Here is a 240294-nt window from a genome sequence, read left to right as displayed (position 1 = left end):
CTTTTTAAGATATACAAAACACAATGGCAGGGAAAACAATTACAATGAAATGCCAAGAAAACTATAGGCAATTACATGAATGAAAATTAGCTGGCATGCAAATCCATTTTGACCAAAAAGTGTTATCTTGCAAGTTTGGACAGTTTTTTATTTGAAATAATTAACTGACACAGGATGCTCTGCTGGCTGTCCAGTGAATGCAGCAGAAAATTGTATTCCTTTTATTTGAAAATGTTATCATGACATGCATCAGTCATGTACTTTTTAAACATGATCATTCACATACTGGTTTAATGATATTATGACATGCGTCAGATATGTACCTTTTAAACATTATCATTAACATTGTGGTTTAATGATATTGGTTCTCATCACCAGAATGTCTGTATTTATTATGTATTTTTTGTGTAAGTTTTGCACCTGAATGAAACCCCAGATTTGCACCAGTACATTTGTTCTGAAAGCACAAAAGAGTATGTCAAGGTTTCTCAAAATGGGGTGGAATATGATCTTGGGAAATGACAACTCTAGAGTCCGCTATAGATGACAATGTAGTCCACAGAGAATATAGAGAAGGAAAAATGTTAATAATATTGTAGATGCATTTTTAATTTTGCAAATTAATCATCCCTCAGGCTGTCCACTGACAAAGACATTTCAGTCATGATTTCATTAATGATATTTATTTGTGCTTGTGTTTTTTTCACATTGTTTCAGTTGTTGTCTGCTGCTCTAGTCAGTTTCTGCAGTAACATCATATATGGTTTTTGGTTGCTTTCTTATTTGAGAAAAATTATACAACAACCAAACATGTCAACAGAGCACCATGTTCTGATTTATGACTTCTGTATGGACATAGGATGTATTAATTAGCTTACTTCAGCAACCTATAAGACTGTCAACATCAGCACATATGTATGCAGTCTATTTCAGTCAGAAGACAGAACAAAGTCAGAAGACAGAACAAATGTATTGCTCTAAAATTATGAACATGTAAGAGAAGCCCTGCCCCTCTCTCTATGTCTCTGGATACTCCTGTGTTCAGGTCCTCTACACCACTTTTGGTAAGAGTTAACAGGATGTGAGTTGATGGCGGGCTGTCCTCTAACTGGTGTCTACTGTTGATAAGGGTTAACAGGGCTGTGAGATGATGGCGGGCTGTCCTCTAACTGGTGTCTACTGTTGATTGGAGGTAACAGGGCTGGGAGTTGATGGCGGGCTGTCCTGTAACTGGTGTCTACTGTTGATTGGAGGTAACAGGGCTGGGAGTTGATGGCGGGCTGTCCTCTAACTGGTGTCTACTGTTGATAAGGGTTAACAGGGCTGTGAGATGATGGCAGGCTGTCCTCTAACTGGTGTCTACTGTTGATTAGAGGTAACAGGGCTGGGAGTTGATGGCGGGCTGTCCTGTAACTGGTGTCTACTGTTGATTGGAGGTAACAGGGCTGGGAGTTGATGGCGGGCTGTCCTCTAACTGGTGTCTACTGTTGATTGGAGGTAACAGGGCTGGGAGTTGATGGCGGGCTGTCCTCTAACTGGTGTCTACTGTTAATAAGGGTTAACAGGGCTGGGAGTTGATGGCGGGCTGCTAGGGTGTTTTTTTCTCTTCATGCCATCAGGGTTTCTGTTGATCTGCACAGTTACCGGGTAAAGGAGATGCGTAGCGATGCCTTGGTCAGGTTTCTGGAAAGCTGAAATCAAGTTCTTAATTTTCCGAAAGTATCGCCTCTCCACACCAGCAGCAGTCTGGAAAAGAGAGTAAAATGGGAGAAAGGAGAGAATACACATCTTTAGAGTGAGTTATTGGTGTATGCTAAGGATGCAATGGTACACGTGATGTTATCGAAGAGTTCGGTTTGCCCCCTATAGTTCAATAGGCACACGTGATGTTATCGAAGAGTTCGGTATGCCCCCTATAGTTCAATAGGCACACGTGATGTTATCGAAGAGTTCGGTATGCCCCCTATAGTTCAATAGGCACACGTGATGTTATCGAAGAGTTCGGTATGCCCCCTATAGTTCAATAGGCACACGTGATGTTATCGAAGAGTTTCTTTTTGCCCCCTATAGTTCAATAGGCATACGTGATGTTATCGAAGAGTTCGGTATGCCCCCTATAGTTCAATAGGCACACGTGATGTTATCGAAGAGTTCGGTATGCCCCCTATAGTTCAATAGGCACACGTGAACCGCAGAGTTGTGATATGCCAGAGATTTCCTATAATTTCCAAAACATGCTTATTGTTCTGTAGACTTAATGCACATTGTAGATTCAGATCCAAAAAACCAGACGTGTTGCTTGTGAACAGGTAAGGCAGGCAACTGCTTGGGGTCCAAGGCCGTTAGGGGGATCCTGAGAGCTGACAAACTTTATGTCTCAAAATGTGTCAGTTGCAGTGACCGCAACCCCCTCCCCCTTAAAAAACGAATGGACGATTTGCAATGACATCTTAGTAGGAAACCTCCCTAAAAGCACCCCACAGTGTATCTGCAGGTTTCAGGAAGTTAAATTTTATATATTTTAAGACTTAATGCCACTACAAATTCCATTTAAGACCAATTTCACAACAACACCCCACTCAAAAAAATACGCAAGGACACCAATTCGACGAAAGTACCCAAACGAACGACAAGGTCGTGTCAGTCTATAGTACACAATCTATCTTCAAGTGTACTTACAACACATCTGTCTCAAATCGGTCAATCAAACTATACAACACATTCTTCTATTCATGCCTCTCACTCTTCCCAATTTATTAAAAGTGAGTTTTCTGAAATCATCCCAATTCTGTGATGACTCTATAACTAACGAAATATCCACAACCCAATAAAGTAACAACATGTGCGGGTCGGGAAATTGATACTAGCTGTGCTGGTATTCTGAACATCAAATTAACCAGTCAGAAACATGAAGATGCAGCGTAGAGCCCACTGTGAAAGAACAGTGTGGAGTAGGGCTTGCTGTTAAGGAGAGGAAGAGGATCGATTAAGAAAATGAACCCAGAGGACAATGAAATAGAGACTAGGGATGATTTGGGGCTGAAAATGTATTTATCTTCTGTTGTTTGGGAATATGTCTCAACTAATTTCACAACTAATGTAGGTCTAATATATATTAAAAACCGGTAAGACGGTGGTTAGAACAACACAAGGCATCACAATAAATCCATGAAAAGAGTGGCAAAGACGTCTCCCCTGGGGGTTGGGCGGGTGCTAAGCCCTGAATGTATTGTGATCCTAGCAACGTCTCTGGTCAAGGATATCGTTTTCATTTTGTTTCATTAATAATGAATTACTGTGATACCTTTGATGAATTACACAGGGAGCTGGATCATCTTCATGGTTCTATAAAATAATTAGCAACATTTCTTATTCAGACAGATTATATGTTTCATATTTTGTTTATCTCCTAAAAAAAGGCATTTAATGAATAAGATTGCAGTAAAAAGGATTTTGTCACACTGCATGTGATCAACTATGTCATCAAAATTACACTTCATTCTAATTGTTAATTCACAGGTAGCATCATCCTTTATCTGGGGGTATCGCCCATTAAGAGTGATTTGTGTCTGCCCAGGTACTCTCTGGCCACCTGGCTATCGCAATTATTACATTGCCTTATCAAAATTATTTGAGCCACATTGTAATTATTTTTATAGACAACGATCTTTTTGCACAATATTTTGATTTCAAAATCATGTTTCCAATCTATGGATTTAATATTTACTGTACACCTGAATTATGTGGTTACATTTTTTTTCTCATGTGTCTAATAGTTCATTTTAATCATAATATGGTGTCCCACTTTAACTAACAAAATGTCCAACTTAAAAAAATAATAGCTATGAAGGTAAAAAAAAAATGATTTGTTGTAAAAATGGCTGCACAGTTGTAAAAGAATATTAGCAAAACTTGGAATTACTTTTGTAATTGTAAAAAGGTTTTGCAAACTGGTAAAAAAATAGTTTCAAACTGATAGTTACTTTTGTAGTATAGAAATGGCATAACTGTAACTAACTTGATAAGCTATGCTGTGCCAATCAGAGTCCTCATGGGTATCTCTGCTTGCAAACGCTGTGAAACGTATTACCGCAGACTCTAATTTACAAAAAATAATTTTGTCACAGTTCTAGTGTTATTAATGAGTTGCATGATTCCAAATATCAAGTTAGTTACAATTATGCACATTTTTATACAACTGCAAAAGTAATTCCAAATTTGCTAATCTTTTTTATAAGTTTGCAAAATGTTTTTACAGTTACAATAGTAATTCCAAGTTTGCAAGTGTGCAACCTAATTTATAGCTATAAAAGACTTACATGGTAGCTTATTTTTTGAGACGTTTCAAACATTGACCTCAAAATCCCTATTCAGATTGGAAACATGACTTTGGAGTCAAACTACTGAGCAAAAAGATTGTTGTCTATAAACAAAATTGTGATCTGGCTCTAATAATTTAGATAAGGCAATTATGTAGCTAATAATTGCAACAGCTCTACATTTGGTATACAGTATTTAAACTGAGTATATGCTCAGCTCACAAAGATTGTGAAGAACTCATTCTGCTGACTAATTTAAATAAAAAACATTTGTTGAATCACAGAGTTTGTGTTTTATTGCTGTTTAAGTGTAGGCTATTATACAGTACGGCTATTTAAAACATATGTCTGGTAGCTCATCTGTATGGCCGGAACTCTGGAATTTTAACGCCATATTGTCCGTTTTCATAAGACATAAGAGACTGTTTGTCTATTAAATAATAATCATGCGAAATTAGGCTACATGGTGGCATTGCAAAACTATTCTAAACTTAATTTAAACATACTGAAATTTAGACGCAACTTTTATTTATTTGTAAATGCAATTGATTTGGAACATATCAATTTGAACACCGTCCTTTCCTAAATAGGTGTAGAATATATTACATTGTTCCGTCGTCAGAATTCTATACTCACAAACTGAAAACTATTTAGAGACTTATTACCATTTGTTTTACATTGTATTCCTACTTAATAACTGATTAGGCATGTGAGAGTACAAGTATTGTAACAGGCGCTTTGTCTCACCCGTCTCTTTCTTTGGGTTAATGTGGAGTATTTAACAGTAATTTGTTGACCTTAGGCCATTGTACAGTAAATAAACAAATTACATTATCCATTTTATTAGAAACTTTCGCAAAATATAAATAGGTATTTACCTCTGAAAATATTAATAAAACATGGGTTTAACATCCTTCATGTAAACACGCTATGTTAAACACTTTAATTATATTTTCACTTGGGTCTACTGTGGCATAATGTATCAAAGAAATCTGGTGGGAAAAGTAATTTCTTATTTTTTTATTATGATTATGATAAAAACAGATGCAGTTTTCAGGAAATATTAGTGCAGAATAGTGGCATCAATGACGCAATAAGTAATATACTTGGTAAAAGTCTGCAATTAGCCTACATAAATGTTAACTTAATCGTTGTAATCACTATATTTCCAGTCAAATAATTGTATTTGGGTTTAAATAATTACAATTAACGAAAAGGAAGAGATTCACGTGTGTAGACCAATAACATGGAATCAAACACAGTAACATAGGAATCCATTAATAGGATTATAGTAGACAATATTCCTCAGATTTTTTGTTTTATTCTGGCCATATAAGTACAGACGTAGGCTTGAATAACAGCAGTTTCAGTTGGGTGTCGACGTTTTCACAGATGCCTCCTGGTGGCCATTCTTATTTTTTATTTAATGTTTTTGTCCATGCTGTACGGCACTGCAACTTGCCGCGGTATACCGCAGTATAACGAGGCATACCGCGGCATGCCTCATTGCGGACCGCCCCTTGAGTCTGGAATTAAATGAGCGACATGTGTTGTTTAAAATGTCCTTCCAAATGTTTCTGTGAGGGTAACATAACTGTGTCACATGAAAGAGAATTACAGAAAATTAAAGTTTCACAGAATTATAATAAAAGCATGTCAGCAGCTGTTAAAATGGCCAGTGGCAAAAGCCATACAGCTCATAGATGCTATTTCTGGTGGAGGTAAACTTAATAAAAAACATCCGACAACTGCAGATTTAGTGTATGCGCAAAAAGCTATGGATATCTTAATTTTTATATGCAACAATGTCAATACATTTTTTGAGAAATTGGCATTTATTTTTCAACAAATAACAGAAAAGGTTAACGCATACTTCGATTTTGGGTTATGTTCAGATAAACAGACAGATTCTGTAAGATCAAGGGTTATTGGATTAATTAAATTGACAGAAAATCTGTCAAACCTTTAGTGTGTAATGTAGAGATGTAGCCCAATCATTCTGAACTAGAAAGCAATGGTTTAGAAACCCTTTCCAAAGATGCTGTACAAAACCCATAAGGTAAAATACTAATTACGTTTTTGGCCAGCTATGTAAACTCTAACATTGATTGATCCCTCAAAAGGTGTTCAATTAGTTATAGGCTATTCCTATTTGTTTTCTAATGTCTCTTAACATGAAAGTAATCTAAAAGTAAATCAAAGTAATCAGATTAATTTGAATAACCAAAAAGTTATGTTACTGATTACAAATGTGGACAGGTAACTTGTAACTGATTACATTTAAAAGTAACCTACCCAACTCTGCCTATGCATCTAGCTGTGCCTACTGGAAACAAGAGGAAGAGATGCCAGTGCTGCCCTAACAAGGACACCAAGAATAGCACCATTTACCACAAATGTCAAAAATACATTTGCAAGACACAGACCCAAACATTCACAATACATCAATACACAAAGACACACACCTCTTGCCAAAGATGACGCTTGTTCATGAATCTTGTTAAGTGGTTGATCCCTCTGCATGGAACAAGTTACAGAAACATTTGAAACTTAATAAGCTTGTCCCATTGTTTGCTTTTAAGAGGATATTAATTGACTTGGAAGAAGCCACAACTGGCTGTAGTTATTCTGCATGATATTTTAAGGATTTGTGGTTGATAGATTTGCTAATTTAGTTGTTTTATGTTCTTGTGTATTCTGTGTGGTATGTATGGTTGTACTGCTGTCTGTCTTGGCCAGGACACTCTTGAAAAAGAGATTTTTAATCTCAACAAGTATTTTCCTGGTTAAATAAAGGTTAAAAAAATAAATAGAAAATAAATAAAATAAAGTGTTGTTTTTGGAAATTAAATTGATAATTTTTTAATGTATATTGGGATTCATTTTGTTTATCATCAGCCTCTCATGGTCTTATATTTGCATGTTCTGTTCATCATAAACCAATAAAATAGATACATTGTGACTATTTGAAACTAAAAACTATTTGTACAATATAAGTTTAAAAAAATTCAAAGGTACATAAAATATCAAAGCATTTATATTATGGTTATGGATGAATAATAACTTACTAAGCAGATAAAACATTTTATTGGATGATAATTTTTATTTTTTTTTATTAATTTTTATTAATTAAAATTTTACTCTTGAACACTAATGGTATAAACCCTTTTCAAATGTAATAGGAAAGTTACATATCACAGAGAGCAAAATCGTTCAAATCCATTGTTCTCAAAAGAGAATGCTAGAAAGACTTCGCATCTGATTGGCAACTGAGAAATAGATGAATTCTTTGAAATAAAAAAAGCCAAATTCAGTATTTAATTAGATGCCATTTCAAGCTCTGCAGGTGAAACATCTAGATTTTGGGTAAATGCACTGCAGTGGGGTAACAGCAGCTTCTCTCCCAAAGCAAACTCAGCTGGTTTTTCATAATTTATTTGTTTTTCATAATTTATTTGACTGTAATAATCAATCAAAATAAACATCGCTTATTTTCTGAGGGTGAGTTGGATGCCCTAATTGATATTGATGTTAGGATGACCATAGGAGGCGATTCTCTCGAACCGTATTTTTCTGCAGGTTGCTGCCCCCTTTTTTGCAGAATCACTGACATGAATTTACCTTGACCATTATCTCAGGTATTCCATAGCTAAAGTCTGGAAGATGGCCTATGTATTCCTCCTTCATAAGGGTGTGTGGTAGAAACTTTTAGTCTATAGTACATTAATATCATATTGTTTATTCTAAGTATAATCCAGTCATTTAGTAAGGCCATTGTGTGTTTCGACTCTGCTCACTTACAGGATGTGCCAACAACAGATAGCTATAGTCTTGGTTAAACTTCTCAAGGGCTGTAAACATCTTATCTTTCTAAGCCAAAGACATGTAGACTAACCATGCAAAGGAGGGGGACACAATGGGCTCTACTGAATGTATATAGGCCTGAGCTCAACCTTCAATGGAGAGCTTTTGACCTGAATCTGTTGAGTGTTGTTAACTGCTCCAGGTTTGCAAATCTTGAATAAAGCTTTACTTGTGAAAATAATCTACAGCCTCTGTGCCTTTCCCATTTAGTAATTTCCACGACAGGTGTTTACTTTGCTGACCTAAATAATTATCAGCCTATTTCTAAACTCCCTTGACAAACCAAAACAATCAATCCTTGAGGGGTCCCTCAAGGATTGATTCTTGGACCAATTTTACTTTCGCTTTACATAAGTGATAATGGTCTATCTGTTAAGGGTTGTAACCTGCATCTTTATGCAGATGACACTGTGTAATATGATATTGCTACCACAGTGAACCCAGAGATGGAGTCAAGACCACAACCCTGGAGACCCAGACCAAGACCCAAACCCAGTGGGCCAAGACCATTACAAGACCAAGACCACTTTGAACACAAAAAAACAAGACCAAGACCGAGACCTTAGATCAGACCTGGGCAAGATAAGGCCTTCGGTCCGGATCCGGCCCGTTGAGTCATTCTATCTGGCCCGCAATACATCCAAAACGTGTAAAATAATAAAAAATATATAATACCTGACGAGGTCCACAGATTACGTTACTTTATTTACTGTTGCATATTTATTTATTTTCAAATTAAAAGTACTCCCAGTAATAAATACAGCAGTATCATACTGTCTGTTTAAAATACCTTTAAGTTGAAACAAGGTATTTGTGTTGCTATGATACGTGGGACTAGCACCACAATCCACACACGGAAGTTATCATTTGTTCATACTATACGCAATTGATGGCTGGCGATCTCTGGAAATGAGCCTAAGAAAAGTTGATAACGAAAGCAGGGTATTTAAAAAACTATTGACAGGAAAAAATGTATTTGCAGATGTCGCAGGTAAAGCAACTTGCTTAATATGTAAAGCTAACGTCTTTTAAAGAGTAAAATTTGCAGAGGCACTTCCAGAGCAAGCATGCAGCGAAATACAAAAACTGTCACCTGATGCTTCAATTCAACAAGTCCAAGCACAGATGCAGCCTCACTGATGAACATCTTGCAGCAATACCACACACTGCTTCAACAGTACCGCACACTGCTTCAACAGAAATCAATCAATCAAATGTATTTATAAAGTCCTTTTTACAACAGCAGTTGTCACAAAGTGCTTTACAGAGACACCCGAGCCTTAAACCCCAAGGAGCAAACAACAGTAGTGTTTGCTCCTTGCTCCTTGCTCCTTGCTCCTAGCCACTGAATTTATATTTACTGTCATAAATATTAGCAACACCACCTCCTTTTCGGGATGCACGAGGGATATGATCACTAGTATAACCAGGAGGAGAGGCCTCATTTAAGAAAATTAATTAATTAGGCTTTAGCCACATTTCACATAAACCAATAACATCTAGTTTATGATCAGAAATTAATTCATTTACTGCAACTGCCTTTGGAGCAAGGGATCTAACATTTAGAAGTCCCATTTTGAGATGCGAGGTGATACAGTCATTTTTATTTTTATTTGTGACTGAGGTGGAGGAAGGCTTTATCTTAATAAGGTTGTTTTTGTTAGCACTACCTTGTTTAACTTTTCTCAGCCTGGAACGAGTCATAGTGGCAATAGGTAAAGCTGTAATAACTACTCTGGCTATGCTATCAACAGACTCCACTATGCTAGCAGGCTGGCTAACAGCCTGCAGCCTGACCTGCACCCTATCTCATGTTAAGGCTATAGGAGTGAGACTCCTGTCAATGTTCCTAGATAAAATAAGAGCAGCACTCCAGCTAGGATGGAGTCCGTCACTCCTCAGCAGATCAGGCCTGGCACTTAAGATAATGAGGTGTGTATTAGCTAGCTAGCTATGACATGAAGGGTTGCAGTCGGCTGCAGAACTGTTTGGTGCCAGTTCACATGCAGTTCAACAACACATGATGTGTGAATACAGTACTACAGGTGCGCAAAGGGACTATGCATGATAGAAAATGTGTGAATACAGTACTACAGGTGCACAGAGGGACTATGCATGATAGAAAATGTGTGAATACAGTACTGCAAGTGTACAGAGGGACTATGCATGATAGAAAATGTGTGAATACAATACTACAGGTGCACAAAGGGACAACGCATTATAGAAAACGCATGAATACAGTACTAAAGGTATGCAAAGGGACTACGCATGATAGAAAACTTGTGAATACATTACTACAGGTATGCAAGGGGACAAGCTAGCTTATATGAAAAATCTGTCTCATTATACAGAGGTGACCAAGACCCAAACCCTGGAGACCCAGACCAAGACCACATCTATGTTGTCTCGAGAACGAAAGACCAAGACTCCATCTCTGAGTTGACCAGGATCTTTGTGGGCTACGGTCTGCATTCAATGCCCTGCAGAGATCTCTTTTTGATTTGAAGTTGCGGTTAAATTCTGAAAAAAACGAATTATGTTATTTTCTAAATCTATAAAGGTGCCAATACATTTGGATTTGATTTCTCTCGATGGGGCTCATATTGAATGTGTCCCTGCCTAAAAATACCTGGACATATGGATAGTAGAAAGCAAACTGAACAGTTGTCTTTCATGCCGGTTATTAATTATGGTGATATTATGTATATGAAGTCTTCTACCTCAGTTTTAAAACCTCTTAATACACTTTATCATCATGCATTACACTTTATTACAGGTAATTGTTTCAGTCCACATCACTGTTCTCCAAATCAGAAAATCCTTTGAAGTCAGAAGATGCAATTCCTTAGGACATTTTTTGTCTTATAATTTTGAGGCATGAAATGGCAAAGGGGATGTCTCATGCTGTGTGACGGTATTGAGGAGAAACAGATTCCATGGTGTTTGAATAGTGAGCTTTTTCACAGATGGGGCTCTATATGGAGAGATAGCTGCCAGGCCTTCTCATCCATATGGAGGGACAGCTGCCAGGCCTTCTCATCCATATGGAGGGACAGCTGACAAGACTTCTCATCCACATGGAGGGACAGCTGCCTGTCCTTCTCATCCACATGGAAGGTCAGCTGCCAGGCCTTCTCATCCACATGGAGGCATAGATGGCATGCCTTCTCATCCATGTGGAGGGACAGCTGGCAGGCCTTCTCATTCTAGTTCTGAATGTGTCTCCCTGTGTCATATGGATGCATGATACATCAAGAGCAACTTGCGGCAAAATAACTTAGCGAAGAAAATGGAAATATGCTGCAGCAGGTGAACTACATTAAACCACATCCGATGCGTGCATGCATGTTTGCATGTCTCTTTTAGCTCGCCTGTTCGCAAAACTTAACAAAGATATGGGATCCGAGCATGACAAAATGTCATTTCACCCTGAGGCTCTGTGGTTACCAAGGGGTAAAAATGGGATCAAAGCATGAAATTTTGTTATTTCACACTGTGGTTTGCTTGTTATCAAAGCAGAGTGTTGAAAAGATTTTCAGTTAGCGAGTGGAACCTTTTTCATTTTCAGTGGATGTAAAGAAATACAGTTTTCCATTTGTTGACTTTCTGTGTGACAGAAATAAAATCTGCCTCCTTGCCTATGTTACATACATATTTGGGAAACTGAACGAACTGAAAGCATACATCTACAGATGAGTGACCGAATCAATGGATGCAGGGGAACATTTTTGACAGTCTTTTAAAAGGGGACCATGCCATTTCCCTCGATGGAGGGAGGTCCAGAAGTTTTATTTGGACATTATATTAAATTGTTATTTCTTTTACCTAAATATAACCCTGAAAGAGGGGAACTGTGTATAACAAGTACTGCCATTTTGTACATATACAGCCTGATATAAAAGCTGAGAAAATATAATTGAACCTCAGTTTTACTTTACTGTGCCAATAATTATAGTGGACACTCTACATACAGTATACCATATTTTTAGTGAGCACTGTGCATACAGAATATAATATTTAGAGTGGGCACTTTACATGCTATATATCATATTTACAGAGGGCACTGGAAATATAGTATATTATAATTACAGTGGGCACTGTACATACATTATATCTTATTTTCAGTGGGCACTGGACACATAGCATTTCATATAGTTCAGTGGGCACTGTACATAGAGTATATCATAATTTCAGTGGGCAATGTGCATACAGTATAGGGGCGCCGCCAGGTATTTTGGGCCCCATGACAAAAAATCTAATTGGGCCCCCTCAGCACAGCTGTTACCTATTTTTTGGGGGCCCTGTCTGTCATGGACCCTTGGAATTGTCCTAACTTTTCCGCAATATACGGCGCCCCTGAGTATGTCATATTTACAGTGGGCACTGGACATATAGTACATCATAATTACAGTGGGCAAGGTACATACAGTATATCATAATTGCAGTGGGCAGTGTACATACAGTATATCATATAGACACATTTTATTACATTATGACTCATATGTGCATATCTCAATAGGTAAATAGTTACAGGACTCCTCCATTTAGTATAACTGTAAATGACAATTCTTATCCATGTGATCAATAGGTTCACATGGATAAATAGCTATATACAGTGGGGTATATTTTACAGGTTTTCCTATTTACAAAGCATGTAGAGGTCTGTAATTTTTATCATAGGTACACTTCAACTGTGAGAGAAGGAATCTAAAACAAAAATCCAGAAAATCACATTGTATGATTTTCAAATCATTAATTAGCATTTTATTGCATGACATAAGTATTTGATCACATACCAACCAGTAAGAATTCTGTCTCTCACAGACATGTTTGTTTTTCTTTAAGAAGCCCTCCTGTTCTCCACTCATTACCTGTATTAACTGCACCTGTTTGAACTCGTTATCTGTATAAAAGACACCTGACCACACACTCAATCAAACAGACTCCAACCTCTCCACAATGGCCAAGACCAGAGAGCTGTGTAAGGACATCAGGGATAACATTGTAGACCTGCACAAGGCTGGGATGGGCTACAGGACAATAGGCAAGCAGCTTGGTGAGAAGGCAACAACTGTTGGCGCAATGATTAGAAAATGGAAGAAGTTCAAGATGACGGTCAATCTCCCTTGGTCTGGGGCTCCATGCAAGATCTCACCTCATGGGGCATCCATGATCATGAGGATGGTGAGGGATCAGCCCAGACCTACACGGCAGGACCTGGTCAATGACCTGAAGAGAGCTGGGGCACAGTCTCAAAGAAAACCATTAGTAACACAATATGTCGTCATGGATTAAAATCCTGCAGCACACGCAAGGTCCCCCTGCTCAAGCCAGCGCATGCCCAGGCCTGTATGGAGTTTGCCAATGATCATCTGGATGATCCAGAGAAGGAATGGGAGAAGGTAATGTGGTCTGATGAGACAGAAATAGAGCCTTTTGGTCTAAACTCCCCTCGCTGTGTTTGGAGGAAGAAGGATGAGTACAACCTCAAGAACACCATCCCAACCGTGAAGCATGGAGGTGGAAACATCATTCTTTGGGGATGCTTTTCTGCATAGGGGACAGGACGACTGCACCGTAGTGAGAGGAGGATGGATGGGGCCATGTATCGTGAGATCTTGGCCAACAACCACCTTCCCTCAGTAAGAGCATTTAAGATGGGTTATGGCTGGATCTTCCAGCATGACAACGACCCGAAACACACAGCCAGGGCAACTAAGGAATGGCTCTGTAAGAAGCATCTCAAGGTCCTGGGGTGGCCTAGCCAGTCTCCAGACCTGAACCTAATAGAAAATCTTTGGAGGGAGCTGAAAGTCCGTATTGCCCAGCGACAGCCACAAAACCTGAAGGATCTGGAAAAGGTCTGTATGGAGGGGTGGGCCAAAATCCCTGCTGCAGTGTGTGCAAACCTGGTCAAGAACTACAGGAAACGTATGATCTCTGTAATTGCAAACAAAGGTTTTTGTACCAAATATTAAGTTTTGCATTTCTGATGTATCAAATACTTACGTCATGCAATAAAATGCAAATTAATTACTTAAAAATCATACAATGTGATTTTCGGGATTTCTGTTTTAGATTCCGTCTCTCACATTTGAAGAGTACCTATGATAAAAATGACAGACTTCTACATGCTTTGTAAGTGGGAAAACCTGCAAAATCGTCAGTGTATCAAATACTTGTTCTCCCCACTGTAGCCTTCCTATATCCACTAAATATAGTCTGTCCATAATATTTGTATAATTAAAGTGCATTCAATTAATAGATTCTGATAGGATTTAATTGATGTGTTATAGTCTGCCTTCCTAATAGTCAAGTTATTTATGGCTTGTGTGATAATACATAGTTATGAATATTTTCTGGAACATATTGATTGAGAAGCCAATCTGATTATCTTCCAACAGCATGTTTGAAATGATCCACCTTCCTTGAAGATCTTTTTGAATAGTTTTCACATTTAGAGCCTAAACCTTAATTCATAACCTAATCCTATCCCTTAATTCATATCAACACCACTGTTGAATTTCATTGCCTTGGATGTTTTCTAACCACTAATGTAATAGCGCTTAAAATGTTAACATATTTTAATTTTTTTATCATCAAGCAGTCCATATCAGCAGATCCTCATCTTGTAGAAGCCTAACGCCTAACCCTAACCCTCATCTTGTAGAAGCCTAATGCCTAACTCTAACCCTAACCCACCACCACTGGAGCAGGCAAACTAATAGGGGGTAGAAGACAATAATCTCCAGCTTAATTCATTCAAATAAGACACCAAGTACTTCCACTATGTGTACTCTGGCCTTACATATTTTCTACTAGTAGCTGTAACTTTGCAAGGTCAAATTCAGGGTATATGTGAATGTGCTTAGTGAATAATGTTGATTCTGATTCTCAATGACAACACATTAGTACCAATTAATCACATCTCCTTCACCAAAGGATGATACATTATGAACACAGAAGAAATACAGACGGGTGACAAGTTAAAGAATAAAACAATATAAAGTGTCTGTAAGGCTTTGACCGCCACGAGCTGTCAGAACAGCTTCGATGCACCTTGGCATAGATTCAACAAGTTCCTGGAACTCTATTGGAGGGATGGAACACCGTTCCTCACCAAAGGATAAAGGTGATCACTCAGAATAACTGTAATGATGTGTACTCTTTACTGACATTGTCAATTTGTCATGGGCCCAGGAGGCTGCTCCAACGTGTTTCAAGACCGCAACCATTGTGCCAGTGCCGAAATGGTCGACTGTGTCTTGTCCGAAATGACTTTTGACCTGTCGCACTCACCCCCACAATCATGAATTGCTCGAAAGACTAGTTCTGGCCAACTTTAAGTGCTGCCTCCAACAACACTGCATCCCTAACAGTTTGCCTACCGGTCGAACAGATCTACAGAGGATTCCATTTCCACAGCTTTACACTCTGCCCTGACCCACCTGGACAAAACCAACATCTATATGAGAATGCTATTCATGGACTTTAAACACAGCATTCAACATGGTCATCCCCTCTAGGCTGGTCAACAAACTCCATGAACTGGGAATCAGCCCCTCTCTCTGTACCGGACTTTGGACTTTCTAACCTACAGAGCCCAGTCTGTCAGGTTAGCCAACTTCACCTCCTCCACCCTGATCCTGAAAAAAGGTGTTCTTCAAGGCTGCGTGCTGAGCCCTCTCCTGTACTCCCTCTTCACCCAATACTGCATTTCTGTACACAGTTCCAACACCATTGTGAAGTTCGCAGACAACACCATGGTGGTAGGCCTGAACAGTGACAATGACAAGTCAGCCTACAGGATCAAGTGCCTGGCAGCATGGTGCTGTGACTACAACCTGGCCCTCAATAGAAAGAAAACTAAGTAGCTCTTTGTGGATTACAAAAAGTCTAAAGGCTGCAGTCACGCACCAGTTCTGATTGATGGCACTGAGGTGGAGTGTGTGTCCAGCTTCAAATTCCTGGGTGTCCACATCTCCGAGGACATCTCCTGGACCCTCAACACCTCAGCCCTGGTCAAAAAGTCGCAGCAGCACCTATACTTTTGAGGAGGCTGATGAAGGCCATCCTGTCCTCCAAGATCCTTGTGAACTTTTACCACTGCACAATCGAAAGCATTCTGACTAACTGCGGCACAGTGTGGTTTAACACCTGCTCTGTAGCCGACCGGAAAGCCCTGCAACGGGTGATAAAAACCAGCCAGCACCTCACTGGTGCCCAGCTTCCTTCCATCATAGACCACCAGCGCAAGCGGTGTTTTCACAGGGCGCGCAGCATCATCAGGGACCCTTCACATTCATGCCACAAACTATTTGCCCATCTACCCTCAGGGAGGTGGTACAGGTTTCTTTCCATCTACTGTAACCCATCACTAAACATACTCCCCCCCAGCCTCTTTGATTCCTTGTTGTACTACTGGACTCTGACACTACTTTGCAAAGTCTGATTAGGAGGTTTTTCAGTTGTTACAGCTACATGTCTATCTCTGGAACCTCACTGTTACTATGCCTGCATTTCAGTGGCACATGCCACCTTGCACCTTCAATTTGCCTTCATTGCACATCTAGAACTGCCATCATACTTGCATTTTTCAGATCTTAGATATACATGTCTATCTCAGGGACCTCATTGCTGGTTTCTTTTCATTTCGGTTGCACATGCTACCTTACTCTTTCAGTTTGCCTCAATTGCACATCCACTTGTAACATACACTATATCTAATACTTATAAACTTTCTGCCCTCTATTTGCCTTATTTGCACATTTAGTATAGCCATTTGCACTACATTTGCCTTAATTGCACATATGCACATTCCACTTGTAATATACATACACTTAATTCTTGTAAATGTACATTTCCTGTCCTCTATTTGCACTTCTGGTTAAATGCTAACTGCATTTCGTTGTACTGTACTTGTGCTGTTCAATGACAATAAAGTTGAATCTCATCTAATCTAATATACATATACTTGTACATTTCCTGCCCACTATTAGCACTTCTGGTTAAATGCTAACTGAATTTCATTGTACTGTACTTGTACTTGTTCAATGACAATAAAGTTTAATCTAATCTAGTTTGCAGTGACCCTTCCCTCTATAGCAACAAGTGGATCCAAACCATGCCAGGTGAATGCCCCCTATACCATAGGAGAGCCTCTGGGCACCCTCAACGTAGTGGTCAAGCATTCAGGCCTGTACCATTCTCTTGGTGTAAACACAAAGAAACAACACAACTTTGTCTCCCCAATGCATTCAAGCAGCCATTAGAAGCAGTCTAATTCAGCTAAACAAATTACAAGAGCAATGGAAGGGTGGGTCCCATTGTAAAACATTATTTTAGGTAGTGATCTCATGAGGTGTTATGCATTACATATGCTTCCTGAATACAGTGGATGATACATTTCTCTGTGATCTCATGTTTAGTTACATATTTACATCCATTATATATATTTAAACATATACCAAAGACAAAAAACCATAGGCCTATATAAAATGTATAATTAATATCTATTACTCTTAAACCTTCCCTTCAGAAATAAAGAAATTCCAACACAGTAACATTACATGATTGAAGAAAAAACATTGGAAGAATAGACTCAGTTTTAACTCAACAAGTTCCTTCCTTTAAAGCAACACTTCACCCTGGGCGGACCTTAGATAATGTGTAATTGAGTATGGTTTTAAGCGCAAGCAAATTCTGAAAAATACTTTTATTGTGAAAACTACTTGTGTTTTGTCCATTTTGCTATGACCACATATACAATTGCACTGTATGTAGTGACGGTTGTCCTTTAATTTCCTTTACTGTCTTTGAGTGATTTTCCTATCAGCAGATACTGTATATTGGTAAAAGTAAAAAGGTGATAACAATTTTTCTTTTTCTGAATGACTACTACGAGGACATTACATCCTACTCTGCCATAGTTCCTCCCCTCCACTCTGTAGGTAGACTGGACATTTTACAACTGGATTTGAAGGATGTGATCTGACATGGTGATATACCATACATTTTTGAAGCGGAGTAGGCAACTCTACAGTGTGTTGAAGTTCATAGAACAACCAGATTTAGCAGAAAGTTCTTAGATATTTCTACTGGTAAATATGTGTTAGTGTATTTGCCACCTGGAAATAATGCTACTGTATAGCCTTGTCTTTTTAGATATGGCTAGTTAAAATGACAATTAATTTGAGTCTTTCTTATTGAAAACCATGCCTGCAGGAATAAATTATTGAGATCTGTTACTAGCAAACTACTGTTAAATGCTTACACGTTCTAAACATGGTTACTTTGCTGTCATTCTGCCAAGACTCCAGAGTCTATTTTGAATTCAAAAAGCTATTACCGTATTCTATAATCGCCATTTCGTTATCTTCATTTGCTATGAATTCTGAACTGATATTTTATGAACATACCAATACAGAGGATGTAGATGCTACCACAACATTAAGATTTTCTGGTTCTGGATTGTGTAGAAGAGATCTTCTGTTTTTATGACACAAATGTAACATTTGCAATTAGTACATTGAGTAAATATGCTATGATGAAGTGCAACTTTAAATTCCATAAGTACATAGTTTAGCATTGACTGGCTCTACACTACAAAATCCTTACTCTAATCAAGGCAGAAAAAGCAAATACAAAAAAATAAAAGTGTTCAAACCATGTGAGGAAATTCCATTACAGGAAAAGATAAACAGTCCATTAGGGTTATTTCCATTCAGGTTTGTCAACAAGATGATGATGTGAATGTAGAGAACAGACAACAATCAAACAAAAGCTCCTAATGGTCTTGTTCTTAAGCAATGATACAGCATGGAAGATTCATTCAAATTCATTGACAGACACCTATGCAGCAATGTCTAAAAGGTCAAAGAAAAAGGAAAAGAGCAAACACTAGAGTTGCACATCTTCTGATAATTTGATAATTATGCTTATTCTTATAATGCTAATCACAACTATGATTATAGTGCAAAAACCAACAGATCTTTAGTTCAAATTCAAATGATTTCCCATACTACAGACTAATTACACAAACATATACACATTATTCACATAAATAGTATTCACAAAGTAATTTTGTTTATTAGATGTTTTTTGTGTTATCTTTGGTTCTGCATACACTCATTGAATAGTTTGTTTTATGATAAAAAGTTATAACTTATCATTCTTTTTTGTAATCTATTCCAATATGTAATTAATTGGATTTATTTTACCCATTACTGAGATTCTTGTTCCAGTTTATGCAATTAGCATTTATCGTAAGTATTTAATCGCTATAATGCATATTGGGGGTGACAACATATTTCAGTTGGTTTATAACCTCTCAGCTGGATTCTAATTTGGATTAGGGTTAGTAAACATGTTTACTATGACTTGCATGTCGGGTGTAGTCCATGAGCTGTGGAAACACTAAAATGTATCAAAGGTATAATCAAGAAATTATTAAGACCACAATGTGATTTGGTGGAACTTTCAAAAGATATAATATATAATTGAATATGTAAATAATAAATAATTTTCAACAAATATCACTAGTGCATTTGAAGAATGCACTAGCTACTTTAGCCATGGTACACTGAGTGTTGTTCCCATAACTACACAACATATATTGAATACTAGATTAAAATGTGTAGCGCTAGAAAGTGGGGTCAACAATGTATTCGCTGTGAGAACCAGATTCAGTGGCATTTTGGATGGGTATGTGGCTGTGTGAATCTAAATATACAAATTAGTTCTAAGATAAAGGCAAAATAGGAAGCAAATACACCTTGAGAAACATACACTTAGATATACATTTATGATTAAAATAGTGGAAGCAGCAAATCGTATTTGCACTGCATGCCTTTATAGACATGAGATGGTTTCATAGTTTATTGTATTTTTTATTTTTTTATATTGCTTGTGCACACAACAAGAAAGACAAAATGCTGAGATTTATTTAGAAAGCCAAATCTCTGCAATGGACATATGACAAAAACAAATGTCTGTATAATGTATGTGAATATTGAGGTCTAACAGATTACCAGGTTTTCCTAGCCACTGAAATTCAACACTACTGTTGTTTGCTCCTTGGGGTTTAAGGCCGGGTGTCTCTGTAAAGCACTTTGTGACAACTGCTGTTGTAAAAAGGGTTTTATAAATAAATTTGATTATAAATACATTGGTTTAACATTTAATGTAGTAAGTAGTGTTGATTGGTTTATATTGTAACTAGGATTAATAGTTTCTACCCAATGTTGATAAAGGAAGCTTTTTGTCTTACCTCTGCTGTCCAGGATCCTTCTCCATCCATAAAAAGCCTGTAGGTGTATACATAGCCTTTAAACCTACACACAAGCATAAACACACACACATAAACACACAACATTTTATAAAATGCATGGCTGGTGGAGCATACCATCATACATTGGTAAATACACTACACTCTTATAATTACAAAATATTTAGAGGCCTTAAGGATCAATTTAACTTTCATAAAATGCTTCACCAAATGTATCTTTTGACACAGAAAACGAAAGTTTCAGCATAATTTTGTATTTACACTGCCCTTCACGATCATTGGCAATCCTTGAACATCTGTAACAACATGATATTGTTATGCATCTAAAAAATAAACCATTAATTGAGGTAAAATTTTTCGGAAATGTATATTTTTCTCAAATGTTTCTGGCAGAATTATTGCCACTAATGTGTTTAGTATTCACTGCGCATCACCATGCCGAAATTACAGAACTGAGTCTTTGACTATAATGTCTGAGGGGGGAGAACACACAGCAAGGCATCTGAGACCAATCATAAATTCAGAGCCTTAGATATGAGACCATTCTTCCATTCAGAATCTCTCCAGATCAAATAGTTTGTTGGAAGGTAGTTGGTATGTTATTGTATTTTCGAGAGTTGGTCACCCCAACTTTCAACCATCTTCTGTAAGTGTATGTAGGCAAAAGCAATTTGTAAATAAAATATAAGTAAATAAAGTATAAATAAAATAATAAAAAAGAAAAACTTTAAAATTGCCTAGATAGGAACTGCTGGAACTTTACAGTTACTTTTTCATGGGTCACGAAACAACACATTTCTGGACTGAACTATAGGCTATAATCCCAAGTGTTCGTAATATGTAACAAAATAAATGTTTGACCTCTATATATATGTCAATGATACTCACAACACACAGAGGCAGTAGACCCCATCTCGACTCTCACTGTTGCGTATCAGGTAGCTGCCATCCCTTCCATCTTTCCATAGCCTCAACTCCCCCTCCTCCTTGCTGATGGCTCCATGGTACACAGGTAATTTCTCTTTATCCATCACACCACTACCAACTCTCCTCTTCAATACAACAAGACCAGCTGTCTGTAATGGATGGATGCTGGCAGATCTGTTTCCTTAAATCTGACTACAGAGTTAAAGCCACGTATATAACTTAAAACACCACAACACGGTCTGCCTCTCAATCTTCCTCCCTCTGTCTCTTTATCTCCTTATCTCTCTCTCCATCTTTCTCTCTCTGTCTCTCTTTTTTTCTCTCCCTCTCTGTATCTTTCTTTTCTCCTGTAAGATTGGTTTGCAGCTCATTCAGGAAGTGATACTGACAGGAAACAAAATCAAAAGCCTCAAACTGAACATTTCCACAACAAGAGTGTGAAGTGGGGGAGATATCAGACACCTCTTTAGGGTTAGATGCACAATGGAAAATACTAGTGTTGCATTATCTGTGAAGAGGAGTTTTGTCTGCACAACTGTTTATGTCAAACCTGATTAACTGGAAAACAGGCTGATAATGAATGTCTGGTGTCAAGACAAAACAGTCTGAAAACAGATATGTCTATGCCAAATATTATTGCTGACAGATGATCTTCAGATGCAATTGAAATACATGTGCTTTTTCTGAAATTTCAGAAAACCTCATTACTAAAATCACAGAAGCAACTTTCCTAAACATTTGTGAAAGGAAAAGACTATATTGTAACTATAACTATTGCTATATTGTTGCTACTGATTAAATATTATTGTACGTACTTGGATATACATAGGGGTATTACATTTTATAATTAGTTTGTATTGGATTCTGCTTGCTGTTACCTACCTGGCCACCTGCAAAACTATTTGAGTTTACTTTATATAAACTAAGTGGTTAAATTATTTTTTAGGAGTTTACCAATGTAATATTTTTATCTATTGACTTTTTACCCAACTTTTCTACACCGGGACTCTATTTGGACATATTAAACGGAGCTACAGTGGGGCAAAAAAGTATTTAGTGATTTTCATCATAGGTACACATCAACTATGAGAGACAAAATGAGAAAAGAATCACATTGTAGGATTTGTAATGAATTTATTGGTAAATTCCTCGGTAAAATAAGTATTTGGTCACCTACAAACAAGCAAGATTTCTGGCTCTCACAGACCTGTAACTTCTTCTTTAAGAGGCTCCTCTGTCCTCCACTCGTTACCTGTATTAATTGCACCTGTTTGAACTTGTTATCAGTATAAAAGACACCTGTCCACAACCTCAAACAGTCACACTCCAAACATCACTATGGCCAAGACCAAAGAGCTGTCAAAGGACACCAGAAACAAAATTGTTGACCTGCACCGGGCTGGGAAGACTGAATCTGCAATAGGTAAGCAGCTTGGTGTGAAGAAATCAACTGTGGGAGCAATTATAAGAAAAGGGAAGACATACAAGACCACTGATCATCTCCCTCGATCCGGGGCTCCACGCAAGATCTCACCCCGTGGGGTCAAAATGATCACAAGAACGGTGAGCAAAAATCCCAGAACCACACGCTGGGACCTAGTGAATGACCTGCAGAGAGCTGGGACCAAATTAACAAAGGCTACCATCAGTAACACACTACGCCGCCAGGGACTCAAATCCTGCAGTGCCAGACGTGTCCCCCTGGTTAAGCCAGTACATGTCCAGGCCCATCTGAGGTTTGCTAGAGAGCATTTGGATGGTCCAGAACAGGATTGGGAGAATGTCAGATATAACCAAAATATAACTTTTTGGTAAAAACTCAACTTGTCGTGTTTGGAGGAGAAAGAATGCTGAGTTGCATCCAAAGAACACCATAACTACTGTGAAGCATGGGGGTGGAAACATCATGCTTTGGGGCTGTTTTTCTGCAAAGGGACCAGGACGACTGATCTGTGTAAAGGAAAGAATGAATGGGGCCATGTGTCGTGAGATTTTCAATGAAAACCTCCTTCCATCAGCAAGGGCATGGAAGATGAAACGTGGCTGGGTCTTTCAGCATGACAATGATCCCAAACACACCGCCCAGGCAACAAAGAAGTGGCTTCGTAAGAAGCATTTCAAGGTCCTGGAGTGGCCTAGCCAGTCACCAGATCTCAACCCCATAGAAAATCTTTGGAGGGAGTTGAAAGTCCGTGTTGCCCAGCGACAGCCCCAAAACATCACTGCTCTAGAGGAGATCTGCATGGAGGAATGGGCCAAAATACCAGCAACAGTGTGTGAAAACCGTGTGAAGACTTACAGAAAACGTTTGACCTCTGTCATTGCCAACAAAGGGTATATAACAAAGTATTGAGATAAAAAAAATGTATTGACCAAATACACCATAATTTACCAATAAATTCAATAGAAATCCTACAATGTCATTTTCTGTTTTTTTTTTTCTCATTTCGTCTCTCTTAGTTGAAGTGTACCTATGATGAAAATTACAGGCCTCAGTCAACTTGCACAATTGGTGGCTGACTAAATACTTTTTTGCCCCACTGTAACTGCAAAACAACGATTAGTGTGCTTCAACAGTCCATTGGTCTTTCATCCATTACGTCAACTCCCAACAATGAAGACAATAGGTCAGTCCTGAAAACGTGTGGATCTTAGAAGTTCCATCATGACAGTGAAGCGTTCACCATTTCAAGGCAAGTTTCCATGTCAAATGTCCATTTCCATCCAGAACTGGCTTTGTTGATGTTTCATTCAATGTGCTATATTTAGGCCCGATTGCACCTGGCAGTGGAATAAGATTGTCAGACTTTACTTTGCTTAGCCAAATCAGAAATGGTTAGATCTATTCTATTCCACCATAAAAATGTTAGACCTTACATCAAACAAAACAATTTCCAAATTTAAAAATGTAAAACAAATCCTATGAATGGAAGATGTAAACCATAACAGATGCCAATGCTCTGTTCTAACTATGCAAACAGAAAATCAAATTTTTCATGTAACTCTTTATAAGTACCCATTTTGATTTGCTTCGAGCCCTAAGCTCAACCCTTTCCAATCATAATCAATTATATCATATCATACATCCCCCCTGCTTTCACTTAATTAAGTCAATGGAAAGTGACACCATGAGAGAAAGCAGAATCAAGGCGAATGCGACCAAGGACGGCGCCATCCTGGATTCACACTGTCCATAATTTCAGGACGGACATGAAAAATAGAAAATTGGTAATAGGGATGGATCTGGAATCCATTCGAGAAGGTGTTGCATACTGTAAATTCATACATTTAAAAAAAATCTAAATCAACATGTTGAAAACAAACACAATCAAAGACATCAAATGTGTAACATGGTCACTTGTGTAAAGGATTTATAAACCATATAACCTATTGACACATTTATTTTAATTCTAAACAGCTCTCCATTTTGAACACACTTCGGAATTAGGTCAATAAAATTGTCTATCATATATTTATAAACTCCTGTAGTTTGGTGGCACATACCCAACTAAATAAATGAATTGCCCTCTAGGGGAATGTCTGTTTAATTGGGGAAAAAACTCCAGCACAGTTAGCAATGTGTAACCTTCTACAACCACCAGGGCGATTGTATTAGCATATCTACCTCATCCAGATTTAGCAAGGATATGTCCCAACTACCTTACGAGAAACACAAACATAACATCTTGATTAATTTCCTAAATTGTAGGGACATTTTCCAACATTTTGCAATTTTATTCTTAAATAGTGTCAGTCAGCCAAACACTAAATTACAACTTTAATGCACATTTTGAACACGTCTGTAATAAGACACGTTATTTTTCTTCAACTTAATTGACATTACATGTTAACCAAAGGTTTAAATTCTATCCTATCCAATGCTTTTGAAGATGTAAAGAGTGCTCCCAGATCTACACAGTAACTTAACATTATTGTGGAAATTCCACAACATTTAAAAAAATGATGACTAAACTGAAAACAGATATGACCACCCAATTAAGCCTGTCTTCTTCTAACCCAGGGTGTGTGTGGGGAATTGGCTCAAACACCCATCCCCCCTGCGCTGCTATTAAAACCCAGAGTGAGTATATTTTTGTCAGTCAACCTTTTTAGAACTGAGAAGTATCTAACTTGTTCTTCAAAATGCAAATGTCATCTCAGTAACTAGAGAAACACAAAAAACTAACAGATACAAATGTTCTTAGTTAACCAAAGTCAATTTAGCATTTAAAATAAAATATGTAATTTTATTATAAAGGATAACTGCCAAAAGCACGTTTTTCACCCTTTCTGCTATAATTTCACATGAAAATATAATCCCAATCTTTTTACTAAAACCAAATTATAACATATATTAGAATCAAATTCAGTGCACATTACCCTCTGTGTATTGTTTCCCTCTTACCAGTCATCCTGTGACGAGGCAGAGAGAGAGAGAGAACATACACAGTCCAACTTGGTGGAAACCCTTTGTAAAGGCCTATGGCTATTTTGGATTCATATTCAGTCCTCATGGGACACAGTTAATGTTAAAGACTATCACCATATGGATTCTTCATTCTACCACTTATACAATATATAATCGAGAGGCACAACAAAACAGGCTATTCCTTGAATACCTATTAAAACATGTTCAGGCATGACAGAACAAAACAGGCTATTTCGAATGCCTATTAAAACATGCTATAAAAGTGCTTTCAAATTAATATTCACTTGAATAAGCATGGTCATTATCCAGGGAAGTGATCAGATTTCCTTGATAAGTTCCAGCTCTACTCAATATTTAGGTATGATACATTTTTGGAAACAGATTTAAAACTCTTAATCAATGATTAACTGCTCACGTCAGTTCCAGGTATCTCCTGGAAATCCTCCGTCTTTGATTCCTGGAATCCATACATGGAACTTTGCTTGCTGCTGCTCGGTATGTGGGCAGAATATCTTGTGTTCCAACCATCTGAATATCCTGTCTTTGTCTTTTGGTTCTTCTTCTACTTGCAACACTCATTCTGCCAATGGCCAGGGATTCCACAATAGTGATATGATCCTGGTTTCTTTTCCAATGGGCTTTGAGTGTCTTTAGATGTTTTTCCTGCTTTCAATGTGTCAAGTCCTTATCTAAACTTGTCCAGTTCAGCCATTTGTTCAGCCGACGCCCAAACTCTCCTTCAAAGGTCTTTCAAGACTATATTTGAGGAATTTATCATTCTATTTTTGAATTTCTGATAACACGACCAACGTGTTTTTTGTTATTCACCTGGAATTCTTTGTATTTATTCTACATTATTTGACCACTATACGAAACCGCTGATTTCTAACAGTACCAAACTAATAAAAAATTGCGGAAATTAAGCCTCTTCTGAAAAATTCTAATCTGGACCTAGACATATTAAACAATTATAGGCCAATATCGAACTATGTTCATAGTTCAAAAGGTTTATTTGTCATTTGCAATAACAATTATGGCAATGAAATGCTTGGTTTTCCTACTCCCGACAGTGCAGTTAACAGCGTTTTTTTTTTTGTTGGTGGGACTTTCCTCAGATTGGCGCCATTAAAATCACCCGCAACAATAAAGGCAGCTTCCAGTTGTAAACATTCAAGCCTATCAATACCTCAAAAAAGTTTGTTGAGTGCAGCCTCAGCGTTGGCTTGGGGGTGTCTGTACACAGCTGTTAAAATGACTGGTGTAAACTCCCGGGGGAGATAGTAAGGTTGACATGTAATCGTAAGATGCTCCAGATCAGGAGAGCATCCAGAATAAATGCAGTCCACATCCTGACACCAAATATGTTTACCATGAAGCAGACACCACCCCCTCTGCTTTTACCGGACTCTGCTGTTGGATCCTGCCGATGAATGGATAGCCCGTTCGGAACAATGGCCGCATCTGGGATCGAGCGCTCCAGCCATGTTTCAGTGAAAACCAGTACATTACTGTTCTTAATGTCCTGCTGGAAAGCTAGCCTGCTCCTAAGTTCATCCAACTTGCTGTCTAGTGATTGGACGTTCGCTAAGATAATACTTGGGAGAGGAGCACAGTATCTCGAATTGTTTGTTGAACTTGATGTTCTGTACAAAAAAGACGATTCCAGTGCAGTTCTAAAGTCCAATAGTGATCGTCTGTCATATGTTAATAACGTGGTTGCAAATGCATCAAAATGACACATTAGCAACAATAATAAATAAATAAATCAAATTCTGTACCTGTGCCGTCGAGTACAGGGGAGCATTTGTCATTTGGAGTCTGCATTACTATGGTGTGTCACTGTGTACACAATTTCTGCACACGTTGAAAAAGCTTTTGGCAGACTGACGGGCAGATGGAGGTGCTTGTTAAAATGACATGACTGCAACATACACAAGGTCAAATCCATAGTGATAGCATGCTGTGTTCTGCACAACCTCTGTGAAATGAATAGTATGGAGTACAGAGAAGAATAGGGTGTCACTGCATTAAACCAGCCTGACAGGACACTGCCTTCCAATGTAAAGGCCAATGGGCTAGACACACGTACAGGCCTGAAGTACATAATTAGACCTGTACGTGCGTCTAGGCCTTCTGCCTCTACAGTACATCTGGGTTTACATGTTTGTTCTTTATCTGTTGTGATTTAATAAATATTTCAACAGTGTGTGGGAGTTCTTCTGTTTTCAGATTTACAAACAGCCACTATACACACGTATTTGGTTACACAACTATTTATTTATCTGCAAAAATGTAGGTGCAAAATGGAGCTGCACTAGAGCAGGATGTGGCACTGGGAAAGCACTTCTTCCCTTACCCAGTAGTGCTACTCTTCTAAACTCAACAGTACTACTCTTCTACCTCAACAGTACTACTCTTCTAACTCAACATTTTTACTCTTCTAACACAGCATTACTACTCTTCCAAACCAGCAGTACTACTCTTCTGATGCAGCCAATGGGAACATTGATGAATACATAGACTGTCTCAGCATCTCAAAATGCATCAATGATGTCAACAATGAGGGTCAATGTCAGGACTTCCCCCAACTCTAACCTCAACGTCTGTAAGACAAAAGAGATGATTGTAGATTTCAGGAAGTGGCGGGGGGGGGGGGGGGGGGGGGGGGGTGTTGAATGGAAGCAACCTGACGCTTCTTGTATCCCTCTGCCAGTAAAGCCGGAATTGAACCTTTCTTTTCCTCACTCAAAGCTTTTCTTTTCAACTCCTTTGTCATGCTGATTAGTATTTTTTTTAATTCAAATTACCTTTGAGGTACTGCTTACACTGTTTTTGCCATCCAGTTAAATTAGATTTGGTTCAGGTGGTCTCTTAATTTTTTCCAGAACAATACTTCCTGAGGAGAAATTTGGCATGTCTGTAAAAACTCTTACTAACTTCTACAGGCGCACCATTAAAAGCATCCTCTCAGGCTGCATTACTGCCTGGTACGATAATTGTTATTTAATTACTGTTCTCGGCCTGTTTGTGTGTGTAAGGAAAAGTCTCTTTTATTGGACCAAACCAGGTTTACCAAAAAGGTGGTGGCATCTATGCTGTTGTTCCAGTAGCCTTTCCACCACTTACGTTTGGTCAGGATATTTTATTACATATCTATTCATTTGATAGATGGACAATTAACAAATTATTTTGAGATTTTGTTTCGATTCAGAGGTTACTGACAGACATTTGGGCCACTCCCATCATGAGGTAACTGACAGACAGTTGGGCCACTCCCATCATGAGGTTACTGACACAAAGTAGGGCTACTCCCATTACAAGGTTATTAACAGACCATTGGGCCAGTCCCATCATGGGGTTACTGACAGCCAGTTGGGCCACTCCCATCATGAGGTTACTGACAGTCAGTTGGGCCACTCCCATCATGAGGTTAACAGACCATTGGGCCACTCCTATCATGAGATGACAGTTGGGCCACTCCCTTCATGAGGTTACTGACTGACAGTTTTGCCACTCCCATCATGAGGTTACTGACAGATAGTGATGACCATTCGAGGCTTAATTACCATTCTTCAAGCAGCAGGATATTATGCAAGCAGTGCTAACTAAGATGGGAGTGACCCAGCTGTCTGTCAGTAACCTCATGTTGGAAGTGGCCCAACTGTCTGTCAGTAGTGATGGGCAAAGATTGTTAACCACAGTATATTGCCTTATAAATTTCAATGATGGCTTTTATTGTGATAAAGAAAATCTGAGTGCTGCCAGCATAATATCTTGCGGCTAAAATAATGCTAATGAAGTCTCGTTTGCCCATCACTACTGACAGTCAGTTGGGCCACTTCCAACATGAGGTTAACAGACCATTGGGCCACTCCTATCATGAGATGACAGTTGGGCCACTCCCTTCATGAGGTTACTGACTGACAGTTTTGCCACTCCCATCATGAGGTTACTGACAGATAGTGATGACCATTCGAGGCTTAATTACCATTCTTCAAGCAGCAGGATATTATGCAAGCAGTGCTAACTAAGATGGGAGTGACCCAGCTGTCTGTCAGTAACCTCATGTTGGAAGTGGCCCAACTGTCTGTCAGTAGTGATGGGCAAAGATTGTTAACCACAGTATATTGCCTTATAAATTTCAATGATGGCTTTTATTGTGATAAAGAAAATCTGAGTGCTGCCTGCATAATATCTTGCGGCTAAAATAATGCTAATGAAGTCTCGTTTGCCCATCACTACTGACAGACAGTTGGGCCACTTCCAACATGAGGTTAACAGACCATTGGGCCACTCCTATCATGAGATGACAGTTGGGCCACTCCCTTCATGAGGTTACTGACTGACAGTTTTGCCACTCCCATCATGAGGTTACTGACAGATAGTGATGACCATTCGAGGCTTAATTACCATTCTTCAAGCAGCAGGATATTATGCAAGCAGTGCTAACTAAGATGGGAGTGACCCAGCTGTCTGTCAGTAACCTCATGTTGGAAGTGGCCCAACTGTCTGTCAGTAGTGATGGGCAAAGATTGTTAACCACAGTATATTGCCTTATAAATTTCAATGATGGCTTTTATTGTGATAAAGAAAATCTGAGTGCTGCCAGCATAATATCTTGCGGCTAAAATAATGCTAATGAAGTCTCGTTTGCCCATCACTACTGACAGACAGTTGGGCCACTTCCAACATGAGGTTACTGACAGACAGCTGGGTCACTCCCATCAATGAGGTTACACTAGAAACATTTAGTTCACTCCCTAACCCCGAATGGGGTTACTGACAGACAATTTGGCCACTCCCATCAAGGAGGTCACTGACAGATAATTTGGCCACTCCCATCAAGTAGGTCACTGACAGACAGTTTCACAAACTCTGTAACGGTTAATCTCTCTCCAGGTTACTCTCACACTGTTACCAATCTGTCTCCCTTTTGCCCTCTTGCTTTTTTACCCTCTGTCTCTTGCTTACTTTGTCTTTCTTACAGATACTACTGTCAGCAATGTCACATAAAGAGACCAAGCTAACCCAGAACCCTCTTGAGAAGATTTGGATCCCCTCCTTGAGCAGCAAGTTGTACCAACGAAGAGGGTGTAAGTACAAAGAATCAAAAGAAACCAGTCTGTCTCTCAGTGTTTAAGTTTAGTGGGAGCTTTGGTATTATTTCACATTGTGTATTTGTGTGTGTGAGCTTCTGCCTTGCATTATGAAACTTTGTGTACACTGCGTACATCACTGAGGACCTGAGGGTCATTCACCCCTGAGACCAAGGGTGTGTGTGTTCAGTGTGTCCTCCGTCTCGTATCTATGGGATGTAGCCATTTGTCCATAACTGATCTATGGGTCTTTGTGTGCTTTGCAAATTTCTTTCATTGATCTTATCTTTTTTTGTCTTAATTGTAATGATCTTCCTATTGAATTTCTTCAGTTTGTGTTGGAAAAAGAAGGGTTAATATCCAAGAGAAAACAATATCCAATCAGAATTTTTCTTTGGTAGTATCTTGGTAGAAATGATCTAGCTGTGCTCAATGCTCATTGGCTAGGCCCTTAGGCTTTGAATAGAAGGCACCAGCCAATGTCATTGACATTGACTTCAATTAAAGCAGCATTTTGGTATGACAGTAGAATCAACCAATCACAAATTGTCTTGTAATAGGTGGGACAATTATATAACGCCTCAAGGCTTTCTAGAGGGCCTAAGTATACATCACCATATCAGAGCCAATAGCGAGCCTTATCTTGTTTCCTCAAACTTCAGCCTAGCTAGCTGGCTAGGTTTTTGCAGTGAGTGTAGGTAAGGATTGCGATGACCCGGCTGTCTGCTTTATGTAAAGTTTATGTTACAGATGTCACACATTTAATTACAGTGTTTTCTTACTGCAATAAGATCAGGTAGATTGGATCAACATAGGCCATTTATCCATCCGCGTTTTTGTTCGTACTTGTGTTCTTGTGAACTTGTTTGATGTCATCTTTCATGGCACAAGTACAGTTCCAATCCAAAGAACGCAAGTTACCAAGAACACATAAAATGCCCGGATGTGTACTTGATCCGCCTCTTTTATCGAGGATGCATAGGGTTGGTGACTTGTTCAGCGAGAATGCATCTGATATCCCAGAATTCATTTCAAGATGTCAGGAGAGGAGGAAAAGCATACGGTATTGCGCAATAGCCATGTACACATGCATCTAGATAGGTGCGTTCTCTGTCCTTGCATTCTTGCAAGAACATTCTCAAGGACGCTTGGCAAGAACGTTCTTCTGAAGGACACAAGTACGTTGTTAGCGAGCTTGGAATTGCTAAACAGCCATACGGTAGATTGCGTCAAACTGTGATTGCACTATTCCAAACATGTGGGGGAGCTAGAACGCTGAAAATGCTATTTGTTCTCAAAAATCTTTTTCTAAATGACAGTACACACAATGTTCACTGTTCTCATAAAATAAAAGGTTATAACGAATTTAAAAGCGAAATGTTTCTAGTTGTAACTTCATCACTGATATAATTACAAAATGTTTTAATAAAGAAATATACCAGTAGCCTACACAGAAAAAATACTATTTGTTTAAACATTTGAATTATCTTAAGAAATAATAAAATACAAAGCAGAACAATTTTTTTACGATCACAGTTTTGAAGTACAGCATGGTAGAAAAACACATCTTATGACAACTGGCAAATAGGCTGTCAGAGTTTACTCTATTGTATTTAATAGACAAATGCGTTAGTTTGTTGCATCAAGTCGTTTATTTTATCAAATCAGTCAATATGGCTTTTCAAATTCCCGAATTCCATCCATATAGAATAGCTACCAAACATGTGTTTTAAATAACCATACTGTATAATAAAACACAAATTCTATGATCCACCCAAAGTTTTGTATTTAAATTAGTCAGCATAATGAAGTCTTCACAATCTTTGAGAACTGAGCATACAGTACAGGCGACACCAGATACTTTGCTACAATCTCATTGTCCTCTGGGTTTATTTTCTTAATCAATCCTATTCCACTTTTTAAAAGCAAGCTCTAATCGTGGCAAGCAAGTTGTGCCGCTTGCCAGACTCCAGCCTTTAAACTAATAATCTGAATTATCTGAAGTAGGCAAACAGATTCTAAAATCAACTCCTAATAAATTGTATACAAATACGAATATGATATCGCATGTGTAAAAATTATTATTTTGATTCAGCATAAAAATGTAATAAAAGGCCAAAATCGTAGCTTTCTGCGCTTTTGAAATTGCACATGTTAAAATTGCGATTTTTGCGATCTACAACACATTGTTCTGTTCATGCCTGTCACTTAAAAGTGAGTATTCTTAAAACATCCCGATTCCGTGATGGCTAGCGAAAGTAATAGCCACAACCCAATAAACAACACGTGCGGGTCAGGTAAACGATACCAGCTGTGCTGGTACTCTGAACAGCAAATTACCAGTCAGAAACATGAAGACGAGGCGTAGAGTGCACCGCGAAAGAATAGTGCAGAATATGACTTGCTGTTAAGGAGAGGAAGATGAACGATTAAGAAAATAAACCCAGATGACAATGAGATCATAGCAAAAAGTATCTGGTATGCTCAGTTCCCAAAGATTGTGAAGAGTTCATTATGCTGACTAATATAAATAAAAAACCTTTTGTTGGATCACTAAAGATTGCAAAGTAAAAATTAAATCTGATTAAGCATGTTGGAATTCTGAACGTATATGCACAAAACCACACATCAATACAAGTTCATAGGTCAACAGTGGGCATATTTTTTTGTCTTACTGACCTGGTATATGTACATTTTGAATACCTTTCACCATAGATGCAAAATGTTAAGTCAAGTGAAAATCGGCCATTAAGTGTTTTAAGTGTTTTTCACAAATTCAAAATGGCCAAAAAACTAACTACCTCTGTTCAGGGCTGTAACTCAAACAAGGTGAGCACGGTGAGCTGGCAAATGTCAAAATCCTAAAATCGCCACCATGTGGTGAATTGAAAATTGCTTACACTCATTTTTTTCGTCTCATGGTTGTCAGCATATGCAACAATTAGAATTATAATACCATTATGCCTGTTGGAGTATTTATGCAAAACCACGACCATGCACAATTTCATTGGTCAATAGCGGCCATGTTTTTTTGACAAACTAGTCTGCTTACTATAGATTTTAAAGACCTTCGTCCATAAATGCCAAACACCAAATTACCGATATGTGAATATCGGTAAGTTGGTGCCATTTCTTAAATTCAAAATGGCCCAAAAAACATTACGCAAAAGTTAATGGATCCCAATTGTAAATCGGTTCCATAAGAGGAGTTGGATATGTCCATTTCTTTTAAAGGCTCTAACTGAAGCGAGGTGAGCGTGGTGATGTAGCTTATATGGAAAACCTCAATAGCACCACCATGTGGTTGATAAAAATCTTTAATTTTTTCATCAACTGCCTTTGACGTTCACTAATAAATCATGTCCTGTACATGAAAATAATGCCTTTTACGTGTGCATGTCACAATATTTTAATACGGAATTCATATAGTTGCCACGGAATCCTGTGATACTGTGTTAGTTTATTGATGATGTGACAGAAGACAGAAGCAGCCAGAGAAATTCTGAAGTGTTTAGGGATATATTATCTGCTCAGATTCAGCCAAATTCAGCAAAATTGATTGGATGGTGCTTCACATTACAGATGGACAATGACCCAAAACGTATTGCGATTGCAACCCAGGCATTTCTTAAGGCAAAGAAGTGGAATATTCTGCAAAGGATAAGTCAATCACCCAATCTCAACCCGATCGAGCATGCATTTCACTTGCTGAAGACAAAACTTAAGGCAGAAAGCCCCCGAAAAACAACAACTGAAGACAACTGCAGTAAATGCCTGGCAAAGCATTACAAAGGAGGAAACCCAGCGTTTGGTGATGTCAATGCGTTCCAGACTTGAAGCAGTCATTGCCTGCAAAAGATTCTCGACAAAGTATTAAAAATGAAAGGTTTATTCATGATTGTGTTAATTTGTCAAATTACATTTGAGCCCCTGAAATAAGGGGACTGTGTATGAAAATGGTTGCAATTCCCAAACGTTTCATACAATATTTTTGTTGAACTCCTTGAATAAAAGCTGAAAGACTGCAGTTCAGTTGCATCTCAGTTGTTTCATTTCAAATCTATTGTGGTGGCTTACAGAGCTAAAATTATGGAAATTGTGTCAGTGTCCAAATATTTTCAAATCTAAATGTATGCAACCAGTTAACACACAGGTGTCAAACCGGTTCCACAAAGGGCCAAGTGTCTGCAGGTCTTTGGTTTTTCCTATAAATTGGTTACTAGTTCATACCTACACAACCAGGTGAGGGTAGAAACTAACCAATCAGTGACCTAATTAACCAATCAAGTACAAGGAGAGAGCAAAAACCTGCAGACACTCGGCCCTCCGTGGAACCGGTTTGACACCTCTGAGTTAACACATCAAATATTCACAAATCACTGACAGCTCAGAAGTTCCGGGATTCTCCCAAATCTTTATAGCGGCTCCCTGACACACGGAAATTATACACAATTTCTCATAAATCTATATTTTTGGAAAGTGAGCGAAAGTTAAGGAATCTCAAATTGCATAATACATACTACAAGTAAGTACTTCACGGGGGACGGTATGCCAGTATTTGGGACCGATTGGGCTATACTACCTCGTCATAAAGTGATCGTACAATAACATCACGCCAGTTTGAATAACTGAGCTGAACCTCAAATCGCATACTTTTTGCTAAATTGACTAACCTGAAATGTCTACCATCCTGGCAATAAATGAAACTGTCTTCGTCTGACCCTATAACATAATATTTAAGTATTTTTGGGCAAAGAATTGCTAATAAGGAAAAAGCATTATACGTATGGCACAACAATGTTCCTTTATTCCTTCATACTTTATTCTAACTACATTGATTCAATACCTATCAAACTCTAATGAGGACAACCAAGTTAATCATTAATACACTTATATGAATTGTGCTATATAAATAATCTTGCTTGCTTGCTTTTAAAGCCGCCTCGGGTACAGACAGGCCAAGCGGACTGCAGCCCGGGTGGTTGTGGAGGCAAAAACTCGGGCTGGCTTTGAAGAGATTCTGGCAAACCGTCCGGCGGCTCAGGAGAGGGAAACAGTGCCCTACCAACGCTGTTTACAATGGCGTGGGCAGCTGTTGACCTCAACTGGGGATGTCGTTGGGCGGTGGAAGGAGTACTTCGAGGATCTCCTCAATCCCGCCGTCACGTCTTCCATTGAGGAAGCAGAGGATAAGGGCTCAGAGGTGGACTCGTCCATCACCCGGGCTGAAGTCACTGAGGTGGTCAAGAAACTCCTCGGTGGCAAGGCACCGGGGGTGGATGAGATCCGCCCTGAGTACCTCAAGTCTCTGGATGTTGTGGGGCTGTCTTGGTTGACACGCCTGTGCAACATCGCGTGGCGGTCGGGGACAGTGCCTTTGGGATGGCAGACCAGGGTGGTGGTCTGGGGGAGGCCCCGGACAGGGCAGGAAATCAATCCATCCACATTGCCAAGCATCAACCAAAGGGACACAGAGTACAGCCCAATTGCACAAGTGCTCAACAGAGAGACAACAACAAGCCAGTGACTCCGCCCCCGAATGGCATTGGAGGGAGGGCATCCCAGTGGCGATGAGAGCCCACCTGGCAAGACAGCAAGGGTGGACAGTAACAAGCCTTTCTGGTCACCTTCACACCCCTGGGCCAGACTGCACTTAATCATAGACCATGCTGTAGAGATGAGTCTTTAGTAGACACTTGAACGTTTGCACTGAGTTTGCATTTCTAACCTTAATTGGCAAATCATTCCACAGTAGTGGAGCTCTATGAGATAAGGCCCTGCCTCGGGCTGTTTGTTTAGAAATTCTAGATACAATTAAAAGGCCTGCATCTTGCGATCTAAGGTTACGTGTAGGTATTTGATGGCTGGATCATTTCAGCGAGGTAAGTAGGAGCAAGTCCATGTATAGATTTATAGGTTAACAATAAAACCTTAAAATCAGCCCTAACCGGCAGCCAGTGTAAAGAGGCTAGTACTGGATTAATGTGTTCACATTTTTTTGTTCTAGTTAAGATTCTAGCAACCGTGTGCAGCACTAATTGAAGTTTATTTATAGATTTTTCAGGGTAACCGGAAAGAACAGCATTGCAGTAATCTAATCTAGAAGTAATAAAAGCATAGATTGGTTTTTCTGCATCAGTTTTGGATAGAAGTTTCCGATTTTTGCAATGTTTCGAAGATGAAGATAAGCAACTCTTGAGACATATTTTATGTTCATCAAAGGAGAGGTCAGTGTAATGCCGAGGTTTCTTACAGTTTTTTGGGATACGACCATGCAGGCGTCGATGTTCACAGTGAGATCTGCTAACAACGCTCTTTGTATTTTGGGTCCTAAAATGAGCATTTCTGTTTTATTTGAGTTTAAGAGCAAGAAATTCTCTGTCATCCACTTCCTAATATCTGAAACGCATGCTTCCAAAATAGCTAATTTATGGGCTTCTCCATGCTTCATTGAAATATATAACTGTGTGTCATCAGCATAACAGTGAAAATTGACATTGTGATTCCAGATTACATCACCCAGAGGCAGCATATAGAGTTAAAATAATAATGGGCCCAGAACCGAGCCTTGAGGAACACCAAAACATACCTTTGATGTGTCAGAGGATATGCCATCCATACATACAAACTGATAACTTTCAGATAAATAAGATTTAAATCAGGCTAGAACATGTCCAGATAGCCCAATATGGGTTTCCAGTCTCTCTAAGAGAAGGGAGTGATCAATAGTGTCAAAAGCAGCACTAAGATCAAGAAGCAACAGGACGGATGTGGAACCTTTGTCTGAGGCCATTAGAAGGTCATTTTTTACCTTCATGAGTGCAGTCTCAGTACTATGATGGGGTCTGGCATTTCATGAATGTTATTTGTCTTCAGGAAGGCATTCAGTTGTTGGGAAATGAAATTAAATAAACCCTTTGAACTATGAACTTGAACAGTTGTTGGGAAACACATTTTTCTAAGATTTTTGAGAGGAACGGGAGGTCCAATATTGGCCTATAATTGTCAGGATCCAGAGAAAATTTTTTTTTAGAAGAGGGTTAATTTCTGCTATTTCTAGTGAGTTTGGTACTCATCTGGAGGAAAAGGAGCAATTTATTATGTTCAACATTGGCTCACCTAGCACAGGAAATAGCTCCTTAAGTAATTTCGTTGGAATCAGATCTAGCTGACAATTTGTGGATTTAGAACTCATTACAAATTTAGGGAATGTGTCGAGCGATACAGGATCAAAAAATTCAAGTGTCCCCATTGACACCTGGTCAGGAAGGTTCAGGACATTCACAGGATAACTTAGATTTTGGGGACTATAACTATTTAAGAAGTCAGTTATTTGTTTTCTAATGGTGATAATCTTTTCATCAAAGTAATTAATGTATTCGTTACAACTAAAGTGAAGACCCACTTCACTTGTTGAACGTTGCTTTTTTGTTAACTTTGCAACTGTATTGAAGATACATTTTGGATTACCTCTGGAGGCTTGCTTGAGTGCTCTAGTGTACCAGGGAGTACGTTTCTTGTTGCATATTTCTTTTGTTTTTAGTGGTGCAACCATATCTAAAGTATTTTGCAGTGTTGAGTTTAGATCCTCGATTAGATTGTTTGCAGATTTATTTACTCTGTCCTTAATGAGCGAGCTTGTAAGAATATCAAGAAATCTATTTGTAGTCCAATAATTTGTAGTACGGCTTTTGAAAGTCATTGATTGCGGAGCAAGTGGATTTCTTGTTTTAAAGGTAAATGTAATAAGACAGTGATCCGATATTCTAGGATTTTGGGGGGAAATTATTCTCGTGACAGGACTAAATCTAAGGTATGATTGTGGCAGTGTGTTGGATCTGAGACATGTTGGATAAAACCCATTGAGTCAATTATGACTTCAAAGGCTTTTTGAAGAGAGTCATTGGACTTTTCCATATGAATATTGAAATGCCTAAAATTAGAATACTATCTGCCATGACTACAAGGTTAGACAAGAATTCTGAAAAATAATTTAGGAATATTGTGTATATAGTAGCTATGTAAAATGATTTATCAGACTTAACTTCAAAAGAATGAAAACCATTGATGTGTTTGAGAGTAAGTTTATATTTACTGTCATAAATATTAGCAACACCCCCTCCTATTCGTGATGCACAGGGATATGATCACTAGTACAGCCAGGAGGAGAGGCCTCATTTAGGGTAGTGAATTCATCAGGCTTTAGCCACGTTTCACACAAGCCAATAACATCTAGTTTATGATCCGAGATTAATTCATTTACTGCAACTGCCTTTGGAGCAAGGGATCTAACATTTAGGAGTCCTCATTTATGATGCGAGGTAATACAGGGACTCTGCCCCCCAGTAAACAATGTACGATCGCTGGCTGATTCTTTAGTCTAATAATGCGGGTAATGGAATCGCTGATGACTAAAGTTTTTTCCGGGCGACCGGTAAGAATGCCTGTCGATTATTCACCTCCGAAGACAGCTTGGGCCTTGACTCTGACTCCAGTGGGGAAACCCTATTGGAAATCTCAGTCGGCTCTAGCAGTGACACAGTTTTAACTGGTTGACGGAATTTCTTCCCAGAGACCAAGAGAAAGTTCTTGCCCGGCTGCAGGAGCTGTGCCGGGGGGCTAACAACGCTGTCGTTTTTTTCCTGGTGGCAGTTTTTTCCATTTCTACACTAACATAATCCTTGCCTAACATTTTTTGTGTCTGAAGCCAAAGCTCTAACTCTGCTATTTTTACCTGAAGATGATAATTCTCCTCCGTGTTGTAGCAATTACAGTGACAAGGTATAGTAATGGTACTTAGCTTCGGTTGTTCAGGGGTGAGTAGTTCCGTTAATTATGTCCAAAACGAGTCCTGGTGTAGTAAAGTTGGGTAAAAGATCAACAAATAAAAATATTGCGTAAAATGTAACCAATTAGTTTATATAGAGTCAATTCAGCCAGGTAGGTAACAGCAAGCACCGTACAGCACATCAACAATCCCACAATGCACAAAACTGAGAAGGGCTTCTAGATCCATGAACTCAAGGCAGCTAATAGAGCCTAGAGTCCAAACTAAACATGCATATAGCAGTTATCTTGCATACACCTGGAATAAATTACCAGAAGATCTTAGACACACCCAAAACATATACATTTTTAAAAACATTTCTCTTTTCACGTGCTTATGACTGAGCTCTTAAACTTATCCACCCTGTTAGCCTTAAAGATTTTACAGCTTCCTCATGGAATCTATTATGGAATCTACCAGTTATGTTTTTATTTAATTTCTATTCTATTTCAGTTTTCTTATTCTATGTAAAGCACATTTAATTGCTTATTTGATGTTTTTATTGTAGTTTTTGTTTTTACTTTAATATATTTTAATATTTTTCAATGTAAAGCATATTGAATTGCTTCTATGTATGAATTGTGTTATATAAATACATTTGCTTGCTTGTATTATGTAACTGAAAATGAGGTCAAAGGGTTAGGGCCTCACTGCTCTTGTCATCTCAAATCTCTGGAGTACTGCTATCCTTGATACTTGCAATGCAATTGTATATTGTCTTAGTTTATTAATATGTAAATATATTACAACCATGTTACCATTACATTTTACTCACAAATGTTCAATCCCTGGACAATAAATGGAACAAATTACATGCTCAGATTAATATCGAGCAGGATATTTCTAACTGCTAAGTGCTGGCTTTTGTTGAGGCCTGCCTTCTAAATGACCCATTTTCTCTGGAATTATCTTTTAATACATAGTCATGTTACTAATCTAATGACAGTTTACCTAATTAGTTGTGTGATTCCACCAGGTTTAGTTTTATAGCATTACACAACTGTTCCACCCTTTTGTTGCCTCTGTCGCAACTTTTTTTAAATGTGTTGCTGACATTAATTTCAAAGTGGGCATATACTTTTAAATGAAACAATGAAATGTCTCAATTTCAACATTTGATAGGTTGTCATTGTACTTTTTATTGAATATAAGGTTTAGATGATTGCACATCATTACATTCTGTTTTTAATTACATTTTACATAGCATCCCAACTTTTTGGGAAACAGGGTTGAATGAACGGAATAATAATAATATAGTTGATAGCAACCATGAAACGGGATCCACCTGCAGGGATCCTGGTGGAGAGCATGCCAAGACACATGCCAAGACACATGCCAAGACACATGCTATGAATTTTGTTTTCTTTGCATTATTTGAGGTCTGAAAACAATACAAATTTTTCTGGTTATTTTGACCAGTTTTTATGGGAATTTGGGTGTAATGTTATCAGTAGTTCATAGAATAAAACAAAAATGTTCATTTCAATCAAACACATACCCATGAATAATAAAACCAGGGAAACAGAAAATTTTGCAGTGGTCTCTTAATTTTTTCCAAAGCTGTAGATATCATGGTGGATTTAAAGTTTAACTTACATTCAGCTTTCCTACATTCTCTTTTCAGCGCGTTTACCATCATGGTGTTTCTCCACGGTGCTTTCTGTTTGCTCAGAGTTTTCTTTACCTTTACCGGGGCAACACAATCCATGACATTCAATATTTTGGTGTTAAAATAATCCGGAAATACATTAACTGAGTCTGCACTTATTGTTGTAGAGATAGCTATGGCCTCCATAAACTGAGCATTGATAATCTCGCTAAGTTTTTTTTTCTTAACAGTTCACTTGAACATCCGGGGTGATCAATGATTCAAAAAACACACAGAAATGATCAGACAGGGTCATTAACCATAACAGAGGAAATAAGACCTTTTGAGATAACTAGATCAATACCGTGGCCTCAAGTGTGTGTACGCTACTTTACATGTTGAGTGAGATCAAAAGTGTCAAGTACTGCAAAACGTTACTTGGCATTATTGTCCGTATTATTATCTATGTGGACGTTAAAATCCTCTGTTATTATAAACAAGTTGTAATCAACAGATATAAGAGAGTAGTTCAGCAAAATCATCAATAACATTTGCACAGTATTGTGGAGGTCTGTAAATGGTTTAAAAAAATGTGGGTGCACCCTTCAATGTAGAACAGTGGTATTCAAAATAATAATTTTCTTTGGCACTGGCGAAGCTAAAGGCAGAATTGTACAGGATATCTTTGCTATATTAACTGTGTTATTATTTACAAATTCACAATTGGTAGTATTCACTGATTGTAAAATCTACAGTGATTATTTATGTAAATGTTTTTATGGTATTTGTAGGAAGAAGATCCCATTTGAACTATTTTTTGTGAATTTAAATAAACAGTAATTATTTTGGGTTAAGAAATCTGTCATTGAGCAAGCAGGTTACTCCATAATTTCTCAAAATAAGGTTTAGGGTTATTCTTTATAAACAATATTTTACAGTTATCAGCTCATAAACATTAGCAACCCGAATATCCTCAGTAATCTGTGCAAATTTGCTTTAGTGATATTAGGGAGTTAGCTCTGTTCATAGGGAGACAGTAACTGGCCTTCAAATGGCTGGCCTACCTACCTGTAACTAAAGAATGGTTTCGGTTAGGGCAGGGTTGGTGTTAGGGCAGGGTTAGGGCAGGGTTAGCAGCAGTATTTCTCTGTTGGCAGTCTTTTTTTATACATGCACTTAAATGTTTATACAGAGAAATTGAAGTATTTCAATGTGTTTGTGCTACATGAATTACACATTTTTGCAATAATTGATGTGTGTTTTTCAGCTTCAGTCCCACAGTTCACTAACTCTCCTACTATGATTGTAATGGTGGGGTTGCCAGCCAGAGGGAAGACCTACATCTCTAAGAAGTTAACAAGATATCTCAACTGGATAGGGGTTCCGACTAAAGGTACCACAACAATACACAATACACCACAACAGAAAAACAACTATAAATACATCACCATATAATACAACATATCCTGTTTGTTTCATTATTTCTGTAAGGGAAAATCAACTTTGACAGAGTACATTATTTTTCTCCAGGGAACATAGGCTTCTTTACTTTCTGCTATATATTCCAAGATGTATTGAAACACACTTGGTACGCTAGATTTATTTTCTTCTGTAAACTATCAGATATCAATAACTGGAGATGCCACCTTCCGAGGTGGTGTGCCACATTTGCAATGGAGCCCCTGCATTGTTTTGGAGGTGTGAAGATGATTGTGTTGGAACTGTATCAAATTTCTGAGTAGTGCATACACAAATCCTGCACAATCCAACGTGGTACTTCTCGAAAATGCTGGTGTAAATTCCAACTGTGTGTCAATTATTATGCTAACCAAGATAAGTCTATCTAGTTTTATTCTCTCTCTCGAAATGTAAACAAGCCCAGAGAGCACAGAGTTCATTATTTGGTTATGCCTTCTGTTCTCCCCACCTACTTTTTCTGTTGTGGTGTATTGTGTATCTACTTCTTTTATGAATGCGTTTTCTGCATGGCTATTCAGAAACACTAGAAAACATTTTAAATATCAATTAATGTATACATAGCAAACCCTCTTAAAATAATAATTGAAACATAAAAAATAAAAAAAACATTTTAATTAAAATAGAGAATTTATAGATATTTATAAAATATCAATTAACTGTGTAAAAATTACTATATATAGCTGTGCTCATAAGTTTGCATACCCTGGCAGAAATTGTGATATTTTGAAAATATGACTGATCATTATTTAAGGATAGGGATCACATTAAGCAATTTTTTATCACATAGTTGTTTGGTTAATTTTTAAATCATAATGATAACAGAAATCACCCAAATGGTCCTGATCAAAAGTGTACATACCCTTGAATGTTTGGCCTTGTTACAGACACACTGTAATGAATGAGTCAATGTGGAGGTGGGCTTGTTCCAGATACGGAGCATTTGTGGATTTTTTGGAGAATATGAGACCAGACAGGGCAGGGCAAGAGGCACCGTGAAAACAGGCAAGGGTCAAAACCAAAAGGTCCAAACAATGAGAGGCAAACTAATGCAGAATCACAACACACACAGGTGAAAATGGCAATTAAAGGTGAATTTCCCACATCTGCGGCTTGTTAAATTCCAATAAGTGTATATATTGTCAATGAGTTAGTTAGCTCTCACTTGGATGCAATGAGCAAGCTAGTTACTGAGCCATGGGGAGAAAATAACTATCAAAAGACCTGCGTAACAAGGTAATGGAACATTATAAAGATGGAAATGGATATAAAAAGATATCCAAAGCCTTGCAAATTCCAGTCAGTACTGTTTAATCCTTTATTAAAAGTGGAACATTCGGGGATCTCTTGATACCAAGCCAAGGTCAGGTAGACCAAGAAAGATTTCAGCCAAAACTGACATAAGAATGGATCGGAATACAAAGAAAAACCCACAAGGTAACCTCAGGACAAATACAGGCTGCTCTGTGGTTGTTTCAAGGAGCACAAGATGACGATACTTGAAAAACATTTGCTGCATGGTGTAGTTGCCAGAAAGAAGCCTTTACTGTGACAATGCCACAAAAAATCCCGGTTACAATATGCCTGAAAACACCTTGACATGCCTCACAGCTTCTGGCATACTGTAATTTGGAGTGATGAGACTAAAATAGAGCTTTATGGTCACAACCATAAACACTGTTTGGAGAGGGGTAAACAAGGCCTATAATGAACAGAATACCATCCTCATTGTGAAGCATGTTTTTATTTTGTGGGTGTGTGAGCTCTAAAGGCACGGGGAATCTTGTGAAAATTCATGGCAAGATGAATGCAGCATGTTATAAGAAAATACTAGCAGACAATTTGCATTCTTCTGCACGAAAGCTGCGCATGGAACGCTCTTGGACTTTCCAGCATGACAGTGACCCTAAGCACAAGGCCAAGTTGACCCTAAGCACAAGGCCTCCTGTGGTTACAACAGAAAAAGGTGAAGGCTCTGCAGTGTCCATCACAGTCTCCTGCCCTTAAAACCCCTTGAATGAATGTAGAAATTGAGAATTCCGCCTATACGGCACTTGCCCATTATAACTGCAATGTACAGTATGTGCACATATGTTGTCAGGACATGCAGAGTGAAGGTATACTGTATAAAATACACATGGGAGATTATGAGGAATTCAGCAGAATGTAGATTGGAAGAAAAAAGGGTTTCAGGCACAGCAAAAAAAATAGTTTTTACTCTTTCTATTCTTTCATGGACAGGCAAAAACTCAGATATTGATATTCTAAGCTATACACACATCATATGGTTACCTAAACATGTCAACATTATCAGAAAAAAATTCTGGATTGATAGACATAAGTAATGGATCTGGGCAGCAAGTTTAGTAAGTGGTGTCAAGAGCCGTTTCCAAGTGTCCCTTTACTTCAAATGTGTATATTACATCATTCCACTATTTGATGTACATCTTTAATGTATTAAATGCTATTTATTTAGTATTTATTTAGCCCCTCCATGAACTGCCACCTTAACGTGGTGGAGGGGTTTCAGTACCCGAGTGACCCTAGGAGCTATGTTGTCTGGGGCTATATGCCCCTGGTAGGGTCTCCCAAGGCAAACAGGTCCTAGGCGACGGGTCAGACTAAGAGCGGTTCAAAACCCCCTTAATGATGAAACAATTATGAGTTCTGTGACGTCGCCCAGTATGGCGCAGCCGGGGCCCCACCCTGGAGCCAGGCTTGGGCTCTGGAACCACACTCCTTGAGAGAGGATGGACTCTTCCCCACTCTGGAGTTGCCCATGGTGAGAGGCGGCGGGCTGGTGTGGGTTTGCTTATAGCTCCCCAGCTCTGCCGCCATGTGCTGGAGTTTACCTCGGTGAACGAGAGGGTCGTTTCCCTGCGCCTACGGGTTGGGGATAGGTCTCTCACTGTTGTTTGTGCCTACGGGCCGAACGGCAGTGCAGAGTACCCGACCTTCTTGGAGTCTCTGGGAGGGGTGCTGGAAAGTGCTCCGACTGGGGACTCTATCGTTCTACTGGGGGACTTCAACGCCCACGTGACAGTGACACCTGGAGGGACGTGATTGGGAGGTACGGCCCTCCTGATCTGAACCCGAGCGGTGTTCAGTTATTGGACTTCTGTGCTAGTCACAGTTTGTCCAATAACTGAACACCGAACACCATGTTCAAGCATAAGGGTGTCCATCAGTGCACGTGGCACCAGGACACCCTAGGCCGCAGGTCGATGATCGACTTTGTTGTCGTTTCATCTGACCTGCAGCCGTATGTCTTGGACACTCAGGTGAAGAGAGGGGCGGAGCTGTCAACTGATCACCACCTGGTGGTGAGTTGGATCCGATGGCGGGGGAGGAAGCTGGACAGACTCTGCAGGCCCAAGCGTACTGTAAGGGTCTGCTGGGAATGTCTGGCCGAGTCTCTTGTCAGAGAGATCTTTAACTCCCACCTCCGGCAGAGCTTCGACTGGATCCCGAAGGAGGTTGGAGATATTGAGTCCGAGTGGACCATGTTCTCCACCGCCATTGTCGAAGTGGCCGCTCAGAGCTGTGGCCGTAAGGTCTCCAGTGCCTGTCGAGGCGGCAATCCCCAAACCCGGTGGTGGACACCGGAAGTAAGGGATGCCGTCAAGCTGAAGAAGGATTCCTATCAGGCCTGGTTGGCTTGTGGGACTCCTGAGGCAGCTGACAGGTACCGGCAGGCCAAGCGGACTGCAGCCCGGGTTGTTGTGGAGGCAAAAACTCGGCCTGGGAGGAGTTCGGTGAGGCCATGGAGAAGGACTATCGGCTGGCCTCAAAGAGATTCTGGCAAATTGTCCGGCGCCTCAGGAGAGGGAAACAGTGCCCTACCAACGCTGTTTACAGTAGAGGTGGGCAGCTGTTGACCTCAACTGGGGATGTCGTCGGGCGGTGGAAGGAGTACTTTGAGGATCTCCTCAATCCCGCCGTCACGTCTTCCATTGAGGAAGCAGAGGATGAGGGCTCAGAGGTGGACTCGTCCATCACCCGGGCTGAAGTCACAGAGGTGGTCAAGAAACTCCTCGGTGGCAAGGCACCGGGGGTGGATGAGATCCGCCCTGAGTACCTCAAGTCTCTGGATGTTGTGGGGCTGTCTTGGTTGACACGCCTGTGCAACATCGCGTGGCGGTCGGGGACAGTGCCTCTGGGATGGCAGACCGGGGTGGTGGTCCCTCTTTTTAAGAAGGGGGACCGGAGGGTGTGTTCCAACTATAGGGGGACACTTCTCAGCCTCCCCGGGAAAGTCTATGCCAGGGTTCTGGAGAGGAGAATACGGCCGATAGTAGAACCTCGGATTCAGGAGGAACAGTGTGGTTTTCGTCCAGGCCGTGGAACACTGGACCAGCTCTATACCCTCTACAGGGTGATGGAGGGTTCATGGGAGTTTGCCCAACCAATCCACATGTGTTTTGTGGATTTGGAGAAGGCATTCGACTGTGTCCCTCGCGGCATCCTGTGGAGGGTGCTTGGGGAATATGGGGTCCTGGGTCCCTTGCTAAGGGCTGTAAGGTCCCTGTACCGAAAGAAGCAGGAGCTTGGTCCACATTGCCGGCAGTAAGTCAGACTTGTTCCCTGTGCATGTTGGACTCCGGCAGGGCTGCCCTTTGTCACCGGTTCTGTTCGTACTTTTTATGGACAGAATTTCTAGGCGCAGCCAGGGGCTGGAGGGTGTCAGGTTTGGGGACCACACGATTTTGTCTCTGCTCTTTGCGGATGATGTTGTCGTGTTGGCCCCTTCTAGCCAGGACCTTCAGCATGCACTTGGACGGTTTGCAGCCGAGTGTGAAGCGGTGGAGATGAAAATCAGTACCTCCAAATCCGAGGCCATGGTCCTCAGTCGGAAAAGGGTGGCTTGCCCACTTCAGGTTGGTGGAGAGTGCCTGCCTCAAGTGGAGGAGTTTATGTATCTAGGGGTCCTGTTCACGAGTGAGGGAAGGAAGGAACGGGAGATTGACAGACGGATCGGTGCAGCTTCTGCAGTAATGCGGTTGATGTATCGGTCTGTCGTGGTGAAGAAAGAGCTGAGCCGCAAGGCGAAGCTCTCGATTTACCGGTCAATCTACGTTCGTACTCTCACCTATGGTCATGAGCTTTGGGTCATGACCGAAAGGACAAGATCCCGGATACAGGCGGCCGAAATGAGCTTTCTCCCCAGGGTGGCTGGGCGATCCCTTAGAGATAGGGTGAGAAGCTCGGTCACCCGGGAGGAGCTCAGAGTAGAGCCGCTGCTCCTCCACATCGAGAGGGGTCAGCTGAGGTGGCTTGGGCATCTGTTTCGGATGCCTCCGGAACACCTTCCTGGGAAGGTGTTCCGGTCCCGTCCCACCGGGAGGAGACCCCGGGGAAGACCTAGGACACGCTGGAGGGACTATGTCTCCCGGCTGGCCTGGGAACGCCTCGGTGTCCCCCCGGAAGAGCTGGAGGAAGTGTCTGGGGAGAGGGAAGTCTGGGCATCCCTGCTTAGACTGCTGCCCCCGCGACCCGGCCCCGGATAAGCGGAAGAAGATGGTATGGTATGGCTATCAACAGACTCCACTATGTTAACAGCCTGGCAGACCTGCACTCAATCTCATGGTAAGACTATTGGAGTGAGGCTCTTCAGGATGTCAGGCTTGACCTTTTTTATGGGCATCTCCCAAAAACAATTCCCAGGTCTTAAAAGATCTTGAAATAAAATCAGGGAAATCAAGGTAATAAATTGTCTTACATTTATTGTAATCCTAAAGGATTATTAGGAGCACCTGTTCAAATTCTCATTAATGCAATTATCTAATCAACCGATCACATGGCAGTTGCTTCAATGCATTTAGGGGTGTGGTCCTGGTCAAGGCAATCTCCTGAACTCCAAACTCAATGTCAGAATGGGAAAGAGGTGATTTAAGCAATTTTGAGCGTGGCATTGTTGTTGGTGCCAGACGGGTCGGTCTGAGTATTTCACAATCAGTTCAGTTACTGGGATTTTCAGGCACAACCATTTCTAGGGTTTACAAAGAATGGTGTGAAAAGGGAAAAACATCCAGTATGCGGCAGTACTTTCGGCGAAAATGCCTTGTTGATGCTAGAGGTCAGAGGAGAATGGGCCGACTGATTCAAGCTGATAGAAGAGCAACTTTGACTGAAATAACCGTTACAATCGAGGTATGCAGCAAAGCATTTGTGAAGCCACAACACGCACAACCTTGAGGCAGATGGGCTACAACAGCAGAAGACCCCACCGGGTACCACTCATCTCCACTACAAATAGGAAAAAGAGGCTACAATTTGCACGAGGTCACCGAAAATGGACATTTGAAGACTGGAAGAATGTTGCCTGGTCGATTTCTGTTGAGACATTCAGATGGTAGAGTCAGAATTTGGCGTAAACAGAATGAGAACATGGATCCATCATGCCTTGTTACCACTGTGCAGGCTAGTGGTGGTGGTGTAATGGTGTGGGGATGTTTTCTTGACACACTTTAGGCCCTTTAGTGCCAATTGGGCATCATTTAAATGCCACGGCCTACCTGAGCATGTCCATCCCTTTATGACCACCATGTACCCATCCTCTGATGGCTACTTCCAGCAGGATGATGCACCATGTCACAAAGCTCGAATCATTTCAAATTGGTTTCTCAAACATGACAATGAGTTCACTGTACTGAAATCGCATCTTTGGGATGTGGTGGAACAGGAGCTTCGTGCCCTGGATGTGCTTCCCACAAATCTCCATCAACTGCAAGATGCTATCCTATCAATATGGGCCAACATTTCTAAAGAATGCTTTCAGCACCTTGTTAAATCAATGCCACGTAGAATTGCTGTTTTAAATTTGCAGATTGTGCATTTAAGGCTGATGGAAAAACAATTATGCAAAACATCTAATTAGCATGTATTTGTTTGATTAACTTAGTATAAGACAATGATAGACTCCACCATTAATGTATGTTTTACATTACGTTAGCTAGCTACAGACGTTGACATCTGGGTGCATGTCATCTTGTTGTGGTCGTCAGTAGCTGCTAGATAGTGATGAACTGAAATGCAAGTTGAATGAAAAATGGTTGGAAGAAGATAAGTTTGGGAGGTGGTTGGCGTCGGCAGGACACAAGTACGAGGCAAGGTGCAATTTGGTGGACCTAGACCGTGAAATTGAGAAGAGAGCAGCAGAGCTACACCACGTCTTGAGGAACGTTTGGGGTGGTGATATGAAAAAATGGTGGGGGGATATTGAAAGGCTTACGTAGGAGCTGCACTACAGCCATCGAGCGTTCAGTGTTGCCATCAGCTATGAAACCTTTAGGAACGCTCCCTTGGAAATAAATGATTACTTTGAAATAAATTACTATTCGTGTTGTGTCACTTCCAGTGGCAGCATCCCAGCTTCGTGAAACGCTGAGGTTAAATTCTTGAAGGCTGATGTGCGCGTTCATTCTGTCTTGTGAATTAAAATAAAAAGAAATATATAGATTTTTGTGGTTGGATTGTGTGTATTGACTCAAATAATACAAATAATGGTAACTCATATCGAGATCAGCCCAGAACTACACGGCAGGACCTGGTCAATGACCTGAAGAGAGCTGGGACCACAATCTCATAGAAAACCATTTGTAACACACTACGCCGTCATGGATTAAAATTATACAGCGCACGCAAGGTCCCCCTGCTCAAGCTAGCACATGTCCAGGCCCATCTGAAGTTTGCCAATGACTATCTGGATGATCCAGAGGAGGAATGGGAGAAGGTCATGTGGTCTGATAAGACAAAAATAGAGCTTTTTGGTCTAAACTCTACTCACCGTGTTTGGAGGAAGAAGAAGGATGAGTACAACCCCAAGAACACCATCCCAACCATGAAGCATGGAGGTGGAAACATCATTCTTTGGGGATGCTTTTCTGCAAAGGGGACAGGACGACTGCACCGTAGTGAGTGGAGGATGGATGGGGCCATGTATCGCAAGATCTTGGCCAACAATCTCCTTCCCTCAGTAAGAGCATTGGAGATCGTGGCTGGGTCTTCCAGCATGACAACGACCCAAAACACACAACCAGGGCAATTAAGGAGTGGCTCCGTAAGAATCATCTCAAAGTCCTGGAGTGGCCTAGCCAGTCTCCAGACTTGAACCCAATAGAAAATCTTTGGAGGGAGCTGAAAGTCCGATTACCCAGCGACAGCCCCGAAACCTGAAGGATCTGGAGGTCTGTATGGAGGAGTGGGCCAAAATTCCTGCTGCAGTGTGTGCAAACCTGGTCAAGAACTACAGGAAACGTATGATCTCTGTAATTGCAAACAAAGATTGCTGTACCAAATATTTAGTTCTGATTTTCTGATGTATCAAATACTTATGTCATGCAATAAAATGCAAATTAATTACTTAAAATTGTACAATGTGATTTTCTGGATTTTTGTTTTAGATTCTGTCACTCTCAGTTGAACAGTACCTATGATAAAATTACAGACTTCTACATGCTTTGTAAGTGGGAAAACCTGCAAAATTGGCAGTATATCAAATACTTGTTCTCCCCACTGAACTATTTTAAGTCAGCATGTTTTCAGCCTTTTCTTAAAAAAAATAATCTTGACAACTCTTTTTTTGCCGTTCGACTCCTGTAGCAGTCAACACACAAGATGCCTGAGGTTCAGGACAGACAAAAACATTGCTGGCTTTTACATTATGTAGCTACGTAATAGGAAGCCTAAAATAAAACAGTTGGTGGATATAAGGATTTGTTCAGGATAGACAAACACGTCGCTGCCTACACAAGTCTCTCGTCTTTTCACTATACAAAAAAGTCAGTTATAAATATATCATCACCTATTTTGATAGATACTCAATGTCATTCACAAATGGCTAATTAGCTGTTAAAACGGCCTGTGATTAAAGAGTATTTGTTCAGAATAGACAAAAACTATGCTGGCTACAACCTTCTGTAGCTATGGGAAGCCTAGAATGAAACCGTTTACTGTAGTGATGGCCAAACGAGGCTTCATTAGCGTTATTTTAGCAGCAGAATATTATGCTGGCAGCAGATTTTCATTATCACAATAAAAGCCATCATTGGCATTTAGAAGGCCATATAGTTACCAATCCAGTATGTAAAAAATAGAACAGACAAGAACAACATTGGAACAGACATTAAACATTAAATGACAGACTAGATTGACAGACTAGATTAACTATATTGCCTTATATAATTCAATGATGGCTTTTATTTTGAAAAAGAAAATCTGAGTTAGCGCTGCTAGCAAAATATCCTGGGTTATTGTACCAAATATTAAGTTCTGCTTTTCTGATGTATCAAATACTTATGTCATGCAATAAAATGCAAATTAATTACTTAAAAAAAAAAATCTGGATTTTTGTTTTAGATTCCGTCACTCACAGTTGATGAGTAGCTATGATAGAAATGACAGACTTCTACATGCCTTGTTAGTGGGAAAACCTGCAAAATCGGCAGTGTATCAAATACTTGTTCTCCCCACTGTACAGTGTTCCATTTTGTTCCCTCTAGTTTTTAATGTAGGTCAGTACCGGCGAGATGCGACACAGTCATACAAGAGCTACAAGTTCTTCAGACCGGACAACCAAGAGGCTATGAAGATACGCAAGTATGAACCAATCACAAACCCTGTTCGAAAATAAAGCATACACCTTTTCGTAGAGATTGAAACATATTATGTAAACAATATTATGATTTCAGTTGTGTAAGTCATTGAAATGAATAAACTATGGTTGTTACTAGATATGGGTTGGGCTATATGAGCAAGGAAAATCTAGCCCGACAAAAGTACCCAATTATAAGTATTTTAAATACCATTGCATTTAACCAGTCTATTTTAGGAATGTCATGTAACCGTGTTTGTTTGTGTAGGGACTGTGCCAATGCAGCTCTGAAGGATGTGTGTGTTTACTTTAACCAGGAACAAGGACAGGTGGCCGTGAGTAACCATTATGAAGCAATATGTGATCTTTATTAACAAATGTGAATTTATACAAATATGTGATCTTTATTACCCAGTATGAGTCCACACAAATATGTGATCTTTATTACCCAATATGAATCTGTACAAATATGGAATCTTTATTATGTAATATGAATCTATACATACCATACCATACCATACCATCTTCTTCCACTTATCCGGGGCCGGGTCGCGGGGGCAGCAGTCTAAGCAGGGATGCCCAGACTTCCCTCTCCCCAGACACTTCCTCCAGCTCTTCCAGGGGGGACACCGAGGCGTTCCCAGGCCAGCCGGGAGACATAGTCCCTCCAGCGTGTCCTAGGTCTTCCCCGGGGTCTCCTCCCGGTGGGACGGGACCGGAACACCTTCCCAGGAAGGTGTTCCGGAGGCATCCGAAACAGATGCCCAAGCCACCTCAGCTGACCCCTCTCGATGTGGAGGAGCAGCGGCTCTACTCTGAGCTCCTCCCGGGTGACCGAGCTTCTCACCCTATCTCTAAGGGATCGCCCAGCCACCCTGGGGAGAAAGCTCATTTCGGCCGCCTGTATCCGGGATCTTGTCCTTTCGGTCATGACCCAAAGCTCATGACCATAGGTGAGAGTACGAACGTAGATTGACCGGTAAATCGAGAGCTTCGCCTTGTGGCTCAACTCTTTCTTCACCACGACAGACCGATACATCAACCGCATTACTGCAGAAGCTGCACCGATCCGTCTGTCAATCTCCCGTTCCTTCCTTCCCTCACTCGTGAACAGGACCCCTAGATACTTAAACTCCTCCACTTGAGGCAGGCACTCTCCACCAACCTGAAGTGGGCAAGCCACCCTTTTCCGACTGAGGACCATGGCCTCGGATTTGGAGGTACTGATTTTCATCCCCACCGCTTCACACTCGGCTGCAAACCGTCCAAGTGCATGCTGAATCTATACAAATATGGGATATTTGTTACCCACTATGAGTCTACTCAAATCCACATTAACCTATATGAAGCAATATACTATGATATAAACTATGTTATGTAGCAGACTAAGTTACAATAGTGAGTGTACATTTTCATATTTTTACTCATTCTAGCTCAGTGGGAATCTGGCATTGGAAGTGCAGTGCTTTACCAGCTCAGCTACAAGGGACCTGAATTAATCTTATAAAACTCCCGACCAGAGAGGCAAACCATTTGGATCACTGCTACACTACACTACTCTATATGCTACCTCTGGGCCAACATTAACTACCACAGCTATGCAGATGATACTCAAATATATGTCGCTCTCGAACCATATGACAACAGCTCAATAGACTCACTGTGTCACTCTAGAGCACATAAATACCTGGATGAATCAAAATAGTCTATAATTAAACCAAGATAAAACAGAGATTACTGTTTGGCAACAAAAATAAAAGAATAAGTATTAGTAAGGAGCTGGATTCTCAGGCCCTAAAAACCAGGGATCAAGTGCGTAATCTTGGTGTTCTGATAGACTCAGACCTCACATTTAACAGTCATATGAAAGCAGTCACCAAAACAGCATTCCATCATCTTAAAAATATAGCCAGAATCAAGGACTTGGTGTCCCAAAAAGACCAAGAGAAGCTCATCCATGCTTTTATCTCTAGTAGGGTTGACTACTGTAATGGCCTTATAATTGGACTCCCCAAAAAGACTGTAAAAAAACTGCAGCTCATTCAGAATGCTGCTGCTAGAATGGTAATCAGGACTAAGAGAACAAAGCACATCACTCCGGTTCTTAAATCTTTGCACTGGCTTCCAGTCAGTCACAGAATAGATTTTACAGTGGTGCTTTTAGTTTAGAAATCCCTGAATGGTTTAGGCCCCAAATACATTTCAGATATGTTTGAAAAATATAAACCGAGCAGGGCTCTTAGATCCATGAACTCAGGTTATCTAGTAGAGCCCAGTTTCCAAACTTAACATGGTCAAGCTGCATTTAGCAGTTATGGTGCACACAACTGGAATAAAATACCAGAAGATCTTAGACGTGCCCCAAACATATACATTTTTAAATCCAAGTTAAGAACAAATTTTTTCACGTGCCTATGACTGAGCACTTAAACTTAACCATATTGTTTGGCTTTACAGCTTTTATAGCTTCTTATGTTTTCCTTATTTCCTTATTCTATATTTTATCATTATGATGTTGTTTTGATGTTTTCATTTGAGTATTTGTTTTTATGCCATTGTATTGATTCTATGTATGAATTGTGCTATATAAATACACTTGCTTGCTTGCTACAATCAACAATGTCTATCACGCTGTGTCCTGTTTTGCTCTGGGACTCTCAGTCCACATGATGGTCCATATAATATCCACATATAGGCAAAAACGAAGACTTTCTAAGCCTGTTGTGTGAAGGTCAAAGATGTGGATCAGTGAAGAAACAGAGGACATGTGTGCATGTCTGGAATGCAATGACTGGAAAAAATGTTGGTCTGTCAATAATAGTCTGGATGTGTACACTGATGCTGTGACTTCATTCATTTCGTTCTGGGAGGACAGCTTCATACCAATACGGACCTGGGTGAGTTACAACAATGACAAACCCTGGTTCACCGCTAATCTCAGGTGGCTGCATTTGGAAAAGGAGGAGGCGCTTGGGGAGCAGGGAGAGACAGGTTGAGAGAGGCTAAATACAGCTTTGGTAAGACAGTGAAGGAAGCCAGGCGTCTCGATGGAGAGAAACTAAAACATCTCTGCTTCTGCCCTGTGCAGATCAGACTCTCTGCTGTGTTTACTGACATCTTCAATACCTCACTGGAGACATGCAGCATCCCGGCCTGTTTCAAATCCTCCACCATCATCCCAGTCCCCAAGAAGCCTACAGACCCATCGCCCTGACGTCTGAGGTCATTAAGTCATTTGAGCTCCTTCTACTGTCCCACCTCAAGACCTTCACCAACCCTCTACTAGACACAGGTCTGTGGACAGCGTGGTCAACATCCAGCATCTGGACTCCCCTGGAACCTACACCAGAATCCTGTTTGTGGACTTCAGTACCAAATTCAACACAATCATTTCCGCTTGCTCCAAGACAAGCTGTCCCATCTGGGTGCCTGTCCATATGCTGGTGGATCACAGCCTTCCTGTGCAACAGAAGGCAGCATGCGAGGCTGGGGAAGCACCTGTCTGACCCCCTGACCATCAACACTGGCTCCACTCAAGGCTGAATCCTGCATCTTACTTATTTCTGATGAAGACGAGTCTGCCTACAAATGGGAGATTGACCATCTGGTGTCCTGGTGCAGTCAAAACAACTTGGAGCTCAACGCCCTAAAGACAGTGGAGATGATAGTGGACTACAGGAGAAGCCCAGCTGCCCTTCCTACTCAGAGCTCTCCCCTCTGGTAGAAGTTTAAGGTCTATCAGGAGCAAAACCTCTCGCCACAAGAACAGTTTCTTTTCTACAGCATTAGGCCTCATGAATATGCCCCCGGGACCAAATTGATTGTAGCCCGCTCCCCACATATACACAAAACCCTCAACTGGACAAATCTATAACCCCTCCCCACATACACACACAACCCTCAAAGGACAAATTTTGCCCCTTACATATTTTTAAGTAATTTATTAATGCTCAGTGTACGGTTCTTATTTGTTTTTATTTCCTTTTGTATAAATTGTTGCACCAATGGGCCAGAAACAAATCCTTGTTTGTTGTGAAACTTACTTGGCAATAAAACTCTTTCTGTTTCTGATGCCCTCAGGTTTTTGATGCCACCAACACTACTACAGAACGTAGAGAAGTCATTCTTACCTTCGCCAAGGAAAATGGATACAAGGTGGAGTAGAGGACAAGTAAAGGTGGTAGAGAAGAGGAGTCATGGTGAAGGAGAGGTGGCACACAGGAGGTGTAGAAGTGGAGTACAGGTGCAATAAGGAGATGTTCAAGTGGATTAGAGGTTGAGTAATGGTGGAGTGTCGGAAAACTGAATGTGAGGTAAAGTAAAGGTGGAATTAGGGTGAAATAGAGGTGGAGTAGGAAAAAGGGTTGGGTGAGATTAGAGATGCGTATAGAAAGAGTAGCTTTGGAGTAGATGCGTGGAGATGTTGTAGAAGTAGAATAGAGTAGGACAGTGAATTACTGGAAGATCAGAGGTGAAGAAGAGATGTTGTAGAGGTGGAGTAGTGGGGTAGAATTGGACACAAGGTAATATACATGAAGGGTTCAGTTGTGTGTGGTGTGTGTCATCCTTGTCTCTTCTCATCCTGGTCTCTGTCCTTCTTCGTCTTATTCTCATCCTGGTCTCCTGTCCTTCTTCTCATTCTCATCCTGGTCTCCTGTCCATCTTCCACAGGTCTTCTTCATAGAATCCCTGTGTGACGACCCAGAGATCATTGCTGAGAATATCAAAGTAGGTTTTTGTTCCTATTCATTGGAAAGTGTTTACTGATTTATCTCCTGCTGTTATGTTTCAATGTTTACTGATCTCTCCTGTGAGAATTTTAGTGTTTACTGATCTGCCTGTGTATTTCTGTGGGAATCTTTCTGTGTCTGTAAGAGGGAACATATGTGTATTGGAATGTGTGTGTTTGTATGTATATGTTGGAACGTGTGTATGTTTATGTGTATGGGAATGTGTGTGTTTCTATGCATGTGTGTGGTAACGTGTGTATGTTTATGTGTATGGGAATGTGTGTGTTTCTATGTACAGTCCCCTCCAAAAGTATTGGAACGGTATGGCAAATGTCTTTGTTTTTGTAGTTCTCTGAAGACATTTGGGTTTAAGATCAAAAGATGAGTTTGAGACAAGAGTTCAGTATTTCAGAGCCTAGCTTAAAATGGGCACTCTTTCATCAAAATGTCTGCTTTAGGGTTTGTGTAACATAGCAATTTCTACTTATGTGTTTTTAAAAGACCTCTTCAGACAACATTAAGTATTAATTCAGTTATGAATTCAACCTGCACGTTGCTCTTTAAAGAGGATAAACAAACATGAAGAACAGAGTTGTCTATGGGAGAAAAGCAAGCCATTGTCAAGCTGAGAAAAGAAGGAAAATCGACCAGAGCCATTGGACAAACATTGGGCGTATCAAGCACAACAATTTGGAATGTCCTGAGAAAGAAAGAAACAACTGGTGTACTGAGCAACAGACGTGGGACAGGCCAAGGAAAACAACAGAAGTTGATGACAGAAATATTGTGAGAACTGTGAAGAAAACCCCCAAAACATCAGTAAGTGATATCCGCAACCACCACCACAGTGCTGGGGTGAAGGTACTGTTCGAAGCAGAATTAGAGGCCACACCACATTAGAGAATTAGAGGCCACACCACAAGATGCAAACCACTCATCAGCAGTAAGAATCTGAAATTTGCAAAGAAGTATGAGATGAGCCGCAAAAGTTCTGGAACACAATCTTATGGACTAATGAGACCAAGATTCATCTCTACCAAAGTGATGGAAAGGCCTAAGTGTGGAGAAAGAAAAGAAACTACTTGTGATCCGAAGCATACAAGCTCATCTGTGAAGCTTGGTGGAGGTAATGTCATAACCCTAACCCTATTTATTGATGGTGGTAGCAGCAGAATGAATTCAGAAGTGTGCAGAAACATTTTGTCTGTCAATTTACGGAGAAATGCACTGAAATTGATTGGGAGGAAGTTTATCATGCAGGAGGACAGCACACTGCCAACAAAACAAAGGACTTTATACTGGCCAAGTCAATCACCTGACCTTAACCCAATAGAGCATTTCACCTCCTTAAGAGGAGACTGAAGGGAGAAACAGCCCAAACAAACAAGAACTGAAAGAAGCTGTGGTAAAAGCCTGGAACAGCATCACAAATGAAGAATGCAACAGTTTGGTGATGTCAATGGGTCGCAGGCTTGAGGCAGTTATTGCCAGCAAGGGTTATCCCACCAAATATTAAATGTTATTTACTTTAAGATTATTTATTCCAATACATTTGCTCACCTAAAAGTGCTGTGGTTTAATACAAACAGTGATATGTCCTAAGTTGTTTAACATATCTAGATGTGAATACCAGCAAATAAAAGCTGAAATTCTGATCTCTTGTCTCATACTCATCTTTTGAACTTAAACCCAAATGTCTTCTGTGAACAACAAAAACAAAGGAATTTGCCTTGCCGTTCCAATACTTTTGGAAGGGACTGTATGTGTGGGAACGTGTATATGGGAATGTGTGTGTTTCTATGTATGTGTGTGGTAACTTGTGTATGTTTATGTGTATGGGAATGTGTGCGTGTGTGTGTGTGTGTGTGTGTGTAGCAAGTCAAGCTTAGCAGTCCAGACTACGAAGGCTATGATGCAGAGGACGCAGTGACTGACTTCCTCAAGAGGATTGACTGTTACAAAATGACATACGTACCTCTGGACGATGACAACGACAGGTCACACTTCGCACTCACTCACAATCAGACTTTCACACACACACACACACACACACACAAACAATTATCTAGCAACACAAACAGCCATCTAGTGAACAATATATCTAGCGAACCAACAGCAATCTAGTGAACTATATATCTAGTGAACCAACAGCCATCTAGTGAACTATATATCTAGTGAACAAACAGCCATCTAGTGAACTATATATCTAGTGAACAAACAGCCATCTAATGAACTATATATCTAGTGAACAAACAGCCATCTAATGAACTATATATCTAGTGAACAAACAGCCATCTAATGAACTATATATCTAATGAACTATATATCTAGTGAACAAACAGCCATCTAGTGAACTATATATCTAGTGAACAAACAGCCATCTAATGAACTGTATATCTAGTGAACAAACAGCCATCTAATGAACTATATATCTAGTGAACAAACAGCCATCTAATGAACTATATATCTAGTGAACAAACAGCCATCTAATGAACTATATATCTAGTGAACAAACAGCCATCTAGTGAACTATATGCAATAATTGTGGCAAGTGAGTATTCTGATCGTATTATTATTTCTGTGCACATTTTCCAACTCCAAACCATATAAACTTGAATTGATCATTTTTGTATTTGTGTAATGAGGGAGGATGTGGCAAGAGTTGAGAAGCAAAAGACTTGAGAAGAATTAAACGTGAAGCTACCACAAACCAATTATCCTCCAGTGCCACCATATTCCAAAACTGAAACCTATCTGGAGTGTCCAGAAGTACAAGGTGTCAGGTGCTCAGAGACATGGCCAAGGTCAAGAAGGCTGAAAGAAGACCACCACTGAATAAGAGTCACATGTTGAAGCGTATACATTGGGCAAAAAAATACCTGAAGACAGATTTTTCAAAGGTTTTATGGACAGATTAAATGAGAGTGACTCTTGATGGACCAGATGGATGGGCCCGTGGTCATCACTAATGGACACAGGGCACCTCTTCGAGTCAGTCACCAGCAAGGAGGGGTACTGGTATGGGCTGCTGTCATTAAGGATGAAGTACTTGGACCTTTCCATGTTGAAGACAACTCCCAAACCTACTGCCAGTTTCTGGAAGATATTTTCAAGCAGTGGTACAGAAACAAGTCCTCAGCATTCAAGAAGGCCATGTTCTTTATGCAGGACAATGCCCCATCACATCCAAGTATCCAAGTACTACACTGCTTGGCTAGCAAGCAAGGGCCTCAAAGATGCCCAAATAATGACCTGGTCCCCTTCCTTGTCTGACTTAAATCCTATTGAGAACTTGTGGACCCTTCTCAAATGTGAGATTTATGGTCAGGGAAGACCATACATCTCTTTGAACAGAATTTGGGAGGCTGTGGTTGCTGCTTCAGCGAAAGTTGACTGTGAACAGATCAAGAAACTGACAGACTGCATGGATGGAAGTCTCATGGCAGTTATTGAAAAGAAGTGTGGTTATATCGGTCACTGAATATTTTTGAAAGGCCAGAAATGTTATTCAATTTTCATTTTGTGTCACTTATTTGTTGCACTTACTCCAAAAATTAAGAATAAACAAGTGAGCTGGAGAAATAATTTTTGTAATTTAGCTGCCTAATAATTCTGCACAGTAATTGTTGCCTAATTATTGTGCACACATGTATTCCCCTGAGAAAGATCAAAACTCATTTTTCCTTTGTTAAACATTCAGGTTTTGAGGTTCAATTATATTTTGGATTGACTGAGAGCATTGTGTTTGTTCAACAATAAAATAAATCTTGAGGAATATGATTTGCCTTATAATTGTGCACGCAATGTATAACTACTAACCCTAACCTCTTCATCCCCCATGTCATAAATTGTCTTCTCTCTGTCTCTGTCTGTCATCCCTTTTCCAGGAGTCTCTCCTATATAAAGATCTTCAACGTGGGCAGCAGATATCTAGTCAACCGTGTCCAAGACCACATTCAGAGTCGTATCGTTTACTATCTGATGAACATCCACGTGACACCTCGCTCCATTTACCTGACTCGCCATGGAGAGAGTGAGCTGAACCTGGTGGGACGTATCGGAGGAGACTCGGGGCTGTCCCCACGCGGAAACAAGGTTGTGTGTGTTTGTTTTCTAAAAACTCCTGCACTGTGAAAAATATAAATAATATTGGCGAGTAACAAATGGCTATTTCTACACTAGTATGAGTGACAATTTCTAGACTAGTATGTGTGACTATTTCGAGACTAGTATGAGTGACTATATCAAGGCTAATGTCAGTGACTATTTCCAGGCTAGTATGAGCCCTAATAAATGGGCATTAGTCAGACTTGCATGGCAAGATGTGTGGCATCCATTCTCTGGTCCCAAGAGAACAAGTCAGGCATTTGTTGATCCTAAATAAAGGGAGATAACTGGAATGAATGATCAAAAGACAGGTGCAAACTGAAATTAATTATTGAAATAAAGGCTCCAACTGGAATCAGTGATTGATTACTCAGACTTATAATGCCTGTGGTAAGGACTTCGCACTTGCATGGACCACAAGAGAAAATCGAACATCATGCTGCCAACCCTAACCCCTAATGCCCTAACCCCCAACACCCTAATGCCCAAACCCCCAACACGCTAACGCTTGAACCCCCTAACGCCCTAACCCTTAACCCCTTATGCCCTAACGCCCTAACCCCTGATGCCTCTCAGACGAGCTCAACAGATTCTATGCAGGTTGGAGGCAGTGTCTCCAGGGGAGAGTCCTCTGCTTTACTCCCTGTTCACTGCATGGCTCTGCACAACACCACCTCCATAATTCAGTGCAAACGACACCATGGCTGGATGACTGATGGTTGTATAACAATTATAATGAGTAAGTCTACAGGGAGGAGAAGCAAACTGGCTTTATTGTGACAGGAGAACAAACTCTCATCCGTTTATATTTGAAACCTTCCTTTGAAATGAACTTAACACTCAGTGATGTAATAGAACCCCAGTGTTGTAATAACCAGAGTAGAGTGTTATTGTGTCATTTTTATGTAAATCCAGTGTGACTTGTGCAATTCAAATCCATGCACTCAGTAAATGTGTGTGTACAGTTTGCCAGTGCTCTAAGTGGCTACATGCGTAGCCAATGTATCAGAGATCTGAAGGTGTGGACCAGTCATATGAAGAGAACCATCCAGACTGCTGAGGCTGTAGGAGTCCCATATGAACAATGGAAGGCCCTTAACGAGATAGACGCAGTAAGTCTATGTTCTGTGTATACTTTACCTAGTCAAAGGTCCTCTCAAGTATAGTAAACCATTTGTCAGAGTGAGGATATTTGGGCCCTCACAAATAAAATTAATATTTTAGGGTTACAGTTCGGGTTGAGTTACAGTTAGGGTTGAAATTGGGGTTACATTTATGATTTGGGGGGTTACAGTCATGGTTAGGGTATAGTGATACCACTGTTTGATCTCTGTCTTGTGTTCAGGGTGTATGTGAAGAGATGACCTATGAAGAGATACAGGGTCGCTACCCAGAAGAGTTTGCACTAAGAGATCAAAACAAGTACCGCTACCGCTACCCTAAGGGAGAGGTAAGGTCCCTTGACCCTTGATCTCTAACCACTAACCAAGGGTTTAGGAGAAGTTTAGTTGCGAGAAAAGTCAGGAGCAGTTTAGCTCAAACAGAGATTAGTGTGAGATATAACATTACGCCCCTTATGGTTGATCGAATAGTTTAGCATTTTCAATGCCAACACCAATTATTGGAGGACCAAAAGAAGCTAACATCAATTCATCTGACGATTTTTATATTAGCCTGTTTCCCAAAAGGTTGGGATGCTGTGTAAAATGGAAAACAGAATGCCATGATGTGCAAATCATTTAAACCTTATGTTTAATAGAAAATAGTACAATAACAACATATTAAATGATGAAACTGAGAAATGTTATTGTTTCTTGAAAAATAAATGCTCACTTTGAATTTGATTCCAGCAACGTTTAAAAAAGCTGTGAAAGGGGCAATAGACTGGAAATGTTTTGTAATGCTAAAAATTGGTGGTACATCTCACAACTAATTAGGCTAACTTGCAACAGGTCAGTAACATGATTGGGTGTAAAAAGAGCATCCCAGATGTGGCTGCACTATTGGGCTCGGGCGGGCCTTGGCCCGAACAATTTACTCATTGGCCAGCCTAGAAATTTGTAAGGATCTGGATCGAAACAATACCCAATAATGTTGTCATTCTGTAGTTTCCATGAAATATGTAATTGAGAGAATGATCCTCATGAGACAATATGTTGTTTGCTTATTTTATAATCTCTTGTTTTACAACTCCTCTCTTGGAGAAAAATGAATGGTTAGACTTATCAAACAATTCAATCAGTCTCTCAGCGCTCACCAACAACTTCTGCAGGTGCGTCTTATCAATTCATTATTTGCACCTCTTCTCTGGTGCATCCCTCATTCACATACATATGTGCATATTACAATTATTGCGGCCAATTCAATGCAGAGCCATCTAGAGAGATTATAATTGAATGGCTCTGCAATCAACAATGAATTTTGTTATTTTGCTGTTGCTATGAAACAGTACATACAGTGGGGAGAACAACAGTACATACACTGGCGATTTTGCAGGTTTTCCCACTTACAAATCATGTAGAAGTCTGTAATTTGCATTTTATTGCATGACATAAGTATTTGATCACCTACCAACCAGTAAGAATTCCGGCTCACACAGACCTGTTAGTTTTTCTTTAAGAAGCCCTTGTGTTCTCCACTCATTACCTGTATTAACTGAACCTGTTTGAAATCTTTATCTGTATAAAAGACACCTGTCCACAACCTCAATCAAACAGACTCCAACCTCTCCACAATGGCCAAGACCAGAGGGCTGTGTAAGGACATCAGGGATAAAATTGTAGACCTGCACAAGGCTAGGATGGGCTACAGGACAATAGGCAAGCAGCTTGGTGAGAAGGCAACAACTGTTGGCGGAATTATTAGAAAATGGAAGAAGTTAAAGATGACGGTCAGTCTCCCTCTGTCTGGGGCTCCATGCAAGATCTCACCTCATGGGCCATCCATGATCATGAGGAAGGTGAGGGATCAGCCCAGATTTACACGTCAGGACCTGGTGAATGACCTGAAGAGAGCTGGGCCACAGTCTCAAAGAAAACCATTAGTAACACACTATGTCGTCATGGATTAAAATCCTGCAGCACACGCAAGGTCCCCCTGCCCAAGCCAGCACATGTCCAGGCCTGTATGGAGTTTGCCAATGATCATCTGGATGATCCAGAGGAGGAATGGGAGAAGGTCATGTGGTCTGATGAGACAAAAACAGAGCTTTTTGGTCTAAACTCCACTCGCCGTGTTTGGAGGAAGAAGAAGGATGAGTACAACCCCAAGAACACCATCCCAACCGTGAAGCATGGAGGTGGAAACATCATTCTTTGGGGATGCTTTTCTGCCAAGGGGACAGGACGACTGCACCGTATTGAGGGGAGGATGGATGGGGCCGTGTATCGCAAGATCTTGTCCAACAATCTCCTTCCCCATGTGGGAGCATTTAAGATGGGTTATGGCTGGGTCTTCCAGCATGACAACAACCCGAAACACACAGCCAGGGCAACTAAGGAGTGGCTCCGTAAGAAGCATCTCAAGGTCCTGGAGTGGCCTAGCCAGTCTCCAGACCTGAACCCAATAGAAAATCTTTGGAGGGAGCTGAAAGTCTGTATTGCCCAGCGACAGCCCTGAACCCTGAAGGATCTGGAAAAGGTCTGTATGGAGGAGTGGGCCAAAATCCCTGCTGCAGTGTGTGCAAACCTGGTCAAGAACTACAGGAAACGTATGATCTCTGTAATTGCAAACAAAGGTTTCTGTACCAAATATTTAGTTCTGATTTTCGGATGTATCAAATACTTATGTCATGCAATAAAATGCAAATTAATTACTTAAAATTGTACAATGTGATTTTCTGGATTTTTGTTTTAGATTCTGTCACTCTCAGTTGAACAGTACCTATGATAAAATTACAGACTTCTACATGCTTTGTAAGTGGGAAAACCTGCAAAATTGGCAGTATATCAAATACTTGTTCTCCCCACTGAACTATTAAGTCAGCATGTTTTCAGCCTTTTCTTAAAAAAAATAATCTTGACAACTCTTTTTTTGCCGGACCGTCTAAGCTGAGTTGGCCAAGAAGAGTGACTGTCTCATACTGAGTCCGTCTGTTCCTGACTGACTGAGTGACTGACTGACTACCCTTTGTTAAATAGCGTAGTGGTTAGAGATGTGGGTTACAGAACAACAGGTCCCACGTTCGACTCCTGTAGCAGTCAACACACAAGATGCCTGAGGTTCAGGACAGACAAAAACATTGCTGGCTTTTACATTATGTAGCTACGTAATAGGAAGCCTAAAATAAAACAGTTCTGGTGGATATAAGGATTTGTTCAGGATAGACAAACACGTCGCTGCCTACACAAGTCTCTCGTCTTTTCACTATACAAAAAAGTCAGTTATAAATACATCGTCACCTATATTGATACTCAATGTCATTCACAAATGGCTAATTTGCTGTTAAAACGGCCTGTGGTTAAAGAGTATTTGTTCAGAATAGACAAAAACTATGCTGGCTACAACCTTCTGTAGCTATGGGAAGCCTAGAATGAAACCGTTTACTGTAGTGATGGCCAAACGAGGCTTCATTAGCGTTATTTTAGCAGCAGGATATTATGCTGGCAGCAGATTTTCATTATCACAATAAAAGCCATCATTGGCATTTAGAAGGCTATATAGTTACCAATCCAGTAAAAATAGAACAGACAAGAACAACATTGGAACAGACATTAAACATTAAATGACAGACTAGATTGACAGACTAGATTAACTATATTGCCTTATATAATTCAATGATGGCTTTTATTTTGAAAAAGAAAATCTGAGTTAGCGCTGCTAGCAAAATACCCTGCTGCTAGAAGAACGGCCATTGTCTAGTTTACTGTTATATTGCTACTATTTCTGGTGGATTTTTAAATTATGTCTTAGCATTTCTTCTGGATAGTCAAACACTTCGCTGGCTACACGATTCTCTAGTCTTTTCACTTGATGTAAAAGTCTGTTATCATCACCTATATTGATACAGTAATTATTGCATCAATGTAATTCACGAATGGCAAATAAGCTGATAAAACGGCCAGTTTAGTTTTAACACAATGCATAATGGCATCTAACAACATATTACTGGCTAATATGCTCTCAAAACGGCCAGTGGCAAAAGTCATACAGTTCATAAATACTATTTGTGGTGGAGGTAAACTTCCTAAGAAACGTTATTCAGTTTAACACAATGGTTAATTGTGTCTAATGAAATTTTCAAACTTGACGTGATGTTATATAATGTCAATATGCTATACTGACACCTGGCAAATGGTCAGCTCTGTGGTGCTGTGGGTCAAGACACAGCCTTTCACGTGGGTGACCTAAGTTAGAATCTTGAGAGGGCAGCCATGATCAACACTTTCTATTGCATACCAGCTGAACTAGGCTTGCCTGGTTTCTTGTTAATAACTAGAGGCCATTTTCCAAGCTGCCTTTCTTATCCAAAGTTTTAGAAAAAGTTGTAGCCAATCCTGTTTTCTCTGTGCTTCCATTAGGTAGTATAATTTGTCAGCATGACATTTATTTTTATTGTTTTCCAGATGATATGCAATTGTATTTGTCGGTTAAGCCAAATGATTTGAGCAAGTTGTGTGTTCTGCATAATTGCCTGGAAGACTTTACAAACTGGATGTCCAATAATAATAACTGATAAAACAGAAGTTTTAATTATTGGCCCCCCATCTATTTTGGATGAAGTTCGGTTGGCTCTAGGAACACTAGCAAAAAGTATTCTGTCTTTGGCCATAAATGGAAACGGAAGGTTTGGCACCAGTGAAAACGAGAATTTCCTTTGATACAGATTTACTTTGTGAATATACAGTGGGGCAAAAATGTATTTAGTCAGCCACCAATTGTGCAAGTTCTCCCACTCAAAAAGATGAGAGAGGCCTGTAATTTTCATCATAGGTACACTTCAACTATGAGAGACAAAATGAGGGGGAAAAATTCCAGAAAATCACATTGTAATGAATTTATTGGTAAATGATGGTGGAAAATAAGTATTTGGTCAATAACAAAAGTTGATTTCAGTACTTTGTTATATACCCTTTGTTGGCAATGACAGAGGTCAAACGTTTTCTGTGAGTCTTCACAATGTTTTCACACACTGTTGCTGGCATTTTGGCCCATTCCTCCATGTCGATCTCCTCTAGAGCGGTGATGTTTTGGGGCTGTCGCTTGGCAACACAGACTTTCAACACCCTCCAAAGAATTTCATTCATTCTTTCCTTTACACGGATCAGTGGTCCTGGTCCCTTTGCAGAAAAACAGCCCCAAAGCATGATGTTTCCACCCCCATGCTTCACAGTAGTTATGGTGTTCTTTGGATGCAACTCAGCATTCTTTCTCCTCCAAACATGACAAGTTGAGTTTTTACCAAACATTTCTATTTTGGTTTCATCTGACCATATGACATTCTCCCAATCCTCTTCTGGATCATGCAAATGCTCTCTAGCGAACCTCAGACGGGCCTGGACATGTACTGGCTTAAGCAGGGGGAAACGTCTGGCACTGCAGGATTTGAGTCCTTGGCGGCGTAGTGTGTTACTGATGTTAGCCTTTGTTACTTTGGTCCTAGCTCTCTGCAGGTCATTCACTAGGTCCCCCCGTGTTGTTCTGGGATTTTTGCTCACCGTTCTTGTGATCATTGTGACCCCACGGGGTGAGATCTTGCGTGGAGCCCCGGATCGAGGGAGATTATCAGTGGTCTTCCCAGCCTGATGCAGGTCAACAGTTTTGTTTCTGGTGTCCTTTAACAGCTCTTTGGTCTTGGCCATTGGAGTGTGACTGTTTGAGGTTGTGGACAGGTGTCTTTTATACTGATATCAAGTTCAAACAGGTGCCATTAATACAGGTAACGAGTGGAGGACAGAGGAGCCTCTTAAAGAAGAAGATACAGGTCTGTGAGAGGCAGAAATCTTGCTTGTTTGTAGGTGACCAAATACTTGTTTTACTGAGGAATTTACCAATATATTCATTAAAAATCCTACAATGTAATTTTCTGGATTTTCTTTCTCATTTTGTCTCTCATAGTTGAGTGTACCTATGATGAAAATTACAGGCCTCGCTCATATTTTTAAGTGGGAGAACTTGCACAATTGGTGGCTGACTAAATACTTTTTTGCCCCACTGTAACACAATTAAACTGGTGCAGTAATGCTTTTACCAACTGAGAATCTTTGCCAAAATAAGATTGGTTTTATCACTTGAGAACACTGAGAAAATTATACATGCTTTTATTTCATCTCACCTAGACTACTATAATGCTTTGTTTACATGCCTCAATAATAAGTCCCTAGGTAAACTCCAAGTTATGCAGAATTCAGCTGCCAGACTTCTTACGACTAAATCAATCTCATGTAACCCCAGTGTTGGCTGTTCTACATTGGTTACTGGTAAATTTGAGAGTAGATTTAAAAATTCTACTTCTACACTTTTAAGGCACTACATGGTCTGGCACCTAATTACATTAGTGAGATGCTAAACCTATACTGCACTGTCAGGCCTCTCAGATCAGCTGAAAAAGGACTTCTGGCTGTCCCAGAGCTACCACAGAATGTCAGAGATGCTTTGTCAGTGCATTCTTTTAAATTTTACCTAAAATCTATAAGTTAACTATAATTATAAGGTGGCTTTCACTAATATTTTTTCATTGTGATTTTGCTTATTCTTTTTTTTATTGACATTTGTATATATTTTTTTATTATTTTAATATATTTCTATTTCTATCGTGTGTAAAGCACTTTGTGTAATGCTGCATTTCCACTGGTGCTTTTCCCTGGCTCCAGGGTCACACTGGTGATTTATGCTAATATTGGCTCCACACTTTTCTGTTTCCATTATCAAGTTTGGTATCAAGGACTTATGGAGGGGCTCATGTGGTGAGGGAGGAGTAAACTATCAACACGATTAGATTTTCCGGTTACGAAAAATAATTTTTTCTGGTAGTAAAATAAAATGAACAATAACGCCATGCTCAGTTTTGTTAACAATACGGCATTTGAACTTAAAAATAATTTGTTCTTCAAACTCCTGCGACCGGCTCTTTCTCCGCCTACACTTGTAACACTGCAACTGTCAGCCAGTGTATTCATTATTTAGTTTAATAGGTATTTTGTCAAAACTGTCTACATTTAATAGAAGGATTTGGGAGAATTCTGAGGTAATTTTGTGTTGTTATAGGTTCTGCAGGCAACATCTCAGTCTCAGCGCTCTGTGTTTCTATTGAGTCAACGGCATTGTATCACCTTCGGTCGTTCCAACTTTTTCCGTTCTGAGTCTTTGCTTTTCTGTATTTATTTTCTTTCTTTTTATCTGGGATCTCTTTGTTAGATCGAAAGAAAACCATTACAAGAAGCCTAATGCAAACGATACAGAATGCTATTCACAACAAGTAACGCATCAACTCGCAAACCCCGCCCTAAGTCCTAAAGTCCGGGACATGGCACCAAGTGAGAGCTGGGCTACTTGGTAATGGCCTACCAGCCGACTGGCACCGGTCTTTGTCAATGGAAAAAGAACATAGTCTGGACTTCGGGGTAAAGAAACAGTGTTTGGCACCAGTAGAAACGAGGCATAAATGTACTAGAAAAGTGTTATATGAAAAGTTATTATTATTAAATGTATATGAAATACAAATGGTATAGAGAGAAATAGTCAACACGTCATAATTCCTATAATACCTTACAACTGAACTTGAAAGGCGTTCCTTCATTATTTTATTTAGAATTATTGGAAGAGAGCAGGGTTAAGGTCCCGTACAGTTTTGAAACTGAGTTGGAACGTTACCTTACAAAGCCTGTCATTGACAGAAAGAGCGACTTGCCTTTGGATTGGTGGAAGAAAGACAGACTTCAATTCCTTGCTCCACTGACAAAGAGGTTTCTCAGTACCCCAACTTCTTTAGTCCCAAGCGAGTGTTCAGTGAGGTGGGGATCATTTATGATAAGCGGAGGAGCAGAATGATGGGGGAACATGCATACAAGATCTGCTTACTGCACATCAACCTAAAATCTCTTAACTGGGAATATTTGAGACTCATGTACAAAGGAACCACCAGGTTTCATATGTTGTTATGTTCTGAACAATATTAAATTTTTTTAGCTTCTGTATATGGCACATATTGCGCTTTTGCTTTCTTCTCTAACACTGTGTTTTTGGAATATTTGAACCAAATCGAACGTTTCAATATTTGAGACTAAATTGATTTGATTTAAGTATTATATTAAGTTAAAATAAAAGTGTTGATTTTTCATTCGGTATTGTAAAGTATTTTCACATTATTGCATTCTATTTTTATTAGCATTTAAAGCATCGTCCCAACTTTTTTGGAAATAGGGTTGTATGTATATACACTCACCTAAAGGATTATTAGGAACACCTGTTCAATTTCTCATTAATGCAATTATGGCAGTTGCTTCAATGCATTTAGGGGTGTGGTCCTGGTCAAGACAATCTCCTGAACTCCAAACTGAATGTCAGAATGGGAAAGAAAGGTGGTTTAAGCAATTTTGAGCGTGGCATGGTTGTTGGTGCCAGACGGGCCGGTCTGAGTATTTCACAATCTGCTCAGTTACTGTGATTTTCACGCAAAACCATTTCTAGGGTTTACAAAGAATGGTGTGAAAAGGGAAAAACATCCAGTATGCGGCAGTCCTGTGGGCCAAAATGCCTTGTTGATGCTAGAGGTCAGAGGAGAATGGGCCGACTGATTCAAGTTGATAGAAGAGCAACTTTGACTGAAATAACCACTCGTTACAACCGAGGTATGCAGCAAGGCATTTGTGAAACCACAATACGCACAACCTTGAGGCGGATGGGCTACAACAGCAGAAGACCCCACCGAGTACCACTCATCTCCACTACAAATAGGAAAAAGAGGCTACAATTTGCACGAGCTCACCAAAATTGGACAGTTGAAGACTGGAAGAATGTTGCCTGGTCTGATGAGTCTCGATTTCTGTTGAGACATTCAGATGGTAGAGTCAGAATTTGGCGTAAACAGAATGAGAACATGGATCCATCATGCCTTGTTACCACTGTGCAGGCTGGTGGTGGTGGTTTAATGGTGTGGGGGATGTTTTCTTGGCACACTTTAGGCCCCTTAGTGCCAATTGGGCATCGTTTAAATGCCACAGCCTACCTGAGCATTGTTTCTGACCATGTCCATCCCTTTATGAGCACCATGTACCCATCCTCTGATGGCTACTTCCAGCAGGATAATGCACCATGTCACAAAGCTCGAATCATTTCAAATTGGTTTCTTGAACATGACAATGAGTTCACTGTGCTAAAATGGCCCCCAGAAGGCAGTTCTGAAGGTGAAAGGGGGTCGAACACAATATTAGTATGGTGTTCCTAATAATCCTTTAGGTGAGTGTATATATATATATATAAATATACACACACAGCTCCGCAAAACAGCTCTCTTCATATATACAGTGGGGAGAACAAGTATTTGATAACCTGCCGATTTTGCAGGTTTTCCCACTTACAAAACACGTAGAAGTCTGTAATTTTATCATAGGTACTGTTCAACTGAGAGTGACAGAATCTAAAACAAAAATCCAGAAAATCACATTGTACAATTTTAAGTAATTAATTTGCATTTTATTGCATGACATAAGTATTTGATACATCCGAAAATCAGAACTAAATATTTGGTACAGAAACCTTTGTTTGCAATTACAGAGATCATACGTTTCCTGTAGTTCTTGACCAGGTTTGCACACACTGCAGCAGGGATTTTGGCCCACTCCTCCATACAGACCTTTTCCAGATCCTTCAGGGTTCAGGGCTGTCGCTGGGCAATACAGACTTTCAGCTCTCTCCAAAGATTTTCTATTGGGTTCAGGTCTGGAGACTGGCTAGGCCACTCCAGGACCTTGAGATGCTTCTTACGGAGCCACTCCTTAATTGCCCTGGCTGTGTGTTTCGGGTTGTTGTCATGCTGGAAGACCCAGCCACAACCCATCTTAAATGCTCTCTCGTGGGGAAGGTGATTGTTGGCCAAGATCTTGCGATACACGGCCCCATCCATCCTCCCCTCAATACGGTGCAGTCGTCCTGTCCCCTATGCAGAAAAGCATCCCCAAAGAATTATGTTTCCACCTCCATGCTTCACGTTTGGGATGGTGTTCTTGAAGTTGTACTCATCCTTCTTCTTCCTCCAAAGACAGCGAGGGGAGTTTAGACCAAAAGGCTCTATTTCTGTCTCATCAGACCACATTACCTTCTCCCATTCCTCCTCTGGATAATCCAGATGGTCATTGGCAAACTTCAGACAGGCCTGGACATGTGCTGGCTTGAGCAAGGGGAACTTGCGTGCGCTGCAGGATTTTAATCCATGATGGCGTAGTGTGTTACTAATGGTTTTCTTTGAGACTGTGGTCCCAGCTCTCTTTAGGTCATTGACCAGGTCCTGCCGTGTAGTTCTGGGCAGATCCCTCACCTACCTCATGATCATTGATGCCCCACGAGGTGAGATCTTGCATGGAGCCCCAGACCGAGGGAGATTGACTGTCATCTTGATCTTCTTCCATTTTCTAATAATTGCGCCAACAGTTGTTGCCTTCTCACCAAGCTGCTTGCCTATTGTCCTGTAGCCCATCCCAGCCTTGTACAGGTCTACAATTTTATCCATGATGTCCTTACACAGCTCTCTGGTCTTGGCCATTGTGGAGAGGTTGGAGTCTGTTTGATTGAGGGTGTGGACAGGTGTCTTTTATACAGGTAACGAGTTCAAACAGGTGCAGATAATACAGGTAATGAGTGGAGAACAGGAGGTCTTCTTAAAGAAAAACTAACAGGTCTGGGAGAGCCAGAATTCTTACTAGTTGGTAGGTGATCAAATACTTATGTCAGGGGAGTAGTTAGTGTAGGGTATATTGTGTCAGAATGGTGATTTATGGCCCTAGGGGGCGGGACTTCCATATTGATGTGACAGGTGGGCGGGACATCCGGTTTGTAGGGTGGGACTTCCGTTATGACGTATGTTAGGGTGGGACTTCCGGTATGACGTATGTTAGGGTGGGACTTCCTGTATGACGTATGTTAGGGCGGGACTTCCGGTATGACGTATGTTAGGGTGGGACTTCAGGAGTGACGTATGCATGTCCGGTGACTTTGTGATTTATGATTACATTGATGTGTCAGTGTTTGATGTTTTACAATGTCTGATTAGCAAACCAGACTAGTGTTATAACAGGTGGGCTATGTTTGATAATTAACAAATGGGGCTTAGGGTTCCGGAATGTTAAATTCCCAGGCAGTAAATAAGTGTTGTGTCAGCGGTAAGTTGTTTGGTGTACAGCAAATGGTGTTCGTCAAATATAAAACCCTGGTGTTTTATCTTCTGACAAGTGTTGCAACAGCTGGCATACAAATGGTGTTTGCTAACCTTTCATGTTATATGGGTTGACTGGCGTGGTATGTGTATTTAAACCACGCTGACATCGGGGTTGGTCATTCAGTCTTGCCTGAGCGAACTTACCTACACATTACAAAACATGGAGGATTGTGCTGCTATCAATGTTTTGGGTGAAACACCGGTGAAAGCTAACAGCTTAAACGCAGCTCAGCGATTTGGTAAGAAATTGCTAATGGACCGCAGAGATGCAATCAACATGCCAGCCCCGAAGAAACCGATGCAGAGTTTAACCCGAATCCATCAATTACACCCGGATATGGTGGCACAGGAGTGGAAATTGGACGATGGTCGGATGGGGGGATACATCTTCAACCCAGAGCAACCAGAGGTTGCATTTTATGAATTACCCGAAGGCCAAGTGTTTAAGGCTGGTGTGACTGATCAAATGGTTTTTAATGCCAGTTTATGGGCAACCTTTCGAAAAGTGTTTTATTTGGGGCCAAAACAAGGCCCACATAATACAGTAGATGTACTGTTTAAAGTTGTCGAGGGGCTGAAAGAGTATGACTCTGTCAGATTGGAGTTATTTCCGTAAAATATCAGCGGGTTAGTTTGTGACTGCGGACTGATCGACCGACCTAAGACCCCCGAAGCCCCGCCTTAAGCCAACACCTTCATCAGCACAGCATAAAAACCGACAGACCGCCGGTGACATTCAAGCAGTCGGAAGATTTTACGAAACATGTCTCAAGATTACAACCAAGCGGTGATTGAAGAACCCAAGGCCGAGGACTGGCTGTGTGACGCCTGGGATGACAACGCTGAAGCCTTCTACGGAACCCCTGACCCAGACAGCTCGATTCCACCGACATACCCAACAAGAAACTACCATTGGATTGACAGGGTTGGTGATCAACTAGGTCCTCTTAACCTGTCATACCTTTCAAATGCCAACAAGAGTTATCACAAAATGGACAAACAACTTGCACCAAAAATTTTAAAGATCATCAAAGCAACAATGGGTATGATTCTGGAAAACGTTGTTGGGGCTATTCTACACAAAGCATGCATCGGATGCGAAGTGGACCACCCGAGCCAGACAAGACATTCATGTCTCGAACCGCCTGAATATTTTTTTGAGGCCCATTATGATGACATTGTGGCGACAGTTTTAACACCGCGACTGAAACATGTGTTGGTCAAGGCTTTGAACGCATCTGGTTTTCACACACCGATGACTGATGTTCACGAGGCCGCTGAGAACTTTCTGCACGAGCTCAAGTTGGAGCCGAACATCACACAGAGACTGAGTGAGAACAGGGATGAGTACATGGACAAATTTAATGAGGATGTTGTATGCGACGCAGCGGGGTCATGGTATGATGAAAGCAAAGAGTCTGTTGTCTAAGGCCAGGGTAGCTTCAGTTCTCATGTTAACATGTATATAAACAAAGACTATGAGAAATCTGAATGTTTGTGTAACTTTTCTGAATATATTGGTTGTGTAATTTCAAAAACTCAAATAAAACATTGTTAAACATGTATTAATTCTCATTATTGCTCGAACACTCTACGATGTCTGAACAGGTTATGAAAAGTATTTACTATGACCCGGCAAACCCTGGTGCTTATGTGGGTAGAGAGGGTTTGAAAAGAGCATACTTGGAAAAAACCGGGGAGATCCTCAAAAATGGTGAGGCCGATGACTGGCTGCTCGCCCAGGATGCATACACGCTACACAGGCCTGTAGCTATACATTTTAAAAGAAATAGAGTTATTGTTCATGATATAAATTCACAATTTCAGCTGGATTTGGTTGACATGAGTGCTTACAGCGTGGAAAACAATAACATGAAATTTATGTTAACATGCATAGATGTATTAAGCAAATACGCATGGATTCGCGTGCTGAGAAATAAAAGCGCTATAGAGGTAAAGCAAGCATTTGAAGACATATTAAAAGAAGGAAGAACACCACAAAAAGTCCAAACGGACAAGGGGAAGGAGTTTTTTAATTCACATTTTGAAATGTTGATGAAGAAGTACAACATAAAACATTTTGCTACAGGAAATGATGTCAAAGCGAGTATCGTTGAGAGGTTTAATAAAACAATTAAATCACGAATGTGGAGGTATCTGACAGCAGCCAACACCCACCGCTATGTTGAGGTTATTCAAGATTTAGTTCGTGGGTACAACCATAGCTACCATCGGTCTATTAAGATGAAGCCTGCTGACGTTTGTGAAGAAAATGTTAGATTAGTTCTCAAGAACCTGTATGGCACAACATTAACGAGAAATGGTAATCAAAGCTACAAGTTCCAGGTTGGGGATACAGTGAGACTCTCAAAGCTGAGAGGTGCGTTTACAAAAGGCTATGAAAAAGGGTACACAGATGAATATTTTACAATAACAGAATGCATTCCTCGGGTACCTCCTGTATATAGAATAAAAGATTACGATGGTGATGTGATAGTTGGGACCTTTTATGAACAGGAATTGCTGAAAATAATCGTGGCCAAGGATAAAACTTTTAAAGTGGAAGCAGTTTTGAATGAGAAAGTACAGAAAGGGAGGAAAATGTGTCTTGTGAAGTGGCTAGGTTGGCCTGAGAAATTCAACAGCTGGATACCATCGGAACAAGTGGTTGACCTAGAAACTGGATAAAACTCCAGGATTTACAGGATCACGTCATTTACATTGACTGCGATCAGCATGGGTGACGGTGGCTTCTACATAACGCTGCCCAGTAACTCATCGAGACATGTCTATCCAAGCAACACGAGTTCGTGCTATACCACTAAATTTGCCAAAGGTATAGATTTGAAAGGCGATTGGGAAGTATCTTTGATAGAGTTCCAATACCCGCATACGTGGAATACTTTTACACGGGGCGAAAACGCATTTGAACTACTTGACTTGAAAAACGACAAAACTTGGAAATATGAACTCGACACCGGTTATTACAGCAGCATATTAAAACTAGTGATAGAGCTCAACAGTCATATAAAAACACATGGTTTATCGGTGGGGTACGATGAATTTAAAAATAGAGTGTTTCTAAAAGGTGAGACCCAGTTTAGTTTGAAATTTAGTGCAAAACTGGAACAGATATTGGGGTTAAAACCAGGCGAGCGGTGGTCTGCCACATGGTACGGAACATACCCCACAGATATTCTGGCGGGGTTTAACACCCTATACATCTACACAGATATAATTGATTATCAATGTGTTGGTGACAGTCATGTCCCACTGCTGCGAACTGTACATATTACAGGGAGAAAGAATGAAGTTGTCACAGTGACGTACGACAAGCCACACTACGTACCTCTTAGTAAGAGACAATTTGATGAGATCTGTATTGAAGTAAAATCTGATCAAAACCAGCTGGTTTCATTTGTAGTGGGGAAGGTGATTGCAAAATTACACTTCAGACCCGTCAAACAATCTTTTAGAGTTTAAGATGCAGCCGCAGAAGCTCTATGATGATCCTCAAAGGTATGTTGAATACTACACAACACAGGCCGGTAACGGTTTACCAGGGTATCATGGTAGCTCAGCAATGTATGGGGCCGGTCTAGGGGGCCTTTTCCGAGGGCTTTTCCGGATGGCAATACCTTTGTTGAAGCGCGGGTTCTCCATAGCAAAACCACATCTGAAGAGTGCGGCTAGGAATATAGTTGGCGATGTTGTCAACAGTGTTATGTCACGACAAACAAAACAGCAGGATGGTTCTGGATTAATGGTTATGTCTCGAGGTGTTAGAAAGAGACCACCTGGTAGGCGGAGCCTACCCAAGAGTAAAAAACGCAAGAATGAGACAAAAACAAGAGCCAAGGTTAAAAGAGGACATACACCCCGGAGGACGCTCAAAGGGAACACGACAAATCTGATTAAGAATATATTTTAGAGAGATGGCACTCCTACACCGTATGTCTGGCGAATGTATGAAGACAGAGTTGGATTTATTCACAGTTCCATTCACACAGACATCTATCGAGAAAAATACATACATTGAAATACCGACCCTATCAGCAATATCTGACGCAGCCCCTCTGGAGTTCTTTATTGCCGGGAATGGCGAAGACTACGTTGATCTAAACAATACTTTGCTGTACCTACGTGTAAAAGTCACTAAACCGGACTGAACTAATATTGATGCCGGAGCCCGTGTTGGGGTTATCAACTATCCGATAGCCACCCTATTTTCACAAGTGGATGTCTCCTTGGGTGATCGTTTAATTAGCCAGAGTAGCAACACATACCCCTACAGAGCCGTTATAGAGAGCATTCTGAATTATGGATGTGATACATTAAAGACACAGTTTTCAGCTGGGTTGTTTTACAAGGATGCCGCAGGTCACATGGATGTTACGGACCCTGCAGGCGAGAACGATGGACTTACGAAAAGGGCAGCCTATTCGGTGGATAGCACAACATTTGAAATGATCGGCCCTGTTCATAGCGATATCTTCTTTCAAGAGAAACTTATGTTAAACGGCGTTGACATAAAGGTTAGGATGGTGCGCGGTAAAGATGAGTTCTGCCTTATGGGGGTCGGGGATGTGCGTTATCGTTTGCATATACTATCCGCGTCACTATTTGTCAAGAAAGTGTCTGTTTCGCCAGCCGTGAAACTTGGACACGCTCAAGCGCTACTCTCAACCAATGCCAAGTACCCAATTGAAAGAGTGTGTATGAAGACATTTAGTTTACCGGCTGGGGGTCGTGTTTGTAACCAGGAAAACCTATTTTTAGGACCTCTGCCAAAATGTATTGTAATCGGATTGGTGGACAATGACAGTTTTACCGGAAGTTACACAAAGAATCCATTTAATTTCAAACATTATAATTTGGAGTTTATGGCTATGTATGTGGATGGTCAGCAATTTCCTAGCAAACCATTCCAACCAAATTACACAACAGGGTCAGCAGTGCGTGAATTTTACCAATTGGCCTTAGCTTCAGGAAAACACCTAAAGGACCAAGCCTTGGCTATTGACAGGTCGGACTTCTTACACGGCTATGCCCTTTATGCATTCAACTGCGCGCCAGACGAGGAATGTGGTCAGCACATATCCTTGATCAAGTCAGGGAATGTACGACTTGAGATGAGGTTCAGACAACCACTACCCCACACAATTAATTTAGTTGTTTATTCAATCTTTGACTCCATTATCGAAGTGTCAAACCGGCGACAAGTCATGGTTGACTACTATTAGGAGAACTGTGTGGAAATGAATACCGCAGAGTTGACCAGTGTGGTGAACCAATTTTCATCTAGGACCCATTTCTATGGTGTGCTGGCAAGTGACCAACTACCTAGGGTGCCTGTCCGAGATGTTGCATCAATGATGATTGTTAATACACACCCAAGCAATCAACCTGGGGAGCACTGGCTGGCTATTTACATAACGGATGATGGCATTGGAAGGTTTTATGACAGTTTTGGAAACCCCCCGGATTTTACATATTTTCCCAAGTCAATCAAGGCCTTTCTGAAAACCTGTGAGAATGTGGAATACAGTTCAAAACAAGTACAGGACCTGATTTCAACCACGTGTGGACAGCATTGTTTGTTCTTTCTCTTTCTAATGACAAAAGGTCTGAGTTATAATGATTTTATGTCTTTTTATGCTGATGATTTACGAGAAAATGATGCCCTAGTCTCAAAGTTTGTAGCTAAGATGTACCAGAGTAAGCGTGATAAGCAAATGTTTAATTGCATACAACATGCTCAATCTTGTGAAACGTTTAATTTGTGCCATGGTTGTTGAAAAAATAGAAAAGCCAATCACGTGTATGTCACTTTATTATTAAAAAATAAAAACATTTGTAAAACCACATCAATGTTTACATATTATTTTTCATACAACATTTATTCAAGATAAAACAAACATACAATGTATCACAAATAAATTGAAAACACATTAAAATGGAAGCCATTTTGCGGGGTCCGTGGTATGAGGTTCAAAGAAAGCTTTGGTTGTTTGAAAACCAGTTGCTGGTGGTGTGGCTAAATCATCCATTGTGTCACCAGACTTTTGTTTATACAAATTGATTTTACGTCTTACATGCGCATTTGGAATAGTTGTAAAAGGCATGTTGAGACATGCCATGGCCTCTAAAAACACACCCCACCCCAACGGTCTTCTATCGTCAGCAATTTTATTGGTAGCTGTCACGCTTTTAACAAGATCCAATATGTGCGAGCCCTTGATTATCTCTCCTTTGAAAACAAATTCACCATTTGAATTCCATGAAGTCAAATCTTTAGACCTGTGCATTCTATTAAGAATATATTCAACATTCTTTCTACGCTTCACAGGCACATTATCCAAAATTTCATCAACAAGGTCAACATTTCGGTCAACAGTTTGCTTATTCTCAGTCACGTTTACTACAGCAGACCCGGTCTCAGACCCGGGTAGACTTAAAGTCAGGGTGTTTGTATCAAGCTCACCCTGGCGCACAACAGTCAAAAATCTTTGTAAAATGGCAGAGTATCTTTTAGCTTTCTCATGTAAATCCATATCAGGCTTCAACAGTATATTGCGAATCGATGAGTCCAAATCATTCTCAACAGATTGTCTTACATCGGTGGTAGTCGTTTTGGATTCCCGCAGTTTTTCCAACTGATGTTGTGGCACCAGAAACATTTTCTGAGCATGCTCCATGTTGTTTAACCCTGTCTCGATGCAATTAGACTGGTTAAGAATGGAACTGCAACGCTTAGTAACGGCAGTAGAAAACCTCCAGATTGGTTGATGGTTTTTCTTTTCCGTGCAACTGAAGTGTTCTTTCTAGACATGTATATAATTTTGGCTTTTTGTCTCTTTACTTTTCGGAGCTGCGAATCGGTTAAGGGTATATTACCGCGCCTTAGATTAAGCGCTATTTCACAGAGTGATAGAATGAGGTCGGTGGATGCTGATTCTAAAATAACTTTTCGTTGACTTGCCGGGGCCTTAAATATCATTTTCAAAAGTGGTAAATTTCTACGAATGCGTTTAGACATGATCAAACTTTCTTAGGAACGTACACGACAGGCCAATCCCCTGAAAATAACCCTGTTCTCAGACGGTAGTCTTCTGGTGTTGTAGCTTTAAAGTCAATAAGTAAATAACCAAAAGGCGGATGTGTTGCATCTTTAAAACTCTCCATGAAGAATCGAGAAAGACCGGGGTATATCTGTCTGCCTAAAATACTAATCTGCTGATTGTCGCGGGGGTTTTTAAACAAGATGAGGTAGTTTGTGTTCAAGTTAATAGTTCTACTAGATTTGCCTTTAACAAACATGTTTTGGACGAGGTAAATTGCACTCAGGTTACGGTGGTGTGAATATTGTGTGAAAACTCTCTCCATCTCCAAACTCTCTGATGCACTTTTCATTAAATCGTCAATGATTAAAAGGTTGTTTTTCTGAATCGGTAGCAGATTGTCATCACACAGCGATGTTGGTAGACCTTCTATAAAATGTATCTCCCTTACTTTCAACAGTTCGTCATACAGCGGTTGCCAACATGAATAAACCCAGACGATATTTTGAATTTCTTTGGAGAATACAACCTCTGCATTATCCAACAACATCTTCACAAAATATGTTTTACCAGAGTTACTGGGGCCACTAATGACACAGCTGAACGGGTGTTGTAGTCGCGGGTCAAAACCGCTATCCATCCTAGACTGTGGTTTAGTACCCATAAGGCCTTGTGCTGTAATCAGGGAGCAGTACACGCTTGTTGTACACAACTCTGAAACGCTTAGACACTACTCGGTTTTTCAACGTGAATGTTCTTTTATCTCTAGCAATTGTGTCTGCATTAGCAAGGACATGATCATCATCACCGCCCTCACCCCGTACAAAGTTGTCAACCAGTCGTGTCAGCGTCTCCAAATTAACAATGGTTGTGTTGTAGCTGTTGAGCGTAATGCCTTTTGCTTTGAGACAGGTCAGACCTTTAACGGTTTTGTAACCATATGTCTTTGGCCCACCACTAACAAATTGAGCTATGCTGTCACCATCCGGTAACTCATCGGTCAAGTCACCCAAGAACAGGCCCAGTGGGGGGACCCAATCCCCATGGCGTGTGACAAAGATCACGGAATCAGTGTCTGTGTAGAGTACACGTCTATCCAACTTTTCCAAGAGTGAATACAACTCGAGTCTAGCATAAGCTGTTGTGAACGCGGCAATAAATATGTTGCCGTTACGTGGTTTGATTGGTGTCTGTTTTGTGTAACGCCACTGTACCATCGCAACAGTGTCTGAGATGAACGAGAAATAACCAACATCTATTTCACTGGAAAAAAGGTAGTGGCTAAACTCCTCCGGATCTGTAATTAACATTGTGTTCATAAGGTTAGTCCGCTCACCCATCTTACCCCAAAGACTATTCATTGCCAATTTAGCTAAAGATCGCCTAGCACTGTTTACAACAATGTTTTCCTTGTCAAGCTGCACACCCTCCTTTTCATGATATTCACGGATATACCGGTCTTTAGCCTCATCGTCAACCACAGATGGTGGGAAGCCACTAGCTTCCTGCTTGTGCTTCAGGAATGTTCTCATGTAATCTGCAAAAAGATCATCTGATGTCCTGGTGAAATCCCAGACTTCAAATATTTCCACAATGCGATAACCTTTCTCAACAGCTTTAACCAGCTCAATAGAAACCCAGGTACCGGTTAAAGATCTTTCTGAATCAGTGTGTGAACAATCAGTTACCTGGTTTTCAGACTCTGCACATAATCTACACAATGGAAAGAACAGCTTACCGCCAACCCTGTGTGGTAAAACGGGGTGATAAAGGCCTTTCGGTGGACACACTGTAGCCTTAACAATACCAAAGTAAGTGTCTAGGGGTTTGAAATCTCGAAAGATTATGTCTGGATGCCCAATCGGATAAGTCTTTGTCTTGTTGCAGAATGGGTAAAGACTACAGACATCGTTATACTGAATAGTCTCCCCTTCTCGAGCCGTAAACTTCAGATGAATCGCATTAGTACGACCACCAGAAAGAGCATCCCGAGGGTCAAGGCGCTCTGGAGAACCAAAGGTCTTCAAGAAAGCTTTGACATCTGCGGATGTGTTTTTAAGCCGGTTCCACTCACACTCCCATATGTATTGAACATGTACGTTGTGTTGTTCTTTCAAAGCCTCTAGCTTTGTCAACCATTGCTGGTGCATCAACCCATACTGAATCTTTGTCATTGGATTGATGCTGGTTGAACAATGACACTTTGGGTGACCGTGCCAGAAACAACCTAGAAATTCATAGACCGTGCTAAAACCATCACGTTCAGCATATCCATCAACGTAGTAGGCACCGATTTTCACTTCACCCCTGTTCAGGGCATGCTGTATTGATATATTCTTATCGGAGGCCACATATTCAAGCCACTGGATTGAGCTGTTTGAGAATGTCTTCTGACAACGGTTGTAGTTGTCTGAGGGGACCAATGCAATGGTGTCCTTGGTGAGGAATCTGTTGCAAAAGACTTTCATGCAAGCCGAAGCAATCGTAATTGACCGGAATGGGTCAACACCACCACACTCCAGGAACTCGAGTCTGTAGCGCATACAACCCTCTCTCAAGATGACCACATCATTCACGCAGTAAGCCTTTATTTCATCCTGCATGACAAAGGGGTCTGCGGAAACAGTTGCATACCATTGCAAAAACTCATCTTTTTCTTTAGCCATCATGGTATTCACGCCATAGTAATGCGGTTCCGGATGGGGACCAACATAGTTCTCATTCTCCTTGATGTTAAATTTGTAAGGAAAGTAGCCTTTTTTCGAATCCTTAAAACCCATAGCACGTGGCAAGGCTGACAGCTTCATAGGTAGAAAGCAATGACTATCAATGTATCTCTGATTGAATGTGCTGTCTGTAAAAATCATGAGCTTGCTACCATTAGCAATAAGTGTCGTGCCAATACCATTGTTAGCAAGGTACTGCATCAAGATGTAACCATCGAAACCTTTAGAGTTGTGTGCTATAAATGTGTAGTCATTATATTTCGGTTGCCTAAACTTTTGAAAAAAAGCAGTGACACAACCTTCTCCGGCTGAACACCACATCTTGTTATCAAAGCTTATTGCACACACAAAATTTGCAGTGTGTACACCATTCACCGGATTGGCAATAGTCTCAAAATCATAAAATATGTAGCGCTCACTGGGGTCCTCGGGCTTGGAGGGTTTTATAAAACACTGATGATTCATTTCAAAAGCCAGATCCACATTACAATTGGGGCACATGTTAGCAATGCACCGGTGTGCTTTATAGTGGGTAATACTGACATTGTAATAGCGACCACAATCGACACAGTATTTCTTCTGGTCACACCTGCTAACCCAACGATCCACACTTTTGTGGTGCTTCAAACGTTTATGCTGGCTATAACAAAAATCTGAATAACATATCCTTTTACAGTCAGGGCACTGCTTTGTGTTACGGGGTTGGGTATGACAATCTTCATGAAGACAGACACTACAGCTATGTTTACAACCATGATCACCACGTGTGTTGAAACCGGTATAGCACCAGTCACAAACATAAGACACACCCAGAAAACCCTTCAGATTCATGATACCGTAGAAATGGTTATCGTGTAAGTACATAAAGACAGTTCTAGGGTGGGTTTCCTTGCTGTTTTGAAACTTGGTAAAGTGACCATCCCGTGTTCGGTGAAAGACAACAATTTTACACCCTGTAATTTCTTCAAACCGAACAATATCTGTGAATGACACACATTCATCTAACGCTAAACCAGCCCCCTTATGTAGCTCACGACCACTAACCAGGGCCTCGGGATATGTGTACTGGGGGTTCAACATACCCATCAAACAAACAGAAAAACACGTAGAATCATTATTCACAGCCACATATAAATGTCTTCTTTTTTTATTGATAATCTGATCTATCAACAATGTTTGAGCTTTACGTCGTGGGGCACCACCCTCACGGTTTTTGACAATTTGTACCACCAGTTCTAGTGATTCATCAATCATAAGCTCCGTATTACTCTGCATAACACTTTCAAGTAAATTACCAAACGTGCGTTCATTATATTCATCCGCTCTCATGGTCACATGTACGGGATCTATCAGAGATTCACCAATCAACTCAATCTGTAGACGATCACCGGGGCCTTGTACAAAGTCTGAGGCTCTAACAATCAAAGTATCCAAGCCTGCCATAATACTTGTGTAGAATGTGCCAAAATCACCAACTTCACCAGTATTTTGTAAATTTATCAACTGTCGTAATTCAACATTGTCAAACGCATTACGCTGTATAACTCTAACATCGCCATCACTGCACTGAGTTTGCATCAGAGAGCTCGAAGAAGTGTCAACTAGATCGTGTGAAAAATGGGGGCTACTAAGCTCGGTTAACAAGCCTTGTATCTGAGGATTATTGTGCGCATCGCTGTGTAACAAAGTAGCGGTTGGTTCATTTGTATTTTGGGGTATGGTCGATTGATTATTTGTAGAGGTTGTTGGCTGTTCCGTGTCTGGACTGTCGTTAGCATTATCTTTCGCCATTTCTCTGGTTTAACATGTAAATAACAATCCACTTTTCAGATTTAAATATTCTAACTCAAACACACATTTACATACAGCGCAGTTTTGAAGAGTTGGCTGTATTACCTTCAGCTTTCAAGCCTGAAAGAAAACAAAAATCCCCTCACGCTGTGCAGCCACAAGGAAGGGTATCCGTAACTGACCCCATTGTGGTAATGTACTTTGTATCATCACCCGGCTGTCCTCAATCTGTTGGAATATAGAATGTTGTACCAAGGGTCAGTATGCATAGTCATAATTGTAAATAACACTTTAGAACAAGACTAAAAATGTCTGTAAATAATTAAACTTACACAAAGTATCTGCTCAGGTTGTGTAAGATCACAGTCTGGCCACCCAGTCCAACTGACGCAGATGCCGGTCACTTGAACTAAATACAAATAGGATTAACAAGCGTATACAGGTAATTAAAGCTGATTAACAATAATGTCAAAAGTCTACTTACCAAGATTTGGAGGTCCAAAAATGTGTTTACCAAACACGGTCGGTGTTCAAATCCGCTCAACCTAAACCGGAGATTTAAACAGGCAACATGAAAGACAGCTAAAAATGAATGGATTGCACAATCGTAAAATTGATTTACAAATTCTTAAAAAGTTGCATCACAATTCAAATAAATTACTTCAAATAAAATAACTTGTACTTACAACAGAAACGATATACACCCCGCTTGAAACCCCTGCTGTCTTTTGCGGATGCTGCGGGGTTTAATTACTGTCTTCACATCGCAGCCGGGGCTCCTCCAGCAAGTCACGCCTCTTAAATTTGTCATTGGTTACATGTCATCGTTCTTCACGTTAGATTCAAATTGTGTTAGAACTATACATGCTGCAATGATACAAATTCAGGATAAAACTTAACTATTTAGTTCAGATTTTTGTAGCCACTTGGCAACCAAATATATTGCTATATCACGTCTGGTAGAACAGCCGTTCTCGTTAATTTTCGCGGCTCAGCCTTGACACAAGTCATATAATTGTATATATTAACGATAAACTCATCTGCTTACATATAAACGCTTGCTATTGTCACCATATCGATATTATTCAGTTCAACATTTAACAAACACAGGACCATAATGCAGCAATACAAAATCAGATTTCACGAGTTGTTCATTAAGAGAATGCACCACATCTTCACCCGGAAGTGACAGCATAACCCCATACGAACACAAATACTATAGTATTTTTTTTTTAACCAACGTTTGCCTATTATTAAACATTTCTACCAATGTGTAGAAAACAATCTTGCGTTGATCTCTGTTGTACAATTTCAAAAGACGCCTTTACGAATGTTTTAATTACCTGAAATAACCTATCCTTACCTGTCAACGATTCCCCGTTGTTCATGCAAATTAATACGCGACCTTGCTGGTAACTTTGTAACGTTTTGCCATATAATGCAACTTAGAAGTTAATGCTGACTTAACAATTTTTATTACAAAACTCAACATTGCTCATACATACACTTGTTTTTATTTATAACAATATTTTAAAAATCCCCAACCACGACACAATCTACCTTTGCGAAATGTGTGGTTGGCCCTGGGCCATGGATGCTCCTTCAAAATAAAAGCATTGCTCATGCGATGTTAATTTGCTGTAATTCTGTGTTGGACTACAAACCGTGAGACACGGGATGGTTTCTAACCTGCATATACTACAGTTTGTATTAGTGGTTATTTAGGGAACATTACTACTGGGCAGATATAACCTTGAAGCCCATCTCTTGTTAAAATGTATATTGGGCTGAAAACTATCCGAACTCGTAAGTCCCGTCCCACCCCCTTCTTTATATCTTACAGAAAAACACGTCTCTCACATGTAACTCTGTGTTTGTGGAAAAACACCATGTTACAACCACATTGCAAAACATGGAAGTTTACATCTGTACCACAAGGCATTGGAACCCTGGCCCCCCTTTTGTTTAACAACAAACACCATACCGCTGACACAACACTTATTTACTGCCTGGGAATTTAACATTCCGGAACCCTAAACACCATTTGTTAATCATCAAACATAGCCCACCTGTTTTAACACTAGTCTGGTTTGCTCATCAGGCGTTGTAAAACATCAAACACTGACACATCAATGTAATCATAAATCACAAAGTCACCGGACATGCATACGTCATTCCTGAAGTCCCACCCTAACATACGTCATACCGGAAGTCCCACCCTAACATACGTCATACCGGAAGTCCCACCCTAACATACGTCATACCGGAAGTCCCACCCATGCAAACCGGATGTCCCGCCCACCTGTCACATCAATATGGAAGTCCCGCCCCCTAGGGCCATAAATCACCATTCTGACACAATATACCCTACACTAACTACTCAGGGGTGTCAAAACAGATCCACGGAGGGCCGTATTTCTGCAGGTTTTCGCTCTCACCTTGTAATTAATTGATTCATTAGGTTACTAATTGGTTAGTTTCTACCATCACCTGGTTGTTTAGGTGTGAACTGGGAACCAATTTATAGGAAAAACCACAAACCCAGAGACACACGGTCCTCCATGAAATGGTTTGGACACCCCTGACTTATGTCATGCAATAAAATGCAAGTTAATTATTAAAATATCAAGCAATTTTTTTTTTTTATTCCGTCTGTCACAGTTGAAGTGTACCTATGATAAAAATGACAGACCTCTACATGCTTTGTAAGTAGGAAAACCTGTTAAAACTGAAACTGGGGGGCCAGAAAATTCAGCTGAGGGGGCTAAGCCCCCTCTTGCCCCCTCGTGACGCCGGGCCTGTACTGTTCCAATAATTTCCTTAAGCAGTCTGGGTGGTATAATATCTAGAGGGCAAAAGGAATCTTTTAAATGAGATGTGATATCTAAAAGGACTTCTGAAACAACTGGAGTAAAAGTGTTATGACAAGGGTAAGGAAATTCAATATGGGCAGAGTATAGTTTATCGTAGATCTAATATTAGTAATTTTCTGATATAAGAAAGGTTAAGAACTTTCCCCAGTCTGCAGCAGTTAAGGCCATGTCCTGACTGGTGCTGGATTAACAACACAGTCAATAGTTCTATATAAGAACTTTGGGTTGTGACAGTTTGATGCAATTAGTTCAGAAAAGTACCCAGCCTTCACATCCTAAATAACCTTATTATAAGATAATAGAAGCGCCTTCATTTTTATTTAATGGACATACAGTTTAGTCATTTTCCATTTTCGTTCTGCTTTTCTACAATTCTTAAGGTTTCGTATGTTATCATCTAACCAAAGGTATAATTTTGTTTCAGGCCTTGACCTAAATCTAAAAGGATCAATTTCATCAAGAATGCTTTGACATAGTTTGCTGAATCTATTTAGAGATACTTCAGTATTTAGAGATACTTCAGTATGTGCCATACAGGTTTTCACTATGACCTGGAAAAATAGCAGAACATTTTGAAACTGACTGTGAATGAATAATAAGGGCGAATATTATGATTTTCCCTTTTGGGGAAAACTTTGAGGACATTAAAAACAATACTAAGATGATCAGACACAAAAATATCTTCCTTTACAATTCTTTTACATTTTGGGTCTGTGGATATTAATGCCTCAAGTGGAGGAGTTTAAGTATCTAGAGGTCTTGTTCACGAGTGAGGGAACGATGGAACGGGAGATTGACAGACGGATCGGTGTAGCTTCTGCAGTAATGCGGTCGATGTATCGGTCTGTCGTGGTGAAGAAAGAGTTGAGCCGCAAGGCGAAGCTCTCGATTTACCGGTCAATCTACGTTCCTACTCTCACCTATGGTCATGAGCTTTGGGTCATGACCGAAAGGACAAGATCCTGGATACAGGCGGCCGAAATGAGCTTTCTCCGCAGGGTGGCCGGGCGATCCCTTAGAGATAGGGTGAGAGCTCAGAGTAGAGCCGCTGCTCCTCCACATCGAGAGGGGTCAGCTGAGGTGGCTTGGGCATCTGTTTCGGATGCCTCCGGAACGCCTTCCTGGGAAGGAGTTCCGGTCCCGTCCCACCAGGAGGAGACCCCGGGGAAGACCTAGGACACGCTGGAGGGACTATGTCTCTCGGCTGGCCTGGGAACGCCTCGGTGTCCCCCGGGAAGAGCTGGAGGAAGTGTCTGGGGAGAGGGAAGTCTGGGCATCTCTGCTTAGACTGCTGCCCCCACGACCCGGCCCCGGATGAAGCGGAAGAAGATGGATGGATGGATTGATGGGATATTAATGCCGTTTAGAGTAATTAGCCACATTACATTGTTAAACAAGAAAGCCCATTGAAGATCCAGCTATGGGGGCAAAGCGCCATCTAATGGACAGAGGCTGTTGTGGAGTATCCCATTACATGGCCGTACTGGGTCGACTATATTAAGAAGACATTGACACAGTTATGCTGGTAATCTGTCATCCCCACGCACCAGTTGCCTAAGGCTAACCAACCTAGTCCAGGCAGAATGTCTTCGCCTACCTAAGGTGAACACTAGAAGTCAAGTGTTTTTGCAGTGAGACCCACTCCAACAGCAGGTCTATTTACACAGCCAGGCTATGTACATAATGTGTGTTTGTGTGTGTATACGTGTGTCTTTGTGTGCGTATATGTGTCTTTGTGTGCGTATATATGTGTGTGTTTGTGTGTGTATATATGTGTATTAGTCATATGAGGACCTGGTTCAGAGGTTGGAGCCGGTCATCATGGAACTGGAAAGACAGGAGAATGTTCTGGTGGTGTGTCATCAGGCGGTCATGCGCTGTCTGCTAGCTTACTTCCTGGATAAGAGTGCAGGTATCACCCCTCTACTCACAATCCCATTGCTTCAGACATTACACTACCCATAACCCTGCACTACTAACAACACATCTTCTCATAGTGCCCCGCCTGTAGGCGGGGCACTATGAGGCCTGTGGGCGGGGCACTGTGAGGACTGTGTGTGTTCATTGGAATAAATAACTGATTTCAGCATTGTAATCTCCGACAGAGGAAGCATCTACAGTCCTCACAGTGTGCCAGTCCTCAGTGTCCCAGTCCTCACATTGTCCCAGTTCTCACATTGTCCCAGTTCTCACATTGTCCCAGTTCTCACAGTGTCCCAGTTCTTACAGTGCCCCAGTCCTCACAGTGCCCCGGTCCTCACAGTGCCTCGGTCCTCACAGGGTCCCAGTCCTCATAGTGCCCCGGTCCTCACAGTGCCTTGGTCCTCACAGTGTCCCAGTCCTCACAGTGTCCTAGTTTTCAGTGTCCAAGTCCTCACAATGTCCTAGTTCTCAGTGCCCCCGTCTTCAGTGTCCTAGTTCTCAGTGCCCCAGTCCTCACAGTGCCCCAGTTCTCACAGTGACCTAGTTCTATGTGCCCCAGTCCTCACAGTGCACCAGTCCTCACAATGTCCCAGTTCTCAGTGTACCAGCCTCACAGTGTCCCAGTCCTCCGTGCCCCAGTGCTCACAGTGTCCCAGTTCTCACAGTGTCCTAGTTCTCAGTGTCCCAGTCCTCACAGTACCCCAGTCCTCACAGTGCCCCAGTCCTCACATTTCTCTCCACTCTTCTCTCCCTCCCATCTCGCCTCCTCTTTCACTCTTTTTCTCCCCCATCTCTTACTCCTCCTTCCTTTTGTATCCTCACCATCTCTATCTCCTCCATCACTTTCTTTCTCCCTTCAGCAGAGTTGCCATATCTGAAGTGTCCACTCCACACAGTGCTGAAACTTACGCCAATTGCCTACGGTTAGTCTCACTTTTTCAAACTCTCTCTTGATCATTCCCTCTTTCATTCATCTGCTAACCCTAACCCAATCAACTGTAGCACTGGGGATAATTAATAAAGCAATTGGCTGTAGCCCTGGTGATAATTAATAAACCAATCAGCTGTAACCCTGGTGATAATTAACAAACCAATCAGCTGTAACCCTGGAGATAATGAATAAACCAATCAGCTGTCGCCAGGGTTGGGTAGGTTACTTTTTTTATGTAATCCGTTACAGTTACAAGTTACCTGTCCACATTTGTAATCAGTAACGTAACTTTTTGATTACTCTCATAAGAAGCATTAGAAAACAAATAGTTAATAGCGTATAACTAGTTGAACACCTTTTTAGTTTACATAGCTGGGCAAAAATGGAATTTGCATTTTACCATATGGGTTTTGTACAGAGCCTTTGGAAAGAGTTTCTAAACCATTGCTTTCTACCTTAATTTGACTGGGCTCAATCTCTACATTACATGCTAAAGAGCTGTCAGATATTTAGTCGTTCCAATTATTCCAATGACCCTCGATTTTCCAGAATCTGGCTGTTTATCTGAACATAACCCAATATCTAAGGATGTGTTAGCCTATTCTGTTATTTATGTTTAATTCATGTTTTGAAAAATAAATTGCAATTTCTCAAAAAATCAAGATATCCGTAACTTTTCACGCCTACACTAAATCTGCAGTAGTCTTATGTTTTGCTCCACAACCACCAACATAGACAAAACGATGAAGAAACACCAGGCATGCGAATGCACGATTGCAATCGTGAACATCCACACAAAAATAAGTTTTATTTTTGTAACCTGTGATTATTCGGGCCACCAGCAATGGTTTTTCAAAAACACAAATGAAAGAAATAAACTGAGATCACACACCTGCACTCTTAGCTTTAAGACAATGTCATCAGCTGCCAATGATAACCAATAAACAAAATATTCTGAGATACAAAACAAGCAGAATCTCATGGCCTACCTGTATGGATGGAGTTGAGGTGGTTGCGTCAAATGCATATCATCATCCTCTGGCAGAGTGCTTCCCAACACACCTTTTCTCATAACATATTGTGATTAATTCCATATAAAGATTTATCTTGAAGGCAGCCCATGTTACAGCTATCTAGAGACTGGAAACCCATATTGGGCTACGTGGACATGTTCTAGCCTGGTTTAAATCTTAGTTATCTGAAAGATATCAGTTCGTTAGTGTGGATGGCATATCCTCTGACAAGTCAAAGGTATGCTTTGGTGTTCCTCAAGGCTCGGTTCTGGGCCCATTATTGTTCTCACTATATATGCTCCCTCTGGGCGATGTAATCCGAAATCACAATATTAATTTTCACTGTAATGCTGATGACACAGTTATATATTTCAATGAAGCATGGAGAAGCCCCTAAATTAGCTACTTTGGAAGCATGCGTTTCAGATATTAGGAAGTGGATGACAGAGAATTTCTTGCTCTTAAACTCAAATAAAACAGAAATGCTAGTTTTAGGACCCAAAAAACAAAGAGCGTTGTTAGCAGATCTCACTGTGAACCTCGACGGCTGTAAAAAACCTTGGCGTTTCCCTTGACCCTGACCTCTCCTTTGAAGAACATATAAAATATGTCTCGAGAGTTGCTTATTTTCATCTTCGAAACATTGCAAAAATTAGAAACTTTCTATCAAAAACTGATGCAGAAAAATGAATCCATGCTTCGTTACTTCTAGACTAGATTACTGCAATGCTCTTCTCTCTGGTTATCCGGACAAATTAATAAATAAACTTCAATTAGTGCTGCACACGGCTAATAGAATCCTAACTAGAACAACAAAATTTGAACACATACTAGCGTCCTTATACTGGCTGCCAGTTAGGGTTAGGGCTGATTTTAAGGTTTTACTCTTAACCTATAAATCAATACATGGACTTGCTCCTACTTACCTTGCTGAAATGATCCAGCCATACATACCTACACGTAACCTTAGATCGCAAGATGCAGGCCTTTTAATTGTACCTAGAATTTCTAAACAAACAGCTGGCGGCAGGGCCTTTTCTCATAGAGCTCCACTCCTGTGGAATGATCTGCCAATTAAGGTTAGAAATGCAAACTCAGTGCAAACTTTCAAGTGTCTACTAAAAACTCATCTCTACAGCACGGTTTATAATTAGGTGTAGCCTGGCCCGGGGGCGGGAAGGTGACCAGTAGGCTTGATACTGTCCACCCTTGCTGTCTTGCCAGGTGGGCCCTCGTCGCCACTGGGATGCCCTCCCTCCAATGCCTTTCGGGGGAAGAGTCACTGGCTTGTTGTTGACTCTGTTGCACACTTGTGCAATTGGGTTGTACGCCGCTAGCAATACTCGGCCCTCATTCAGGGGGTTTGCGGTTGGTGGGTGTCCCTTTGGTTGATGCCTGGCAATGTGGGTGGATTGATTTCCTGCCTGTTGGGCCCTGTCCGGGGCCTCCCCCGGATAGGGCCACAATGTCACCGGACCCCCCCGTCTCAGTTCCAAGGTGTTACGCTGCTATATTATTGTGCTGGGGGATATGAAGAATGCACTTCTAACTTTTCTCAGTCTCCTCCAGTTTTACATTTTAGGAGGAGATGAGGTCCTGGTCCACACCTGCGGATTATCTGGTTTGGGGGGCCCATTGCTGTCCCTGTCTTTGTCCAACTGGTCATACTTCTGACCTAGTCTAAAATCAAATAGACTCTGGATTTAGCCCAGAGAAATGTATTTATTATTCCAATTGGACTCTTAATATCTCACCCGGCACAGCCAGAAGAGGACTGGTCACCCCTCTGAGCCTGGGTCCTCTCTAGGTTTCTTCCTAAAATTCGACCTTCTTAGGGAGTTTTTCCTAGCCACTGAAATTCAACACTACTGTTTGCTCCTTGGGGTTTAAGGCCAGGTGTCTCTGTAAAGCACTTTGTGACAACTGCTGTTGTAAAATGGGCTTTATAAATACATTTGATTGATTGATTGATCTAACAAATAGTTGCCTAATCTTCAAAAACATTTCCTGTCTGAGTTGTTCACCTCAACTCTTGGCTGTGATGTTCGGTGCATTTGACAAATAAAGGTGCCTGCACACAGGCACCGGTGATAGTGAATGTCTCAGATTTTCGATTGCTTGCAGCTTGCCACACATTGCCCTACTCCAATTGAAAGTATTTTTGTCGAATAGATAACTAAATCAAATTTAAATGGGTTGGCTAATATTATCGTAGATACACTCTGTACTAATTAAACTTCTTCAGTCACTAAACTGGTTATGTGTGTCCACCATTTCGCTCATGATGATCTCACACACACAACTGAGACGCTCAACTGTTGGTTTAAATAATGATGTTTTTAAAACATTAAATAAAAAAATCAAGTATGCAACCTGTCATAATTATTTCGCGCACCTATTCTTTTTCAACTGAAGTAATCCAAAAGCATCTGTAATCCAATTACAATATTTTTGTTGGTAACATAATGGATTACAGTTATTGTTTGTTTGTAACCTGTTCAATGATCCAACTGTTTCCCCAACTCAGGCTGTAGCCCTGGATACAGTCTCTGCATCTTATTCTCCCATTTATATATTTATTTTATCTCATTCTCTGACTTCCTTTGTCTCACTCTTTTCCTAGGCTGTAGGGTTGAGTCTATCTTCCTCAACATTGAAGCAGTCAATACACACAGAGACAAACCAGTGGTGAGCCCACACCCACACACACTATGGCAGGTGAAAAGGGACTTTAATGAGCTATATAAATGACCAAATGTGTATACCACTATGTATGAGATGGTGTATACGTCTATAGGTGGAACATGCTCCTTCTTGAACCTTCAAACACCTCATCAGTAGATCATATGAAAGTGATGTCCCTACCCCAAACTCTGCCCTGACACAAAACTCACTAAAATTATCTAAAAGGTACACACAGACATAGGCATATACACACAGCATCTCACCCCATGTCTCTATCCATCTGTTCAGAATGTTGATGTGGACAGAGCGCCAAGAGAAGCTCTGCTGACTGTCCCAGACCACACCTAGAGGAGATCACAGGATGAAGAGAGGACAGGACGAATAAAAAGCACAGGACAAAGACAGGAGAGGACATGATGAAAAGGGGACAAGATGAAAAGAGGACAGGATGAAGAGACAAAGCTACAATATTGCAATAAAATAAGGGTACAATCTAGGGGACATTGATGAAGTAGAGACTGAAAAGGAGCTGTAAGAGTGGCTTTTAGAATATGGTGTTTTTGGGAGCAGAGAACATTCCCTCCCTTTGACCTCCATTCAACATTTCATAACCCATCTAGTGTAGAACCTCCACCTACTTTAACCTCTATACAACATTTCATAACCTATCTGAACACTGTGAACAAGTTTAGCACACACAAACATAGAAATCTGAAGTGACATTAAATCATTGCCACCCGTATTCTTCATGTTGTGTCATATCGACTCACTGATCCCGCTTAAGGCTGGACACCATCCACGTTGTATGTAGACTGTTCAGTAAAATAATGATCATCCACGTTGTATGCAGACTGTTCGGGAAAAAAAATTATCATCCATGTTGTATGCAGACTGTTCGGTAAAATAATGATCATCCACGTTGTATGTAGACTGTTCATTAGAATAATTCTAAACTCAATCAATCAATCAAATTGATTTATAAAGCCCTTTTTACATCAGCATTTGTCACAAAATGTTTTTACAAACTGATGAACAGAAAACCATTTAGAGACTATTAACATGTTTTTTTACCCTGTTTTCCCAACTTAATCTGCCAACAGCCCATGCCACTTAGCGTTAGTACCCAAATGGTACCCAGGCACCAATCACTGAATGCATGACATCAATGGATGAATGCGCGATCCTCCCAGATGACTGAAAACTTAATTAGGCTATTATTGAAACATACTATAAACGATATAGGCTACTTATCACACATGTTGAGACCTTCAATACAAACACATTCTTGTATTTTTAAAATTAATTAACCATTTAAAACAAACCAATTCTGTAGTATAATTCACTGAACAGTTTGACCAGTTGGATCACTGAACAGTTTGACCAGTTGGATCACTGAACAGGTTATTTTGTTATTATCTTGTAAAATCTCACATGTCAATAGTTAGCGTGTTCACTATGACAACCAGCCCACAAACCAACCTGACAACCAGCCTCAGCTGACAACCATATGGCTTGACCACATGATCTGAGAAATATACTGAAACTACAGCGATTTCCTTCAACTTAGAAAAAAGTTACTAAATGGGGATGAACTAAACATACAAACTTACAGAATACAAAATTAAATATTTACTATAACCCATACAAATTTGAAATGAATCCCTCACCTCAGGATTGTTAGCTCCCTCAACAAACTGACCATTTCATAAAAAACATTTTACACAGCGCCACCTAGTTTGCCTGTAATGAGCTCGGTGATAAGCAACCCAGGTCACTACTACACTGCAAATCCACTGTTTGACTCTTTCTACATCAACTAAAAACAGCCTCCACAACTTATCACCCTTAAAAAAGCACATTGTCAACAACACCCAAAAGATCACCTTGGACTGGCGATTGGACTGATTATTTTATTTGTGAAAATTAAAACACACATCAACTAGACACTGTAGATAATTAAAAAAATAAAGACATAGTAAAATTAACCTTTTCCTGTGGTTAATCATACACTGTGGACCACTGAAATACAAGCTGTGTGTCATGTTCAATAGAGAAAAAACAACACTGTTCCGCCCTTGGCGTTTAGTTTTGTTTCTTGGTCGGACCCATTTCAGTGACGTACTCTTCGAGCGGAAGCGCTGAGGTGATTCGCGAGTCTGTTTCATTACAGAGCTTAGTCAGATCTTTGTCTGTAAGTAATAACACATAATAATTGTGGTTTTGTATGATGTATGTTTACATTCAGTAATGTGTTTTATTACGTTCTTGACTATCAGTTTTCTCGCGTATGCTCTCGATTGAAGTCTATCGTTTTTTCTGACGCACTGATTATCTGCCTAGCAACGAGCCTCGGCACTTCGTCTCAGATAAATTAGTTGGTTTGTTTACATCTGTTAATTCATATAGATTATGCATGTAACAGTGTAGCATAGTTCGATGATACTGAGAATGTTTAATTTATATACATTAAGAAATCTGTAGTTTGTGTAAAAGTGTTGTTATAGAGAATACTGCTTTTCTGAGTTATTGAGTAACTTTATACTTGATTGTATAAAAGACACAACAGACGTTACACTTTTGTAATGTTTATTTTCTGTTTATTCTTTCAGTCTTACAGACTTAAATGGAGGAAAACTAAAGAAATAAAACTGAGGAAGAAAAGAGAACAAAATATAAAACAACAATCCTCAACAAGACTTCTGGAGTTTCTCTTCATTGCTGTTAACTATCTGTCTAGCTGTACAAAGCAGATAATCTTAAATTATAATAATTTTTCCATTATTCTGAACAAAAACAGTATTTGTGAGAAAGGACCTTTAGACTGTTGAAAGTTGCATTTAAAACCAAGACAAACAAAGAGTAAATGTTTATAAAAAATATTTATCTTAATGCCTTTGCATGGCAAGGCCATGTCTGTCTGGATCATTTGATTATTGAGACATTACACCTCCTGTTCTCTCTTCTCCTCTTTTCTCCCCATCATCATCGGGTGCTGTACAGGTCTGCATCGGCAGGGTTAGACTGACCATAGTCGAGGAGCTTATGGTCAGGACTGAAAGAAGACTTCCCTGCAGAACAGGACACAGGGACGAGGAAAGAATTTGTATTTTTAAAATACCTGGTTGTTTAACCCTTGGTAGCCTATGGGGCTTTCGGCCGGATTTCACTACTGGCACATTTTGGGTCCTAGATTCATTTCTGTAACAGATACAACCTATTATGATGTATCCTGGTAATACCAACCCCTCTGGCTACAATAAAAACACATAAAAACAGACTTCTGGGTCACTATTTATAAAACTAATCTGTTTGAAAGGCAAAAAAAATATTTCGGAAAACATTTCTGCCATTCAGCATCGAGATTTTGTGTCAATGGTATTTTCTCATACTTTCATGCCTTTACTATCAAATTACACTGTAATTGGGTTGAAAATAATGAAATAATTATATAATAGAAGGTAAAAAATATAGGCACCCCCAAAAAATTTGGTTCTTCAACCTAGAAATGAAACACTATAAAATGAAAGATTATAAATCAATATAACGGTTCCTTTAGGTGTAATGACACAAAACTAGATCGCTAGTTACGTTTGGACTTATATATTTTATAGACTCAGAAAAATTACCAACTTCTTCCCAAAAACTCAAGAACATCCCCATACTATTTTGACTAAATATTTATTTTTATATCTTATATATAATACAAACAATGTTTTATGGTTCAAAACATCATATATAGTGATGTACACGCTTGTAATATTTATTCTAGTGTACACATGAGCCTTACTAAGATGCATTGGCAATGTCGTTGCCTGGTGAAAAGTTCTCATAGCAACCCAAACTATACAACTATACAACCCATATTATACACGGACAACCCCAAATATACACGGAACGCTTCAGGAAAGTGGCTACAAATAATATACCATTGGAATCGGACGATTATGGCGAAACTATTTTTCGAAATATTTTTGCAAATGAGCACTGTCCGCGGTATCGCGGATGTCGACTATGGATGGTTAAGATTTTTACACTGCCTTGCAAAAGTATTCAACTTGTATATGTTAATAGTTTCAAATAGTGCTGCACAATGTTTTCTCTATGCTGTGGGGCCATGAACCTCATGAACCACCAGTCTATGAAACTCCTTCAGTCCGCCCTGCAGAACAACCACCAGTCTATGAACCTCCTTCAGTCCACCCTGCAGAACAACCACCAGTCTATGAACCTCCTTCAGTCAGCCCTGCAGAACAACCACCAGTCTATGAACCTCTTTCAGTCCGCCCTGCAGAAAAAACACCAGTCTATGAACCTCCTTCAGTCCGCCCTGCAGAAAAACCACCAGTCTATGAACTTCCTTCAGTCCGCCCTGCAGAACAACCACCAGTCTATGAACCTCCTTCAGTCCGCCCTGCAGAACAACCACCAGTCTATGAACCTTCTTCAGTCAGCCCTGCAGAACAACCACCAGTTTATGAACTTTCTTCAGTCCGCCCTGCAGAACAACCACCAGTCTATGAACTTCCTTCAGTCCACCCTGCAGAACAACCACCAGTCTATGAACCTCCTTCAGTCTGCCCTGCAGAACAACCATCAGTCTATGAACCTCCTTCAGTCCACCCTGCAGAACAACCACCAGCCCCTGAATACCCACATCCTCAAACGTATTATTTGTATTATTACTATACCTATATTTATTATTATTATTATTTATTACTATACCTATATTTATTATTATTATTTATTACTATACCTATATTTATTATTATTATTAATTACTATATATTATTTCAACAAGGAACACAGACTAAGACCAAGGTCTGTTTTAGAACTGGGCCCTGCATATACATTGCATGCACATTTATTAGGCAAATCATATTCCTCAAGATTTATTTTATTGTTGAACAAACACAATGCTCTCAGTCAATCCAAAATACTATTAAACCTCAAACCTTAATGTTTAACAAAGAAAAAAATTATTTTGATCTTTCTCTGGGGAATACATAAATGTGCACAATTATTAGGCAACAATTACTAGGTTTTGGGGCAACATACGCTGCCATCCAGACAACGCCTTTTTCAGGGAAGACCACATTCTGCATGTTTCAGAACAGCACAGCTTTGTAGTAAAAGAGACCAGCTACTAAACTGGCCTGTCTGCAGTCCAGACCTGTCCCCTATTGAAAACACTTGGCGCATTATGTACTGAAAAATATGACAAAGGACTCCCCAAACTGATGAACAGCTGCAAACATATATCAAGCAAGAATGGGAAAACATTCCACCTTCAAAACTACAACAATTGGTCCCTCTTCCAATGTTTTTGAAACCTGTTGCTGGCATCATATTCATAATGGACATGTATATTCCCAAAAACAATAAAAATTCTCAATTTCAACATTTTATATGTTGTCTTGATACTATTTTCAATAGAATAGAATTAAATATAGGGCTAAATGCTTTGCACATTATTGCATTCTGTTTTTACTAGAATTTTACGCATCGTCCTAACTTTTTTGGAAACTCATTTTTGGTTGTATTAATACATTTGACATACAAAAAGAATTGGTACCTGTGTGTAATGGATTATCTGATGGTGATTTGGCGGGTACAGAGCCTCCCACCAAAAACTCCTCAAAGCCAGCAGGGACAGGGACAGACTCCTCTGGGGTGGAGTCATGGGCAGGGACAGACTCCTCCTCCTCTGGGGTGGGGTCATGGGTAAGGACCGACTCCTCCTCTGGGGTAGGGTCATGGGCAGGGACAGACTCCTCCTCTGGGGCAGAGTAAGAGGAAGAACCCTCTTCCTCTTGTGCAATGTCAGTCACTTGCACAGATGTACACTGGATGGACAGCTAATAAAGTTCAACAACAGATCCTCTTAAAGAGGAATACCTTAACAATAAATGGATGTAGTTGTCACAGTGGATCTAGTACCAATTCAACCGTGTGTCAGATGGTTGGGCAGCTGGATGACATTTTTTAACATTGACTTATTAGAAAATTCTCTCTGTTAGGAAAACCTGGTTAACTGAAAAAAAAAACATATACTATACACTACGCAAATAAATTAAATGAACACCTAAATCACACATCAGGTCTCGATGAAAAAAATATTCTTATCAGGCATAACCATATGACCACTAACAGATGAAGTGAGTAACAATGATAATCTCGTTATCATGGCACCTGTCAGTGGGTGGGATATATTAGGCAGCAAGTAAACATTGTCCTCAAAGTTGATGTGTTAGAAGCAGGAAAAATGGGCAAATGTAATGGGCAAAGAACACACAGTGCATCGCAGTTTGTTGCGTATGGGGCTGCGTAGCCGCAGACCAGTCAGAATGCCCATCCTGACCCCTGTCACTGCTGAAAGCGCTAAAGATGGGTACGTAAACATCAGAACCGGACCCCAGAGCAATTAAGGAAGGTGGCCTGGTCTGATGAATCACATTTCCTTTTACATCATGTGGATGGCACGCTTACTTGGAGAACACATGGCACCAGGATGCACTTTGGGAAGGAGGCAAACCAGCGTAGGTGGTATGTGTTACATGTACCATCTACCTAAGCATTGTTGCAGACCATGTGCACCCTTTCATGGCAATGGTAATCCCTAAAGGCATTGGCCTCTTTCAGCAGGATAATCCACCCTGCCACAAAGCAAAAATGGTTCAGAAATGGTTTGAGGAACATGACAACGGGTTTGAGGTGTTGACTTGGCCTCCAAATTACCCAGATCTCAATCCAATCGAGCATATGTTGGATGTGCTGGACAAAAGTCCGGTCCATGGAGGCCCCACCACGCAATTTACAGGATTAACGGATCTGCTGGTTAGGTGATGGTGCCAGATACCATTGCACACCTTCAGAGGTGTAGCGGAGTCCATGCCTCGACGTGTCAGGGCTGTTTTGGCGGCAAAAGGGGGACCTACACAATATTAGGCAGGTGGTCATAATGTTATGGCTGATCAGTGTATATTAATGATCAAAATCTTTACCATACATTGTGTAATTTGTTGAGAACAAATTTACCAATTGAAATCACAGGCTCTTCCGACCCGATACCGGTTGAAGATGGGAGAGGCTCTTCCAAATTGAGTGAATTTTATCACGGCAACTCATTACATGCCTCGGTAGTGTGTATGGCCCTCACGTGCCTGTTTGCACTCCCAACAACGTCTGAGCATGCTCCTGATGAGACGGCGTATGTGTTTCTGGTCGTGGTCATGCTGGAAGACCCAGCCACGACCCATCTTCAATGCTCTCACTTGGGGAAGGAGTTTGTTGGCCAAGATCTCGCGATACATGGCCCCATCCATCCTCCCCTCAATACGGTGCAGTCGTCCTGTCCCCTATGCAGAAAAGCATCCCCAAAGAATGTTTCCACCTCCATGCTTCACGGTTGGGATGGTGTTCTTGGGGTTGTACTCATCCTTCTTCTTCCTCCAAACACGGCGAGTGGAGTTTAGACCAAAAAGTTCTATTTTTGTCTCATCAGATCACATGACATTCTCCCATTCCTCCTCTGGATAATCCAGATGGTCATTGGCAAGCTTCAGATGGGCCTGGACATGCGCTGGCTTGAGCAGGGGGACCTTGCGTGCGCTGCAGGATTTTAAACCATGATGGCGTAGTGTGTTACTAATGGTTTTCTTTGAGACGGTGGTCCCAGCTCTCTTCAGGTCATTGACCAGGTCCTGCCGTGCAGTTCTGGGCTGATCCCTCACCTTCCTCATGATTATTGATGCCCCAAAAGGTGAGATCTTGCATGGAGCCCCAGACTGAGGGAGATTGACCATCATCTTGAACTTCTTCCATTTTCTAATAATTGTGCCAACAGTTGTTGCCTTCTCACCAAGCTGCTTGGCTATTGTCTTGTAGCCCATCCCAGCCTGGTGCAGGTCTACAATTTTATCCCTGATGTCCTTATACAGCTCTCTGGTCTCGGCCATTGTGGAAAGGTTGGAGTCTGTTTGATAGAGTGTGTGGACAGGTGTAACGAGTAACGAGTTCAAACAGGTGCAGTTAATACAGGTAATGAGGGGAGAACAGGAAGGCTTCTTAAAGAAAAACTAACAGGTCTGTGAGAGCCGGAATTCTTACTGGTTGGTAGGTGATCAAATACTTATGTCATGCAATAAAATGCAAATTCATTATTTAAAAATCATACTATGTGATTTTCGGGATTTTTGTCTCTCACAATTGAAGTGTACATATGATAAAAATTACAGACCTCTACATGCTTTGTAAATTGGAAAACCTGCAAAATCGGCAGTTTATCAAATACTTGTTCTCCCCACTGTAGATATCTGTTTAATTGACTTGGTGTTATACTGTGATTATACCATGTTCCCTTAATTTATTTTTTGACCAGTGTGTATATATATATACACAGTGGATATAGAAAGTCTACACACCCCTGATAAAAGGCCAGGTTTTTGTGATGTAAAAGAATGAGATAAAGATCAATCAAGTCAGAACTTTTTACACTTTTAATGTGACCTATAATGTGAACAATTCAATTAAACTGAAATCTTTGAGGGGGAAACATGAAAAATATAAATCTTATAATAACCTGGTTGCATAAGTGTGTACACCCTCTTATACCTGGGGATGTGGCTGTGTTCAGAATTAACCAATCATATTCAAACTCATGTTAAATAGAAGTCATTACACACCTGCCATCATTTAAAGTGACTCTGATTAATCACAAATTAAGTTCAGCTGTTTTAATAGGATTTTCCTGACTTTTTCTTGGTTGCATCTTAGAGCAAAACCCATGGTCCGCAGAGAGCTTCCAAAGCATCAGAGGGATCTAACTGTTGAAAGATATCAGTCAGGAGAAGGGTACAAAATAATTTCCAAAACATTAGATATACCATGGAACACAGTGAAGACAGTCATAATCAAGGGGAGAAAATATGGCACAACAGAGATATTACCAAAAACTGGACGTCCCTCCAAAACTGATGAAAAGATGAGAAGAAAACTGGTCAGGGAGGCTTCCAAGAGGCCTACAGCAACATTAAAGGAACTGCAGACATTTCTGGCAAGCACTGGCTGTGTGCTACATGTGACAACAATCTCTTGTATCCTTCATATGAATGGGCTTTAGGGTAGGGTGGCAAGACGGAAGCCTTTTCTTACAAAGAAAAATATCCAAGCCTGGTTGAAGTTTGCAAAAACAAACATTAAGTTTCCCAAAAGGATGTGGGAAAATGTGTTATGGTCTGATGAAACCAAGGTTGAACTTTTTGCCCATAATTCCAAAAGGCATGTTTGCCGCAAAAACAACACTGGACATCACCCAAAGAACACCATACCAACAGTGAAGCATGGTGGTGGCAGCATCATACTTTGGGGCTGTATTTCTTAAGATGGAATCAGGGTGGAGGGAATTATCAATAGTTCCAAATACCAGGCAATTTTGACACAAAACCTTCAGGCGTCCATTAGAAAGCTGAAGATGAAGAGGAAGTTCACCTTTCAGCACGACTACGACCCAAAGCACACATTCAAATCCACAAAAGCATGGCTTCACCAGAAGAAGATTAATGTTTTGGAATGGCCCAGGCAGAGCCCAGACCTGAATCCAGTTGAACATCTGTGGGGTGATCTGAAGAGTGCTGTGCACGGTACATGTCCTCCCAATCTGACAGATTTGGAGCACTTTTGCAAAGAAGATTGGGCAAATATTGCCATGGCAAGATGTGCCATGCTTATACATTCACCTAAAGGATTATTAGGAAAACCTGTTCAATTTCTCATTAATGCAATTATGTAATCAACGAATCACATGGCAGTTGCTTCAATGCATTTAGGGGTGTGGTCCTGGTCAAGACAATCTCCTGAACTCCAAACTGAATGTCAGAATTGGAAAGAAAGGAGATTTAAGCAATTTCGAGCGTGGCATGGTTGGTTGTGCCAGACGGGCCGGTCTGAGTATTTCACAATCTGCTCAGTTACTGGGATTTTCACGCACAACCATTTCTAGGGTTTACAAAGAATGGTGTGAAAAGGGAAAAACATCCAGTCTGCGGCAGTCCTGTGAGAGCGAAAATGCCTTGTTGATGCTAGAGGTCAGAGGAGAATGGGCCAACTGATTCAAGCTGATAGAAGAGCAACTTTGACTGAAATAACCACTTGTTACAACCGAGGTATTCAGCAAAGCATTTGTGAAACCACAACACGCACAACCTTGAGGCGGATGGGCTACAACAGCAGAAGACCCCACCGGGTACCACTCATCTCCACTACAAATAGGAAAAAGAGGCTATAATTTGCACGAGCTCACCAAAATTGGACAGTTGAAGACTGGAAGAATGTTGCCTGGTCTGATGAGTCTCGATTTCTGTTGAGACATTCAGATGATAGAGTCAGAATTTGGCGTAAACAGAATGAGAACATGGATCCATCATGCCTTGTTACCACTGTGCAGGCTGGTGGTGGTGGTGTAATGGTGTGGGGGATGTTTTCTTGGCACACTTTAGGCCCCTTTACATGCCACCGCCTACCTGAGCATTGTTTCTGACCATGTCCATCCCTTTATGACCACCATGTACCCCATCCTCTGATGGCTACTTCCAGCAGGATAATGCACCATGTCACAAAGCTTGAATCATTTCAAATTGGTTTCTTGAACATGACAATGAGTTCACAGTACTGAAATGGCCCCCACAGTCACCAGATCTCAATCCAATAAAACATCTTTGGGATGTGGTGGAACGGGTGCTTCGTGCCCTGGATGTGCATACCACAAATCTCCATCAACTATCCTATCAATATGGGCCAACATTTCTAAAGAATGCTTTCAGCACCTTGTTGAATCAATGCCACGTAGAATTAAGGCAGTTCTGAAGGCGAAAGTGGGTCAAACACAGTATTAGTATGGTGTTCCTAATAATCCTTTAGGTGAGTGTAGACTCCTACCCAAAAGACTGAGTGCTGTAATAAAATCAAAAGGTGCTTCAACAAAGTATTAGTTTAAGGGTGTGCACACTTACGCAACCAGGTTTTCCCCTTCAAAGATTTCAGTTTGTTTTTCAATTGAATTGTTCACATTATAGGTCACATTAAAGGTGGAATAAGTTCTGACATGATTTATCTTTGTCTCGTTCTTTTACATCACAAGAACCTGGCATTTTAACATGGGTTTGTAGACTTTTATATATATAAACTGTATACATATAAACAAAGATTGTACCTGTTGGTGCTCAGTAGGTGGTCTGGGGGGTTTCTCAGACAAGAGGGTGGAGTAGGCCTGGCCAGTGATGGGGTGGCCTGTTCGGTCAGGAGAGGCAGGGCCTGATTGGCCAGAACAGGCTGGACCGGGGGAGAACACAGAGGTGACCAATGAGCTACTCCACAGAGAAGTTGCATTCAATTTCCTCATGGATACCTAGCAACATAAAGAACATAAATAAATGAACAATAAAGATCTGCTTTATCATGTGGACAAATATCTTGAGTCAATTTTGTTGTTTTTGGAGAAAGTGTGTTGTCTTTGCCGTCACATCCAAAAGCCCTAGAGAAGCCAAGGCAGAATCCCGTAACATCAGTTATGGTTCGTTATCTTTGTTTTCGCTCCACTCCTAAATGCCAAATTGAGTTAATAAGGTACTGTGCGTCAGTGAAGTGAAGTTACTGAGTTACTGGATGGATAGATAGACAGGCAATCTACTAAAATTACTTGTTAGCAAGCTTAGGCTAACTACAAGATAAACAAAACCAAACTTCTCCCATAAGCGATCAGAATACAAACAAAGCACAAACAATAACTAGATGACTTGCCAGCTGGAAATAATCGTAAATCATACGCAACAAATGCTTTTTTCATGTCATGCAGGCTAGTCAGTGCAAGCCCGATACTGACAGCCAAGTGGGTTAGGGCTCGCATAGACACACCTCCTAAGCAGCCTAATCACACACACATGAGCTGAACAGTAACAATTCACAATTAAATAGATTGCCTACCTTTTCTTGTAACCTGCTAAAAATGCATTGCAGTGTTAAATCCACAACACAGCAAGCATTTCTTGCTGGCGTTCAACATGTTAAATCCACAACATGATTCGTTCTTGAGTACTGTTGTGGAAATTTCTTATACAATGTATTCTGATTGTATAAAGGATGGAGTCCCACTGTTAAGATAGGTACAGGAATGTGTGGGACCTGGTATTTGCATAGGGGACATCTATTGTCTGTCCAGATGCAGATCAATGGGTTTTAGGACAGGATAGGAGAAGATATACAACAGGGGGAGTAAGGTCAGTTAGCCCCTTTGGGTAAACACTACATTATTGCAGGAAGGATAAGGTGGGGGAAGATAGCATTTGATAGAACAAAGGAAAGGTGTTTGATTGACATGAAACAGATGGCAGCATCTTACCACACCCCTTTTTCCTATGTAATAAATACTGTCGAAATGATGTTTTTATTTAGAAACTATCCACCGTTACTTTGTAACCTGTATACTTTCTCCTTGCAAGCAAGATTAAAACCGTTTATTGCGCAATTGATTTCTCCTGTCTTACCTACCATTTTCATAGAACTTTGGAATTTTAGAAATTGCCATCACAATTTGGGGGCACGTCCGGGATCCTAATCCTGATCGGTTTCGAGTCCTTTCCTAACAGGTTAACCGTGCACGGCCAGAGAAAGCTCTGGAATTCTAGTACCGTCCAGAAAAGGCTTATCCTTTGACGGGCTGAGAAAGAGTGCCTGACGGGAGCTGTGACTCGTGCTTGATCAGTACAGGTTTCCTGCGGAAATTGAATTTGGGGGTAAGAACGCAATTCGGTATAACAACTTAAAGTTGGACTTATAGTTTAAAATCTGCAGTAAAAGGTTGGACCTTTTTAAAATCTCATTTGTGGGCTGACGAGCTTGACTTCGCTTTCTGGTTGGTTGAGTATAAATTAGATTTACTGGGTAAATCTGAAACATGGGGACGTGCGACAGTAAATCTTTGCCGGTCTCTCGTGTTTACGCTGGACCGGCAAAAATTATCACTGACGTATATGGTGTTTGGACATGTGAACAATGTTTCTTTGAGTGTTATTAGGTTTTCCGGCGACTGGCGTTTTCATTCGGTGATGGATGCGCGGCCTGTCGGGCTGATTGGAGGTAGATGGCCGTGGTAACGTATGAAAAGGTGTTTGGAAAGCGTAGGCTACGGTGTGTAGACAGTGTGGAGTATATTGATCTGTGTTGTAGTTTTTTTTTTGCTCAGGTTAGATGGCTCGTTCTCCTCTGATCGCCCGTCACCCCACCCCGCGGAGTTCAGTTGGACCGATAGGTGGGTCTCCTTGGAGGCCCGATCGGGACACTGCATCGTTGGAGTCATAAGCTCTGAGGACTTTTTCGTTGTGAACGTGGAAATGCTGTGGGCCGCTGGAGGCCGTTTTCTGCTCCGCTTTGGAAGTGTTGAGCATGTCTATGAGTTTCAAGAAAAGTTCCAAAAGTGGGGAGTTGTACACACCAGGTGTACACACCCGTAATCTCTTTGGCCTTGCCGCGAGTGATTCTACGGGAACACGCAGGAACGCTGAACCGCCTGAGGGAGGGGTGCGGACGGTCAGACAGGGGACCAGAGGGAGCATCAACCGGTGAGATTGTTCCTTAATACAGTTTTCATATGCTTTAGTAAACAATGTGGTTGTTTTTGTAAGTCAGATTTGATGGTTTTGTGGAAATTGATAGATGGATTTGAGTAAGTATGGTGACTAGAAGTTTTTTTGAGTATTGCAGTCAGGGCGGCTGTAGTTAGAAACATGTCGTTTTTGTTCCATGTCCCGACACCAATTCCCGTGCAGCAGTTGGACTGCGTGATGGAGTATAGCGTGCTCCTGTATGTGTGTTTGTGAAGTGTGGTGTTTTGGTTAATAGCGACTGTAGTTAGGCCTGACAACCATTCCTATGCTGCTAACTTATTGCGTTGCGATTAGTGCTGGATTATAAGCGGTTGGACTGCTTGAACGTCTGCAATTTAGGTTGGACTTAAATATGCAATTGAGATTGGATCTCATACTTTCCTGTAAATTGCCGCAATTGTTGGTCAGCTTATGGTTTGGGTCAGTATGCTACAGAAGTTGTATATGCATGCGCCACTTGTGTTTGTTCTGAATGTGGTTATGGCCCGAGTCAAGGGCATTTGTCATTGTCTGGTTGTGGTCGGTCTAGTAAATGCATTTGTCCATTTTGGTATTCCCTGTGCACGAGGGATCCGATTGGCTGCATTGTATATTTCTTGATAGAATATTGGATCTCGTTTACCGAGATTTGTGTTAACTTGGAAGTTTTGTAATCGCAATGTTTCTTCTTGTTTGGAGTGCGTTTGGGCGAACGCTTACATTGCGTTGTTAACATGGTTATTATGCGAGGCCTACTCTTTTGGCCTTTGCCTTTGTGTTGAAATTGAATTTGCCTGATGGCTTGCACACGTGGGAGTGTTAGCCTGCTAACTTAGGAGTTTAAGAAAATAATGGCATAAATATAATTAGAGGGATAGCTTAGAAATTGGTATAATGATGATTCTGTGATTTGGTAAAATATGGTCTCGTGGTTTCGTAATGAGGGGTTAAAATAGTGTTTTCTCTCTCCTTGTATGGAGTGGGAAGCAGACGATAGCGGAAGTGTTTAGTATTAAGGTAACAGGCTGTTTCCAATGAAGACTGGATTCAGCCAATATAGTCATAGCCTGCAAAAGAGGGTAAAATGACTACGGCCCGTTTATTCCCCAAATAGCCAAAGCCAGTTTATTCCCCGTTTAAATAAACCCGTAAAATTAGACGTCCTATTTTAAATGCTAAATTGAGTTTGGTTAAATAAAGGTGTTTTCCAACGATAACTGGGATAATACTTGTGTTTTTAAAACCAGCGCCTGCTACTTGTTCATGGAATTTAAATTCTGGAATGGTACGTTTGTGAACAAATAGGGTATTGATGTAAAGGTGTTTAAGGCTACATTGAGTTTCCTTTGGATTTCTTATTGTATCTTGATTATAGTGACGTCATAAATCTGTTTTCTGCCTGTATTGCCATTCTTAAGAGTTTCTTAATTTCCACCATAATGTTGAGTTTTTGTATAGATAATGATAAGTACATTTTTACAAACTGCGAAAATATTAGATAGGTTGGACTCTAAATCTAGAATCTTCAGTTAACGAACGATGTAGGCTAAATTGAGAGGATGGTCTGGGGACCATAAAGGAACATTTGGCCTTGCTAATGGCTTACCATATATGTGTTGAGCTCAGAGCTTCAGGAAGGGTGGGCAGGTCCACTGGGATGGCTTCCGCCACCCTTAACATTATATCAAGGTAGCATATTACTAAGGGTTAAATTCGAGTGTTCAGCCTGTTCTCACACGTGGTAATTTTACCAACACATGTTCAGTTTTGGGATGATAAAACATTAAGTGAAAGCAGAATAAGTTTTCCTTTTGGTTGCTTAAATGTTTACATTTATGATTTCGAATCAAATTGTAGTAAGGGGGGAGACCTTGAGTCATCCAACATTGTTAATTGCTAGAACAAATTCGATGTCTTTGCATGAGATATGCATGGAAGTAGCGATTTTGGGTGACCGCCACTATTTTGAATGACGTAGACTTACATCTAAAATTGAGAAAATTCCCTAGAGTTTAGGAGGTAAATTGAGTCATGATGTTGTTGGTCTCAACTTAGTTTGGCCGTTGCTTGGGGAAATGCAAATTTTTATATGCTACTTTGGAAGTTCCTTCACACGAGCGACCGTGTGTGTGGTACAGTTTTTTAATTTCCTTTAAGGATGTTTTTCTTATTTTCGGTTGTTTTGGTTGGATATTCAGTTTGCGACGTTTACTGAATGCATGTTAGAATTTTCTTTTTAATTTTGGTTCTGTAATGGTTCTGCTTTCACTTTGAGTCATTTTCGTTGTCTCTGTCGTGAAAGCAGGGGGGGATTGTATGAAATGATTATCTATAGTGGAAAAATTGTATGAAATGATTATCTATAGTGGAAAAGAGTTGAACTTAGAGTTCAAAGCAAATTAAATAGGTACTTAAAGAAGTTACGTGAATAATATAGCTTGTTCAATTGGGTTTTTGAAAAGTATGTTTTATGTGAAATCTAACATGGTTATGGTTGAGTAGAATACATCTTACCATTTTGAAATGGTTTAGCTAAGCAATAACTAATTTGATGGGTGTGTTACTGTTCAGTTAGTTTAATATTTGATTAGAAGTAATCATATTAATCTTATGCACTATGGAATAAGTGGGTAAAAACGTGCAGGGAGCACATTTAGTTATTTCTTACATGTTTACAAAATTTTGCCATGGTTTAATTGATATTGAGAAAATAATTCTGCATCAAGTTATATTTCTGGTAAACAAGTTGAGAAGTCTTACATAGTCTAAATTGCATAAAGAGAGGTACAGACCCACTGTAGCACTCCACTCTATGACAGTTTGAGATGGATTTTTACTTGTTTGGACTCTTTAGAAGAGAAACAGACATTATCAAAATTGGGTATTCTAATACTAATTTAAGTTCTGTCCTAGTAAGCAATCATTGGAATGTTAATGGTTAACAGAGGTTTCTTTGAGGTGAATGATGAGGAAAAAGGTTGTTTTACTATTGTCAATGCCTGGGGTGTTTCAAGATAACAACAGTGTCCCTTAGTGATAAGGTGACAAATCCTCCAAGACCAGGGTCTGTTATCCTTAGGTTAGTAAACCACCCCCCACTCCAGGGAGAGCCCTGTGGTGGTAAAGGAGTAAAAAGGGGGGGTCATGATTTATGACAGGATTTCAGAGTGTGTTTGATGTGCTAGGATAATAAGAAGAGATTTGGAGAAGTTCACACTGAGTTTCATCTTGTAGAGAAATTAGGCTAAATAACAGTTATGTTAGCTGACCTTCAAGATGGTGTGAAATGTTTGATTTGAAAAGAGGTATTTGATCCTATATGTGAAACAATGGGTGAATTTGATTGTAGTTCCGATACAACACAATCAGATGTAAATTATATAGGTGAACTGAGAATTGTTCATGAACTGCTCTTAGAGAGTGGTACTTCAATACAAGCAAACTATCTTAACTGATGAGTTTTTGGAACAGTAATAAGAAATGTGAAATTGTGTTCTTCTGTTCTTTGTGTTGGTTGTTACACCAACTATAGAAAAGAGTGGAATTGTTATTTTGCTACACTAGCAGAACAGAAGCACCAGAGATGTTAATGTTTTAACGATACTGTTATTGATTTCAACTGTTCTAATCTATTTGGAGAGAAGAAGTAGAGAGATATTGGACATATAGGGTTTGAGTGTTTGATAGTGTGTGGTTCTAATGTATCAGCGAGATGCAACAAGCTAACGTGATGGACATATGTGATGATGTACTGTGCAGTTGGAACTAATCTTCTCAAGGATAATTCACACATTCAGATACAGAACACTTGAAAGCGATTCAACAAGAGAGGACTTGTTGGAGCCCAGAGAGAGACTGAGCTTGGCTTAAAAGGACAACTGTGAGGTGGCTGAGGTGAGATGGATCTCACAGACACACAGACAGACTGTCCTACAGCTGAGAGAGGAGTCGACTCTGGCTCGCTGCACGTCTACAGGATGCTGGGTTCCTGTGAGCTGGACTGACTCGAGTCCTGCTGATTCTGCAATGTGATGGAGAAGGCAACCTCCGACCGAGAGGATGGAGGCGTAGGAAAGATCTACTGCACAACATCATGCTACGCTGATTGGGCCCATACCAGGTACATCTCATCTGCTGTCCAGGTAGCTGAGAGAGGAACCTGGGGTCGACGACACGCTACACGAGGATTGCAGTGTTTGAAGGTTAGACACAGTGAATTGAAGTCACTGAGGGAAAAGTGAATTTTCTGGTGCTAGTAACCAGTCACTTTCTACATGGCCTTTAGCTCTAGAACCTTTAGCTAAAACGGGTCATCTTTGGAGTTCACAAGGGAGAACACACAGATTCTCCTGGCCTGGCTGAGAAAGCAGCTAGAATGGAGACAACAAGAGCTGTGTCTGCATTTGAGCTATGAAGGACAACACCTTGGAACATACATCTGACTTTTTCGTTCTGTTACATCGACCTGTCAAAGAAATGGTTCATAACTGACTGTCTGACGTTTGAAGGAGCAGAACAGTTGTGATGACTTTGGAAGGACATCCAAATGGAACCATAGAGAGGACTTTTCAGTGAATTGAGCAATTGGCATGAGAGAACTTTGTAACAGTGATGAATTGAAGGATGCATTCAGTGATAGGTGTTTATGATGATTTTAACATAAAAGTTTTGCTGTACTATGTTATGATTCTGTATGATGACAATGTGTGATCTTGGTGTTTATACGGAAGGTAATGATCTAGAAGAATGTAAAGGAGGACTCAGACATTTCAGTTTGCTCAGTTCTCTAATCACTAAGGATAATAATATTGACTGGGTCATGTTGTTAAAGAGTACTGTTTTGTTGCAGTCTACATCCTAATGGGTGAACTGTTTAAGGTTTGATACCAAGGTTTGACATGGTATCAAGAGGATGGATTGTTGTGGAAATTTCTTATACAATGTATTCTGATTGTATAAAGGATGGAGTCCCACTGTTAAGATAGGTACAGGAATGTGTGGGACCTGGTATTTGCATAGGGGACATCTATTGTCTGTCCAGATGCAGATCAATGGGTTTTAGGACAGGATAGGAGAAGATATACAACAGGGGGAGTAAGGTCAGTTAGCCCCTTTGGGTAAACACTACATTATTGCAGGAAGGATAAGGTGGGGGAAGATAGCATTTGATAGAACAAAGGAAAGGTGTTTGATTGACATGAAACAGATGGCAGCATCTTACCACACCCCTTTTTCCTATGTAATAAATACTGTCGAAATGATGTTTTTATTTAGAAACTATCCACCGTTACTTTGTAACCTGTATACTTTCTCCTTGCAAGCAAGATTAAAACCGTTTATTGCGCAATTGATTTCTCCTGTCTTACCTACCATTTTCATAGAACTTTGGAATTTTAGAAATTGCCATCACAGTACCCTACTCTGTCATTCATCAAATTCAATCTAAAACACGAGTGTTGTATCCTTTACTATTCGATGGCATTAGTAAACATTGCACTCAATAAATGGTTGCAAAACTTTATCCTCCCACATGCAAAACTATTTTGTTTGATCAATGTCATCTCTGTCTACGTATGTCTTGTCAAAAAAACTATTAAAATGTTATCATTATACCTATTTAATATAGTGATCTGCAACCAAGTGAGCGATCAAATGGAAGTTGATGCCTTTTGACTTGGCATGACCCCTTATTATTTTGCAGACAATGCAAAAGCAGAGTACATTAACTTCTGAATAAGGGTGAAAGGTCAAGTTTGAGCTCAAGATTTTTATGTAAATAAATAATGTCTCATATGTTCTGAGACCGTGGTGATAATTAAAAGCGGGAATGTAAAGAGTCACTACGAGACAAAGCAAAATCTTTTGGGGAAAGCTACCCACTCCAATCAGAGTTGAGGGCACAGAAAATCAACAATCTAAGAGCCCAATATGATCGATCCACCAGATTACTAACACATTCCTTCACTGCCCAAAAACATGCTAACGAATGTTCCCTTAGAGTAGCTTGGGTTTTGGGTAAACATAAAAAAACATTAGCTGACGGAGAGGTTGTTATAGAGTGCAAGAGTGCGATAGCAGACACTTTACTTGAGGGAAAACAAAAAGCAAATACCTATGTCAGCATCATCAGCCACAAAGAGAACTGAAATATTAGCCCAGGATGTGGTAGCACAACTGGATGAGGCGATTCATAAGGCACCATGCATAAGCTTAGCTGTAGATGAGTCCACTGATGTTTCTGAAAATGCTCAGCTGTTAGTTTATGTAAGGTTCTTTAACAAGGAAAAGAAAGAGTTCTGTGAGGGCCTGTTAGGTGTTACACCCCTTCAGACCAGTACAAGAGGAGAGGACATCTACCTGGCCATAAAGGAGATGTTAATGAAGAGGGGAATAGAGCCAAAACAAGTGGTTTCAACAACCACTGATGGAGTCCCTGCCATGGTAGGGAGAGAGAAAGGAGCTGTGGCAAGAATGAAAGAGGACAATCCTGAGCTCATCTCTTACCGTTGTATAATTCATCAATCGGTCCTGTGCTCCACCCTGTCAGACAAATCTGATGAGGGGATGAACACAATGATGAGAATAATTAACTTTCTCAGGGCATCCTCTTCCCATCAGCATTGCATGCTCCGGGAATTCCTCAGAGAATTTGATGCATATACTGATGACCTTCTGCTGCACAACAATGTAAGATGGCTCAGCAAAGGCAGGGTGTTGGAACGCTTTTGGTCCATCCGAATGGAAATTGCAGATAGGCACAGATAAAGAGCCAGAAGGCAATGCAATTTTCTCTCTTTTTAGAAGATGAGAAGATGTTACGGGTTGCTTCCCCTCCGCCCTGAGTCAGGTGGTTCGGTCCCTGTTTTGTTTTTCCACCTGGAGTGCTGGGGGTGTGTTCAGTAGGGCAAGGGGCGTGGCAGAGTCTTCACTGCAGAGCCATTCTTCGCAGCTGCACCTCATCCACATGATTCACTCCAGCAATATTTAAACCCGGGCTGATCACCTCTTCGGCGCCAGTTCGTTATCTACTACCCATGTGGTACTTGGCTCTCAGTTCTAGTTACTTGCTATTATCATCCGTGTGCTCCATTTTTTGCCTTTGTTCCCTGTGTTTGTACTTACCCTGTGTTTCTCTCCTGTTGCCTGCTCAGACCTGCTGCTTCCTCTGCTGCGCCTACTAGCTCCTGGCCTCACCACCCAGCCTTCACCGTCAGCTCTCCCCCAGCTTCGGACCTGCCTACACTGTTTTCTCATACAACCCTGGCTCTCCATTAAAACCTTTATTTTTGAATCTACCTTACGTGGTCTGTGTGATCTCTCTGCGTTCTGGGTCAGACGTACTCTAACAGAACGAACTGGCCATGGACCCTGCAGAGGATTCACGTTTTTCAGATGATGAAGGCATGTTTCGAGCCATCAAAAATCAGGGAGCTCTGTTAGGACAACACGACCAGTTGATCCACAAATTACTGGAGACCAACCAACAATTATGCCAGCAAGTTGCTCAGCTTTCTTCTCAAATTGCCACTCTGTTTCTTCCCAGTGCTCCTAGTTCTCCCCCCTCTCAACCAGCTTCCGTAGCCGTGGATGCGACACTACATGCCCGGGAACCCCCGGTGACGTCTCCCGAGCCGTTCTCTGGGGAATTGAACAAGTGCCGAGGATTTCTGCTTCAATGCGGTCTCGTCTTCCAACAAAGGCCGCTGTCTTTTGCCTCAGAAGCATCTAAGGTACACTACACACTGGGGTTACTCAGTGGAAAGGCACTAGTGTGGGCAGAAGCTATGTGTACCAATCAACACCTCTCCGGGTTAACCTTTTCTGAGTTTTCCACACGTTTACGTACCGTTTTCGACCACCCAGACCATGTCGGTAACGCGTCCAAGAGATTGTTGGACCTTAGACAGGGTACACGGAGCGTGGCTGAGTACTCTATTGACTTTTGGACATTAGCGGCTGATTCAAACTGGAACGACGAGGCACTACGGGGAGTGTTTACGCATGGACTTAATCACTCAGTTCAAGATGAGCTAGCTCTTCGCGATGAACCTAGCAACCTGCACGGTCTTGTTTCCTTGGCCATTAAGATTGACAACAGGATCCGAGAAAGGAGACGGGAGAAGAGCGGACACGCACCCGTTCCTACTAGGGTTTCCAGGGCACCAAGGCCCGGTTCATCACCCCCACACAGTGTTCCCTCGGCCGCACCCGTCTCCGCTGCAGGGGACGAAGAGGAACCCATGCAATTGGGCCGGGCTCGGCTATCCCCAGCCGAACGCGTACGACGCCGACAGGCAGGTGAGTGCCTGTACTGTGGCAACTCCTCCCATTTCCTTGCTGCCTGTCCTGTACGCCCAAAAGAGGAGGCTCGTTAGTGAGAGTGGGTACACTAGTGAGCCCCATCCCTGTAACCGAACCCACATCCCCTCGTATGTCACTCCCTGCCACACTCCAATTAGGTATGTTATCACTGCCGTTGACGGCCCTCATCGATTCGGGGGCGGAAGATAATTTCATTGACTTGAATTTGGCTAAACAGGCTGACATTCCCCTCGAATCACTCCCATCCCCTATCAAAGTCACAACCATTGACGATCAGTGTTTGACTACGGTTACCCACCAAACCATTCCAGTTACTCTCATTCTCTCCGGCAATCACAGAGAAGAAATCACCCTCAAAGTTGTGTCTGCCTCCGCATCTCCTCTCATTCTCGGTTTTCCTTGGCTAAAGTTACACAATCCTCACATAGACTGGCAACACAAAACCATCAGTAGTTGGAGCAGTTTTTGTCATTCCACTTGTCTCGGTTCGGCTATCCCTCCCAACGTGAAAACCCCGACTGCATCAGAGAACCTGCCCGATTTGTCCTCTGTCCCCAAGGATTATCTGGATCTATCGGAAGTGTTTAGCAAGGTGAAAGCCACGTCTCTGCCACCCCATAGACCCTATGACTGTGCGATTGAACTATTTCCAGGAGCCCCCTTGCCTGCCAGCCGACTCTACAACCTGTCCAGACCAGAGAGAGAGGCTATGGAGAAATACATCGGGGAGTCCCTGGCTGCAGGCATCGTTCGCCCCTCAACATCACCTGTAGGGGCGGGGTTCTTTTTCGTGGAGAAAAAGGACAAGACGCTACGCCCCTGTATTGATTTCCGTGGATTGAACAACATCACTGTAAAGAATAAATACCCTTTGCCACTGATCAATTCTGCTTTTGAACCACTGCAGGGTGCCACGGTCTTCTCCAAACTGGACCTGCGCAATGCCTATCATCTCGTCAGGATTCAGCAAGGAGATGAGTGGAAAACAGCTTTCAACACACCACTTGGACACTTTGAGTATTTGGTAATGCCCTTTGGTCTCACGAATGCACCAGCAGTATTCCAAGCTATGGTAAATGATGTTTTACGGGACATGTTAAATCGTTTTGTTTTCGTCTACCTGGACGATATACTGGTTTTCTCTAAGTCACTCACTGAACATGTCACACACGTCCGTCTAGTCCTGCAACGTCTGTTGGAAAACAAGCTTTTTGTTAAAGCTGAGAAGTGTGAGTTCCACCGTGAGTCTGTTCCCTTTCTTGGGTTCATCATTGAGAAGGGACAGGTTTCGGCAGACCCCAACAAGATTAAGGCAGTAACTGAATGGCCCGTTCCCCAGTCTCGCAAACATCTACAACGTTTCCTTGGTTTTGCAAATTTCTACAGGCGATTCATCCAGGGCTTTAGTCAGGTAGTAGCTCCCCTCACAAAACTCACCTCACCTAAAGTTTCGTTTGTGTGGTCTCCTGAAGCTGACCAAGCCATGTGTACCCTAAAAGGACTGTTTTCCACCTCCCCGGTGCTCATCCACCCTGATTCCTCTTTACCTTTTGTTGTGGAAGTGGATGCCTCGGACTCAGGTGTTGGAGCGGTGCTGTCGCAACGCTCCCCCACGGACCAAAAACTCCACCCTTGTGCTTTTTTTTCTAGGAAGTTGTCTCCAGCCGAGAGGCATTACGACGTCGGTAACCGTGAATTGTTGGCCGTCAAACTGGCGCTAGAGGAATGGCGGCATTGGCTGGAGGGGGCGGAGTAGCCTTTTATAGTATGGACCGACCACAAGAACCTGGCCTTTGCTCAGTCTGCAAAGAGTCTCAACTCCCGCCAAGCCAGATGGTCTCTCTTCTTCAGCAGGTTCAACTTTACTCTTACTTACCGTCCTGGTTCTCGCAATGTTAAACCTGATGCCTTGTCCCGCCAGTTCTCCATCTCTGAGGAGCCCAGCGTACCGGAGTCCATCCTGCCCCCTACCTGCGTAGTGGCCAGAGTTCGCTGGGAGATTGAGTCTCTGGTCAAGGCTGCCCAAGACTCGGACCCCGGACCAGCCGACGGGCCGCCTGGCCGGCTCTATGTCCCTGTATCCGTGCGGTCTGAAGTGTTGCAGTGGGTCCATTCATCCCGTTTCGCCTGCCATCCAGGGAGGCAGCGTACCCTTACGTTGTTAAAAAGGCATTTCTGGTGGCCATCAGCAGCAGCTGATGTCCGAGCTTTCGTGGCAGCCTGTACCACCTGTGCCCGAGGGAAAGCATCCCACCAGTCTCCCTCGGGTCTGCTACAACCTCTGACGGTTCCAAGTCGTCCTTGGTCCCACATAGCCCTGGACTTTGTCACTGGTCTCCCCGTGTCCGAAGGTAATGATACAATACTCACGATTGTGGACAGGTTCTCTAAATCTGCTCACTATGTTGCATTACCAAAACTACCGACTGCCAGTGAGGCAGCGGACCTCTTAGTCATACATGTATTCCGTCCCCATGGAATACCTGTGGACATTGTTTCGGACAGGGGCCCACAATTCGTTTCTCAAGTCTGGAAGGATTTTTGTTCTGCTCTTGGGGCTACTGTGAGTCTCTCCTCAGGATTCCACCCGCAAACTAACGGCCAGACCGAAAGAGCAAATCAGGACCTGGAAGCGTCTCTTCGCTGCGTGGTGGCTCAGCATCCATCCTCCTGGGCTAAACATCTTCCCTGGATCGAGTACGCCCACAATTCCCTGACCACCTCTGCTACCGGTCTGTCCCCTTTCGAGGCTTCTTTGGGGTATCAACCTCCTCTGTTCCCTGAGCAAGAAAAGGAATTGGCTGTCCCCTCGGTCCAGGAGAACTTACGTCGGTGTCGTCAAGTGTGGAGCGACGCCCGGGATGCGTTGCTCTGGACTACGGAGCAGAACAAGAGGTCGGCGGACCGTCGCAGGACCCCGGCTCCCCAGTACCAGCCTGGGCAGGAGGTGTGGCTGTCCTCCAGGAACATTCCCCTGCGGACTGACTCACGCAAGCTTGCACCCCGGTATCTGGGCCCATTCGTCATTGACTCGATTATTAATCCCTCCGCTGTGCGGCTGAAGTTGCCGCGGGCTATGAGGTGTCATCCCACCTTCCATGTCTCGCACCTAAAACCGGTCTCTTCCAGTCCCTTGTGCCCGCCTGGGGACCCTCCGCCTCCCGTTCGCATGATCGACAACCACCCGGCCTATACCGTCCGCCGCCTTCTGGACGTTCGGCGGCGTGGTAGGGGGCTCCAGTATCTGGTCGACTGGGAGGGCTATGGGCCGGAGGAGCGCTCCTGGATCTCCAGGAGTCTTATCTTGGATCTGCAGCTGGTGAGGGACTTCCATCGTGCTCACCCTGGCAAGCCGGGGCCTGGAAGGACGCCGGGAGGCGTCCGTTGAGGGGGGGGTCCTGTTACGGGTTGCTTCCCCTCCGCCCTGAGTCAGGTGGTTCGGTCCCTGTTTTGTTTTTCCACCTGGAGTGCTGGGGGTGTGTTCAGTAGGGCAAGGGGCGTGGCAGAGTCTTCACTGCAGAGCCATTCTTCGCAGCTGCACCTCATCCACATGATTCACTCCAGCAATATTTAAACCCGGGCTGATCACCTCTTCGGCGCCAGTTCGTTATCTACTACCCATGTGGTACTTGGCTCTCAGTTCTAGTTACTTGCTATTATCATCCGTGTGCTCCATTTTTTGCCTTTGTTCCCTGTGTTTGTACTTACCCTGTGTTTCTCTCCTGTTGCCTGCTCAGACCTGCTGCTTCCTCTGCTGCGCCTACTAGCTCCTGGCCTCACCACCCAGCCTTCACCGTCAGCTCTCCCCCAGCTTCGGACCTGCCTACACTGTTTTCTCATACAACCCTGGCTCTCCATTAAAACCTTTATTTTTGAATCTACCTTACGTGGTCTGTGTGATCTCTCTGCGTTCTGGGTCAGACGTACTCTAACAGAAGATGGATATTTTGTCTTTTTTGGTTGATATCACTACACACCTGAATGAACTGAATTTAAATCTACAGGGCAAGGACAATTCAGTTTGTGAGCTAATGACAACCGTCCGCTCCTTCCAGAGGAAACTTGAGGTATTCAAGGAAGACCTGCAGGGAGACTGAGCACACTTCCCAACAATGCAGGAACAGGTTCAGGGTGAGAGAGATGCATCTTCTTTTGTTGACTTTGTTGGCAAGCTGATTGTAAACTTCCACAAACGTTTTGACAGCTTCAGTCTTGGACAGCAACTCACCTTGTTCATTCAGAACCCATTCCTCATCACAGATCTCAGGGGGTTCTCCATATGCAACTAGTCGATCTCCAAGCAGATGTGGCCCTGAAAGAGCATTTTGGAGGAAATGACCCTGCCACTTTTTGGCTCCAAATGGTCTCGGAGACAGCTTTCCCAGGTCTGAGGAAAGTAGCCCTGTACATCTTGACCATATTCGGCTCCACATACAGCTGTGAGGCAGCTTTCTCCACCATGATCATAGTGAACATAGTGAGCACCTACATGTGTATGAGAATAGCCCTGACACCATTCCAGCCCAGATTTAAAATCCTGGCAGGACAAGCTAAAGCTCACTGAACATAAGAAAGTGGAGGAGTGAGATATAAAAGGGAAAGAAAGAGAAAACAAGGTGTTAAATCTGTTAAATTGTTTATAGATGGTTCATTATAAATTGGTTGAGACTGTAAAGATGTGAAATGGAGTTAAAAAAATAGAAAAAGGGAAACAAGCTTTTTCAAAAATTAAGCACTTTATTTTAAGATGCACATTAAAAAAAGCTTAAATGCAACCTATATTTTACTTGAAATTAGAAAATAAAATGTATTATTAAAGTACCCTATTATTTATAATTCAATATTCAACTTATAATTGAAGGGGCCAATTATGGATCGGTGCAGCTTCTGCAGTAATGCGGTCGATGTAAAGGTCTGTCGTGGTGAAGAAAGAGCTGAGCCGCAAGGCGAAGCTCTCGATTTACCGGTCAATCTACGTTCCTACTCTCACCTATGGTCATGAGCTTTGGGTCATGACCGAAAGGACAAGATCCCGGATACAAGCGGCCGAAACAAGCGGCCCTTCTCCGCAGGGTGGCTGGGCGATCCCTTAGAGATAGGGTGAAAAGCTCTGTCACCCGGGAGGAGCTCAGAGTAGAGCCGCTGCTCCTCCACATCGAGAGGGGTCAGCTGAGGTGGCTTGGGCATCTGTTTCGGATGCCTCCGGAACGCCTTCCTGGGAAGGCCCGTCTCACCGGGAGGAGACACCGGGGAAGACCTAGGACACGCTGGAGGGACTATGTCTCCCAGCTGGCCTGGGAACGCCTCTGTGTCCCCCCGGAAGACCTGGAGGAAGTGTCTAGGGAGAGGGAAGTCTGAGCATCTCTGCTTAGACTGCTGCCCCCGCGACCCGGCCCCGGATGAGCAGAAGAAAATGATGATGATGAACTTATAATTAATTTGTATTATCAATTTATAATTCAAGTTCAATATGAAAACTGACAATAAATATTGTTTAAATATTATTCGATGAACAATTACAATTGAATTGTACGTTCTTTATTTTATTTGAGAGTCAGTTGTTGACTACATACATACATTGATACAACTACTAGAGTACTTCAGTATGTGTGGCACTGAATCATAACGCAAGTTAGACATGATGCTCCGGACCTTTGCTTGAGGTAATTTGGTCTAACTGGACCTCTTTGAATTTTTATTGAATACCCCTGCACTAGAGGCAGCAGTACACGCATGTACCTTTAATTTAAGTTTAGCTAGGGAGTTGCGGTGGGGGATGGTGGCCGGACATAAATGCCACCGACTCAGACCCCAATGCCTGCAAGTTCAAATGACGAGAGATACACAATATTATTCCTAACCTTAACCCTAACCCCACGGGAGTACTACCAAATGTTACCTCATAACCACTGTTAGGAGCGCAGCACTTCCCTCTGCATTAATCATAATTTGACTGTCACCAAAGCAGACGTCAACAATGTAGATTTGACAGTCCATTTCCTTAAGAGTGCAGTGCATATTGTGGACACACAAGCCTTATTACATAAACATATTAATTTAACATGATTTCCACAATATATTAAAATCCAGAGTAATTAGAATAGAATAAGTAGTTAGTTAACATTTTGTTCCCTTCAGTCTCTAATACTGTCTAGCTGTCTCCCACAAATAGCATTGTTCACCCTTTACCAGAGCATGCCATGCTCACGGCGAACTACTATATGTGCGCATATGCTTTGAGCCAAACGTCTGTGCTATCAACGAGGAGGGAGCTCAATAGTGTATCTCGCTTACCAAACCAGAATTAAATTGTTTAGCTTTTTTGCTCTGTGATGGCAATTTCTAAAATTCCAAAGTTCTATGAAAATGGTAGGTAAGACAGGAAAAATCAATTGCGCAATAAACGGTTTTAATCTTGCTTGCAAGGAGAAAGTATACAGGTTACAAAGTAACGGTGGATAGTTTCTAAATAAAAACATCATTTCGACAGTATTTATTACATAGGAAGAAGGGGTGTGGTAAGATGCTGCCATCTGTTTCATGTCAATCAAACACCTTTCCTTTGTTCTATCAAATGCTATCTTCCCCCACCTTATCCTTCCTGCCATACTGTAGTGTTTACCCAAAGGGGCCAACTGACCTTACTGCCCCCTGTTGTATATCTTCTCCTATCCTGTCCTAAAACCCATTGATCTGCATCTGGACAGACAATAGATGTCCCCTATGCAAATACCAGGTCCCACACATTCCTGTACCTATCTTAACAGTGGGACTCAGTCCTTTATACAATCAGAATACATTGTATAAGAAATTTCCACAACAATCCATCCTCTTGATACCATGTCAAACCTTGGTATCAAACCTTAAACAGTTCACTCATTAGGATGTAGACTGCAACAAAACAGTACTCTTTAACAACATGACCCAGTCAATATTATTATCCTTAGTGATTAGAGAACTGAGCAAACTGAAATGTCTGGATCCTCCCTTACATTCTTCTAGATCATTACCTTCCGTATAAACTCCAAGATCACACATTGTCATCATACAGAATCATAACATAATACAGCAAAACTTTTATGTTAAAATCATCATAAACACCTATCACTGAATGCATCCTTCAATTCATCACTGTTACAAAGTTCTCTCATGCCAATTGCTCAATTCGCTGAAAAGTCCTCTCCATGGTTCAATTTGGATGTCCTTCCAAAGTCATCACAACTGTTCTGCTCCTTCAAACGTCAGACAGTCAGTTATGAACCATTTCTTTGACAGGTCGATGTAACAGAACGAAAAAGTCAGATGTATATTCCAAGGTGTTGTCCTTCATAGCTCAAATGCAGACACAGCTCTTGTTGTCTCCATTCTAGCTGCTTTATCAGCCAGGCCAGGAGAATCTGTGTGTTCTCCTTTGTGAACTCCAAGATGACCAGTTTTAGCTAAAGGTTCTAGAGCTAAAGGCCATGTAGAAAGTGACTGGTTACTAGCACCCGAAAATTCACTTTTCCCTCAGTGACTTCAATTCACTGCGTCTAATCTTTCAACACTGAAATCCTCGTGTAGCGTGTCGTCGACCCCAGGTTCCTCTCTCAGCTACCTGGACAGCAGATGAGATGTACCTGGTATGGACCCAATCAGCGTTGCATGATGTTGTGCAGTAGATCTTTCCTACGCCTCCATCCTCTTGGTCGGAGGTTGCCTTCTCCATCACATTGCAGAACCATCAGGACTCGAGTCAGTCCAGCTCACAGGAACCCAGCATCCTGTAGACGTGCAGCACCTAGACGTGCAGCGAGCCAGAGTCGACTCCTCTCTCAGCTGTAGGACAGTCTGTCTGTGTGTCTGTGAGATCCATCTCACCTCAGCCACCTCACAGTTGTCCTTTTAAGCCAAGCTCAGTCTCTCTCTGGGCTCCAACAAGTCCTCTGTTGTCGAATCGCTTTCAAGTGTTCTGTATCTGAATGTGTGAATTATCCTTGAGAAGATTAGTTCCAACTGCACAGTACATCATCACATATGTCCATCACATTAGCTCGTTGCATCTCGCTGATACATTAGAACTACACACTATTAAACACTCAAACCCTATATTTCCAATATCTCTCTACTTCTTCTCTCCAAATAGATTAGAACAGTTGAAATCAATTACAGTATCGTTATAACATTAACATCTCTGGTGCTTCTGTTCTGCTAGTGTAGCAAAATCACAATTCCACTCTTTTCTATAGTTGGTGTAACAACCAACACAAAGAACAGAAGAACACAATTTCACATTTCTCATTACTGTTCCAAAAACTCATCAGTTAAGATAGTTTGCTTTCATTGAAGTTCCACTCTCTAAGAGCAGTTCATGAACAATTCTCAGTTCACCTATATAATTTACATCTGATTGTGTTGTATCGGAACTACAATCAAATTCACCCATTGTTTGACATATAGGATCAAATACCTCATTTCAAATCAAACATTTCACACCATCTTGAAGGTCAGCTAACATAACTGTTATTTAGCCTAATTTCTCTACAAGATGAAACTTAGTGTGAACTTCTCAATCTCTTCTTATTATCCTAGCACATCAAACACTCTGAACTCCTGTCATAAATCATGACCCCCCCTTTTTACTCCTTTATCCCCTCAGGGCTCTCCCTGGAGTGGGGGGTGGTCTACTGACCTAAGGATAACAGACCCTGGTCTTGGAGGATTGTCACCTTATCACTAAGGGACACTGTTGTTATCTTGAAACACCCCAGGCATTGACAATAGTAAAACAACCTTTTTTCTCTTCATTCACCTCAAAGAAACCTCTGTTAACCATTAACTTTCCAATGATTGCTTACTAGGACAGAACTTAAATTAGAATTAGAATACCCAATTTTGATAATGTCTGTTTCTCTTCTAAAGAGTCCAAACAAGTTAAAATCCATCTCAAACTGTTTTTTTTGTGTCAGTGAGTGGAGTGCTCCAGTGGGTCTGTACCTCTCTTTACAATTTAGACTATGTAAGACTTCTCAACTTGGTTTACCCGAAATATACATTGATGCAGAATTATTTTCTCAATATCAAATTAAAACATGGCAACATTTTGTAAACATGTAAGGAATAACAAAATGTGCTCCCTGCACGTTTTTACCCACTTATTCCATAATGCATAAGATTAATATGATTACTTCTAATCAAATATTAAACTAACTGAACAGTAACACACCCATCAAATTAGGTATTGCTTAGCTACACCATTTCAAAATGGCAAGATGTATTCTACTCAACCATAACCATGTTAGATTTCACATAAAACATACATTTCAAAAACCCAATTTGACAAACTAGATTATTCACGTAACTTCTTTAAGTACCTATTTAATTCGCTTTGAACTCTAAGTTCAACTCTTTTCCACTATAGATAATCATTTCATACAATCCCCCCCTGCTTTCAAGACAGAAAATGACTTCAAGCTTGAAAGCAGAACCATTACAGGACCGAAAATGAAAAGAAAATTCTAACATGCATTCAGTAAATGTCGCAAACTGAATATCCAACCAAAACAACCGAAAATAAGAAAAACAAAGGAAATAAAAACTGTACCACACACACGGTCGCTCGTGTGAAGGAACTCCCAAAGTAGCTAATCAAAATTTGCATTTCCACAGGGAACGGCCAAACTAATTTGAGACCAACAAACATCATGACTCAATTTACCTCCTAAACTCTAGGGAATTTTCTCAATTTTAGATGTAAGTCTACGTCATTCAAAATAGTGCCAGTCAGCCAAAATCTCTACTTTCACGCATATTTCATGCAAATACATCAAATTTGTACTAGCAATTAACAATGTTGGATGACTTAAGGTCTTCACCCATACTACAATTTGATTTGAAATCATAAATGTAAACATTAAAGCAACCAAAAGGAAAACTTATTCAGCTTTCACTTAATGTTTTATCATCCCAAAACTGAACATGTGTTGGTAAAATTACCACGTGTGAGAACAGGCTGAACACTCGAATTTAACCCTTAGTAATATGCTACCTTGATATAATGTTAAGGGTGGCGGAAGCCATCCCAGTGGACCTGCCCACCCTTCCTGAAGCTCTGAGCTCAACACATATATGGTAAGCCATTAGCAAGGCCAAATGTTCCTTTATGGTCCCCAGACCATCCTCTCAATTTAGCCTACATCGTTCGTTAACTGAAGATTCTAGATTTAGTGTCCAACCTATCTAATATTTTTGCAGTTTGTAAAAATGTGCTTATCATTATCTATACAACAACTCAACATTATGGTGGAAATTAAGAAACTCTTAAGAATGGCACTCCAGGCAGAAAACAGATTTATGACGTCACTATAATCAAGGTACAATAAGAAATCCAAAGGAAACTCAATGTAGCCTTAAACACCTTTACATCAATACCCTATTTGTTCACAAACGTACCATTCCAGAATTTAAATTCCATGAACAAGTATCATGCGTTGGTTTTAAAAACACAAGTATTATCCCAGTTATCGTTAGAAAACACCTTTATTTAACCAAACTCAATTTAGCATTTAAAATAGGACGTCTAATTTTAGGTTAATTTAAACGGAGAATAAACTGGCTTTGGCTATTTGGGGAATAAACAGACCGTAGTCATTTTACACTCTTTTGCAGGCTATGACTATATTGGCTGAATCCAGTCTTCATGGAAAACAGCATGTTATCTTAATACTAAAACTTTCGCTATGGTCTGCATCCCACTCCATACAAGGAGAGAGAAAACACTATTTTAACCCCTCATTACGAAACCACGAGACCATATTTTACCAAATCACAGAATCATCATTATACCAATTTCCAAGCTATCCCTCTAATTATATTTCGGACAATATTCTCTTAAACACTTAAGTTAGCAGGCTAACACTCCCACGTGTGCCAGCCATCAGGCAAATTCAATTTCAACACAATTTCAGCACAAAGGGAAAAGCCAAAAGAGTAGGCCTCGCATAATAACCATGTTAACAACGCAATGTAAGCGTTCGCCCAAACGCACACCAAACAAGAAGAAACATTGCGATTACAAATACTTCCAAGTTAACACCAACCTCGGTAAACGAGATCCAATATTCTATCAAGGAATACTCAATGCAGCCAATCGGATCCCTCGTGCACAGGGAATACCAAAATGGACAAATGCATTTACTAGATGATGACCACAAACAGAACAAACACATGTGGCGCGTGCATATACAACTTCTGTAGCATACTGATCCAAACCATAAGCTGACCAACAATTGCGGCAATTTACAGGAAAGTATGAGATCCAATCTCAATTGCATATTTAAGTCCAACCTAAATTGCAGACGTTCAAGCAGTCCAACCGCTTATAATCCAGCACTAATCGCAACGCAATAGGTTAGCAGCATAGGAATGGTTGTCAGGCCTAACTACAGTCGCTATTAACCAAAACACCACACTTCAAACATCAACATACAGGAGCATGCTATACTCCATCACGCAGTCCAACTGCTGCACGGGAATTGGTGTCAGGACATGGAACAAAAACGACATGTTTCTAACTACAGCCGCCCTGACTGCAATACTCAAAAAAACTTCTAGTCACCATACTTACTCAAATCCATCTATCAATTTCTACAAAACCATCAAATCATCAACCACATTGTTTACTAAAGCATATGAAAACTGTATTAAGGGACAATCTCACCGGTTGATGCTCCCTCTGGTCCCCTGTCTGACCGTCCGCACCCCTCCCTCAGGCGGTTCAGCGTTCCTGCGTGTTCCCGTTGAATCACTCGCGGCAAGGCCAAAGATATTACGGGTGTGTACACCTGGTGTATACAACTCCCCACTTTTGGAACTTTTCTTGAAACTCGTAGACATGCTCAACACTTCCAAAGCGGAGCAGAAAACGGCCTCCAGCGGCCCACAGCATTTCCACGTTCACAACGAAAAAGTCCACAGAGCTTGGCCACGTTATGACTCCAACGATGCAGTGTCCCGATCGGGCCTCCAAAGAGACCCACCTATCGGTCCAGCTGAACTCCGCGGGGTGGGGTGACGGGCGATCAGAGGAGAACGAGCCATCTAACCTGAGCAAAAAAACTACAACACAGATCAATATACTCCACACTGTCTACACACCGTAGCCTACGCTTTCCAAACAACTTTTCATACGTTACCACGGCCATCTACCTCCAATCAGCCCGACAGGCCGCGCATCCATCACCGAATGAAAACGCCAGTCGCCGGAAAACCCTAATAACACTCAAAGAAACATTGTTCACATGTCCAAACACCATATACGTCAGTGATAATTTTTGCCGGTCCAGCGTAAACACGAGAGACCGCCAAAGATTTACTGTCGCACGTCCCCATGTTTCAGATTTACCCAGTAAATCTAATTTATACTCAACCAACCAGAAAGCGAAGTCAAGCTCGTCAGCCCACAAATGAGATTTTAAAAAGGTCCAACCTTTTACTGCAGATTTTAAACTATAAAGTCCAACTTTAAGTTTTTAGACCGTATTGCGTTCTTGCCTCCAAATTCAATTTCCGCAGGAAACCTGTACTGATCAAGCACGAGTCACAGCTCCCGTCAGGCACTCTTTCTCAGCCCGTCAAAGGATAAGCCTTTTCTGGACGATACTAGAATTCCAGAGCTTTCTCTGGCCGTGCACGGTTAACCTGTTAGGAAAGGACTCGAACCGATCAGGATTAGGATCCCGGACGTGCCCCCAAATTGTGATGGCAATTTCTAAAATTCCAAAGTTCTATGAAAATGGTAGGTAAGACAGGAAAAATCAATTGCGCAATAAACGGTTTTAATCTTGCTTGCAAGGAGAAAGTATACAGGTTACAAAGTAACGGTGGATAGTTTCTAAATAAAAACATCATTTCGACAGTATTTATTACATAGGAAGAAGGGGTGTGGTAAGATGCTGCCATCTGTTTCATGTCAATCAAACACCTTTCCTTTGTTCTATCAAATGCTATCTTCCCCCACCTTATCCTTCCTGCCATACTGTAGTGTTTACCCAAAGGGGCCAACTGACCTTACTGCCCCCTGTTGTATATCTTCTCCTATCCTGTCCTAAAACCCATTGATCTGCATCTGGACAGACAATAGATGTCCCCTATGCAAATACCAGGTCCCACACATTCCTGTACCTATCTTAACAGTGGGACTCAGTCCTTTATACAATCAGAATACATTGTATAAGAAATTTCCACAACAGCTCCCAACTCTGCTTTGCTCTGTTAACGTTTTTAGGTGAAAGTCAGAGCTGTAGATCATCACATTAGACTGTACTTTCCAATGTGAATGAAACAACCACATGTCTGCTTATGCATGTTTATGTAAATTTAATTGCCTCCTTAAGTATATTAAGCTGAGATAAATACACCAAATATATAGCCAATCTACCCTAATGTATATATTGATGATAATATTGTGTTGATATGGCATAACTAAATGTTTTTTGTCCTGCACGTTAACGGACATTTGTCTTTGTCTAAAAGTTATCTTATGACTAACAGCGAGGCACTAACTGCAGTGAATTTCACAAAAATAGATTAAACCATTTTATGTAAAATACAAAATAAGTATTGTCAGGGAAATTTCTTACACTGATGTGTTCCTCCTGATTAAAGACTGAGTCCCCATGTTTAGATAAGTAAAGGAATGTAGGTAGAGTGGGGTCTGGTGTTTGTCTCAGGGAGACATCCTTGAACAGCATCCTTGACCGGCACTAGTGGATTAGTTACTCGTAAATTAGTTAATCTGTATAACACTTTTAGGGTCTATCCTTGGGTGTCCAGACATTGTGGCTCCTAAAAGGTTGAATAGGTTTACCATGTGAATGTGTTTTATTGACACACATATTACCACACCCCTTTTTTCCTCCTTTAAATTATGATGCTTGTCCTGTTTTACTTTAGAGATTATTCATTGTTACTTTGTAACCTGTGTATTCTCTCCTTGCAAGAATAAACTGTTTATTGTGCATTTGAGTTTTCCTCTGTCTTACCTACCATTTCCGGAAATCGTCTGGACTTTAGAAATTGCCATCACAGTATATATCCTAAGTAGCAAGCACGTTTATTTATATAGCACAATTCATACATAGAAGCAATTCAATGTGCTTTACAAAGAAAAGCAAAATATAAAAATGCAATAGAATAAAAAGAGTCTGATTGTTACAATCTGCCAGTATCTCCACCTGGTATCTCAATCCTTGCACTCCAGTGCTTTGATGAACCCGTCAGTCCCTTCATGAGATAATCTCTGCATCAATGTCTTACCCAGACTTGCATTACAGAAAACTTGCATTACAGAAAAATCAAGTAACGGTCATGTAATTTCTCTTGTATCGTATCAAAGTTAAAAAATCTGGTATTGTGACATCCCTACCTCTACAGTGTTTTGCTACAGTGAACATTAATTAGTGTTACATTGTGTTATATAATGCTGTGCTACAGTGTTATGTTGTGCTACAGTATGGTCTCAGTGTGTGTGTTTGTGTTACCTTAAGCAGGGCTACAGTTTGGGCTGGGTAGCAGATGGATGTTGCTGCCGTCATCAATGCCAATGGAACAACCAGCTTTTTTACACGAGAACCTGACAAACACACACACAAATATAGCTATCATAAAATAGTACAAGTTCAAAATTATTTTACAAATCAAATGTTTTTTATGAAGCCTGTTCCGAACATGACAAATGGCTGTCCAGCATTTGAAGCACTTTAGATGTATAAAGAGGAGAAATGTTAATACTGTGCATGTCAAATACTTCAAGCTCAGAGTGGAGGAAACATTGACAGCACTATTGTTGGTCCTGGTGCAACGTATTACAGCAAGCAAAATTCAGTTTGGACATGTACGGCAATGTAGGGCTTAAAATTGGTATGGTGTATCAATGGTGCTAAACTGTCAAGTCGGTCAGTTGATAACACAGTTCAAACACCAGTTGATATAACACCAGAAAATCACAAAATGTGTGTTACCTCTCCGAGTTAACATCATGCCCACCAGGCCAGTCAAAGTAACTGAGGCCAGTCTGGGGAGGAAGCCAGAGGGAGGGTCCTTCAGGTAGTGGTACACATCTATAATGTCAATATCAACAACAAAGGATTATTAACACATCTGTAACCTCAATATCAACAACAAAAGATTACTAAACGCATCTGTAACATCTGTAAAACCTTAAGGATTTTTGGCTAAAATGTTAGAGTGGCTAAAATATTACTACCCCTGTTTGTAACTGTATTTTGTGATGGCAATTCCATGTATCGACACTCTTAAAGGAGTAAGAAACAGAGACAAAGTTCTCTTGGCACATTCTAACAGTTTTATTAGCTATTATACAAATATGAGAGACGCGTCAAACGCTTACAGACATAATCATCCGAGGAGTCTCTAACTCCATACATGAACAATACATATTTATTACATAGAAAAAGGGGTATGGTAAGTTGTTGCCCATTGGTCTCATGTCAATCAAACACATGCCCTTTGTTCTATCACATGTCCTGGGCTTGACATGGTGTCTTCCCTCATGTGGTTAACTTTCTCAACCCTTAAGGGAAACTTAAAGCATCTACCCAACAGGTCGGCAGATGATTAACCCTACAACCTACTGTGACTTTGTCTAGGCAGGAGGACATGGCCCAAATACCTAATAATCCTCTGATATTATACAGACGTGTGTCACAATCAAAGTAAAGATTTACATACCAGCCAATAGAAAGACAGACATTTCTCAAATGTACCTTAGTTCAAAATTTCCATAATTTACAGAGTAAGGAACAGGGCTAGTAGATTATTAACACATTTTTTCAATATATATTTTCCCAGTATTCATGTTAAGTTAGTCTGCGCCCAATATTATATATCCACTTGAAAAAGAAAACGATTTTGTGAACTGAAATTAACCCAAGAATATCCAAGTGTAAATAGGCAATGTATAATGCAATTTTTTTATTATTTAATAGTGCATTCAAAAAACCCACATAACTAGAGTGAACAAAACATTATTGGGGTTTTAGGGCACGCTGTTAGGGGGAGGAAGAGGATCGATGAAGAAAATGAACCCAGAGGACAATGAGATAGAGACTAGGGATAATGAACCCAGAGGACAATGTGATGGAGACTAGGGATAATGAACCCAGAGGACAATGTGATGGAGACTAGGGATGATTTGGTGCAAAAAAATGTTTTACCTCCTGTTGTTTATTAATATTTTGGGTCCAGAGAGATGTCAGAACCTAATGTAATATGCAAAACCTGCAACATGGTGGTTGGAACAACATGCGGCAACAGAAACTTATTTCAACACCTGAGACAGCGCCATAGGGACTTGCATGAAAAATGAGGGGCAATGAGGTCTCTTGCCAAAACCAAAAACACATTGCAAACCCAGCCAAGACCAGCCAAACAATCAGGGGCGGCAGAACTGTTTTATGATGGGGGTGTAGGATTTCCTATTTTACTGGGCATATACACTCACCTAAAGGATTATTAGGAACACCTGTTCAATTTCTCATTAATGCAATTATCAAATCAAACAATCCCATGGCAGTTGCTTCAATGCATTTAAGGGTGTGGTCCTGGTCAAGACAATCTCCTGAACTCCAAACTGAATGTCAGAATGGGAAAGAAAGGTGATTTAAGCAATTTTGAGCGTGGCATGGCTGTTGGTGCCAGACGGGCCGGTCTGAGTATTTCACAATCTGCTCAGTTACTGGGATTTTCACACACAACCATTTCTATGGTTTACAAAGAATGGTGTAAAAAGGGAAAAACATCCAGTATGCAGCAGTCCTGTGGGCGAAAATGCCTTGTTGATGCTAGAGGTCAGAGGAGAATGGGCCGACTGATTCAAGCTAATAGAAGAGCAACTTTGACTGAAATAACCACTCGTTACAACCGAGGTATGCAGCAAAGCATTTGTGAAGCCACAACACGCACAACCTTGAGGCGGATGGGCTACAACAGCAGAAGACCCCACCGAGTACCACTCATCTCCACTACAAATAGGAAAAAGAGGCTATAATTTGCACGAGCTCACCAAAATTGGACAGTTGAAGACTGGAAGAATGTTGCCTGGTCTGATGAGTCTCGATTTCTGTTGAGACATTCAGATGATAGAGTCAGAATTTGGCGTAAACAGAATGAGAACATGGATCCATCATGCCTTGTTACCACTGTGCAGGCTGGTGGTGGTGGTGTAATGGTGTGGGGGATGTTTTCTTGGCACACTTTAGGCCCCTTAGTGCCAATTGGGCATTGTTTAAATGCCACGGCCTACCGGAGCATTGTTTCTGACCATGTCCATCCCTTTATGAGCACCATGTACCCATCCTCTGATGGCTACTTCCAGCAGGATAATGCACCATGTCACAAAGCTCGAATCATTTCAAATTGGTTTCTTGAACATGACAATGAGTTCACAGTACTGAAATGGCCCCCACAGTCACCAGATCTCAACCCAATAAAACATCTTTGGGATGTGGTGGAACGGGTGCTTCGTGCCCTGGATGTGCATACCACAAATCTCCATCAACTATCCTATCAATATGGGCCAACATTTCTAAAGAATGCTTTCAGCACCTTGTTGAATCAATGCCACGTAGAATTAAGGCAGTTCTGAAGGCGAAAGGGGGTCAAACACAGTATTAGTATGGTGTTCCTAATAATCCTTTAGGTGAGTGTAAGTAAAGGTGTAATTTAACAAAAAATATGCACAGTAATACCGATATATGATTAATTGATCAACAACAGGTCATTTCTTATTTATACGTTTTTTTTCTTCTTTTTACCTTTATTCAACCAGGAGAATTTTTTTTTTTAGATAAATCAGAAAGACATAAATAAATAACAGAGACAGTCATGCATTATTCAGTCAAACCCATCAAAAGGATCTGTTAATTGTTGTTTATCGTTATCGCAAGTCAAATCAATCACAATTTCTAGTAAAAACAAGAAACCAGGCAAGCCTAGTTCAGCCAACCCGTAACAGAAATCGTTGGCATTTTGAGATTTGAACCCAGGTCACCCACATGAAAAGCTGTGTCCTTAACCACTACACCACGGAGATGTACATTTGACAGGTGTCGGTATAGCCTCTTGTCTCTATCCTGAACAAACCCTCTTATGCCACTGGCCATTCGTGAATTACATTGATACAGTTAAACTGACTAACATTATAATGCCAACATCAGATGATGCCAACATCAGGTTTCCAAGCATTTATAACCCCTTTAAGGATATCTGATGTGCAATGACAGCTCAAAACTTTAAGCAAGCAGATAGCCCATCGCAAGCAACGGGGCGGCCAACGCCCAAGTATTCCCCTGCAACCAATCAATTGGTTCAAAGTCAGTCAGCTGTCCACAAACAAGGGGTTGGCCAAATCCCAAGCATGTTTCTAACATGCCCATTACCAAACAAGTAGGACTGCTTAGTGAGACACAGGATTTAGCATAGCAATGGGCCAGAGTACAAGCCTCATGGTTTCCACTTTGGTTGAGTATCCAGCAGATAGGCCAGAGAGAGAACAGGTAGCCCAGGCCAGCAGAAACTTATCAACAGAGTCATGGAATACTGACCAAAAATATTTAAAAATCGAATAGGTCAAAATCAATCAATCAAAATGTATTTATAAAGCGCTTTTTACAACAGCAGTTGTCACAAAGTGCTTTACAGAGACACCCGGCCTTAAACCCCAAGGAGCAAACAACAGTAGTGTTGAATTTCAGTGGCTAGGAAAAACTCCCTAAGAAGGTCGAATTTTAGGAAGAAACCTAGAGAGGACCCAGGCTCAGAGGGGTGACCAGTCCTCTTCTGGCTGTGCCGGGTGAGATATTAAGAGTCCAATTGGAATAATAAATACATTTCTCTGGGCTAAATCCAGAGTATATTTGATTTTAGACTAGGTCAGAAGTATGACCAGGTGGACAAGGACAGGAACAGCAACGGTCCCCCCAAACCAGGTAATCCGCAGGTGAGGACCAGGACCTGAGAAAAGTTAGTAGTACATCCCTCATGTCCCCCAGCACAATAATATTGTGTATAGGTGAATAGGTGTACTGGAGAGGTGACAGCAAGACAACCTCCAAAAGGGGAATGATTTTGCAGGTGGTGGGCATAGACAGTTGGTCTCTCCTTATCCTTCCTGACTGATTCTTCTCCAGTTTTGCGTTTTACTGGTAGCATGAGGTGGTACCTGCATCCCACTGTAGAATCTGAGCATTAACAATTACAATATGAATGTACGTTTCATTGGAAGTGAATGTGCCTAGATAATGAGAACAACAGAAACCTCTCTGTTTAGATTCTCTCAGTAGGTAGCTGTTGTGTTTTCTGTTGATTACTAACTTGTTATTTGTTACTTTCGTTAATTACATGTTTACTTTAAACAAAGGCTACAAATGTTGCAAGTATCACTTATGGAGAAACCGTAGCCTAACAGTGTAGTGCCTCTTTAAGAGAAGAGTGAGCTGTGAAACATGTGACCAGTGTTTACTATGTTTAAAAGGAAGCGCGTTTCATTCAGTTGTTATGACTTTCAACCCGGTGTGCAGCCACTTGGTAAGCTCTCTGTTTTCTTGTCTGTTTATGAAGTACGCTTCATGTTGTCCACTGTCGCCGTGTTATTGTTGTACTGTGTTTACGTCCATTGAACGTAAGATAATATTTATACTATGCTCTGGTAGATCTAAGCAGTTTAGCTAACTGATAAATATAACGCTATGCTCTATAGTTTATAAGTTGACGAGGTGGCAGCCGTGGGACATGGAGCCAACATTTTAACCTTATAGCCTTTCTATACCATACGTGTCTATTTGTGATTATTTCTTAGCTTTATAAATGGTTGAAGTATGAATCGCGGACAGGTATTTCCTGGTTTGCCGTGGGAATTGTGGGAGCTGTAGTTTTCTGCTTGCAGAAGACTTTGCATAGGTTTGGTAGGATTTGAGTATGGTGTATAATGTTCGAAATATGAAGCGTGTACTTGATGATTATGAAATATGCTATTTATAGTCATATTAATATTATTGTGTACTTGATAAATGCTATTTATTGTTGCTTATTATTATTGGGCTATTGAGGTAAACTGATGCGGGTTGTAGCTAGTATGTTTGAAATGTTGTATTTTATATCATTTCAGGTTTATTACCTGCTGGTTATTCTTTATGGAAAATAAACAAATTAAACAGAAACGCTGAGTAATATCCTTTGTACACTGGGTTGCCCTTTCCGTGGGGAGATAACGGAACAGTAGCGCTCTAATGACAGGAATGTTTACGATGGCCATATGGCATGGGGGTTGACTCCTAAAAAGTTAGAAACGCCCTTAATGTATAGGCTAGCTGGTAATCAACATTACAGGGAGAAGAGATTGACTGAGATGAGATTGAGGTTGTGTAAGGAAGACCAGGTCCGTAACCTCATGAACAAGACTTTCTAATGCTGCAATAAATAATATACTTTCTCTCTCCCTTGACAAACGGGTATGCTAATTATTACAACCACTATACAAAACGGCCGATTTCTAACACGATGCTGCCGCGACCCGATGGATATGTTTTAACGATTCTGCTGAACTTCAGCTGGAGAGCTTAGGGGCTCGATTTGCAATCGCGAGGAAGAAGTTGTTTTTCCCGGTTACTGGTTGCTGAAAACAACTGAACAGTGAGTCATTAAACTACGCCATAGAACGAACTGTCAAGATTGCAAAAAGCGTTAGTTTGTCAAACAAGCCCTATGACGACCCGACTAGGCCGTGATTTTTATTGCGTGGAATCTGTCTGCGGGTGCGGACAGTCCGTCTCAATTTGTTGGGGCGTTGACCGGTGTGCTTCAGTGCTGAACTGTATTCCAATTATACAGTGACTTGTACAAGTAAAAATATAATGCCGTCCAGTTGTACAAATACAACAAGAGGACTGCAGCCTCTGACGCGCATGATGCGTTCATGTTTAAAAAGCAAGGCGCGAATAGGATACCATCAAGAACGAAAAGGATCATTAACAACGATGCCTGGACTCGAAATGGACAGAAAGAAAAAGAACGTTTTCCGGCTAAACAAGATGGATTCCGAGGAAGTTGTATATGGACAGATGGAGAGTGTGGTACAGACGAAGAGAGAAGACAGAGGAAAGTTAAGATGGCCGAGAAAGGACAACAGTCGAAAGGCGCAAAAGGAGACAATCGAAATGGACGAAGATTCATTCTGTTTGACCACCTGGCTGACCGACAGTAGTCTCAAGATGGAGTCTCTCTTATGGGATCCTGGAATCATGGACAATACTAGGAACTGACGTGAGCTTTCATAATCATTGGTTCAGAGTTCTTAAATGTTTATTTCCTAAAAATGTATCGTACTTAATCATTAAATGAAGCTGGAACTTATCAAGGAAACCTGATCACCTTCCTCGGTAATAGCCAAGCTTATTTAATTAAATATTACATGTAGTTTGAGAAGAAATTGAATGTTATATAGCATGTTTTAATAGGCATTCGAAATAGCCTGTTTTGTTCTGTCATGCTTGAACATGTTTTAATAGGTATTCAAGAAATAACCTGTTTTGTTGTGCTTTGTCATGTGTACTTATGTAATTTTGAGTCAAACGTATTTATTGCGTTGATGATAATGTTTAAAACCGTAAGGCCTCAAGGGGGGTCTCACAATGTAGGTAGGCCTTAATCAAGGCCCACCACGTGGTACTTGTTTGTTGCTTGCTGAGCTGTTCGCTAGCACAAGTGGGTACATCTGAAACCTATGATGAATTAGAATTTGGTACAATGATTTTCTAATCTGGTAAAATAGTCTCTAGGTTGTCTTACAAAAAGGTTAACGTATTGTGTTTTCGCTCTCTTTATATATTGTATAAGTGGTAGGATGAAGAATCCACATGGTGATAGACTTGTACGTTAAGGAGACAAGCAGTGTCCCATGAGGACTGAATTTGAATCCAATATAGTCATAGCCTTAAAAAAAAAAAAAAGGGTAATACAGCTGAAGCGAGTTTATTCCCCAACATAACTATTAGATGTATTTTAAATGCTGAATTGAGTTTGGTTAAATAATATAGTTTCTCTTATTTGTATTTACCAACGATAACTGGGATAATGCTTGTTTTCAAAACCAACACCTGATACTCGTTAATGGAGTTTAAATTCTAAAATGATAAATTGACTAATGAACAAATAGGTAATTGATGTAACAGTGTTTAGGGCCTACATTGAGTTTCCTTTGGATTACTTATTGTACCTTGATTTTAGTGACGTCATACATCTGTTTTCTGTCTGGATTGCCATTCTTAAGAGTTTCTTAATTTCCACCCTAATGTTGAGTTGTTGTATAGATAATGATGAGCACATTTCTACAAACTGCGAAAATATTCGATGGGTTGGACACTAAATCAAAATCTCCAGTTAACAAAGGATGTCGGCTAAATTGATAGGATAGTCTGAGGACCATAAACTAACATTTGGCCTTTTTAATGGATTACCATGAATGGGTGGAGCTCATAGTAGCAACCTTTCCCATTACATCAGAGTAGCCTATTACTAAGGGTTAAATTTGAGTGTTCAGTCTGGTCTCATCTATGGTAATTTTATCAACAAAAGCATATACAGTTTTGGGATAAACAAACATTAAGTGAAAGCTAAATATATTTTCCTCTCAATAGCTTTAATGTTGAAATGTATGATTTTGAAACCAACTGAAGTGAGGGTAGAGACCAAAAGTCATCCCCCATTGTTGATGATAGAACAAAGAAAAAGCATAAAGTTGTGATTTAAGGTTTAGCTGACCGCCACTATTTGGAATAAAAATTAATCTAACTTTGCAAATTCCCTAAAATTTAGGAGGTTATTCAAGACACTGTTTTTCATGAGGTAGTTTGGCCGTTGCCTGTAAAAATGCTAAAGTTGTTTGCTTTAGCTATGCTAATACAATTGCCCTGGTGGTTGCAACAGGTAAACCACTGCACATGGGCTGGAGTTTTTGACTCCTACAATTTAGTTGCACAGTTTATCCCCTGGGGGCCAAACAATTTAGTTAGGCATGTGCCAAGAAACTACAGGATATTATAAATGCATGATAGCCAATTTCACAGACCTGTGTGATGGTACTGTGGCAAAGACAAATTTGAGAGCTGTTTAGCTATGTGGTAAAATTTGTTAATGGGTTATATGGTTTATAATTCCTTCGCACAAGCGACCGTGTTGCACATTGATGTCTTTGTATTAGTGAATGTTCGTGTTTTTTAACTTGTTCACTTTGTTTTGATGAATATACAGGATGCAACTCCTTATCGAATGGATTATAGATCCATCCCTACTACCAATTCTCTATTTTTCATGTCTGTCCTGAAAAGATGGCCAGTGTGGGTTCAGGATGGCGCCTCCTGTAGCCTTATTTGTCATTGTTTTGCATTCACTCATGGTGTCATTTTCCATTGACTTAATGAAGTGAAGGCAGGGGGGATGTATGATATGATAATTGATTATGAATGGAAAGAGTTGAGCTTAGGGCTCAAGGCAAATCCATCACTCTGATGATGGAACTTCTGAGATCCACAAATCCAAGTTTTCAGGACTGATCTATTGTCTTCATTGTTGGGAGTTGACGGAACCAGACCCAGTGGATGAAAGTCAGATGGACTGTTGAACCACACTAATCGTTGTTTTGTAGTTATACTTTCAACAGATCAGGACATCACAACCCCTTTTCTGATGATACATCACGTCACTGACTGGACACAGACAACTGAGTGTGTGAGTACCAGCAACATGTTCAAGAAGGACTTCTACAACCACATTGGTTGAATCTGTTTCAAATCTTCCCGACCACTCACATGGCAGAACGATGACAGGGTCAGATCACTTGGCTTCACACTCCATTTATAGATGTATCGTTGACAGCGAGATGAGGAGAATCCACCTGAGTCCTGAAGGACTCCAAATACTACAGGTCAGAGTACCACGGGCCAGTTGACTGGAAAGGTCACATGGTCCCAACACAGTGGAAGACACTGTTGTGGTGTTAATCTTGATTAAGTGAAGTGTTGGAAACTCACTGTTCCATTATACACCTACACTGACTTGTTAGGACAACCAGGCAATTTGCTGGGTCCACATCACACTGACTGCAATAACTGATTTTGGAACTTTCATCACTGATGCAAGACAAAGAAAACTGAAGACAAGAACTGAAGGACACTTGATTGGAAACTAACTTCTTTCCTTACAACCTAAGATTTTCCTAAATAAACTGATATGATGATTTCATATGTATGAAGGTTTGTTTCTCGCAAGACGGGTGGGAAACTCTATACGATGACAATCCCAATATTGGACTTCGGCGTATTTGTGATGATGCTTAATTATCTACATTAAGATGGCTATCATGGTTTGTTTGGACAGTGAATTGTTCCCTATTATAGATGGTCCCTGACAAAGGTAGAGGTTTTCCCTATTTTAAAGGTTGAAATCTGTCACAGGTACAACAGGATATGCATAAGTCTTTTGTATGATTTTGTCGCATGGATCATGATACGGACAAGGGGGGTTTTGATTGTTCAATGGACTTTGGGGGAAATGTTTTAATCATGATGTCATGTTGAGTCTGGTTTTCTGCTGAACACCGTTAACACTGATAATAACCTGTTGATGTCAATGTTTCTTGACCTTTATAATCTGAGGTGGGGACAGGATTGATGTCATACGTTGAGTTATGTGTCGGAGTGTGGTGTGTCACTTGTCTTGTTTACATTCATTTTCATTTGAGGAACAATAAGACCTGATTGGTCAGATACTCATTTTGTTCTTTCATTTTAGTCATTTGTAACATATGCGTATGGGCCTTTTCTTTTCATTAGGAATTGAATTGTAATGTTTTATCAAACATGTAATGTTTTTCTTTAAATGTTTGATAGGGGGGACTGTAGAATCTGAGCATTAACAATTACAATATGAATGTACGTTTCATTGGAAGTGAATGTGCCTAGATAATGAGAACAACAGAAACCTCTCTGTTTAGATTCTCTCAGTAGGTAGCGCTCTAATGACAGGAATGTTTACGATGGCCATATGGCATGGGGGTTGACTCCTAAAAAGTTAGAAACGCCCTTAATGTATAGGCTAGCTGGTAATCAACATTACAGGGAGAAGAGATTGACTGAGATGAGATTGAGGTTGTGTAAGGAAGACCAGGTCCGTAACCTCATGAACAAGACTTTCTAATGCTGCAATAAATAATATACTTTCTCTCTCCCTTGACAAACGGGTATGCTAATTATTACAACCACTATACAAAACGGCCGATTTCTAACACCACTTAGGTTGCACAGGGATTAGCCCCAATCTTTGCCGCTCGACTCTGCGTCCAGAGGTGTGTAGGTCTTGTAGAGACCCTCTCTCCTGCTGCTTTCTGGGGGTTCTGTCTCTTGAATAGTCTGTTAACGTCCCCCTGGTTGATTGTGAATGGGCCCTGATGTTGTCAGATGTTGTCAGAACTCATTCAGGTCATTGGCAAGTTGCAGGTCATTAATGGAGTGAGGGGATTTAGGCTTGTAGTTGATAATATGTTGGAGGCCTCTCCAAACAGAAGCAGAGTCGTTGGTCAAGAACTGGTTTCTCTCCTTTTCCAAATGCAGCCGTCTGAATTTGGCAGTGAACCAGAGTTTTTCATTGTTGTAACTCACCCTGGTCTGTGTTGACCAAAAATGTCCCAATCAGTGCATTCCAGACATGCACCCAGAGCCTCTGTTACTTCACTGCTCCACTTCTTTGATTTTCGCACTTGGTATTACACTGTAATGATGACATATTTCCTTATTTTGTTTGGGCAGTGTATATTTGCTTCATTGCTTAATAATATACTCACCTAGGCCAACGATGGAGAGGTTTCCAGCTTCTACTTTTACAGAACCAAATGCACCCTGTAGAAAACACAACTCTAGTAAATATATATTCTTCTATATCACAAGGACTGATCCAAGACTTGAACCCCGGTCCAGCAATAATCATGCAAACTCCTTCAAGTACATTGTACACTAACATAAAATCTAATGTTGAAGGCTATATGTTATTAAAATATGTACATATAAACCATAAATATGATATTGTTTTTTCTGTAACACTACAGGGGAGTTACACAAACAGATTAAGCAAAAAAGAAAACTAAGAATCTCCACTGACCTTGATTTCTTTGTCCATGACTATGTGTAACCTGTGTCCGCGAAACTGGCCCTACATTTTCTAAACCATGCAAAGGTATTACCTAAATGGCATCTGAGTAAGGCAACACCATTGGTAATAGTACTAGTGAAAGTAAAAGTAGTAATAGTATCTGCATGGCTTTGGAGTAAGGCAACACTAATGGTAATAGTAGTATTAAGTGAATGGTCTCTGTGTAAGGCAACACTAATATTAATATTAGTATTACCTGAATGGTCTCTATGTAAGGCCACACTAATATTAATATTAGTATTACCTGAATGGTATCTATGTAAGGCAACACTAATAGTAATAGTAGTATTACCTGAATGGACTCTATGTAAGGCAACACTAATAGTAATAGTAGTATGACCTGAATGGTCTCTGAGTAAGGCAACACTAATATTACTAGTAGTATTACCTGAATGGTCTCTATGTAAGGCAACACTAATGGTAATAGTAGTATTACTTGAATGGTCTCTATGTAAGGCAACACTAATGGTAATAGTAGTATTTCCTGAATGGTCTCTGAGTAAAAAAAACACTAATAGTAATAGTAGTATGACCTGAATGGTCTCTGTGTAAGGCAACACTAATAGTAATAGTAGTATGACCTGAATGGTCTCTGAGTAAGGCAACACTAATAGTAATAGTAGTATGACCTGAATGGTCTCTGAGTAAGGCCACACTAATAGTAATAGTAGTATGACCTGAATGGTCTCTGAGTAAGTCAAACACAAATAGTAATAGTAGTATGACCTGAATGGCCTCTGAGTAAGGCAACACTAATAGTAATAGTAGTATGACCTGAATGGTCTCTGAGAAAGGCAACACTAATAGTAATAGTAGTATTACTTGAATGGTCTCTGTGTAAGGCAACACTAATAGTAATAGTAGTATGACCTGAATGGTCTCTGTGTAAGGCAACACTAATAGTAATAATACTACAGTAGTAGTTTTAGTAGTAATAGTAGTAGTGTTATTACCTGAATGGTCTCTCTAACTGCAGTCAATCTTTTCTGTAGTGCCCCCGGCTGTTCCTCTATAAAATGCAGCTCCTGTGGAAAGGGCAGGGGTGTGTAGATGGAAAGCTAAAGAGACAGAATGGGGAAGAGAGGAGGCTCAAAAAGCAGAATTGAGAAAACTATTTATTTTAGACTATCATGGGTCTAAGACCATAGACTGAAACATTTTTACTGAAACCAAATTATCAACAAATTAACTGATTATCTATTCAAAATGGGAAAAAGACATATCAGGAGTAGATATTAAGTGGACATGATATTATCTCGATACTTACTCAGAAAATCTCAGATAATATTCTCCCAACTCTACAAATATCGCGATTCCAGATTTACAGCTTTTTTATTATTTGACCATGCTAAACTGTTCAATTATACGTCCAAACAGCATATTCTGCCAGTATCACTGAATGCACAAATAAAACTATGTCAACCATTGTTTTTTAAGATTTCCAAGTTTTATTACCGGATTTATAAGTGAAAAATTGATGCGATTTCATGAAAAGGTAATCCACTCCATATTCATATGACATGCACTTTCTATAAAGCAAATACAGCTCTGGAAAGAATTAAGAGACCTCTGCAAAATAATCAGTATCTCTGGTTTTACTATTAATAGGTGTGTTTGAGTAAATTGAACATTTTAGGAGTGGTCTCATAATTTTTTCCAGAGCTTCAGTTGATATATAAAGTCTACACACCCTGGTTAAATTGCCAGGTTCTTGTGATGTAAAAGAATGAGACAAAGATAAATCATGTCAGAACTTTTCACACTTTTAATGTGACTTATAATGTGAACAATTCAATTGAAAAACAAACTGAAATCTTTGAGGGGGAAACATTTAAAATAAAAACTTTACAATAACCTGGTTGCATAAGTGTGCACACCCTTAAACTAATACTTTGTTGAAGCACCTTTTTTTTTACTACAGCACTATTTTTGGGTAGGAGTCTATTAGCATGGCACATCTTGACATGGTAATATTTGCCCACTCTTCTTTGCAGGGACGTCTGTCCCTGTCGTTGTCCATCTGGTCATCAATCAATCAATCAAATGTATTTAGAAAGCGCTTTTTACAACAGCAGTTGTCACAAAGTGCTTTACAGAGACACCCGGCCTTAAACCCCAAGGAGCAAACAACAGTAGTGTTGAATTTCAGTGGCTAGGAAAAACTCCCTAAGAAGGTCAAATTTTAGGAAGAAACCTAGAGAGGACCCAGGCTCAGAGGGGTGACCAGTCCTCTTCTGGCTGTGCCGGGTGAGATATTAAGAGTCCAGTTGGAATAATAAATAAATTTCCCTGGGCTAAATCCAGAGTCTATTTGATTTTAGACTAGGTCAGAAGTATGACCAGGTGGAGACTTCATCTCCTCCTAAAATTTAAAACTGGAGGAGACTGAGAAAAGTTAGTAGTGCATTCCTCATATACCCCAGCACAATGCTTCTGACCTGGATTAGGTTTTATAGACTCTGGACGCAGACCAAATGCATTAATGAATTATTAAAACTTGCACACTTAAAATTTTCTACCAGGACATACAGAAGAGGACTGGTCACCTCTCCAAGCCTGGTTCCACTCTAGGTTTCTTCCCAAGTTTCAGCCCCTTTTTGGGAGTTTTTCCAAGCCACTGTGCTTCAACACTGTTGTCGCTTGCTCCTTGGGGTTTCAGGCTGGGTGTTTGGTAAAAACGCTTTGTGACAACTGCTGATGTAAAAAGGGCTTTATAAATATATTTGATTGATTAACTGATTGATTGGCACCCTGTTCACTTTACAGATGAGAGTAGGTTCAGACTGAGCACATGTGACTAACGTGAAAGTGTTTGGAGACACCATAGTGAACATTATGCTGTCTGCAACATCATCCAGCATGACCGGTTTGGAGATGGATCAGTGATGGTCTGGGAAGGCCTGCTTTACTCTGTGACCCAGAGAACTCTAGGACCCATCACTAACAATACCCCCCGCCTCTCTATCCTACTGGACTCTGACACTACCTTGCAAAGTCTGATAATTAATGTTTTCAGTTGTTACCGGTACATGTCTACCTCGGGAACCTCACTTCTGCTATCCCTGCATTACAGTTGCACATGCACCTTGCACATTCAATAAGCCTCTTTGCACATTTAAAACTGCCATCATGCTTGCATTTTTTACAGTTGTTACATATACATGTCTACCTCGGGGACTTCATTGCTGCTATCTCTGCATTCCAGTTGCACATGCTTCCTTACTCCTTTAATTAGCCTTGATTACACATCTAGAATGTCATTTAGAATTGCCATTTGTACGCATACAACTATTATCCCACTTGTAACATTCATTATACTTAATAGTATTATCTCAATTGTAACATACACTATACTTAATACTATGATCCCACTTGTAACATACTCTATACTTAATACTATTATCCAACTTGTAACATACCTTATACTTGTACATTTTCTGCCCTCCTCTATTTGCCTTAATTGCACATTTAGTATTGCCATTTGTACTGCATTTGCCTTTATTGCACATCTATACATTCCACTTATTATATACATATACTTGTAAATACTTTTACATTTTCTGCCCCCTTCTATCTGCACTTCTGGTTAGATGCTAACTGAATTTTGATGTACTGTACTGGTACTGTTCAATGACAAAGTTGAATCTAATATTAATATCCTTGGAGAGTCACACAGACCTCCACGCGCTAGCCAACGGTACCCTGTCTGCTGTTAGGTACCGGGATGAAATCCTCAGACCCATCGTCAGAACTTACGCTGGTGCAGTGGGCCCTGGGTTCCTTGTGGTGCAGGACAATGCCCGGCCTCATGTAGCCAGAGTGTGTAGGCAGTTGCTGGATGACAAAGGCATTGATACCATTGACTGGGACTCACGTTCCCTGGAACTGAATCCTGAGAACCTGGGATGTTTGTATCGGTGCATCCAACACCACCAAGTAGAACCACAGACTGTCCAGGAGCTCACTGATGCCCTGATCCAGGTCTGGGAGGAGATCCCCCAGGACACAATCCATCGTCTCACCAGGAGCATGCCCAGACGTTGTTGGGAGTGCATACAGGCACATGAGGGCCAAACACACTACTGAGTCACTTTATGAGTTGTCGTGATGAAATTCATGCAAGTCGGAACAGCCTGTGATTTTAATTGTTTACTTTGATTTTCGGTGTGAGCTTGAATCCAGCCCTCAATTGGTTGGTGATTTTGGATTCCCTTGACCGTTGTTACGTAATTTTGTTCTCAATGATTTACACAATGCACAGTAAAGATTTTGATATTAATATATTTTGTTCAGCGAGATCCAATGTGTAATTTAAGTGTTCCCTTAATTCTTATGAGAAACGTTTCCTATAAACCCCCTCCTGCATTGCTTACCTTTACCAGTTACACGTCTGAAACACAGATATTCAAGAGAAGAAAATATTTGAAACTCTTGGTCAATGAATGGAGGAATGTGTAACGCCCCCACCCAGGAGACTGTTGACCAAAATAAATTGCCTAAACAAGAACACAGCTTACTGTTGGCCCTCACCTGTGAGAAATAAATCTTGGCTTACGCCTGAAAAAAAAGCATGTGGGGGGGCTGAGTGACCTCAGATTGACCTAAAAATATTATGTTAATAACTAAAAAACCGAAGCAGCACAAACAAAACTTTTTACAGCACAAACGGAGCACAAACGATTGAGCATAGTTTGACAACGTTTTGCGTTGGGGGGGGCCAACTTCACACAGGTCTTAAGACAAATCAGTTAACCAGAACTGCTCCCCAGGGGCCTCATTTATCAATGGTGCGTACACACTAATATGTGTGTTAACCGTGCGTACACACTAGTATGTGTGTTAACCGTGGGTACACACTAATATGTGTGTTAACCCTGCATACGCACTAATATGTGTGTTAACCCTGCATACGCACTAATATGTGTGTTAACCCTGCATACGCACTAATGTGTGTTCAGGCGGTGGCCAGACCCCAGCGGACGGCTGCTCAGGCGGGGCAGGCCACTCCTCCTCGGGCTCAGGCGGCTCAGGCCACTCCTCCTCGGGCTCCAGCGGCTCAGGCCACTCCTCCTCGGCCTCAGGCGGCTCAGGCCACTCCTCCTCGGCCTCAGGCGGCTCAGGCCACTCCTCCTCGGCCTCAGGCGGCTCAGGCCACTCCTCCTCGGCCTCAGGCGGCTCAGGCCACTCCCCCTCAGGTTCAGGAGGCACGGGCTATGGGCCGTAGAGGAGGTGTTATCAAGGCCCCCCTCGGGCACCCACTCAGCCCCCCCCTAAAAAAGGGTTTCCATAACCAGAAGAGGCCTCGGTTCTGGGGGGAACCACGGACCAGGCGTTGGGCACCTCGTCCTAATTTGCGGTGATGCCCTCTTCGGCTGGGCCTTCCCGGTCAAGGGGAAAATGTCCTTCCCCAACCGAAACGGATACCGGGCCAGCAGCTCCCTGGTCCTGGTGATCGATCGGTGTCCACACGCCTCCACGATCGCTTGCTCGATGCGCTCCTCGGAGAGAGAGAGGGGAGCTTCCAGCTCTAGCTGTCGGAAGCGCATCAAGCCGAGCATGCATTCAAGGAGGCGGCGGTTCCATGTGTTGTTCTCCTCTTTTATATCCTGCTTGTTCCGTTTTTGGTGGATCATTTCTGCCATGCGGTGCGGGAGTAAGGAACCAGGCGCAGGCAGAAGGTAGTCGGTGTTGACCATTTTTAATTAAACAAACACCGAGCACAAACAAACAACGAAAGAAAAGGGCTGACTTTAGCAGCAAAACGAATATAGGCAACAAGTATAATGACAGTTACATTCAACGGTAACGCACACAATGACATCCAACAACAACAATGATCCACACTGTGGGGAGCAGAGGGGAAACATTAAAACACATACAAACGAGATAAAAGGGACCTGGTGTGAATGATGAAGGACATGCGTTCGCATGTGACGGGAACTGAGGGTTCACGGAACGGTGGCGCTGCTGCTCACCTTACTGTGACAGATCATGCAGTGCACAATTGGAACTCTGAAAGGCCGGGGCCTCTGTTAGTCATCTGCTGGGGGTGCTTTGCAATATACACCGGAAAAGACTTGCAACATAGTCGTGGCCTGTTGGGTACACCATAACATGACCTGTTGGGTACTCCATAATATGGCCTGTTGGGTACACCATAACTTGGCCTGTCGGGTACACCATAACATGACCTGTTGGGTACTCCATAACTTGGCCTGTCGGGTACACCATAACATGACCTGTTGGGTACTCCATAACATGGCCTGTTGGGTACTCCATAACATGACCTGTCGGGTACACCATAACATGACCTGTTGGGTACTCCATAACATGGCCTGTTGGGTACACCATAACTTGGCCTATCGGGTACACCATAACTTGGCCTGTCGGGTACACCATAATATGACCTGTCGGTTACTCCATAACATGGCCTGTCGGGTACTCCATAACATGGCCTGTCGGGTACTCCATAACATGGCCTGTTGGGCACTCCATAACATGGCCTGTTGGGCACTCCATAACATGGCCTGTTGGGTACTCCATAACATGGCCTGTTGGGTACACTATAATATGACCTGTTGGGTACTCCACAACATGACCTGTTGGGTACTCCATAACATGGCCTGTTGGGTACTCAAAAACATGGAGTATTTATCATGATAGCGTAACACCGTTTTTTATTCTTTATGACAGTTTAATAGCCTTTTTAATCAATCATGACAGCTTACATACCTCTCTTATTTATCATGATAGCTTACCAAAGTTTTTTTATTTTTATGACAGTTTAATAGCCTTTTTAATTAATCATGAGAGCTTACCAAGCTCGTTTATTTAGCATGATAGCTTACCAACGTTTTTATTCTTTATGAGTGTTTAATAGTCTTTAAAATTAATCATGACAGCTGACCAACCTCTTATTTATCATGATAGCTTACCAAAATGTTTTATTCTTTATGACAGTTTAATAGCATTTTTAATAAATCATGACAGCTTACCAAGATTTTACAGAAAAATATGGGGGCTTTGTTACTGCAGCTGACATTTCATTTTCAAACACTTTTTTTACCCACAAAACTGATTTGTAATAACAGTATAGAGAATTGTTATAGAACAGTAAAACAACTGTGACAGAAGTAATATAGAAGACAAGGTACCTGAACTGTGACAGAAGTTATATAGAAGTCAAGGTACCTGAACTGTGACAAAAGTGATATAGAAGTCAAGGTACCTGAACTGTGACAGAAGTTATATAGAAGACAAGGTACCTGAACTGTGCCAGAAGTTATATAGAAGACAAGGTACCTGAACTGTGACAGAAGTGATATAGAAGACAAGGTACCTGAACTGTGACAGAAGTGATATAGAAGACAAGGTACCTGAACTGTGACAGAAGTGATATAGAAGTCAAGGTACCTGAACTGTGACAGAAGTTATATAGAAGTCAAGGTACCTGAACTGTGACAGAAGTGATATAGAGGTCAACTGTGAGAGAAGTGATATAGAGGTCAAGGTACCTGAACTGTGACAGAAGTGATATAGAGGTCAAGGTACCTGAACTGTGAGAGAAGTGATATAGAGGTCAACTGTGAGAGAAGTGACATAGAGGTCATATAGAGGTACCTGTTGAGGTGAGACCATCTCCTCCTTTGTGACCTCGCTGACTCTATAAACCCTGACAGACGCCAAGCCCAAAACGGCAGGGACAGATACCATCAAGACCTGGTGCAAACAATACAGAGACCCCTTAAATTTACCAAATGCTTTCATGTACTTACATTTTCATTCATTAACAAAAAACATTAGACACACCATAGTTACAAATAACAGGTTGGATCAGAAGGCACACCCCTTTGACAGTTGAACACATTTAATATTGTGAATTTCAAATGTTGCCTAGAATTTACCCCATATCCACCCAAGGATCTCCCAAAAACATAGCTATTCACCCAAGGATCTCCCTATATACACAGCTATTCACCCAAGGATCTCCCTACATACACAGATATTCACCCAAGGATCTCCCTAAAACACAGCTATTCACCCAAGGACAGAGCCTTTAGCCGCCATACCGAGAGGAGTGAGCATGATTTTATGCCTAGACGGCAACAACAGGGAGAATAGCTGTTGTACACAGCGCTGGCCCTAGGCGGCCACTGAGGGCCCCTGACCGTCAGGGGGGCCCAGACCGCTAGTGAGCACATTACGGGAGACCACTAGAAGAGAGGGAGTCCCGAATGCAAATTTTGCTTGAAGGCTAATCCTGGAACGGGTTGAACATTATTTTATAAATAATATATTTCTTATACAAAATTATTTCCACTCAAATCAGGGACAGACTGAGTTCCTGATTCTAACAAATATGTAGAATGATGTCTTATTCTAGCACCTGCGTTTTAGCTGCACCATTCAACTGCGTTCTCATATACAGACTTACAACATTGAAAGCTTGAGTTTGCAATAATAACCAATGAGCACACCAGTGCAATTCAGCAGCAATTATTTATATTTATTGTATCCTATCAATGGATACTGCAAATATTTTTTATAATGTGAACAATATCAATCAGAGGAATTAAAAATAGTTAACAGAATCAGCTTCTGACAATGTTAGAGAAATACGAGTAAGGACTTTGGCAAGCTGTAGCATAACCGATAACATTAAAGTAGTAAAATAAAATGCAAACTGAATAAATCAAAGTGGTACACTCCAGACATACATTATTTGAATGTTACATTTCCTAAATAAAAATACATTTCTATGTTAAAAATAACACACACCAATAGATTGTCATAAAAAAAGAAATCCAACTTCAACACAACCGGCAGAAGTAGTTAAAAACACATTCATTATAGCATATAAGTGTTTACTTATTGAACTGTTTACGGTGGTGAGACAACTATGTTAGGCTATTCTATCAAAGCTTGGGATGTTATCCCTGCTCTGTATGTATTTTACGTGTCATCGTTAAACTGCCATTCTTCACCCATCTGTGAGAGACAGAAATTAGGTATTTATTCTAAGGCAGGGTTGGTATCACAAATAAGGGAAACCCAACATATCAATAGTTTCTAGCTGATATACGTTATGCCAGTTAGCCAGGTACCGTTAGCCCATTTAGCTAGTAAATTAGAGACCGTATTGTGTCGCTGCGAATAGCAAACGATGAATATTTTTCTTTATAACCACATTTGATGTAAGGGTAATGTTTCCGCAATACTTCGACAGAGAAGGTACATGGCTATTACCCCTCTGGATAGATCATATCAGTGTGGCTAATAAGCTATGAAGGAACTTCTTCGTATAATTGAGTTGGCTACTAGCGAATCTGCTTGTTACACTGTTGTCAGCAGAATCCAGAACTTAGAGGAAACCGTAATTCATCAGACCAAACAAATACAAATACACAAAAACGAATCTGCAACAATCACCTTGGCCGCCATGACAGTCGATAACATCAGCGTCTTGTATCAGCGTATTGTGAGCAACATTAAAAAACACTTCCGGGTCACGAACGTTTGTACATTTTCTAAATTAATGAGATTAACGTATTACTTCAAAACTGACATAAATTGAGTTAATAATTGTTTAAGAAAATGTGACTCTCAAAACATTGACAAAAATTCAAATATGATCATATTTAAGAGTAATTTCAATAAAAAGGGGGTATTAAAACACGTTCCCAGGGCGAAATTCAGACAATGCCAATGACTGAATATGAAATACATATTGTTTCATAGCTCATAAACTATTGAATATTCCACAAAAAAGCAATGTAGGAAATGTTAAGGAGAGTGTGTAGAGTAAGACAAACCTGTCTAATCATGGGGAAAGGATGCGCTACATCTAGCAACACAATATTTCCACACCCTCTTTTTCCACAATTTAACTCTATGGATATGAAATACATATTGACTCATGCAGAAAAAACTATTCTATATGCCGCAGTGAATGTATTGTAGGAAATGTTCAGGAGACTATATAGAGTGATTATGCAAAAAAATCAAGGGGCACTGTGTATTTGCAATTGTTGCTGGAATTTTACTCCGCCCATACCATTGGCCACATTCCAAATTGCTGAATAGCCTTCAATTTAGATCCATTATTCCTTGTGTTAAGGGAAGTGATAAACACCACTTTACTTGGTGATTAAATAACAATTCAGCCAATGATCTAATATAGTTGTCAATTACTTGTATTAACTGGTCATTAGCCTGCTGTACCACCTTTAGAGATGTAGGTGAGCCCAAAAAATTGTTTACAGTTTTATACTGTATAGATAAGCAAAATATTTTTTACAACAAAATCGCATCATACCCAATTTCCATACTAGAACAAGTTAAACTTTATCAACTCTATAAGAAGGATATATTTAATTACAAATACATTCAAGCCATAACTTAATTTGAGAAAAACAAACATTTATTTGTCCGTATATTGAAAGATACATGTTTCAATTGAGAAATAGGAAAGCTTGTATTGTATGTGATTATTCAGTTGGGTTTGTGGACTGTATAGAAAATAATAACACTTTATAATCTTCTTGCTTGGGTCTCAGAGCCTTGATGGTCCGGTACCACCTGTCAGATGGTAACAGAGTAGATGTCTTGGATGTCCTTATGTAAGATTAGGGGCAGGATATCAGCACCTGAATTACAACAAACATTCTGGTTGTCAATAATCAGCAGTTTGTGAGCAAAATTAAAAAAGGCCAAAATCCACAAAAATCTGGAATATTTCAAAATAGTTGCTGACGTATTAGTAAAAAAGTTTAATAAACTGAATTCAGTAATGGTTAAAGAAACTAAAACAATCTAAACATTATTAATATTTGTTTATATTTAAATTACATTTCAATAAAATGTATGTTTTAAAACATGTTACAAGGTCAAACATTCAGTCGAAGAAAATCACTGAATATGGAATACATATTGCCTGATAGTGTAAAAACTGTGAAACTAAAAAAAAGTGCCACAGTAAATGTATGGTAGTGTGAAGATTCAAAATGTAATATCAAATTATCTAGCTGTAACGAATGACACAGCAAGCTCAGGATGCAAGTGCTCAAAGAAAGGTTTTAATAAACAAATACTTCAGCGAACACAAAACACGCCTTGGAGCGGTATAACGAACAGGCAATGGGGTCAACAACTGAGACAGAGAGTGACATGGGTTATGACCGAAACAATACACAACAATTAATCCGTGAAAGAGGTGTACCTAAATAGTGGTGAAAAACAAACGTAACAGGTGCACTCAATAAACAGGAGACGACAATCGTGGCAACTGGGAAACTGTGGGATGGGGCGTGCTGTGTCGGGAACCGGAGGACTGTGATCATTGCAGTACCGACGTGACAGGCGTGACACTAGCAACACAATATTTTTGTGCCCATACAATGTAACAAACTTTACATGGTATTTACAGTGGGGAGAACAAGTATTTGATACACTGCCGATTTTGCAGGTTTACCTACTTACAAAGCATGTAGAGGTATGTAATTTTTATCATAGGTACACTTCAATTGTGAGAGAGGGAATCTAAAACAAAAATAAAAAAAATCACATTGTATGATTTGCAAATCATTTGCATGACATAAGTATTTGATCACCTACCAACCAGAAAGAATTCCAACTTTCACAGACCTGTTAGTTTTTCTTTAAGAAGCCCTCCTGTTCTCCACTCATTACCTGTATTAACTGCACCTGTTTGAACTCGTTACCTGTATAAAAGACACCTGTCCACACATTCAATCAAACAGACTCCAACCTCGCCACAATGGCCGAGACCAGAGATCTGTGTAAGGACATCAGGGATAAAATTGTAGACCTGCACAAGGCTGGGATGGGCTACAGAACAATAGGCAAGCAGCTTGGTGAGAAGGCAACAACTGTTAGCGCAATTATTAGAAAATGGAAGACGTTCAAGATGACGGTCAATCTCCCTCGGTCTGGGGCTCCATGCAAGATCTCACCTCATGGGGCATCAATGATCATGAAGAAGGTGAGGGATCAGCCCAGACCTACACAGCAGGACCTGGTCAATGACCTGAAGAGAGCTGGGACCACAGTCTCAAAGAGAACCATTAGTAACACAATATGCCGTCATGGATTCAAATCCCTGCATCAAGGGGCGGTAACCCTCGAACACCCTGGTGGACACCGGTGGTCAGGGAAGCTGTCCGACTGAAGAAGGAGGCCTTCCAGGATATGTTTTCCCGGAGGACTCCGGAGACGGTTGAAGTGTACCAACAGACCCGAAGGCCTGCGACCTCTACTGTGAAAGAGGCAAAACAGCGGGTGTGGGAGGAGTTTGGGGAAGCCATGGAGAAGGACTTTCGGTCGGCACCAAGGTGTTTCTGAAAAACCGTCCGCCACCTCAGGAGTGGAAAACGGGGAACTATCCAAGCTGTGTACAGTTTAGGGTGGGACACTGTTGACCTCAACTGAGGAGGTAATTGGGCGATGGAAGGAACACTTTGAGGAACTTCTAAATCCCACTAATATGCCCTCTATAGTGGAGGCAGAGCTGGAGGCTGATGGGGAAGCATCGTCAATCTCCATGGCAGAAGTCACTGAGGTAGTCAAACAACTCCACAGTGGCAAAGCTCCGGGGATTGATGAGATCCGTCCAGAAATGTTGAAAGCATTGGGTGTGGAGGGGATGTCTTGGATGACACGCCTCTTCAACATTGCGTGGGAGTCAGGGAAAGTGCCATAGGAGTGGCGGACCGGGGTGGTGGTTCCCCTGTTCAAAAAGGGGGACCAGACGGTGTGTGCCAATTATAGGGGTATCACACTTCTCAGCCTCCCTGGGAAAGTCTACTCAAAGGTACTGGAAAGGAGGGTTCGGCAGATAGTCGAATCTCAGATTGAAGAGGAACAATGCAGATTCCGACCAGCTCTTTACGCTTGCAAGGATCCTGGAGGGGGGCTGGGAATATGCCCATCCAGTCTACATGTGTTTTGAGGATCTGGAGAAGTCCCCGGGAGATACAGTGGGAGGTGCTGCGGGAGTATGGGGTGAGGAGGTCCCTTCTAAAGGCTATCCAATCCCTGTACGTCCAAAGTGAGAGCTGTGTTCGGGTTCTCAGTAAGTCGGACTCATTCCAGGTGGGGGTTGGCCTCTGCCAGGGCTGCGCTTTGTCACCAATCCTGTTTGTAACTTTTATGGACAGGATATCGAGGCGTGTTGGGGTGGGGGTTGCAGTTCGGTGGGCTGGGGATCTCATCGCTGCTTTTTGCGGATGATGTGGTCCTGATGGCATCATCGGTCTGTGACCTTAAGCACTCACTGGACCGGTTCGCAGCGGAGTGCGAAGCGGTAGGGATGAGGATTAGCACCTCTAAAACTGAGGCCAGGGTTCTCAGCAGGAAACCGATGGAGTGCCTCCTCCAGGTAGGGAATGAGGTGTTACCCCAAGTAAAGGAGTTCAAGTATCTCGGGGTCTTGTTCGCGAGTGAGGGGACAATTGAGCGGGAGATTGGCCGGAGAATCGGAGCAGCAGGGGCGGTGTTGCATTCACTTTACCGCACCGTTGTGACGAAAAGAGAGCTGAGCCGGAAGGCAAAGCTCTCGATGTACCGGTCAATTTTTGTTCCTACCCTCACCTATGGTCATGAAGGCTGGGTCATGACCGAAAGAACAAGATCGCGAGTACAAGCGGCTGAAATGGGTTTTCTCAGAAGGGTAGCTGACTTCTCCCTTAGGGATAGGGTGAGATGCTCAACCATCTGTGAGGAACTTGTAGTAGAGCCGATGATCCTTTGCGTCGAAAGGAGCCAGCTGAGGTGGTTCAGGCATCTGGTAAGGATGTTCCAGGCACGTCCAGCTGGGAGGAGACCTCGGGGTAGGCCCAGGTCTAGGTGGAGAGATTATATTTCGACACTGGCCTGGGAACGCCTCGGGATCCCCCAGTCAGAGCTGGCAAATGTGTCTCAGGAAAGGGACATTTGGGGTCCCCTGCTGGAGCTGCTGCCCCCGAGACCCTATACCGGATAAGCGGATGAAGATGAGAGATGAGATGAGATTCAAATCCTGCAGCGCACGCAAGGTCCCCCTGCTCAAGCCAGCGCATGTCCAGGCCCGTCTGAAGTTTGCCAATGACCATCTGAATAATCCAGAGGAGGAATGGGAGAAGGTCATGTGGTCTGATGAGACAAAAATAGAGCTTTTTGGTCTAAACTCTACTCGCTGTGTTTGGAAAAAGAAGAAGGATGAGTATAACCTCAAGAACACCATCCCAACCGTGAAGCATGGGGGTGGAAACATCATTCTTTGGGGATGCTTTTCTGCAAAGGGGACAGGACGACTGCACCATATTGAGGGGAGGATGGATGGGGCCATATATCGTGAGATCTTGGCCAACAACCTTCTTCCGTCAGTAAGAGCATTGGAGATGGGTCGTGGCTGGGTTTTCCAGCATGACAATGACCCGAAACACACAGCCAGGGCAACTAAGGAGTGGCTCCGTAAGAAGTATCTCAAGGTCATGGAGTGGCCTAGCCAGTCTCCAGACCTGAACCCAACAGAAAATCTTTGGAGGGAACAGAAAGTCCGTATTGCCCAGTGACAGCCCCGAAACCTGAAGGATCCGGAGAAGGTCTGTATGGAGGAGTGGGCCAAAAATCCTGCTGCAGTGTGTGCAAACCTGGTCAAGACCTACAGGAAACGTATGATCTTTGTAATTGCAACCAAAGGTTTCTGTACCAAATATTAAGTTCTGCATTTCTGATGTATCAAATACTTATGTCATGCAATACAATGCAAATTAATACAATACAAATTAATACAATGTGATTTCCAGGATTTCTGTTTTAGATTCCGTCTCTCACAGTTGAAGTGTACCTATGATAAAAATTACAGACTTCTACATGCTTTGTAAGTGAAAACCTGCATAATCGGCAGTGTATCAAATATTTGTTCTCCCCACTGTATATGGGGCACAGTGTTATGGCAAATGGCTACAAGACTGTGTATGAAATACATACACTCATCGAAAGGATTATTAGGAACACCATACTAATACTGTGTTTGACCCCCTTTCGCCTTCAGAACTGCTTTAATTCTACGTGGTATTGATTCAACAAGATGCTGAAAGCATTCTTTAGAAATGTTGGCCCATATTGATAGGATAGTTGATGGAGATTTGTGGTATGCACATCCAGGGCACGAAGCTCCCCTTCCACCACATCCCAAAGATGCGCTATTGGGTTGAGATCTGGTGACTGTAGGGGCCATTTCAGGACAGTGAACTCATTGTCATGTTCAAGAAACCAATTTGAAATGATTCGAGCTTTGTGACATGGTGCATTATCCTGCTGGAAGTAGCCATCACAGGATGGGTACATGGTGGTCATAAAGGGATGAACATGGTCAGAAACAATGCTCAGGTAGGCCGTGGCATTTAAACGATGCCCAATTGGCACTAAGGGGCCTAAAGTGTGCCAAGAAAACATCCCCCACACCATTACACCACCAGCCTGCACAGTGGTAACAAGGCATGATGGATCCATGTTCTCATTCTGTTTATGCCAATTTCTGACTCTACCATCTAAATGTCGGCCCATTCTCCTCTGACCTCTAGCATCAACAAGGCATTTTCGCCCACAGGACTGCTGCATACTGGATGTTTTTCCTTTTTTACACCAATCTTTGTAAACCCTAGAAATGGTTGTGTGTGAAAATCCCAGTAACTGAGCAGATTGTTAAATACTAAGACCAGCCCGTCTGGCACCAACAACCATGCCACGCTCAAAATTGCTTAAATCACCTTTCTTTCCCATTCTGACATTCAGTTTGGAGTTCAGGAGATTGTCTTGACCAGGACCACATCCCTAAATGCATTGAAGCAACTGCCATGTTATTGGTTGATTAGATAATTGCATTAATGAGAAATTGAACAGGTTTTCCTAATAATCCTTTAGGTGAGTGTATATTGCCCTATGAAGCAAAAACAATTCTACACGCCACAGTAATTATACCCTAGAGAATACTCAGGAAAGTGTTTACTTACCAAATAAAATTCAACACTATATTTTCCATACCATCATTAGACCCCCAATGCAATACACTATAATACATGGGAAGCATATTGCCACATAGCACAAAAACTATTCTACATGCTGCAGTGAATATACCTAGAAACGGTTAGGGTTAGGGTTAGGTTTATTGTTTCAAGAAAGAGGATCAGGTTTCAGTGTACAGTATTCCTTTCATTGAAGTCAAAGTTGTACAATTTATGTTTACAATCTGTATATATACAGCACCGGAAAAACAAGAGACCACTGCACCTTTTTCTTCCAAAAGGAAGGTTTTGAGTGAGGAACAGAAGCGTTCAATTTGCAGTGGTCTCTTAATTTTAATACTTCTCACTCAAAACCTTCCTTTTCAACTTTTTTGGTAAGGAAAGAAAAAGGTGCAGTGGTCTCTTAATTTTAATACTTCTCACTCAAAACCTTCCTTTTCAACTTTTTTGGTAAGGAAAGAAAAAGGTGCAGTGGTCTCTCTATTTGTTCAAGGGCTGTATATGTATGTTTGTATATATTTACAGATTGTATATATAAATATACATATATATATATATATATATACATATACATATATATATATATACCGTGGGTATAGAAAGTCACCACCCCCTTTTAAAATGTTCTCCTTTTCTTACCTAACAGCCTGAAATGAAAACACAAATAAATTTTCAATCTTTATTTACGTACAGTAACTCACAATATCCAAGTGAAAAAATACTAAATCTAAAAAGCTCTGAAAATTAATTAATTAGTTAATTAAAATTAAAACAGTAAAATACCGTATTTGGATAAGTTAAGCTCCTTCATAGTTGCCAGTGAAGCCTCTCTGATCAGTGTCCTCGTTGCCCGATTATCCAGTTTGGAAGGACAGCCTGATCTATTCAATGTCTTGGTGGTGCCACATGCCTTCCACTTCTTAATTAGGTTCTTAATTGTGTTCAAAGGGATAGAAAAAGCCTTTGATCTTTTTTATATCCACCCCCTGACCTGCACCTTTCCACAACTTTATATCTTAAATTTTTGGGAAGTACCTTTCCACCCATAGTAGATTCTTTGCTGTGAATTATACTACTAAATAGTGGAGTCCTTTATGAACAAATGCTTTTATTCTGAACTAATCAGAATCACTACAATATATCACATTGGGAAGCCATTGTTATTCATTTGTGATCTGAATGGTGGTTGGTTACACATCAGCAAGTTTGCAATTGCAATTTCAAGGGGAGGTGTTCACTTTTCCAAATAGGGTATTTTACTGTTTTAATGCTAATTAACTTTTAGACTTTTTAAGAATTTTATTTTCACTCAGATATTGTGAGATACTGTGTGTAAAGAAAGCCAGGAAAAGTATGAGAATTTAGTGTGTTTTCATTCAGGCTGTTAGGCAACAAAAGTCGAAAGTTTTGAAAAGGGGAGGTGACTTTCTATACTCAGTTTTTATATTTATATACTGTATATATATATATGTGTGTGTGTGTGTGTATGTGTGTGTGTATGTATATATATATATATATATATATATATATATATATATATATATATATATATATATATATATATATATATATATATATATATATATATATATATATATATATATATATATATATATATATATATATATATATATATGTATATATATATATATATATATATATATATATATATATATATATATATATATATATATGTATATGTGTTTGTGTGTGTATGTATATATACAGCTCTGGAAAAAATGAAGAGACCACTGCACCTTTTTCTATCCTTTCCAAAAAAGTTGAAAAAGAAGGTTTTGAGTGAGGAACAGAAGGGTTCAAATTAAGAGACGACTCCAAATTGAATGATTCTGTTCCTCAGGAAAGAAAAAGGTGCAGTGGTCCAGAGCTATATATATATATACACACACATACACATACACACACACATATATATATATATATCATAAACATGAAATCGAAAAAAGGCTATGTCAGGAAGAATAAAGGTCATTAGTTTCTTTTTAACCTCATATTTTGTGATTTAATGTAGAGAATAACAGTTAGATAAAAATACTATTCTTGAAAAAGAGCAATATGTTCCTTTTTTAATGTCGCAGTGCAACTTACGTCTGACACACCTGTGCAATGTGAGGTAATGTGAGGTGTACACCCCTGTTAGAACACTCAGTGATATCTTCTATTCCTCCACCCTTCTAGAACAAACAGTTGTATCTTTCATCCTTCTACCATTCTAGAACACACATTAGTATTCTCTGCCCCTGTTAGAACACACAGTGGTATGTTCCATCCCGCCACTGTTCTAGAACACACAGTGGTATTCTCTACCCCAGTTAGAACACACAGTGGTACGTCCCGTCCCTGTTAGAACACACAGTGGTGGGTCCCATCCCTGTTAGAACACACAATGGTATGTCCTATCCCGCCACCATTCTAGAACACAGAGTGGTATTCTCTACCCCTGTTAGAACACACAGTGGTATGTCCCATCCTTGTGTCTAAAACCAGAACGACACAACTGTGTCTAAACATTAATAAATGGTTACAATAATGCATTTTCTATGTCACCAAAACAGATAAAACAACAAAGAAGATAAACAACTGAGAGAAAGCAGGCAGGGAGTGACATTTTACATAATTTAACAAATAATATGACATCCATCGTGAAGATGTATGTGATGTGAACAATTAATAGATAGGAAGTCTATAGTAAATCTATACATGGTTTAAACAAATAAATATGAAATAAATACCTGTAGTTTATACATAGCAAATATATACTTGGTGTTAACAAATTGGTATGAAATACATACCTTTAGTAAATAAATAGTAAATATATACATGGTGTTAACAAATAGGTATGAAACAAATACCATTAGTACATACATAGTAAATATATACAGGTAAATGGTGTTAACAAATAGGTATGAAATGCAAACCTTTAGTAAAAACATATTGAATATAAACATGGTGTTAACAAATAGGTATGAAACACATTTTGTAAATACACAGTATTGCCGCTGACAGTGTGACTAGGTCAGCTCCTCATCCATCCATCTACCCATCCACCAATCCATCCATCTACCCCTCCACCAATCCATCCATCTATCCATCTAGCAATCAATCTATCCATCTATCTATCTATCTATCTATCATCCATCTATTTATCCATCCATATATTTATCCATCCATTTATTTATCCATCCATATATTTATCCATTCATTTATTTATCCAGCCATATATTTATCCATTCATTCATTTATTCATCCATCCATCTATTTATCCATCCATATATTTATCTATCCATATATTTATCCATTCATTTATTTATTCATCCATATATTTATCCATCCATGTATTTATCCATTCATTTATTTATCCATTCATTTATTTATCCATCCATATATCCATCCACCCATCCATCCATTCATATATCCATTTATCCATCCACCCATAAATCTATCCATCCATTCATATATCCATTTATCCATCCATCCATTCATATATCCATTTATCCATCCATCCATTCATATATCCATTTATCCATCTATTCATATATCCACCCATCCACCCATATATCCATCCATCCATCCATATATCCATCCATTCATTCATCTATCAATATATCCACCCACCCACCCATCCATCCATTCATATATCAATTTATCCATCCACCAATATATCCATTCATCCATTTTACATACATCAATCATCCAGAAAATAAATAATACTTTAAATCAGAAAAATTAAATAATATGTGGGTTTAACAGTACTGGTGCATATTTCATGTGCTATAAAAATATATTGCAGTCAAGAGAAAAAAATACAATTCATCAACTGCTTGACCCTGATCCATGCACATCACAGCCGGAGTCCTGTGCAAACACAGGCTATAGTTTTCACTCCCTGATGGTTTCCTCCCAGACTAACAGTCAGCTGAAAGATCTAAATTTGTTTTACATTAGATATAATACACTATTTAACTCTCAGTTTGGATCCCCTTAAGAGTTATGGTAAAAAAACGAAAAGCCAAGCAAATCTGTTCCCTTGTTTAATACATTCCCCATAACTTTCTTAATCCGTTACCTCAGCCTTTTTATTAATTCCCCAAAACTTTCTTAAATTAATTTTCTATTTTTCTTTTATTAATTCTATTTTTTTAAGTATAAAATTCCTTAGATCTCACATGCTGAGCAGACATTTGAGAGTCTTTTTGCAAAACATTTGTGTGTTAAGAAATTTAGTGTAACATTTGCATGTACAGTATCTCAAAAAGTGAGTACACCCCTCACATGTTTGTAAATACTGAAGTATATATTTTCATGTGACAACACTGAAGAAATGACACTTTGCAACAATGTAAAGTAGTGAGTGTACAGCTTCTATAACAGTGTAAATTTGCTGTCTCCTGAAAATAACTCAACACACAGCCATTAATGTCTAAACCGCTCAAATTGGTCGGCATGGCTTTCGTCCCAGAAAGATGCCTCTTCTGAAGATGATGCACAAGAAAGCCCACAAACAGTTTGCTGAAGACAAGCATACTAAGGACATGGATTACTGGAACCATATCCTGTGGTCTGATGAGACCAAGATAAACTTATTTGGTTCAGATGGTGTCAAGCGTGTGTGGCGACAACTAGGTGAGCTCTGGTGAACTCCATGACCTAGAGGGTTAATAAGGCATTGCTGGAAAAGGATGCTGGCCACACAAAATATTGAGACTTTGGGCCAAATTTGGACATTTTCACTTAGGGGTGTACTTTGATGCCAGTGGTTTAGACATTAATGGCTGAGTGTTGTATTGTTTTGAGAGAACAGCACACTGTACACTCACTACTTTACATTGTAGCAAAGTGTAATTTTTTAAGTGTTGTCACATGAAAAGATATACTCAAATATTTTCAAAAATGTGAGGGGAACACCTTCCTGGGAAGGTGTTCCGGTCCCGTCCCACCGGGAGGAGACCCCGGGGAAGACCTAGGACACGCTGGAGGGACTATGTCTCCCGGCTGGCCTGGGAACGCCTCGGTGTCCCCCCGGAAGAGCTAGAGGAAGTGTCTGGGGAGAGGGAAGTCTGGGCATCCCTGCTTAGACTGCTGCCCCCGCGACCCGGCCCCGGATAAGCGGAAGAAGATGGTATGGTATGGTATGGTGGTGTGAGGGGTGTACTCACTTTTTGAGACACTTTACTTCAAACAGAAACAAATAACTCAGCACATGGGTTTTTTCACTGGACTCAAAGACACAATCATGTATCGATCAGTTATGTATTGAGCAATGTAACCATAGAATTTCTGCCACAAAAGGACTCTTGGGCAAAAAGCTAATTTAACTTAAAACATTTAAAATTAACATTAATACATATTGTATCCAAGCACCTATCTTCTTCCTAAAGCTCAAATGTAAATATACTGTAAGCATATATGTTTATATCAGTATTGTATGAATACTGAATAATTTTAATTACATTATTTACGTTTTATGTACGCTGCCATTTAAATGTGGCCATTTAGACATTTTCTTGTTTTTGAAAGAAAAGCTAAAAAAAAGTTTTTTACATTAAAATATCTTAAAATTGATCAGAAAAATAATGTAGATATTTGTAATGTTGTATATAACTATTGAAGCTGGAAACAGCTGATTTTGAATGGAATATCTAGATCAGCGTACAGAGTACATCGCTCTGTTGACAGACAAAACTCTACCATGCAAAGAAAAAAACACACAAAAACAATATCCAGACTGCTGCAGCCTTCTCTGGGCCCGAGCTAATTTAAGATGGACTGAGGTGAAGAGGATTCTTTCCTGTGGTCTGACAAATCAAAATTACAAAAAAATTTTGGGAATCATGGACGCTACATTGTCTGGATTAAAGAAGACAGGAACCATCCGGCTTGTTATCAGTGAACAGTTCAAAAGCCAGCATCCATGATGATTATGGGAGCATTAGTGCACATGGCATAAGTGACTTGCACATCTGTGAACAATATATATAGGTTTTGGAGCAACATATGCTGCCATCCAGACAATGTATTTTCTAAGGGAAGGCCTTGCATATTTCAGCAAGACAAAGCCAAATCCCATTCTGCACGTATCACAACAGCACAGCTCTGTAGTAAAAGAGTCCGGGTGCTAAACTTGCCTGCCGGCAGTCTAGACCTGTCCCCCATTGAAAACATGTGGTGCATTATGAAAAGACAAATACAGCAAAGGAGACCCTGAACTGTTGAGCAGCTGCAATCCTATATCAAGCAAGAATGGAACAACGTGCCACTTCCAAAACTACAGCAATTGGTCTCCTCAGTTCCCAAATGCTTTCAGAGTATTGTTAAAAGAAGAGGTGATGCAACACAGTGGTAAAAATGCCCCTGTCACAGCTTTTTTTAAACGTGTTGCTGGCATCAAATTCTAAATGGGCATGTATTTTAACAAAAGCAATAACATTTTCAAATGTTGTGATTTGCATATAATTGCATTCTGTTTTATTTGCATTTTCCGCAGTGTCCCAGGTTTTTTGGTAACTGGGATGTGTATATATTCTATTGTAAAGTCTGAATACAATAAAACAACAAATCATTTGACCTGTTGTTAATTTAACATGATCTCAACCTGGTGTTATGTTAACCTGGTGTTGTTATGGCAACAGCGCTGTTGCTACCTAAAAACGGTCACAGTGTAGTGGAGAAGTAGGGTTCATTGTCTCACGCAAGATGGCGTCATCACCAACGTGGAAACCGATAGTTTGACATCTTTACTAGCCCTCTGTCTGGTCATGGAATTTAGGGAGGCAGCATACATCCAGGTGATGTCACACAGTGACATATATATTTATTTTGATGTGTAAGATAACTTGGGATATTGGTCACTATGTACAGTTACATACCAATTAGTCAGTGTTCATGCCTTTGGGCAGCACGGCGACATGATCACAGGGCATGTGTCAAAATGCTTGTCGGCAAGCCTTTTACTGGGCAGCCATAGATCCATGGGCAACAGCTGTGCTGTTAGGTTGTCTAGGGCAGCTTAGATCCACAACATATTTTTGTCCAGAATTTGGTAGATGTCACAGAATTTGTAGCCAAACGGCCCACCAAATCTGAATCCTCCGACTGATATTATCTTCTCTCCCCATGGTGAGAGGAAGCCCAGTAGCTGGGTAGTGGGAGCAGATGAAACAAGATGGAACTGTGGAACTGGGCTGATATTAAAGTAGATTTTCTTATTATTAAAACATCTGATAATCAATGTAGTTCTTGTGTAAATTAAAAACATTTGAAAATGGCATGTAATTCATATCTTTGAATACCATGAAATCACATTATGGCCAATCTAGTTTCAAGCTAACCAATAATTCTGGCAGATAGGCGACAGATTAATGCAGACAGAATGACATGCTCTTTGGCATAAGACAGTGCGTTAGGGTTGGGCCTATGGGTTCTTTCAGCCTACTACAACTACAATATTTGTATATGAACACTGGAGCTATAATGATAACCAGACAGAGATGGACAGAGTGCATAGCTGTCGGGTCAACATGTGTTATAAAGTGCAGTGCATTGGTGAGATTGTGTTATAAAAGTACAGTGCATTGGTGAGAGTGTGTTATAACTGTGTTATAAAAATACAGTGCATTGGTGAGAGTGTGTTATAACTGTGTTATAAAAGTACAGTTCATTGGTGAGAGTGTGTTATAACTGTTATAAAAGTACAGTGCATTGCTGAGAATGTGATAAAAATGTGTTATTAAAGTACAGTGCATTGGTGAGAATGTTTCCTATCTGTATTGCTATGTTCAATGAGAGAATAAATCAGGTGAGCTAGTTGAGTCAGAATTCCATGGACATGGAGTTTTTCATGCCTTCAGTCAGGCGGTCAGCACACCTGGGAATCCTAAGTATTACTGAAAGTTATACTACTCTCTTCAGCTGTATTTTTAAAAGTCTTCACATCTAACCTGAACATCCGAACAGGCAGAATATATGACACGAGTTGTACACCTAATGTGGTTGAACAAGTGACTGGTTGAACACCCAACTGGCCTGAACACTTGATGGGGCTGAACAAGTGACTGGACTGAAGACCTGATTTGGCTGAACATCTAACAGGGCTGAATATATGACAGGGATGAACATCTGACTTGGCTGAACAGGACAGGGTTGAGGAATGCAGTTGATCTGTGAAGTGGCCAAGTGAGCTACAGTAGTAGAGAGAAGGTTGAAGAACATTGTTGGAAGATTCACAGAGCAGTTGTGGTGTCTTTTAGTGGTTGATCAAGAAGTGTGTGTGTTTTAGACATGTGTCTCAATGAAGGAGTGTGTATGTGTTATGAGGGTGGGGTTGAGAGGTGAGAGGTCAGCCTGTCCATTGGTCCCAGAGGTCATCAGGTCAGACTTCAGACATATATCAGAATAGAGTTCCTTGTTCCACTGTTTCCACTGTCTGAAAGTCTGGGAGCCAAGAGCCGGATCAGATAGGGACGGGTGGTCCAGGAGTGCACAGATAACTGCTAGCTCTGACTCTTTAGCCTGGTGGGAGAAAGAGAAACAACAGTCAGTATATCCTAAATCTCTATTAACCCAATTCAACTACATGTATACATACATGTTATGTATGTATAACTGTATGGGGTGGCAGATTGTTTGATCGATTATCTATTTAGCAGCTCAATGCCTCTCTCTGCTTCACTGAAATGCCTTACGCTGTGGCTCGGTCAGCTGTGGGTTGACAAAAACGTGGCCCAATGTGGAGTTGTATTGGCATATGGTCAGTTCTGAGGCTCAAAAGAGAAACTGTGAATAAAATAATTACAGCATAGTGCAGTTCAAATTAGTCACACATATTGTTGTTTTAACTTTGACAGCCTTGCTTTATACTTTCAAAAACACTAAATTGATTAATCAATATCATTTTTAAAATTATTCCCAAAAGGTTGGTCCATTTTTTTTCAGAAATTCTTAATGGAGAATAGAAACCCATAATGGAGAACTGATAGGTGTCTACTAGAATTTTTCTTTAAAGTATACCAATTGATTCCTCCAGGAACCTATTTCTTTTACGAGTGTAGCTATATTGCATTAGTTGACTAAACATAGACCCTTGCTTAAAGGGAGTAACGAGGACATTACCCCAGGGCAGTAACGAGGACATTGCCCTCGTTACTGAGCAACACTGCTTACTGGACTGACACCACTTACTGGACTGACACTGTTTACTGGATTGACACTGCTTCCTGGATTGACACTGCTTCCTGGATTGACACTGCTTCCTGGACTGACAGTGCTTCCTGGACTGACAGTGCTTCCTGGACTGACACTGTTTACTGGACTGACACTGCTTCCTGGACTGACACTGTTTACTGGACTGACACTGCTTCCTGGACTGACACTGCTTACTGGATAGACACGGTTTACTGGACTGACACTGTTTACTGGACTGACACGCTTCCTGGACTGACACTGCTTCCTGGACTGACACTGCTTCCTGGACCGACACTGTTTACTGGATTGACACTGCTTCCTGGACTGACACTGCTTTCTGGACTGACACTGTTTACTGGACTGACACTGCTTACTGGACTGACACTGCTTACTGGACTGACACTGTTTACTGGACTGACACTGCTTCCTGGACTGACACTGCTTACTGGACTGACACTGCTTACTGGACTGACACTGTTTACTGGACTGCCACTGCTTACTGGACTGACACTGTTTACTGGACTGACACTGCTTCCTGGACTGACACTGCTTACTGGACTGACACTGCTTACTGGACTGACACTGTTTACTGGACTGACACTGCTTCCTGGACTGACACTGTTTACTGGACTGACACTGCTTACTGGACTGACACTGCTTCCTGGACTGACACTGCTTAATGTAGTGTGCTTGCAGAGGACAACCAGCTGGGGGATGCAGGGTGTCATGCTGCAGACTGTTTAAAAACCTCTTCAATGTAAATGGACTAATACAATTTCAGCCATAACTGTCCTCCCAACACAACTGAACTGTACTGACTCTCAGTTAAACCATTGCATGCAAAAGCCAGTCAAGACCCTTATCCCTAATGTAAGAGTTACATTTAAAGATAGTCATCTAGCTATGGGGTTCTTCAGCAGGTGAAATAGCCTCAGATATTTGTGGAAATATAGGCAAATGTAAATTGGATCCCAGAGCCATATTTAAACTGGGAACTACATGAACAAAAATAAAATTACTAGGGTTTATACTAAAACATTTTCAGTTGGGAATTAAGAATTAATTTATAGCTCACTTCCAAATAAAGCATATCATCATTTACTATATCATACTTCAGATGTCAAATCATAAAATCAGCGCTTAATAGCTTTATATTCTGCTGTGTCTCTGTGGGAGTGTTGTGTACCTTCAAGGTGCTCTGCAGTGCTCGTACTCTGTGTAGTCTGTCATTTAGGAGAGGGTCTCTGCAGCGTTGGGTGAAGGCGCGTCGGAGCTCCTGTCTACTGCAGGGTCGAGGCTCTCCAATGGCAGAGACATTGGCCTGCTCTAACGATCGGTATAGCTGCTCAAAACCATCCACATCCCCCACCTCTCGCCCTTCAGAAACACGTCTCTCTCGTATACCTCGCCCCTCTGTCTCCTTTGGCTCAGGTACAAGAACTAGGAAACACAGAGAATCCCTCAGATACACTGTTCCATCACCTACAGGTGTGTGTGAGTACGTTTGTGTGTGAGTATGCATGTTTTACTCACCTTTGGGGGACAGAAATTCTCAAAAGTCCTCAGAAGGTAGGTAAAACATGAACAAACTGCCATGCAGGGTTCCTCATTTGGAAAAAATGTATTGTCTGCTTTAGGAATGACATTTTCTGGCTCAGGGATTAGGGGTAAGGTTAGGTTGCGTGAACATTAAATGCTTGATTTGGCTTCCCCACTAGGTTAGTAACACAGGACTGTGTGAGTGTGTCTATGTGTGAGCGTGTTTTAATATAAGTGTGTATAAGAGTGCCTCACCATCCTGGCTGGATTGGTTGTTGTGCTTCCCTCCATCTCCCTCCTCCTCTTCACTCTTCTCTTCCATCCCAGGGGGGGGCTGTAGGGTCTTCCCCGACCAAGGGGCTCTGCTCCTGGGCAGGCTCTGGCTGCGCTGCCTATGGGACCTCCGGTGGGAGCGTGTGAGGGGGAGTGGTCCTCTCTCCAGAGGGAAGGGCCCATCTCTTTCTCTGTCTGCATGGTATCTCCTAACAGGTAGGGTCGCCTGGCGACACTGTCCTGGTGACATCATCAGACCCTGTGTCCTCCCATCTTCCTGGTAAACACATGTCCCCCCCTGACCCCCTTCTCCTCCCATCCCTCTACTGTATCCCCTGCTACACCCTTTCGGGGTCGTCTGGAGGAAGTGCAGGCCAGCAGAGGTCAGTGGGGTCTCAATCAGATCCTGCCAGGACCGTCTTTCCCGGTGGGAAGACCTCCTCCCTGAGGAATGAGTTCCAATGCTGCCGGTTCCAGAACCGGTACTGGTGTCAGTGGCCATCTCTCCCTGTGGCTCCTCGGCTGATGATCGAGAATGAGTCGATTCACTGTGATGGCGGCCATGTATGACCTCACAAAAGGGACTGGATGAATTGACCTGGCAGGGTAGAGGGGAGGTGGAACAGACCATCTGTGGAGGGACTGGAGAGGTGGAGGATAGCATTTGAGAAAGGACTGGAGAGGTGGAGGATAGCATGTGAGAAGGGACTGGAGAGGTGGAGGATAACATTTGAGAAAGGACTGGAGAGGTGGAGGATAACATTTGAGAAGGGACTGGAGAGGTGGAGGATAACATTTGAGAAAGGACTGGAGAGGTGGAGGATAGCATTTGAGAAAGGACTGGAGAGGAGGAGGATAACATTTGAGAAAGGACTGGAGAGTTGGAGGATAACATTTGAGAAGGGACTGGAGAGGTGGAGGATAACATTTGAGAAGGGACTGGAGAGGTGGAGGATAACATTTGAGAAGGGACTGGAGAGGTGGAGGAGCGAAGGAGGCTCATAGAACTAACAGACCGAGGGAGCACATAACTATGGAGATGTTGAGTCTGAAGGAGTGGTGATGACAGGATGTGGAGGTGAGAATGAGAAAACAATGAGATGGTCGATGAGCACCAATGACAATATGATAGCAACTATGGTAGTAAATATGATATAATGGTAGTTAATATGACATTGTAGTAATTATGGTATTAACTATGACATTATGACAGTTACTATGATCATGACATGCCTATTCAGACATATTTCTTAGTTCGGCCCCCTTTTAGTGAACTGGGAATGGATCTACTGATTGTGTGTGTGTCCTACTGAGGGAAAACAGTGTGTGTGTGTGTGTGTCCTACTGAGGGAAAACAGTGTGTGTGTGTGTGTCCTACTGAGGGAAAACAGTGTGTGTGTGTGTGTGTCCTACTGAGGGAAAACAGTGTGTGTGTGTGTGTCCTACTGAGGGAAAACAGTGTGTGTGTGTGTCCTACTGAGGGAAAACAGTGTGTGTGTGTGTGTCTTACTGAGGGAAAACAGTGTGTGTGTGTGTGTGTCCTACTGAGGGAAAACAGTGTGTGTGTGTGTGTCTTACTGAGGGAAAACAGTGTGTGTGTGTGTGTGTCTTACTGAGGGAAAACAGTGTGTGTGTGTGTGTCCTACTGAGGGAAAACAGTGTGTGTGTGTGTGTCTTACTGAGGGAGAATGGTGAGTGTGTCTTACTGAGGGAGAACTGTGTTTGTGCGTGTGTGTGTGTTACTGAAGGAGAAAGGTGTGTGTGTGTCTTACTGAGGGAGAACAGTGTGTGTGTGTGTGTGTGTCTTACTGAGGGAGAACAGTGTGTGTGTGTGTGTGTCTTACTGAGGGAGAACAGTGTGTGTGTGTCTTACTGAGGGAGAACGGTGTGTGTGTGTCTTACTGAGGGAGAACAGTGTGTGTGTGTCTTACTGAGGGAGAACGGTGTGTGTGTGTGTCTTACTGAGGGAGAACAGTGTGTGTGTCTTACTGAGGGAGAACAGTGTGTGTGTGTCTTACTGAGGGAGAACGGTGTGTGTGTGTGTCTTACTGAGGGAGAACGGTGTGTGTGTGTGTGTGTGTCTTACTGAGGGAGAACAGTGTGTGTGTGTCTTACTGAGGGAGAACGGTGTGTGTGTGTGTGTCTTACTGAGGGAGAACAGTGTGTGTGTGTGTGTGTCTTACTGAGGGAGAACAGTGTGTGTGTGTCTTACTGAGGGAGAACAGTGTGTGTGTGTCTTACTGAGGGAGAACGGTGTGTGTGTGTGTGTGTGTGTCTTACTGAGGGAGAACAGTGTGTGTGTGTCTGTCTTACTGAGGGAGAACAGTGTGTGTGTGTCTTACTGAGGGAGAACAGTGTGTGTGTGTGTCTTACTGAGGGAGAACAGTGTGTGTGTCTTACTGAAGGAGAAAGGTGTGTGTGTGTCTTACTGAGGGAGAACAGTGTGTGTGTGTCTTACTGAGGGAGAACAGTGTGTGTGTGTCTTACTGAGGGAGAACAGTGTGTGTGTGTGTGTCTTACTGAGGGAGAACAGTGTGTGTGTCTTACTGAAGGAGAAAGGTGTGTGTGTGTCTTACTGAGGGAGAACAGTGTGTGTGTGTCTGTCTTACTGAGGGAGAACAGTGTGTGTGTCTTACTGAGGGAGAACAGTGTGTGTGTGTCTGTCTTACTGAGGGAGAACAGTGTGTGTGTCTTACTGAGGGAGTATGGTGGTAGGAGTCACACAGTGAGGAAGGTCCTTCCTTTTTCAGAGTCATGGAAACATCTACATCATCCTGGTCACTCTCACTCCAGTAGTCTGAAACACAAAACCTGCATGAATACCACACAACACACATGAACACTACACAACACACATGAACGCCATACCGCACACATGAATACTACGCAACACACATGAACGCCATACCGCACACATGAATACTACACAATACACATGAATACCACACAACACACATGAACACTACACAACACACATGAACGCCATACCGCACACATGAATACTACACAACACACATGAACGCCATACCGCACACATGAATACTACACAACACACATGAACGCCATACCGCACACATGAATACTACACAACTCACATGAACGCCATACCGCACACATGAATACTACACAACACACATGAACGCCATACCGCACACATGAATACTACACAACTCACATGAACGCCATACCGCACACATGAAAACATGAACACCACATAACACACACTCTTCTGTATGATTGACAGATACCTGAGAAAGCAGGTATGTGTTGTGTGTGATCAAACTTACCTTCATCAGTTGTGTTGTGTGTGATCAAACTTACCTTCATCAGTTGTGTTGTGTGTGATCAAACTTACCTACATCAGTTGTGTTGTGTGTGATCAAACTTACCTTCATCAGTTGTGTTGTGTGTGATCAAACTTACCTACATCAGTTGTGTTGTGTGAGATCAAACTTACCTTCATCAGTTGTGTTGTGTGTGATCAAACTTACCTTCATCAGTTGTGTTGTGTGAGATCAAACTTACCTTCATCAGTTGTGTTGTGTGAGATCAAACTTACCTTCATCAGTTCGTGGCACCTTTTCATCAGGGGTGTAGCCAATAGCAGCAAGGCCCAGCCGGTTCATCCACCTACCACAAAAGATTCAGGTGTTAGTTGGGACACTTCTATTAAAGCAGAGCAATCAATCATCCATCAACATCTTGAAGGTCAGAGGACACAAAGCTTTAAAGTGAACTGTGAATTTATTTAAGGTTTAAATGTCTTTATGGGCATCAGAAGATTAGGTTTAAGATTACAAACATGAAGAGCATTAATAGTGAAAAGCCATTTTCACTGCCTAGAATGTGGTACCTCTAGGGCTAGCCAATGTGGCTGTTGTGATAGTACCATGCCAAGATCTAAAACATGATACTTGTTCAGTATGCAATTGTCAAATAAAAAAGAATATAGCTGTATATTTAACAATGGCTCCAGAATGTAACAAAAGACAGATTACAGACAGGTAGATAATTATCAAGGACACTAGGATCAGACTCTCAAGGACATTAGAGAGTATCTCAAAGATTCCAGACCAGTAGTTTTTCAGGTTAGAGTTCAGAGCAAAGCAGGGAAGCAGTGTGCTCAATGCAGTTTGACACTTATAACCAAATTAAGATGGATCAGGGACTGGTTTTGGAATATTGTAATCTGTGTAAAATCTTGAATTGTATGAGATAAGTATTGAGTTGAGTGAACAGGTAGGAATGTACTCTTCTGCAGAGAGGGTTTCAGTGCCAAGCTCCTCATCCTACTTTGCATTGATGAAATATATTGAGGGTTGTGTTAACAAATTTGAATGTGTCATAACAATATACAGGTGCTGGTAATAAAATTAGAATACCATCAAAAAGTTGATTTATTTCAGTAATTCCATTCAAAAAGTGAAACTTGTATATTATATTCATTCATTACACACAGACTGATATATTTCAAATATATATTTCTTTTAATTGCGATGATTATAACTGACTACTAATGAAAATCCCAAATTCATTATCTTGGCAGTATGTTGGCCAACTGAAAAGTATGAACATGAAAAGTAGGAGCATGTACAGCACTCAATACTTAGTTGGAGCTCCTTTTGCCTGCATTACAGCAGCAATGCGGCGTGGCATGGAGTCGATCAATCTGTGGCACTGCTCAGGTGTTATTAGAGCCCAGGTTGCTCTGATAGTGGCCTTCAGCACTTCTGCATTGTTGGGTCTGGCGTATCGCATCTTCCTCTTCACAATACCCCATAGATTTTCTATAGGGTAAAGGTCAGGTGAGTTTGCTGGCCAATTAAGAACAGGGATACCATGGTCCTTAAACCAGGTACTGTTTGCAGGTGCCAAGTCCTGTTGGAAAATTAAATCTGCATCTCCATAAAGTTGGTCAGCAGCAGGAAGCATGAAGTGCTCTAAAACTTCCTGGTAGACGGCTGCGTTGACCTTGGACCTCAGAAAACACAGTGGACCAACACCAGCAGATGACATGGCACCCCAAACCATCACTGACTGTGGAAACTTTACACTGGACTTCAAGCAACGTGGATTCTGTGCCCCTCCTCTCTTCCTCCAGACTCTGGGACCTTGATTTCCAAAGGAAATGCAAAATTTACTTTCATCAGAGAACATAACTCAGAAGCAGTCCAGTCCTATTGGTCTTTAGCCCAGGTGAGACGCTTCTGACGCTGTGTCTTGTTCAAGAGTGGCTTGACACAAGGAATGCGACAGCTGAAACCCATGTCTTGCATATGTCTGTGCGTGGTGGTTCTTGAAGCACTGACTCCAGCTGCAGTCCACTCATTGTGAATCTCCCCCACATTTTTGAATGGGTTTTGTTTCACAATCCTCTCCAGGGTGCGGGTGCTTGGACACAGAGCTCTGTGAACAGCCAGCCTCTTTAGCTATGTCCTTTTGTGTCTTGCCCTCTTTGTGCTAGGTGTCAATGGTCGTCTTTTGGACATGTCAACTCAGCAGTCTTCCCCATGATTGTGTAGCCTACAGAACTAGACTGAGAGACCATTTAAAGGCCTTTGCAGGTGTTTTGGGTTAATTAGCTGATTAGAGTGTGGCACCAGGTGTCTTCAATATTATGCCACAGAAGGCAGGGTAATGCCACAGAGGGCAGGGAATGTAATAGGAACCAGAATGGCAAAAGTGATTATTCCAGACTGACAGAAGAAATAACTGCAGCGCTAATAGAAGAAGCAGCCGGCCAAAGCAGGACCATCAACTAAAGCCAAAACGTTACATGTGGATATCATTGCTCCATAGTAAGATATACAACTTGGGATAGTCAGTAAAGCAATTTACAGTAATTTACACATGCAAATGTTTTGAACTACAAATTGCACTGTTCCTCCCAACAATTGCTCTAATAAGCAACTTATTGGAATACTGTCTGTGCAAGAGAAGTTCATAAAAGACAAAATATGCTCAGTTATGATAACATACAAGCAATGTTTAAGTTGTTCTCTTAATGATGTATGACTGTTGACAGAAAACTAGTCTTTTTTGTTCACCTGAATGCTTTAGAATAGTCTTTGTAAACAACAACGCTCAAAACAGACACACACCTGTTCATTTCCTCTAGACAGTCTGTTGCGAAGAAGAAGCTCTTGATTTTAGGATGACACGCTTTGAAGGCACTGCAAACAGGCACAATAGTAGGTTAAACTGTGTGTGTCTTTGTATTATTTGCATGTGTGTGTGTCTTTTGTTTTAATGTCTTAAAGGGCACTCACAATTTCCGTCTGCATTCAATGGCTCTGTCTATCCTGAATTCTGGAAGACTAATAAACCCCTCTGCCTTCTCATCCTGTGAGAGAGATAGGAAAGAGAAAGAAGAGAAAAGAGATGGAGAAAAAGAGAGATATGTAAAGAGTTGGCGGGTTAAGGTTTGATGGGTCAGGTCCCTCTGGGCCCAAGGTTAGGGTTTGATGGGTCAGGTCCCTCTGGGCCCAGGGTTAGAGTTTGATGGGTCAGGTCCCACGGGGCCCAGGGTTAGGGGTTAGAGTTTGATGGGTCAGGTCCCACGGGGCCCAGGGTTAAGGGTTAGAGTTTGATGGGTCAGGTCCCACGGGGCCCAGGGTTAGGGGTTAGAGTTTGATTGGTCAGGTCTCATGGGGCCCAGGTTTAGGGGTTAGGGTTTGCAATAATGAGTTAGCGGGTTAGGAATTTCATGGGCCATGTCCCACGGGGCCCAGGTATTCTGCAGCCCCTCAGCTACATGAAGGATGTATTGAAAACAAACACTTACATGAGTAATAATGTGAAATAGAAAAATTTAAAAACACAAGTGCACATATTTTGGATTTAAATTGAAATATTAAAATATAATAGTTAGCCTGTTTTGTATTACATTTGGATACTCCCAGGGGTTCAGAATAACTACAAGTTGAATGGTTTTGAATTTATAAAATTATAAACCTGGCATTTTCTTTTACTCTTGTCCACATATTTTTATTTTTCAAATATTCTGAAAATCATTGAAAATGCCCATATGGGGTCACTGAACTTATTCTGTCATATTGTACTACCCTTCTTTTTTGAACTCTTGAATAGGGGGTGCCTTTATTTCCTTTGGAATTCCCTACATGTGCCTGGAAGTGGTGGAGATTAGAACAGAGTTATGTTCAGTCTTCCTTTGGATGGTTATATCCACAGGTGACACTCTACACAACACAGCATAGGAGCACATTTGACCACTGGCTACCGTACCGTTATATCCAGTTATCATATAGGCCTAGTAATTCCACTAAAACAATGCAAAATAATAATAAACATTATCATAGAATAGCATTTAGACTACACTCACCCTATTTTACAAATGGGTCGATTCCATCCTGATACTTTTCATGGTCTGAATGTTCAGACCCATTTTCACTATCGTCGCTCTCCATAATCATTGATTTCACTTCTTTCGCTGTTTGGCCATTTATTTTTTCTCAAAACAATTGCTTGTAGCAACTGGCGCGCTCGCTCTTTCTCTCTCTTTTGGGGAGGGGGGGGACATGGATAGACTTCACATTGGTTGTTTTACTGCAGTCTGTGATTGGTTTAGCATTGTAGACTTCTAAACAACAGAATAAGATCAAGTATAATTAGTTAAGGCTGCTGCTGAAATCCTGATGGACTACAAGTAATCACAATTTGTGATCACGATTACGGGGTTATGGAGGCATCATACTTCTACGGTTATGGAGGCATGTAACTACTACGGTTATGGAGGCATCTAACTTCTACGGTTATGGAGGCATCTAACTACTACGGTTATGGAGGCATCTAACTACTACGGTTATGGAGGCATCTAACTACTACGGTTATGGAGGCATCTAACTTCTACGGTTATGGAGGCATCTAACTTCTACGGTTATGGAGGCATCTAACTACTACGGTTATGGAGGCATCTAACTACTACGGTTATGGAGGCATCTAACTACTACGGTTATGGAGGCATGTAACTACTACGGTTATGGAGGCATGTAACTACTACGGTTATGGAGGCATCTAACTTCTACGGTTATGAAGGCATTTAACTTCTACGGTTATGGAGGCATCTAACTTCTACGGTTATGGAGGCATCTAACTTCTACGGTTATGGAGGCATCTAACTTCTACGGTTATGGAGGCATCTAACTTCTACGGTTATGGAGGCATCTAACTTCTACGGTTATGGAGGCATCTAACTTCTACGGTTATGGAGGCATCTAACTTCTACGGTTATGGAGGCATCTAACTTCTACGGTTATGGAGGCATCTAACTTCTACGGTTATGGAGGCATCTAACTTCTACGGTTATGGAGGCATCTAACTTCTACGGTTATGGAGGCATCTAACTTCTACGGTTATGGAGGCATCTAACTTCTACGGTTATGGAGGCATCTAACTTCTACGGTTATGGAGGCATGTAACTACTACGGTTATGGAGGCATCTAACTTCTATAGTTACGGAGCAGAGAATAAATTGACATGCCTGCGCATCAACCGACCTTATACTTGATCTTATTCAACTTGATCTTACACTCAAACTATGTAAAAAAATATTTGAATTCAGCATTTTTTTTAGTTTTTATTTTTTAAAGAATGCATACTTTTCTCAATAAATTGTTTCAGTAATAGTACTTTGAACATTCTTATCTTAATAGACAAAATAACAGCACTGTGTCTTTGCCTATAAAACTTGATGGGAACACATAGCAAGCAATCTGACAATTAATCTATGTTGAATCTCTCCAGATTCTTTAGTCCTTCGATCTCCCTTCTGGACTGTTCAGCTAACCCCATATATTTGGCCAGGAAATGGCAATGCAACCCCATAGGAACCCCAGATTTCTTTTTTTTGCTTTGTTTCTCCTTCACCCCTTCTGACCCCCAGGTCACAAAATGCGTCTCTGCGGCATGGTCGTCATTTACGTTTGGATGTCATCTTACCACCTTTTTAGAAATCAGCCGTTTCGTATAGTGGTTGAAATAATGATTGCGTACCCAATCTTCAAGGGAGAGAGTAATTCAATAATTTTTTACAGTATTTGATAGTCTATTGTTCATGGTGTTACAGACTCGTTACTCGGTCTTACAAAATGTATCTCATCTCATCTCAAAGAAACTTCTGGTTGTACATCTACTCTACAGACATCCCAGTATTGTCAGCCCATTGACTAATTACTGTCGCACTTTGAATTAAATTTACTTTCTGTGTAGCAGCACAGGTACCTGTCCAGGCACTTGTCATCTTCATAGAGTACAACCTGGCCTCACACAGGAAACAGCACAGGTACCTGTCCAGGCACTTGTCATCTTCATAGAGTACGACCTGACCTCACACAGGAAACAGCACCGGTACCTGTCCAGGCACTTGTCATCTTCATAGAGTACGACCTGACCTCACACAGGAAACAGCACAGGTACCTGTCCAGGCACTTGTCATCTCAAATCCACTTGTGCAATCAAACCCCTGCAACTCATTCAGAACGCTGTGGCCCGCCTGGTGTTCAAACCGTCCAACATTTTCCCATGTCACCCTGCTTCTTCCCACTCTATACTGGCTTCCAGTTGAAACTCCAATCTGCTTCAAGGCTGTGGTTCTTATCTACAGAGCAACAAGAGGAGCTTCTATCCGTACCTTCAGGCAATGCTTAAATCCTACATCCCAATCCAGGCTCTTTGTTCAGCCAGCCCTGGACTCTTGGCTGTCCCATCCATTCAGGGCAGTTCCCAATCCATGCAGTCAAATCCCTTCTTTGTCTACATTTAAATCGACTCTGGATTTAGCCCACATTCATTTATTAATTATTCCAATTGGACTCTTAATATCTCACACGGCAAAGACAGAAGATGACTGGTCACCCCTCTGAGACTGGCTCCTCTCTAGGTTTCTTCCCACATTTCAGCCTTCTTAAGGAGTTTTTCCTAGCCACTGAAATTTAACACTACTGTTGTTTGTTCCTTGGGGTTTAAGGCCGGGTGTTTCTGTAAAAGCACTTTGTGACAACTACTGTTGTAAAAAGGGCTTTATAAATAAATTTGATTGATTGATTGAGGTGGAGGAGTGGAGAGAGATGGAGAGATGGAGGAGTGGAGAGAGATGGAGGAGTGGAGGGAGATGGAGAGATGGATGAGTGGAGGGAGATGGAGAGTTCTCTTACATTCTGGTTTGTGTACCAATAAAGGCAGGACTCTTTGAGGATGAACCAGTATTTCCTCCATTTTAGGTTGAAGTATCCTTTAGCATCTTTCTTCTTCCAGAGCCAGCCCTCACAGTCACCATGACCAAGATCCTTACAGGAAATACGCCTCCTACTCGCACTGCTCAGAGAACCTGGAGGAAAAGAGGAAGAGAAAGAGAGTGAGGGTTGGTGGGAGGGATGGGGGGGTGGGAGAGTTGGGGGATGGGAGGGTGGGAGGGTGGGGGGATGGGAGTGTGGGGGGATAAGATGGTAAGGGGATGGGAGGGTGGGATGATAAGATGGTAAGGGGATGGGAGGGTGGGAGGATGGGGGGATGGGGAGGTGGGAGGGTGGGAGGATGGGATGATAAGATGGTAAGGGGATGGGAGGGTGGGAGGGTGGGAGGATGGGGGGATGGGGAGGTGGGAGGGTGGGAGGATGGGATGATAAGATGGTAAGGGGATGGGGAGGTGGGTTGGTGGGAGGATGGGATGATAAGATGGTAAGGGGATGGGGAGGTGGGAGGGTGGGGGGATGGGGAGGTGGGAGGGTGGGAGGGTGGGATGATAAGATGGTAAGGGGATGGGGAGGTGGGAGGGTGGGAGGATGGGATGATAAGATGGTAAGGGGATGGGGAGGTGGGAGGGTGGGGGGATGGGGAGGTGGGAGGGTGGGATGATAAGATGGTAAGGGGATGGGGAGGTGGGAGGGTGGGAGGATGGGGAGGTGGGAGGGTGGGGGGATGGAAGGTTGGGGTTGTAATAACATGACAGTTGTTTTAATATGATAATACTGCTGGAAACAGAACTGGAATGGGATAATGCTTTTTATTGGAGCTCCTCCTCTAATATGAATCAGGCTATTAGAGAAGGTTGGAATCCTAAGCAACCTGCCTACACATAACAGGAAGTACTGTACACCAACGTAGCTGCTGTAGTGCATGGGAAAATTGACTTTTGTGGTGCACCTGTGAATTTCTATATTTAGACAAATGCATGTTTCTCACAGATAATTAGACAGATAGACAGAAGGTCTTACAGACATACAGATTGACATATACCTTTTGTTCTCCTTTTGTTTTTGGTTCTTAAAGATGTGTAGTGGAACGACTGAAGGAGAGAGAGAGAAGTGAAAGGCTTATGACTTAATGTACTGGGTAAGTGCACATCATCATCAGTTTTAGATAATGGTGTGTTGTTGTTCTAACCTTCTTGATAGAAGCCCCTCCTAGCCGATGATCACTCCCTGAGACAGAATACCTGGTGGAGAAGGGGGGGGGGGGGCGTCAAGCTAATGAGCCATGATCCATACAGCATACCAACTCATTCACATACAGACACAGAAACACACACAAACATACCTGTGCGTTGTCTCAGTTCGCAGTGTGTCCCCACCACTCTGCAGAAGAATCAAGACACACACAGACAGACAGACAGAGGAAGAAAGACAGGAAGAGAAATAGGGAGAGAAACAATGAGGCAGGGAGAGAGAAATAAAGGGAGAGAGTTGAGAGAAGGAGTAAATAGCTCAGTAACCCTGGGCTATTTGAGTATGCATCTATATGTGTGTTTATTTGACAGCTTCCACCTGAGATTATAAAAACGTCCCGGAAGACGCCCACTATACCGCCGACAGGAAGTGCACGCAGGTGGTGTCGAGACTGTAAACACGAGGGAAGCAAGATGGCCTCCGGGCTAGGCTATAACAACCCCACATCAGCCTTCACCACCTAGCCTTTTCCGCACTAACTTATGCAGTCTCTGGTGAACAAAATGGATGAAATACAACTAAGATTTACCTCACAAAAAAGGATTATGGACAGTAGCGTCATGATTTTCTCAGAAACGTGGCTACGCAACAACATACCCGACAACATAATTGAGCTGGAGGGACACGCTGTCTTCAGATCTGACCGAACAGTGGTGGATTCCGGTAAGACCAGAGGAGGTGGCATTAATGTAAACAAAGCCTGGTGTACAGACACTAACATTACCGGGAGTCACTGCTCAACCAATCTGGAGACCTGATGATTAAGTGCAGGCCTTTTTACTTGCCTTATGAGTTTACATCTATTAATGTTACTGCAACCTATATACCATACCGGATGCTAATGCTAAACTAGCAATGGAAGAGCTGCAGGCTGCTATTAGCAAGCAGCAAACTGCCCAGCCGGATGGTGCCTTTATTGCTGCAGGCTATTTCTCAAATCTGAAAACAGTTTTTCCCAAATTCCATCAAAATGTCTTCTGCCCCACCATAAGAGTCAATACACTGGACCAGGTGTACACACACATTCCAGAGGAGTCAATACACTGGACCAGGTGAACACAAACATTCCAGAGGCCCCCATTCCCCTCCACCATTTAGGTCAGTCTGACCACCTCTCATTGTTCCTACTTCCCAAGTATTTACCTCTCATTAAACATGAGAAACCATCAGTGAGGTCAGTCAAAGTGTAGCCAGAGGGATCAGACTCACTTCTGCAGCACCAGTTTCAACACACAGACTGGAGATTGTTTGCCACTCAAGCCACCCTTGACTCCTGTATGGAAATATGCTTCCTCCTCCTCCATAAACTAATAAAGACCTTCCCCAACCAGAAGCCGTGGATGAACAGAGAGTTCCGACAACTGCTAAAGGCACGTGACGCTGCATTCAGATCCAGCGATGTGGAGGCCTACAGCTCATCCAGGACCAACCTGAAAAGGGGCATCAAATGGCTAAAACTGCACTTAATCAACAACTCAGATTCTTGGTGCATGTGGCAGGGCATCCAAACCATCACAGACTACTGGCCAAATAACCCCACCCCCACACCCAGAGACGTCTCCATTACCAAAGAGTTAAACAGGTTCTTTGCTTGCTTTGGCAGGGACAACAAAGAGCCAGCCATATTAAAGCTGAACTACTGGATGTCCCACCCCTAAGATTATCCACGGCAGATGTGTCGTCTGCACTGAGCAGGGTGAATGCAAGGCTGCAGGTCCCAATGGCGTCCCCAGGAGTGTGCTGAGAGCATGTGCTGGGCAGCTGGCCGAGGTCTTCACTGACCATTTCAACATGTCACTGACAAAGGCGGTGGTCCCAACATGCAATCATTACACCAACCATGGTGCCAGGATCGAAGCAGTCGACTGTGTCTAGCCTGAATGACTTTCGACCTGTCGCACTCACCCCCACAATCATGAAGTGCTTCAAAAGATTAGTTCTGGTGTTCTGGCCCACCTCAAGTCCTGCCTCCCCACAAAACTGGATCCCTACCAGTTTGCCTACCGGTCGAACAGGTCTACAGGCTAGACAACTTCATCTCCTCCACCCTGATACTGAACACTGGTGTTTCACAAGGCAATGTGTTGAGCCCCCTCCTGTACTCCCTTTTCACCCATGGCTGCGTTCCTGTACACAGTTCCAACATCATTGTCAAGTTTGCAGACGACACCACGGTGGTAGGACTGATCAGTGACAATGACGGATCAGCCCACAAGGAGGAGGTCAAGTGCCTGGCAGCATGGTGCGCTGATAACAACCTGGCCCTCAACGCAAAGAAAACCAAGGAACTCTTTGTGGATATCAGGAAGTCTAAATTCACGCCCCAGTTCTCATTGATGGCACTGAGGTGGAGAGTGTATCCAGCTTCAAATTCTTGGGTGTCCACATCTCTGAGGACCTCTCCTCATCCCTCAACATCTCAGCCCTGGTCAAAAAGGCCTGATAGTGTCTGTACATCTGTCTTTCAAGATGCTTGTGAACTTCTACCGCCGCACAATTTAGAAGAGCATTCTAACTGGGTTCTAACTGTACCACAGTGTGGTTTGGTGGTTGCTCCATAGCCGACCTGAAGGCCCTGAAACGGGTGTTGAAAACCACCCAGCACATCATAGGTACCCAGCTTCCAGCCATCGCATACCTCCAGCGCAAGCGGTGTCTGCGCAGGGCGTACGGCATCACCAGGGACCCTTCTCCCCGTTCTCGCACCAGGAGACTCAGGAACAGTTTCTTTCCTTCTGCTGTAACCCTGCTGTGACTTCCCATCACTCACTATGCCCACCCTTTGGACTACTGGACTCCTTCACTGCCTTACAAGTCTGATAAGGTTTTCCAGTTCACGTGTCATTGCTGCTATTCCTGTACTTCATTTGCACATGCCGACTTGTACCTTAAACTTTTACCGTAACCCTGCCCTCATTGCACATAGCACATTTATTGATTATAAATGACAACTAATGAAAACCCCAAATGCAGTTTATCCGAAAATTAGAATATTACTTAAGACCAATACAAAAAAAATATTTTTAGAAATGTTGGCCAACTGAAAAGTATGAACATGAGAAGTATGAGCATGTACAGCACTCAATACATAGTTGGGGCTCCTTTTGCATGAATTACTGCAGCAATACGGCGTGGCATGGAGTCGATCAGTCTGTGGCACTGCTCAGGCGTTATGAGAGACCAGGTTGCTCTGATAGTGGCCTTCAGCTCTTCTGCATTGTTGGGTCTGGCGTATTGCATCTTCCTCTTCACAATACCCCATAGATTTTCTATAGGGTTAAGGTCAAGTGGGTTTGCTGGCCAATTAAGAACAGGGATACCATGGTCCTTAAACCAGATACTAGTAGCTTTGGCACTGTGTGCAGGTGCCAAGTCCTGTTGGAAAATTAAATCTGCATCTCCATAAAGTTGGTCAGCAGCAGGAAGCATGAAGTGCTCTAAAACTTCCTGGTAGACGGCTGCGTTGACCTTGGACCTCAGAAAACACAGTGGACCAACACCAGCAGATGACATGGCACCCCAAACCATCACTGACTGTGGAAACTTTACACTGGACTTCAAGCAACATGGATTCTGTGCCCCTCCTCTCTTCCTCCAGACTCTGGGACCTTGATTTCCAAAGGAAAAGCAAAATTTACTTTCATCAGAGAACATAACTCAGAAGCAGTCCAGTCCTATTTGTCTTTAGCCCAGGTGAGACGCTTCTGACGCTGTGTCTTGTTCAAGAGTGGCTTGACACAAGGAATGCGACAGCTGAAACCCATGTCTTGCATATGTCTGTGCGTGGTGGTTCTTGAAGCACTGACTCCAGCTGCAGTCCACTCATTGTGAATCTCCCCCACATTTTTGAATGGGTTTTGTTTCACAATCCTCCCCAGGGTGCGGTTATCCCTATTGCTTGTACACTTATTTCTACCACATCTTTTCCTTCCCTTCGCCTCTATATTGCATACATATTTCGAAAAATAGATTCGCCATAATCGTCCGATTCCAATGGTATATTATTTGTAGACACTTTCGTGAAGCGTTCCGTGTATAATTTGGGTTGTCCGTGTATAATATGGGTTGTATAGTTGTATAGTTTGGGTTGCTATGAGAACTTTTCACCAGGCAACGACATTGACCATGCATCTTAGAAAGGCTAATGTGTAGACAAGAACAGAGATTACAAGGGTCTACATCACTATATAGAAGTCTGTTTTTATGTGTTTTTATTGTAGCCAGAGGGGTTCTTATTACCAGGATACATCATAATAGGTTGTATCTGTTACAGAAATGAATCTAGGACCCAAAATGTCCAAGTAGTGAAATCTGGCCGAAATCCCCATAGGCTACAAAGGGTTAATGTGCTTGGACACAGAGCTCTGTGAACAGCCAGCCTGTTTAGCAATGACCTTTTGTGTCTTGCCCTTGATGTGCAAGGAGTCAATGGTCATCTTTTGGACAGCTGTCAACTCAGCAGACTTCCCCATGATTGTGTATCCTACAGAACTAGACTGAGAGACCATTTAAAGGCCTTTGCAGGTGTTTTGAGTTAATTAGCTGATTAGAGTGTGGCACCAGGTGTCTTCAATATAGAACAATATTCAAATTTTCTGAGATACTGAAAATGGGGTTTTCATTAGTTGTCAATTATAATCACCATAATTATAAGAAATAAACACTTGAAATATATTAGTCTGTGTGGAATGAATGTATATACATTATACAAGTTTCACTTTTTGAATGGAATTACTGGAATAAATCAACTTTTTGAAGATATTCTAATTATATGACCAGCACCTGTACATGTCTACCTCGGGAACTTCATTGCTACTATCCCTGCTACCTTACTCCTTCAATTTGCTTTGATTGCAAATTCAGAGAAGTCACACATCTATTTATTTCACTTGTACATACATTATACTTAATAGCTGTACATTTTCTGTAAATATGTAAATGTTTGTGTTTTTGTGTGTATGTTTGGGTATGTACAGTATATGTTTTTATGTGTGTGTTTGTGTGTGCATGTATATGTGTGTGTATGTTTGGGTGTGTATGTATGTGTGTTTAAGTGAGTGTGTTTGAGTGTGTTCACGTACAGGAAGAGTATCTGGCATCTGATCAAGTCGTAGTGTGGAGGAGAGGAAAGAGGGGCTGAGGGGAAAACTAGGGCTGCTAGAGTTGCGACTCTGACGCCGTGAATGTCGGCTGGTATCGTCTCTCACCCTCTCCCTCCCTGGTCCCTCTGGTTCCTCCTGGATCACCAAGATTTTGTCGTCCGTCAAATAACGCAGGAGAGAGTTGTCAGAGTCTGGAGGAGAGTAGAGTGAACTCAAACGTCTTGTCATTCTTCTTAATATATTTAAAGTATGTTTAGATGATCACAATTGTTATGTATGTACAGTTTATTTATGCACTGTATATAATTTGTTTATAAAAATGTTTTGCTCAGAATACCTCTGCTTCCTCTCTTGGCCATGACTGGCTCCATGGGTTCAATCCAGTTATACTCGGGTGGCATGGAGACAGGCCTGAGGTCACCTGGAAAAGCCAATCACAAATCAGACAGAGGGCAGGGAGGAGTTATAGACAGCCAATCATCAATCAGACAGAGGGCATTCTCACCATGTGTAGGGGTCTTGTCCCTGCGGCGGACCCCCGTGTTCTGCACCCTGTAGTCGGTCCTGGGTGTGGCGGGCGGTCCTGGGGGGACATCCCCCTCATACAATGAGAAATACTGGCCACTTTCCTGATCCAGGAAGTAGCTGACCTCCGACCCCTGACCTCCGGACTGGGAGCTCACGCTGTACCTACTGATGTCATCACACGAAACCACACCAAGTTCCTCCCTATGGTGAGATGACGATGATTATATGCTGCATGTGACACTATTGTTTTGTATCAATTCAATGCTGTCTGGTTCGGGTGAAACTGTCCTTCATTCCTTTTCAGTGTTCTTATCAGTATAAGTTGTTGATCTGAAGGCTTGGTCAACATCATCATGTTAATCATCATTATCCTCATCATCAATATGGTCATCATCATAATGATGTTCTACACCACTATCCTCATCATCAATACTATCATGACCATTATCATCACCGCTACCACTATCATTACCATCACTGTTAGCATCACCGTTACCACAACAATTATAACCATCATTACCATCACTGGTACCACCACTGTTACCATCACCATTACCACCAATGTTGCCATCACCATTACCACCTTTATTACCATCACTGTTACCATCACCGTTACCACAATTATCACCATCATTACCATCACTGGTACCACCACTGTTACCATCACCATTACCACTAACGTTGCCATCACCGTTGCCACCTTTATTACCATCACTGTTACCATCACCGTTACCACCACCATGAAATCACCACCACCATTACCAGCATCATTAACACCACCCTTAACACCATCATTACCATCATCATTACCACCAAGATTATCACAAATATTACAATCGCCATGGATAATGTGTCCTTGTTCCTGTGTGTGTGTGTGTGTGGAGGGGGTATACATGTTTTGGGGGGGGTGTACATGGATTTAAAGAATGCTCAAAAGGAAATAAAAGCTTATGGTTTAGGTTTAGAATAAATGAATTGAGATTAGGGTTAGGTTAAAAGTTTCAGTAAAGGACAACAAGATTTTGAAAGGGGTCCCCACAAGGATGGTGAAACATAACAATATGTATATACCTGGTACCGTAGAGTCCAGAGACAGGGGAGAGGATGAAAACGTCCTGGACATCCATCTTGGATGAACCTCCCAGGGTACTGCTGGGAGTCGGAGAGGTAGAGGGACTGTTGAGAAGCGGCTATGGGTTAAGGGAAAAGAGAGGACGAAACAGAGGGAACGAGTTAGAGAGGGAGGAAGAAAGAGGTTACAAACATGATGTTTGGGGACATTTTCTACACACATAGCCACCTGGTGGACCCTGCTGGACATAACCACCTGGTGGACCCTGCTGGACATAGCCACCTGGTGGACCCTGCTGGACATAGCCAGCTGGTGGACCCTGCTGGACATAGCCACCTGGTGGACCCTGCTGGACATAACCACCTGGTGGACCCTGCTGGACATAGCCACCTGGTGGACCCTGCTGGACATAGCCACCTGGTGGACCCTGCTGGACATAACCACCTGGTGGACCCTGCTGGACATAGCCACCTGGTGGACCCTGCTGGACATAACCACCTGGTGGACCCTGCTGGACATAGCCACCTGGTGGACCCTGCTGGACATAACCACCTGGTGGACCCTGCTGGACATAACCACCTGGTGGACCCTGCTGGACATAGCCACCTGGTGGACCCTGCTGGACATAACCACCTGGTGGACCCTGCTGGACATAACCACCTGGTGGAGCCTGCTGGACATAACCACCTGGTGGACCCTGCTGGTTTGAACAGATTATATTGATTTCTAGCCCAATGAAGTGTTGTTGGGGAGGACAGAGGAACAGGCAATGTTTTGGAAGTAGGCTGCTATTCCTATGGCTACATAGAGCAGGCTTTTGTTGACAAGTTCCTGGACATTTTAGCCCCTGATAGCCCAATTTAAGCACCTCAGCAGTACTCATATTCAGCAGTCAACACAGGCTGATTGGGGCCAGCACGACTGCCCATAAATACTGCAACATTCGTGTTGTTTGGATCCTTGAAATGTAAATTTGATTTCTGGAACCAAACTAAGTAAGTGTGTGTGTTAGTTCATGGTTGAACCCATTCCAGAGCAGGGTGACCTACTTTTCAGAAGAGTGTCAGCCCTGTACACACATACACCCACATCCACACATACACACACACACACATACACAGCTTTGCTTGTTTCGGAACATCTAAATAATCTAGAATATTTGCAGGAGAAGCTCTTAGAGCTAAATTATTTATTCCTGGAGCTGCTCTAAAACTGAGTCGCCCCACAATCACAAAGCTCTATAATGTCTGGGTTTTCCTCCCTGAGTGTGATGGACCAGTTCTGTCTTCGGCACTATGTTCAGGTAGCATTAAGACAGCCCGTTACAGCCAACGCTCTGCTATTTTCACATGGTTGTGTATCCATTGGTACTCTGCCTGTTGTATATCAGCTAATTTCAGGCAACACTGGCAGAGAAATGTATTCAAAACAATCCAAAATCTGGTTTCAACAGAAACAATCTTGGTAATTTCAAAGTAGCCTACTCTTTTTTGGACTCCAGGAATAAATAATTTAGCTCTAAGAGCTTCTCCTGCAAATATTCTAGCACCGGTTTCTGGCAAACGGGGAAGCAGCCCCTCTTTTCCATTGGCTTCACCAAGACACGCAATCATCTGTCCTCAACCAATGACAGACAGCAGCAAGCAAAATCCCTAAGTGAATTCAATTAATGTTCTAGTAATAAAGAGTATAGCGAATGCACTATAAGAGGAAGAGTTGGCTTGAATGTGAACGGTTGTCTCTAATTCAGCTAACTTCCACAAGGTGGGAGTACATTTTGGATATAACCATGACATTTGCATTGTGAGTGAGGTATATATAACAGGGCCTATTATACTATATAAGAAAATGAAAATAGTAAGTGTAAGTACACATTACACCCACCTTGTAACCAGATTAGAGTAGAGGGCTTTTTAGGTTGCTCATTTTCACCCACACATCATGGGTTATTGTGTGTATGTCTGTTTTGAGACCGTGTGGTGCCGTGAGCTTAAAGAAACCTAATTATTCTTGTTGGTATTTTTTTTTGTTTTTTGGCCTCTCCTTTACCCTCGCACCTCAGACATGGATCAATCAATCAATCAAATTTATTTATAAAGCCCTTTTTACAACAGCAGTTGTCACAAAGTGCTTTACAGAGACATGGATCATGTTTGGATTGGCCAATGAAGTTTCGCCTTGACACCTTGTTTATAATCCCAACCTTTGTTCATAAACCTAATGTTAGGGGTTAATAACCCCTAACATTAACCCTTAACCCTAAACCTTAACATTAACCCTTAACCCTAAACCCTTAATGATACATCTTGTTTATTAATCAAACCCTTCTTTCATCATAATTGACATTTAAAAAATCTCTTTCACAAATATTTCAGACACATACATTAAAGAAACGTGACTTATCCAACAACCTTTACATTCCTTATAGTGCCATTCCATTGGGTAGGAAAGGAGACGATAAATAGATAGAGGCATTTACACTGAACAAAATTATAAATGCAGCACTTTTGTTTTTGCCCCCATTTATCATGAGCTGAACTAAAAGATCTAAGACTTTCTCTATGTACACAAAAGGCCTATTTCTCTCAAATATTGTTCACAAATCTGTCTAAATCTTGGTTAGTGAGCACTTCTCCTTTGCCGAGATAATCCATCACCCTCACAGGGGTGGCATATCAAGATGCTGATTAAACAGCATGATTATTGCACAGGTGTGCCTTAGGCTGGCCACAATAAAAGGCCACTCTAAAATGAGCAGTTCAATCACACAGCACAATGTCACAGAAGTTGAACATTTTGAGGGAGTGTGCAATTGGCATGCTGACTAAAGGAATGTCCACCAGAGCTGTTGCCTGTGAGTTGAATGTTCATTTCCCTACCATAAGCCGTCTCCAAAGGCATTTCAGAGAATTTGGCAGTACATCCAACCGGCCTCACAACCACAGACCACGTGTAACCACACCAGCCCAGGACCTCCACATCCAGCATCTTCACCTCCAAGCCACCCAGACAGCTGCTGCAACAATCGGTTTGCATAACCAAAGAATTTCTGCACAAATTGTCAGAAACCGTCTCAGGGAAGCTCATCTGCATTTTCGTCCCCCTCATCGGGGTCTCAACCTGACTGCAGTTCGTCCTTGTAACCGACTTGAGTGGGCTAATGCTCACATTCGATGGCGTCTGGCACTTTGGAGAGGTGTTCTCTTCACAGATAAATCCCAGTTTTCACTGTACAGGGAAGATGGCCCATAGTTGTGCCATTCATCCATGACCATCACCTCATATTGCAGCATGATAATGCACGGCCCCATGTTGCAAGGATCTGCACACAATTCCTGGAAGCTGAACACATCCCAGTTCTTGCATGGCCAGCATACTCACAGGAAATGTCACCCATTGAGCATGTTTGGGATGCTCTGGATTGGCGTATACGACAGCGTGTTGTAGGTCCTGCCAATATCCAGCAACTTCGCACAGCCATTGAAGAGGAGTGGACCAACATTCCACAGGCCACAATCAATAACCTGATCAACTATATGTGAAGGAGATGTGTTGCACTGTGTGAGGCAAATGGGGGTCACACCAGATACTGACTGGTTTTCTGACCCCCCAGACCAACCCAATACAGTGAAACTGCACATTTTAGAGTGGCCTTTTATTGTGGCACACCTGTGCAATAATCATGCTGTCTAATCAGTATCTTGATATGCCACACCTATGAGGTTGATGGATTATCTCAGCAAAGAAGTGCTCACTAACACTTAGATTTGTGAACAATATTTGAGAGAAATAGGCCTTTTGTGTACATAGAGAAAGTCTTAGATCTTTGAGTTAAGCTCATGATAAATGGGGGCAAAAACAAAAGTGTTGCGTTTATAATTTTGTTCAGTGTAAATACCTCTCTCTATTTCTCGTCTCTATTTCTTGTTTCCTACCCAATGGAATGGTACTATAAGGAATGTAAAGGTGTTGCATTTATAATTTTGTTCAGTGTAGTTATAAGTGAGAGAGCAGAAAGATGGGGAAGAGGAAAGCAGAGATAAATACAGGAGAGCGGTGAGAGGAGATCAAAGCATACTGTATGTATGAGCAGTAGCACAGAGCTGAGATATAAATAGAACTATGTAACCCAGGCCGCATCGAGGAGGGAGTTTCTCTGTCATCCCTCTCTCCTCCCCTCTCCTCCTTATCTCCTCCCTTTTCTCCCCCATCTCCTCCTCTCTCCTCCCCATCTACTCCCCCTTCCTCCCCTTCTCCTCCCCCCACCTCCCCATCTCTTCCCCATTTCTTCCCTCTCCTTCCTTCCTTTACATCCCCTTGTAGGCTGGCCAACCAACTCGAAATCAGGTCGGTTTGTCGTGGTAGTTATTTTGTCCAAAAATAGTCGTCCCCAATAGTTCCAAGTTTTGTACGTTCATTTCCATCCAAATAAAGTCAGATAAGCTTGTTTTCACATATTCATGGAAAAGAAAAGATCCTCCAATATAGAGTTAATTGTGCAAACCTACTGAATGTTGTTGGCTTCATAGAAATATACACTTCATGCTGCTCTGACATAGCTTGACATAGCCCGGACATAGCCTGACATATCTGGACATAGCCTAGTACTGCTTAGTGGGAAAAAGACATGATCAAGTCTTATACCTTTTGAGAGTAGTTAGAAACTTATTAAAATAAAACTCAATTTGGCAAATAGAATATTGGATTTAATGGTTTATCATGAAAGGTGAAAGTAACAATCTGGAAGACTTTTTTATACGACCTGGGACAAAAACAGACGACCTACATGTCTTTCAATGTCTTTTCAAACAACAATTTGCTCAGGGTCTCCTCTTCTCCCTGCCCTCCAGCCCTCTCCTCTTCTCCCTGCCCTCCAGCCCTCTCCTCTTCTCCCTGCCCTCTACCTGTGGTGGCTACAGAAAATTGTTTGCATAGAGCCAGTTTGAAGTTACCAAATTCCGCATTCTGTTTGCAATGCAGATTTGTTACTCGGGATGCACAGTTTGAATTCATGAATTTGGGTTAGGGTTAGAACCCTCAAGGTAAGAACAACTCAAGGTAACCATTATTTCACCAAAATATAAATCTAAGTCGAACTATTACTTCAAGGCCTGTTTAATACAGGTAATGTTTGAAGGGGTTTTAAGGATAAGATTTTAATGTTTGTTTCAAGGTGTAAAGATTGAAATGTTGAGTATTAAGGGTTAGGCTATATAAACCGAGCAGGGCTCTTAGATCCATGTACACAGGTCAGCTAGTAGAACCCAGAGTCCAAACTAAACATGGCAAAGCTGCAATTAGCAGTTATGTTGCACACAACTGGAATAAACTACCAGAAGATTTTAGACGTGCCCCAAATGTATACATGTTTTAATCCTGGTTAAAAACACTTCTCTTTTCATGTGCCTACGGCTGAGTGCTTAAACTTAACTACACTGTTAGCCTTACTGCTTTTATAGCTTCCTCATGAAATCCATTACAGAATCTACCAGTTATGATTTTATTTAGTTTTTTATTCTATTCCTATTTTCTTAACTATGAAAGGCACACTGAATTCCTTATTTGATGTTTTAATTCTAGTATTTGTTTTTATTCTATTACATTTCTCTTTTTCTTTGTAAAGCACTTTGAATTGCTTCTGTGTATGAATTGTGCTATATAAATATACTGGCTTGCTTGCTTAAGGGTTGAATTTTAAAGACTGAGTTATGAGGTTTACGTTTTAAGGGTTAGGTGTTAAGGGGTACCTGTAGGCCCAGCGGTTTCCAGCGTGTGTGTCGGAGCAGGGCAGGGGCAGAGTTTAGCATGTTGTGCGGCCTCTTCTTCAGCGTGAGGATGACACCACATGGATCCTCCCTCAGGGCTGAAACCAGGTTCTTCAACTGCCAGCCCACCTGACAGGAACAGAACGGTTCGCTTTTAGTAGGTGACTCAATAGGACACTAGGAGTCTGGACTACTACTACGTCCCTGCATGAGTCTGAGTCTGGACTACTACTACGTCCTTGCATCAGTCTGAGTCTGGACTACTACTACGTCCCTGCATCAGACTGAGTCTGGACTACTACTACGTCCCTGCATGAGTCTGAGTCTGGACTACTACTACATCCCTGCATCAGTCTGAGTCTGGACTACTACTATGTCCCTGCATCAGTCTGAGTCTGGACTACTACTATGTCCCTGCATCAGTCTGAGTCTGGACTACTACTACGTCCCTGCATCAGTCTGAGTCTGGACTACTACTACGTCCCTGCATCAGTCTGAGTCTGGACTACTACTACGTCCCTGCATCAGTCTGAGTCTGGACTACTACTACGTCCCTGCATCAGTCTGAGTCTGGACTACTACTACGTCCCTGCATCAGTCTGAGTCTGGACTACTACTACATCCCTGCATCAGTCTGAGTCTGGACTACTACTATGTCCCTGCATCAGTCTGAGTCTGGACTACTACTACGTCCCTGCATGAGTCTGAGTCTGGACTACTACTACGTCCCTGCATCAGTCTGAGTCTGGACTACTACTACGTCCCTGCATGAGTCTGAGTCTGGACTACTACTACGTCCCTGCATCAGACTGAGTCTGGACTACGACTACGTCCCTGCATCAGTCTGAGTCTTCAACTTCCGGGTGTAGTCTGGGTTTCCTTAAAAGCTTTTTGTGAAAACTGCTGATGTAAAAATGAATATTTAGAAATGCCTTTGATTGATTCTGTATTTCCGGCAAAGTGGAGAAGGCCAACTTGACCGCTTTATTTATGGTGAGGCAGGTTTCACCTTGGGGTCACTGGGCAGTACTTTTTTGAGATATGGTCTTGGTGATTGGCAATGCAAGGCATCCTTCATGGTAAGAACCCAACTATAAGTGACAGTCATCTTCCAGTCTGATAGGTCCATAGTCATATGTTTCACCACCATCTAAATCATATTGGGTATGCATTTTCTGGGTTAGTGTTCAGTACAGCCAGAGTTCTTCATTTATTCTTTCAAATTCACTTCCCAAAGGGGAATATTGGAGGAATGTCGACTCATCCATGTTCTTTGTAAAATGTGCACTCATTTTGGGTAACATTACAAATCTATCAAGCGGATACACAGAGGGTCTTCCTTAATGGAATCATTTCTAATGCAAAGCAGCCCGGTGTGCCTGACTCCTAGCCTCAGCCCAAAACTGAAGGGACTGCACACAAACAAGCAGAGGAGTTGAGAAACAATTTGACCAAATATATATCAAACAAGCTTTGGAGTAAGAAAATTAGGCAGACTCGAATCAGATGGTTCATTCATCATCATTTTGATCAGATGGTTCATTCATCATCATTTTGATGTTGGCAAGTGTTTTGATTTCTATGAAATTGGAAGGCAAGCCTCTGGAAGCACACGAGCTGATGAAGAGCTGTCATAACATGGAGACATATCTATCCAATAGAACCCAAAGGGTTTAAAACATCTTAAGTGTGGAAGTACACTCTTGTTCCCCTTGCAGCCTACATCTTAACCTTAACTCAGAACAGTACCCTCTCCTCATCCGCAATCTCTCCTCATCCATCATCTCTCCTCATCCACCATCTCTCCACATCTCACCTCCACTCATCAACCCTGTACTCATCCACCCAGTTCTCTTGTCATTAATCATTTCCTCTCCTCTACTTACCACTGTCTGATGATTAACCTGGATGACTTCGTCACCTGCATGGATCTTCTGACAACGATCAGCCGGTGACTGGAATGGGGGAGAGAGATTTAAATGTTTTATAGATGCAACCTTTTAAATGTGTTATTCTTCTGAAACCATAGTTACAGTTGGTTTCCCATGCAAATTAATCTCATTTTAATATAATTTAACACGGGCGATGTAGATTATTATGCATTGATTGAAAACATAGACTGTTCTTCTCGATGAGGCCAAAGAGCTCCTTTGTGTAACTCATTTACTCTTTCACAAACCCTAACATGTATCACACCTAACTCTAACCCTAACCCAACACGTCTGACCTAACTCTAACCCAATGTCTCACCTAACTCTAACCTAACACGTCTGACTAAACTCTAACCCCAGACATCTCACCCTAATAATAACCCAACACTTCTGATCTAACTCCAACCCAACATGTCTCACCTAACTCTAACCAAAGACCTCTCACCTAAATATAACCCAACACGTCTGACCTAACTCTAAGCCAACATGTCTCACCTAACTCTAACCCAACATGTCTGACCTAACTCCAACCCAACATGTCTCACCTAACTGTAACCGGACATGTCTCACTTAACTCTCACACAACATGTCTCACCTAACTCTAACCCAACATGTCTGACCTAACTCTAACCCAACATGTCTGACCTAACTCCAACCCAACACGTCTCAACTAACTGTAACCGGACATGTCTCACTTAACTCTCACACAACATGTCTCATCTAACTCTGACCCAACATGTCTCACCTAACACTAACCCAACATTTCTATAGCATGGTATATCTGCTACAGGTATTTGAGTTGTTTTGATTGTTTCAGGTGTTTTGATTGTTTTTGTTGCTTTAGGTGTTTCAGGTATTTCAGGTGTTTTGTTGTTTTCAGGTGTTTCATGTGTTTTTAGTTGTTTCAGGTGTTTTGATAGTTTTTGATGTTTCAGGGCTTTTCATTGTTTCTGGTGTTTCATGTGTTGTGATTGTTTCAGGTACTTCAGATGTTTTCAGGTGTTTCAGGTGTGTTGAGGTCAGACTCACGTTCTCTGTGGTTCCAGTGATGACATGAAGACCGTCATAAGTTGACTTGATGTACATCCCCTGGTTAATACACAGCAAACACAATAGATCACTGTGTGTTTAGTGTGCAGTGGTGTGTATTCAGGGAAGTCAAGAAAATATTTTATTTCATTATGTTGGCGTACCAGTCCCTCACTGGCCAGGATGCTGCTAAGGTGAACGACCTCCAGGTGAGCTGACTGGGAGACCAATGAATCAGATGATAAGGAGATGATGTGGTCACAGATACTGGCTAGAGTATTACACTAAGAGGCAGGGAGAGAAGGACAGAGGGAGGAAGGGAGGGAATGAAAGACAGATTATTGACAAACCTAGATTACCATACCCCTATCCTTATGGGGACCTGATATCTAACCCTGCCTCTATCCTTATGGGGACCTGCTATCTAACCCTGCCCCTATCCTTATGGGGACCTGATACCTAACCCTAACCCTATCCATATGGGGACCTGATATCTAACCCTGCCCCTATCCTTATGGGGACCTGATATCTAACCCTGACCCTATCCTTATGGGGACCTGATATCTAACCCTGCCCCTATCCTTATGGGGACCTGATATCTAACCCTGACCCTATCCTTATGGGGACCTGATATCTAACCCTGCCCCTATCCTTATGGGGACCTGATACCTAACCCTAACCCTATCCATATGGGAACCTGATATCTAACCCTGCCCCTATCCTTATGGGGCCCTGATATCTAACCCTGCCCCTATCCTTATGAGGACCTGCTATCTAACCCTGCCCCTATCCTTATGGGGACCTGATACCTAACCCTATCCATATGGGGACCTGATATCTAACCCTGACCCTATCCTTATGGGGCCCTGATATCTAACCCTGACCCTATCCTTATGGGGACCTGATACCTAACCCTAACCCTATCCTTATGGGGACCTGATATCTAACCCTGACCCTATCCATATGGGGACCTGATATCTAACCCTGACCCTATCCTTATGGGGACCTGATATCTAACCCTGACCCTATCCTTATGGGGACCTGATACCTAACCCTGCCCCTATCCTTATGGGGACCTGATACCTAACCCTAACCCTATCCATATGGGGACCTGATATCTAACCCTGACCCTATCCTTATGGGGACCTGATATCTAACCCTGACCCTATCCTTATGGGGCCCTGATATCTAACCCTGACCCTATCCTTATGGGTACCTGATACCTAACCCTAACCCTATCCTTATGGGGACCTGATTTCTAACCCTGACCCTATCCTTATGGGGACCTGATACCTAACCCTGCCCCTATCCTTATGTGGACCTGACATCTAACCCTGCCCCTATCCTTATGGGGACCTGAAATCTAACCCTGCCCCTATCCTTATGGGGACCTGATATCTAACCCTGCCCCTATCCTTATGGGGACCTGATATCTAACCCTGCCCATATCCTTATGGGGACTTGATATCTAACCCTGACCCTATCTGGTAATGCCAAAACCAATTTTCCCCCTAACCCATTTTGTCTAGTCAGGACCTGCCAAAAACCCTGTGGGCACAACATTTTCAGATTTACTATATATTTGTGGGGTCTTTGGTCTCTAATATGTACATATAGGCCTGGTTCATACACCCAGCCCACCCACCCCCAGACACACACACTGCTTTGCATTCTTAATAAAAAAATAAAGGATTGTAAGATTGTAACCACACATTGTAACCACACATGCCTGGCAAGTGAGGTCATCTTTGATGAACATACTGAGAAACTTGTGTTCGGAGACTCTCTCCACTTCAGCTCCATCGATGTGTATGGGGGCATGACCCCCCCCAACCCCTCTTCCATTGAAAGAGGTTGATGTCCAGAAACCATGTAGCCAGTTTCTTTACCTCCTCTCTGTAAGCGGTCTCATTGTTGTTGGAGATGAGACCCAGGATGGTAGTGCCATCCACAAGTTTGAGGATGATGTTTGAGCTGTGTGTGGCCTTTAATAAAAATTTCTTGAACTGCTGTATTTTTGGATTTTACAAAAATGTGAAGAGGAATGCTAGAAGAGATCTGGTCTTTGTTTGTAACACACATGTCTGAATGATATCAGGAGATCATTGGGTCCCCTGACCAACTGTTAATCTGCCTAAGCCATCAGTGTTTCTGATCTTAGTTCTTCAGGAATGCCTGTCTTGAAAGTGTTCCCCCAGCCCCTTGGGGGACGTAGTGGCAATTTGCCCATTTGGGTAAACACTAGGGACAGGACAGTTAAACCCATGACGGGGGGCAGGAAGGAATAAGGAACATAATGTTGTCTTTACAGGATGAATATGCAGATTGTATAAGTATTGATGATTCTCTAGTTACCTCAGAAATCGCGCTGATCTTGTATAGGTGTGTATCTCTTTATTTACAAATAAACTGTTAATTGTGCCAAGAAAATGTTGTCTCTGTACCTACTTCCTAAAGAGTTCTAATAGATAGAATAGCTATCACAGGCCACACATTCATGCATGAAAAGAGAGTACTGGAGGCTCTGAGTATGCAACCCTGGGGGCTGGATCAGTTGTGAGTTCTCCAGTACTTCATGATGGTGGAGGTCAGTGCTACAGGACAACAGGAATGCAATCTGGCCTTGGTGACTTCCAAGGGCTCACTCTTTTAAAAGCTCTCCTGGCTTCAGCCGTGGTTAGAGACAGAGTGAAGTCGTCCTGGTAATCCGCAAGCCTCACTGAAGGAATTGTGTTGGTCTCCTCAAACCGTGTGCAGAAGGTGTTGAGCTCATCAGGGAGCGAGGCAGAGGAACGTGCATTATTGCCATTTCTCCCTTTGTATTCTGTATCGTGGCAGTCCTCCCCACGTCTTTTTTTCAATCCTTGACAGCCTTCTGTAGTTCATATCTGGATCTCCTCAAAGCCTCCAAGTCCCCATAGCTATAGGCGGAGGACTGTGCTCTGAGCTCAGCATAGAAATGACCATTTACCCAGGGCTTTTGGTTGGGGAAGTCCTGACATTGACCCTCGGGATGACATCATCGATGCACTTGGAGATACATGCTGAGACAGAGTCTGTGTATTCATCCATGTCCCCATCGGCTGCATCACAGAACATCTGTTGTTTCAAAAGTAGTCCTTTGGCGCAGTAATAGATCCCTCATTCCAACTGTCTGAGAAACCGGTGTTAGGCGTTGTTTATAGGATGGGAGGAGCAAAATATATGTATGGTCAACCTTACCGAATGCAGGCCGGGGTAGGTGTTTGTAACCATTTCGTATTTGTGAATAAAAAGAGTCTGATCAGCCGGGGTAGGAAAGTTTGCTGGTGGTATTTTGGTAAAACTTTCCTCATATCTGCTCTATAAAAATCACCAACAACAATAACAGCTACCTCAGGGTGGGCGTCCTCTAGTCCATTAATCATTCCATATGGGTCTTCAAGTGCATGCATTTCATCCGCCTGCTGGGGTGTATGGACTGCTGAGATAATAGCTGAGCTGAATTCCTGGTGGGAGGTAGAAGGGCTGTATCTTTACAGACTGTAGCTCCAGTTCTGGTGAACAGTGTGTAGATAGCACTGCAACATCCGTTCCCCAGCAAGAGTCAACCATAATGCAGACGCTTATGTTTACCTGACTCCGACGTTCAGTCCTGCTGGTAGATAGAAAAGCCAGGAGGGGTGACGGGCGAGTCTGGCACCAAGGGATCCAGCCAGGTTTCCACAAACGCTAATACACAACAGTTCACAATGTCCCGTTGAAAGTTAATCCTTGCATGTAGTTCATTCATTTTATTGTCTAGGGATTGAACATTTGCAAGTAAAATGCTTGGTAATGGCAGATTTCGGTATCTCATCCGAGATCTTCATAAGACACCAGCACATTTGCCCCTCTTCTTTCTCTGTGGCAGAACAAAGGAATTGCAGCATCGCTTGGGTGAGTAGTGTAAAAGTCTGTGTTCAATGATGAACGAATATCCAAAAGTACTTGTCGATCAAATTGTATGAGTGACAATGCAGCATGAACAAGAATAAAAACAATAAAAACAATTATATGAAAACAAGAAACCAGGCAAGCCTAGTTCAGCCGGCCCACAATAGAAATTATTACTCTCTTGAGGTTCAAACCCGGGTCGCCCACATGAAAGGCTGTGTCGCTAACCACTACACCAAGAGCTGTACATTTGCTAAATGTCAATATAGCCTCTTGTGTCAATCCTGAACAAATCCTCTAGGTAATTGGCCATTCGTGAATGATATTGATACAGTTAAACTGACTGTTACTGAAATGTTTCTTACTAAGTTGACCTCCACCACAAATTGCCTCTATGAACTGTATGGCATTTGCCACTGGCCATTTTAACAGCATATTAGTCAGTAATAGGCTTTACCAGTAAATACTAACTTACTGGAATAGTTATAGGGATTGAGCAATTGCTAGCGAGTCTGCCAAAGCTATTTCATTTCATTGCATAAGAAAGTATTTTTTTCTTTCATGGCATGACAATGTGCTTTTTTCAATAACTATCAATAAAGTTGACGATAATTAACTTTTTCATCAAGTGAAACGACGAGAGAATCGTGGAAATACAATTAATAAATGTTGTTGCTCTCAACAGATTTGAAGGTAGGTCTTCCACGTGAGAGGCAATGTGAGAACCACCATGCCACGGCATTACACATTTCACCAGTCGCTAAACACCATTGAGCATTGTGTTAAACAGACTAAAGTTTCTTATTAAGTTTACCTCCACCACAAATAGCATCTATGAACTGTTAGCTTTTGCCACTATTAGCCAGTAATAGGCTTACTAGTATCTACTAACTTCCTAGGAATAATCATAAGAATTGAGCAATTGCTAGCGAGACTGAAGATGAACTTTTCCATGCCAGAAACAGTTGTAGTATACAATTTTAGTAAACTATAATGTAGATTAACTAAAGTTTTCGTCTTTACAGGATAATTCATAATGCGTACTTCGCTTTGCCTGTGAGGAGATATGAACGCGAGACCTATAGTTTCCAGGTCCGCTTATCTAACCACTACGCTATTTAACAAGGGGTACAAGGTCTTTACATGAACAGTGATTCTAGTTTGAGTCTGTAATTCCTTGTTGCATCCCTGAAGGGATTTTGTGTCTCACACTTACAGTGTTGGTAACCACATGGTCATTACAGCACATTCTGTTTTCTAGGAAAGTTACAGATATTAAACAGGACTTGGATTTGTCAGTTGAGCCAAGGCTTCTGGGTATGTCAGTAGGAACTACATAATCCACACAATTCCTAATGTTGCCTGTAACTGCCAGTTTGTAATCCTTAATGATGGTGGATGAATCTATGCATTGCATTGCATCATCTTCCGCTTATCCGGGGCCGGGTCGCGGGGGCAGCAGTCTAAGCAGGGATGCCCAGACTTCCCTCTCCCCAGACACTTCCTCCAGCTCTTCCGGGGGGACACCGAGGCGTTCCCAGGCCAGCCGGGAGACATAGTCCCTCCAGCGTGTCCTAGGTCTTCCCCGGGGTCTCTTCCCGGTGGGACGGGACCGGAACACCTTCCCAGGAAGGCGTTCCGGAGGCATCCGAAACAGATGCCCAAGCCACCTCAGCTGACCCCTCTCGATGTGGAGGAGCAGCGGCTCTACTCTGAGCTCCTCCCGGGTGACCGAGCTTCTCACCCTATCTCTAAGGGATCGCCCAGCCACCCTGCGGAGAAAGCTCATTTCGGCCGCCTGTATCCGGGATCTTGTCCTTTCGGTCATGACCCAAAGCTCATGACCATAGGTGAGAGTAGGAACGTAGATTGACCGGTAAATCGAGAGCTTCGCCTTGCGGCTCAGCTCTTTCTTCACCACGACAGACCGATACATCGACCGCATTACTGCAGAAGCTGCACCGATCCGTCTGTCAATCTCCCGTTCCATCCTTCCCTCACTTGTGAACAGGACCCCTAGATACTTAAACTCCTCCACTTGAGGCAGGCACTCTCCACCAACCTGAAGTGGGCAAGCCACCCTTTTCCGACTGAGGACCATGGCCTCGGATTTGGAGGTACTGATTTTCATCCCCACCGCTTCACACTCGGCTGCAAACCGTCCAAGTGCATCCTGAAGGTCCTGGCTTGAAGGGGCCAACACGACAACATCATCCGCAAAGAGCAGAGACGAAATCGTGTGGTCCCCAAACCTGACACCCTCCGGCCCCTGGCTGCGCCTAGAAATTCTGTCCATAAAAATTACGAACAGAACCGGTGACAAAGGGCAGCCCTGCCGGAGTCCAACATGCACAGGGAACAAGTCTGACTTACTGCCGGCAATGCGGACCAAGCTCCTGCTTCGGTCGTACAGGGACCTGACAGCCCTTAGCAAAGGACCCAGGACCCCATATTCCCGAAGCACTCTCCACAGGATGCCGCGAGGGACACAGTCGAATGCCTTCTCCAAATCCACAAAACACATGTGGACTGGTTGGGCAAACTCCCATGAACCCTCCATCACCCTGTAGAGGGTATAGAGCTGGTCCAGTGTTCCACGGCCTGGACGAAAACCACACTTTTCCTCCTGAATCCGAGGTTCTACTATCGGCCGTATTCTCCTCTCCAGAACCCTGGCATAGACTTTCCCGGGGAGGCTGAGAAGTGTGATCCCCCTATAGTTGGAACACACCCTCCGGTCCCCCTTCTTATAAAGAGGGACCACCACCCCGGTCTGCCATCCCAGAGGCACTGTCCCCGACTGCCACGCGATGTTGCACAGGCGTGTCAGCCAAGACAGCCCCACAACATCCAGAGACTTGAGGTACTCAGGGCGGATCTCATCCACCCCCGGTGCCTTGCCACCGAGGAGTTTCTTAACCACCTCGGTGACTTCAGCCCGGGTGATGGAGTCCACCTCTGAGCCCTCATCCTCTGCTTCCTCAATGGAAGACGTGACGGGGGATTGAGGAGATCCTCGAAGTACTCCTTCCACCGCCCGACGACATCCCCAGTTGAGGTCAACAGCTGCCCACCTCTACTGTAAACAGCGTTGGTAGGGCACTGTTTCCCTCTCCTGAGGCGCCGGATGGTTTGCCAGAATCTCTTCGAGGCCAGCCGATAGTCCTTCTCCATGGCCTCACCGAACTCCTCCCAGGCCCGAGTTTTTGCCTCCACAACCACCCGGGCTGCAGTCCGCTTGGCCTGTCGTTACCCGTCAGCTGCCTCTGGAGTCCCACAAGCCAACCAGGCCTGATAGGACTCCTTCTTCAGCTTGACAGCATCCCTTACTTCCGGTGTCCACCACCGGGTTCGGGGATTGCCGCCTCGACAGGCACCGGAGACCTTACGGCCACAGCTCCGAGCGGCCGCTTCAACAATGGCGGTGGAGAACATGGTCCACTCGGACTCAATATCTCCAACCTCCCTCGGGATCCAGTCAAAGCTCTGCCGGAGGTGGGAGTTAAAGATCTCTCTGACAGGAGACTCGGCCAGACGTTCCCAGCAGACCCTTACAGTACGCTTGGGCCTGCCGAGTCTGTCCAGCTTCCTCCCCCGCCATCGGATCCAACTCACAACCAGGTGGTGATCAGTTGACAGCTCCGCCCCTCTCTTCACCCGAGTGTCCAAGACATATGGCCGCAGGTCAGATGAAACGACAACAAAGTCGATCATCGACCTGCGGCCTAGGGTGTCCTGGTGCCACGTGCACTGATGGACACCCTTATGCTTGAACATGGTGTTCGTTATGGACAAACTGTGACTAGCACAGAAGTCCAATAACTGAACACCGCTCGGGTTCAGATCAGGAAACGACCCTCTCGTTCACCGGGGTAAACTCCAACACATGGCGGCAGAGCTGGGGAGCTATAAGCAAACCCACACCAGCCCGCCGCCTCTCACCATGGGCAACTCCAGAGTGGTGAAGAGTCCATCCTCTCTTAAGGAGTGTGGTTCCAGAGCCCAAGCCGTGCGTAGAGGTGATCCCGACTACCTCTAGTCGGAACCTCTCAACCTCACGCACCATCTCAGGCTCCTTCCCCGCCAGCGAGGTGACATTCCACGTCCCTAGAGCTAGTTTCCGTGTCCGGGGATCGGGTTGTCTAGGCCCCCGCCTTCGACTGCCGCCCGATCCTCTCTGCACCGGCCCCTTATGGTCCCTCCTGTGGGTGGTGAGCCCACGGGAGGGCGGATGAATCTATGAAAATATTAAATTCTGTGTTGTCAAAGGGGTCTTGATGCTTTCAGTCAGCCTCCCCTGAACTGCTTCCAATAGTACATTTAGTTGGTGGGTCCCTCTTGAGCTGTCGTCTGTAGGGTTAGGGTTACTTTCATGAACTGAAAGCAGTGGTCAAAGTCAGTGCTTCGCATTACAGCCGTGTCATTGCAGCAAGAGGTTCAGATCTTGATGTTGATTATTACTCCAGGGATCCAGCAGAGGAAAGGGCTCAGCATTGTAGGCTTGGACAGGTGGATGTCAGAGAGGCTTCTTGGCAGCCGAAATTAGCCTATCATGTGATTCCACCCATTCTTCATTCACACAATATTTTAGGACCCTAGTCACTTTATTTTACTCTAGATATTAGAAAGCCATTTTGGATCCCAGGCCTCTAAGGGGCAATATTGGTGCTTGATGGGGCAGTCTGTGTACTGGATACTGCTGGAGGAGTCCACATATTTCTTTGTTAAGTTGTGGTATGACACAAAAATATGGATGGATTACATATACAGATGCATGCGTGCCTTTCTAAATATGTACTATAGTAACTTATTGTGATTCATGGGGAACTTGTGAGCTCTACAGAAGGTATGGTTGTATAGCAGAGTCTGGAGGGCTGTCCTCCAGCCATGTTTCAGGATAAACCAAAACACATGAATCCATAGTTTCCTTCTGTGAGAGGAGGCTTATTCTGAACTAATAGATCTAGGTCTAGTAGAGTCTGAACTAATAGATCTAGGTCTAGTACATTCTTAACTAATAGATCTAGGTCTAGTAGGGTCTGAACTAATAGATCTAGGTCTAGTAGGGTCTGAACTAATAGATCTAGGCCTAGTAGGGTCTGAACTAATAGATCTAGGTCTAGTAGGGTAGAACTAATAGATCTAGGTCTAGTAGGGTCTGAACTAATAGATCTAGGTCTAGTAGGGTCTGAACTAATCAATCTAGGTCTAGTACGTTTTTAACTAATAGATCTAGGTCTAGTAGGGTCTGAACTAATTAATCTAGGTCTGGTAGTGTAAGAGATAAATGTATTTTTTTGGATTCATAGTCAAAAGGTTTCTGTGGTTGTAAGACATTATAATTAAAAGGAAATATAATTTTTTTTAAATAAAATAAAACTAACTTACTGGCTAGCAAGCAAACATTGAACTCATAGTACTTTTTCCTAGCAGAAAGGATTAGTGTAACATTTTCACAGAATAACCATAGTTGAATAATTTTTGTCACATTACATCAGTCTAATTTGTTAATCATGTGATACAGAAAAGGGCCACTGTTCCTTTCTTCTACCTATAAATATCTAAATGTGATGGTTAAAAATAAAACATTATTTTTCTATTACGATTTGGCTGGAAACCATAGACTTTAGATATAATGCAGTGGAGCTCTAACAGTCTGAATTCAAAGTACAGGTAAACGTTTCTCTTTCTCCATTTCTCCCTACTTCCCTCTATATTTTCCTCTCTCTCCCTCCTTGTCTCTTTCCCACACACTTTCTGTGTCTCAGTTCCTCACATTTCTCCCTTTCTCTCAATCTCTCTTGTAATTTCCACTTTCTATCTTTCTATCCTTGTCTCCTCTATATTTCTCGATGCTCTTTGTATATCCCATCTCCGTCTCCCAGTTCTCCCATCTCTATCTCCATCTCTCTCACCTCCATCTCACCAATTTTCTTTTCTCTTCCTCTCCACCCCCTGTTCCCTAAAACAGTTACATAATATTTTCTCTACATGCATGAACAAGCCCCAAACCTTCCAAAACACACTTCCACACACAGACACACACACGCACCAACAGACACAGACACATAAGCACATAAAGACAGACATACACATACACACACACGTGGTTTAAAACACACATACAGAAATAACTTGAACAGTCATTTTTCTAATCTTTATGCATGCATGCACATCAAGACACATCAAGGGGGGAGAATAACAGTGATTTTTATACGCATACAAAAAGACACATACGGCCACAAACAAACATTATGTAGACTGCTCACACAGCGGGTCACAATGAACAAAATATATTAAAGATCAAAATCTTTACTGTACATTCTGTAATTCGTTGAGAACAAAATGACGTAACAACGGTCAATGTAAACCAAAATCACCAACCAATTGAGGGCTAGATTCAAACTCACACCAAAAATCAAAGTAAATAATTGGATTCAGGTCTGTGGAACGCGAGGGCCAGTCAATGGCATCAACACCTTCATCATCCAGGAACTGCCTACACACTCTGGCCACATGAGGCCGGTCCTTTTCCTGCACCAGGAGGAACACAGGGCCCACTGCACCAGCGTTCTGATGATGGGTCTAAGGATTTCATCCCGGTACCTAACAGCAGTCAGGGTACCATTGGCTAGCACACGGAGGTCTGTGGGACCCTCCATGGATATGCCTCCCCAGACCATCACTGGCCCACCGCCAAACCAGTCACGCTGGATGATGTTGCAGGCAGCATAACGTTCACCACGGCGTCTCTAGACTCTTTCATATCCGTCACATGCTCAGTGCGAACCTGCTCTCATCTGTGTAGAGAACGGGATGCCAATCGTGAACCTACCAATTCTGGTGTCCTCTGGCAAATACCAAACGAGCAGCACGGTGCTGGGCTATGAGCTCCATGCCACTCTCATGGAATCTGTTTCTAACAGTTTAGTCAGACCAAACCAGTAAACCGCTGGAGATCATTTTGTAGGGCTCTGGCAGTGCTCCTCCTGTTCCTCTTCACACAAAGGAACATATACCGGTCCAGCTGCTGGGTTGATGTTCTTCTATGGTCCAAGCTCTCCTTGTGTAACAGGCCGTCTCCTGGTATCTCCTCCATGCTCTTGAGACTGTACTGGGAGACACAGCAAATCTTCTTGCGAAGGCATGTATGGATGTGCCATACTGGAGGAGCTGGACAAACTGAGCAACCTGAATGCGAAATGGTTGATTTCCCTGAAGTTTAATTGACTTGGTGTTATACTGTGATGACTACATGTCCCCTTAATTTGTTTGAGCAGTGTATATACACACAGACACACACACACACACTTAGACACACACACTTAGACACACAGACACAAGATATATCTCAGACCAATGTTACTACAATGTATTAATGGATAGTTCCTCCATCACTCAATCACATTGTTGTCATGGTCATTAACATTAATGACAAGAAGTTGAATGGGGGCAAATTAGCTTTTGTCTGAACTAGACTATATGGACTTGGAAATACAACAACATAGCGAAAGTAGGCTTATACTTACGTAGGAAACAACTTTGCCATGCTCAACAAAAATATCATCATATAATCATATGAAAATGTAAGGGTCTGCAGGGAACGTCTGGCCGAGTCTCCTGTCAGAGAGATCTTTAACTCCCACCTCCGGCAGAGCTTCGACTGGATCCCGAGGGAGGCTGGAGATATTGAGTCAGAGTGGACCATGTTCTCCACCTCCATTGTCGAAGCGGCCACTCGGAGCTGTGGCCGTAAAGGTCTCCGGTGCCTGTCGAGGCGGCAATCCCTGAACCCGGTGCTGGACACCGGAAGTAAGGGATGCCGTCAAGCTGAAGAAGGAGTCCTATCAGGCAGCTGACGGGTACCGGCAGGCCAAGCGGACTGCAGCCCGGGTGGTTGTGGAGGCAAAAACTCGGGCATGGGAGGAGTTCGGTGAGGCCATGGAGAAGGACTATCGGCTGGCCTCGAAGAGATTCTGGCAAACCGTCCGGCGCCTCAGGAGAGGGAAACAGTGCCCTACCAACGCTGTTTACAGTGGCGGTGGGCAGCTGTTGACCTCAACTGGGGATGTCGTCGGGTGGTGGAAGGAGTACTTCGAGGATCTCCTTAATCCCGCCGTCACGTCTTCCATTGAGGAAGCAGAGGTACCTCAAGACTCTGGATGTTGTGGGTCTGTCTTGGTTGACACGCCTGTGCAACATCACGTGGTGGTCGGGGACAGTGCCTCTGGGATGGCAGACCGGGGTGGTGGTCCCTCTTTTTAAGAAGGGGGACCGGAGGGTGTGTTCCAACTATAGGGGGATCACACTTCTCAGCCTCCCCGGGAAAGTCTACGCCAGGGTACTGGAGAGGAGAATACGGCCAATAGTAGAACCTCGGATTCAGGAGGAACAGCGTGGTTTTTGTCCGGGCCGTGGAACACTGGACCAGCTCTATACCCTCTACAGGGTGATGGAGGGTTCATGGGAGTTTGCCCAACCAATCCACATGTGTTTTGTGGATTTGGAGAAGGTATTCGACTGTGTCCCTCGCGGCATCCTGTGGAGGGTGCTTCGGGAGTATGGGGTCCTGGGTCCTTTGCTAAGGGCTGTCAGGTCCCTGTATGACCGAAGCAGGAGCTTGGTTCGCATTGCCGGCAGTAAGTCAGACTTGTTCCCGGTGCATGTTGGACTCCGGCAGGGATGCCCTCTATCGCCGGTTCTGTTCGTAATTTTTATGGACAGAATTTCTAGGTGCAGCCAGGGGCCGGAGGGTGTCAGGTTTGGGAACCACACAATTTCGTCTCTGCTCTTTGTGGATGATGTTGGCCCCTTCAAACCAGGAGCTTCAGTATGCACTGGGGTGGTTTGCAGCCAAGTGTGAAGCGGTTGGGATGAAAATCAATACCTCCAAATCCGAGGCCATGGTCCTCAGTCAGAAAAGGGTGGCTTGCCCACTTCAGGTTGGTGGAGAGTTCTTGCCTAAAGTGGAGGAGTTTAAGTATCTAGGGGTCTTGTTCACGAGTGAGGGAAGGATGGAACGGGAGATTGACAGACGGATCGGTGCAGCTTCTGCAGTAATGCGGTCGATGTATCAGTCTGTCGTGGTGAAGAAAGATTTCTCGATTTACCGGTCAATCTACGTTCCTACTCTCACCATGAGCTTTGGGTCATGACCGAAAGGACAAGATCCCGGATACAGGCGGCCGAAATGAGCTTTCTCCGCAGGGTGGCTGGGCAATCCCTTAGAGATAGGGTGAGAAGCTCGGTCACCCGGGAGGAGCTCAGAGTAGAGCCGCTGCTCCTCCACATCGAGAGGGGTCAGCTGAGGTGGCTTGGGCATCTGTTCCGGATGCCTCCTGAACGCCTTCCCGGGAAGGTGTTCCGGGCCCGTCCCACCGGGAGGAGACCCCGGGGAAGACCTAGGACACGCTGGAGGGACTATGTCTCCCGGCTGGCCTGGGAACGCCTTGGTGTCCCCCCGGAAGAGCTGGAGGAAGTGTCTAGGGAGAGGGAAGTCAGGGCATCTCTGCTTAGACTGCTGCCCCCGCGACCCGGCCCCGGATAAGCGGAAGAAGATGGATGGATGGATGGAATCATATGATAATATGTGAAAGAAGAATGTATGTGTATGTATGTGAGAGTACCAGAATGAATAATGTTTTATATGGCCCTCATAGGAAACAATTTTGCCAAACTCAACAATAATATCATCATATAATCAAATATTCTGTGACGTATGGCAATTCTGTCAATAGCTAGCCAACAACAGCTAACAATGCTAAATTAGCTAACATTCAATGGACTCCCTACAATATTAACTTGCTAGTTATGGTAATATTGGTGTCCCAAAAATACCAAGAGAAGCTCATCCATGCTTTTATCTCTAGTAGGTTTGACTACTGTAATGGCCTCTTAACTGGACTACTCAAAAAGACTGTAAAACAGCTGCAGAATTCTGCTGCTAGAATGTTATCCAGGACCAAGAGAACAGAGCACATCACTCCCGTTCTTAAATCTTCGCATTAGCTTCCAGTCAGTTACAGAATAGATTTTAAAGTGGTGCTTTTAGTTTATAAATCTCTGAATGGTTTAGGATCCGATTACATTTCTGACATGTTTAAAGAATATAAACCGAGCAGGGCTCTTAGATCCATGAACACGTCAGCTAGTAGAGCCCAGAGTCCAAACTAAACAAGGAGAAGCTACGTTTAGCATAATGCTGTACACAACTGGAATAAACAACCAGAAGATCTTAGACGTGACCCAAATGTATACATTTCTATAATCCAGGTTAAAAACACTTATCTTTTCACGTGCCTATGATTGAGCACTTTAACTTAATCACACTGTTTAGCCTTATAGCTTCCTTATAGATGTTTTTATCCCATTAATATATTTTATTTTTATTATTATTATGTTGTTTTGATGTTTTCATTTGAGTATTTGTTTTTAAGTTATTGTATTTTTATATTTTTTCTTTTTCTTTGTAAAGCACATTGAATTGTATGAATGAATGAATTGTGCTATATAAATAAACCTGCCTGTTTGTTTGCTATTGCATCTAAAACCAATATAGCGACACCAAAATTATTTAAAAAGGTTCAGCTACTAATTGTGTGCCATCTTTAGAGAATGTATTGTTTTCAAGTCTTAGTAAACCACTTTTAAACTTTTCAACCCATGTTACTGCAATGTATTTTCAACCCATGTTACTGAAATGTATTTTCAACTAATGTTACTGCAATGTATTTTCAATCCATGTTACCGCAATGTATTTTCAATCCATGTTACCGCAATGTATTTTCAATCCATTTACTACAATGTATTTTCAATCCATGTTACTACAATGTATTTTCAATCCATGTTATGTATTTTCAACCCATGTTACTGCAATGTATTTTCAACCCATGTTACCGCAATGTATTTTCAACTCATGTTACCGCAATGTATTATCAAACCATGTTACCGCAATGTATTTTCAATCCATGTTACCGCAATGTATTTTCAATCCATGTTACTACAATGTTTTTTCAATCCATGTTACTACAATGTATTTTCAACCCAGGTTACTGCAATGTATTTTCAACCCATGTTCCTGCAATGTATTTTCAACCCATGTTACTGCAATGTATTTTCAACCCATGTTACTGCAATGTATTTTCAACCCATGTTACTGCAATGTTTTTTCAACCCATGTTACCGCAATGTATTTTCAATCCATGTTACCGCAATGTATTTTCAATCCATTTACTGCAATGTATTTTCAATCCATGTTACTACAATGTATTTTCAACCCATGTTACTGCAATGTATTTTCTATCCATGTTACTGCAATGTATTTTCAACCCATGTTACTGCAATGTATTTTCAACTCATATTACTGTAATGTATTATCAAACCATGTTACCGCAATATATTTTCATCCATGTTACCGCAATGTATTTTCAACACATGTTACTACAATGTATTTTCAATCCATGTTATGTATTTTCAATCCATGTTACTACAATGTATTTTCAATCCATGTTACTACAATGTATTTTCAATCCATGTTACTGCAATGTATTTTCAACCCATGTTACTGCAATGTATTTTCAAACCATGTTACTGCAATGTATTTTCAACACATGTTACTACAATGTATTTTCAAACCATGTTACTGCAATGTATTTTCAACACATGTTACTGCAATATTAGGAGAGGAACTCACCACGTGAAGGATCTTATTCTCTGTCTCATACACTGTACAGTCCTAGAGAAAGGAGAGAAGGAGAGAAAGAGGTATGAGTAAAGAAGTAGATAAAAAGGGTGAGAAAGGAGAGAGAGAGAAGAAAAAGGAGGGGAGAAAGAAGGAGAGAACGGGACAAAAGGAGATTGATTGAAGGAAAGAGAGAAAATGGGAGAAAGAAGGATGTGACCCACTTGGCCATGCTAGTGTTAGTAAAGCCAGTCAGATGTCCACGTCATGTGCTAATTCATTGAGTGAATGTCAATGACTATTTTATTTTGTGTCTATTGTTAATAACATGATCTATTGTAACATTTGATCTTTGAAATGTAAGTTGTCTGAACGGATATTGTCGCCAGTTTAGTTTCCAACAAAACATATTCTAATAACAGAATTAACACCTTCAATGCAGTGAATATATTACAGATCTCTCCTGATTAATGTTTGTAGATCATCTCTAGCCAGCTTGACTTATCTTATGACTTCCCTTATTTTTCAAGTTGCCTACCTAATGCATTTAGTAAGACCATTAATTACATTTGGGAATCACTTTATAAAGAGGGTAAGGATTAGGGGTTAAGGTTACACTACGCAGGGCTGGTTCTAGGCATAATAAATTATTCATTTATTAATTATTACAACTTCTACTCTTAAAATGTTCACCCGGCACAGCCAGAAGAGGACTGGTCACCCCTCCAAGCCATGTTCCTCAATTTCTTCCTAAATTTCAGCCCCTCTTATGGATTTTTTCTAAGCCACTGTGCTTCAACACTGTTGTTGTTTCTCCTTGGGGTTTCAGGCTGGGTGTTTTGTAAAAGCACTTTGTGACAACTGCTGATGTAAAAAGGGCTTTATAAATGAAATATACTTTTTGTACATATTTTTTGATAAGCGACATAAGCGGTTGCTGAGGGCCCCAACCACTTGGAGGGCCCCAACCTCTAGGGATCGCTAAGGAAGTGGGCACCAAATAAATGTTTTGCTTAGGGTCTCCAAACTGCTAGATTCGGACCTGACCCTAACTTAACCCCTAACAGTTGTCGCCAACCATCCATCAGGAAAGCTAGTTTTAGGCCCCCACCTGAGCCCCATCCTAACCACATTTAGCCTGAACATCAGTTAAATGACAATACCTTGAAAAGCTTAGATGTGATTCAGGGTTTGATCGAGTGCCAGCACATCGAACAGCTCTCCAGATAAGAGGGGCTGATATGTGTTTTATTTGGTGCCCTGATCCACAATGGCAGGAGATAGTTGAACAATGGGATCAGAGACGAGCAACCTTCTATTTAGACTTATGAAGAAGCTGCAATTTACTGTGAAAATGTGTCTCAGTATGGTGTTGGCCGAGCCGACAGGACTGCTTCAATGTACAGTACCGGATGGATGGAACACCGTTCTCCAAAAATATATTCCTAATTTGGTGTTTGGATGATGGTGGTGGAGAGCTCTGTAACACTTAGGTATCAAATCTCACACTGGTGTTCAACTGGGTTGAGGCCATAGCATATCAGGTGACTATGAAGGCCAAAGCTTATCATTCACATCATTTTCTTACTCATCAAACCATTCAGTGTCCCACCGTGCCTGTGGATGGGGACATTATCCTTCAGGAAGGGATCCAATAATTAACCCTCATTCAAAGTCACTTGGATCCTTTCCTCTTGCCATCTTGATCCAAATTTGATGTCAGCTGGACCTGCTCAGCATTTTCATACATGCCCCAGAGCATGATAGTATGTTAATTATTTTACTGTACCATGCAGAACACCTGTATTGAAGCATCTGCATTTTATACTTTTCTTGACTCATTTATTCAGGTTTTTCCTTTGAAGTGTCCTTATTCATCTTCTTCCGCTTCATCCGGGGCCGGGTCGCGGGGGCAGCAGTCTAAGCAGAGATGCCCAGACTTCCCTCTCCCCAGACACTTCCTCCAGCTCTTCCGGGGGGACACCGAGGCGTTCCCAGGCCAGCCGGGAGACATAGTCCCTCCAGCGTGTCCTAGGTCTTCCCCGGGGTCTCCTCCCGGTGGGACGGGACCGGAACACCTTCCCGGGAAGGTGTTCCGGAGGCATCCGAAACAGATGCCCAAGCCACCTCAGCTGACCCCTCTCGATGTGGAGGAGCAGCGGCTCTACTCCAAGCTCCTCCCGGGTGACCGAGCTTCTCACCCTATCTCTAAGGGATCGCCCAGCCACCTTGCGAAGAAAGCTCATTTCGGCAGCCTGTATCCGGGATCTTGTCCTTTCGATCATGACCCAAAGCTCATGACCATAGGTGAGAGTAGGAACGTAGATTGACCGGTAAATCGAGAGCTTCACCTTGAGGCTCAGCTCTTTCTTCACCACGACAGTGTCCTTATACAGTATATATAATTTATAACTCATTGCTAGTTTTCTCACAACTGTAGTGTTTGTAGTCTATTGGACCTACTTTAAGAGGCCCTCCCCTATTTGCTTTCACTGCTTATTCAGAATTGCCATTTTGCACTGTATTTGCCTTCATTGCACATCTATACATTCCACTTGTAACATACACTTTACTTCATACTTGTACATTTCCAGCCCTCTATTTGCACTTCTGGTTAAGACGCTAACTGGATTTTGTGGTACTGTACTAATACTGTCAATGACAATAAAGTTGAATCTAATCTAATTTATGTGGAAGTTTACAACCACATCATAGACTGTTTTAAGTCTAAATATAAGTGATTATGCACTGATTTATATGTGTAACTGAAGTTATTTTCAATGCAAAGTTATTAAACAGTAAACATTTATTGTGAAATATATTACTTTCCAGAGGGAAATCTAACAAATACAATGTTGCCTGTCTGCGTTATAAGAGCATTAACACACTCCAGAATGAGAGCTGCTACGGCTATAGCCTTCTGAGTCCACTGAGGTGTGGTAATTTCCTGGCGTGTGTTAATGCCATCCACACAGATAAAACATCTGTGTGGGTGGAAGGATGGGTGAGCATGAGTGGATCTTTATGTGGTGTTGATACCAACCTGTTGTACAATGGTAGTTAATTCCAAACAGAGCTGAACAATGTTGTTCTTCAGAACAGAGTACTCTGTCACACTGGAGAATGGAGACCTGAAGGACGACAGCTCAAGTTTAAACGCCTCAGGGTTAAACAGCTCAAATTTAAACACCTCAGGGTTAAACAGCTGAAGTTTAAACACCACAGGGTTAAACAGCTCAAATTTAAACACCTCAGGGTTAAACAGCTGAAGTTTAAACACCACAGGGTTAAACAGCTCAAATTTAAACACCTCAGCGTTAAACAGCTGAAGTTTAAACACCACAGGGTTAAACAGCTCAAATTTAAACACCTCAGGGTTAAACAGCTGAAGTTTAAACACCACAGGGTTAAACAGCTCAAGTTTAAACACCACAGGGTTAAACAGCTCAAGAACTTAGGGTTAAACAGCTCAAGTTTAAAGAGCTCATGGTTAAACAGCCCACGGTTAAATGAAAGCAGGGGTGTTTTCTTTAACCGAGAACAAACAAATCATAAGTAAAAATAAGATATACATAGTTACATGATAATATTATTCTTCATAATATATCTGTTAATGTTAAGGAACCAGTCAAGAAAAATCATCTCAGACCTTTTTCAACTTTCAACTAATAATATCTTGTAACTAAGAATAGTGAAGTGAAAAACTAACATTAGAGTGGCTAAACTGCCAATGCCTTGGTTGCATAAATGTGCAACATCTTTAATAACCTCCATTATTACAGATGTGCACACTTATGCAACCAAGGCATTTCAAGTTTCAAATGTTTTTAACTGTGACGACTCCCCCTTCCTCTATGCCCCTCCCTTGGGTGTCGCGCTTCAGCAGGTCGCCTACTAGCTTCCACCGTCCCGTGTACTCCATGTCTGGTTTTTGGTTTTTCTTTGAATCATACGGCACCTGTCTCCCATTATTGGTTACCTGTATTTATACTCTTTAAGATCTGGGTTCGGTGTCCTTTGTTAACTTACTATATGTTTCGTACCCATGTGCTGTATCACAGCAGAAGAGACTCACTGTGTTGTTTTCTCATGTCGTGTTAAGGCATTTTGGTGTGTTTACTTTGATCTAAGAACAGTGCTCATTAAAAAACCACCTGCGTTTGGGTCTCCCCCTCTTTGGAACATTACAATAACTTGTCTCAGATTTAAAAAAAAAATCCACTTTTTTCCACTTCAATCATATTAAAGGTGAAAATTGTTTAACATTATCCATCTAGATTTCCGACTTTACATCAGCAAGAGCTTAGTTTTGATTAAGGGTGTGATTTCCACTTTAAGTCCATAACTAATCAACACTTGTTTTGAGGTTGACAGTGAGAGCAATATGGAACATTTAAATGCAGTAAATCACGGTATCTGATCATAATACATTTACCTGCATCAGAATAAAAACAAATGTACACAGAATCCTGAGAATCATAACCAATGTACACAGAATCCTGAGAATCATAACAAATGTACACAGAATCCTGAGAATCATAACAAATGTACACAGAATCCTGAGAATCATAACAAATGTACACAGAATCCTGAGAATCATAACCAATGTACACAGAATCCTGAGAATCATAACAAATGTACACAGAATCCTGAGAATCATAACCAATGTACACAGAATCCTGAAAACCATAACCAATGTACACAGAATCCTGAGAATCATAACAAATGTACACAGAATCCTGAGAATCATAACAAATGTACACAGAATCCTGAAAATCATAAATTTACATAGAATCCTGAAAATCATAATACATTTACATAGAATCATGAGAATTATAAGACATACTGTACTGGCACGTATGAGTGTATCGACACAGGTCGTTTCCAACCCTCCATTCAGGGAAACACTAGAGCATTTAATATCTACTTTAAATTAAGAAACAATTTGTCTCAATTCGGCCTCACTGTCACTTTGACTTTTGCTGCCCTATCAGATGTAGTGGGTTATTTAAGGGGGTGTATTACCTGTCTAGCCATGCCAGGAGGTTCTTAGCTGCTCCTATCAGGTCCACTACGGAGGTCAGAAAGTCATTGGGGAGACGATGAGATGCCCTGCCATCGTAATGACCTCCTCTCCTCCGACCCAGGATGAAGCTCTGGAGGTTCTTACAGGACGCGTTCAGTTTGTGGGACAAAGTCCTTAGGTTCTCAGTCTCAAGACCATAGTTCTGAACCACATATACAGACACACATACAGACACACATACAGACACAAACTGAGTGACATACAGATCCACATAGTAAGATGCATGCATGTATAAAGCTGATTTATTGGCCAGAACAGAACCACTGGGTACACATTTTTTTAAGAACATTTACTGTACATAGAACATAAAGATCAGTCACTCAGAATGTATAGAACAGTTACACAGAATGTAAATAACAGTCAAACAGAATGTTAAGAACAGCCACACAGTATGTAAAGAACAGTCACACAGTGTGTAAAGAACAGTCACACATATGCAAATTCAAAAAGAAAAGTGTGTTACTCCCTCCTTCTAGTGCAGGTGTAGTAAGCCCGGTGATTCTGAGCCATAGCCAGCTCTGTGTGTGTGAATCCAGTCCAAGACAGCTGCTCTGGGATGAACATTTCCTATTTCATCACCTGATCATACACACACACACACACACACGTAGACTATAGCAACAAATCCAGCCATGTGTGGCAGGGAGATAAGGCATTCTCTTTCTCTTTTCTCTTCCTCCCTCTTTCAATCTTGCTTACTCTCCATGCCTCTCTCCATTCATTCATCACTCTCTCTCTTCTTCCACTGGTTTTTCAAAAGACTCGAGCAGCTTCTAATTTCCCTATAATTCCCTTATCCTCAGCAAAGGTACCAGTCACCAGAGCACAGAGCAGGTCGACAGACATAGACTCATCAGAGCACAGAGCAGGTCGACAGACATTGACTCACCAGAGCACAGAGCAGGTCGACAGACATTGACTCACCAGAGCACAGAGCAGGTCGACAGACATAGACTCACCAGAGCACAGAGCAGGTCGACAGACATTGACTCACCAGAGCACAGAGCAGGTCGACTGACATTGACTCACCAGAGCACAGAGCAGGTCGACAGACATTGACTCACCAGAGCACAGAGCAGGTCGACAGACATTGACTCACCAGAGCACAGAGCAGGTCGACAGACATTGACTCACCAGAGCACAGAGCAGGTCGACTGCCTCCAGGATGAGTTCCTGATGTCCAATCCGTGTGACTCCCAGTTCCTCCAGCTCCTGGTGGCTAATATGAAGCAGCTGCTCTCCACCAATCAGCTCCCGCTCAAAACTCTTAATGTACTGCTGCAGACAATCATCTAAACCTGGTACACACACATACAAACACAGAAATATACATATACAAACATAAATATTCATAGGTGCAAACCCTAGGTTTAAACGACAAATGGCCGTCTTTAGACTAAATATGGTGCACATGATAAATATTGGCAGAGGTATAAAAGGTACAAAGTAAAAGTACTTATCTGGGTTCAGCTGTGTTCACCACTTTAGGGAAGTATCTAATTAAGATCCAAGTAACCAGGTAAAAAGAATCCAAAACTAACCAGTAATCAATTAAATAAAAAGTAAGAGTGTAAATTATCAATAAAGGTCACTGGTTAGTTATGAACTCTGTTTTCCTGATCATTTAGCTCTTCCTTAGGAACTTCCCAGAACTGATGAATACAGCTGAGTACTTCTACACCTCTTAATATTGGTACCTAGAAGCATTTTCTCTTCTTGGCTCTGTACTCAAAAAGTTTGGACTTGAAATCAAACAATTACTTCTAGAATAAAGTATCAATCATCAGGTTTATTTTCATCCATACAGTGCTTTCAGAAAGTATTCAAGCCCCTCCACATTTTGGTGTGTTAAAAAGATAAGTCTACACATACAGTGGGGAGAACAAGTATTTGATACAGATATGCATTTTTATCTTTTTCTTTGTAAAGCACATTGAATTGCTTCTATGTATGAATTGTGCTATATAAGTAAACTTGCTTGCTCCAGAGTAGGTTGGGTGTGCAGCATAGGTTACCATGGCGATGTAACCAGGTAACAACTGATCCACCTTCATGACACTGACAACTCAGGGTTCAACCTGAAGTTGAACCTGCTTCTTAGCATAGGTCTCAGGTGTCCATTGATCATCCTTTAGATGTCTCAAGAACTTAATTGGAGTCAATGTGTGGCAAATTTAATTGATAGGATATGATTTAGAAATACCTTTGAAATAGAATTGTGTCCTAGCAAAGAACTGAGGACTGTTATAAAATAAATGCAAAACCATTGAAAGCTACATCACTGGGAAATGGAAGAGGTTTGAATCTACAAAGACTTGTCCAAGAGCTTGTCCATGCAAACTATGTAACCAGGCTAGTGACCAAGAACTCCTTGGCTTCTCTAACAGACCTTCAGAAGTGTCTCTAGCAAGAACCATCTCTGCAGAACTCCATTAATCAGGTCTTTATGGTAGAGTGGCTGGACACTCCAGACTAAAAGGCACATACCGTCTGAAGGACTCTTTCAAGAAAATATTACTATAGGGCCTGAATGCCAAGTTCTGCTTCTGGCAAGAACAAAGTACTGCTGATCACCTGGCTAATTCCATCCCTTTGGTGAAGCATGTTGGAAGCATCATGCTGTGGGGATGCCTCTCAGCAACAAGGAATGGAAGACTTGAAGAAAGGATGACTATAGAAAAAGTCTGTTAACGTGCATGAGTGGCCAAGCCAAAGCTTGGACTTGAACCCCATTTAACATCTGTGGGGAGACTCACTAATATTCCCCATCAAATCAGACAGAGCTTGAGAGGATCTACAAGGAAGATTGGGAGAAAATGCCCAAATCCAGGCGTGCAAATCAGGCGGATGCATCCCCAAAAAGACTAAGCAGTGATCGCTGCCAAAAGGCACTGAATAAATGGTCTTAATACTCAGGTACATGATATTTAGGATTTTTCTTTCCATTTCACAAACATCTTGCTTTGTTATTATGGGGTACCGAAAGTATTGTGGCAATTAGCTGGACAGGTGTTCCTGGTGAGTCTGGTGTGTTCCATAACTTTAATAGTAATAGTGGTCATAATGTAGCAGAGTGGGACTCTCTTTAATAGTAATAGTGGTCATAATGTAGCAGGGTGGGACTCTCTTTAATAGTAATAGTGGTCATAATGTAGCAGGGTGGGACTCTCTTTAATAGTAATAGTGGTCATAATGTAGCAGAGTGGGACTCTCTTTAATAGTAATAGTGGTCATAATGTAGCAGGGTGGGACTCTCTTTAATAGTAATAGTGGTCATAATGTAGCAGGGTGGGACTCTAATAGTTATAGTGGTTACTAACAGGCAAAAACAGGAAATCAATCCACCCACATTGCCAGGCATCAACCAAAGGGACACCAACCAACCTTAACCACCCTGAATGAGGGCCGAGTATTGCCAGCAGCGTACAGCCCAATTGCACAATTGCGCAACAGAGAGACAACAACAAGCTAGTGACTCTTCCCCCGAAAGGCATTGGAGGGAGGGCATCCCAGTGGCGACGAGAGCCCACCTGGCAAGACAGCAAGGGTGGACAGTATCAAGCCTTGTGGTCACCTTCACGCCCCTAGGCCAGGCTATACCTAATCATAAACCGTGCTGTAGAGATTAGTTTGAATTTCTAACCTTAATTGGCAGATCATTCCACAGTAGTGGAGCTCTATGAGAAAAGCCCCTGCCTCCGGCTGTTTGTTTAGAAATTCTAGGTACAATTAAAAGGCCTGCATCTTGCAATCATAGGTTACGTGTAGGTATGTAAGGATCATTCCAGCAAGGTAAGTAGGAGCAAGTCCATGTATTGATATATAGGTTAACAGTTAAACCTTAAAATCAGCCCTAACCCTAACAGGCAGCCAGTGTAAGGACGATAGTACAGGAGTAATGTGTTCACATTTTTTTGTTCTGGTTAGGATTCTAGCAGCCAGCCCTTATTATAGGACCCTCACACACTCAGCCCTTAGGACCCTCACACCCACTCAGCCCTTACTATAGGACCCTCACACACACACATTCAGCCCTTATTATAGGACCCTCACACACTCAGCCCTTAGGACCCTCACACCCACTCAGCCCTTACTATAGGACCCTCACACACACACATTCAGCCCTTATTATAGGACCCTCACACACTCAGCCCTTAGGACCCTCACACCCACTCAGCCCTTACTATAGGACCCTCACACACACACATTCAGCCCTTATTATAGGACCCTCACACACACACTCAGCCCTTATTATAGGACTCTCACACACACTCAGCCCTTATTATAGGACCCTCACACACACACATTCAGCCCTTATTATAGGACCCTCACACACACATTCAGCCCTTATTATAGGACGCTCACAAACACTCAGCCCTTATTATAGGACCCTCACACACACATTCAGCCCTTATTATAGGACCCTCACACACACTCAGCCCTTATTATAGGACCCTCACACACACTCAGCCCTTATTATAGGACCCTCACACACACTCAGCCCTTATTATAGGACCCTTACACACACTCAGCCCTTATTATAGGACCCTCACACACACTCAGCCCTTATTATAGGACCCTCACACACACTCAGCCCTCCACTCTGGAGCAGAAAGTCTAAGTGGGGCAACTGTCACCATGACAACCATTCAAGATCTGATCACAGTGAAGTCACAGCACGTGTCACGAGATGGGGAACACACACTCATGCGTTCCAGACCATAGCACTTAGAGAGAGCATTATATCAAGGTTCTCTCTCCTAATCTGGAAACTGTGTGTATGTGTTTACATGTGTATGGGTGTGTTTTAGGTCTATCTATACTCATGGGGAACAAATGTCCCCATGAGTATAGTAAAACCAGAGGTCCCCATGAGGCAAAAGTAAATTTCCGGCTCAGGGTTTAGGTTTTGGATCAAATTTACAATTCATTTTAGAGTCAGAATTGGGGTTTGTTGGTTACGTTTAGGGTTAAGGTTAAGGCTTTACATCTAGGAAAAGTTTAGGCATACATTTTATTTTATTTAGGTTAAGGTTAGAGTTAGGGTAAGGATACGTTTAGGGTTAAGATTAGGGCAAGGGAGCATGCAATTTCTATTTTCTGGTCCACATGAGGATAGCCATATAAACTTGTGTGAGTGTGTGTGTGTGTGTGTGAGTGTGTGTGAGGGTCCTATAATAAGGCTGCTGCTTTAAATCATTTAGATGTAATAACAACAAAACACAGACTGAAGATACAGAAACACAACCCTTTCTCCTTTTCTCCATGTGTCTCTTGCTTTCACTCCCCCTCAATCTTCTTCTCTCGCACCCCTATTTCTAACACAATCTGCCCCCTCTCTCTCCCATTTCCTTTCCTCTCACCTCTATATTTTCTCTCTTTCAGTTTCTCATTCCCCCTCTCCCTCCTTTATTTCTTTCCTTTTTTCTCTTCCCCTTTCTCTGTCTCCTCTCTCCTGTCTCCTTTTCTTTCTTGGTCTTCCTCTCTCCTGTCTCCTTTTCTTTCTTGGTCTTCCTCTCTCCTGTCTCCTTTTCTTTCTTGGTCTTCCTCTCTCCTGTCTCCTTTTCTTTCTTGGTCTTCCTCTCTCCTGTCTCCTTTTCTTTCTTGGTCTTCCTCTCTCCCCGCTCTGTAAACACTCCCTATCTATTTCTTTTCCTATTCTGTTTACATGATTTGCTAAAATAATTCTCAATAAATACCCCAATAAATACTGTTTACATGGACGCGTCTGATATCAGGCAACCTAAAGGGACTAGTGAAGTGAAAATTGTTTCAAAGATGTAGGGGAAGGCGACTGGCTGGTTCTATGGTTAGGACCCCGATAAAGGTGTTAACATTTCTGAAAAAATGTGTTCATACAGATTACGATAAACACAGCGTTTCAGGGCCGTGCACACACCTTTCGAGCGGAATGGGCTGAAATGAAAAAAGAGGTCTCCCAAGACACCAATGGGACAAAAGGCCACTTCTAGAGTCTGAGGTGAAAGATGCAGTTTCAGACCCCCCCGGGGTCTATCTGTGAACATGCTTGATGCGTTTGCATAACTAATCCATAATCGTCTACATGCCTTATACTATTGAATATTTGTGGAGGTTAGTACCAAATCGGTTGCAGCAACCATGAGACAGGCATGTCCTGTTGTTTGGCTACCGATATAATCATTAGGCTGTCCTGTAGTTTAGCTACCAATATAATCATTAGGCTGTCCTTTTGTTTAGCTACCAATATAACCATTAGGCTGTCCTTTTGTTTAGCTACCAATATAACCATTAGGCTGTCCTGTAGTTTAGCTACCAATATAATCATTAGGCTGTCCTGTAGTTCAGCTACCAATATAACCATTAGGCTGTCCTGTAGTTTAGCTACCAATATAACCACTTGGCTCTCCTGTAGTTTAGCTACCGATATAATCATTAGGCTGTCCTGTAGTTTAGCTACCAATATAATCATTAGGCTGTCCTTTTGTTTAGCTACCAATATAACCATTAGGCTGTCCTGTAGTTTAGCTACCAATATAATCATTAGGCTGTCCTGTAGTTCAGCTACCAATATAACCATTAGGCTGTCCTGTAGTTTAGCTACCAATATAACCACTTGGCTCTCCTGTAGTTTAGCTACCAATATAACTATTAGGCTGTCCTGTAGTTTAGCTACCAATATAATTATTAGGCTGTCCTGTAGTTTGGCTACCAATATAACCATTAGGCTGTCCTGTAGTTTAGCTACCAATATAACCGCTAGGCTGTCCTGTAGTTTGGCTACCAATATAATTATTAGGCTGTCCTGTAGTTTAGCTACCAATATAACCGCTAGGCTGTCCTGTAGTTTGGCTACCAATATAATTATTAGGCTGTCCTGTAGTTTGGCTACCAATATAACCATTAGGCTGTCCTGTAGTTTAGCTACCAATATAACCACTAGGCTGTCCTGTAGTTTAGCTACCAATATAACCATTAGGGTGTCCTGTAGTTAAGCTCCTTCTCCACTCAGTTCTACTTCTCCACTGTAAATCCTTGTGGATCTAAGGAAAGCACTTTCTAAATTTCCCTGTCTCTTGCCCTGTTTAAACTTAGGAGGACATGATGTCTTTTTGGGGGGTTATGAACATACAGCGGTCAAGGTTCACTGTGAGATCTGCTAACAAAACTCTGTTTCTAGGGTCACAAAATAAGCATTTCTGAGTTTAAAAGTAATGAGGAATAAGGTCCAGAAAGTCTCATAACATTCCACCACTGCCCCAACTCTCTCCCAAATCGCCGTGGCCCAGTCCAGAGCTCAGTTTGTCAAAAACGAAATCAGGATGGCTATTCTCATTTTCCATGAGGTCGGTGCTCCTGACTGATGGGAAAAATTAAGTTTGTACTGAAGGAAGAAACCTTGGCAACAAGCCGCGTTCTCATCAAACTTCTCCTGAAGAAACAGATAGGCATTGTGGCCCAGACCCTGTATCAGCCGAAGAGACAGATGGGCATTGTAGCCAGGCCCAGACCCTGTATCAGCCGAAGAGACAGATGGGCATTGTAGCCAGGCCCAGACCCTGTATCAGCCGAAGAGACAGATGGGCATTGTAGCCAGGCCCAGACCCTGTATCAGCTGAGCGGTCAGGGATAGACACATCCTCAGGAGGATCTGCTGAAGGGCCCGGTAGGGTGTCCTGGCGCTGCAAGCGTTCCAGCATTTCCACCATGGCTGCTCTTAGTTGAGAGAGCTGTTGATGGTGTTGTTCAAGCAGGCAACCCTGTTCTCCCACTGTGTCTTTCAGTTCTGCTGCTTCCATGTTTGTAAGGTTGTTTATTCTGTCGCCTTTCTTGTTTCCACAAGTGTGGAAACAAATGTGGGAACCCAAAATGGTTTTAATATATTTAAACAAAAGACAGGTGGTGGCCAGAAAACTCTCAAAATGTGTCTAATGTACAAAAACAAAAAGACAGCTTGTCACTGCACCGGTAACAAACAGTGACACTGTGACAATAAATGATGAGCAGTAGACAAACAAAGAAATTCACTTAGTGATCAGGAGACAATGAGCTGTGCCAGAAGGCATAAGAGAGACTATGGGATCAAGTGGAAGATTATATGGTCAGAAGAGACCAAAGTAGAGCTTTTTGGCCTCAACACTAAGATCCATGTTTGCATAGCACTGCACCTAAACCTGAGAATACCATCCCTACCATGAAGCATGGTGGTGGCCGCATCATGCTATGGGGATGCTTCTTTACTTGAAAAAAAGGTCTGTGTCCTGAAGTGGCCCAGTCAAAGCCTGGACCTCAATCGAATTAAGAATATTTGGACACCAATTAATTGGTCCACTGACACTTGACCAATTATGCAAAGAAGAATGGGCAAAAATTGCTGTATCCAGTTGTAAGATAGTAAAGACTCATTGCTGTAATTGGTGCCAAAGATGTTTCTATTGACTGAAGGGGTGAATTTTTATGTAATCTATTATTTTCTGTTTTATATATGTAATTAATTCAGAACAATTTGGAGATTTTATTTTTCACTTTGACATTTTGTTATATTGTGACCCAAAAATACGTAGAAAAGGAGAGGAGAAAAGGAGGTAGGGAGAGATGGTGAGGAAAGGGGATGTGAGCCGGGGAGGAGGTGAGGAATTGGGAGGTGAGTGAGGGGGAGGGAGTTAGGGAGAGGAGGTAAGGAAAATGGAGTTGAGGTAGTGAGAGGAGGTGAGGTAGGTGGAAGAGGTAAGGTAGGGAGAAGTGAGGAAGGGGAAGATGAGGTAGGGGAAAGAGGTAGGTTAGGGAGAGGAGGTGAGATTAAGAAGGGAGTGGAGAGAAGGGGGAGCAGAATAGGGATATGATAGAAACCTTTAAATAGGTCAAAGGCAGTGAATATTTCAAGCTGTTGAAACGCAACAGAAACCCTGTCTTCAGCCGCAGGGTTAAACTGACGACAGACAAGATGTTTAACAAGCTATAGGTTCAACTGACCATAGACTGGATGTTTTACAAGATATAAGTTCAACTGACCATAGACTAGATGTTCTATAATCTATAGGTTTAATTTACTACAGACTAGATGTTCTATAATCTATAGGTTGAACTGACTACAGACTACGTGTTCTATAATCTATAGGTTTAATTTACTACAGGCTAGATGTTCTATAATCTATAGGTTAAACTGACAACAGGCAAGATGTTCTGTAATCTACAGGTTAAACTGACCACAGATAAATTGTTCTATAATCTATGGGTTGAACTGACTATAGTCTAGATGTTCTATAATCTATAGGTTGAACTGACCACAGACAAGATGTTTTATAGTCTATAGGTTTTATTGACCACAGACTGCATATTCCATAATCTGTAGGCTAAACTATCAAGCGCTTGTTTTGATCACAGTCATCATCTTGGTTAATCAATCAGAGTTAATGAGCTATGATGTCAGGTCATTAAATCATTTGATTACCTTTCATCCAGTCCAGCACCTGTTTGGCAGTCCATTTACTAACTGGTTCCATTACCAGAGCCATGACGAGTCTCCTATCTCCCAGTTCACCAAAGCACGGCACTGACAGCAGCACCGCCAGATCAGGAGAAGAAGGTAGAAGAAGCCAAAAACCTCACATCACATCTGGATACTTGCTGATCATTACCGGGTTAGAGGCAAAATACGCGTTCTTCTGCTTTGATGCTGTTCATCAGGGCTTTGCCCGTGCAGATTTGGTGAACAGAATGCCGTGGTGCAATTTACGCGCGCACGCTCTTTATCCCTCTTGTGTCGCCACACAAGCAGTGAATCGAGAGTCGGTGAGTGATGGAGAGAGCAACCCTGCCCCCCACCCCATCACCCGACGTAGAGCGCGAGATATGGAGGAACCCTGCCCCCCACCCCATCACCCGACATTGAGCGCGAGATATGGAGGAACCCTGCCCCCCACCCCATCACCCGACGTAGAGCGCGAGATATGGAGGAACCCTGCCCCCCACCCCATCACCCGACGTTGAGCGCGAGATATGGAGGAACCCTGCCCCCCACCCCATCACCCGACGTAGAGCGCGAGATCTGGAGGAACCCTGCCCCCCACCCCATCACCCGATGTAGAGCGCGAGATCTGGAGGAACCCTGCCCCCCACCCCATCCCCCTACGTTGAGTGCGAGATATGGAGCAACCGCGCTCATGCTATGTTGTGCAGCTGCGTAGGCTACCACACACGCACACTTGTACACATACACTCACCTATACAACTGTGAGGGCTACTGTCAAAGGAGGTGGAATTAAGTTAACAAAGAAAATATGAAAAATATATTTTTTTACATATGACCAACTGTAATAATAACATATATGGCATGGTTTAATAATGACATGACTTGTGGTCAATTCTGATAATAACGTGAGTTATGGCCATGTCTGATAATAATGGCCTGGTTTAATTATAACATGACTTATGGCCAGGTCTGATAACGAGTTATGGTCAGGTCTGATAATAACATGATTTATGGCCTGGTTTAACAAAAACATGACTAATGGCCAGGAATAATAATAACATATATGGCAATTTTTATCAATGAAATGATTTACCCCAAGTCTAATAAAAACATAACGTATGGCCAGGTGTAATAAAAACATAACGTATGGCCAGGTGTAATAAGAACATGACTTATGGCCAGGTCTGATAACGAGTTATGGTCAGGTGTAATAAAAACATAACGTATGGCCAGGTGTAATAAGAACATGACTTATGGCCAGGTCTGATAACGAGTTATGGTCAGGTCTAATAAAAACATAACGTATGGCCAGGTGTAATAAGAACATGACTTATGGCCAGGTCTGTTAATATGACTTACAGAAGCCATGTGGTATAATGATTTCTGTTTGCAATGGCAAATTTTTTTGTCATCCAGTAACAGGCAGTAAAGATCATTAAACCATACATTACAAAGATAGTATGTGTTATTTCATTGATTATGTTTACACAATCCTGGGATCCACAAGCTTTGTCAGACTGAATTCCTCAGTGCTCCTGGCCTCAGCTACAGAATGAGTGCATTTAGAATGTAAAGCAGATGTCTCTGAAGTAATGATTGTGGTGACCTACTCCACTGGCTTACTAATGTAAAGTAATGATTGTGGTGAGCTCCTATACAGACCTACTTATGTAAAGTAATGATTGTGGTGACCTCCTATACAGGCCTACTAATGTCAAGTAATGATTGTGGTGACCTCCTATACAGGCCTACAAATGTCAATTAATGATTGTGGTGACCTCCTATACAAGCCAACTAATGTCAAGTAATGATTGTGGTGACCTCCTATACAAGCCAACTAATGTCAAGTAATGATTGTGGTGACCTCCTATACAGGCCTACAAATGTCAAGTAATGATTGTGGTGACCTCCTCCACAGGCCTTCTAATATAGAGTAATGATTGTGGTGACCTCCCATACAGACCTACTTATGTAGAATAATGATTGTGGTGACCTCCTATACAGGCCTTCTAATGTAGAGTAATGATTGTGGTGACCCCCTATACAGGCCTTCTAATGTAGAGTAATGACAGGGCCTTTTGGGCCCTGTCCGGGGCCTCCCCCAGGTAGGGCCACAGTGTCACCGGACCCCTCCGTCTCAGTTCCAAGGTGTTACGCTGCTATATTATTGTGCTGGGGGATATGACGAATGCACTACTAACTTTTTTTCAGTCTCCTCCAGTTTTAAATTTTAGGAGATGAGGTCCTGGTCCACACCTGCGGATTACCTGGTTTGGGTGGCCCGTTGCTGTCCCTGTCCTTGTCCACCTGGTCATACTTCTGACCTAGTCTAAAATCAAATAGACTCTGGATTTATCCCAGAGAAATGTATTTATTATTCCAATTGGACTCTTAATATCTCACCCGGCACAGCCAGAAGAGGACTGGTCACCCCTCTGAGCCTGGGTCCTCTCTAGGTTTCTTCCTAAAATTCGACCTTCTTAGGGAGTTTTTCCTAGCCACTGAAATTCAACACTACTGTTGTTTGCTCCTTGGGGTTTAAGGCTGGGTGTCTCTGTAAAGCACTTTGTGAAAACTGCTGTTGTAAAAACTGCTTTATAAATACATTTGATTGATTGATGATTGTGGTGATCTCCTATGCAGGCCTTCTAATGTAAATTAATGATTGTGGTGACCTCCTCCAACAGGCCTTCTAATGTAGAGTAATGGTGGTGGCGGTGGCCTCTATAAGCCTACTAATGTAAAATAACAATGGTGGTGCCGTTATACGCCTACTAGTAGAGTTCTAAAATGCTAGCAGTTGAAACTTTACTATTAAGATGCTCAACACTTGATTCCAGCCAAATAGAGAGAAAAGAGAGTGATAAGAGACATTCAACATTGGGACTTGATTTAATTCTACCAGACTTCATGACTGCATTGAATTTGAACAGTTTCATTGAAACCTAAACATTCTTGTGGCCAAGTGTTCCAATGCTCTAGAACATGGCCTCCAGTGTACAGAGCTTCAGCATGGGTTCAAACCTAGAACACTGGGCTATCAGTGTTATAAAGGCTCTATGTCTAAAAGGATATCAGTGTTATAAAGTATCTATGTCTAAAAGGCTATCAGTGTTATAAAGTATCTATGCCTAAAAGGCTATCAGTATTATAAAGTATCTTTGTCTAAAAGGCTATCAGTGTTATAAAGGTTGTACATCTAAAAGGCTATCACTGTAAAAACTGTTTATATGTGTAATTACATTTTAACAGTGATATGAAGAGGTAATACCTACTCAAATGTAGTGGTATATTATATGACCATTATCATGGACAGTTATACCTAAGCTACACATAACCCCTTTCAGAATTTACCTGCAAAAGGATAATATGCACATCTTGATAATTTATTAGGATCTGAAAATACCTGCTGCTAAGTCAATTGTTACTCTCCTTACGGTCCGAACCGGAAAGATAGCCAGGTGAGACAACATTTGCTGATAATAAAATGCTGTGCTATATAGTTGATTAGACGAACAACTGGAATCGACTTTTTAGCGTAACATGTCTTTTCACTGTAACCCCTTATACTTCCCTTTACTCTCTTCTCCCTTCTCCCCCACAATGTCACAGCTGGGCGGGACATCACTGTGCTGAATGTCACAGCCCTGATCGCGATCTCCCATTGGCTTCTGTCTGCTACTACGTCACGATCATGATTAGAATTGATGATCGGACGTTTTGATTTCATTGTCTGGCGAGGGGACTGCTGAAGAAATCTACTGAATTCGAGCGGTCGTTGATTTGACAGCAAAAACAGGTACATGTCACACTGATTTGACTAATCACTGTGACAGATTTCGATGTGTTTCAGCTTAAGTCCGCTCTAGCCGGGGGTCAGGGAGAGTGACCATGATAAGACGAGAGAAATCAGAGATTCAACGGAAAAGTTTAGTCGGATCCAGTGGCCTGACTATGGCTGCCTTGGCCTGGATCTACTCTGGCGTCCTGTACGCGGGATTCAATTGTTTTTCTCCGGCGCTTTCTGCAGGTTGTTGGTTGTCTTCATTCTAGCAGTCGTAAAGTTACAGCCTATCATTCCGCTTCCTGCGTGGGAATCCTATTTCTGCTCCTCTCTCTGTCTGCCCTTGTGGTGGAATGGGTGGATGTGCGTTTTCTATATCAATTCGCTTTGCAATGTTTCCATTTTTTCATTCAGTGGCCATGCGCAGTGAGCTTGCCAAAATGGGGGTGTATGGGAAGCTAGCTAGCGAACGTCATTAGCACAGTTGCTTTGAGTGGCTAATCTAGTCTTATTGCCAACGTTAGCTAGGTAACATTATAAAGTGTTTCTTTTCGAAAACGCTTTTCTACAATGTGCTCTAACTTTGCGACCACGTAGTAGCTAATGTTGTATATTTGTTTAGGATAACTTTATCTAGGTATCATGAACTTATTTTGATTTAGGTAGAGTGCGCAAATGTTAGCAAGCTAGTTAGCAAGTACCTGTTATTGAAACCTAAACAGTTCAGTTGCATGTCTCCACACAGTTGATTCTTCTCCATTCGTCGTAACCAACCCATGGTCATAGTGGCGGAAACATGCATATCTCACATGGTACCCAAGGCAAGGAATGACTTAGTATGACCTGCTCAACTAGCGAGCTAGATCTACTCCTTGGAACACCCGGCTAACTAGCTAGCTCTACTCCAGGGCCTAACCAGCTAAACATCCATACTCCCAGCTAATTAACTTGTCCTAGGAACAGAGGTCTCCCTTTCAGCCTACTAATGATTGCAAAACAGTGTCTCCCCTCCGTATGACTACATATATGCCAGTACAATGAGGGATGCTGCTATGACAACCTGTTTCCTGGCCTATTTCCTACATCTTTCAATGTTCATAGTGGCCAGGTGAAATCTGATCCAGGGCTTTTGACTTGCTGTCAGTGAGTTCAAATCAGAAGGGCAGCTTTAGCTCAACTTTCAAGCAATCATGATGTCTGAATCTGTGGTTAGATAAAAGCCAGACCATGAGCCAACAATGTCTCAGACTAGCCAGTATAAATCTTAATCTATTGTATGGTTCCATAATCTGAGCAATAGGATATGTCAGGGTTTCCCAGAAGAATAAAGAATTAGGGGCTGGTGATCGGCTTGTTTCACTGAGCAGTGATTCTCAAACCCTTTTTGTTTTGCCTTGAACTAGCTCAGCTGAATGAAGCATTCATGTGCATGATAGTTAGTTGACAAGTGGTTTTAGGGGTGCTTGCTCTGGAATACATCTAGTACATGGGTTAATCCCCAGGACATGATAACCAGTGGTGAAGCACTGAACATTTGTACACCTGTATGGTGTTCCTCAAAACCTTTTAACAAAAATGTGGAATTATACAGTATCAATGTGATTAACAGCAGAGTATTCAACGGCAACATCAGGAGGGACATGCAGACTTCTGTAGAACTAGTTTCTTGGTCCAAAGCGAGTTGCTGGCCAGAAATGTATTTTTTTTATGTAAGTCGATTATAACCCTTAATATTTTATTCAGTTTAAAAAAGTCAAGAGTTCTGGAGTGTTTTTTTCTGATCCTATATATTATTATTTCTGTTTCATTAAATCCTTTAGACTGCAGGGCATATTTTAAACATATCTGCAGTTAAGTAATTTTTGTTTCTACTTTCAGAACCGTGGACACAGACAGAGGCAAATGGACCCTTCATGTCTCTCCCCGTGCCTACTGCAGCCCAGGAGACTAAGCTAGCATGACCCGCACGGCAGCCAGAACACGGTAGCGCCCAGACAAACACACAGCCAGAGGGCTTTTGCTTTCCTGCTCCAGGCTCTACTGGTGGTTCTGCTCCAGGCTCTACTGGTGGTTCTGCTCCAGGCTCTACTGGTGGTTCTGCTCCAGGTTCTACTGTTGGTTCTGCTCCAGGCTCTACTGGTGATTCTGCTCCAGGCCTGCTGAATGGCGGATCTATTCCCCTGCAGTAGCAGCAGCATGGACGCATGGCAGGAGAAACGAGGCCTGCAGACGGTGAGTTGAGAAACCCTCTGTAGAATAGATTTTCATGTTGCTCAGATGGTAGAGCACAACATTTCAAAGACTGACTGGATAAACTTCTTACTACTGTAAGTAGCGCAGGATAAAAGTGTCTGTTAAATGAAAATGTACAATGTTACAGCCCTGGACCAAAAGTACTTGGTCACTTTAATCTTATGTCGTTAAATTCATAGATAAGAATGTGCCCTTTAAGGTGGCTAAACTGCTGATGTCTGAAGTTGAGTATTATTTTCTAGAATGCTAAATATTTTTATATTTTTAGCATAGCTACCAGAATACTAACAGTAATAAAACTGCTACTAGAATGGTAACATTAATAAAACAATTACCCAAATGCTAACAGTAGCCTATTAAAACTCTTAGCTGAATGCTTACAGTAATAATAATACTACACTGGATTTAAAGTGCCTACAAAAAACCCAAGGACACTGTACAGCAATAGAAAACAGCAAGAAACATGAATAAAAAAATAATAAATAAAACCGTTGCTTAGCTAGAAATGAATGGGGACCAGGCTACGCTGAATGAGAAACCTGGCTGAAAAAGCCAGTTTTGAAAGTAATAAAGGGAGTCCAAGTTGTGGGTGATTTGAGGGAGTACCAGAGTTCAGTATTGTGCTAAATGCCCGATGTCCAAGAGTCAGTGAAGCAGAGACTACGCAAAGGTGTGTTCATGTGGAGATCGAATAGGTAATGGGGCAAGGTCAAGAAGAGCCTTGTATGTGAGGACCATGATCATATGGTTAATACAGAACTTGATCCAAGTGAAGGTGGTTCGGTGTAGGGGGATGTGTTCCCAGTGAAGGTGGTTCGGTGTAGGGGGATGTGTTCCCAGTGAAGGTGGTTCAGTGTAGGGGGATGTGTTCCCAGTGAAGGTGGTTCGGTGTAGGGGGATGTGTTCCCAGTGAAGATGGTTCAGTGTAGGGGGATGTGTTCCCAGTGAAGGTGGTTCGGTGTAGGGGGATGTGTTCCCAGTGAAGGTGGTTCGGTGTAGGGGGATGTCTTAGTGAAGGTGGTTCGGTGTAGGGGGATGTGTTCTCAGTGAAGGTGGTTCGGTGTAGGGGGATGTGTTCTCAGTGAAGGTGGTTCGGTGTAGGGGGATGTGTTCTTAGTCAAGGTGGTTCGGTGTAGGGGGATGTGTTCTTAGTCAAGGTGGTTCGGTGTAGGGGGATGTGTTCTTAGTCAAGGTGGTTCGGTGTAGGGGGATGTGTTCTTAGTCAAGGTGGTTCGGTGTAGGGGGATGTGTTCTCAGTGAAGGTGGTTCGGTGTAGGGGGATGTGTTCTTAGTCAAGGTGGTTCGGTGTAGGGGGATGTGTTCTCAGTGAAGGTGGTTCGGTGTAGGGGGATGTGTTCTCAGTGAAGGTGGTTCGGTGTAGGGGGATGTGTTCTCAGTGAAGGTGGTTCGGTGTAGGGGGATGTGTTCTCAGTGAAGGTGGTTCGGTGTAGGGGGATGTGTTCTTAGTCAAGGTGGTTCGGTGTAGGGGGATGTGTTCTTAGTCAAGGTGGTTCGGTGTAGGGGGATGTGTTCTTAGTCAAGGTGGTTCGGTGTAGGGGGATGTGTTCTTAGTCAAGGTGGTTCGGTGTAGGGGGATGTGTTCTTAGTCAAGGTGGTTCGGTGTAGGGGGATGTGTTCTCAGTGAAGGTGGTTCGGTGTAGGGGGATGTGTTCTCAGTGAAGGTGGTTCGGTGTAGGGGGATGTGTTCTCAGTGAAGGTGGTTCGGTGTAGGGGGATGTGTTCTCAGTGAAGGTGGTTCGGTGTAGGGGGATGTCTTCTCAGTGAAGGTGGTTCGGTGTAGGGGGATGTCTTCTCAGTGAAGGTGGTTCGGTGTAGGGGGATGTCTTCTCAGTGAAGGTGGTTCGGTGTAGGGGGATGTCTCAGGGGGATATCTCTCGGTGTAGGGGGCTCAAAGGAGAAACTTGGGTCTAAGGTGACACCCGATTCTTGACTTGGGAGGTTGGGCAGATGGAGCTGCTGTCATGGCTCACAAGATCACTTAAGAACAGCCGTCGGGGCCACCAACATGATCTCAGTTTATTTGTTGTTAAGTTTGAATAGATTAGAATCCAGCTTTTAATGTCCTTGAGACTGTTGGTTAGATATGGTACAGGGAAGTATGAGTTGGGTTTGGTGTGGATGTAAATCTGGATGTCATCTGCGTAACAGTGGAATGTAAGACCAGGGTGTCAGGTGATCTGGTCCAGGGGTAGCATGCAGATGATGAACAGCAGGGCTCTAAGCACGGAACCTGAGATACGCCTAGATTGACAGGGGTAGGGGTATTTAATGTCTCCAAATGACACAAACTGCTTCCTGTTTGCCAGTTAGGATCATAACAAATCAAGGGCTGTTTCTCTGTGTTTGAGGAGAATAGTGTAGCAGAGAGGTCTATGAGAAGCATGATGTTAAAATGGCTGAAGTCAGCCACAGTGAGGAGGTTGTTGATGACTTTGATGAGGTCAAACAATAATGAAACTTTAACCAGAATACTAACAATAATGAAACAGCCACAACTTTGTAATGGAATGTTTAGAGCAGTTTTACATTCCTAAACCTAGGAAATCATGAATTTCTTTTTTCAATTATATTTAATCAGTTAATATTCACATGTACATCACCATTTTATAGAACTTCTAACCATGGGGAGTATGGCTTATGGACTAGTGAAGGAGTTTACAACCTCTAACCAATAGAGGTTTGGATAATGGACTAGTAGAAAGGTTTGGAACGTCTAACCAATAGAGGTTTGGATAATGGACTAGTAGAAGGGATAACACAGGAAGTTACTTGAATTGAGTTTGAAGTGACATAGTCCACATAAGTTGTACTGCGTTAACTTGGAGCATTATATTATCGGGGGATATACAGGGCTGTGAAGGCGCCAGCCTCGAGCCTTAACTCTGAATAGTTTTTTTGTATCTTTTCTTTAGCTCCTCATTACAAGGTCATTGTGTACTTCTCTGTGTTACTGGCTTCTGCAAAACTGACCTCCCAAATGCCCAGCCTGACCAGTTTTTGAGGGCAGGGAAAAAAACATATTCTGTTGTTCCCTGCCCAAACCCCAGTCAGGCTGGATGGTCCACAGGGTATAAGCAGTCCAAACGCTCACATAATGTATCCATATTACGTGTTGTCTACATGTTAAAGCTTATCACCGAAGGGTTAAAGGGGCATCAGTAATGAAGGTTAATTCTGCTTCAAGAGTATGAGATGCTTTATTAACAAGTGCAAACATAACAGCAACATGTCTGAGGACATTACCATTTTGCATAACTCCACCTGTATTTCTTTACATTTACTTCAGTGGTAATGGGAGCACTGCTAAAATGAGAGAAGACCTCCATGAAGTTCTAGTGGTGCAAGCACCAATTAAATCAATTCCTAAATTAATATGGGTTTGTTTCCGTTTTCTAGTTTATTGACCAATGACTGGTTTCCCTCAGATGAACCTGCGGTCTGTGTTCACGTTGGAGCAGCAACGAGTTCTGGAGCGATACTATGACAACGGGATGACTAATCAAAGCAAGAGCTGCTTCCAGCTGATCCTTCAGTGTGCTCAGGAGACCAAGCTTGACTTCAGCGTGGTGCGGGTATGGCATGCCCTCTACCACTATAAAGCTGTTATTACCATACACTTGTTGATCTATAACCTATGTCTATTCAGCTGTTATTACCATACACTTGTTGATCTATAAGGTGTCTATTCAGCTGTTATCATCATACACTTGTTGATCTATAACCTCTATATACACTCACCTAAAGGATTATTAGGAACACCTGTTAAATTTCTCATTAATGCAATTATCTAATCAACCAATCACATGGCAGTTGCTTCAATGCATTTAGGGGTGTGGTCCTGGTCAAGACAATCTCCTGAACTCCAAACGGAATGTCAGAATGGGAAACAAAGGTGATTTAAGCCATTTTGAGCGTGGCATGGTTGTTGGTACCAGACGGGCTGGTCTGAGTATTTCACAATCTGCTCAGTTACTGGGATTTTCACGCACAACCATTTCTAGGGTTTACAAAGAATGGTGTGAAAAGGGAAAAACATCCAGTATGCGGCAGTCCTGTGGGCGAAAATGCCTTGTTGATGCTAGAGGTCAGAGGAGAATGGGCTGACTGATTCAAGCTGATAGAAGAGCATCTTTGACTGAAATAACCACTCGTTACAACCGAGGTATGCAGCAAAGCATTTGTGAAGCCCCAACACGCACAACCTTGAGGCAGATGGGCTATAACAGCAGACGACCCCACCGGGTACCACTCATCTCCACTACAAAAAAGAGGCTACAATTTGCACAAGCTCACCAAAATTGCACAGTTGAAGACTGGAAGAATGTTGCCTGGTCTGATGACTCTCGATTTCTGTTGAGACATTCAGATGGTAGAGTCAGAATTTGGCGTAAACAGAATGAGAACATGGATCCATTATGCCTTGTTACCACTGTGCAGGCTGGTGGTGGTGGTGTAATGGTGTGGGGGATGTTTTCTTGGCACACTTTAGGCCCCTTAGTGCCAATTGGGCATTGTTAAATGCCACGGCCTACCTGAGCATTGTTTCTGACCATGTCAGTTAAGGCAGTTCTGAAGGCGAAAGGGGGTCAAACACAGTATTAGTATGGTGTTCCTAATAATCCTTTAGGTGAGTGTATACAGCTGTTATGATCATATACTTGTTGATTTATAACCTTTGTATTAGGGCTCCACGATTATTTGAATTATATTCAGATTTACGATATTGCCATGTGCAATATCCAAATCACAAACTTAAGCAATTTTCAGCTCCAAAAAAGGTGAATGAGATGCACTTAACATTATTACTTCCATAATGGTTTTCCTTGCGGGTGCTGTAGGTTTTCCTGGACTAATTTTGTTTAAAAACTTGATGGATTTTCAATGTTAGTTTGAGCTAACACTACAACTGAAACTTTCCGCGAGGAATGCTAATGTAACAGCCAAAGGCAGTGTGAACAACAGGAAAATATGACTTTTTTTACACATTTCTGTATGGATTTTCTTACGATCATAACAACCTCATGTACACCTAACCTTTTGGCAGATATCTAACTCGATACAAACGCTATTGCATTAAATGAGTAGTTAAATAGTTTGACACAGGCTGCACCTTCAAATTGGTAATTATGTAAAATGTTTAAAAAGCATTTTGATTTTTATTAATTTTGATTGCACATTATGTTGGCTATGATCTCTATTTTAAATGAGATTATCTACTCTGTTTACACCAATGTTTGAAAATTGCAAATTTACTGTAATTATATTTGTCAAAGAAATCACGATACATTTTTTTATCCAAATCGTGGAATCCTATTCTGTATCTATGCAGCTGTTATGCCATGATCTTAGGCTTGCTATTTGCTTTGTAATATTGGTGCTAGCTAGCTAATTCATTGTCAAGTTATGGATGGACTGACACTACACATTCGCAAACCTGCCAAGCAATTATAGCCCAATTCTGACACGGTTATCCAATCGAACTGCTATAGGTGCCACTTTATGGTGTACTATAATGAATACTACGATTTGACTGAATCATTAGATGGAAGAGGTTCTGCAATGATTATAGTATTTCAGCTTTGAGTATTACTGATCATAGTGTCTCTGCAGACTTAGTTCTTATGTAGTACATGGTGTTAACTCTGACCCTTTCTGCAGACTTAGTTCTTATGTAGTACATGGTGTTAACTCTGACCCTTTCTGCAGACTTAGTTCTTATGTAGTACATGGTGTTAACTCTGACCCTTTCTGCAGACTTAGTTCTTATGTAGTACATGGTGTTAACTCTGAGCCTTTCTGCAGACTTAGTTCTTATGTAGTACATGGTGTTAACTCTGACCCTTTCTGCAGACTTAGTTCTTATGTAGTACATGGTGTTAACTCTGACCCTTTCTGCAGACTTAGTTCTTATGTAGTACATGGTGTTAACTCTGACCCTTTCTGCAGACTTAGTTCTTATGTAGTACATGGTGTTAACTCTGACCCTTTCTGCAGACTTAGTTCTTATGTAGTACATGGTGTTAACTCTGAGCCTTTCTGCAGACTTAGTTCTTATGTAGTACATGGTGTTAACTCTGAGCCTTTCTGCAGACTTGGGTCGGAAACAAAAGACGGAAGCTGGCCTCCAGGGCCGACCAGAACGGGGCCGTATCCCACTCCTTATCCAATCACGGCCAGGCTGGGGGAGCTCTGTCCAATCACGGCCAGGCTGGGGGAGCTCTGTCCAATCACGCCCAGGCTGGGGGAGCTCTGTCCAATCACGGCCAGGCTGGGGGAGGTCAGTCCAATCACGGCCAGGCTGGGGGAGGTCAGTCCAATCACGGCCAGGCTGGGGGAGCTCTGTCCAATCACTGCATGGCCGGAGGAGCTCTGTCCAATCACACTGCTGCTGGTGGCGCACTAGTAGCGGGCGCCATGTTTACAGCAGAGATGGCAGTGGCTCGGAACATCCAGAGAGGCTCCTCCCACCTCCTCCATCAGTCCTCTTCCTCCTCATCCCCTTCCTCTCCTCTCAGCTCTGTCAACAACAACAACAACAATGATGTAATCCTCACTGGGATATATTCTTTAGGCTCCTCGTCTCGCCCGCGCCCTGTCATAAAGCCTCTCAGTCACGCTGACCCTGAGCTGTCTGCACATGTCCATCAAACTCTGCTCAACCAATCACAGCACAGGAGGAACAATTCTGTCTCAACCCCTATCCAGCTCCACTCTAGGTTGGATGCAGTGTCAGGACCTCGCTTCAAACCACATTCCTTCTCCTCCCCACCCTCCATCTCCACACCCCCTGGGCATCCACTCTACAGCGTGTCCAGAACCGAGCGCTTCCCCACGGGGGGGGCCCGAGCTGGGGGTGCAGTTGGAGGGGTACCTCGGAGTTGGGCCAGACAGTATGGTTCTGTTCAGTCTGGGCCCTGGCCCTCTTCCTCCCAGACCAGACCACATAGTAAACCCCAGCCTCTTCCAACTCACCCCCCCAGGACCTGCCCATCCCCCCCTCCCCAACCCCCTCCTCCACACAACCCTCCCCCAGAACACTCTCCTCGTATACAGCAGGTGTTCAGCCTATCAGAGAGGGGTGAAGAACAGGTACTAAGACAAGGACAGCCTTCTGATAGGAATAGGCAAGAGAGGCAGAGGCCCCGCCCCTCTGACGCAATTGGCGGGCTCTCTATCGCCATGGAAACAGGTGATGAAGAGGATGAGTGGCGGAGGGAGGAAGAGTTATCCAACATGGCAGCTGCAGCCCATGGGAACCTCCAGAGAGGCCAAGGGGGGAGGGACAGCATCAGCCCCAGCAGTGGAGAGGGATCTGGGGAAAGAAGTGGCCTGGCATCCCCCTCTCTGGTCC

At 41.9% G+C, this 240294-nt stretch overlaps 5 protein-coding genes and 1 long non-coding RNA gene across 29 annotated transcripts in view; 3 read left to right on the top strand and 3 right to left on the bottom strand.

Annotated features, from left to right (window-relative positions):
* Window positions 1-589: 589 nt before the first annotated feature.
* Window positions 590-27514, bottom strand: sh2d1ab (SH2 domain containing 1A duplicate b). 6 transcript variants are annotated; one of them, NM_001310903.1, is given in 5 exon segments: window positions 590-1129; window positions 1435-1603; window positions 1605-1746; window positions 20452-20488; window positions 21358-21642. In NM_001310903.1, coding segments are annotated over 4 exon segments (444 nt in total). In that variant the 5' UTR covers window positions 21501-21642; the 3' UTR covers window positions 590-1129; window positions 1435-1481.
* A 3164-nt stretch (window positions 27515-30678) lies between these two features.
* LOC105030209 (6-phosphofructo-2-kinase/fructose-2,6-bisphosphatase) lies at window positions 30679-97784 on the top strand. 5 transcript variants are annotated; one of them, XM_010903924.3, is made up of 15 exons: window positions 30679-30724; window positions 30813-30918; window positions 42604-42729; window positions 52313-52409; window positions 52673-52739; window positions 56485-56559; window positions 57076-57132; window positions 59010-59131; window positions 61022-61229; window positions 62207-62353; window positions 62587-62691; window positions 89845-89974; window positions 90846-90908; window positions 94553-94617; window positions 94903-95361. In XM_010903924.3, the coding sequence occupies exons 2-15, from the start codon at window positions 30828-30830 to the stop codon at window positions 94960-94962; spliced, it is 1413 nt and encodes a 470-aa protein (XP_010902226.1). In that variant the 5' UTR covers window positions 30679-30724; window positions 30813-30827; the 3' UTR covers window positions 94963-95361. The 5 variants fall into 5 exon arrangements, 4 of the variants coding, with proteins under 4 accessions (XP_010902226.1, XP_010902225.1, XP_019901599.1 ...); XR_002196702.2 differs by adding an exon at window positions 97615-97784 and having other exon boundaries at window positions 30693-30918; window positions 94903-95100; XM_010903923.3 differs by having other exon boundaries at window positions 30693-30918.
* Window positions 97190-152335, bottom strand: LOC105030208 (MICOS complex subunit MIC27). 2 transcript variants are annotated; one of them, XM_020046042.3, is made up of 9 exons: window positions 152256-152335; window positions 150447-150545; window positions 143780-143884; window positions 142462-142516; window positions 131570-131668; window positions 131090-131181; window positions 105821-106015; window positions 100187-100469; window positions 97190-97682 (listed from the first exon to the last, which is right to left on the bottom strand). In XM_020046042.3, exons 1-9 carry the CDS (start codon window positions 152280-152282, stop codon window positions 97597-97599), a joined length of 1041 nt encoding a protein of 346 aa, XP_019901601.3. In that variant the 5' UTR covers window positions 152283-152335; the 3' UTR covers window positions 97190-97596. The 2 variants fall into 2 exon arrangements, with proteins under 2 accessions (XP_019901601.3, XP_019901602.3); XM_020046043.3 differs by having other exon boundaries at window positions 100187-100457.
* Window positions 115059-115543, top strand: LOC114830341. Its single transcript, XR_003778012.2, has 2 exons — window positions 115059-115287; window positions 115400-115543. It is a non-coding gene; the product is annotated as an uncharacterized LOC114830341 (long non-coding RNA).
* Window positions 152336-165652: 13317 nt separating the features above from the next.
* LOC105030213 (connector enhancer of kinase suppressor of ras 2) lies at window positions 165653-227216 on the bottom strand. 7 transcript variants are annotated; one of them, XM_034291934.1, is made up of 24 exons: window positions 226865-227216; window positions 218569-218732; window positions 217374-217576; window positions 215392-215479; window positions 212361-212402; window positions 196918-197037; window positions 196754-196813; window positions 195680-195748; window positions 193776-193922; window positions 188028-188146; window positions 186934-187157; window positions 186766-186849; window positions 186408-186619; window positions 181418-181455; window positions 181265-181316; window positions 181118-181166; window positions 180037-180209; window positions 176134-176207; window positions 175966-176037; window positions 173424-173494; window positions 172561-172661; window positions 169847-170912; window positions 169239-169492; window positions 165653-167380 (listed from the first exon to the last, which is right to left on the bottom strand). In XM_034291934.1, exons 1-24 carry the CDS (start codon window positions 226926-226928, stop codon window positions 167144-167146), a joined length of 3783 nt encoding a protein of 1260 aa, XP_034147825.1. In that variant the 5' UTR covers window positions 226929-227216; the 3' UTR covers window positions 165653-167143. The 7 variants fall into 7 exon arrangements, with proteins under 7 accessions (XP_034147825.1, XP_028975324.2, XP_034147830.1 ...); XM_029119491.2 differs by having other exon boundaries at window positions 169847-170462; XM_034291939.1 differs by having other exon boundaries at window positions 186534-186619.
* Window positions 227217-230437: 3221 nt separating this feature from the next.
* hdx (highly divergent homeobox) overlaps window positions 230438-240294 on the top strand; it is a 19038-nt gene continuing 9181 nt past the window's right edge. Inside the window, exons 1-5 of one of the 8 annotated variants that reach the window (XM_029119448.2) lie at window positions 230438-230684; window positions 232548-232901; window positions 236369-236515; window positions 239034-239120; window positions 239151-240294. The exon at window positions 239151-240294 is cut by the window's right edge and continues 80 nt beyond it. In XM_029119448.2, the coding sequence (XP_028975281.2) occupies window positions 232833-232901; window positions 236369-236515; window positions 239034-239120; window positions 239151-240294 (1447 nt within the window). In that variant the 5' untranslated portion in view covers window positions 230438-230684; window positions 232548-232832. Of the gene's footprint in view, window positions 230685-230836; window positions 230916-230969; window positions 231033-231980; window positions 232379-232547; window positions 232902-236339; window positions 236516-239033 lie in introns of those variants that run through there. The other 7 variants (XM_029119449.2, XM_029119447.2, XM_029119443.2 and 4 more) reach the window with 7 other exon arrangements.

This window comes from Esox lucius, chromosome 4, assembly GCF_011004845.1.
Source record: "Esox lucius isolate fEsoLuc1 chromosome 4, fEsoLuc1.pri, whole genome shotgun sequence".
Taxonomy (NCBI): domain Eukaryota; kingdom Metazoa; phylum Chordata; class Actinopteri; order Esociformes; family Esocidae; genus Esox; species Esox lucius.
This window is presented reverse-complemented; position numbering and strand designations above follow the sequence as displayed.

Excerpts from the sequence above, each read along its gene's own strand:
- sh2d1ab (XM_020045637.3), bottom strand. The coding sequence starts at position 26,404 with ATGAGTGTTGCAAGTAGAAGAAGAACCAAAAGACAAAGACAGGATATT. Across the intron at positions 20,516-26,240 it reads AGGAGATACCTGGAACTGAC|GTTTAAAGGCTATGTATACA; the intron begins GTGAGCAGTTAA and ends GCTTGTGTGTAG. Across the intron at positions 1,747-20,451 it reads AAGGATCCTGGACAGCAGAG|ACTGCTGCTGGTGTGGAGAG; the intron begins GTAAGACAAAAA and ends TCTCTTTTCCAG.
- LOC105030209 (XM_010903924.3), top strand. The coding sequence starts at position 30,828 with ATGTCACATAAAGAGACCAAGCTAACCCAGAACCCTCTTGAGAAGATT. Across the intron at positions 57,133-59,009 it reads TCATTGCTGAGAATATCAAA|CAAGTCAAGCTTAGCAGTCC; the intron begins GTAGGTTTTTGT and ends GTGTGTGTGTAG. Across the intron at positions 94,618-94,902 it reads CACACAGAGACAAACCAGTG|AATGTTGATGTGGACAGAGC; the intron begins GTGAGCCCACAC and ends CCATCTGTTCAG.
- LOC105030213 (XM_034291934.1), bottom strand. The coding sequence starts at position 226,928 with ATGGCTCTGGTAATGGAACCAGTTAGTAAATGGACTGCCAAACAGGTG. Across the intron at positions 186,620-186,765 it reads GGCCAAGAGAGGAAGCAGAG|ACTCTGACAACTCTCTCCTG; the intron begins GTATTCTGAGCA and ends ACTCTCCTCCAG. Across the intron at positions 176,038-176,133 it reads ATTGAATGCAGACGGAAATT|TGCCTTCAAAGCGTGTCATC; the intron begins GTGAGTGCCCTT and ends GCCTGTTTGCAG.
- LOC105030208 (XM_020046042.3), bottom strand. The coding sequence starts at position 152,282 with ATGTTATCGACTGTCATGGCGGCCAAG. Across the intron at positions 143,885-150,446 it reads AGATGGTCTCACCTCAACAG|CTTTCCATCTACACACCCCT; the intron begins GTACCTCTATAT and ends CTGTCTCTTTAG. Across the intron at positions 131,182-131,569 it reads CATGATGTTAACTCGGAGAG|GTTCTCGTGTAAAAAAGCTG; the intron begins GTAACACACATT and ends TGTGTTTGTCAG.